Source organism: Mustelus asterias, chromosome 10 (genome assembly GCF_964213995.1).
Source record: "Mustelus asterias chromosome 10, sMusAst1.hap1.1, whole genome shotgun sequence".
NCBI lineage: Eukaryota > Metazoa > Chordata > Chondrichthyes > Carcharhiniformes > Triakidae > Mustelus > Mustelus asterias.
This window is the reverse complement of record NC_135810.1, coordinates 36780615-37048232: the sequence shown is the minus strand read 5'-3', so window position 1 is coordinate 37048232 and position 267618 is coordinate 36780615. Positions and strand designations below refer to the sequence as shown.

General features: G+C 45.1%; 1 protein-coding gene across 2 annotated transcripts; it reads left to right on the top strand.

The window, feature by feature from the left end:
* The first annotated feature begins 57577 nt into the window (after nucleotides 1-57577).
* Nucleotides 57578-243827, top strand: LOC144499557 (T-cell surface protein tactile-like). Of its 2 annotated transcripts, XM_078221660.1 has the most exons (12): nucleotides 57586-57655; nucleotides 136312-136662; nucleotides 144280-144404; nucleotides 159618-159831; nucleotides 166129-166199; nucleotides 168288-168372; nucleotides 176176-176352; nucleotides 189272-189387; nucleotides 195719-195857; nucleotides 218442-218819; nucleotides 227448-227559; nucleotides 243335-243709. In XM_078221660.1, the coding sequence occupies exons 1-12, from the start codon at nucleotides 57592-57594 to the stop codon at nucleotides 243417-243419; spliced, it is 1917 nt and encodes a 638-aa protein (XP_078077786.1). In that variant the 5' UTR covers nucleotides 57586-57591; the 3' UTR covers nucleotides 243420-243709. The 2 variants fall into 2 exon arrangements, with proteins under 2 accessions (XP_078077787.1, XP_078077786.1); XM_078221661.1 differs by lacking the exons at nucleotides 189272-189387; nucleotides 195719-195857 and having other exon boundaries at nucleotides 57578-57655; nucleotides 243335-243827.
* Nucleotides 243828-267618: the final 23791 nt, after the last annotated feature.

The following is a 267618-nucleotide window of genomic DNA, read 5'->3' as shown; positions in this document are numbered from 1 at the left end:
TTCATTATATCATACACATTTACTAGATTGCTTCTCAAATGCTTAATTTCCAAGCTAAAACTCCCAGTGTTCCAGCTTTTCTTCACAACTCAAATATTTGACACTCGGGATCTCTTTCCTCCAGCGCTTGATTGAGCTCCTTGTTTCTCAACAGCAAACCATGGCTCATTACTTATGATTTAATCTGACTATAGCACTGTACAGTCTGGTCACAACCATTTTTTGACTAATAACCTGGCTGATGGCCACATTCTGTCGTCTCATCGCAATATGTCAAAGCTTAATTTCAAAGCAAAGAGGCTATCAGGCCTAAACTGGATGCAGGAAAATGCCTAGACTGCCATATGGATCAAACAAATATACTTCATTCATCACAATTACTTAAATATTCATCACATCTTTCAGAATTTGGACATAATCAATAGAGAATTGGATGAGTAGGATGTGTCCCCTCACCTCACTTTTAGCCTTGGTTAATGTGCCCCTGTCACCCTAAGATCCAGATTATAAAATCAGGTAAGCACATAAAAGCTGTTCCCATTAGTTGATGGCACAAGGGCTATGGGACACAGATTTAAGGGTTTTAGGTAAGTGATACAGGTGAGGAGGAACTCGCTACTTATGACGGTGGTGGATATGAAGATGATCAATGATTTCAAAAGGAAATTGGATAGACATTTAAGGGAAAAGACTGTGGGGATCAAACAGGGAAATGGAACTGGCTGGATTGCTGTTCTGAGAGTTAGTGTGGACTAGATTGGCTGAATGGTCTTATTCTGCAGCTGTTGTGACTATATTAGAATATAATGAATAAATTCAATGAAATGGAATCTTCTCGAGTTGATGTTGGTATCTTTAAGGTATTAGAACATAGAACATAGAACATTACAGCGCAGTATGATGCGGCACGCAGTATGGGCGGCACGGTAGCACAGTGGTTAGCACTGCTGCTTCACAGCTCCAGGGTCCCGGGTTCGATTCCCGGCTCGGGTCACTGTCTGTGTGGAGTTTGCACATTCTCCTCGTGTCTGCGTGGGTTTCCTCCGGGTGCTCCGGTTTCCTCCCACAGTCCAAAGATGTGCGGGTTAGGTTGATTGGCCAGGTTAAAAATTGCCCCTTAGAGTCCTGAGATGCGTAGGTTAGCGGGATTAGCGGGTAAATATGTGGGGGTAGGGCCTGGGTGGGATTGTGGTCGGTGCAGACTCGATGGGCCGAATGGCCTCCTTCTGCACTGTAGGGTTTCTATGATTTCTATGAGTACAGGCCCTTCGGCCCTCGATGTTGCGCCGACCAGTGGAACCAATCTAAAGCCCTTCTAATCTACACTATTCCAATATCATCCATATGTTTATCCAATATTGGATGATAGGTTATCAGACATAATCTGACCATATGACTTGTCACTATCAAATACAGCTGATCAAACCACCCTTGTTAATTAAAGGCTACAAAACATCAAAGAGTGAGTCTTTTTGAACATTTGCCTTGGCAACACAACAAAAGTTAAGCTGTTATGTAAAAGCTGTTTTGCGTAAGTGTGTGAGTCATTTCATATCATTAAGTGGCCAAAGATCATGCACTTTGGCTGCAATAGATTCTGCTCTTTCATCTTCAATGCTCCAGAGATGAACAAGGAACATATCAAGCCATTAGATTTTTGTCTGAAGGCACATTTCAGTTCAAGGCTGATCACTGCTAACAATTTCAAACTGCTGAAAATATTTTAGATCAAACATGGATATGCAATAGAAAATGGTAGCTTATTTGGGCAAATGTGTGAAAGGCTTTTTTAAAGCAATTAATTATGAAATCATGCAGTATTTCACTGCTGAAGTCACTTTACAAAGAATAAATAGAATTACAGCGCAGGAACAGGCCCTTCGGCCCTCCAAGCCTGCACCGACCATGCTGCCCATCTCAACTAAAACCCCCCACCCTTCCGGGTACCGTATCCCTCTATTCCCATGTTATTCATGTATTTGTCAAGACGCCTCTTAAAAGTCACTATCATACCTGCTTCCACTACCTTCCCCGGCAGTGAGTTCCAGGCACCCACCACCTGCTGTGTAAAAAACATGCCTTGTACATCTCCTTTAAATATTGCCCCTTGCACCTTAATTGACTCTTCCATGCGAGGAAAAAGCTTCTGACAATCCATTCTGTCCATGCCCATCATAATCTTGTAAACTTCTATCCCCTCAACCTCTGTTGTTCCAGTGAGAACGAACCAACCTCCCCTCATAGCAAATGCTCTCCATACCAGGCAACATCCTGGTAAATCTTTTCTGTACCCTCTCTAAAGCCCCCACATCCTTCTGGTAGCGTGGTGACCAGAATTGAACATTATATTCCAAATGCGGCCTAAGCTGCAACATGACTTGCTAATTTTTAAACTCAGTGCCCCGGCCGATGAAGGCAAGCATGCCGTGTGCCTTCTTGACTACCTTCTTCACCTGCGTTGCCACTTTCAGTGATCTGTGTATCTGTGTACCAGATCTCTCTGTCTATCAATACTCTTAAGGTTAGTGCCATTTACTGTATATTTCCCATCTGTATTAGACCTTCCAAAATACATTACCTCACATTTGTCCGGATTAACTCCATCTGCCATCTCTTTGCCCAAGTCTCCAACTGATCTATAATCTGCTGTATCCTCTGATGGTCCTCATTGCTATCTGCAATTCCACCAACCTTTGTGTCGTCTGCAAACTTACTAATCAAACCAGTTAGATTTTCCTGCAAATCATTTATATAAATTGCAAACAGCAAAGGTCCCAGCACTGATCCCTGAGGAACACCACTAGTCACAGCCCTCCATTCAGAAACAAACGCATTCCACTGCTACACTCTGTCTTCTATGACTGAGCCACTTCTATATCCACCTTGCCAGCTCACCTCTGATCTCATGCGACTCCACCTTTACTCCAAGCTACTCCAAGCTGATCTTAGTGAAGACAAAGGTTTCAAAACGTTACTATCAGTGTGAAACAAATGAAAAGTACAAAGGTGTGTTCTTGTCAAGTCTGTGAGTCTTTAACAAAGCTGCCATAGTTCATTCAAAGAAAGAGTAGGAGATGTAAATCCATTTGGCCAGAGATAGCTGTATTTTTTTTACCTAAGTGTTGGGCAGACTTGAAACTGCGAGAGTTTCAGATTTGTTTTTTGGGTGCATTTTTAGGGCCCGCCCAAACACACTCTGGCTGCAAAATTTTGAACGAGTCCGTTTCTCGCTGCAGAAACCTGTGGGCGGGGCTTAATGTGCCCGAAACCTTGCAGCTCCGATCGGAGCCTCCAACTGCGCATGCGCAGTAAAAAAATAAAATAATGCAGCTCCCCTGTCAGATCCCTCCCAGGCCGGATAATGCCTCCCCCCGGCCCCCATGGACATTGAACACTCCAACATTACTGACCACCTTATTCCCCCATCCCCCCACCACCGAGACTGATCGCGCCCCCCCCCCCCCCAATGATCCCAGGCAGTGTGGCAGCATCCTCCCCTCTCCCCACACCAGACCTACCTGCACATGGCCTCCATCTCCCCCTGACTCCGATGGCTGCATGACACGTCCCTCTCTCTCCCTGACCCCAATCATCATAGAGCCACAGATACACCCCCTCTCCCCCCGCCATCAGCACACCTGCAAGTGCTCACTTGCCTTCCCCTCAATGCTAACAAGCAAATTGCATTTAACTTGCTGGAATGCTCTCCCAAACTGTCTGCAGCTGATCTGCCCTAACAAGGGGCTCCATAAAAACCCCAAGGATGGACAGACCGACAGACAGGCAGTGCAGGAAAAAATGCCCAAGAAGTTACTGCCCAGATTTGCAGGAGCCAAGCTCAGCAGGTTGCTGGATGCTGTCGAGACAAGGCGGACACCCTCTTCCCCACACCCGCAGGATGCAGACCAAGACGAGGTAATGGCAAAGTGGCCCGGGAGGCAGTTGCCACTGGTTACTACCATGCCACTGGCCCCCAGACCAGGGAAGCAGTGCTGCAAAAAAGGTTAATGACCTCATCCGGGCAACAAGGGTGAGTGTTGAACCCCATTGAGCATTTTCTCCCAACTCACCCCCGGATCCCCCCACCCCCAACACCCTTCATGCTTCCATCCCCGAACCCCAAACATCTCCATGTTCCCCTCACCAGGAGTATCACAGCAATTGCCCTCTGAGGGCCACCTCCTGATAATCTGCAGGAGTCACGCCATCATTTTTTTCATGGCGCCTTCTGTCCCCACAGGAGAAGAAAGCCCATAACTCTCAGGAGAAGGCAAAGACATGGGGTGGTGAGCCTGACATCCGAGTCCTCATCTCTTATGAGGAGCAGGCGCTGAAGCTGTCGGGAGAGGAGGACATCTGGGCTATCAGCCACAGCATGGTCGGGCTGGAGTCAAGAAGTGAGCACCTGTCAATCCTCCATTTGAGTCAGTTACCTGGGGGCATAGGTTTAAGGTGCAAGGGGCAAGGTTTAAAGGAGATGTATGAGGCATGTCTTTTACACAGAGGGTGGTGGGTGCCTGGAACTTGCTGCCGGGGGAGGTCATGGAAGCAGATACGATAGTGACTTTTAAGAGGTGTCTTGACCAATACATGAATAGGATGGGAATAGTGGGATATGATCCTTAGAAAGCAAGGGGGTTTTAATTCAGATGGGCAGCATGGTTGGTGCAGGATGGAAGGGCCGAAGGGCCTGTTCCTGTGCTGTAATTTGTTCTATGTTCTATGTTCAATGGAGAACTGTCAAGTAAGTTCTCAGATTCCTTTCCATCATTTGCTCTTAACCTTGTGTCTTGTGTTGCAGGAACAGATACAGACGCCCCAGGCCATCTGGCATCGCAGCCCCCACTGCAGCTCCCACCCTTCCTGCCCCAGACACTTCGGACGTGTCCTCAGAGGATGCGGGTGAAGAGACCTCTGAGGGTGGCACCTTTTTGGCATCAGCTTCCACCTCACAAGTCACTATCCCAAGCACTCTCACATCGGGAAGGTCCAGTTAGTGGTGAGGCTTCTGGGTCACTCTCTAGTGAGCACGACACATCTGATAATGCACATCGGGTGGAGGAGGGAAGAGGGAACGTCTGAGGCCACTGGCATGCGAGGGCCTGCCGGGGGTGAGGACTCAGCTGGCCCCAGGCTACATGCTGGGCCTCTGAGATCATTTCTCCCTCAGCTGCTAGAGATGCAGTAACAGAGCCAGTTATTGAGTGATGGACGCAGCATTGACCCTCTCTGTAACTGAGTGATGGACACAGTACAGATCCTTTCTGATATTGAGTGTTGGACACAGCACTGGCCCTCTCAGTAACTGAGTGATGGACAGAGTACAGATCCTTTCTGATATTGAGTGTTGGACGCACAACTGACCATCTCTATTATTGAATGATGGACACAGCACTGACCCTCTCTGTAACTGAGTGATGGACACAGCATTGATCCTCTCAGTAACTGAGTGATGGAGTAAGAGTTTTAACAACACCAGGTTAAAGTCCAACAGGTTTATTTGGTAGCAAACACCATTAGCTTTCGGAGCGCTGCTCCTTCGTCAGATGGAGTGGAAATCTGCTCTCAAACATGTGTATGACAATACACATCTCTTTAACCTGTGCTTAATGCTCCCTCCACTCACATTGTCTGTATCTTTAAGACCTGGTTGGTTGTAGAGATTCGCATTCTAATCAGTATTCTGTAACTTGATTTTGTGTCTCTGTGCCCAGTTTGAGAGCACATTTCCACTCCATCTGACGAAGGAGCAGCGCTCCGAAAGCTAATGGTAATTGCTACCAAATAAACCTGTTGGACTTTAACCTGGTGTTGTTAAAACTCTTACTGTGCTTACCCCAGTCCAATGCCGGCATCTCCACATCATGACTGAGTGATGGGCACAGCGCTGACCTTCTCTGTAACTGAGTAATGGACACAGCATTGATCCTCTCTGTAATTGAATGATGGACCAAGCACTGACCCTCACAGTTATTGATTGATGGACACAGCATTGACCTTCTCTGTTATTGAATGATGGAGACAGCACTGACCCTCTCTGTTAATGAGTGATGCACACAGCTCTGACCCTCTCTGGAACTGATTGATGAACACAGCTCTGACCCTCTCTGGAACTGATTGATGAACACAGCAGTGACCCGCTCTGCAACTGAGTGATGGACACAGAACTGACCCTCTCTGTTATTGAGTGATGGACACAGCACTGACCCTCTCTGTAAGTGAGTGATGCACACAGCTCAGACCCTCTCTGTAAGTGAGTGATGCACACAGCTCAGACCCTCTCTGTAAGTGAGTGATGGTCACAGCTCTGACCCTCTAGGTTATTGAGTGATGGACGCAGCACTGTACCTCTCTGTTATTGAGTGAGGCAAACAGCACTGACCCTTTCTGCTATTGAGTGATGGGCACAGCTCTGACCCTCTCCTGAACTGAGGGATGGACACAATACTGACGTTACTGAGTGATGGAAACAGCACTGACTCTCTCTCTCAGTGACTGATGGACATAGCACTGACCCTCGCTGTTACTGATTGATGGACACAGTATTAACCCTCTCCATTACTGAGCAATGGACACTGAACTGGCCCTCTCTAGTATTGAGTGATGGGCAATGCACAGACCCTTTCTGTTACTGAGTGATGGACACAGTAACATTCAGGTTCAGTTCTGTATCCATCACTCAGTTACAGAGAGGGTCAGAGCTAAGTGATGGATACAGCTCTGACCCTCTGTTATTGCGTGATGGATACAGCTCTGACACTCTGTTATTGAATGATGGACACAGCACTGATCCTCTCTGTTATTGAGTGAGGCAAATAGCACTGACCCTCTCTGTTATTGAGTGATGGACACGGCACTGACCCTCTCTGTTATTGAGTGATGGACACAGCATTGGCCCTCTCACTTATTGAGTGATTGACACCGCATTGGCCCTCTCACTTATTGAGTGATTGACACAGCACTGACCCTCGCTGTTATTGAGTGATGCACACACCAGTCACCCTCTCTGTAAGTGAGTGATGGACAAAGCACTGACCCTCTCTGTTTTTGGGTGATGGACACAGATTAGACTATCTCAGTAACTGACTGCTGGACATAGCTTGGGCCTCCCTATTACTGAGTGATGGACACAACACTGACCCATCTGATATTGATTGATGCACACAGCCCTGACCCTCTCTGTAACTGAGTGATAGACACAGCACTGACCCTCTCTGTAACTGAGTGATAGACACAGCACTGACCCTCTCTGTAACTGAGTGATAGACACAGCACTGACCCTCTCTGTAACTGAGTGATAGACACAGCACTGACCCTCTCTGTAACTGAGTGATAGACACAGCCCTGACCATCTCTGTTATAGAGTGATGGACATGATGTGGAGATGCCGGCGTTGGACTGGGGTAAACACAGTAAGAAGTTTAACAACACCAGGTTAAAGTCCAACAGGTTTATTTGGTAGCAAAAGCCACACAAGCTTTCGGAGCTGCAAGCCCCTTCTTCAGGTGAGTGGGAATTCTGTTCACAAACAGAGCATATAAAGACACAGACTTAATTTACATGAATAATGGTTGGAATGCGAATACTTACAACTAATCAAGTCTTTAAGAAACAAAACAATGTGAGTGGAGAGAGCATCAAGACAGGCTAAAAAGATGTGTATTGTCTCCAGACAAGACAGCCAGTGAAACTCTGTGGGGGTTACAAATAGTGTGCCATGAACCCAATATCCCGGTTGAGGCTGTCCTCGTGTGTGCGGAACTTGGCTATCAGTTTCTGCTCAGCGACTCTGCGCCGTCGTGTGTCGCAAAGGCCGCCTTGGAGAACGCTTACCCGAATATCAGAGGCCGAATGCCCGTGACCGCTGAAGTGCTCCCCAACAGGAAGAGAACAGTCTTGCCTGGTGATTGTCGAGCGGTGTTCATTCATCCGTTGTCGCAGCGTCTGCATAGTTTCCCCAATGTACCATGCCTCGGGACATCCTTCCTTGCAGCGTATCAGGTAGACAACGTTGGCCGAGTTGCAAGAGTATGTCCCGTGCTGCAACGGCCTCAGTGCTCAGCGCCAACAACTGCCAGTTTCCAGATGCAATTTTACATCTCATCCGCTTCATCCTGGACCACAATATCTTCACCTTCAACAACCAGTTCACAGTTCCAGACACATGGAACAGCCATGGGGACCAAATTCGCACCTCAATATGCCAACATCTTCATGCACAGGTTCGAACAAGACTTCTTCATCGCACGGGACCTTCAACCGGGCGGCACGGTAGCACAGTGGTTAGCACTGCTGCTTCACAGCTCCAGGGTGCTGGGTTCGATTCCCGGCTCGGGTCACTGTATGTGTGGAGTTTGCACATTCTCCTCGTGTCTGCGTGGGTTTCCTCCGGGTGCTCCGGTTTCCTCCCACAGTCCAAAGATGTGCGGGTTAGGTTGATTGGCCAGGTTAAAAATTGCCCCTTAGAGTCCTGGGATGTGTAGGTTAGAGGGATTAGCGGGTAAAATATGTGGGGGTAGGGCCTGGGTGGGATTGTGGTCGGTGCAGACTCGATGGGCCGAATGGCCTCCTTCTGCACTGTAGGGTTTCTATACACTAGATACATCGATGACATTTTCTTCCTTTGGACTCATGGTGAACAATCACTGAAACAACTCTATGATGACATCAACAAGTTCCATCCCACCATCAGACTCACCATAGACTACTCTCCGGAATCGGTTGCATTCTTGGACACACGCATCTCCATTAAGGACGGTCACCTCAGCATCTCACTGTACCGCAAGCCCACGGATAACCTCACGATGCTCCACTTCTCCAGCTTCCACCCTTAACACGTTAAAGAAGCCATCCCCTACGGACAAGCCCTCCGTATACACAGGATCTGCTCGGATGAGGAGGATCGCAACAGACACCTCCAAACGCTGAAAGATGCCCTCATAAGAACAGGATATGGCGCTCGACTCATTGATCAACAGTTCCAACGCGCCACAGCGAAAAACCGCACCGACCTCCTCAGAAGACAAACACGGGACACAATGAACAGAGTACCCTTTGTTGTCCAGTACTTCCCCGGAGCGGAGAAGCTACGGCATGTCCTCAGGAGCCTTCAACATGTCATTGACGAAGACGAACATCTCGCCAAGGCCATCCCCACACCCCCACTTCTTGCCTTCAAACAACCGCACAACCTCAAACAGACCATTGTCCGCAGCAAACTACCCAGCCTTCAGGATACCTGATACGCTGCAAGAAAGGATGTCCCGAGGCATGGTACATTGGGGAAACTATGCAGACGCTGCGACAATGGATGAATGAACACCGCTCGACAATCACCAGGCAAGACTGTTCTCTTCCTGTTGGGGAGCACTTCAGCGGTCACGGGCATTCGGCCTCTGATATTCGGGTAAGCGTTCTCCAAGGCGGCCTTTGCGACACACGACGGCGCAGAGTCGCTGAGCAGAAACTGATAGCCAAGTTCCGCACACACGAGGACAGCCTCAACCGGGATATTGGGTTCATGGCACACTATTTGTAACCCCCACAGAGTTTCACTGGCTGTCTTGTCTGGAGACAATACACATCTTTTTAGCCTGTCTTGATGCTCTCTCCACTCACATTGTTTTGTTTCTTAAAGACTTGATTAGTTGTAAGTATTCGCATTCCAACCATTATTCATGTAAATTAAGTCTGTGTCTTTATATGCTCTGTTTGTGAACAGAATTCCCACTCACCTGAAGAAGGGGCTTGCAGCTCCGAAAGCTTGTGTGGCTTTTGCTACCAAATAAACCTGTTGGACTTTAACCTGGTGTTGTTAAACTTCTTATAGAGTGATGGACACAGCGCTAACATTCTCTGTTATTGAGTAATGGACACTGCACTTACCCTTTCTGTTACTGAGTGATGGACACAGCTCTGACCCTCTCTGTTATCCAGTAATGGCCACAGCACTGACCCGCTCTGTAACTGAGTGATAGATAAAGCACTGAACTCTCTGCAACTTAGTAATGGACATAGAAATGAACCTTTTTGTAACCTCATAATGGACACTGCCCTGACCCTCTCTGTAATTGAATGATGGACACAGCACTGACCCTCTCTGTTATTGAGTAATGGACACAGAACTGAACCTCTCTGTTATTGAGTGATGGACATAACACTGACATTCACTGTTATTGGGTGATGGACACAGCACTGGACCTCTCTGTTGATGAGTGATCGACACAGCACTAACCCTCTCTGTCATTGAGTGATGGACATGTGGTGAACCATAGATGGTTATCACTATGGGTACTTGTACATATGTTACTCTTGTTACTGTTGGGGTTAGGGTTGGGGTGTTCTACCTGTTGGTATTGTTCTGTGGTACACTCCGGTTGGCTCCGCCTTCCTATAGGAGTATAAAGGTCACTGCACTTCCTAGTGACCCTTTAGTCTGGGATTGTATTGTTAAGCAGTATGCTCCATTCTTGTTGCTAATAAAAGCCTTTATTTCCCGGGTATGATCCAGCCTCCCGAGTGACTTAATTGCGCATCAATTTTATTAGCAACAATTTTGTTTGGAAAAAAAAAACCATGGAGCAAATGTTAAAACCCGATCGGCTAACCTTAGATCCGCGTGCCGCTGGAGCGTCGAACACTTTCGACCATTGGTTGAAGTGTTTCCAGGATTATATCGACGCCTCAACAGCAGTCCAAAGCGACGCCGATAGATTGCGGGTCCTCCATGCAAGGGTAAGCGACACTGTGTATGCAACAATCCGCGATTCACAAGACTACAAAGAGGCCATCGAACTACTTAAGAAGCTGTACCATAAACCGCCAAACGAGATTCATGCTCGTCACCTACTAGCCACTCGACGGCGGCAGCCCGGCGAAACGACGGGACAGTACCTGCGCGAACTTCAGCAGCGAGCCAGAGCCTGCAATTGCAAGCCAGTGTCGGCTACTCAATACACTAACGATCTGATCCGAGATGCGTTCGTGGCGGGAATCGGCTCATCCTATATTCACCTGCGGCTGCTAGAGCAAGGTAACTTGGACCTAGCTAAGACGGTGGAATTGGCTGATGCGATGGAAACGGCCTCCAGAAGTCTTGAAACTTACCCCACCGACCACGTGGGAACATCGTGGCAAGTACAGCCACCAACTCAACTCTACCCAGCGGCTCCTAGGAACTGCGCGATCGTGCTTTCAACCTCGGACCTGACGGCGGCGGCAGCTCCAGGAGGCCCACGGTGCTATTTCTGTGGATTGGCGAAGCACCCTCGTCAGTGATGTCCGGCCAGAATGGTATTTTGCTCTGCGTGTGGGAAGAAAGGGCACTATGCTAAAGTGTGCCGAGCGAAACCACCTTCGAAGCCAAGCAGTGCTGCGTGTGACTCTCCAGGATCCGTCTCCTCGTCTCCGGCTTTGTCAATGTCTTCAACCACGTGCGATTCATGAGCGCCGCCATTCCTGAGGACGACGACGCAAGACACGTGCGACCTGCGAGTGCCGCCACTTTCAACACCATCGACCACGTGCAATCCATGGGTGCAGCCATTTTGGTCGACACCGACCGCAGACGACCATAGAAATCATAGAATCATAGAAACCCTACAGTGCAGAAGGAGGCCATTCGGCCCATCGAGTCTGCACCGACCACAATCCCACCCAGGCCCTACCCCCACATATTTTACCCGCTAATCCCTCTAACCTACGCATCCCAGGACTCTAAGGGGCAATTTTTAACCTGGCCAATCAACCTAACCTGCACATCTTTGGACTGTGGGAGGAAACCGGAGCACCCGGAGGAAACCCACGCAGACACGAGGAGAATGTGCAAACACCACACAGACAGTGACCCGAGCCGGGAATCGAACCCGGGACCCTGGAGCTGTGAAGCAGCAGTGCTAACCACTGTGCTACCGTGCCGCCAGGGGTCCTCATCATCAACCATCTCAGCTGACCACCGACCAGCAGGGGTCCTCATCATCGACCATCTCAGCTGCCTGCAGTTGCACTCGAGATCCTACGGTGGCGTCAATCATCCTGGACCAGGCCAAGCCTCACAGACTCGACAAGTCCATGATGGACATAGAGGTAAACGGACGCCTGATACATTGTCTGTTTGACAGCGAGAGCACGGAGAGTTTCATTCATCCAGACACCGTGAAACGGTGCGGCCTCCGACTGTCAGGCAGACAATTTCTATGGCGTCGAGGTCCCGATCTGTTACCGTTCTTGGGAGCTGCGTGGTAAATTTAACGGTGCGGGGCACAGTTTATGAGAACTTCAGGCTCCTCGTGTTACCGCACCTTTGCGCTCCGGTACTCCTGGGACGAGACTTTATGGTCCACCTGAGGAGTGTGACCCTGCAGTATGATGGGCCACTCCCTCCACTTTCAGTGGGAGAACGGCAGCCTCCAAATTGCCCAGCGCGCTCCACGTGCAGTCTCTCGACACTCAAAATCACCCCGCTGTCTTTATTTGAAAATCTCGTGCCAGGCTGCAAGCCCATCGCAACTAAGAGCAGGCGTTACAGCGCTGAGGGTCGGATCTTTATTCGATCTGAGGTTCAGCGGCTCCTCAGGGAAGGGATCATTCAACCTAGCACTAGCCCATGGAGAGCACAAGTCGTGGTGGTTAAGACTGGAGACAAGACCCAGATGGTCATAGACTATAGTCAGACCATTAATAGATACACGCAGCTGGACGCGTACCCTCTCCCGCGCATATCTGACATGGTCAATCAGATTGCGCAGTACCGGGTGTTCTCCACCATTGACTTGAAGACAGCCTACCACCAGCTCCCCATTCGCCCAGAGGACCGAAAATACACGGCCTTTGAGGTGGATGGTCGTCTCTACCACTTCTTAAGGGTCCCTTTTGGCGTCACTAATGGGGTCTCGGTCTTCCAGCATGAAATGGACCGAATAGTGGACCAAAACGGGCTACGGGCTACCTTCCCGTACCTGGACAGCGTCACTATCTGCGGCCATGACCAGCAGGACCATGATGCCAATCTCCTGAAGTTTTTACGCACTGCGTCTCGCCGGAATCTGATCTATAACAGGGAGAAGTGTGTATTCAGCAAGCGCCGCCTAGCAATTCTCGGATACGTGGTGGAAAACGGGGTCCTCGGCCCTGATCCAGACCGTATGCGTCCCCTCCTTGAACTTCCCTTACCCACTAGCATCAAAGCACTGAGAAGATGCTTAGGCTTCTTTTCGTATTACTCACAGTGGGTTCCCAATTACGCGGACAAAGCCCGTCCGCTCATAAAATCTACCTCTTTTCCCCTGGCAGCAGAGGCTCACTTAGCCTTTGAAAGGATAAAAGCTGACATCGCGAAAGCCACGATGCACGCTGTTGATGAGTCCATCCCCTTCCAGGTGGAGAGTAATGCATCTGATTTCGCCCTGGCCGCCACACTTAACCAGGCGGGCAGGCCCGTCGCCTTTTTCTCTCGCACCCTCCAAGGCCCTGAAATTCGGCACTCCTCTGTGGAAAAAGATGCTCAGGCCATTGTGGAGGCCGTCCGGCATTGGCGCCATTACTTGGCTGGAAAACGATTTACCCTGCTCACGGACCAGCGGTCCGTGGCATTCATGTTCAACAACACGTGAAGGGGTAAGGTCAAAAATGATAAAATCTTGAGGTGGAGAATCGAACTCTCCACCTACAACTATGACATCATGTACCGTCCGGGGAAGCTCAATGAGCCCTCAGATGCCCTGTCGCGTGGAACATGTGCCAGTGTGCAGGAGGACCGGCTACAGGCCCTCCACAATGATCTCTGCCATCCGGGGATCACTCGGCTCTTCCATTTTGTAAAGGCCCGGAATCTGCCCTACTCCATAGAGGATGTCAGGTCCATAACCCGAAGCTGCCAGGTATGTGCCGAATGCAAGCCGCACTTCTACCGACCTGACAGGGCACACCTCATTAAGGCCACTCGCCCTTTTGAACGACTGAGTGTTGATTTCAAGGGCCCCCTTCCTTCGAGAGATCGGAATGTGTATTTCCTCAACGTGGTTGACGAGTACTCCTGATTCCCTTTTGCCATTCCCTGTTCAGACATGTCCGCTGCGACGGTCATCAAAGCCTTGCGGAGTCTTTTTACCCTGTTCGGCTACCCCAGTTATATCCACAGTGATAGGGGTTCGTCGTTTATGAGCGACGACTTGAGGCAATACCTAAAGGAATTGCCTCAAGTAGGACTACGAGTTACAACCCCAGGGGTAACGGGCAGGTCGAAAGAGAAAACGCTACAGTGTGGAAGGTTGTCTTACTGGCGTTGAGGTCTAGGGGCTTTCCAGTCTCCCGTTGGCAAGAGGTACTTTCTTATGCGCTCCATTCAATCCGGTTTAAAGGGAATATTAGGGGGGGCTTCTTCACGCAGAGAGTGGTGGGAGTGTGGAATGAGCTGCCGGATAAAGTGGTAAATGCGGGGTCACTTTTAACATTTAAGAAAATCTTGGACGGGTTCATGGATGAGAGGGGTGTGGAGGGATATGGTCCAAGTGCAGGTCAGTGGGACTAGGCATAAAATGGTTCAGCACAGACAAGAAGGGCCAAAAGGCCTGTTTCTGAGCTGTAATTTTCTATGGTTCTATGGTTCTATGGTCCCTCCTGTGTTTGGCAACCAACGCTACCCGACATGAGCGAATGTTTACTTTCCCTAGGAAGTCTTCCTCTGGGACCTCACTGCCGTCTTGGTTGACGTACTCAGGACCTGTCCTCCTGCGGCGGCATGTTAGGACACGCAAGTCCGACCCTTTGGTTGAACAGGTCCATCTCCTCCACGCCAACCCTCAATATGCCTATGTAGCATATCCTGACGGGCGAGAGGACACGGTCTCTATCCGAGATCTGGCGCCTGCAGGGGACCTGGAAACCCCCGTCGCTCCCGCACCCCTGGTTAGGGACCCCTTGCCCTTTATCTCCCCTCCTGACACGGCGCGGGCAGTATCGGGACCACCACTTAACCCTCTTACTCCCGTGTACAGCTTGCCTGAGTCCAGGAGATTGTCGTCACCTCGAGGTCCACCCGTCCGTGAGGACCTGGAGGAGTCACTGGACACCACCTTGGAGAGAGGGTCACCACGGTCACCAGAACCGGCGCTACCGCCAGTGCTGCGGAGGTCGCAGAGACGGTGCAGACCTCCGATACGACTGAACTTGTGAATATATGGACAGTTCGTACTGGTTTTTTACCCCACCGGCCTTTGTTTTTAAAGGAGGGGTGAATGTGGTGAACCATAGATGGTTACCACTATGGGTACTGAACCATAGATGGTTATCACTATGGGTACTTGTACATATGTTACTCTTGTTACTGTTGGGGTTAGGGTTGGGGTGTTCCACCTGTTGGTATTGTTCTGTGGTTCACTCCGGTTGGCTCCGCCTTCCTAGTGACCCTTTAGTCTGGGATTGTATTGTTAAGCAGTATGCTCTATTCTTGTTGCTAATAAAAGCCTTTATTTCCCGGGTACGATCCAGCCTCCCGAGTGATTTAATCGCGCGTCAGGACACAGATTAGACCATCTCTGTAACTGACTGACGGACACAGGTCTGATCCTCCCTGTTACTGCGTGATGGACACAGGACTGACCCTCTTTGTAAATGAGTGATGGACACAGCACTGACCATTCTGTTGTTGAGTGATGCGCACAATGCTGACCCTCTCTGTTATTGAGTGATGGACACAGCACTGACCTTATTGAGCGATGCACAAACACTGACCCTCTCTGTAACTGAGTGATGGACATAGAACTAACCCTCTCTGTGTGTTAGTGATCGACACAGAACTGAACCTGAGTAATGGCCACAGCACTGACGCACTTTGTTATTGAGTGACGGACACAGCTGAGACCCTCTCTGTAATTGCGTGATGGATACACAGCACTGACCCTTTCTGTTATGGAGCGATGGACACAGTATTGACCCTCTCTGTAATTGACTGATGGACAAATCACTGACCCTTTCTGCTATTGAGTGATGGACACAGCACTAAGTGTCTGAGTTACTGAGTGATGGGCACAGATTAGACCATCTCTGTATCTAACTGATAGACACAGCACTGATCCTCTCTGTAACTGAGTGATGAACACAGCTCTGACCCTCTCTGTTATTGAGTGATGGACACGGCACTGATCCTCTCTGTAACTGAGTGATGAACACAGCACTGACCCTCTCTGTTATTGAGTGATGAACTCAGAGTAGATCATTCCTGTAACTGAATGATGGACACATGTCTGACCCTCTCTGTTATTGACTGATGGATAAGCTTGGACCATCTCTGTAACTGAATGATGGACACAGCTAAGACCCTTGCTATTATTGAGTGATGGACAATGCACTGACCCTTCCTACTATTGAGTGATGGACACAGCACTGACCATTCTGTTGTTGAGTGATGCGAACAACACTGACCCTCTCTGTTATTGAGTGATGGACACAGCACTGACCTTATTGAGTGATGGACAAACACTGACCCTCTCTGTAACTGAGTGATGGACATAGCACTAACCCTCTCTGTGTGTTAGTGATCGACACAGAACTGAACCTGAGTAATGGCCACACCACTGACGCACTTTGTTATTGAGTGATGGACACAGCTGAGACCCTCTCTGTAATTGCGTGATGGACACACAGCACTGACCCTTTCTGTTATGGAGCGATGGACACAGTATTGACTCTCTCTGTAACTGAGTGATGGACAAACACTGACCCTCTCTGTAACTGAGTGATGGACACAGCTCTGACCCACTCTGTTATTGAGTGATGGACACAGCTTTGACCCTCTCTGGAACTGAGTGATGGACACAGCTTTGACCCTCTCTGTTAGGGAGTGATGGACAATGCACTGACCCTTCATGTTCTTGAGTGATGGACAACACACTGACGCTATCTGTTATTGAGTGATGGACATAGCACTGATCCTCTCACTTATTGAGTGGTTGACGCAGCACTGACCCTCGCTGTTACTGAGTGATGCACATAGCAGTCACCCACTCTGTAAGTGAGTGATGGACACTGCAATGACCCTCACTGTTATTGAGTGATGGACATAGCACTGAACCCTTTATTTAATTGTGTGATGGACCCAGCTCCGACCTTCCCAGTTATTGAGTGATGGACACAACACTGACCCTCTCTGTAACTGAGTGATGGATGCAGCACTAAACCTGTCTGTTATTGAGTAATGGACACAGCTTAGTCCATTTTTGTAACTGAGAGATGGACACTACTCTGACCCTCTCTGTTGCTCAGTGATGGACATGGCACTGACCCTCTCTGTAACTGAGTGATGGATACAGGTCTGGCCCTCTCCGTTATTCAGTGATGGACACAGAACTGAATCTTTTTGTGAGTGATGGACAAAGCACAGTCCCTTTCTGAAAGTGAGTGATGTACACAGCACTGATCCTTGCTGTCATTCAGTGATGGACACAGCTCTGACACTTTCTGTTGTTGAGCAATTTACAAAGCACTGACCCTCTCTGTTATTGAGTGATGATGTGGAGATGCCGGCGTTGGACTGGGATAAACACAGTAAGAAGTTTGACAACACCAGGTTAAAGTCCAACAGGTTTATTTGGTAGCAAAAGCCACACAAGCTCGGTAAGGCTCCGAAAGCTTGTGTGGCTTTTGCTACCAAATAAACCTGTTGGACTTTAACCTGGTGTTGTTAAACTTCTTATTGAGTGATGACACAGCACTGACCCTATCTGTAACTGAGTGATGGACACAGCACTGACCCTATCTGTAACTGAGTGATGGACACAGCACTGACCCTATCTGTAACTGAGTGATCGACACATATTGACTCTCTCTGTTTTTCAGTGATGGACACAGCACTGACCCTCTCTGTAAGTGAGTGATGGACACGGCCCAGGCCTGCATTGCTATTGAGTGATGGACACAAATCAGACCCACTCTATTATTGAGTGGTGGACACAGCTCAGACGCTCTCTGTTATTGAGCGATGGACACAGCACTGACCCTTGATGTCAGTGAGTGATGGAAACAGCATTGTCCCTCTTTGTTATTGAGTGATGGACACTGCTCTGAGCCTCTCTGCAACTGAGTAATGGACACAGAACTGAACCAATATGTAACTAAGTAATGGACACCGCAATGACCCTCTTTTTTATTGATGATGGACAAAGCTTAGACCAACTCTGTAACTGAGTGATGGAGACAGCTCTGACCCTCTCTGTTATTGAATGAAGGACAATGAACTGACCCTCTCTGTAGCTGAGTGATGGTTGCCACGCTGACCCTCTCTCTCAATTAGTGATCGACACAGGACTGACCCTCTTTGTTTTTGAGTGATGGACACATCACTGAGCCTCTCTGTTATCGAGTAATGGACAAAGCACTGCCCCTCTCTGTTGCAGAGTAATGGATAAAGAACTGACCATCTCTGTTATTGAATGATGGACACAGCTTAGACCATCTCTGTAACTGAGAAATGGACAGAGCTCTGACCCTCTCTGTTATTGAGTGATGGACGCAGCACTGTATCTCTCTGTAACAGAGTGATAGACACAGCTATGACCCGCTTTGTTAGTGAGTGATGGACACTGCTTAGACGATCTCTGTAACTGACTGATGAACACAGCTCTGACCCTCTCTGTTATTGAGTGATGTACACAGAACTGACCCTCTCTGGCCCATGCCAAAATTTGATGACAGGAAGGCTATGGCAAGTAAAGACCTAGAAACGATCATTATCATGAAAGAGGTAGTGTTGGGCAAGCTAATGGGGCTAAAGGTAGACAAGTCTCCTGGCCCTGATGGAATGCATCCCAGGGTACTAAAAGAGATGTTCTAGTGTTAATTTACTAAAATTCGCTGGACTCTGGGGTGGTTCCGCAGATTGGAAAACAGCAAATGTGACACCACTGTTTAAAAAAGGAGGTAGACAAAAGGCAGGTAACTATAGGCCAGTTAGCTTAACTTCTGTAGTTGGGAAAAGGCTTGAATCTATCATCAAGGAAGAAATAGCGAGATATCTGGATATAAATTGTCCCATTGGTAAGACGCAGCATGGGTTCATGAAGGACAGGTCATGTTTGACTAATTTGATGGAATTCTTTGAGAACATTACATGCGCAGTGAACAATGGGGAACCTGTGGATGTGGTGTATCTGGATTTCCAGAAGGCATTTGACAAGGTGCCGCACCAAAGACTGCTGCATAAGATAAAGGTGCACAGTGTTACGGGTAATGTATTAGCATGGATAGAGGATTGGTTAACTAACGGAAAGCAAAGAGTGGGGGTAAATGGGTGTGTTTCTGGTTGGCGATCAGTGACGAGTGGTGTGCCTCAGGGATCAGTGTTGGGACCGCAATTGTTTACGATTTACATAGATGATTTGGAGTTGGGGACCAAGTGTCCTGTGTCAAAATTTGCAGATGACACTAAGATGAGTGGCAGAGTAAAGTGTGCAGAGGACGCTGAAAGTCTGCAAAGGGATATAGATAATCTAAGTGAGTGGGTGAAGGTCTGGCAGATGGAGTACAATGTTGGAAATGTGAGGTCATCCATTTTGGTAGGAATAACAGCAAAATGGACTATTATTTAAATGGTAAAAAATTGCAGCATGCTGCTGTGCAGAGGGACCTGGGTGTCCTTGTGCAAGAATCACAAAGTGTTGGTTTGCAGGTGCATCAGGTAATTAAGAAGGCAAATGGAATTTTGTCCTTCATTGAACAAAGAACAATACAGACCCTTCGGCCCTCCAAGCCTGCACTGATCATGTGTTCCTAACTAGACCATCCGTTTGTATCCCTCTATTCCCAGTCTGTTCATGTGGCTATCGAGACAAGTCTTAAATGATCCTAGCGTGTCTGCCTCAACCACCTTGCTTGGCAGTTCATTCCAGGCCCCCACCAGCCTCTGTGTAAAATACGTCTCCCGCATGTCTGTATTGAACCTTGCCTTGAACTTGTGACCCCTTGTGTTTGTCATTTCTGACCTGGGAATACCTCTCTGTATCTGAGTGATGGACGTAGCACTGACCCTCTCTGTTATTGAGTGATGGACACAGCTCTGACCCTTTCTGTTATTGAGTGATGGATACAGCACTGACCCCCTCTGTAACTGAGTGATGGACGCAGCTCTGACCCTCTCTGTTATTGAGTGATGGATACAGCACTGACCCTTTCTGTTATTGAGTGATGGACGCAGCTTAGATCATCTCTGTAACTGAGTGATGCACACAGCACTGACCCCCTCTGTAACTGAGTGATGGATACAGCTCTGACCCTCTCTGTTATTGAGTGGTGGATTCAGTTAAGGCCCTCTCTGTTTCTGAGTGATGGGCACAGCACAGACCCTCCCTGTATCTAAGTGGTGGACACAGTGAGAAGTCTAACAACACCAGGTTAAAGTCTTTAATGACTTTAACCTGGTGTTGTGAGAATTCTTACTATGTTTACCCCAGTCCAACGCCAGCATCTCCACATCTAAGTGGTGGACATAGCTCTGACCCTCTTTGTTATTGAGTGATGAACACAGCACTCTGCAACTGAGTGATGACAGAACACTGACCCTCTCTGAAACTGAGTGAAGAACGTAGCACTAACCTACTGAGTGATGGACACTGCTTAGATCATCTCTGTAACTGACTGATGGACACAGCTCTGACCCTTTCTGTTATTGAGTGATGGAGACAGCACTGACCTTCTCTGTTATTGAATGAGGTACACAGAATTGACCCTGTCTGTAACTGAGTGATGGATACAGCACTGGCACTCTCTGTAACTGAATTTTGGACACAGCTTAAACCATCTCCGTAACTGACTGATGGACACAGCTCTGAACCTCCATTATTCAGTGATGGATACAGCACTGACCGTCTCTGTTATTGTGTGATGGAAACAGCTTAGATCATCTCTGTAACTGAGTGATGCACACAGACCTGGCCCTCTCTGTAACTGAGTGATGCACACAGACCTGGCCCTCTCTGTAACTGAGTGATGGACACAGAACTGAACCATTAAGTAACTAAGTGGTGGACACAGCAATGACCCTCTCTTTAAATGAGTGACGGACACAGCACTGACCCTTGTTGTTATTGAGTGATGGACACAGTCTTGACCCTCTCTGTACCTGAGTGATGGACATAGCATTGATCTTCTCTGTATTGAGTGATGGACACAGCACTGACCTTCTCTGTAACGGAATGATCGATACAGCACTGACCCTTTTTGTAACTGAGTGATGGACACAGCTCTGACATTCTCTGTTATTGAGTGACAAACACAGCCCTGACCCTCTATGTTATTCAGTGATGGACACTGCACTCACCTCTCTATAACTGAGTGATGGACACAGAACTGACTTCTCTATTATTGAGTGATGGGCAGAGATCTGGCAATCTCTGTTATTGAGTATTGGACACAGCACTGACACTCAGTGTTATTGAGTAATGGACAAAGCACTGACCCTCGCTATAACTGAGTGCTGGACATAGCAATGACCCTCTGTGTAACTGAGTGATGGGCATAGCACTGACCCTCTCTGTTATTGAGTGATGGACACAACACTGACCCTCTGTTGTTGAGTAATGGTCACAGCACCGACCCTCTCTGTAACTAAGTACGGCACGGTAGCACAGTGGTTAGCACTGCTGCTTCACAGCTCCAGGGACCTGGGTTCGATTCCCGGCTTGGGTCACTGTCTGTGTGGAGTTTGCATATTCTCCTCGTGTCTGCATGGGTTTCCCCCGGGTGCTCCGGTTTCCTCCCATAGTCCAAAGATGTGCGGGTTAGGTTGATTGGCCATGCTAAAAATTGCCCCTTAGTGTCCTGGGATGCATGGATTAGCGGGTAAAATATGTAGGGATATGGGGGTAGGGCCTGGGTGGGATTGTGGTCGGTGCAGACTCGATGGGCCGAATGGCCTCCTTCTGTACTGTAGGGTTTCGATGATTTCTAAGTGATCGATAAGAAGTCTAACAACACCAGGTTAAAGTCCAACAGGTTTATTTGGTAGCAAACACCACTAGCTTTCGGAGCGCTGCTCCTTCATCAGGTGGAGTGGAGATCTGTTCACAAACAGGGCATACAGAGAGACAAACTCAATTTACAGAATAATGATTGGAATGCAGTCTTTACAGATAATCAAGTCTTAAAGGTAAAGACAATGTGAGTGGAGAGAGCATTAAACACAGGTTAAAGAGATGTGTATTAACATAGAACATAGAACATAGAAAGCCACAGCACAAACAGGCCCTTCGGCCCACAAGTTGCGCTGATCACATTCCCACCTCTAGGCCTATCTATAGCCCTCAATCCCATTAAATCCCATGTACTCATCCAGAAGTCTCTTAAAAGACCCCAACGAGTTTGCCTCCACCACCACCGACGTCAGCCGATTCCACTCACCCACCACCCTCTGAGTGAAAAACTTACCCCTGACATCCCCCCTGTACCTACCCCCCAGCACCTTAAACCTGTGTCCTCTCGTAGCAACCATTTCAGCCCTTGGAAATAGCCTCTGAGAGTCCACCCTATCCAGACCCCTCAACATCTTGTAAACCTCTATCAGGTCACCTCTCATCCTTCGTCTCTCCAGGGAGAAGAGACCAAGCTCCCTCAACCTATCCTCATAAGGCATGCCCCCCAATCCAGGCAACATCCTTGTAAATCTCCTCTGCACCCTTTCAATGGCTTCAACATCTTTCCTGTAATGAGGTGACCAGAACTGCGCGCAGTACTCCAAGTGGGGTCTAACCAGGGTCCTATAAAGCTGCAGCATTATCTCCCGACTCCTAAACTCAATCCCTCGATTAATGAAGGCTAGTACGCCATACGCCTTCTTGACCGCATCCTCCACCTGCGAGGCCGATTTAAGAGTCCTATGGACCCGGACCCCAAGGTCCTTCTGATCCTCTACACTGCTAAGAATGGTACCCTTCATTTTATACTGCTGCTCCATCCCATTGGATCTGCCAAAATGGATCACTACACACTTATCCGGGTTGAAGTCCATCTGCCACTTCTCCGCCCAGTCTTGCATTCTATCTATGTCTCGCTGCAACTTCTGACATCCCTCCAAACTATCCACAACACCACCTACCTTGGTGTCGTCAGCAAACTTACCAACCCATCCCTCCACTTCCTCATCCAGGTCATTTATGAAAATGACAAACAGCAAGGGTCCCAGAACAGATCCCTGGGGCACTCCACTGGTCACTGACCTCCATGCAGAGAAAGACCCCTCCACAGCCACTCTCTGCCTTCTGCAGGCAAGCCAGTTCTGGATCCACAAGGCAACAGCCCCTTGGATCCCATGCCCTCTCACTTTCTCAAGAAGTCTTGCATGGGGGACCTTATCGAACGCTTTGCTGAAGTCCATATAGACCACATCCACCGCTCTTCCTTCGTCAATGTGCTTGGTCACATTTTCAAAGAACTCAACCAGGCTCGTAAGGCACGACCTGCCCCTGACAAAGCCGTGCTGACTACTTTTGATCATACTAAACTTCTCTAGATGATCATAAATCCTGTCTCTCAGGATCCTCTCCATCAACTTACCAACCACTGAGGTTAGACTCACCGGTCGGTAATTTCCCGGGCTGTCCCTGTTCCCTTTCTTGAATATAGGGACCACATCCGCAATCCTCCAATCCTCCGGAACCTCTCCCGTCTCCATCGACGATGCAAAGATCATCGCCAAAGGCTCCGCAATCTCCTCCCTCGCCTCCCACAGTAACCTGGGGTACATCCCATCCGGTCCCGGCGACTTACCAACCTTGATGCCATTCAATAGTTCCAACACATCCTCTTTCTTTATGTCCACATGCTCGATCCTTTCTGTCCTCCGCAATCCAGCAGTACAACCACCCAGATCCCTTTCCACCGTGAATACCGAGGTAAAGTATTCATTAAGCAGCTCCGCCATTTCTAACGGTTCCGCACAAACTTTTCCCCCTTCACCTTTTAAGGGTCCTATGCCTTCACATCTCATCCTTTTACTCTTGACATATTTGTAGAAAGCCTTGGGATTCTCCTTAATCTTACCCGCCAAGGTCTTCTCATGACCCCTTCTCGCTCTCCTAATTTCCTTCTTAAGCTCCTTCCTACATCGCGTATACTCCTCTAAATCCTTAACACCTCCTAGCTCTCTGAACCTTCTGTACGCCTCTCTTTTCTTATTCACCAGGTTCATCACAACCTTCGTACACCACGGTTCCCGTACCCTACCAACACCCCCCTGTCTCATCGGAACGTTGTCATGCAGAGCTCCAGACAAACATTCCTTGAAAATCCTCCACTTTCCTTCGGTACTTTTCCCCAAGAATGCCTCCTTCCAATTTACCCGTCTAATTTCCTCCCTGATGACACTGTATTTCCCTTTACTCCAGAGAAACACTTTCCTAGCCTGCCTGACCCTATCTCTTTCCAATGCTATCATGAAGGAGATAGAATTATGATCGCTATCCCCAAGATGCTCACCCACCGAGAGATCCTCCACCTGTCCAGGTTCATTAGCCAGCACCAGATCAAGAACAGCCTCTCCTCTAGTAGGCTTATCCACATACTGTGTCAGGAAACTCTCCTGGACACACCTAACAAACTCCTCTCCATCCAAACCCCTAGCCCTAGGGATATTCCAATCTATGTTTGGGAAATTAAAATCTCCCATCACGACAACTCTGTTATTCCTACATCTCTCCAGGATCTGTTTCCCCATCTGCTCCTCAACATCTCTGTTACTATTGGGCGGCCTATAGAAAACACCCAGCAAAGTTACCGACCCCTTCCTGTTCCTAACCTCCACCCACAGAGATTCCGTAGTCAGTCCCTCCACGGCGTCCACCTTCTCTACAGCCGTGACACTATCCCTGATCAACAGTGCCACTCCCCCCCCTCTCTTGCCTCCCTCCCTGTCCTTCCTGAAACATCTAAAACCCGGCACCTGAAGCACCCAGTCCTGTCCCTGAGACATCCAAGTCTCCGTAATGGCCACCACATCACAATTCGAAGCAGCAATCCACGCTCCAAGCTCATCCACTTTATTCACTACACTCCTGGCATTAAAATAGACACATCTCAGACCTTCAGCCTGAGCACTTCCCTTCTCCCTCACTCGTCTAACCTCCCTCTTACCCTGTCTACATTCCTTATCTATTTGCGAGCTAACCTCCTCGCTCTCAGTCCCCTCATTTCGATTCCCTCCCCCCAACCTTTCTAGTTTAAAGTCTCACCAGTAGCCTTAGCCAACCTTCCCGCCAGGATATTGGTCCCCCTGGGATTCAAGTGCCACCCGTCTTTTTTAAACAGGTCACACCTGCCCCTAAAGAGGTCCCAATGATCCAAGTACCCAAATCCTTGTCCCTTGCTCCAGTCCCTCAGCCACGCATTAATTCTCCACCGATTCCTGTTCTCACTCTCCCGCGGCACAGGCAGCAATCCCGAGATTACTACCTTTGCATTCCTCTTTCTCAGCTGTCTACCCAACTCCCTATATTCTCTTTTCATGACCCCTTCCCTCTTCCTACCTATGTCAGCAGTACCTATATGCATCACGACCTTGGGCTCCTCTCCCTCCCCCTTCAGGATTTCTGGGACTCGACCAGAGACATCCCGGACCCCTGCACCAGGGAGGCAAACCACCATCCGAGAGTCCCGTCTGTGTCCGCAAAAACGCCTATCTGACCCTCTCACCGTAGAGTCCCCAATTAGCACTACCCTCCTTTCCTTACCCCTTTGCACTACTGGGCCAGGCTCAGCTCCAGAGACACTGCCACCGCTGCTTCCCCCAGGTGGGCTGTCCACCCCAGTAGTACTCAGACAGGAGTACTTATTATTAAGGGGCACATCCACCGGGGTGCTCACCATCACCCGAGCTTTCTCCTTCCTCACTGTTACCCAGTTACCCTCCTCCCGTGGTCCCGGTGTGACCACCTGCCGATAGCTCCTGTCAATGACCTCCTCACTATCCCTAACCCGGCGAAGGTCCTCGAGCTGCAATTCCAGTTCCCTAACATGGTCCCTTAGGAACCGCAGCTCAACACACCCAGCACAGATATGGTCGTCTGGGAGGCTAGGAGCCTCCAGGACCTCCCACATCCTACATTGGGAACAACATACTGGCCTGACAGTCATAATTGCCCTTTTAAACACAGGGAAAAAAGTGAATGAAGATTATTCCTCTCTGTTCCAAATTATTTCTACCAAGGTACCCGGAGAAAAGTAACTTATAAATAAAATTTTTTTAAAAATAAGAAACTCACCCCTGCTCGCCCTTTCTGCCTAAGCCCGATGAGCCAAAGCCCCTCAGTTCTCACTCAGCTCCGTCTCACTCCGCTGCCCGCTCCCAACGCTGCCCGCTAGATAGTGGGACCTGCCTTTTAAACCTCCTGTGCACTAAAAAAAACTCAAGAGACCCTTCCCAGTAAACCCCGCGGCCACTGCCGGTTGCGCGCCAAAATTTAAAACTAAATTAAATAAATAAATAACACCCGCGGAAAAGTACTTAAAACTAATTCTTACCCCAAAAATCCTGTCACCAGTCACAGCTCTGCCTTTCTCCACAGCAACAAGAGGACTAACCTCCCAACTAACTGACTTATATAGAACTTTTGACCCTTCCCAGTAAACCCCGCGGCCACTGCCGGTTGCGCGCCAAAATTTAAAACTAAATTAAATAAATAAATAACACCCGCGGAAAAGTACTTAAAACTAATTCTTACCCCAAAAATCCTGTCACCAGTCACAGCTCTGCCTTTCTCCACAGCAACAAGAGCTGTATTGTCTCCAGACAGGACAGCCAGTGAGATTTTGCAAGTCCAGGCAATTTGTGGGGGTTACAGATAGTGTGACATGAACCCAAGATCCCGGTTGAGGCAGTCCTCATATGTGCGGAACTTGGCTATCAGTTTCTGCTCAGCGACTTTGCGCTGTCGTGTGTCGTGAAGGCCACCTTGGAGAACGCTTACCCGAAGATGTATCCATCACTGATGGATACAGCACTGAACATCTCCGTAAGTGAGTGCTGGACACAGCTCAATGCGCTCTGTTATTGAGTGATGGACAAAGCATCGACCATCCCTGAAACTGACTGATGGACGCAGCTCTGACCCTCTCTCTTATTCAGTAATGGATACAGCACTGACCTTCTCTGTTATTGAGTGATGGACACACCTTAGACCATCTCTGTAACTGGGTGATGGACGCAGCTCTGACCCTCTCTGTTATTGAGTGATGGGCAAAGCACTGACCCTCTTTGTTATTGAGTGATAGATATAGCTTACCAATGGATGAATGGACACTGCTCGACAATCACCAGGCAAGACTGTTCTCTTCCTGTTGGGGAGCACTTCAGCGGTCACGGGCATTCGGCCTCTGATCTTCGGGTAAGCGTTCTCCCACTCCAAGATCTTCCACTCCACCTGACGAAGGAGCAGCGCTCCGAAAGCTAGTGGCGTTTGCTACCAAATAAACCTGTTGGACTTTAACCTGGTGTTGTTAGACTTCTTTTAGAGGGTCTTTTTCCGGCTGGAGGCCTGTGACTAGTGGTGTTCCGCAGGGCTCTGTATTGGGACCTCTGCTGTTTGTGATTTATATAAATGATCTGGAAGAAGGAGTAACTGGGGTGATCAGTAAGTTTGCGGACGACACAAAACTGGCAGGACTTGCAGATAGTGAGGAACATTGTCAGAGGCTACAGAAGGATATAGATAGGCTGGAAATTTGGGCAAGGAAATGGCAGATGGAGTTCAATCCTGATAAATGCGAAGTGATGCATTTTGGTGGGAATAATGTAGGGAGGAGCTACACGATAAATGGAAGAACCATAAAGGGTGTAGAGACGCAGAGGGACCTGGGTGTGCAAGTCCACAGATCATTGAAGGTGACGTCACAGGTGGAGAAGGTGGTGAAGAAGGCATATGGCATGCTTGCCTTTATAGGACGGGGCATAGAGTATAAAAGTTGGGGTCTGATGTTGCAGATGTATAGAACGTTGGTTCGGCCGCATTTGGAATACTGCGTCCAGTTCTGGTCGCCACACTACCAGAAGGACGTGGAGGCTTTGGAGAGAGTGCAGAGGAGGTTTACCAGGATGTTGCCTGGTATGGAGGGGCTTGGTTATGAGGAGAGATTGGGGAAACTGGGGTTGTTCTCCTTGGAAAGACGGAGGATGAGGGGAGACTTAATAGAGGTGTATAAAATTATGAAAGGCATAGATAGGGTGAACGGTGGGAAGCTTTTCCCCGGGTCGGTGGTGACGTTCACGAGGGGTCATAGGTTCAAGGTGAAGGGGGGGAGGTTTAACACAGATATCAGAAGGACATATTTCACACAGAGGGTCGTGGGGGCCTGGAATGTGTTGCCGGGCAAGGTGGTGGAGGCGGACACACTGGGAACGTTTAAGACTTATCTAGACAGCTATATGAACGGAGTGGGAATGGAGGGATACAAAAGAGTGGTCTAGTTTGGACCAGGGAGCGGCGCGGGCTAATTGTTCCTGGTTTCTCGTTTCAAGGCTTCATTCTATGATCATCTTGCTGGTGCCAGTACAGAGTGAGACTGCGGATAGTTGGGAACCTGTCTCGGGGGCAGGGAATTCATATGGTGTTCGTGGAAGTGGAAATGACTAGGGTTGGGAAGCATTTTCCGATCGGGGCCATTGTGATCTCCTGGACTCGTTTCGATCGCCTCAGGGGGTCGGAGAGGAATTTCCCAGATTTTTTTTCCCCATATTGGCCCTGGGGTTTTTCACTCTGGGTTTTCGCCTCTCCCTGGAGATCACATGGTCTGGAATGGGGGGGTGGGGGTAAGTTAATAGGTTGTAATGAACAAAGCATCGTAGCTGTGAGGGACAGCTCGGTGGATAGGATATTGGTATGTAGATAGGCTGGAAAATTGGGCGGGGATCCTGGATTCAGGATTCAATCCTGGACCGGGGAGCGGCGCGGGCTTGGAGGGCCGAAGGGCCTGTTCCTGTGCTGTATTGTTCTTTGTTCTTGTTCTTACTGTGTTTACCCCAGTCCAACGCCGGCATCTCCACATCATGACTAAGTGATTGACACAGAACTGACTTCTCTCTGTTATTGATTGAAGGACACACACTGACCCTTTCTGTTGTTGAGTAATAGACACAACACTGACTCTATCTGTTGTTGAGTAATGGACATAGCACTGACCCTCTCTGTTATTGAGTGATGGACACAGCACTGACCCTCTCTGTGATTTAGTGAAGGACACAGCACTGACTCTCTCTGTAATTGATTGATGGACACAGAAATGAACTTTTATATAACTAAGTGTTGGACACGGCACTGACCCTCTCTTTAACTGAGTGATGGGATAGCTCTGATCCTCTCTGTTACTGAGTGATGGACACAGCTTAGACCATCTCTGTAACTGACAGATGGACAATGCAATGACCCTGTCTGTTATTGAGTGATGGATACAGAACTGACCCTCTGTTATTGAGTGATGGATACAGCACTGATCCTCTCCGTAAGTGAGTGATGGACACAGCTCAGACGCGCTTTGTTATTGAGTGATGGACAAAGCATCGACCATCCCTGTAACTGACTGATGGACGCAGCTCTGACCCTCTCTCTTATTCAGTAATGGATACAGCACTGACCTTCTCTGTTATTAAAGAACAAAGAACAATACAGCACAGGAACAGACCCTTCGGCCCTCAAAGCCCGCGCCGCTCCCTGGTCCAAACTAGACCATTCTTTTGTATCCCTCCATTCCCACTCCGTTCATATGGCTATCTAGATAAGTCTTAAACGTTCCCAGTGTGTCCGCCTCCACCACCTTGCCTGGCAGCGCATTCCAGGCCCCCACCACCCTCTGTGTAAAATATGTCCTTCTGATATCTGTGTTATCTGGACTGAACTCCATCTGCCATTTCTTTGCCCAAATTTCCAGCCTATCTATATCCTTCTGTAGCCTCTGACAATGTTCCTCACTATCTGCAAGTCCAGCCATTTTCGTGTCGTCTGCAAACTTACTGATCACCCCAGTTACACCTTCTTCCAGATCATTTATATAAATCACAAACAGCAGAGGTCCCAATACAGAGCCCTGCGGAACACCACTTGTCATGATGTGGAGATGCCGGCGTTGGACTGGGGTAAACACAGTAAGAAGTTTAACAACACCAGGTTAAAGTCCAACAGGTTTATTTGGTAGCAAAAGCCACACAAGCTTTCGGAGCTGTGACACCACTTGTCACAGGCATCCAGCCAGAAAAAGACCCTTCCACGACCACCCTCTGTCTTCTGTGACCAAGCCAGTTCTCCACCCATCTAGCCACCTCCCCCTTTATCCCATGAGATCCAACCTTTTGCACCAACCTACCATGAGGGACTTTGTCAAACGCTTTACTAAAGTCCATATACACGACATCCACGGCCCTTCCCTTGTCAACCATTCTAGTCACTTCTTCAAAAAACTCCACCAGGTTAGTGAGGCATGACCTCCCTCTCACAAAACCATGCTGACTATCGTCAATGAGTTTATTCCTTTCTAAATGCGCATACGTCCTATCTCTAAGAATCCTCTCCAATAACTTCCCTCCCACGGACGTCAAGCTCACCGGCCTATAATTACCCGGGTTATCCTTCCTACCCTTCTTAAATAACGGGACAACATTAGCTATCCTCCAATCCTCTGGGACCTCACCTGTGTCCAGTGACGAGACAAAGATTTGTGTCAGAGGCCCAGCGATTTCATCTCTCGTCTCCCTGAGCAGCCTGGGATAGATTCCATCAGGCCCTGGGGATTTGTCAGTCTTTATATTCCCTAAAAAACCTCACACTTTCTCCCTTGTAATGGAGATTTTCTCTAACGGGTCAACACTCCCCTCCGAGACACTCCCGGTCAACACATCCCTCTCCTTTGTGAATACCGACGCAAAGTATTCATTTAGGATCTCCCCTACTTCTTTGGGCTCTAAGCATAATTCACCACTTTTGTCCCTGAGAGGTCCGATTTTTTCCCTGACAACTCTTTTGCTCCTAACGTATGAATAAAATGCCTTGGGTTCTCCTTAATCCTGTCTGCCAAGGACATTTCGTGACCCCTTTTTGCCCTTCTAATTCCTCATTTGAGTTCTTTCCTACTTTCTTTGTATTCCTCCAGAGCTCCCTCCGTTTTTAGCTGCCTGGACCTAACATATGCCTCTCTTTTCTTTTTGACCAATCCCTCAATTTCCCTGGTTATCCACGGTTCTCGAATCCTACCCTTCCTATCCTTCTTTTTTACAGGCACATGCCTGTCCTGCAGCCCTAACAACTGTTCCTTAAAAAACTCCCACATGCCAGATGTGGATTTACCCTCAAACAGCCTCTCCCAATCAACAGCTGCCAAATTCTGCCTAATCCCACTAAAGTTAGCCTTCCCCCAATCCAACACCTTACCCTTGGGACACCACTCATCCTTTTCCATCACTATCCTAAAGCTAACAGAATTGTGGTCACTATTTGCCACATGTTCCCCCACCGAAACTTTGAAGACCTGACCGGGCTCATTCCCCAATACCAGGTCCAGTATAGCCCCCTCTCTAGTCGGGCTATCTACATATTGTTCCAAAGAACCTTGCTGTACACATTTTACAAATGCCTCCCCATTCAGACTCCCAGCCCTACGCGATTTCCAGTCTATACCAGGGAAATTGAAGTCTCCCACGACAACAACCCTATTTTTCCTGCACCTATCCATTATCTCCTGACATATCCGTTCTTCCACTTCCCTTGGGATGTTGGGGGGCCTGTAGTACACCCCCAACATAGTGACTGCGCCCTTCCTGTTTCTAAGCTCCACCCACAGTGACTCGTTACACGACCCCTCTGAATTGTCCTCCCTCTGCACCGCTGTAATGTGCTCTCTAACTAATACTGCTACTCCCCCACCTCTTTTGGCCCCTCCTCTGCCTCGCCTAAAACACTTGTACCCCGGAATATTCAGCTGCCAGTCCTGTCCCTCTTTCAACCAAGTCTCTGCACCGCAACCACATCCAAATTTCTCGTAAGCATTAAGGCCCTAAGTTCGTCTGTCTTACCGGCTACGCTCCTTGCATTGAAGTAGATGCACTCCAGACCACCAGGCCCAATGAGGTCATCCTCCCCCAGAGTGCTCTTCTTCTTTGCCGGCCTTGTCCTGGCCCCAAGCTCGTCCCCAGCCTCTACACTTGTAGACTTAATTTTTTGATCCCCACCCCCCTGCCATATTAGTTTAAACCCACCCGAACTGCACTAGCAAAACTCCCAGCCAGGATATTCATGCCCTTCCAATTTAGTTGTGACCCGTCCTTGTACAGGTGCCCTCCTCTCTTGAAAACTTCCCAGTGATCCAGGAATATGAAGCCCTCCCTCCTGGACCAGTCCTTTAGCCAAGCGTTCAATTGTACGATCTCCCTATTCCTAGCCTCACTGGCCCTAGGCATTGGGAGCAGCCCAGAGATTGCCACCCTGGAGGCCCTACTTTTTAGCCTATTTCCCAACTCCCTGAATTGCTCTCGTAGGATCCCCCTGCTCTTCCTATGTACGTCATTCGCACCAATGTGTACAATGACATCCGTTTCTTTATCCTCCCCTTTTAATATGCCTCCTATCTGCTCGGAGACATCCAGTACCCCAGCCCCAGGTAGGCAGACTACTATCCTAGAGTCCCGTTCGCACCCACAGAATCGCCTGTCCGTGCCTCTAACCGACGCGTCCCCCACCACTATTGCTCTCCTAATCCCTCTCTTTCCTTTCCGGACCACAGAGCCTGACTGTGTGCCAGTGACCTGGTCATCCTCCTCCACACTATCCAAAACAATATACCTGTTTTGGAGGGGGACAACCACAGGTGACCCCACCACTAATTGCTCACACCCCTCCCCTCTCACACCTGTCGCCGAGCCCTGGACAGCCACTGGAATACTCTCTGGTATGTTACCCTTATACCTTTACTCCTCCTAACTGTAACCCACGTGTCTTCCCCCTGAGGCCCCGGTGTAACGACATGCCTATAACTCATGTCTATTTGTCTCTCATTCTCCCTGACTAGACTAAGGTCATCAAGCCGCTGCTCCAGTTCCCTGACGCGATCCCTCAGGAGCTGCAGTTCCACGCACCTGGCGCAAATGTGAACCTCCGGGCGGCTAGGTGTTTCCAGAAACTCCCACATCCCACACCGAAAGCAACAAACTGGCCTATCACTCATATCTACCCTTTTCCTTTATAGGAATGGAGAAGAAAAACAAACGTACCCCGCTTTGCCCTTTCCCTGAAGCCCTGTGAGCCAAAGCCCTTACAGCTCACACTCTACTCCCTGCTCACTCCACTGCCCACTCCCGACACTGCCCGCTCAAAAGTGTGGCCTGCTTTTAAACCCTCCAAAAACCTTCCCAGGCTTCTCCTGGGCCTACTTCCTGTTTTGGATTTAAAAAACCTCCCATTTTTTACACAAATTTAACTGAAAAATAAATAAATCACATGCACAAACACACTGCCTTACCCTCAGCCTGTTCCTGTGGAACAATGAGGCTGAGGGTGAGGGGAAATATTGAGTGATGGACACAGATTAGACCATCTCTGTAACTGACAGATGGACAACACACTGACCCTGTCTGTTACTGAGTGATGTACACAGAACTAACCCTCTCGAATGAAGATGGGAATGGGTTAATGAACTTTGTATTACTTAGAGATTTGTGAGAAGCATTGTAGAGCTTGCTTTCGTGTCTGTAGAGCTTTTTTTTGTGTATCCAAACAGATAAGAGAAGCAGCTGCTGTGTACAAGCTCATGATTTTTCCCAGCTAATTGTGTTCAGGAATGTGGCTAACCCAGCGAGTAGAAGCTGGGCTAGAATCCATTTTGTGTTCTTTTATATTAAGTACTTTGCTGTTTAACATGGTGGAGCTTACATGCATGCCTTCTGATCGTATAATGATAGATTCATATATACTCATTATATATTATTCATCCTTGCCGATATAAATTGTTATATAGGTCCCTGTATTTCAGTTAACTTGTTTGTGAAAACTTATCATCTAAACAAACCACAGGTGTGCACATAGAGGCGACAAAACAGACAGCCTTGAGATGGTCATGATTACATGGACTACACGAAGGACGGAATCGCTGAGGCAGCAATAATTGTGAGAAAATGCGGACGTGACCGGGGCGAAAATATATATTTAAATATTTGATCTTAACCTGTATTCGGCGAGAAGTCTGGAGACCGTGTTAGGAATCGGACTTCTCCCACAAGCTTGTGAAAATAAACCACTGTACTTTGACTCATGACTAGTCTCAGAGGTATTATTTACCTACAACAAATTGGCGCCGAAACCCGGGATCTGTTTACGGGACCGGTTGAATGGCCACGACTGGGACACCGGAATTGAATACCGAACTTAATAGGGTGGGTCAAAATACAGTAGGTGATCATCTGTGATGAGATAGCAAAAGACATCTGAACTGAGCACATACGGACAAAGAGGCAATTGACTCTAACACGCAGCCTTAGACCGGTTGTTAAGAGGGGAAATCCCCCATGCGTTGGTCAGGAAATTGAAATGGTTGTTAGAGTCTGGAAAAAGGTTGCCTGAGGTGTGATGTTCAGACGTGAGTGAGAAAGAGATTGTCTGAGTGATCGCCGGAGTGGAAGGAAATGCCTTCATGTAAAAGCCGGCTTAACAAATATAGTATAAGCGGTGGTACGGAGGGATCTGATTACCCCAGGTATCACTGGACTCTGATAAGAGCGACCTGTGAGGGGAGAGTGAGAAGGGAGAATAGAAGACTCCAGGTGGTGAGTATAAACTTATCGGTGTTATGGCGGGACAAGGACAGTGGGGACCCTCGGGATCCCTGATAAATGAATGTATGACTAAGAGGGACAAACTCATTAAACAGATGATAAAAGGGAAGTGGGATTCCTCCCACCCACTAGACCAACAATGAAAATGGTTGGAAAAGGAAAAGAAAGACAGAACTAAGAAAATTGGAGTTCTCTTAGTTCACCAATTGGCACTAAATCAACAAGTACCTGTTAGAATTGAAGGAGGAAATTTTCCAGAAAACCATATTTGCATCATCAAACATATTTTTATTGGACTAATTGGCACCACTCATAACGGGCCAACAATGCAGAGGGGCACCCCCGGATGGATATTCGATCGGGTCTCCCCCTGCACAGCTGAGAGACTCACGAATTTCAGAAACTACGGAAGATCCCTAATCTGCCTAGCAACAGCGCATAGCTGCATTTTAAACTGGCCAAGGAAGATCAAGATCCCTATGAAACGAGACAGAGAGTGGGTTATCAAAACCAAGCTATCACTGAAATATTACCAATTCGGCCAAGGCAGACATAAAAATCTGATAAACTAAGAGATAAGGATAAAAGGTTAAGAATGAAATACCCCAGACACCCAACAGGACAGGATGACATTAACACTCAATCTCACAAGCAGGAAACACAGACACGGAACAATAGGACCAATTTAAATAAGAGGACACATAGAGATAGTAATGGGAAACGCATTTAGACACCGGGGCAGGACCAAGTAATCCCATTAACACGAACACACACCATACAAATGCTAATCCATGAAACTTCCTAGGGACTTTTGAAACTGACAGACCACTTTATACATTGTGTAAAAAAAGGCATAATCAAATGTTCCCGCGCGAATTTTGGATCCCTATAAAGATCCAGAGCTGATGTGATTTAATTGAGATCAACGTGGCCAAGCCACTGTTTCTGAGCTGGCTACGGGGGTCTCCCTGGGATCCCAGTAATTGTACAATAAAGACACGCTTTGAACCTTGATTTGCGACTCAACTTCTATTCTGCACTGGTAAGGGATATTTCCCTACAACAAAATGGCGTAGTCGGCAGGATTTGATATCTGACTTCTGACTGATGGCCACAGTTTGAAAGTCGGGATCAAATTTAAACGAATCTGATACAAATCCAGAGCAGTCAAAGGCGAGTGCAGGTCTCCGTTCAAAGTGAGGTACCTTTAAGGGTTAGGGTTTGTCTGTTTTAAGTATTGTTGTCTTGTAGAACTGTATAATCTTGCCTAAGTTTTTAAATTGAAACAGAAGTCCGCACTAAAGAGGTACAGGTCAGAACGACCGCGTGGAAAAAGGTAAGTAACTTTTAACTTTAATAGGAGTAAAGGACCAGAGGTAAAGATAGCAGGTTTTGGGCTATTTGATAACAGGAATTAAGACTAATATAAAGATAAGTACCGCATGCAGAACTAATTGGTGTAACTAACCCAGGATTGTAAATGAAACCGCTGTCTGTGCCAAGGCAATAGGACAAGGGAGTGCTTGACTCAAGGTGCCCTACCCTAAACTGGACGTTAAGAGGAGAAATCTCCCACGCTAAGGTTGGGTTTTGAAGCGGGCGCTAAGAGGCACAGGCACTCAGGGTGCAAGGCACGGACAGTGTAAATCGGGTAACAACACTGACTCTGAAGGGACGAACAACCTCAGAGTCGATACAGTTACTAACTATAACAGGGGCTTTGATAACAGAATACATGTGTGTAAGTGTTGAGGAAAAGGGGACCCGATCCATCCTGACCAAGAGACACGACGACGGAGGATCCATTAGGGACCCGGGCGGAGTTTGATAACCTTGTTCGTCTGTAGGGAACACCACAGCCCATAGCAGGATACCCGGTTTTGGGGTAACGGATCAACCCTGCTAGTGGGGGTGGTGGCCGAGCGGGAGGCGTTGTACTTAGAGGGGCTGGGAACAGGGGCGGACAAACCCACTAAACAACCAGCACACATCCCAATAAGACAACACAAAATAGTCCAAGCGTGAGGTGTCAGGAATAGTTGGGGGAGCCCAGGGGAAAGAGACCCACTGGAACCTCACTACGAGAACCTACAGCAATACAGACGGTGCTGGGGCAGTATCAGTGACAGGAGATAAGGGAGAGAGTTGAGGCACTTTTACTGTAGCAGCCAGCATACGGGGGTTGCAGGACTGCTAGACAGAAAAATGGCAGACCACGTTGTTAAGGGAGAAACTGCAGTAGCTCTCATTTTGAAGTATCTGTTAGCCAGAGAAGCGATTGTTGCAAAGATGAAACGGAACGGGTGGAACGCATCACAAACTTTAGAAGATCAAAGAAAGTGGGTAGACGGAGTTAAACGGGACAAAACAAAAGTAATGGGAGTAATATTAGTGACCCAGTTAGCTGGACTAATTGAGGAAGTAAATGCCTCTATGGAGGAGAGACACAAAGAGACAGAGCAAATTAAAGTATTACAGGAGAGAGTGAGGGAATTAGAATACAGAAACCACACTGCGGAGATAACGCAGAGATCAGAGGAAACGGACCCTCGGCGCCCATACGAGTCAGTGCAGAAACATACAGCCACTCCAGCATCAAAAGAAAACATAGACAATTATAATCTAGCGCCAGTCACGAGAGGAGGGACGTTAGCACAACCAAAGGCAACCTATAAGCCTTTTACGCCAGGGGAAAGGCAGCAGATGGATAGGAGAGATCTTAGTTTTTGTATTTCAGTGTGTTTGTGAGATCTGGTAGCTTGTCGAATGTAGGTGGTTGTTGTTGTAATTAGATTGAGAGCAGGGAGCTCTTTGTTCCTGTGGAATGTTTGCTACAGGCAGTGGGTGCAGTACATTGCACCTTGGTTTAGCCTCAGGGGGGCTGGGAGAGTGTTAAAACTGTAAAGATTCAAGTGATAGGATTTCTTGAATTTACTTCTGCTTTGAGTCAATTACAGTTTGGAAGAAAGAAGAATAAAAGCGATTGTCTTAATCAATGTTCAGTATTCTCTTTGAATGTTTTACACTCATCCCAGTCTGAAATGATAAGTTTGAATGAAAAAGGATGTACTGTGGAATGACTTTTGGAAGCTTCCATGTGTGTGTCTGTGTGTGTTTAAACAAAGTGGTTGCGTGGATGCTTTGTTGTTGTTTGTTTTAATGTTAAGAAAGGATTTAAACCTTGGAAGGAAGCATGTGCTCTTTCCTTTGTCTTGAAGTAGAAATTATAAGAGTTAGTTGAGGAGTTAAGAGAAGAAAATAAGTTATTTTGTGGAAAGGTAGAAAAGCAGGAACAAAAGACTGAGGTCTATGAATTAGTTTAAAGTGTATCAAGTCAGTGAAATACAGTATTAATCGCAGAATATCGCGATTTGCGAACGTCAGATAGTTTAGTATTCTGAACTAGTTTAAAATTATGTACTGCCGTCGGAATTTCATGAGCCATCAAGGTTCAAGGTTTGCCAAATATAAAAGCACTGCAAAGCTTAAAACCTAGCCAGTTAAGAAACCAAAATGTTCCTAATCAAATAACTGGTATGTATTGTACCTGCTTTGATTTTGATTCGGCGCCTGTTACTTTTCCTAGAGTGCGGGGGTTTCGATCTGGAGCTCAGTTTAAAAAAAGAAACGGCTTAAATTAAAAGGGTTTGGATATCACGGGTACGATGTGTAAAGTGGTATGATACAACTGCCGCTTGATTATTTTTATTATACAGTATAGCACTGCCATATAGACACAAGAATAACATCAAATCCTGAAAAGCCTTAACCAACTTTGTATGATATATTCATATACTATATTGAATATTGATAAAGACATAATTATTTTGTGAAGTACTGTGGTGCGGCACTTGCACGCAAACAAATGATCAAATTAGAGATAATGTAAGAGTACATCATATAAAGATCGGAGCTGTATGGCATGTGATTTTAATGGGGAAAGCGATGTCTTTTGATAAGATTACAGACAAATGAATGGATGTCCAATTGCAGCCAAAAAAGGCCAGTACAAAGTGTTATTTAATTCACACTAAGCTTGCTATGGATGGGGGATGCCAATTCAAGTTGATTCGGACCAGGGAACACATTTCACAGGAAAGGTTCTGAAAAACATTTGCCAACTATTAGGAATAAAACAAAAATTTCACATCCCCTATCACCCACAAAGTTCCGGGATGGTGGAGAGGATGAATCGGACTCTAAAAATAACAATGGCAAAAGCAATGCAATCCTCAGGTAGAAATTGGACAGAAGTCCTACCTGCAGTTCTGATGAGGCTTAGGGCGACCACAAATCGAACTACCGGCTTGACTCCATACGAGCTGATGACCGGGCGAGCAATGCACTTACCCGAAAACATTATTACAGGCTGGACAGATGTGGGTCCGATAAAAGATAGGATCCGACAATACATCCGAGACCTTAGCACCCAATTGAAGGGGATGCGCCGGTCCGTAATTTCTAATCAGGCACAGGTCGACGCAGAGGGGGACTCAGAAATATTACCAGAAGTCCCAAAAGCCGGGAGCCGGGTATTAACAAAAGTGCTTCCTGCAAAACCAGATTTGCCCCAAGATGGCACGGACCTTACGAGGTCATTATTAGCGGAGATACCTGTGCCTGTATAGATATAAGGGGACAAGGGGTCTGGAAACACTGGACCCAATTGAAACTATATGAGGACAAATGAACTAAAAAATACCGTTTTGCTCATTCAACTTCCACAGGAACCAGGACCAGATCTACTATCAAGACGTCGGAACCAACTACTTTTAATTTAATTGCCTGTTTATTTTCTGTATATACTGTAATTGTAAAATACTGTTGAAAAAAAAAAGAGCGATATGGGAACAGGGACATATCTGATAATAACCCTGACCATTGTAAATACACTCCAACATATGGGGGTTAGGGGAGCAGAACCACCAATCATGGAAGGAAACCTATTCCTGAAAACACACATCCAGATCTATGGGAATAGGACCGCTTGTTACCCCTCAGCGCGATCAGTAAACTCCCTATTCATCGCAACACCAGGGTGGCTCCCACAAGAGTTATTCACTATTGACACATCGGGGGCACCCTGCAAAGAACATATTGGGTACTTTAAGCAAGGGATACAAGGAAGGTGTGTAGAGCTCACTGAGCCGGGAATTCTAAGGGGGACGGGACCCCAACCGGAGGAGACACATGGGAACTACCCACAATGTTTTAAGGGAGAGGGATGGGGGTGCGTGCATGCCTTTGTCCCTAAAAATGATTCGTGCGCTGAGGCACATTGTGCTCTCCAGGAGTGCCGGGTCCGGGAAGGACACTTCACTTGTGACTGCAAGCAACAAAAATGCATTGCAGTCACCGCGGGTAGGCAGCTTATGTGTGGCAAGTGCAACAGCACCCACGTAAGCTCAGCCTCAGGGACATATCCATTTGATTCTCACCAAGAGGTACAATCAAGTGGACAGTCCAGGGGGAGGGAAGGTTCCACAAGATGGGGCCATGCGGTCAAACGACCCCGGGGTAATGCATGTTATCGGGTTAAAGACGGGTACGTGTTTTTATTTAAAAATGTATATATGACGGCCACAGACAGGCCTCCAAGGTTCTTTTCCGTAGGGACAATCAGACCTCTCACGGTTCCATGCCCAAGTGAAGGGCATGTCCAGAAACGCATAGTGACCAGGGCCATCAGCGCAGAATTTTGCTCCGACTGGCAGGCCCCTGTCACACTAGGGTCTTCTTTAGGATATGGATTTCTGGGGACACTATCCCTGGGAGGCGCCGCAGGGGTGATCAGTGCCAGTAATAGGAACTTCTTCATATGTGGACTGACCATTTTAGGAAACAACACCCTACAAGCATTAGGCGCAATTGACCAAGAACTCGCAGAACTCAGACTATACACACAACAAACGAGATATGCGGTGGACTATCAGCTAGCCAGACAAGGGGGGGTATGCACCATCATCAAGGAAAAATGCATCACATACGTACACGACAAGACACTAAACATAACAGCAGCCATGTCCGGGATACAAAAGCAATTGGATAACTTTAAACAGGGGTTAACAGGGACTGATGGGTGGTTAGGATGGCTGTTTAACACAGTTTGGGGAGCATATATTATGAAGGGATTAATCCTAGTAGTAGCCATCCTGTTCACACTCTGCCTTGGCCTAACCTGTATTAAAGTGATATGTGCAAATATTACATCAAGAATGCTACCCACTGCCAGTATCCAGATGCAAGAACTTAACAACGACCCAGAAGAGGAGGAACAACGGCAAGGACAACAGCTGTACAAATCACTGTTCCTCTGAAGGTCGTCCATGGGGGGTCAGCCATGAATGGCACCCCTTGGACGAGAGGAGGGACTGAAGGAGGAAATTTTCCAGAAAACCATATTTGCATCATCAAACATATTTTTATTGGACTAATTGGCACCACTCATAACGGGCCAACAATGCAGAGGGGCACCCCCGGATGGATATTCGATCGGGTCTCCCCCTGCACAGCTGAGAGACTCACGAATTTCAGAAACTACGGAAGATCCCTAATCTGCCTAGCAACAGCGCATAGCTGCATTTTAAACTGGCCAAGGAAGATCAAGATCCCTATGAAACGAGACAGAGAGTGGGTTATCAAAACCAAGCTATCACTGAAATATTACCAATTCGGCCAAGGCAGACATAAAAATCTGATAAACTAAGAGATAAGGATAAAAGGTTAAGAATGAAATACCCCAGACACCCAACAGGACAGGATGACATTAACACTCAATCTCACAAGCAGGAAACACAGACACGGAACAATAGGACCAATTTAAATAAGAGGACACATAGAGATAGTAATGGGAAACGCATTTAGACACCGGGGCAGGACCAAGTAATCCCATTAACACGAACACACACCATACAAATGCTAATCCATGAAACTTCCTAGGGACTTTTGAAACTGACAGACCACTTTATACATTGTGTAAAAAAAGGCATAATCAAATGTTCCCGCGCGAATTTTGGATCCCTATCAAGATCCAGAGCTGATGTGATTTAATTGAGATCAACGTGGCCAAGCCACTGTTTCTGAGCTGGCTACGGGGGTCTCCCTGGGATCCCAGTAATTGTACAATAAAGACACGCTTTGAACCTTGATTTGCGACTCAACTTCTATTCTGCACTGGTAAGGGATATTTCCCTACAACAGAATTGTGGGAAACCAGGCCACTTCGCCCGAGATTGTAGGGCTCCAATCTCGGAAGGCCCCTACCTGCCAGTTTTGCAATAAGGGGGGCCACACAGAGGGGCAATGAGGGGCAGCCCCCGTGAGTTTGGGTCAGAAGGAGGGTAGAATCTACGTGTCTGCAATAGTAGGGGGGCCAACAATGTGAAATGCTGGTGGACATGGCCATATCTATCACTGACCTACCCTTACCCATAACGAATAAAATGATCTATGTAAAAGGAATTAACGGACAGAAGACCCCTGCCTACTAAAGAGAAACAAGACAAGGGTAAGGGGATTGGATGGGGAGGAGTTAGTCAGGTGTGTTCAGGAGGGTTTCCTGACATAGCATGTGGACAAGCCTACAAGAGGAGATGCTGTACTTGACCTGATACTGACCAATGAGCCTGGACAGGTGTCAGATCTCTCGGTGGGAGAGCATCTTGGGGATAGCGATCATAACTCTATCTCCTCTATGCTTGCATTGGAAAAAGAGAGGATCAGGCAAGCTGGGAAAGTGTTTATATGGAGTAAGGGGAAATATGAAGACATAAGGCAGCAAATTAGAGGAGTAAATTGGAAGGAGGTATTCTCGGGGAAATCTACTGAAGAGAGGTGGCAGTTTTTCAAGGAATGTCTGTCTAGGGTTCTATAGGACAATGTTCCGAGCAGACAGGGAGGAGTTGGTAGATTAAAGGAACCGTGGTGCACGAAAGCTGTGCAGGACCTAGTCGAGAAGAAAAGGAGAGCGTACAAAAGGTTCAGAGAGCTTGGCGAAGATAGGGATCTAGATGAGTATACGGCTTGTAGGAAGGGACTAAAGAAGGAAATTAGGAGAGCCAGAAGGGGTCACGAGAAGGCCTTGGCAAGTAGAATTCAGGAAAACCCTAAGGTGTTCTATAAATATGTGAAGAGTAAAAGGATGAGACGTGAAGGAATAGGGCCTATAAAAGGTGAAGGCGGGAAAATCTGTACGGAACCAGTAGAAATGGCAGAGGTGCTTAATGAGTATTTTGCCTCGGTTTTCACAGAGGAGAAGGACATGGGTGGATGTAGTGTGGGCTTGCGGTGGACTGAAAAGATTGAGTATGTGGAATTTAACAAAGAGGTTGTGCTGGAATCTTTGAATGGCATCAAGATAGATAAGTTGGCGGGTCCAGATGGGATGTACCCCAGGTTACTGTGGGAGGTGAGGGAAGAGATTGCAGAGCCTCTGGCGATGATCTTTGCCTCGTCGATGGAGACCGGAGAGGTGCCGGAGGATTGGAGGATTGCGGATGTGGTTCCTATTTTCAAGAAGGGGAATAGGGATAGCCCAGGGAATTACCGACCGGTGAGTCTAACCTCAGTGGTTGGTAAGCTGATGGAGAAGATCCTGAGGGACAAGATTTATGAGCATTTAGAGAGGTTTAGTATGCTCAAGAATACTCAGCATGGCTTTGTCAAAGGCAGATCGTGCCTTACGAGCCTGGTGGAGTTCTTCAAAAATGTGACTAAACACATTGACGAAGGGAAAGCGGTAGATGTGATTTATATGGATTTTAGCAAGGCGTTCGATAAGGTCCCCCATGCAAGGCTTCTGAAAAAAGTGAGAGGGCATGGGATCCAAGGGGCTGCTGCCCTGCGGATCCAGAACTGGCTTGCCCAAAGGAGGCAGAGAGTGTGTATAGATGGGTCTTTTTCTAAATGGAGGTCGGTCACCAGTGGTGCGCCCCAGGGATCTGTTCTGGGACCCTTGCTGTTTGTCATTTTCATAAATGACCTGGATGAGGAAGTGGAGGGATGGGTTCGTAAGTTTGCTGACGACACAAAGGTTGGTGGGGTTGTGGATAGTCTGGAGGGATGTCAGAAGTTACAGAGGGACATAGATAGGATGCAAGACTGGGCGGAGAAGTGGCAGATGGACTTCAACCCAGATAAATGCGTAGTGGTCCATTTTGGCAGGTCAAATGGGATGAAGGAGTACAATATAAAGGGAAAGACTCTTAGTACGGTAGAGGATCAGAAGGACCTTGGGGTCCAGGTCTATAGGACTCTAAAATCGGCCCCGCAGATGGAGGAGGTGGTTAAGAAGGCGTATGGTGTGCTGGCCTTTATCAATCGAGGGATTGAGTTTAGGAGTCCGGGGATAATGATGCAGCTATATAAGACCCTCGTCAGACCCCACTTGGAATACTGTGCTCAGTTCTGGTCGCCTCACTATAGGAAGGATGTGGAAAAGATTGAAAGGGTGCAGAGGAGATTTACAAGGATGTTGCCTGGATTGAGTGGCATGCCTTATGAGGATAGGCTGAGGGAGCTCGGTCTTTTCTCCTTGGAGAGACGAAGGATGAGAGGAGACCTAATAGAGGTGTATAAGATGTTGAGAGGCATAGATCGGGTGGACTCTCAGAGGCTTTTTCCCAGGGTGGAAATGGCTGCTACGAGATCACACAGGTTTAAGGTGCTGCGGGGTAGGTACAGGGGAGATGTTCGGGGGAAATTTTTCATACAGAGGGTGGTGGGCGAGTGGAATCGGCTGCCGTCAGTGGTGGTGGAGGCAAACTCAATAGGGTCTTTTAAGAGACTCCTGGATGAGTACATGGGACTTAACAGGATGGAGGGTTATAGGTAGGCCTAAAAGGTAGGGATATGTTCGGCACAACTTGTGGGGCCGAAGGGCCTGTTTTGTGCTGTAGTTTTCTATGTAAGATAGGAGTATTGTTAATACATCAGTTAGCTGGACTAATTGAGCAAGTAGTTGCCTCTACTAAAAGGTGGAGTGAAAATAAAGAAAAGATTAGAGAGTTAGAATCCAGAGTAAGGGAACTGGAGAAACAAAACCATGTGTTAGAAGAAAAACAATGGAGAGGGGAAACAGTCCCTCTACCTCCTAATGAGTCCACACAACAGGGACCAACCGCTCCTCCAGAGGAGTGGGAAGTGCTAGAACACAACTTCGCGCCAGTAACCCGAAGGGGAACAGATGCGCAGCCAAAAGCAAATTATAAACCCTTCACTCAGTTTAAAGCAGAGATCCAGAGGGTATTAGGGAATGCTCCCACTTACTGGAGCAGAATTACCACAACAAAACAGTTAAGAGGGGAATAATGCACGTAGAAGAGGGATCAGTGTATGTGATAATGAGGGAAACCCTAAAACTTGGGAAATGTTGAAGTGGGAATGTGAGAAGTATGAGAAGGACAAAAGGGATAGAGCAGACCAAGAGAGACTGCAAAGGAAAGACGAGACCGAGAAAAAGGGATTAGAACGGCAAGCCGAACAAAGGAAAGATAAAACACCGGAGGTATCTGGCTTGCCAATGTGGTTCCAAAATACCGATACGGGTGAACAGGAGGAGGATTGGTGGAATAGACCCAGTGCCGCTGCAAAGACAGAAGGGACTCAAATTAGATTAAATTGGTTGGTCTGAAGCGTGAGAGACCAAAGAGGGGAGTAAAGGGTTAAAATAAACAAGCAGGCTATGTACATGACTCTGTATGGCACAGAGAGAGAGAGAGGAGATGTAATTGTGCACTCGAGAGCCTCATGCAGTGGAATAGGGTATAGCAGATCAAAGTGAATTGCTTCTCTGTGTGCGAGTTTCATAAATTACTTTCCCCCAGTTGAAATTTTACGATAGTGCAATTGTTACAGGCAGTGGATGCAATGCTTTGCATCTTGGTTTAGCCTTGGGGGGGATGGGGAAGTGTTAAAACTGTTAGAGATTAAAGTGATAAGATTTCTTGAATTTACTTCTGTTTTGAGTTTAATTACAGTTTGGAAGACAGAAGAATAAAAGCGACCGTCTTAATTAACGTTCTGTATTCTTTTTTAATGTTTTACTTTCTTTGGTCTTTTTCTAAATGGAGGTCGGTCACCAGTGGTGTGCCCCAGGGATCTGTTCTGGGACCCTTGCTGTTTGTCATTTTCATAAATGACCTGGATGAGGAAGCGGAGGGATGGGTTGGTAAGTTTGCCGACGACACGAAGGTTGGTGGGGTTGTGGATAGTCTGGAGGGATGTCAGAAGTTACAGAGGGACATAGATAGGATGCAAGACTGGGCGGATAAGTGGCAGATGGACTTCAACCCAGATAAATGCGTAGTGGTCCATTTTGGTAGGACAAATGGGATGAAGGAGTACAATATAAAGGGAAAGACTCTTAGTACGGCAGAGGATCAGAAGGACCTTGGGGTCCAGGTCTATAGGACTCTAAAATCGGCCCCGCAGGTGGAGGAGGTGGTTAAGAAGGCGTATGGTGTGCTGGCCTTTATCAATCGAGGGATTGAGTTTAGGAGTCCGGGGATAATGATGCAGCTATATAAGACCCTCGTCAGACCCCACTTGGAATACTGTGCTCAGTTCTGGTCGCCTCACTATAGGAAGGATGTGGAAAAGATTGAAAGGGTGCAGAGGAGATTTACAAGGATGTTGCCTGGATTGAGTGGCATGCCTTATGAGAATAGGCTGAGGTAGCTCGGTCTTTTCTCCTTGGAGAGACGAAGGAGGAGAGGAGACCTCATAGAGGTATATAAGATGTTGAGAGGCATAGATCGGGTGGACTCTCAGAGGCTTTTTCCCAGGGTGGAAATGGCTGCTACGAGAGGACACAGGTTTAAGGTGCTTGGGGGTAGGTATAGGGGAGATGTTAGGGATAAATGTTTCACACAGAGGGTGGTGGGCGAGTGGAATCGGCTGCCGTCAGTGGTGGTGGAGGCGAACTCAATAGGGTCTTTTAAGAGACTCCTGGATGAGTACATGGAGCTTAATAGGATGGAGGGTTATAGGTAGGTCTAGAAGGTAGGGATGTGTTCGGCACAACTTGTGGGCCGAAGGGCCTGTTTGTGCTGTAGTTTTTCTATATTCTATGTTCAATGTTTAATGTTTTAATGTTAAGAAAGGATTTAAACCTTGGAAGGACCATGTGCTCTTTCCTTTGTCTTGAAGTCGAAATTATAAGAGAGTTAGTTGAGAAGTTAGGAAAAAAAACTAAGTAATTTTGTGGAGAAGTAGAAAAGCAGGAACAAATGAATGAGGTAAATATACTGTCTATGAGTCAGTTTAAAGTATATCAAGTTAATGAAATGAATCGTAGTTCTGATTACTCCAAGTTCCAGCAGGAGATTAATCAATTAAAACCTCAGTTGTCAATGCAGATAAGGATGTTGTCGTTAAGTATTTTTAATCTGCATTTGTTGCCAAACATTGCTAAACTTTGTAACACCATGAATTGTTGGAACTTGTGTTGCTATCAACTGGCCATCAGTCCTTTTACTAGTTCTAAATAACATTTGGAAATTCAAGGCTTGTATTATGTTGTTTCGTTAACATGCAACACATCGTCTAACATTGATGATACTTCTGACTAGCCCATCCAAAGGAAAACCTGACTACAGTACTAACTTCTGGAGACCAACACCAATACAAATTGCCCAGTTAGAATGCAGTATAAGGTCCACAGAATATAGTGATTTACGAATGTCTGATAGTTAGGTATTCTGTAACTGGTTAAAATTATGTGCTGCCATTGGAATTGTATGTGCCAGTTATTGTTCAAGGTTTGCCAAATATAAAAACACTGCAAAGCTTAAAACCTAGCCAGTTAAGAATCAAACCAAAACGTTTCTAATCAATTAACTAGTATGTATTGTACCTACTTTGATTTTGATTTGGTGCCTGTTATTTTCCTCGAGTGCAGAGGTTTTGATCTGGAACTTAGTTTAAAAATGGAAACGACTTAAATTAAAAGGGTTTGGATATCACAGTTATGATGTGTAAAGTGGCATGATACAACTGCTGCTCAATTATTATACAATATAAACACTGCCATATAGACCCGAGAATAAAATCAAATCCTGAAAAGCCTTAACCAATTTTATATAATATATTGTGTATTGATAAAAACATAATTCTGTAGGAGAAAAGGCTATGCATTCCATGCTAAATGTTGGTGCTTGGCATTTGAATGCACTTCTTTGTAGGTGGGGTAGTGACATTTTGTGAAGTACTGTAATGCGGCGCTTGCACGCAAACAAGTGATCAAATTAGATATAATGTAAGAATACATCTTATAAAGATCGGAGCTGTATGGCATGTGATTTTAATGGGAAAGTGATGTCTTTTGATAGGGTTACATACAAATGAGCTGCAGCCAAAAAGCCAGTGCAAAGTGTTATTTGATTCACACTGAGCTTTCTATGGAAGGGGGATATGTAATTAAATGTATAATGCATTAGCTAAAGCCATACAAACATCGGGAAAAATGTGGACAGAGGTATTGCTCACTATACTTAAATGAGATTAAGGGCTACCACAAACTGGACAACCGGATTAACCCCTTATGAACTAATGACAGGACGGGCGATGCAATTACCAGAAAGCATCATAACAGGTGGGACCGATGTAGGTCCACTAAAAGATAAAATCAGGAGATATGTTTTGGAACTAAGCACCCAACTAAAAGGGATGCACAAATTGGTAAAAGACAATCAGGAAATAAGAGATGTGGAGAGAGAACTTGAAATGCTCCCTGACGCCCCAACAGCGGGACGTCCTAGTGGAAACACTACCTGACAAACCAGGGTTTGCACCGAAATGGAATGGGCCATATGACATTATAATTAGTGGAGACACCTGTACCTGTATAGACATAAGAGGGAAAGGGATATGGAAACATTAGACTCGGTTGAAAGAATATGCTGGAACTAATTGGAAAAATATGTGATATACTTCAATTGCAGATATAAACAGACAACGACTGACCTCCAAGCAAGCTGAACGGATTCGCGGGAAGTTGCGCGTGGGCGGTATAGCCTTTGAACCATTGTATAACGGTCGCGCGGGTTATTAGTAAGTGATAGGATACTTCTCATGCTGCTCTCACGACCCTGGCCCTGTTAGCCATAGTGGGAAAGTATAGATGGAATTACGAGGATTTAGGGATGAAGCACAGTGATCATCTCTGTAACGATGACTCTGTCTATTGTATGAACACCTTTGTTATACACATATACCTTTGTGTATATGTCTTATCTGTATGCATCACAATCGCAAGTGCTGGGTCTGTTCACACATTCCCACGCACAGAGGAAAGGGAGGAAATCCTTTATTCCCTATCCCTTTATCAACTCCGGAAATGATAGAATGGATTTTAAATCAGAATGGAACCCAGGAAGGGACAAGGAAACTGACATCTAAAACCCCATCGGGTACCACCATGCAGTGTACGTTTAATATCAGCAACAGTGATGTTGTTTTAGGGCTAGGGGGCGGAGGGTTCACTTTATCGACCTTTAACAAACATTACCAACCCAGCTATGACAGATCAGATTCCCCACCCTCAACAAAGGGGATCTATCTGCCTGATAAGAAATACCTGTTGGCCGTAGCTACTGTATACAGCAGATTAATGTCACTAATGATGCTAGGGCCATGGTACAACAGGTCACAATCCAGTGCCCCACAGCCACCATCCCGGTTAGCCTCTCCTCCGCTTATGTAGGCGGGATGACTGCATATAATGGGACCTATTTTGTCTGTGGAAACAATGCCTATCCGTGACTTCCCTGGAATTGGGCAGGATGTGTTATTTGGCATATGTGGTGCCTTATATTCACCATTACACTGACTTACGGGACCACCCCGAGATACACCTGCTTAGGGCTAAGCGAGCCATTAGTGAGACAGAACGATTCTTCATGATAGCCTATCCACTTTATGGGACAGCAAAGACAGCACAGGAACTTATACGGATGGCCTCGACCCTAAAGAAAATTGCAAATGAGACCAAAGATGGGTTCGAGGAGGTGAGCACGGCCGTCTCTGAAACATCAGCAGAGGTCGTAGCTATTCGAACTGTGGCATTACAGAACCGATTGGCACTCGATTATGTGCTAGCCTCCCAAGGAGGAACATGCGCAATAGTTGGCTCCGAATGCTGTACATATATTCCCGATGCTCCGGAGAATATAATTCGCTTGGCAGATCATATTAAACATGTGGCGAAAACAATACAGGATGAGGGGAACCAATATCATAATTATAACCCTCCGGGCTGACTGGGGCAATGGTTCGGGTCGTGGGGTGCGTACCTGATGCATGGATTGATTGTATTAATTGTAATTGTAATTGCTTGCTGTGTTTGTTTGGCATTATTGAACACCTGTTGTAAAACGGTAACAGCCCGGATTATGCCGGGCGCAAGTGTACAGGCAGAGGGGGCAGAGATAGAACACAGAACAAGAACCGTAGAGCACAGAACAGGTCCTTCGGCCCTCGATGTTGTGCCGAGCTTTGTCCGAAACCAAGATCAAGCTATCCCACTCCCTATCATCCTGGTGTGCTCCATGTGCCTATCCAATAACCGCTTGAAAGTTCCTAAAGTGTCCGACTCCACTATCACAGCAGGCAGTCCATTCCACACCCCAACCACTCTCTGAGTAAAGAACCTACATCGGACATCCCTCCTATATCTCCCACCACGAACCTTATAGTTATGCCCCCGAGTAACAGCTACATTCACCCGAGGAAATAGTCTCTGAACGTCCACTCTATCTATCCCCCTCATAATCTTATAAATGTGTCTATCACTCAGTTACAGAGAGGGCCCGTGCTGTGTCCATCACCCACTTTCAGAGAAGGTCAGTGCTCAGACCTCCTGACAAAGGAGCTAGGCCCATTCGCCGATAACATTTGGTTCTGAATTGGTCATGGGGCCATGTTTGGACCTGGCCTGCCCAAAAGGGGGGAATGAAGACGGGAATGGGTTAATGAACTTTGTATTACTTATAGATTTGTGAGAAGCATTGTAGAGCTTGTTTTTGTGTCTGTAGAGCTTGTTTTCATGTATCCAAACAGATAAGAGAAGCAGCTGCTGTGTACAAGCTGATAATTTTCCCCAGCTAATTGTGTTCAGGAATGTGGCTAACCCAGCGAGTAGAAGCTGGGCTAGAATCCATTTTGTATTCTTTTATATTATGTACTTTGCTGTTTAACATGGTGGAGCTTACATGCATGCCTTCTGATCGTATAATGATAGATTCATATATATTCATTATATACTATTCATCCTTGCTGCTATAAATTGTTATATAGGCAGCTGTATTTCAGTTAACTTGTTTGTGCAAACTTATAATCTAACCAAACCACAGGTGTGCACATAGAGGTGACAAAACAGACAGCCTTGAAATGGCCACGATTACATGGACCACACGAAGGACGGAATTGCTGAGGCAGCAATAATCGTGAGAAAATGCGGACGTGACCGGGGCGAAAATATATGTTTAAATATTTGATCTTAACCTGTATTCGGCGAGAAGCCTGGAGACCGTGTTAAGAATCGGACTTCTCCCACAAGCTTGTGAAAATAAACCACTGTACTTTGACTCACAACTAGTCTTAGAGGTATTATTTACCTAAAACACTGTTATTGAGTGATGGATACAGCACTGACCCTCTCCGTAAGTGAGTGATGGACACAGCTCAATGCGCTCTGTTATTGAGTGATGGACAAAGCATCGACCATCCCTGTAACTGACTGATGGACGCAGCTCTGACCCTCTCTCTTATTCAGTAATGGATACAGCTCTGACCCTCTTTGTTATTGAGTGATGGATATAGCTTAGACCATCTCTGTTTACTAACTGATGGACACAATTCTGACTTCCCTGTTACTGAGTGATGCACACAACACTGACCCTCTCTGTAAGTGAGTGATGGACACAGATCTGACCCTCTCACTTATTCAGTGACGGATACAGCACTGACCTTCTCTGAAAGTGGGTGATGGACACAGCACGGGCCCTCTCTGTAACTGAGTGATGGACACAGCGTTGACCCTCTCTGTTGTTGAGTAATGTACACAGCACTGACCCTCTCTATAACTGAGTGATGGACACAGCTCTGACCCTCTCTGTAACTGAGTGATGGACACAGCATTGATTCTTTCTGTTGTTGAGTGATCGACAAAGCACTGATCCTCTCTGTAACTGAATGATGAACATGGCACTGACCCTCTCTGTAACTGAGTGATGGACACAGCACTGACCTGCTCTGTTATTGAGTGATGGACACAGCACTGACCCTCTCTATAAATGAGTGATGGACACAGCACTGACCCTCTCTATAAATGAGCGATGGACACAGCACTGACCCTCTCTACAAATGAGTGATGGACACAGCACTGACCCTCTCTGTAACTGAGTGATGAACATAGCACTGACCCACTCTATTATTGATTGAAGGACACAACACTGACCCTCTCTGTTGTTGAGTAATGAACACAGCACTGACCCTCTCTGTAGCTGAATGATGGACACAACACTGACCCTCTCTGTAACTAATTGATGAAGGGGCAGTGCTCCGAAAGCTTATGCTGTCAAATAAACCTGTTGGACTTTAACCTGGCGTTGTGAGACTTTTACTGTGCTTACCCCAGTCCAACGCCGGCATCTCCACATCATAACTGAGTGATGGACATAGCACTGACCCTCTCTGTTATTGAGTGATGGACACAGCACTGACCTTCTGTGTAACTGAATGATGAACACGGCACTGAGCAACTCTGTTATTGATTGAAGGACACAACACTGACCCTCTCTGTTACGGAGTGATCGACACAGAACTGACCTCTCTCTGTTATTGATTGAAGGACACACACTGACCTTCTGTGTTGTTGAGTAATAGAATAAGAAGTCTCACAACACCAGGTTAAAGTCCAACAAGTTTATTTGGCAGCACAAGCTTTTGGAGTGTCGCTCCGGTGAGTGAGGAGTTGTGTTCACAAACAGGGCATATATAGACACAAACTCAATTTACAAGATAACGGTTGGAATGAGAGTCTTTACAGGTAATCAAGTCTTAAAGGTACAGATAATGTGAGTGGAGAGAGGGTTAAGCACAGGTTAAAGAGATGTGTATTGTCTCCAACCAGGGCAGTTAGTGAGATTTTGCAAGCCCAGGCAAGTCATGGGGGTTACAGATAGTGTGACATGAACCCAAGATCCCGGTTGAGGCCGTCCTCATGTGTGGGGAATTTGGCTATCAGTTTCTGCTCAGCAATTTTGGTGTGTCGTGAAGGATGCCTTGGAGAATGCTTACCCGAAGATCAGAGGCTGAATGCCCGTGACTGCTGAAGTGTTCCCCGACAAGAAGGGAACACTTCAAATCACCTGGTGATTTTCGAGCGGTGTTCATTCATCCGTTGTCGTAGCTTCTGCATGGTCTCCCCAATGTACCATGCCTCGGGACATCCTTTCTTGCAGCGTATCAGGTAGACAACGTTGGCCGAGTCGCAAGAGTATGTACCATGTCCCTGGTGGATGGTGTTCTCACGTGAGATGATGGCATCAATGTCGATGATCCGGCACGTCTTGCAGAGGTTGCTGTGGCAGGGATGTGTGGTGTCGTGTTAAGCTGTTCTCCTGAAGGCTGGGTAGTTTGCTGCAGACAACGGTCTGTTTGAGGTTGTGCGGTTATTTGAAGGCAGGAATTGGGGGTGTGTGGATGGCCTTGGCGAGATGTTCATCGTCATCGATGACATGTTGAAGGCTCCGGAGAAGATGTCGTAGCTTCTCCACTCCTGGGAAGTACTGGACGGCGAAGGGTACTCTGTCCGCCGTGTCCCGTGTTTGTCTTCTGAGGAGGTCGGTGCGGTTTTTCGCTGTGGCACGTCGGAACTGTTGATCGATGAGTCGAGCGCCATACCCTGTTCTTATGAGGGCATCTTTCAGCATCTGGAGGTGTCTGGTGTAATCCTCCTCATCTGAACAGATCCTGTGTATACGGAGGGCTTGTCCGTAGGGGATGGCTTCTTTAACGTGTTTAGGGTGGAAGGTGGAGAAGTGGAGCATTGTGAGGTTATCTGTGGGCTTGCGGTACAGTGAAGTGCTGAGGTAACCATCCTTGATGGAAATGCATGTGTCCAAGAATGCAACCGATTCTGGAGTGTAGTCCATGGTGAGTCTGATGGTGGGATTGAACTTGCTGTTGTCATCAAATAGTTGTTTCAATGATTGTTCGCCATGAGTCCAAAGGAAGAAAATGTCATCGATGTATCTAGTGTACAGCATCGGTTGAAGGCAATAGACACAGCACTGACCCTATCTGTTGTTGAGTACTGGACACAGCACTGACCCTCTTTGTTACTGAGTGATGTAAACAGCACTGACCCTCTATGTTATTGAGTGGTGGACAGAGCACTGGCCCTCTCTTTTATACTGAGTGATTCACACAGCTTTGACCCTCTCTGTTATTGAGCGATGGACTCAGTGCTGACCCTCTCTGTAACTGAATGTTCAACACAGCACTGATCCTTTTTGTAACTGAGTGAATGACACAGCTCTGACCCTCTCTGTTATTCAGTGATGGACACTGCACTTTGTAACTGAGTGATGGACACAGAACTGACTTCTCTTTTATTGAGTGATGGACAGAGCTCTGACACCCTCTGTTACTAAGTAATGGACACAGCACTGACACTCTGTGTTATTGAGTGATGGATACAGATCTGACCCTCTCTGTTTTTGAGTGATGGACACAGCACTGACCCTCTCTGTAACTGAGTGATGGATACAGATTAGGCCCTCTCTCTAATTGAGTGATGGACACACTTCTGACACACTCTGTTTTTGAGTGATGGGCGCAGCACTGACCCTCTCTGTAACTGAGTATGGACAACCGCACTGCCTCTCTCTGTTATTGATTGAAGGACACAATACTGACCCTCTCTGTTGTTGAGTAATGGACACAGCACTGACTCTCTCTGTAAGTGAGTGATGGACACAGCTTTGACCCTCTCTGTTGTTGATTAATGGATGTGGAGATGCCGGCGTTGGACTGGGGTAAGCACAGTAAGAAGTCTCACAACACAGCACTGTTGGAGAACAGAGACCACTCCATCTGACGAAGGAGCAGCAAGCTCCAAAAGCTTATGGTATTTGCTACCAAATAAACCTGTTGGACTTTAACCTGGTGTTGTGAGACTTCTTCTGTTGAGTAATGGACACAGCACTGACTCTCTCTGTAAGTGAGTGATGGACACAGCTTTGACCCTCTCTGTTGTTGATTAATGGATGTGGAGATGCCGGCGTTGGACTGGGGTAAGCACAGTAAGAAGTCTCACAACACAGCACTGTTGGAGAACAGAGACCACTCCATCTGACGAAGGAGCAGCAAGCTCCAAAAGCTTATGGTATTTGCTACCAAATAAACCTGTTGGACTTTAACCTGGTGTTGTGAGACTTCTTCTGTTGAGTAATGGACACAGCACTGACTCTCTCTGTAAGTGAGTGATGGACACAGCTCTGACTCTCTCTGTTATTGAGTGATGGACACAGCACTGACTCTCAGTAACTGATTGATGGACACAGAAATGAACTTTTATATAACTAAGTGTTGGACACAGCACTGATCCTCTCTGTAACTGAGTGATGGGACAGCTCTGACCCTCTCTGTTATTGAGTGATGGACACAGAGTAGACCATCTCTGTAACTGGACAATGCACTGACCCTATCTGTTATTGAGTGATGTACACAGAACTGACCCTCTCTGTTATTGAGTGATGGATACAGCACTGTCCCTCTCTGTAAGTGAGTGATGGACACAGCTTAGACCATCTCTGTAACTAATTGATGGAGTAAGAAGTCTAACAACACCAGGTTAAAGTCCAACAGGTTTATTTGGTAGCAAAATCCACTGGCTTTCAGAGCGCTGCTCCTTCGTCAGGTGAGTGGGAGTTCTGTTCACAAACAGGGCATATAAAGACACAAACTCAATTTACAAAATAATGGTTGGAATGCACTCACATTGTCTGTACCTTTAAGACTTGATTACCGATAAAGACTCACATTGCAACCATTATTTTGTAAATTGAGTTTGTATCTTTATATGCCCTGTTTGTGAACAGAACTCCCACTTACCTGACGAAGGAGCAGCGCTCCGAAAGCTAGTGGATTTTGCTACCAAATAAACCTGTTGGACTTTAACCTGGTGTTGTGAGACTTCTTACTGAATCATGGGAACACCATTGCTGGCAACATCCTGGCAAATCTTTTCTGTCCCCCCCCCCCCCCCCCCCCCCCCCCCCACCTGCCCAAAGCCTCCACATCCTTCTGGTAGTGTGGCGACCAGAATTGAACACTATATTCCAAGTGTGGCCTAACTAAGGTTCTATAAAGCTGCAACATGACTTGCAAATTTTTTAACTCAATGCCCTGGCTGATGAAGGAAAGCATGCCATATGCCTTCTTGACTACCTTCTCCACCTGCATTGCCACTTTCAGTGACCTGTGTACCTGTACACCCAGATCCATCTGCCTACCAATACTCTTAAGGGTTCTGCCATTTACTATACATCTCCCATCTGTATTAGACCTTTCAAAATGCATTACCTCACATTTGTCCGGATTAAACTCCATCTGCCATCTCTCCACCCAAATCTCCAACCAATCTATATCCTGCTGTATCCTCTGACAGTTCTCATTGCTATCCACGATTCCACCAACCTTTGTGTCATCCGGAAACTTGCTAATCAAACCAGTTACATTTTCCTCCAAATCATTTATATATATTACAAACAGCAAAGGTCCCAGCACTGATCCCTGAGGAACACCACTTGTCACAGCCCTCCATTCAGAAACGCACCCTTCCACTGCTACCCTCTGTCTTCTATGACCGAGCCAGTTCTGTATCCATCTTGCCAGCTCACCTCTGATCCCGTGCGACTTCACCTATGTGCCAGGTATGACCCCAACCAGCGGAGAGTTTGCCCCCTGATACCCATTGATTCCAGTTTTGCTAGGGCTTCTTGATGCCACACTCAGTTGAATGCAGCCTTGATGTCAAGGGCTGTCACTCTCACCTCATTTCTGGAATTCAGCTCTTTTGTCCATATTTGAACCAAGGTTGTAATGAGGTCAGGAGCTGAGTGACCCTGGCAAAACCCAAACTGGGCGTCAATGCAAAAGTTATTGCTGAGCAGATTCTGCTTGTTAGCACTGTTGATGACTCCTTCCATCACTTTACTGACGATCGAGAGTAAACTGATTGGGCGGTAATTGGCCGGGTTGGAGTTGTCCTGCTCTTTGTGTACAGAGTAAGAGTTTTAACAACACCAGGACATACCTCGGCAATTTTCCACATTGTCGGGTAGATGCCAGTTTTGTAACTGTACTGGAAGAGCTAAGCAAGGGGAGCGACATGTTCTGGAGCACAAGTCGCCAACAATTGCTAACAGGGAAGAAACTGGTCACAGAAAGACCACAACACTACCTACGATGCCATCACATGCTCAGGGCACCTCAGCAGGCTGAAAACAAGATTCAAGGACTTTATTACCACTTAGCCTTTAACTGACTTTTGAAATTCAAATCATTCTGTCTGATTAAAGATTTTCAGATGGCTGCTCTTTTACCTGCATGTGTTACTCTTCAATGCAGCAGGTGTAGCTGCTGCTAACTATGCTGTTGAACGGATGTGGCTGCATGATGAAATGAAGCAAAGTTAAAGCGAATGTTCATGCTGTGGTTCACTGCATAGTTGTTGATCTCCGCTTCCTGCACTGTACTGCTACTGTGGAACCACAAACTGTTGATGATCTGACACGAGAACTATGGCTACACAAGCAAAACATGGCCATCTTCCACTTCTCCTTCTGTTGATAAATCTTGTCCGGGGTAAGTGTTCCCATTTTCCTTCAAACTCTTTTGTCATTTAATGAAAGAATGCAGATATTAAGTGCGCAAATGATGTTTTCTATGAGGAAGTTGTATTTACATTCATCATCCTCTAAATGTGTTGTGCAACGTTAGGACCGCCAGAGACTAGGAAACATATCTGTGTCTGTGACATTAATGTTCTGTATTTTGTGTTGTATGGTGTTGCACTGATTTTCCTGCCAGGAAGGTATTGGTCAGACCTTGTGGTGTAGGTGCCCTGGGGCACTCCAACCAATGATGCAAAAATATTGCTGAAGACACAAGGAGAGAAAACAGGGGGTAAGACAGGAAGAAGGATGGTTCATTTTGGCTCTGTGACAAACAGTCTGATCATACACTGCATTTGGCATGTTTGTTTAAGTTCTGAGTGGTTTCAAAGCACAACAACATAACTAAGAACAAATGAGCACATTGGAAGGACGGAGGATGAGGGGTGACCTAATAGAGGTGTATAAAATTATGAAAGGCATAGATAGGGTGAACAGTGGGAAGCTTTTTCCCAGGTCGGTGGTGACGTTCGCGAGGGGTCATAGGTTCAAGGTGACGGGGGGGAGGTTTAACACGGATATCAGAAGGACGTATTTTACACAGAGGGTGGTGGGGGCCTGGAATGCGCTGCCGGGCAAGGTGGTGGAGGTAGACACACTGGGAACGTTTAAGACTTATCTAGATAGCCACATGAACGGAGTGGGAATGGAGGGATACAAAAGAATGGTCTAGTTGAGACCAGGGAGCGGCGCGGGCTTGGAGGGCCGAAGGGCCTGTTCCTGTGCTGTATTATTCTTTGTTCTTTGTTCTTTGTTCTGTACGTTTGTAACTAAAAAAGTGGTAATGAGCTATATCAGCATGAGGTGACTAGAGTAAACCAGGCATAAGGTATAAATCACCAGTGACAGCAGTACGTACTGCCTACATGATGTACTGCAGCAACTTGCCAAGTTTGATAGCATCTTCCAAACTTGTAGCTTCTACAATCTAGAAAAACAAAGTCAACAGACACATGGAAAGATCACCACCTGCAAGTTCCCCACCAACTCACTGACCATCCTTAATTGAAACTATGGGCAAGCTGTAGGTAGGATTTTCTGGCTGTGCCCATCCCAAGACTGGAAATTCCCACCCGAAGTCAACAGATGAAAATTTACCCCTATATTACCAATTTTTTCACTATCACTGGGTCAAAAATCTGGAACTCCCTTCCCAACAGCATTGTGGGCTTATGCACACCACATGGACTACAACAGTTCAAAAAAGCAACAAACCACTACCTTTCAAAAGCAATTTCATATGGGCAATAAATGTTGGGCATGTCAATGATTTCCATTTCCCATGGAAGAATTTTAAAAGTTTATGTTTATGTCAGGAAAGCAATTTAAAATGCTGCTGCCAGGAAATCTATTGTTATGGTCTTGTACGATCCTCACGCAATCACTCAGGTTTTTATATTTTAATCAAGTCACCTCTTACTCTTCTAAACTCCAGTGGATAGAAGCCTAGCCTGTGCAAACAATCTTTCGTCATGATACAATCCACCCATTCCAGATATGATTCTAATAAACCTTCTCTGAACTGCTCCAATGCATTTGTTTCCTTCCTTAAATAAGGAAACCAACCCTGTATACAATACTGCAGATGTGGTCTCAGCAATGCTCCATAGCAATGCTCCGCAAGGCGGCACGGTAGCATAGTGGTTAGCACTGCTGCTTCACAGCTCCAGGGTCCCGGGTTCGATTCCCGGCTCGGGTCACTGTCTGTGTGGAGTTTGCACATTCTCCTCGTGTCTGCGTGGGTTTCCTCCGGGTGCTCCGGTTTCCTCCCACGGTCCAAAGATGTGCGGGTTAGGTTGATTGGCCAGGTTAAAAATTGCCCCTTAGAGTCCTGGGATGTGTAGGTTAGAGGGATTAGCGGGTAAATATGTGGGGGTAGGGCCTGGGTGGGATTGTGGTCGGTGCAGACTCGATGGGCCGAATGGCCTCCTTCTGCACTGTAGGGTTTCTATGATTCTATGATACAACTGAAGAATAACCTCCCTACTTTTGTAATCAATTCCCCTCACAATAAACAATAACATTCTATTAGCTTTCCTAATTATTTGCTGTACCTGCATGCTAACCTTGTGCGATTCATGCAGTAGGACAACCAGATCCCTCTGCAACAAAAAGAGAAAATTCTGGAAATTTTCAGCAGGTCCAACAGCATCTATGGAGAGAGAACAGAGCTAATGTTTCGATTCTGGATGACCCCTTGTCAGAGCCTTTTACCCTTGCAGATCCCTCTGTATCTCAGAACTCTGCAATTTATCACCATTTAGATAAGATGTTTCTTTTTTATTCTTCCTACCAACACGGACAATTTTGTATTTGCCCACATTATACTCCTTTTGCTAGATTTTCGCCCATACTATCTATATCCTTCTGTAGCCTTATTTTATGATATTCACAATTTATTTTCCTATCCATCGTTGTGTCATCAAATTTAGAAACTATATCTCTGGTCCCCTCATTCAAGTCATTTAAATAAATTGTAAATAGTTGAGGCCTCAGCACTGATCACTGTGGTACATTACTGGTCACATTTTGCCTACCAGAAAATGACCCATTTATGCCTATTCTCTGTTTCCCGTTAGCTAGCTAACCTATGCTTGCCAATACGTCACCACATACACCATGAGTTTTAATTTTCTGCTCTAACCTTTGATGTGGCACCTTATCAAATGCCTTCTGAAAGTTTAGGTGCAGTTCCCCTTTATCAACCACACATGTTACCTCTTCAAAGTAACTCCAATACTTTGGTTAAACGTTATTTTTCTTCCACAAAACCATGTTGACTCTGCCTGATTACCTTCAATACTGCCTGATTACCTTTGTTTTGGTAATCAGGGTCTCTTAAGAGACTTTTGGATAAGTTCATGGAAGTTAGTAAGATAGAGGGTTATAGGTAAGCCTAGTAGGTAGGGACATGTTCGGCGCAACTTGTGGGCCGAAGGGCCTGTTTGTGCTGTAGCTTTTCTAAGTTCTATGTTCTATGTTCATCTAGGTTTCCTAAAACAATGTCTTTAATAATAGCATCTAACGTTTTCCCTATGACAGAGGTTAAGCTAATTTGCCTATGGTTTCCTGCTTTCCTGTGAGGGACAGCTCGGTGGATAGGATATTAGGATGTAGATAGGCTGGAAAATTGGGCGGGGATCCTGGATTCAGGATTCAATCCTGGACCGGGGAGCGGCGCGGGCTTGGAGGGCCGAAGGGCCTGTTCCTGTGCTGTATTGTTCTTTGTTCTTTGTTCTTTGTTCTGCCTCCCTTCGTTTTTGAATAAAGACTATTTTTAAACCAAATGGAACCTTCCCTGAATCCAGTGAACTTTGGAAAATTAAAACCAATGCATCAAGTATCTCACTAGCCAGATCTTTTAAGACCTAGAGTGAAACCAGCTGGCCCACAGGAGTTGTCAGCCCACAGCTTCAACAAATTTCTGTGCCACTTCCCTGGTGGCTGTAATTTCCTTGAGTTTCTTCTTCCCTTTCAATTCATATTTACATCTATTTCTGGGATGTTACTTGCTTCCTCTATAATGAAGATTGATGCAAACTATCTGTTCTATTCCTCTGCAATATCCTTATTTTCCATTACTAATTCCTCAGACTCACTTTCCATCAGTCTAAAACTCACTTTGTTAACTCCTCTTTTTAAAATATCTGTAGAAACTCGTTCTATTTCTACCAAGCTTTCTTTGCACTCTAATTTTTTCCCCTTCTTACTGACCTTTAAGCATTTTTTGTTTTGTTTAAATACTTTTTAAAATATATTCCGTTCAATCTTCTGACTTGCCAATTATCTTTGTACAATTGTATATATTGTACATATATATTGTACAATTATATATTTTTTAAGTTTGATAATATCTTTAACATTTTGAGTTGACAATGGATGGTGGATTTTCCCCATTGGAATTTATTTTCATGTTGGAATGGATACATTCTGCCAGTGCATCTCTATTGACCTATCCCTTAATCTAAATTAACAGTTCACTTTTGTTAGCTCTGCCTCCATTCCCTCATAATTGCTCTAATTTAAATCTAAAATATTAATCCAAGTCTTACTCTTCTCTCACTCAAGCTCTTGTTCTTTTATTTTCCCTCCGAATTAATCTTTTAGTCATTTTTGCTGCTTTTTATATTCTGCCCAATCTTCTGACCTGTCACCCATCCTTGTGCAGTTAAATGCTTTTTCATTGAGTCTAATATTATCATTAACTTTTTTTAGATCACCAAAGATGGCAGACCTTCCTTTGGAATTTTTCTTTCTTGTTGCAATATATCTATTCTGTGTATTCTAAAATACCCTCTTAAATGTCTGTCACTGCATCTCTATTGACGCATTCGTTAGACGAATTTGAGAGTTCACTTTAACTCGATCTACTTTCATGCCCTCACAATTGCCCTTATTTAATTTAAAATTCTAGTCTTAAATCCATTCTTCTCTCCCTCAAATTGAATGTAAAATTCAATCATATTCTAATCACTGTTGATCACTTGAAGAGTATAGAGGGTGTAGGAGTAGAGTTAAGAGAAAAATCAGGAGGGCAAAAAGAGGACACGAGATTGTTTTGGCAGATAAGGCAAAGGAGAATCCAAAGAGCTTCTACAAATACATAAAGGCCAAAAGAGTAACAAGGGAGAGAGTAGGGCCTCTTAAGGATCAACAAGGTCATCTATGTGCGGATCCACAAGAGATGGATGAGATCCTAAATGAATATTTCTCATCAGTATTTACTGTTGAGAAAAGCATAGATGTTAAGGAACTTGGGGAAATAAATAGTGATGTCTTGAGGAGTGTACACATTACAGAGAAGGAGGTGCTGGAAGTCTTAAAGCGCATCAAGATAGATAAATCCCTGGGACCTGATGAAGTGTATCCCAGGACATTGTGGGAGGCTAGGGAGGAAATTGTGGGTCCCCTAGCAGAGATATTTGAATCATCGATAGTCACAAATGAGGTGCCTGAAGATAGGAGGGTGGCAAATGTTGTGCCTTTGTTTAAAAAGGGCTGCAGGGAAAAGCCTGGGAACTACAGGCCAGTGAGCCTCACATCTGTGGTCGATAAGTTATTGAAAGGTATTTTGAGAGACAGGATCTACAGGCATTTAGAGACACAAGGACTGATTAGGGACAGTCAGCATGGCTTTGTGAGTGGAAAATCATGTCTCACAAATTTGATTGAGCTTGTTGAAGGGGTAACCAAGAAGGTAGATGAGGGCAGTGCAGGTGATGTTGTCTACATGGACTTTAGCAAGGCCTTTGGCAAGGTACCGCATGGTAGGTTGTTGCATAAGATTAAATGTCATAGGGTCTAGGGTGAAGTAGCTAAATGGATACAAAATTGGCTTGATGACAGAAGCCAGAAGGTGGTTGTAGAGGACTGCTTTTCAAACTGGAGGCCTGTGTCCAGCAGTGTGCCTCAGAGATCAGTGCTGGGCCCACTGTTATTTAGAACATAGAACATAGAACATTACAGCGCAGTACAGGCCCTTCAGTCCTCAATGTTGCGCCGACCTGTGAAACCAATCTAAAGCCCATCTAACCTACACTATTCCAATATCATCCGTATGTTTATCCAATGACCCTTTAAATGCCCTTAACGTTGGCGAGTCCACTACTGTTGCAGGCAGGGCATTCCACGCCCTTACTACTCTCTGAGTAAAGAACCTACCTCTGACATCTGTCCTATATCTCTCACCCCTCAATTTAAAGCTATGTCCCCTCGTGCTAGCCATCACCATCCAAGGAAAAAAGCTCCCACTGTCCACTCTATCTAATCCTCTGATCATCTTTTATGCCTCTATTAAGTCACCTCTTAACCTTCTTCTCTCTAACAAAAACAGCCTCAAGTCACTCAGCCTTTCCTCATAAGACCTTCCCACCATACCAGGCAACATCCTGGTAAATCTCCTTTGCACCCTTTCCAATGCTTCCACATCCTTCCTATAATGCGGCGACCAGAACTGTACGCAATACTCCAAGTGCGGCCGCACCAGAGTTTTGTACAGCTGCAACATGACATCATGGCTCCGAAACTCAATCCCTCTACCAATAAAAGCTAACACACTGTACGCCTTCTTAACAACCCTATCAACCTGGATGCCAACTTTCAGGGATCTATGCACATGGACACCGAGATCTCTGCTCATCCACACTACCATTAGCCCAGTACTCTGTATTCTTGTTACTCCTTCCAAAGTGAATCACCTCACACTTTTCCACATTAAACTCCATTTGCCACCTCTCAGCCTAGTTCTGCAGCTTATATATGTCCCTCTGTAACCTGCAACATCCTTCCGCACTGTCCACAAATCCACCAACTTTAGTGTCATCCGCAAATTTACTAACCCAGCCTTCTACGCCCTCATCCAGGTCATTTATAAAAATGACAAACAGCAGTGGCCCCAAAACAGATCCTTGCAGTACACCACTAGTAACTGAACTCCAGGATGAACATTCCCCATCAACCATCACCCTCTGTCTTCTTACAGCTAGCCAATTTCTGATCCAAACCACAAATTCACCCTCAATACCATGCCTCTGTATTTTCTGCAATAGCCTACCATGGGGAACCTTAATTTGTCATTTATATCAATGATTTAGGTGAGAATATAGAAGGCATGGTTAGTAAGTTTGCGATAACACCAAGATTGATGGCATACTGGACAGTGGAGAAGGTTATCTTGGATTGCAACGGGATCTTGATCAATTGGGCCAGTGGGCTGATGAATGGCAGATAGAGTTTAATTTAGATAAATGCGAGGTGATGCATTTTAGTAGATTGAACCAGGGCAGGACTTACTCAGTTAATGGTAGGGTGTTGGTGAGAATTACAGAATAAAAAGATCTAGGGGTACAGGTTCATAGCCCCTTGAAAGTGGAGTCACAGGTGGACAGAGTGGTGAAGAAGGCATTCAGCATGTTTGGATTCATTGGTCAGAATATTGAATACAGGAGTTGGGACGTCTTGTTGAAGTTGTACAAGACATTGGTAAGTCCACACTTGGAATACCGTGTACAGTTCTGGTCATCCTATTATAGAAAGGATATTATTAAACTAGAAGGAGCGCAGGAAAGATTTACTAGGATGCTACTGGGACTTGATGATGTGAGTTATAAGGAGAGGCTGGATAGACTGGGACTTTTTTCTCTGGAGCATAGAAGGCTGAGGGGTGATCTTATAAAGGTCTATAAAATAATGAGAGGCATAGATAAGCTAGCCAGTCAATATCATTTCCCAAAGGTAGGGGAGTCTAAAACTAGAGGACAGATTTAAGGTGAGAGGGGAGAGATACAAAAGGGTCCAGAGGGGCATTTTATTCACATAGAGGGTGATGAGTGTCTGAAACAAGCTGTCCGAGGTAGTAGTAGAGGCGGCTACAATTTTGTCTTTTGAAAAGCATTTAGACAGTTACATTGGTGAGATGGGTATAGAGGGATATGGGCCAAATGCGGGCAATTGGGACTAACTTAGGGGTTTAAAAAAAAGAGCGGCATGGACAAGTTGGGCTGAAGGGCCTGTTTCCATGCAGTAAACCTCTATGACCTCTATGACTATATGATTGTTCCCTAACAGCACCTTCACTGTGAGTTCATTAATTAGTCTGATTTAATTGTCAATACTGGATCTATTATAGCCTGGTTGGTGCCAGAACGTACTGTTCTAAGAAAGTGTCCTGAAAACATTCTATGAATCTGGGCTACCTTTGCCCATCTAGCGGGGGGATTCTCCCAAAAAAATTCTAAGTGTGGAATTCTTGTAAAAACTGGAGTAAATCCCGTTGGGTTTTTCAGTGGGAGTTTAAAAACGAATCTCCCACACTCTGTGCACTGCAGAGTGCACGAGCGTGATACATGTTAAAATGCTGGGGATTGGGCTTATCCCCGCTGGAGAGGCTGGCAGCATTGCGCTGAGTGGGCTACTGCACGTGTGCCGATCTGTCAGCACCGAGATCGGCACATGCACAGTGGCCCAAATCTGCCGGCCTTCTGACTGCTAGCCAGTTCGATTGCTGGCCAGTCCTGTGGCCCCCTATCGCTGAGCCCCCATACCCTCATGGCCCGATTGCTGGCCCCCCAAACACGCCCAGGCCAGACTCGAGCTCCCCATCCGCAGGCCCAATCTCCTGATCCCCCCCACCAACAGCTGCGTCCCTCCACCCTGCAGCCCCGACCTCCCACCTCACCACAGTCCTAACCCACCCCGCTGTAGCCCCGACCCCACCCCAGCTGGCTGACACAGTCTCTGATGGCCAAGCCTGATCGCTGGCCTCCCTCCCCCTGTCATTCAGCCCAAGTGCACAGTGGCATCGGGACCCCCCAATGCTCATAGATCCCCTTGGCACTGCCTGATGCCTGGTGGGCAGTGCCAAGTTGCCACCTGGGCATTGGCACTTTGCCCATTGGGCAGTGCCAGGGGGCACTTAACTTAACCAGCCTTCTCTGCAATCCTATCCCTATAACCCTTTGTTGGTCTTTTAAAGTTTCCCACTGGCCTTTGCAATATGGTATGCCTTAATTTTTGCACTAACTTGTCTTTAACTTCCTTGCTTAGCCATGAATGTTTTTTCCCTTCTTACAATCTCTCTTCCTGTCTGGAATATATTTAAGTTCGGAGGAATTGAATATCTCCTCAATCAACTGTTGCTGCTCTTCAACTATCCTACGTTTTAGCATTTCTGCCCAGTCCACTAGGGTGAAGTCTGTCCTCATGCCTACGTAATTACCTTTGATTAACTCCAGAATATGCGTGTGGGATTGCAGTTTCTCGTCCCCAAACTGAAATTTTGAATTTTTCATACTATGACCACTCTTTCCTAGAAGATCCTTTACTATGAGGTAATTAATTAGTTCCTGATCATTTTGCAATACCAAATCCAGAACAGCCTGTTCCCTGACTGGTACCACAATATAATGCCCCAAACAACAATCTCTAATACATTCAATTAATACATTCAATATATGAAATGTCCCAGCTACCCTTGTCAATTTGATTCTATTAATCCATTATTTCTTTGTTAATATTCCATCCTGTGTTGCGTGGTTATTGTTAGGTGGTCTGGACACTCCTCCCACAAGTGAATTATTCCTTTATCATTCTTCATCCCTACCCAAACCACTTCTCTATACTGGTTTCCTCAACTTAAATCATTCCTCTGTATTGTGTTAATATCATCTTTAATTAAAGGAGCCAACCCGCCCTCACCACCCCCCACCCCCAACTTTTCCTAGCTTCCTGTTCCTCCTAAATGTCACATACCCTTTGATATTCAGGCCTTAATCAATGTCTATGTCATCCTACAGCTATGTGTCTGTAATGACTAGACTGTACTTGCTTATTTCAATTTGAACTAGCTGTTCCTCTGTTTGGTTTCAAATGCTATATCCATCCAGATACAGAGCCTTTAGTTTTGTCCTTTTATTATTTTGATTTGATTTGATTTATTATTGTGTCATGTATTAACATACAGTGAAAAGTATTGCACTGTGCTACGGCACGGTAGCACAGTGGTTAGCACTGCTGCTTCACAGCTCCAGGGACCTGGGTTCGATTCCCGGCTTGGGTCACTGTCTGTGTGGAGTTTGCACATTCTCCTCGTGTCTGCGTGGGTTTCCTCCGGGTGCTCCGGTTTCCTCCCACAGTCCAAAGATGTGCGAGTTAGGTTGATTGGCCAGGTTAAAAATTGCCCCTTAGAGTCCTGAGATGCATAGGTTGGAGGGATTGGCGGGTAGATGTGTGGGGGTGGGGCCTGGGTGGGATTGTGGTCGGTGCAGACTCGATGGGCTGAATGGCCTCCTTCTGCACTGTAGGGTTTCTATGATTTCTATGATTATGCGCTATACAGACAAAACATACTGTTCATAGAGAAGGAAACGAGAGAGTGCAGAATGTAGTGTTACAGTCATAGCTAGGATGTAGAGAAAGATCAACTTAATGCAAGATAGGTCCATTCAAAAGTCTGATGGCAGCAGGGAAGAAGCTGTTCTTGAGTCAGCTTCGTGAGCTCAGACTTTTGTATCATTTTCCCGAAGGAAGAAGGTGGAAGAAAGAATGTCCAAGGTGCATGGGGTCCTTAATTATGCTGGCTGCTTTGGCGAGGCGTGATGGATTGGGCTACATTCACGACCTTTTGTAGTTCCTTGCAGTCTTGGGCAGAGCAGGAGCCATACCAAGCTGTGATACAAGCAGAAAGAATGCTTTCTATGGTGCATCTGTCAAAGTTGGTGAGAGTCGTAACTGACATGCCAAATTTCCTTAGTCTTCTGAGAAAGTAGAGGCATTGGTGGGCTTTCTTAACTATAGTGTCGGCACGGGGGGACCAGGACAGGTTGTTGGTGATCTGGACACCTAAAAACATGAACATAAGAACATAAGAACATAAGAAATAGGAGCAGGAGTAGGCCATCTAGCCCCTCGAGCCTGCCCCGCCATTCAATAAGATCATGGCTGATCTGACGTGGATCAGTACCACTTACCCGCCTGATCCCCATAACCCTTCATTCCCTTACCGATCAGGAATCCATCCATCCGCGCTTTAAACATATTCAGCGAGGTAGCCTCCACCACCTCAGTGGGCAGAGAATTCCAGAGATTCACCACCCTCTGGGAGAAGAAGTTCCTCCTCAACTCTGTCTTAAACCGACCCCCCTTTATTTTGAGGCTGTGTCCTCTAGTTTTAACTTCCTTACTAAGTGGAAAGAATCTCTCCGCCTCCACCCTATCCAGCCCCCGCATTATCTTATAAGTCTCCATAAGATCCCCCCTCATCCTTCTAAACTCCAACGAGTACAAACCCAATCTCCTCAGCCTCTCCTCATAATCCAAACCCCTCATCTCCGGTATCAACCTGGTGAACCTTCTCTGCACTCCCTCCAATGCCAATATATCCTTCCTCATATAAGGAGCTCTCGACCTATTTTATTTTTGTCTTTTTGGTGTTGATACTCAATCAATATTCTAAATTTAACATTTTACTTATGATATTTTGTAAGGTTCTCTTGTGATTCTGTAAGAAGCACCATGTTGTTAGCATGCTTCCAATTTTTACCTCTAATTCTCCTGATCACTAATTCTCCAAATAGCTGTTCTGTGTATAGATTGAATTATTTTGGGGTCGGTTCACTGTTTTGTCATATTCTTATCTTCACTTCAAACTTCACCTTGTAGCCTTGTGCCTGCTATTTGGTGCAATATAGGCTCTGAATAAATCTCAGATCTTTGTTGCCAATATTACACTGAGGCTTTTGGCGATAAATGCATTAAAATGCATTTTCATAGGCTATGAAGCATATGCAACTACCGTTTTTGCTCCAGATATTTATCAAAGATTGTTCTTAAGTTAAATATTCCCTCTCTTGCTCCCATTCCAGGTAAATCCAGACTATGTTACATCAACTTCTGCTTCATATATCTTATTATTCTTTCTATTATGATTTTTAAGATCACTTTAATAAGATGACTCATTAAGCTTATAGTTCTAAAATGATAGCCCTCCATTGCTTTAAGTTTTGTGAGTAACTTAAAGAATTACATGGGCAGCATGGTGGCACAGTGATTAGCACTGTTGCCTCACAGCACCAAGGACCCGGGTTCAATTCTGCCCTTGGGTGACTGTCTGTGTGGAATTTGTACATTCTCCCTGCGTCTGCGTGGGTTTCCCCTGGTTTGCTCCCACAGTCCAAAGATGTGCAAGTTAGGTGGATTAGCCATGGTAAATTACCTCTTCGTGTCAGGGGTTTTAGCAGGGTAAATACGTGGGGTTAGGGGGATAGGGCCTGGGTCGGATTGTTGTCAGTGCAGGCTTGATGGGCTGAATGGCCTCCTTTTCTACATTAGGAATGTATCTGTTGTGTATAGTTGATCACAAGTTTCTGCAATTACTTCTTATTCTGTTTCTCCAAGAGCTTTTTAATGTTCTGTTGTTACTTCATTTATGCCTGGAGCTTTTCCTGTACTCAATTTCAAAGCATTCTATACCTCTGAGATGATAATGTTTGTTCTTTTATTTGCCTCTATATCTTGAGGACTGTCTTTGAATCATCACACAATTCACTTATATATTCTGTCCTTCTTTTGTGATTGTATCTCTTTTAAACATTATTTTACTATCTTTGTTTTTTATGCACCCTGACTTGAATCAACAGCTCTGTTCTGTCTCCACAGATGATACAGTAAGAAGTCTCACAACACCAGGTTAAAGTCCAACAGGTTTATTTGGTAGCAAAAGCCACACAAGCTTTCGGAGCTCCAAGCCCCTTCTTGCAGCTCCGAAAGCTTGTGTGGCTTTTGCTACCAAATAAACCTGTTGGACTTTAACCTGGTGTTGTTAAACTTCTTACTGTGTTTACCCCAGTCCAACGCCGGCATCTCCACATCATGTCCACAGATGATGTCAGACGTGCTGAGATTTTCCAGCATTTTTGGTTCCTCATTGGAGCATTTCTCTTTAAATTGCCCACATGCATTCTTTTAAACTTCTTCAGAATCGGGTGTGTTCCTTTCCCTTTTCTATCATAATTGCTAATGTCTCATCTGTTATCCATTCCTTGTCTCTTTTTCTTTTCAGTTTTGGTAATATTTCCTCGACAGCATACTCTATTTCATGTATTTCTATTTGCTTTTCATTTATTGTTGCGAGACTTTTGTTTGTTCTGTTTCTTCAAACCTGAGACATTCATGCTGAAAGTAAAATACGACTTAAAGAGTGAATGATTGCCTGATGCTTTCATCCTTCAAAATGTCAAGGTCTAAATAGTTGTACATCTTTCTCTTTTTTGGTATTTTCAATTTCATCTTAAATTTTGCCACATGGAATAAATGATCTGGGATACTTATGAATATAAGTTGGGGTAGCTGGGATACTTATGAACATTTTTCATTACTGCTTCAAAAACTTTATTCCACCTTCACATAATCTATTTGATTTCTATACATATTGCCTAGATTTCTCCAAGTGTACAATTTTCTTTGGTTGCTTAAAAAGATGTTTGCTACTATCAGATGATTTTCTGGATTAAATTGTCTCTGTCCTCTTTCATTTCTCGACCCAAGGCCACGTTGACTGAAATGTGTTTCTGAAGTCCTTCACCAACTTTAATGTTTAAGTTGCCCATTACAATTATCATATCAGTTGATTTGATTTGATCATAATACCTAAAAGATATCATCATAAAATGTCTCTATTTCCTGCTCACTGTGATCTTGTGCCAGAGCATAAACTTGTAAGACAAGTGTCCTGAGATGCGTAGGTTAGAGGGATTAGTGGGTAAATATGTAGAGATGTGGGGGTAGGACCTGAGTGGGATTGTGGTCGGTGCAGACTCGATGGGCCGAATGGCCTCTTTCTGTACCGTAGAGTTTCTATGATTTCTATGAACCAGATCAATAGGCTTTTTGTGATCTCAATCCCTTTCTAAGATTGGCCAGTAACTCCCTGTATCTTTTGATTACTGGGGTTCCTACTCCATTTCTGTGCTTCTCACCTCTTGAGGAGTAAAGCACATGATTTGTCTTAAATAAAAACAAAAAAATTGCAGATGCTGGAAATCTGATATGAAAACAGAAAATGCTACAAAAGCTCAGCATCAGATCTGGCAGCATCTGTGGAAAGAGAAACAGAGCTAATGTTTTGAGTCTAACATGACTCTTCATCAGAACTAGAGAGAGGTAGAAATGTGATGGGCTTAATGCTGATAAAAATAGGGGGAGAACAGGCAGGGCTAAATAGAAGGTCATGGATAGGCTGAAGATCAGGAGACGTTAAATGACCAAGATATCTTGGAGTACAATACAAAGGGAGTGATAATGATAATATTAAAGACTAAAGCAGGAGTTAATAGCAGAATAAAAGCCAACACTGTCTGAGATGAGTAGGATGTATTAATAAAATAAAAAGTCACAGTTGCAGGCAACTTGAAACCAGCTAAATGCTTTTCACTTTCCTTTTTGTGTAAACATTGCAGTTAAGAACAATTAATATATTTGAGATGAATAGAAACATGAAGGGAAAGGCAAATAAACACAGCTGACTGGAAGCTGGGTAGAAAACCATTAACCTGTCAATCAAAAAAGAGATAAAAGAACTGAAATTGATTGGAACCAAATGTTTTCAAAGGGTTGGAACGTATTTTAAAGGCACAAATCTTTCTAAGAAGGTTCAGAGGCTTCAAATAAAAGCTGTGTGAATGGAATAGGGATGAGTGAACTGCTTTGGAGAAGGAAACGCCCTTCCCCACAGTAAAAGTGTTATCTCCTCTTTGTCAGAGAACTTCAATGGGCTGTGCTCACGCCTGCAGCTTCTGAGGGAGAGAAAGGGAAACTCCAGATGCAAAATGAAGTGCTGCTGTGATTTAAAAGCCTGGAAAGTCACTAGGGGCCATGGAGATTAAAGTGATCAGGGCACTCCAAAGTTCTCACTGATTACAGGCAGGAATTAAGATGTTGAGCAGAAGATTGTCTGAAATACCTGGGATGATCTGCAGGTCTGCCAGAGCTAGATGGGGTAGTCTAGCCATAGGCCGCCATCACAGGGAGATCAAACCTTTGCTCCCAGCCAGAACTCACCCAACACCCAGGATGCTTAGGGAACCCTTCCTCTGCAGCCTGGCAGCAGCAGAGGGCTGCTGCTCACTGTGATCTTGTGCCAGAGCATAAACTTGTAAGACAAGTGTCCTGAGATGCGTAGGTTAGAGGGATTAGTGGGTAAATATGTAGGGATGTGGGGGTAGGACCTGGGTGGGATTGTGGTCGGTGCAGACTCGATGGGAAGAGGGCACTTGACCATGAGACCTATCCCCTTGATCCCCCTTTGGGGTCCAACATGCCAAGTCCACGCAGGTCATTACCAGCACCAAAGCCCACCTGGTGCATTTCCCACGAAGGAAGCGGTTGTATGGCAGGAGGCTGCTGAATGGGCTACCCACCCCACTAATTGTATCACAGTGAGTGGGTTTGCATAATTTTCAAGCCCAATTTTTAGCCAACACTTCATTTAGCATCGGGATGGAGAATCCTGCTCTCTCCCACCCACATTTCTCCCACTTCATATTGCTGTTCCTTCACTGTTACGGGCGGCACGGTAGCACAGTGGTTAGCACTGCTGCTTCACAGCTCCAGGGTCCCGGGTTCGATTCCCGGCTCGGGTCACTGTCTGTGTGGAGTTTGCACATTCTCCTCGTGTCTGCGTGGGTTTCCTCCGGGTGCTCCGGTTTCCTCCCACAGTCCAAAGATGTGCGGGTTAGGTTGATTGGCCAGGTTAAAAATTGCCCCTTAGAGTCCTGGGATGTGTATGTTAGAGGGATTAGTGGGTAAATATGTGGGGGTAGGGCCTGGGTGGGATTGTGGTCGGTGCAGACTCGATGGGCCGAATGGCCTCCTTCTGCACTGTAGGGTTTCTATGATTTCTATGTTACTGGTCCAAAATCCTGAAACTCCCTTCCCAACAGCATTGTGGCAGTTCCTACAACACATGAACTGCAATGATTCAAGAAGTGGCTCCTAACCACATTCCCAAAGGCAATTAGGAATGGGCAATAAGCGCAGGTCTAGCCAGAGATGCCCACATCGCGAATGAATAAATGAATAAAGTAACTCATAGGGCGGAATCTTCTGAGATTTTTTTCTAAGTGTCCAGCTAGTCTGAAAATGGGAGAGTTCCAGATCCGTTTTGTGGGCTAGTTTTCATGCCCAATCTTAAGCACTTTGTCTCGAAAAAGATGGACCAGTCAGTTTCTAGCCAGAGAAGCTATGGGCAGGGCTTAACTCACCAGACAGCCTGTAGAGGGAGGTATTGTGCATGTACAGACCTCTGATGCTGCATATGCGCATTAACAGTAGCAGGGGTCTGACAGACAGCGAGAGCTGTCAGGCCTCTGCTACTGCAGGCAGCCTCAAACAGCAACCCCACCCACAATCATGGCGGCCTACGGCCCGAGCTGCAGGCCGTGCCGCTCAGACCGATTGCGACCCGCCACCAAGACCGATCGCGGATCTCCTTTCTCCTGCATTGATCGCGGACCCCTTCTCTCCCCACCGATTACGGACACCCTCCCTCCCTCACCGATCGCGCCTCGCCGCCTTTCCCCATCAAAAGGCCCTGCAGCCCTCCCCCACTGATTGCACGCAAAGTGGCAGCGGGCCCCCTCCCCGTATAGGCTCCAGCCCCATTGACCCACACCCAAAGGTCCCACCCCCATTGGCCCCACCCCGGCACTGCCTAGTGGGTATTTCCCAGGTGCCCAATGGGCATTGCCCATGTGTCAGGCTGGCATTGCCCAGGTGGCAGGGCAGCACTGCCAGTTTGGCACTGCCAAAGGGGCACCCCCGTCTTGCACTCAGCCTCCGCAGGAGCCTCGATGGCCTCCGGTTCCACTGATGAGGCCAACACGACTGTTCCCCGTTCATGGGGAGCAGGTGTTTTCTTCGCCAGAGAGAACCTCTGCTGGCGAGGCCATAAAGACAACTGAGCCGGGACGATTGAGCGCTGGGCTCGCTAAACACATGCAAAACACGATTTTAGTAAATTTAAATAAACTAATCTGTCTCTCATCCATTTCCAGGAAGAGGCTGACCACACCAGAAGTGTCGTAAAATCGTGCCGGTCGCGAAACCGACCCCAATCGCGCGATCCGCTTTACGCCAGATTTTATGACATTTTCCCGCCGCAAAGGGGGTGTAAAACGGCCATAAAATTCCGCCCATAATGTCTTGTGACAATAAACAAAACATTCTACTTCGAAGAGCCTAGGAGGGTGGGTCACATGATATAAGCATGGGAGTGGCTGACATGACTCATCTTTTAATCCTTTTTATTATCCTGATGCACAACCCATAATTATTTGATCCTGATGTGTATAATCTGTGCTACATTCCTAGAACTTTTTGGTTAAAATCTTGCAATGGGAGCTGATATAAGTCAAGAAAAGTTTTGTTTGATAGAGGCAGTGGGAGACAGCCGGTTTGGGACCCTTTGCTGTGAAGGTTTCGCTGCTGAGCAGGCTTACACTTCCGTGATGCCATATATATATTGAGATGCTGACTGCCATTGTGAGTGAAATTGTGGATGATGGTGTCGACTCACTGGCACAGATTATTGGTGCCAGTGAGACATTGATGAACTGTGAGATATCCTAAAGACAATGGATGAAGTGGAGAAGGGAATCCTGTTAGTCGAAAGGGCAGTTTCCTTGGTGAGGGCTCACGTTCAAGTCCTTAGAAATCCTGCCTCATGATATGTCAAACATCCTGGTGGTTTTGGGGAGATAGTGCCCGAGAAGGAATATCAGTGTGTCTGGTCTCCCAAGGGGAGCTGGGGGTGATTTTCTGGCTGAATTTGAGAACTGGCTGCCATGCTTTCACAGTCTTGATTTGAAGGCTGGGCATTTCAGGTTTGATGGAGTACATTGTATCTAGTTTTCGAGGCATGGGGTTGGTCGAAGACTCTGACAACTGGTCTGACTTTGTCTTGTTCTCAGTGTTCATCGACAAGAGTTGGAGGCAGTCGGATGTGACGGATCTTCGCCACCCACCAGGGCCTAGGTTTTCTTTTTGCCGGGGCTTCAGAACAATGACATAGTGGAGGCTCAAAGGCTTTGGTGAAACTCTGGATGGATCCTGGATGTTGCTTGATTATTCTGTCATGGCTTTGGTCTTTTCAAGCTCCCTGGTGGTTATATTATCCTGCAGTTCATCATTAATCCTGAACTTTGTTCCCTTGTGATTATATTCCTGACTTAGTGGTATGTTGACAAGGATGTATGATATATGAGCACAAGAGGATTTGTTGCCTCCTCATGCTATACTGCAAAAATCAAGATTGTCCATTTTTTCTCTTTAATGGTATTCGTCCGTTGGTGTGTTCCAATGGTGGAAAGAGGGAGGCTTTTTTTTAATAAGTGTACTGTTTGCATTCAGCCTTGGTTTTGATGTGTGGTACTGGGGCAGTGGGGTGGATCCTGCTTCTGGTATGTTTCAAATCAAGGGGCACAGTGGTACAGTGGTAAGCACTGCTGCTTCACAGCACCAGGGACCTGGGTTCAATCCCCAGCTTGGATTACTGTCTGCGTGCAGTCTGCATGTTCTCTCCGTGTCTGCGTGGGTTTCCTCCAATGCTCCAGTTTCCTCCCATCGTCTGAAAGAAATGCTAGTTAGATGCATTGACCAAGCTGAATTCTCCTTCAATCTACCTGAACAGGTGCCAGAGTGTGCTGACTCGGTGATTTTCAGAGTAACTTCATTGCAGTGTTAATGTAAGTCATTGTGACACTAATAAATAAACTTTACATTTTGGTTCTTGGGTTTTAGTGTTTGCAATATGGAGACATTTCCTTGTTTGGGTATTGTTTGTACGTCTCCTTCTCTCTATTGGGGAGCATGCTGAGTTGGTTGTATGAAATGAGGGTTGTGCATCATTTACCTGTAATCCTTGCATTGACACTGAGGGAGAATTTTTTGGTGCCCTTCACTTTATTTATAGATAAAGTGATTGGCGCCACAGCAGGGTAAGTGAGTAGGTGGTTTGGTCAACCATAGAGGTGGTTTGAATTGCCTTGGAAGTCCTCATTGTGGGGGAGGAAAACCCTCATTAGAATTATTGGTGTAGCATTTTTCTTTTGTATTTTTGTTATTTTGAGATTAAGGAATCCTTGCTTGTCTCCTATGTAGTTAAAGACAGATCATGTATCGTGGAAAAGACTGGGTTCTTTTTTCCTGTCGTTGGTGGCTCTGGTGTTATTGGAGTAGGGGGAAATATGTATTGGTGCATGCCTAGGCGTGGTTGGCTAAACCTTGGGTATCAAGCCTTTCTTGGTTTGGTCTTCAATATTTACTTGTTCCACTGGAGCAAGCTGAGAGGGAGTGATTGGAGGCAGCAGTGCTGGTGAGAGATTAATTGAATTGTTTATTTATTTAATTAGTCAGCTAGTGTGTGTTTTTTTTTGGCCTTTACTTTTGCAGTAGAATTTTAAGTTTAAAGTGAAAACTGGAAGTGGGCTGCTAAGGAGTCTGGGAAGGGTTTTTTAAGCGCGCGAAGTATAAAAGGTAGGCTGCAGTATACAGCGGGCAGCGTCGGGAGCGGGCTGTGGAGTGAGTGGGAAGCAGAGTGTGAGCTATAAGGCTTTGGCTCACAGGGCTTAGGCAGAAAGGGCGAGCAGGGGTGAGTTTAATTCATTTTTGCTGTTTCTACCTGGTACTGGCAAGGTATCTAGAGGGGATGGGTGTACAGGCAGTGCTATGTTCCTCTTGCACTATGTTTGAGGTGAGGGACGACGACAGTGTCCCTGCTGACTACATCTGTGGGAAGTGCACCCATCTGCAGCTCCTCCAAAACCGTGTTAGGGAACTGGAGCTGGAGTTGGATGAACTTAGGATCATTAGGGACGCAGAGGTGGCCATAGACAGAAGCTTTAGGAATACAGTTACTCCGAGGAATGAAAACAGATGGATGACGGTGGGAGGGGCTGGGAGGAAGCAGTCCGTGCAGGGATCTCCGGTGGTCGTTCCCCTTAGCAACAAGTATTCCGCTTTGGATACGGTTGAGGGGGATGACATACCAGTGGTGAGCCGCAGTGAGAGGATCTCCAGCACTGTGTCCGTCTCTGTGGCTCGGGAGGGTAAGGGGCAGAGCGGGAGGGCAATAGTTATTGGGGACTCGTTAGTTAGAGGGATAGATAGGAGGTTCTGTGGCAGCAAAAGAGACTCACGGATGGTATGTTGCCTACCGGATGCCAAGGTCCGTGACGTCTCAGACCGTGTTTTCTGGATTCTGAAGGGGGAGGGAAAACAGTCACAAGTCGTGGTACACATTGGTACCAATGAGATAGGTAAGCGAAGGGACGGGGATTTAAAGCAGGAATTTCTGGAGCTGGGCTGGAAGCTGAGAGCCAAGACAAAACATGTGGTCATCTCTGGTACGTTGCCGGTGCCACGTGATAGCGAGTTGAGGAACAGGGAGAGAGTGCAGTTAAACATGTGGTTGCAGGGATGGTGTAGGAGGGAGGGTTTCAGATACGTGGATAATTGGAACACATTCTGGGGAAGGTGAGACCTGTACAAACAGGACAGGGTGCACCTGAACCAGAGGGGCACCAATATCCTAGGAGGGAAATTTGTTACGGCTTGTTTGTTTAAACTATTTTGCCAGGGGAGTGGGAAAAGGAGTTGTAGTCCAGAAGTCAGTGAGGGTGGTGAGGTATTGGGGAAGGTATCAGGGTCAAGGGTGGGTACCGGTAGACAGGAAGGTGGGTTGAAGTGTGTCTACTTCAATGCAAGGAGCATCCAGAACAAGGTAGATGAACTTGGGGCATGGATTGGTACTTGGGACTACGATGTTGTGGCCATTACGGAGACGTGGGTAGAACAAGGACAGGAATGGTTGTTGGACGTTCCGGGGTATAGATGTTTCACTAAGTGTAGGGAAGCTGGTAAAAGAGGTGGAGGAGTGGCATTGTTAATCAAGGATAGTTTAACGGCTGCGGAAAGGCACTTCGAGGGGGATCTGCACACTGAGGTAATATGGGCTGAGGTTAGAAATAGGAAAGGAGCGGTCACGTTGTTAGGAGTTTACTATAGGCCCCCAAATAGTAATAGAGATGTGGAGGAAGAAATTGCTAAGCAGATTATGGATATGTGTGGGGGTCACAGGGTAGTTGTCATGGGGGACTTTAACTTTCCAAGTATTGATTGGAGCCTTTGTAGGTCAAATAGTTTGGATGGGGCAGTTTTTGTGCAGTGTGTGCAGGAGGGTTTCCTGACACAATATGTGGATAGGCCGACAAGAGGTGAGGCCACATTGGATTTGGTACTGGGAAATGAACCGGGCCAAGTGTTAGATTTGGTTGTGGGAGAGCACTTTGGAGATAGTGACCACAATTCGGTGTCTTTTGTTATTGCAATGGAGAGGGATAGGGCCGTGCGGCAGGGCAAGGTTTACAATTGGGGGAGAGGTAATTATGATGCGATTAGGGGGCATAAGTTGGGAACAGAAACTGTCAGAGAAAGGAACTAATGAAAAGTGGAACTTTTTCAAGGAACAAATACTGGATGTCCTTGATAGGTATGTCCCTGTCAGGCAGGGAGGAAATGGCCGAGTGAGGGAACCATGGTTCACGAAAGAGGTGGAATGTCTTGTGAAAAGGAAGAGGGAAGCTTATGTAGGGATGAGGAAACAAGGTTCAGATGGCTCGATTGAGGGTTACAAGTTAGCAAGGAATGAGCTGAAAAAGGGGCTTAGGAGAGCTAGGAGGGGACACGAGAAGTCCTTGGCGGGTCGGATCAAGGAAAACCCCAAGGCTTTTTACTCTTATGTGAGGAATAAAAGAATGACCAGGGTGAGGTTAGGGCCAGTCAAGGACAGTAGTGGGAACTTGTGTATGGAGTCAGTAGAGATAGGCGAGGTGATGAATGAATACGTTTCTTCAGTGTTCACCAAGGAGAGGGGCCATTTTTTTGAGGAAGAGAAGGTGTTACAGGCTAATAGGCTGGAGGAAATAGATGTTCGGAGGGAGGATGTCCTGGGAGTTTTGAATAAACTGAAGGTCGATAAGTCCCCTGGGCCTGATGAAATGTATCCTAGGATTCTTTGGGAGGCAAGGGATGAGATTGCAGAGCCTTTGGCTTTGATCTTTGGGTCCTCGCTGTCCACGGGGATGGTGCCAGAAGACTGGAGAATGGCGAATGTTGTTCCTCTGTTTAAGAAAGGGAATAGAAATGACCCTGGTAATTATAGACTGGTTAGTCTCACTTCGGGGGTTGGTAAATTGATGGAAAAGGTCCTTAGAGATGGGATTTACGACCATTTAGAAAGATGCGGATTAATCCGGGATAGTCAGCACGAATTCGTGAAGGGCAAGTCGTGCCTCACAAATTTGATAGAATTTTTTGAGGAGGTAACTCAGTGTGTTGATGAAGGTAGGGCAGTTGATGTCATATACATGGATTTTAGTAAGGCGTTTGATAAGGTCCCCCATGGTCGGCTTATGATGAAAGTGAGGAGGTGTGGGATAGAGGGAAAGTTGGCCGATTGGATAGGTAACTGGCTGTCTGATCGAAGACAGAGGGTGGTGGTTGATGGAAAATTTTCGGATTGGAGGCAGGTTGCTAGCGGAGTGCCGCAGGGATCAGTGCTTGGTCCTCTGCTCTTTGTGATTTTTATTAATGACTTAGAGGAGGGGGCTGAAGGGTGGATCAGTAAATTTGCTGATGACACCAAAATTGGTGGAGTAGTGGATGAGGTGGAGGGCTGTTGTAGGCTGCAAAGAGACATAGATAGGATGCAAAGCTGGGCTGAAAAATGGCAAATGGAGTTTAACCCTGATAAATGTGAGGTGATTCATTTTGGTAGGACTAATTTAAATGTGGATTACAGGGTCAAAGGTAGGGTTCTGAAGACTGTGGAGGAACAGAGAGATCTTGGGGTTCATATCCACAGATCTCTAAAGGTTGCCACTCAAGTGGATAGAGCTGTGAAGAAGGCCTAGGGTGTGTTAGCTTTTATTAACAGGGGGTTGGAGTTTAAGAGCCGTGGGGTTATGCTGCAACTGTACAGGACCTTGGTGAGACCACATTTGGAATATTGTGTGCAGTTCTGGTCACCTCACTATAAGAAGGATGTGGAAGCGCTGGAAAGAGTGCAGAGGAGATTTACCAGGGTGCTGCCTGTTTGGAGGGTAGGTCTTATGAGGAAAGGTTGAGGGAGCTAGGGCTGTTCTCTCTGGAGCGGAGGAGGCTGAGGGGAGACGTAATAGAGGTTTATAAAATGATGAAGGGGATAGATAGAGTGAACGTTCAAAGACTATTTCCTCGTGTGGATGGAGCTATTACAAGGGGGCATAACTATAGGGTTCGTGGTGGGAGATACAGGAAGGATATCAGAGGTAGGTTCTTTACGCAGAGAGTGGTTGGGGTGTGGAATGGACTGCCTGCAGTGATAGTGGAGTCAGACACTTTAGGAACATTTAAGCGGTTATTGGATAGGCACATGGAGCACACCAGGATGATAGGGAGTGGGATAGCTTGATCTTGGTTTCAGATAAAGCTCGGCACAACATCGTGGGCTGAAGGGCCTGTTCTGTGCTGTACTGTTCTATGTTCTATGTATACTTGATAATGACAGAGACTATTTGTGCATGGCATGCATGGTGGGCATATCATCCTATTAGGGTTTTTTTGATGAAGGGAAATGGGTGGAATTTTGTTGATGGCGGGGCCTAAGTTGTGCCTCTGGAGTGGCCAGAGATAGTTTGTTTTGTTCAATATATAAAAGTGATATGCGTATCCATGGCCTGTCAGCTCTTATTCCAGTGTGCCGTTGATATTAGTTTAGCTCAATTGAGTAGATTGGAGCATTCCAGAGGCACCACTTTGACCCCGTCATCAACGGGGTGAGGGGTGCAGCATGCTATTTCTGATAAGATTATGATGTTCTGTTTCTGGTATCCTTTCTGCAAAAGATTAAACTGCGAGACCACATCTGATGTCTATTGGCTTATCCTGGTGTTCCTCTCTGGGGTTTCCTTTCTTTACCTGGGCTGGTGAGGTGCTAATACAGGCTGATTTGTTATATTTTATTCTGGAGGGTTTCCCATATCTTGTCGGAAGAAAAATAATTTTATCTCTTCTTGAGATATCACATTGATGGGTGTCTTGCTGATTTTTCTTCTCCTTGTCAGTAGGGTTTCCTTGATGGAAAGTGGTTTATGTGTTCCGGTGATAGTGGGTCCTGAATGCTGCCATTGATATGGCTGGAGCGGAGTGAGGTCTGTTGTGTATGAACCTGATGAAGGAGCAGTGCTCCGAAAGCTTGTGATTCCAAATAAACTTGTTGGACTTTAACCTGGTGTTGTGAGACTTCTTACTATACGCACCCCAGTCCAACGCCGGCATCTCCACATCATGTGGAATAATGATCCTCTGTACTGTACTAGATTTTGGGGATTTGTTGGTGTGTTGTTGTGAAATGTAAAATGAAAAACCCCCAATAAAAGCATTCATTAAAAAAACCTAAAACCTAGCAGATACATATTCTACATATATGTCTGTGTGCATATTAATTCATCGCTCCGATGATATGTGGGAACATGGATCAAAGAACAGGGTCTATAGTTTTGACCTGCTCCCATTTTGGTGTTTAGGATGGTTAAATACTCATTATTGTTTATCCTATCTAAATGTCAGCAGCACTATCCTGTTGAGTAACAACAGCAAAGGAGGATACTCAAGCATTTCACAGTTTATGAAGAAAGTACTAGACAGATAGGGTTAAAAATTGATTGTGGTCCATAATTGATCAGGATCAAAACCAACTGAGTGCCAGTAATGGGCACACCAACCTGAAGGTCCAAAGAAAGCTCAGATTTCAACCACCGCCTTGTTGGATGAGCTGCAGGTGCCTGCTGTTCTTCTTCTCTTGACTCCATAGCAATAGCTTCTTAAGTTTTCAAAACAAAATTAATTCAGCTTTGATTTCTGGTTGCAGGGACTGCTAAACAATTCTAAGCAGCTTTGGCTCCTTGACTGTGACTTACTGATCAATTCCGACAAGGGGACCTGAAACGAGTATTGAGTCCTTCATTTAAATATACTAATTTATACACCACTTTGCACATCTCTGTCTTTATAATCTCCTTCAACGATTGCATTCCACCAATTTAGGCTCTTAACCAATCCTGATTTTAATCACTCCATTATTGAAAGTTGTGCCTTCAGTTGTATAAACACTAAGCTATGGATTTCCTCCCTGTATCTCTTTATCCTTGTATCCCAATTTCCTCCTTTCAGATTCTCTTTAAAACTGTTTCTATATGGGGTTGTCAACTCCAGCGGAACATATTCCGGGAGATGTCGGTTGAAATGATGTCACAAAATGCCACAGAGGAGAAAATATATATATTTTTCTCTATCTCTATGATTTTAATGAAAAGTTTTGAGGTTAAGGAATCTGAACCCTCTCTTCTGCCAATCGAACTCAGAATAACATTTGCTGCTTATGCCTGATCCCTCAATGAAATGCCAACCCTGTGAATTCCATTGCAGTCCACCAAAATAGAACCATAGAACCATAGAAAATTACAGCTCAGAAACAGGCCTTTTGGCCCTTCTTGTCTGTGCCAAACCATTTTATGCCTAGTCCCACTGACCTGCACTTGGACCATATCCCTCCACACCCCTCTCATCCATGAACCCGTCCAAGTTTTTCTTAAATGTTAAAAGTGCATTTCGTGCCGTGCCGACAAACCATGCTGTCTGTCACTAATAAGATTGTTCCGTTGACAGACAGCATGGTTTTGTAAGAGGGAGGTCGTGCCTTACAAATTTGGTGGAGTTTTTTGAGGAAGTGACAAAAACGGTTGACGAAGGAAGGGCCGTGGATGTCGTCGATATGGATTTCAGTAAGGCATTTGACAAAGTCCCTCATGGCAGGTTGGTTAAGAAGGTTAAGGCTCATGGGATACAAGGAGAGGTGGCGAGATGGATAGAAAACTGGCTTGGCCACAGGAGACAGAGGGTAGCAGTCGAAGGGTCTTTTTCTGGCTGGATGTCTGTGACCAGTGGTGTTCTGCAGGGCTCTGTACTGGGACCTCTGCTATTTGTGATATATATAAATGATTTGGAAGAAGGTGTAACTGGTGTGATCAGCAAGTTTGCGGATGACACAAAGATGGCTGGACTTGTGGTTAGCGATGAACATTGTCGGACAATACAGCAGGATATAGATAGGCTGGAAAATTGGGCGGAGAAATGGCAGATGGAATTCAATCCAGATAAATGCGAAGTGATGCATTTTGGAAGAACTAATGCAGGGAGGAGTTATACAATCAATGGCAGAGCCATCAAGAGTATAGAAACACAGAGGGACCTAGGTGTGCAAGTCCACAATTCCTTGAAGGTGGCAGCACAGGTAGAGAAGCTGGTGAAGAAGGCATATGGTATGCTTGCCTTTATAGGACGGGGTATAGAGTATAAAAGCTGGAGTCTGATGTTGCAGTTGTATAGAATGCTGGTGAGACTGCATTTGGAGTACTGCGTCCAGTTCTGGTCGCCGCACTACCAGAAGGACGTGGAGGCTTTAGAGTGAGTGCAGAGAAGGTTTACCAGGATGTTGCCTGGTATGGAGGGTCTTAGCTATGAGGAGAGATTGGGTAAACTGGGGTTGTTCTCCCTGGAAAGACGGAGAATGAGGGGAGACCTAATAGAGGTGTACAAAATTATGAAGGGTATAGATAGGGTGAACAGTGGGAAGCTTTTTCCCAGGTCGGAGGTGACGATCACGAGGGGTCACGGGCTCAAGGTGAGAGGGGCGAGGCATAACTCAGATATCAGAGGGACGTTTTTTACACAGAGGGTGGTGGGGGCCTGGAATGTGCTTCCAAGTAGGGTGGTGGAGGCAGACACGCTCGCATCGTTTAAGACTTACCTGGATAGTCACATGAGCAGTCTGGGAATGGAGGGATACAAACGAATTGTTTAGTTGGACCAATGAGCGGCACAGGCTTGGAGGGCCGAAGGGCCTGTTTCCTGTGCTGTACTGTTCTTTGTTCTTTGTTTTGTTTTATTCTCTCTCGACAGATGCTGTCAGACCTGCTGAGTTTCTCCAGCATTTTCTGTTTTTGTTTCAGATTCCAGCATCTGCAGTTTTCTGTCTTTATCTTTGGTTCGGTCGGGGTTGTTTTCTTTAGAGCAGAGAAGTTTGAGGGGGACCTGAATGAGGTGTACAAAATTATGATGGACATAGGGGAAAAATTTCTTCCTATCTAGCCTAAGTAGAGGGGTCAATATGTGGAGAAGCCGGCGTTGGACTGGGGTAAACACAGTAAGAGTTTTAACAACACCAGGTTAAAGTCCAACAGGTGTATTTGGTAGCAAATGCCATTAGTTTTTGGAGCGCTGCTCCTTCATTAGATGGAATGGATATCCACTCCATCTGACATGTGTGGATGAACAGAGGGATCTGGGTGTCCATGTGCATAGATCCCTGAAAGTTGGCACCCAGGTTGATAGGTTGTTAAGAAGGCGTACGGTGTGTTAGCTTTTATTGGTAGAGGGATTGAGTTTCGGAGCCAGGAGGTCATGCTGCAACTGTACAAAACTCTGGTGCGGCCGCATTTGGAGTATTGCGTACAGTTCTGGTCACCGTATTATAGGAAAGATGTGGAAGTGTTGGAAAGGGTGCAGAGGAGATTTACCAGGATGTTGCCTGTTATGGTGGGAAAATCGTATGAGGAAAGGCTGAGGGGCTTGAGGTTGTTTTCGTTCGAGAGAAGAAGGTTAAGAGGTGACTTAATAGAGGCATACAAGATGATCAGAGGATTAGATAGGGTGGATAGTGAGAGCCTTTTTGCTCGGATGGTGATGGCTAGCACAAGGGGACATAGCTTTAAATTGAGGGGTGAGAGGTATAGGACAGATGTTAGAGGTAGGTTCTTTACTCAGAGAGTAGTAAGGGCGTGGAATGCCCTGCCTGCAGCAGTAGTGGACTCGTCAACATTAAGAGCATTCAAACGGTTATTGGATAAACATATGGATGATATTGGGATAGTGTAGATTAGAGGGGCTTTAGATTGGTTCCACTGGTCGGCGCAACATTGAGGGTCGAAGGGCCTGTACTGCTCTGTAATGTTCTATGTTCTACGTTCTATGTTCTTACTGAGGGGTCATTTAAGGTCAGAGGCAGGAGATTTAGAGAGGATTTGAAAAAAAAGAGATGGTGGTGGGAATCTGGACTCACTGCCTAAAAGGGTGGTAGAGGCCAGAACTCTCACAGCACTTAAGAAAGATGTATTTAGATCAATACTTGAAATGCCATGGCATACAAGGCTACAGACCAAGTGCTGGAAAGTGGAATGGCCTCTTTCCGTACTGTAAAACTCTATAGAAAACTTAACCCAGTGCATTTATCAATGATTCAAATCCAATTGTAAATTGAACATAAGCTGTCCCACTGCCAAATTTGTCATTGTTGCAGTCATGTTACATCCAAAAGACAGATACAACTCATATAAATAGGTGAATTGCGGGCCGAGCAGAGATGCCAGCATTATTGACTGCACAGAAAACGCTCTTGTTTCATTTTCCCTGGCTTGAAAATAACAGATACTTTGCAAAGCATTAAAGGGAGTGACTGGGGAATTTTAAAATTCAAAGCTTTGTAACTACTGGCTTAATCAAAAAGAATGCATGATGCGGAAATGAAAGATTTCTCCCAAAAGTACTGTGGGAGCAGTTGAAATAACTACAGTAAACACTTGGGGATTGATGCACTGAACATTAACTGTAAGATCAAATGAGCTACAAATCTCCCATTCTGCACACCATTGGTTTCCAAGACGTGTGCAGCAGGCAATGGCTAATGGGGCTTTTACTACCATAGGAAGCTCAGAATTTAAAGCAGGATGAGTTGAATCAGATTTGCTTGATTAAGGGATTAAAGCTGATTTAAGTAGAAGGAGAAGTGTAAGCAATCTAATCAGATTGACTTTACACTTCTATCGCCTTTAATCAGATTGAACATTCACATCACCTGTCACAGCTCGAATACTTCTCAATCAATTCTTAAACTAGGATGTACAGTTATTAACTATCCCATGCTCGCGAAGATGAGTGTCTTCCATGTGTCTGAAGATGATTGCTGAGGCCAATTCGGGATCTGCAGACTTTGTGCCATGTAGAACACTTGTTGTCATGTGTGATATCTGGTTGTATGTTATCAGTTGCATGGAAAACGCTGTTGTTTCATTTACCCTGGCTTGAAAATAATGGGCATTGGGCGGCACGGTAGCACAGGTTAGCTCTGCTGCTTCACAGCTCCAGGGACCTGGGTTCGATTCCCGGCTTGGGTCACTGTCTGTGTGGAGTTTGCACTTTCTCCTCGTGTCTGCGTGGGTTTCCTCCGGGTACTCCTCCCACAGTCCAAAGATGTGCAGGTTAGGTTGACTGGCCATGCTAAAAATTGCCCCTTAGAGCCCTGAGATGCATAGGTTAGAGGGATTAGCGGGTAAATATGTAGGGATATGGGGGTAGGGCCTGGGTGGGATTGTGGTTGGTGCAGACTTGATGGGCCAAATGGCCTCTTTCTGCACTGTAGGGTTTCTATGATTCTATGATAGTTCAGGTCATGGTGCGTTCTTTTTGCCACTCTCATTTTTCCCCTTTATTTTGTCATTTTGGTCTCAAAATCCTGGGATCCTTCCCAAAGACTCTGATGGCATTTGTTCAGACTAAGGTGAGGGTCTCCTCGAAGCTGATGTCAATGTTGCATTTCTTCGCATTAGCTTTCCACACTTCCTTGAAGTACTTCTGTTGTCCTCTGCTGGTGCTGGGAGAAAAACACCTGCTTTAGAAGCCTGGTAGCTAACATCTGAATATTTGACCAACTCAACATGGCAGTTGATCACAGCCTCGATGCTTGTGGTGCCTCCTTGTGAGATGACACAGATGTTGCATCTGACCTCCCACTTAATATGGAAGATCATCTGCAGGCAATATTGATGGTATTATTCCAGTGCTTTAAAGTGCTTCCTATATGTTGTCAATGTTTCAACTCCACACAGTAAGGAAGAGATCATGACTGCATGGTAGACCATGAGCTTGGATTTTTTTTTGATGTTGTGATCTTCAAACACTCACTTCCTCAGGTGGTCAAAGGTTGCACCAGCAGATTTCAAGCAATGTGGATTTCTTCATCAATGTCAGCCTTCTTTGAAAGTAAACTTCCAAGCTACTGGAAGTGTTCCACATTTTCCAGGCACCCATCATGAATCCTAATCAATGGGGCTGGGGCATATGCATTTGGAGGACCTTAGTCTTCTGAACATTAAGTGTAAGTCCGATCTCCTTGTATGTCTCGGTAAATACATCAGCGATTCTCTGGCGATCCTTTCCTGACAGAAATTACAACAGCATAATCAGCTCAATGACTGACGTAGAGGTGGTCTTAGATTTTGTTTTTAATCTTCTAAAGTTAAATAGTTTACTGTTCAATTTGTCATTTGAATAATATTCTGAAGTTGAGTTTGTGAAGTGTGATCCCTTTAAAAGCTGGTTTTGTGTCAGTGTTTTTAAAAGCTGGTTTTGTGTCAGTGCTCGGGTGTTTAAAATGCAGGCATACAGGGTACACAAATTGCAACATTTGTAACAGAGACCAAAACACCAGGGTTGCCTTGGTAACAGGCTTTGCAGGCTTTTGAATTCAGTTTAAAGAAGACACTCAGCTATCAAGAACCTATCAAATTTGAATTTGCTGTTGTTGACAACATCAGACAATCCTGGTGTAGGAAAGTTGATTAGGTCATCACAGTTATAAAGAGGAATTCAACTGCTTGCATGCTCAACTGAAGGGCTGCCACCTCTCAACACCTAGAGAGGGCAAGAACGTTCCAACTATCTAACAAAGGGTACCAAAAATCAGAAAGAGCTATAGACAATGGAATCAACAGAAGAACTCCAAAAGTTTTCCAAAGCCAAGACATCTGGTTGTATATTGTTTTGAGAGTGACTAAAGTCTGGGTTTTTTTGGTAATGAATGGACCATGTATTTATTTGAACAGCATTCCAGTAGAACCTTACTTTAATCGATATGTTGCTGGATTAATGAAAGTTCCCGGTTTGTTAAATAAATAACTTGTTAATTATTCACTTAAAGTGAGTGTCAGGTATTTCTGTTAATTAACCTCTAAACATTAAGGAAAAACAATTAACACCTTCCCAAACACTTATAACAGATTATTAAGTGAGGTATTCCACTTTGGAGGATTCGGCATGGCTTCTCAAAAGGGGATCAACCTCTGAGTTGTAACAATAATGAATAAACTGCATACCAGCAGGGAGCTTGTTTCTAGTCAGATGGAGCATGGAAATACGGACTAATCTGTTATTAAGAATCACCTTTGGCATACCATCATGAGCAGGAGAAGGATGGTAATGAAATTTGTAGGACATCCATACTTCTGTAGAAACTTCCAGAATGCCTCATGATTTAGAGTGATGCCTTTCCCATATTTGTGGAGAGGTTGATGTTGTTTGCAACATCATGAGCTGTAAATATCATGTCAGCCATGCCCTTTGATGGTCTAAACCCACACTGTTAATTCTTAATCCACCCCAGCCAAAATGGGGTTTGAGCCCTGTGCTGTTGGTACTAATCTGATCCACACTGGCCTACCATCCGAGTTAAGCAGTCCCACAACATCCAACTGAGTTAAGCAGTCCCACAAACAGTTTGAGATGTGACAACGTGCACTCATAGAATCATCATAGAATCATAGAAACCCTACAGTACAGAAAGAGGCCATTCGGCCCATCGAGTCTGCACCAACCACAATCCCACCCAGGCCCTACCCCCATATCCACCCACTAATCCCTCTAACTTACACATCTCAGGACACTAAGGGCAATTTTAGCATGGTCAATCAACCTAACCCGCACATCTTTGGACTGTGGGAGGAAACCGGAGCACCCGGATGAAACCCACGCAGACACGAGGAGAATATGCAAACTCCACACAGGCAGTGACCCAAGCCGGGAATCGAACCCAGGTCCCTGGAGCCGTGAAGCAGCAGTGCTAACCACTGTGCTACCATGTCACCTACTGTTACATAAATGGAGCAATGGCTAGTGATTGTGGTGGCTCCAATTTCTTTCCATCATATGGCTGTCTGGGAATATCCCCTGCTCTCACTGCCTGTCATTGGCATATTTTGAAGGCATTTACAAGTTGGTTATCAAAACATGCCAATGACCATGTTATGAACACACCTTCCTTGGCATTCCTGGAGTGGCACTTGAACCCTAAGTTTCTGACTCCACAACAGGGACCTACTCACAACACCACAAGAACTTCTCTAAGTCATTTATACATAAGACAAGAGCATTGGTCCTCGCATTGAAAATTGGGGAACACCACTGTCTACCATCCTTGAGTCTGAAAAATAGCCATTTTCCAAAACTCGCTTTTTTTGTCCTTAAGCCATTTTTTTAACCAAGCTGAGGCTGAACCTCCTATTCAAAGAGCCTCAGTTGTATTAACCAAGCCTTATGTGTGGTATTTTATCAAATGATATTATTCCAGTTATTATTTGAGTTTATTGAGGTGCAAATGTTATTGATCCAGCAAAAGATCTCAGGCTTCGGGAAGAATGTTTGTGAAGATGTTTAGAAAGCATTTCTACAAACCTTTTTGAAAATGAGATGACTTTACATTTTCTATTTGCTCAGGAAAAGAAACCTCATTATTCCCTTGCTCTGCAGCCTAGCTGGAGGAATACTAAACTATTCTGCATAAGTTGGTGATGATCTAAAGCAACACTTAGTTACCTTCTGATGGCAAAATATGGAGAATGCAGCAGTTTGGCCAAATAGGGTGCCATGGCAACTTGGGACTCATCAAGTGGTGCAGTCATATCTACCATACAATCCATGGAAACATAAAGTTACAGGCACCATTCATGAAATGGTTCATATCTGGAATAGGTTTCCATGTAGCCCCTGGACTTTTGAGGTCTGGGATAAGTTATGATTTGTTTCATTTGAATGCAGTCTTCATATGAGCAACCTCCCTGGAAGTCTCAACAGAGGAGCTGTTTTCTGCAAGATATACCCATTTGTAGAATATTGATTTTCACATGCCAGTTCATCTCTGGTAAATGGGAGGGAATCCAATCCTTCCTGTGAGTGACCCAAATGAATTAGTTGAGGCTTCTGTTCATTTGAGAACAGATTACAGGAACTCTCATCTGGGGGAAACGCAGTATCAATTTAATTGGCCCAATTGGCAGCCTTACTAACCAATCCTAGGACAGGGAAAGGTCAAGCTGCTGACTTTCTGTCCAGGCTAAGGAACAAAGTATAACAAGATATGAAATACAGTTAGTTCCATAAGTCCTGGGAAGGAACATTAAGAGAAAGCTCTCCTAAATTGAGTCAGGTAAAGAAGAAACGCTCATCAGAAAAATAAACTATTGGCCTGCTAACAGGAACAGCATGAAATATTTGATTATGATTTATTAGGGGTGAGATTAAAGTTTATTTTTATCAGTGTCACAAGTAGGCTTACATTAACACTGCAATGAAGTTACTGTGACAATCTCTAGTTGCCACACTCCAATGCCTGTTCAGGTATACTGAGGGTCAATTTAACATGGCCAATGCACCTAACCTGCACATCTTTGTATTGAGGGTGGAAACTGGAGCGCCCGGAGGAAACCCATGACGACATGGGGAGAACATGCAAACTCCACATAGACAGTAACCCAAACTGGGAATCGAATCCAGGTCCCTGGTACTGTGAGGTAGCAGTGCTAACCACTGTGCCACATAGTTTAGAGTTACTATAACTGGTACTGTTGTATATCTACATACTGCTGAATTGTGTCTTGCCTTGTGTCTCTAAATTATCGTGACTTTTGGAAGTTTGGCAAAGCTCTGTATGCTTGCCCAAGAACTGGAAGGTAGAAAGCAAAACCTCACTATTTACAAATGGAAGAAGAGAGAAATTAGGAAACTTTCGACAGAGAGCATGATATTGGTAGTTATCAAAATACTGGAGTCTATTACTTGGAATTTGTAAACTTGATACTTTGAAGGTCATAATAAAATAATATAGAGCTGTGATGGATTTATGAAAGTGATATTGTGTTTGGTAAATCTGTAAGAGTTTGGTGAGGATGATAACTAATGTGATGGATAAGAAAGGATCAGTGGATGTAATATATTTAGATATTTTTAAAAAATCAATAAAATGCCACACTAGAGGTTATAACACAAAATTAGAACTCAACGTTTTGGGATTAATATATTATGATATATTGATATGAGGATTAGCTAAGGGACAGAAAATGGACCACGAGTAAACAAAACATTTCACGATGGTGGGGTGTAGTTAATGGGGAATGCCAGGATCTGTAGAACCATAGAACCATAGAAAATTACAGCTCAGAAACAGGCCTTTTGGCCCTTCTTGTCTGTGCCGAACCATTTTATGCCTAGTCCCACTGACCTTGGATTGTTCTTGGATTTGGATGTAAATAATTTGGATTTAGTCCCACTGTACTTGGATTTCAGCTTTTTGCAATTGATATGAATGACTTGGATGAAGGGATAGAATGTAATGTATGCAAGTTTACCAACTATACAAAGGTAGAGAGACAGTGAGGAGGACAGAAAGCGAAGATAGACAGGTTGTATTAGTGGATAGGAACATGGTAGGTGGAATGCATTGTTGCAAAATGTGAATTTATCCACTCTGGTAGGAAAAATAAAATCAAAACCATGGCCCCAAGTACCTCAGTGATTTGGCTTTCATATTGTGACAGTCCTTTGATATGACTGTGAAGAACAAGGTACGTCAGAATCCCTTCAACTGTAATGACCGAGTGTATGAATGGAATTAATCTATCAAAGAACAAAGAACAATACAGCACAGGAACAGTCCCTTCGGCCCTCCAAACCTGCGCCGATCATGTTGTTCTATTTAGACCAACCGCTTATATCCCTCTATTCCCCGTTTGTTCATATGCCTATCAAGATAACTCTTAAATGTGGCTAACATCACTGCATCAACCACCTCACTTGGCAGTGCACTCCAGGTCCTCACCACCCTCTGTGTAAAAAAACTTCCCCCACACATCTCCACTGAACCTTTCCTTCCTTATCATGAACTTATGCCCTCTTGTAATTGTCATTTCTGCCATGGGAAAAAGCTTCCAACTGTTCACCCTATTTATACCTCTCAAAATTTTATAAACTTCTACCAGGTTGCCCCTCAGATTCTTTCTTTCCAGGGAGAATAATCCCAATTTATTCAATCTCACCTCATAGTTAATACAAAAGTTAATACCAGGCAACATCCTGGTAAGCCTTTTCTGTGCTCTCTACAAAACCCCAATGTCCTTCTGGTAGTGTGGTGACCAGAATTGGACACAGTATTCCAAATGTGGCCTAACCAACATTTTGTACAACTGTAACATAATTTGCCAACTTTTATACTCGGTGCCCCATCTGATGCCATATGATTTCTTCACCACCTTTTCCACTTGTGCTGCCACTTTTACGGATCGGTGGACTTATACTCCCAGATCTCTCTGTGTGTCTATGCTCCTGATGGTTTAGCCATTTTATAGTTCCCAACTGAATTGGATCTACCAAAATGCATCACCTTGCATTTGTCCAGATTAAATTCCATCTGCCATTTCTCTACCCAATTTTTAACCTATCTATATCCTGCTGTATTCTCTAACAATCTTCATCACTATCCACAACTCCGCCAATCTTAGTATATCCGCAAACTTGCTAATCGGACCAGCTACATTTCCTTCCAAGTCATTTATATATATTACAAACAGCAGAGGTCCCAGCACTGATTCCTGTAGAACACCACTAGTTACAGACTTCCATTCAGAAAAACACCCTTCCACTGCTACCCTCTGTCTTCTATGGCCAAGCCAGTTCTGAATCCATCTCGCTAGTTCACCCCTGATCCCATGAGATTTAATCTTTTGCACCAGCCTGCCATGAGGGACCTTGTCGAATGCTTTACTAAAGTCCATGCAGACAACATCCACAGCCCTTCCCTCGTCAATCATTTTTGTCACCTCCTCAAAAAAACTTTCATTTGGCTCAAATGTACATTTACTACCTCTTCTGTTCAGAAAATTTAATTTAAGACCATAAGACCATAAGACATAGGAGCGGAAGTAAGGCCATTCGGCCCATCGAGTCCACTCCACCATTCAATCATGGTTGATTTCAACTCCATTTACCCGCTCTCTCCCCATAGCCCTTAATTCCTCGAGAAATCAAGAATTTATCAATTTCTGTCTTGAAGACGCTCAACGTCTCGGCCTCCACAGCCCTCTGTGGCAATGAATTCCACAGACCCACCACTCTCTGGCTGAAGAAATTTCTCCTCATCTCTGTTCTAAAGTGACTCCCTTTTATTCTAAGGCTGTGCCCCCGCGTCCTAGTCTCCCCTGTTAATGGAAACAACTTCCCTACGTCCATCCTATCTAAGCCGTTCATTATCTTGTAAGTTTCTATCAGATCTCCCCTCAACCTCCTAAACTCCAATGAATATAATCCCACGATCCTCAGACGTTCATCGTATGTCAGGCCTACCATTCCTGGGATCATCCGTGTGAATCTCCGCTGGACCCGCTCCAGTGCCAGTATGTCCTTCCTGAGGTGTGGGGCCCAAAATTGCTCACAGTACTCCAAATGGGGCCTAACCAGTGCTTTATAAAGCCTCAGAAGTACATCCCTGCTTTTGTATTCCAAGCCTCTTGAGATAAATGACAACATTACATTTGCTTTCCTAATTACGGACTCAACCTGCAAGTTTACCTTTAGAGAATCCTGGACTAGGACTCCCAAGTCCCTTTGCACTTTAGCATTATGAATTTTGTCACCGTTTAGAAAATTTCTTAAGAGTAGGATTTAACTTGAAAATGTATTTTTAATTTGAATACCAACATTTTTCCATGGAAATATAATCAGTACTCCAGAAATAGGTCTCTCATCGATATGGGGAAAGCAAGAGTTTAACATTTGCAAAAATGTCAGTAAAAGCAAAAGATTAGGCAGGGCAATGAGAGTAACAGAAAAGTTCTGGCAATAAGTACTAGTTATTAATTAAGACAAGCTTGTTAAATATGAAGCTGTATTTAATTTTTGAAACAAAAATAAGACTTTTGGAAACATCCATGAATTTAAGGCGAGATTCTCTGGCCTCCCCTTAGCATTTTTCTCGATGTGGAAGGCAGTGCGTTATTTGTTGGCAGCAGTAACCTCTGGTTCCGCCGTTGTCAATGGGATTACCTTTTGATGCTACGCTACGCTGCCGGGAAACCCACAGCAAGGGGTGTGCTGCTGGTGAGACTAGAGAATCTTGATTATATGAACAGCCAGAGAATTGGATGACTGTCTGTGTGGGGTTTGTATGTTCTCCCTGTGTCTGCATGGGTTTTCTTCGGGTGCTCCGGTTTCCTCCCACTCATAGAAATCATAGAAACCCTACAGTGCAGAAGGAGGCCATTCGGCCCATCGAGTCTGCACCGACCACAATCCCACCCAGGCCCTACCCCCACATATTTACCCGCTAATCCCTCTAACATACGCATCCCAGGACTCTAAGGGGCAATTTTTAACCTGGCCAATCAACCTAACCCGCACATCTTTGGACTGTGGGAGGAAACCGGAGCACCCGGAGGAAACCCACGCAGACACGAGGAGAATGTGCAAACTCCACACAGACAGTGACCCGAGCCGGGAATCGAACCCGGGACCCTGGAGCTGTGAAGCAGCAGTGCTAACCACTGTGCAACGATGTGCAGATTAGGTGGATTAGCCATGGTAATTTGCCCCTTAGTGTCCAAAGATGTGTAGGTTGGGTGGATTAGACATGGTAAATGCACAGGGAAAGAGCATGGATGGGTCTGGATCGGACACTCTTTCAGAGAGTCAGTGCAGATTTGAAGGACTGATTGGCCTCCTTCTGCACTGCAGGGACTCTGTGGATTATTTACGATTATTCTGTCTTCTGAGGTCACTGCGACTAATTTTTTTTCCCAGTTTACCTTTTTGTATTTTCCATATTAGTTACTATTTTACTTTTTCTTCTCTCTCACCTCATTCTTTTCTCATGCATTGCACCCATGTCTGTTCATCTGCTGCACAGTAACTTCTACTTACTATGGTTTCAGGCTGTGTCCAAGACATGAACTCATTCAGCTTTATTGTTTACCTAGTTACCTAAACTGTTTTGTTTAGCTGCACTGAATTCTTCAGACCAAAGCGACCTGTGGATGAGGTTGTTTTTTATTATTGGAGACCACAGTTACCAGAGCTGTTTTTTCTCAAAGCATTGGTTTTACAAGATTTTTGTTTGATTTTTTTCTCATATTTATTATAATAAACAATTGTGAAGAGTACAGCAGTAATGAAGACGTTTTGACCAATTGTACCTTTGTTGGCGTTTACAGCTGTCTGCTGTAATCCCATATCTCTGCCCTTTCTACAGTATCTTTTTATCTTCCTTCAAGCTGTGGCCTAACCAAAGTTTTATATAGTTCCAGCATAATCTCCCTGCTCTTAAACTCTATGCCTCGGTTAATAAAGGATACCATATGCCTTCTTCACCACGCTATCCACGTGTGCTGCTGTCTTAAGGGACAAGTGTACATGCACACCTATGTCCCTCTGATCCTCGATGCCTCCCACGGTTCTGCCATTCATCATGTATTCCCTTGCCTTGTTTGTCCTGCCCATGTGCATCATCTTACACTTATCTGGATTGAATTCCATTTGCCACTGATCAGCACATCTGACCAGCCTGTCTATGTCTTCCTGTAATCTAAAACTATCCTCCTCACTATTTACCACTCTACCAATTTTCGTATCATCTGCGAACTTACTGAACAACCCTCCTACATTCAAGTCTAAATCATTTATATAAACTACAAACAGGAAGGGCCCCAACATGATCCCTGCGGGACCCCACTGGACACAGGCTTCCAGTCTGAAAAACATCCCTTGACCATCACCCCTCTGCTTCCTGCAGCTCAGTCAATTCTGGATCCAATTTGCTAAATTTCCTTGGAACCCATGAGTTCTTACCATAGAACCATAGAAAATTACAGCTCAGAAACAGGCCTTTTGGCCCTTCTTGTCTGTGCCGAACCATTTTATGCCTAGTCCCACTGACCTGCACTTGGACCATATCCCTCCACACCCCTCTCATCCATGAACCCGTCCAAGTTTTTCTTAAATGTTAAAAGTGACCCCGCATTTACCACTTTATCCGGCAGCTCATTCCACACTCCCACCACTCTCTGCGTGAAGAAGCCCCCCCTAATATTCCCTTTAAACTTTTCTCCTTTCACCCTTAACCCATGCCCTCTGGTTTTTTTCTCCCCAAGCCTCAGCGGAAAAAGCCTGCTTGCATTCACTCTATCTGTACCCATCAAAATCTTATACACCTCTATCAAATCTCCCCTCAATCTTCTACGCTCCAGGGAATAAAGTCCCAATCTATTCAATCTCTCTCTGTAACTCAGCTTCGCAAGTCCCGGCAACATCCTTGTGAACCTTCTCTGCACTCTTTCAATCTTATTTACATCCTTTCTGTAACTAGGTGACCAAAACTGTACACAATACTCCAAATTCGGCCTCACCAATGCCTTATATAACCTTACCATAACACTCCAACTTTTATACTCGATACTCCGATTTATAAAGGCCAATGTACCAAAGGCGCTCTTTACGACCCTATCCACCTGTGACGTCACTTTTAGGGAATTCTGTACCTGTATTCCCAGATCCCTCTGTTCAACTGCACTCTTCAGAGTCCTACCATTTACCCTGTACGTTCTTCTTTGGTTTGTCCCTCTAAAGTGCAATATCTCACATTTGTCTGCGTTAAACTCCATTTGCCATTTTTCAGCCCATTTTTCTAGTTGGTCCAAATCCCTCTGCAAGCTTTGAAAACCTTCCTCACTGTCCACTACACCTCCAATCTTTGTATCATCAGCAAACTTGCTGATCCAATTTACCACATTATCATCCAGATCATTGATATAGATGACAAACAACAATGGACCCAACACCGATCCCTGCGGTACCCTTGTACCCTTCATTATTAATCTCCCATGTATAAAGCACACAGTATAAGAACTGCAGATTTACTTCCTTAAATGGCAATAGTGAACTTGATAGTTTTGATGACAGGATTATCATTATTGACACTTTCTTTTTATACCAGATTTATTTTAATTAACTCAATTTAAATTCTCCAGCTGCTTTGGTTCAGGGATTTGAACACATGGGCTAGATTTTACAGGGTGCTGAAATCTAGTGTTTGTGAGGCCATGGGGGAGGGGACTATAGGACGGGTAGCACATTGGAGGAGCCCTCTGAAGAAGGCCCGGTAAGTAGGGACTTTTCCGAGCCCACCATCAGCCTGCACAAGGAAACTTGCCACAGGTTACATTTCAGCAGCAGCGATATGAGGCCTTTAGGTGGATAATTATTAGCCCACTGGCAAGGCACCACTGCCATTGATAGAATTGAGTTAGTAGGTGGTGGGAAGGCTTTTATCATGTCAACCTCCATAGAACATAGAACATTACAGTGCAGTACAGGCCCTTCGGCCCTCGATGTTGCACTGACCTGTGAAACGAATCTAAAGCCCATCTAACCTACACTATTCCAATATCATCCATATGTTTATCCAATGACTATTTAAATGTCCTTAACGTTGACGAGGCCACTACTGCTGCAGGCAGGGCATTCCACGCCCTTACTACTCTCTGAGTAAAGAACCTACCTCTGACATCTGTCCTATATCTATCACCCCTCAATTTAAAGCTATGTCCCCTCGTGCTAGCCATCACCATCCAAGGAAAAAGGCTCTCACTGTCCACCCTATCTAATCCTCTGATCATCTTGTATGCCTCTATTAAGTCACCTCTTAACCTTCTTCTAACGAAAACAGCCGCAAGTCACTCAGCCTTTCCTCATAAGACCTTCCCACCACACCAGGCAACATCTTGGTAAATCTCCTCTGCACCCTTTCCAATGCTTCCACATCCTTCCTATAATGCGGCGACCAGAACTGTATGCAATACTCCAAGTGCGGCCGCACCAGAGTTTTGTACAGCTGCAACATGACATCATGGCTCCGAAACTCAATCCCTCCACCAATAAAAGCTAACACACTGTACGCCTTCTTAACAACCCTATCAACCTGGGTGTCAACTTTCAGGGATCAATGCACATGGACACCCAGATCCCTCTGTTCATCCACACTACCAAGTATCTTACCATTAGCCCAGTACTCTGTATTCTTGTTACTCCTTCCAAAGTGAATCACCTCACACCTTTCCGCATTAAACTCCATTTGCCACCTCTCAGCCCAGCTCTGCAGCTTATCTATGTCCCTCTGTAACCTGCCACTTCCCTCCGCACTGTCTACAACTCCACCGACTTTAGTGACATCCGCAAATTTACTAACCCAGCCTTCTACACCCTCATCCAGGTCATTTATAAAAATGACAAACAGCAGTGGTCCCAAAACAGATCCTTGCAGTACATCACTAGTAACTGAACTCCAGGATGAACATTTCCCATCAACCACCACCCTTCTTACTGTCTTCTTACAGCTAGCCAATTTCTGATCCAAACCGCAAAATCACCCTCAATCCCATGCCTCTGTATTTTCTGCAATAGCCTACTGTGGGGAACCTTATCAAACGCTTTACTGAAATCCATATACACCACATCAACTGCTTTACCCTCATCCACCTCTTTGGTCACCTTCTCAAAGAACTCAATAAGGTTTGTGAGGCATGACCTACCCTTCACAAAACCGTGTTGACTATCCCCAATCAAATTGTTCCTTTCTAGATGATTATAAATCCTATCTCTTATAATCCTTTCCAAAACTTTGGCCACAACAGAAGTAAGGCTCACTGGTCTATAATTACCAGGGTTGTCTCAACTCCCCTTCTTGAACAAGGGGACAACATTTGCTATCCTCCAGTCTTCTGGCACTATTCCTGTAGACAATGACGACATAAAGATCAAAGCCAAAGGCTCTGCAATCTCCTCCCTAGCTTCCCAGAGAATCCTAGGATAAATCCCATCTGGCCCAGGGGACTTATCTATTTTCACACTTTCCAGAATTGCTAACACCTCCTCCTGATGAACCTCAATCCCGTCTAACCTAATAGCCTGTATCTCAGTATTCTCTTCGACAACATTGTCTTTTTCCTGTGTGAATACTGACGAAAAATATTCATTTAGCGCCTCTCCTATCTCTTTGGACTCCACTCACAACTTCCCCCTACTGTCCTTGACTGGCCCTAATCTTACCCTAGTCATTCTTTTATTCCTGACATACCTATAGAAAGCTTTAGGGTTTTCCTTGATCCTACCTGCCAAAGACTTCTCATGTCCCCTCCTGGCTCTTCTTAGCTCTCTCTTTAGGTCCTTCCTGGCTAACTTGTAACTCTCAAGCGCCCTAACTGAGCCTTCGCGTCTCATCTTTACATAAGTCTCCTTCTTGCTCTTCACAAGAGATTCAACTTCTTTAGTAAACCACGATTCCTTCGCTCGACCACTTCCTCCCTGCCTGACAAGTACATACTTCTCAAGGACACACAGTAGTTGTTCCTTGAACAAGCTCCATATTTCAAATGTGCCCATCCCCTGCAGATTTCTTCCCCATCCTATGCATCCTAAATCTCGCCTAATCGCATCATAATTTCCTTTCCCCCAGCTATAACTCTTGCCCTGCGGTATATACCCATCCCTTTCCATCGCTAAAGTAAACATAACCGAATTGTGGTCACTATCACCAAAGTGCTCACCTACCTCCAAATCTAACACCTGGCCTGGTTCATTACCCAGTACCAAATCCAATGTGGCCTCGCCTCTTGTTGGCCTATCTACATACTGTGTCAGGAAACCCTCCTGCACACATTGGACAAAAACTGACCCATCTAAAGTACTCATAGAATCATAGAATCATAAAAACCCTACAGCACAGAAAAAGGCCATTCGGCCCATCGAATCTGCAACGACCACAATCCCACCCAGGCCCTACCCCCATATCCCTACATATTTACCCACTAATCCCTCTAACCTTCGTATCTCAGGACACTAAGGGCAATTTTAGCATGGCCAATCAACCTAACCTACTCGAACTATAGCGTTTCCAGTCAATATTTGTAAAGTTAAAGTCCCCCATAACAACTACCCTGTTACTTTCGCACCTATCCAGAATCATCTTTGCAACCCTTTCCTCTACATCTCTGGAACTTTTTGGAGGCCTATAGAAAACTCCCAACCGTGTGACCTCTCCTTTCCTGTTTCTAACCTCAGCCCATACTACTTCAGTAGACGAGTCCTCATCAAACGTCCTTTCTGCCACCGTAATACTGGCCTTGACTAACAATGCCACACCTCCCCCTCTTTACCACCGTCCCTGATCTTACTGAAACATCTAAACCCCGGAACCTGCAACAACCATTCCTGTCCCTGCTCTATCCATGTCTCCGAAATGACCACAACATCGAAGTCCCAGGAACCAACCCATGCTGCAAGTTTACCCACCTTATTCCGGATGCACCTGGCGTTGAAGTAGACACACTTCAAACCACCTTCCTGCCTGCCGGTACACTCCTGCGACCTTGAAACCTTATTCATGACCTCACTACTCACATCCTCCTGTACACTGGAGCAACAATCCAGGTTCCCATCCCCCTGCTGAATTAGATTAAACCCTCCCGAAGAGTATGAGCAAATTTCCCCCCCAGGATATTGGTACCCCTCTGGTCCAGGTGAAGACCATCCCGTTTGTAGAGGTCCCACCTACCCCAGAATGAGCCCCAATTATCCACGTATCTGAATCCTTCCCTCCTGCACCATTCCTGTAGCCACGTGTTCAACTGTTCTCTCTCCCTATTCCTCTCCTCGCTAGCACGTGGCACGGGTAACAAACCAGAGATAACAACTCTATTTGTTCTAGCTCTAAGCTTCCACCCTAACTCCCTGAATTTCTGCCTTACATCCCCATCTCTTTTCCTACCTACGTCATTGGTGCCTATGTGGACCACAACTTGGGGCTGGTCTCCCTCCCCTTTAAGGATCTCGAAAACACGATCCGAGGCATCATGGACCCCGGCACCTGGGAGGCAACACACCAACCGCGAGTCTCTCTCGTTCCCACAGAATCTCCTATCTGTCCCCCTGACTATGGAGTCCCCAATGACTAATGCTCTGCTCCTCCCCTCCTTTCCCTTCTGAGCAACAGGGACAGACTTTGTGCCAGAGACCTGTACCCCATGGCTTACCCCTGGTAAGTCGTCCTCCCCAACAGTATCCAGCAACCACATTCAAGCCTCCAGTAGGGGACAGTTAAATCCAGCCCTCAGTCTCTGGATCATTAATGGAGTGCAACAAATTCCTCGTCCAGGAATAGCTATTGTGCTGCTATAGCCATCTGTGGATTATCCTGATGGAGCACAAACTATGGCCAAAAATGTAAGCCACTTCTTCCTATTATGTGATCAGAATCTTTTAAAGCCACGTTTGATCTGGCATGGATATAGTAATCTGTCGGATTCAGAATTTCAGGTTCAAGCTTGATTGGTACCAAGGAACTTTCATTTTAATTAAATTATCTTTAAAAAAGCACCTCAGGTAATCATAGAAATCCTACAGTGCAGAAGGAGGCCATTCGGCTCATCGAGTCTGCACCAACAACAATCGCACCTAGGCCCTACCGCCGTAACCCCATATATTTACCCTACTAACCAATGCATCCCAGGGCACTAAGAGGCAATTTAACATGGTCAATGCACCTAACCTGCACACCTTTGGACTGTGGGAGGAAACCGGAGCACCCGGAGGAAACCCATGCAGACACGGAGAGAATGTGGAAACTCCACACAGGCAGTGACCCAAGCCAGGAATCAAACCCACGTCTCTGGGAATGTGAGGCAACAGTGCTAACCACTGTGCCACTATGCCTCCAGTAATTGAAATAATTAGCTCGGTCTGAATTCCAAATTTCGAGTAAGTATTCCTGATAGCATAGTGTGGTTTCACTGTCACTGGCCGATATTAAATTTCCTGTGTGATACTCATAGAAATCATAGAAACCCTACAGTACAGAAAGAGGCCATTCGGCCCATCGAGTCTGCACCGACCACAATCCCACCCAGGCCCTACCCCCATATCCCTACATATTTTACCCGCTAATCCCTCTAATCTACACATCCCAGGACACTAAGGGGCAATTTTTTTTTTTTTAGCATGGCCAATCAACCTAACCTGTGAAGGGGAGGTCATGTCTCACTAACTTGATCGAGTTTTTCGAGGAAGTGACAAAGATGATTGATGAGGGTAGGGCAGTGGATGTTGTCTACATGGACTTCAGTAAGGCCTTTGACAAAGTCCCCCATGGCAGACTGGTGCAGAAGGTGCAGTCGCATGGGATCAGAGGTGAACTGGCAAGGTGGACACAAAACTGGCTCGGTCAAAGAAGACAGAGGGTAGCAGTGGAAGGGTATGTTTCTGAATGGAGGGCTGTGACAAGTGGCGTTCCTCAGGGACCAGTGCTGGGACCTTTGCTGTTTGTAATATGTATAAATGATTTGGAGAAAAATGTAACTGGTTTGATTAGTACGTTTGCGGACAACACAAAGGTTGGTGGATTTGCGGATAGCGATGAGGACCATCAGAGGATACAGCAGGATATAGATCGGTTAGAGACTTGGGCGGAGAGATGGCAGATGGAGTTTAATCCGGACAAATGTGGCGTAATGCATTTTGGAAGGTCTAATACAGATAGGAAACATACAGTAAATGGCAGAACATTTAAGAGTATTGATAGGCAAAGGGATCTGGGTATACAGGTACACAGGTCACTGAAAGTGGCAATGCAGGTGGAAAAGGTAGTCAAGAAGGCATACGGCATGCTTGCCTTCATCAGCCGGGGTATTGAGTTTAAAAATTGGCAAGTCATTTGCAGCTTTATAGAACTTTAGTTGGGCCGCACTTGGAATATAGTGTTCAATTCTGGTCGCCGCACTACCAGAAGGATGTGAAGAGCGGCTCTGTCGCACAGTGGTTAGCACTGCTGCTTCACAGCTCCAGGGACCTGGGTTCGATTCCCGGCTTGGGTCATTGTCTGTGTGGAGTTTGCACATTCTCCTCTTGTCTGCGTGGGTTTCCTCCGGGTGCTCTGGTTTCCTCCCACAGTCCAAAGATGTGCAGTTAGGTTGATTGGCCATGTTAAAAATTGCCCTTAGTGTCCTGCGATGCGTAGGTTGGAGGGATTAGTGGGTAAGTATGTAGGGATATGTAGGGCCTGGGTGGGATTGTGTAGGGATATGTAGGGCCTGGGTGGGATTGTGGTCGGTGCAGACTCGATGGGCTAAATGGCCTCTTTCTGGGTTTCTATGATTTCTATGATTCTATGAAGGCTTTGGAGAGGGTGCAGAAAAGATTTACCAGGATGTTGCCTGTATGGAGGGCATTAGCTATGAGGAGAGATTGGAGAAACTTGGTTTGTTCTCACTGGAACGACGGAGGTTGAGGGATGACCTGATAGAAGTCTCCAAGATTATGAGAGGCATGGACAGAATGGATCGTGAGAAGCTTTTTCCCAGGGTGGAAGAGTCAGTTACTAGGGGGCACAGGTTTAAGGTGCGAGGGGCAAGGTTTAAAGGAGATGTACGAGCAGATTTTTTACACAGAGGGTAACTCATTGTCGGGGGAGGTAGTGGAAACGGATACGGTGGTGACTTTTAAGGGGCATCTGGACAAATACATGAATAGGATGGGAATAGAGGGACATGGTCCCCGGAAGGGGAGGGGGTTTTAGTTAAGTCAGGCAGCATGGTCGGTGCAGGCTTGGAGGGCCGAAGGGCCTGTTCCTGTGCTGTAATTTTCTTTGTTCTTTGTTCTTTGACCCCTCTACAGAATCTCTGGGGGACTATTTACCAGATTTGCAGGGAGTGGGTCAGGCAGAAAGTCACAGGGATCCCAAGGGAGATCTGTAAATGCTGTAGAGTTAAAACTCCACAATGTGTCAGTGATATAATGTCAGTTCTTACCCAGGGTTCAGCCTGATTGGAGGGTGGGTATGGGGCTTCATTGGATGGATGCTTGAGTGGGGTTGATTAGATAGGGTGGAGGAGGAGGGGTTTCATTGAAGGGATGGATAAAGGAGATGATTAAAAGGGTGAGAGATTTGATTCCAGAGGATGGAGGAGAGGGGTTGATTGGAGAAGGGAGGTGAGGAGTTGATTGGTGGACATGGCGAGAGGGGGGAGGAGGGAAGAGGAGGGTGCTTCTAATTGGAGCAGGTGGCTTTGTTGATTGGAAGGGGTTGATCAGAAGAAGTTTGTTTGACAAGATATTTATCCAGAGGGTGGTCCAATTGTGGTTGTGGATCAGAATCGGAGAGGGAGGGAGGAGTTGATTTAAGTTAGGGTGTCAATCATGGCTGGTTGTGGGGTAGCTGATTGGGTGGGCTGTCATTCTGGGGGGCAGGGAGGCTGGACGCCTTCAGGTTCAGGTAGAGCTCACAAGCCTCATGGTGAGATCAACAACTTCAGTGGGAAGGCCATTGCTGGGTGCCCAATCACGTAGGGGCTTCAAGCAGGCAACTGTATCTCGGAGATGGATGTGAAGATCCTTGCCTCCTGAAGCCATTAAATTCTTGCCTCGGCACTTGGGAAATCCAAAAAAAACCGGAATAATAATGGGTCTTTAAAATGTAAAATTCCAATCCGCCTCTTTGATGTTGGTTGGTAACCCACCCTCCTTTCAGCTTCAGTTAAAGTTGGAAATGTTGGTTTGGAGTCAGGTTTGAATTGGGAAACATTTTGCAGATTTAAATCCTTCCATCTAACCAAATCTGTCTTTTTTTTAATGTTAAAATCTTCCTCCCCTCTTGAAGCCTAATTTCCCAGGTAGCTTTGCATTGTCAGCAAACTTGCTTATGTTACATACAAAGCTTTCATTGAAATCATAAATACACAATGTAAATAATGAGGTTCCAGCACTTACACGAGTAACAGCCTTTCAACTTGAAAATGGCCCCTTTACTCCTCTCTGATTTTGGTCCTTTAACCAATGCTCTGTCCATGATAACATATTACCTCCAATATCATGAGCTCTTATCTTATGTTCTTACCCTTTATGTGGCTCCTAATTGAATGTCTTTTGAAAACCCAATAATACTACATCCACTGGTTCCTCTTCGATAGCCCACTACTCACATCCTCAAAAAATCACTCATAGATTCACCATAAAAATGATTTCCCTTTCATAAAACCACATCATATGATTTTAAGTGTCCTTTTAGTACATTGTTAAAAAAAGTTACATCATTTTCTGATACTCGGTGTCAGGCTGATAATTCTCTTGTTTTCTCTCACCATCCTTTCTGGAATTGGGTGTTACATTAACTATCATTTGATCTACTGGAACCAATCCAGAATCTCGAGAACCAGCATAGATAATTACCAGCTGACATCAACTTGAAATGGAACAATTACTGTGAAATTGTTCTGTATATCAAACTTAAATCTGTTGCTTTCATTCCTAATTGCTTTTTCAAGGTGTTTTAATTGTTTTGAAGGAGAAAGGCTGGTATATTGACCAATAGTTTTGCCAGTGGGAAAAAGAGATCAAGAAGAAGAATTGCATTTATATATGTATGAAATACAGACAGAATTTGAGGAATAAAGGAAACACTTGCTGAGGGTTACAGAATAGGCACTAGTTCCCTTCTGCAAATGGCAATATGTAACCCAGGTCTAGGCAGGATATAAACTCATACACTGCACGCAATGCTTTCCCAAGAAGCATACATGGCAAATGTTCTTTTGAATACATAATTTATTGTAATGAAAATCTATTTAAGTAATCAATGAAGAGCTTCAAAATCAGCAAGTTATACAAATTAACTTAACCTGAGCTTACTAGTTACAAAATGTACAGAAGCTAGTGAAATGTCATCAATTATGTTAGTACATTTCCTTGCAGAATATATAATCTCTGAAATATTATTTACAAATCATTATGATCTCTAGAAACAAAATAGATTTATCAAATTGGAAGTCCAGAGTTGTAATTGAGAGGCATTAATTGAGCCGAGCAGCCATGTGAAATAGGGCTTCAAGCAGAGTTTTGATGCTACATCATTTTTCTGGAATGCACCTTATTTTAAATACATATAAAAAACATGTTCCCAATCACAGGCCATAATCTGTTGATCTAAGCCACAGTCTCATTCTTTCCGAAAAGTTGCTGCATCTATGTTTTGTGATGACTATCTGATACAGGATGTGGTCAAGACACTGATGTCCTGAATACGTGGAACAATCACCATCAGCAGTATAACCTCAAAGGAAACTCTGGTGACTAGCTCATTATTGGTAGCATCCTGAAAGAGTTCAACTTTGCATGTTATTCTTCTCTAAAAACAATTTCAAATATATTTTGTTGCAGGGGTTCTATGGTAATGATCAAATTATTTTGATTTGGGAGAAATGGCAGATCTTCTCTGCCCATTATTCAAAGCAGAATTGTAACTGTACATGGAAAAATATTGTGTTGTCACTGACTACAACAGAAAAAATTGCATTCTTTGTATCAGTTCCCAGTGTGCACCTACTGCCATTATGTACTAGCCCCCAACTTGTTTCCCATGACGCAACTTCTGTAAATTTGAACTTATTCGAATACCTGCTATCTAAATCCTATCTTGCATTAAATCCTGTTCAAACATAAACCCCATGGTTGCTGCCCTATATTAGCTCACAGTATAGCAATACTTCAGTTTCAGTCCTTTCATCATTGTTTTCAAATCCCACCATGACCTCACCCCTCTCGACAGTCCCTATAGCATCAAAGATCTCAGCATTCCTCCAATTCTAGCCTCTTGCACATCCCTGATTTTCTTTGCTCCATTTCTGGTGCCCAATCCTTCAGCCATCTGAATCCTAAATCCAGGAGATTCTTTTCTGTGCCTCTTCACTTCATACCACTCTTTCCTTTGATTTACTCCTTAAACCCTACCTCTTTGATCAAGCTTTTGGTCATCTGTCTTATTATTGTATCTTATTAGTTCATTGTCAAATTGTCTTTGATAACATTTCTGTCAAACACCATGGGATGTCTTACTGCAATAGAAACATAGAAAAATAGAAGCAGGAATAGGCCTTTCAGCTCTTCGAGCCTTCTCCGCCAATCAATATGGTCATAGTTAATCTTTTATCTTAGCATCATATTCCTATACTTTCTCCATACTCCTTGACACCTTGAGTCCAGAAATCTACCTGGTCTCCACAATCTTCTGTGGTAGAGAATTCCACATGTTCACCACCACCGAGTGAAGATATTACTCATCATCTCAGTCCCAAACGGCCTATCCTTATTCTGAGACGGTGACTCCTTGTTCCATCTCACCCCAGTCAGGGGAAACAACATCCCTACATCCAGTCTGTCCAGCCTGGTCAGAATTTTATAAGTTTCAATTAAATGGTCTCTCATTCTTCCAAATTCCATAGAACCCAATCTCTCCTCAGACAAAAATACTGCCATCCCAGGAATCAGTCTTGTGAACTTTTGTTGCATTCCTTTGACAATCATATCCTTTCTTATATAAGGAGACTAAAACTGCATATAGCATTCCAGGTCTCACCAAGGCCCTATATAGCTGCAGTGAGACATTCTTGCTCATACACTTGAGTCCTTTTGCAATGAAGGTCAAAATACCATTTGCCTTCCTAACTGCATGCTGTACCTGCATGCTTGCTTTCAGTGACTGGTGTACTGGGACACCCAGGTCCCTTTGTACACCATATTTTAACATGCTAATAAATATGTCATATTAATGCAAATTATTGTTGTATCCACCCCCTTGAAAATACCAATCCACAGTGATGTGCCTGCCCACTACCTGCCTATGTTCACTAGTATCTGCCAGTTCGCTACGTATAACTGTCCCCTGTGTGTATTACCTGCTAGTATTTGCTCACTATAGAAATTTTCCATCATCAACTACAAGTTATTTTTGATCAACATACGGTAATTATTTCTCAATCCTGTGAGCCTGATCACAAACAGACAGGGCACCAATGGTAATCGCAGGGTTTGGTACTTTCCAGCAGGGTCTCAGGAAGTCATTGGTTTGCAGTCTTGGGAGCTCATGAAATGATCTCTTGGTGAGCACTGCTCCCAACTGGCAGATCCAGGTTGTGAAGTGTAGATTCTGTGCATTGGTTGTCAACAATCCATTGTGACCATGGTGTTGGCATAGAACAAAATAATGAACACATCTTAACAAATGAACAGTAAATATTGGAGATGAAATTCCTTCCAGATTTTCACTTCCCTGCTGCAACTTTAGCAAGATGTGGAGCCCAAATCCTATTCATGCTTGAAAACAATTATTTCCAGTGCACTTCCACAGAAATTACAGCAATGGAGTGGGAGAAAAGTTGAACAAAATCATTGCCATTATTAATGATAACTGCTCCCCAGAGATGAGAAGACAGCAGTAATCTAACTTCAATAGATTTAAATTGTTCCAGTTTTATTTTTACAGTTTATGATGCGTGCAAACCATAGGATTAAATAACCAATATAATTCCTTTGAGTTTCCTTCTTTCCAATTGATACCATGAAGAAGATGAAGAAATAAATGAGTTAAACTGGGTGGGAGTTATGTTACAGTTTTATGATTTTATGGTTAAACCTCATTTGGAGCATTGCAGTTGTGTGTGTGCTGCATCTCAAGAAGGATATACTGACCTTGAGTAGGGTACAAAATATTAGCAAGTCTAAAAGGACAGATTACCATAGACCAGGGTCAAGATTTTACGAGGTCCCAGGGATGCGGATGGATGGTAGGGGGGTGTAAAATGGGGTGTAATGGAATGGGTAGTATTTTATCAGTGGGGAAGTAGTGAATGGCCCTCCCACTTTTAAGCCAATTAAAACCCTTAAGTTGTAATCATTCCCCATATAAGGGTGTTTACCCTTATTTTAATAGTGGTCTCCATCACATGAGGAGACCAACAAGTACACCCTGGAGACCACCTTGCAGACTTAAGAACAGAAGAACTAGGAGCAGGTGTAGGCCATCTGGCCCCTCGAGCCTGTTCTGCCATTCAATAAGATAATGGCTGATCTTTTTGTGGACTCAGCTCCATTTATCTGCCCGCTCACCATAACGCTTAATTCCTTTACTGTTCAAAAATGTATCTATCCTCGGTTTGGGGTCTTCATGATTGGGCATCCTGAGGCAAGGGCTGCCTTCGTTGAAGGATTTGCCCCCGACCCTCACAACTGACTCACTCCTGCACTTGCTGGAGCCTGCTTAATTGGCCCTGGCAAGCACCACAAATTCACTTTAATTATGAGGCTTCCTCCCTTGGTGGCTGCTCCAGGTCTTGGTGCAATTCCAGCAGTGGCCACCACTCCTGGTGGTGCTGCTAAAAAGTTTTGGGTGGTTTGCCCTTTAAGGGACTGCCCTTCTTGCTTTGTCTCTCAGTTTATTTAATTTAGTTTAATTGTTTTGCACAAAAGAGTGGGACTGAGTTGCTGACCTACCAATTAGCTGGCAGCTCTTGGGGTGAGACTTTTAAAGGAGGAGTTCCCAAATGCAAGCATTTAACTGATAAAAAGTAATTTCAGTCGGAGATCCCATCACCAGCCAAGATGAGGTTGCCCTTGACTTTCAAGGGTTACACAGAAACATAGAAACTGGAAGTAGGAGTAGGCCACTCAGACCTTCAAGCCTATTCTGCCATTCATTTTGATCATGGTTGATCACTGAATTCAATATCTTGATTCCCCCTTCCCCCATATCCTTTGATCCCTTAGCACCCAGAGCTATATCTAATTTCTGCTTGAAATCAGACAACGTTTTGGCCTCAACTACGTTCTGTGGTAGTGAATTCCACACATTCACCATCCTCTGGGTGAAGAAATTTCTCCTCAACTCAGTTCTAAAAGGTTTACCCTTTATCCTCAAACTGTGACTCATGGTTCTGGACTCCCCCACCATTTGGAATATTCTTTCTGAATCTACTCTGTCTAACCATGTTAGAATTTTGTAAGTTTCTATGAGATCCCCTCTCACTCTTCTAAACTCCAGTATATATTATCCTAATCGACTTAGTCTCTCCTCATATGACAGGCCTGTCATCCCAGGAATCAGCCTGGTAAACATTTGCTCTACTCCCTCTATAGTAAGGACATCCTTCCTCAGATAAAGACCCCAAAACTGCACACAATATTCCAGGTGTGGCCGCACCAACGCCCTATACAATTGCAGCAAAACATCCCTATCCCTATACTTAAATCCTCCCACCCAACTTTGTATCATATACAAAATTGGAGATAACACATTCAGTTCCCTCTTCCAAGTCATTAATATGTAAACAGTTGGAGTCCTAGCATAGGTCCCTTAGAATCCCACTCATCACTGGCTGCCAACTCTTTGCTTCCTATCTGCTAACCAGCTTTCTATCCATCCCTTGTCATTACCTGCAATCCCATGTGCTTTAACTTTACATAGTATTCTGTTATGTGAGACCTTATCAAAAGCCTTCTGAAAGTCTACATAAACCACATCCACTGGCTCTCCTCGGTCAACTCTACTAGTTACATCCTCAAAGAATTCCAATAGATTTGTCAAGCATGATTTCCAATCTGTAAATCCATGTCGACTTTGTCTGATTATACCACTGCCTTCCAAATGCCGAGTTATGAAATCCTTGATAATGGACTCTTAACAACTTCCCCAGTAGCAATGTTAGGCCCACTGGTCTATAGTTCCCTATTTTCTCTCTACCTCCCTTTTTGACTAGTGGGTTTACATTAGCTACGCTTCAAACTGTAGGAACTATTCCAGAGACCAAAGAATTTTGGAAAATAACCACCAATGGATCTAGTATTTCCAGGGGTACTTCCTTAAGTACTCTGGGATGAAGATTATCAAGACCTGGAGATTTATCCACCTTCAATCTCATCAATTTCCCCAAAACCATTTCTCAACTAATGCTGATTTCCTTCAGTTCCCCACTGAAACTTGTTTTTCTCAGAACTTGTGGTACATTATTCATGTCTTCCTTTGTGAAGACTGAAGCAAAGTACAAATTTAATTCCTCAGCCATTTCTTTATTCCCCGTTATGAATTCTCCCATTTCTGACTATGAGGCCTACATTCATTTTTGTCAATCTTTTTTTCTTTACCTATCTATAGAAACTTTTACCATCATTTTTTATGTTCCCTGCTAGCTTACTTTCCTACTCCATTTTTCCCTTCTTAATCAATCCCTTGGTCCTCCTTTGCTGAATTTTAAACTGCTCCCAGTCCTCAGGCCTATTGCTTTCTCTGGTCAATTTGTATGCTTCTTCCTTGAATCTGATGCTATCTCTAGTTTCCCTTGTAAGCCATTGTTTGGCCACAATTCCCTTACCACTCTGGTGCCAAACAAGAATAAACAACTTCTGCAGTTCACCTATTTGTTCTTTAAATGCCTTCTATTGCCTGTCCACTGTCTTTCTTTCAGTAATCATAGAAATCATAGAAACTCTACAGTGCAGAAAGAGGCCATTTGGCCCATCGAGTCTGCACCGACCACAATCCCACCCAGGCCCTACCCCCTTATCCCTACACATATTCCCGCTAATCCCTCTAACCTATGCATCTCAGGACACTAAGGGGCAATTTTAGCATGGCCAATCAACCTAACCTGCACATCTGTGGGACTGTGGGAGTGTGGGACTGTGGGACTGTGGGAGGAAACCGGAGCACCCGGAGGAAACCCACGCAGACACGAGGAGAATGTGCAAACTCCACACAAACAGTGACCCAAGCCGGGAATCGAACCCAGGTCCCTGGCGCTGTGAAGCAGCAGTGCTAACCACTGTGCTACCGTGCCACCCCACGGTAATGTTTCCCAGTCCATCATGGCCAATTCATGCTTCATACCATCACAGTTACCTTTATTGAGATTCAGGACCCTGGTCTCCGAATCAACTACATCACTATCCACCTTGACAAAGAGTGACCTTATTATGGTCACTCACCCCCAAGGGTTCTCTCACAACCAGATTGCCAACTAATCCTTTCTCATTGCACAACACCCAGTCCAAGATGGTCTGCTCCCTTGTTGGTTCCTCAATGTATTGCTCCAGAAAACCATCCTGTATACATTTCAGAAATTCCTCCTCTATTGTACTGTGGCTAATTTGACTCTCCCAATCTACCGCAGATTAAAGTTGCCCACAATTACAGATGTTTCATTGACACACACATCTCTGATTTCCTGTCTAATGCCTTTCCCAACATTACCACTACAGTTTGGTGATCAGTATACCACTCCCACCAATATTTTTGCTCCTTGTTGTTTCTTAAATTGAACCATACAGATTCCACATCATCTATGCTAATATCTTTCCTCAATATCATAGCAATATTATCTTTCATCGACAATGCAACTCCATCACCTTTTCCTTTCTGTCTCTCCCTCCTAAATACTGAACGGCCCTCAGTGTTTTGTTCCCATCCTTGGTCACCTTGGAGCCACTTCTCTGTAATGTCAACTGTATCATACCCCTTTACATCTATCTGTGCAACTAATTCATCCATTTTGTTTCAAATGCTTTGAGCATCCAGGTACAAAACCTTAAGGTGGGTACTTTTAATGTTTCTTTTCCCTTTCCTACTATTATTACTACTATAACTATTGCATTTCCACACTTTTTACTCCTCCCCTCTGCAGCAGAACCAACCATGGTGCAACAGATTTGGAAATTGCTGTTTTCCCCTGAAAGGCCATTCCCCTCAACAGTGTCCAAAATGGTATATCTGTTTTGCAGGGGTTATAACCTCAGGAGATTCCTGCACTGTCTGCCTAGCTCTCTTGCTCTGCCTGGTGGTCACCCAGTCCCTACCTGCCTGTGGAGTCTGAGCCTGCAGTGTTACCACCTCTCTATACGTGCTATTCACGTTCCCTGGAACACCTAGATAACAAGGACACCTATGTCAGACTCCTATTTATTGATTACAGCCCAGCCTTCAACACTATTATTCCCACAAAACTCATCTCCAAACTCCGTGGCCTGGGCCTCGGCACCTCCCTCTGCGACTGGATCCTGAACTTCCTAACTCACAGACCACAATCAGTAAGGATAGGCAACAACACCCCCTCCACGATCATCCTCAACACCAGGCTGTGTTCTCAGCCCCCTACTATACTCCTTATACACCTGTGACTGTGTGGCCAAATTCTCCTCCAATTCAATTTTCAAGCTTGCTGATGACACCACTGTAGTGGGTTGGATCTCAAACAATGACGAGACAGAGTACTGGAATGAGATAGAGAATCTGGTGAACTGGTGCGGCAGCAATAATCTCTCCCTCAATGTCAACAAAACGAAGGAGATTGTCATCGACTTCAGGAAGTGTAAAGGAGAACATGCCCCTGTCGACACCAACGGGAACGAAGTAGAAAGGGTCGAGAGCTTCAAGTTTTTAGGTGTCCAGATCACCAACAACCTGTCCTGGTCCCCCCATGCCAACACTATAGTTAAGAAAGCCCACCAACGCCTCTTCTTTCTCAGAAGACTAAGGAAATTTGGCATGTCAGCTTTGGCTCTCACCAACTTTTACAGATGCACCATAGAAAGCATTCTTTCTGGTTGTATCACAGCTTGGTATGGCTCCTGCTCTGCCCAAGACCGCAAGGAACTGCAAAAGGTCGTGAATGTAGCCCAATCCATCACGTAAACCAGCCTCCCATCCATTGACTCTGTCTACACTTCCCGCTGCCTCGGGAAAGCAGCCAGCATAATTAAGGATCCCACGTACCCTGGACATTCTCTTTTCCACCTTCTTCCTTCGGGAAAAAGATACAAAAGTCTGAGATCATGTACCAACCGACTCAAGAACAGCTTCTTCCCTGCTGCTGTCAGAATTTTGAATTTTTGAAACCTTGCATTAAGTTGATCTTTCTCTACAACCCAGCTCTGACTGTAACACTACATTCTGCACTCACTCGCTTCCTTCTCTATGAACGGCATGTTTTGTCTGTATAGCGCGCAAGAAACAATACTTTTCACTGTATGCTAATACATGTGACAATAATAAATCAAATCAAATCACTTTGTGCAATGCAGAGGCCACCAATGGCAGGCTGAAACCAGCGGGCCTTTGCGCATGCGCAGTGGCCCCGAATTGTCAGCCTCCGGTTTGCTGGCTAGCTCGATTGCGGGCCAGCCCCGTCACTCCCACAGTGCTGCTCCCCCCAACCCCCTTGGCCATTCCAGGCCCACCCCGTCCTGACCTCCCCGATCCCCAGCCACCACCCCCACCTGCAGTGCTAATCCCTCCCACCCCTCCCGCAGTGCAGACCCCCCACCCCAGTAGACTGCCCCCGCGGCAGACCCCCCCCCCCCCGCCTCCCTCCTCCTCCCATCAAGTCCCATCTCCTAAGCCCTGTCCCCCCAATAGGCACTACCCCTTGGCACTGCCAGATGCCTGATGGGCAGTGCCAAGGTGCCCCCTGGGCATGGGCACTTTGCCTCCTGGGCAGTGCCAGGGGCACAGGCTGGCACTGCCTGGGTGCCCATGCCCATGTCCGACCCCCTGCTGTCCGACCCCCTGGGGGGGGCCCTAATTTCCCCCCCTTCACTCCAGCGGGGTTGGAAGCTCCCCGAAAATGGGGAGTGACGCACTCTACCATGTTGGGAGAGGCTACCGGGCTCAGAGAATTCAGTCCCGGGGCCCAATAATAGCATTTAAATGATCATTTAAATACTAGCCCCGCCTCCCAGCATATTTCCGGCGTGGAGTAAACCGTACCAGAAGTCCGGCGATGAGAGATGCAAGCGGGGCGCGAACGCTTGTGGGCACCCTGCAGATCGTCCCCCGGATTGAATTCCCTGTGTCTCTCCCACCCTGCCAGAGTGCTAGAAAATTAGCGCAGTCGGATGGAAAATCATTCACCAAAAAGCTGTTTAAGCTCTAACAATTGAAAATTTCACAAATGAGATTGAGATTTGTTAGGCAAGGTCATTAGAGGTTATGGAACCAAATTGGATAAATGGAGCTAAAATACAGATGAATTATAATCTAATTGAATGGGAAAACACAATCCAGGGGTTGAATGGCTTATTCTTCTCCCTATGTTACAATGTTGCTAAAAAAAATTTAAAATCCTCTAAAGAACTTCAATGCTGCAATAAGTGCAGGAAATTCTGGACACTAACTCAAAAAGCTTTGCTGGGTAGTATGTTGTTTTTCTAATCCTTGAGGGAAGTCTTCCTGAACTCTTGAGTTCTGCATCCACAGGTCTCTGAGGAGCAGAGAAGCTGGGAGATATAGTCCAAAGGTGAAAGCTTACAAAATGGCATAATATTGATGTCAATTGCTTTGGGACACCTTGAGGGTAGTTTTTCTGAGAGTCACAAAGGACATTAGAGTAAATTTTCAATTTGATATTTGGCTGTGAAACTGGCATTGAGGATTTGTCACCTATTTTAGAGAGCAAATACCAAGGTTCTCTGGTGCAGCACTGGTACTCTTGGTGCAGGAGGAGGAGGAAATAAGTCTTCCCTCAAGAACCAAGAGATCCTCCAGGCAAATGTTAAGAAGACAGTGAGAGAAGTTAGCTTTTGGGTCAATGCCAAGAGTCTAACCTCCAGGATACACAGTACAGAAAGAAGATTAATTATACAATCTCTACAGTGCAGAAGGAGACCATTCAGCCCATTGAGCCTGCACCAACAACAATCCCACCCATGCCCTATCCCTGTAACCCATGTATTTACCCTGCTATCCCCCCGATACTGAGGGACAATTTAGAACATAGAACATAGAAAAGCTACAGCATAAGCAGGCCCTTCGGCCCACAAGTTGCGCCGAACATGTCCCTACCTACTAGGCTTACCTATAACCCTCTATCTTACTAACTTCCATGAACTTATCCAGAAGTCTCTTAAAAGACCCTATCGAATCCGCCTCCACCACCATTACCGGCAGCCGATTCCACGCACCCACCACCCTCTGAGTGAAAAACTTACCCCTAACATCTCCCCTGTACCTACTCCCCAGCACCCTAAACCTGTGACCTCTTGTGGCAACCATTTCAGCACTGGGTAAAAGCCTCTGAGAATCCACTCTATCAATACTTCTCAACATCTTATACACCTCTATCAGGTCACCTCTCATCCTTCGCTTCTCTTTCATCCTATTTGACCTGCCAAAATGAACCACCACACACTTATCTGGGTTGAAGTCCATCTGCCACTTCTCCGCCCAGTCTTGCATCTTATCTATGTCTCGTTGCAACTGCTGACATCCCTCTACACTATCCACAACCCCACCAACCTTTGTGTCACCAGAAAACTTGCCAACCCATCCTTCCACTTCCTCATCCAGGTCATTTATAAAAATCACAAAGAGCAAGGGTCCCAAGGGGCACTCCACTGGTGACCGACCTCCATGCTGAAAAAGACCCATCTACAACGACTCTTTGCCTTCTGTGGGCAAGCCAATTCTGAATCCACAAAGCAATATCCCCTTGTATCCCATGCCCCTTCACTTTCTCAATGAGCCTTGCATGGGGCACCTTATCAAACGCCTTGCTGAAATCCATACCGCTCTTCCCTCGTCTATGTCCAGTTACATCTTCAAAAAATTCAATTAGGCTCGTAAGGCATGATCTGCCTTGGACAAAGCCGTGCTGGCTATTTCTGATCATACTATTCGTCTCCAGATGTTCATAAATCCTGCCTCTCAGGATCTTCTCCATCAACTTACCAACCACTGAGGTTAGACTCACTGGTCTATAATTTCCTGGGCTATCCCTTCTCCCTTTCTTGAATAACGGAACCACATCCGCAATCCTCCAATCCTCCGGAACCTCTCCCGTCTCCATTGATGACGCAAAGATCATCGCCAGAGGCTCAGCAATCTCTTCCCTCGCCTCCCACAGTAACTTGGGGTAAATCCCATCCGGTCCCGGCGATTTATCTAATTTGATGCTTTTCAAAAGCTCCAACACATCCACTTTCCTAATGTCCACATGCTCAATCTTCCCAGTCCACTGCAAGTCTGCACTGCAACTACCAAGATCCTTTTCCACTGTGAATACTGAAGCAAAGTATTCATTGAGTACCTCTGCCATTTCTACTGGTTCTCTACGGACTTTCCCACCGTCACATTGGATAGGTCCTACTCCTTCACATCTTATCCTCTTGCTCTTAACATACTTGTAGAATGCCTTGGGGTTTTCCTTTATCCTGTCTGCCAAGGCCTTCTCATGACCCCTTCTTGCTCTTCTAATTTCCCTCTTAAGTTCCTTCCTACTAGTCGTATACTCTTCTAGATTTCTAACATTACCTAACTCCCTGAACCTTTTGTAGGCTTTTCTTTTCTTCTTGACTAAATTCGTTACAGCTTTCGTGCACCATGGTTCCTGTGACCTACCATAACTCCCCTGTCTCATTGGAACGTTGCTGTGCAGAGCTCCAGACAAATTTTCCTTGAAAATTTGCCACATTTCTTCTGTATATTTCCCTGAGAAAACCCCCTTCCAATTTATGCCTCTAATTTCCTGCCTAATAGCCTCATAATTGCCCTTACTCCAAATAAACACTTTCCTAGCTTGACTGATCCTATCTCTCTCCAATGCTAATGTAAAGGAGATAGAGTTATGATCACTATCCCCAAAATGCTCTCCCACTGAGAGATCTGACACCTGCCCAGGTTCATTCCCTAATATCAAATCAAGTACAGCCTCTCCTCTTGTAGGCTTATCCACATACTGTGCCAGGAAGCCCTCCTGAACACACCTAACAAACTCCTCCCCATCTAAACCCCTTACCCTAGCAATATTCCAATCGATATTTGGGAAATTAAAATCTCCCATCACGACCACTCTGTTATTATCACATCTCTCCAGGATCTGCTTCCCAATCTGCTCCTCCACATCCCTGCTACTATTGGGCGGCCTATAGAAAACACCAAGTAAAGTTATTGACCACCTCCTGTTGCGAACCTCCACCCACAGAGATTCCGTAGACAATCCCTCTGTGGCATCCATCATTTCTACAGCCGTGACACTATCCCTGATCAACAGTGCCACTCCCCACCTCTTTTGCCTCCTTCCCTGTCCCTCCTGAAGCATCTGAAACCCGGCACTTGAAGTATCCAGTCCTGTCCCTGAGATAACCAAGTCTCTGTAATGGCCACCACATCACACTTCCAAGCAGTGATCCACGCTCTAAGTTCATCCATTTTGTTCACTACACTCCTTGCATTAAAATACACACATCTCAACCCTTCGGTCTGAGCGCTCCCCTTCTGCGTCATCTGCTTATCCTCCCTCTGACACTGTCTACAAGCCTCTTCTATTTTTAAGCTAACCTCCTCTCCCCCAGTCACCTCATTTCGATTCCCACCCCCCCAACCATTCTAGTTTACCATGGCCAATCCACCTAAATTGCACATCTTTGGAGTGTGGGAGGAAACCGGAGCACCCAGAGGAAACTCACGCAGACACGAGAAGAATGTGCAAACCCACATAGACAGTCTCCCGAGGCTGGAGCTGTGAGGCAGCAGTGCTAACCACTGTGCTGCCGTGCTGATCTGATAAAGTGGTCGTTTTCACAGGCTTTCTATTTGCAAATAAGTCTCTAACCTCAGACACTTCTCTATTCAATATACCCATTTCAGTTACCTACCAACGTCTATCAACCATGACTCATACGCTCCTTCATAAACTCATCTCATCCTCACACACTTATGACTGCCGTGAGCCACACACTCACATCTTACAACCTGCACACACTTCCACTATTCAGCTGTGGCAGGTACATCACCCAAACATATTATACCACAATTACTGAGCGTTCTGTTTCTCCTGCAGGACAAGCTGGCCTGTACTTTGAAGGGATGGCATAAAGAAGATCGCTGATGGGAATACGCAGATAAATATTTGACCTGCTAGAAATTTTGCTGTTACTGTCAAGGAGCAGAGAGGAATCCAGCTCCAACTTGGCATATGGCTTAATGCAGAGTGTGGAGGCATATTTTCCATTGGGGAAGTAGTGGTGGACCTGAAGAGAATGGAATATGAATTAGGCAGATTTTATAAAATCTTGGTGATCTGTTGAGCTGGATCACCATTCCTCTGTCTCAGACACACAAAGGGAGGAGGCAGAATCAGAGAGGGGCTTCACAAGGCAATGAATTAAATCAATGGTTTATAAATATAGGGAATTACTTGGATTTACTTGTTTAAAGCAGTGTTCTTAACAACACTGGCTAGATTTAGCACCTCAACCTCATAACCAGGCTGCGGACTTGAGATTACCAATGAGCTATGTCATTTGAGGTCTGCTGGTGAACTATTAAAGGAGAAAGTCTCCTAACTTTGCCCTTGATCTCACAGGGTTACCTGGATGAGGTAAAATGGGGCAGATTTCCTGCTTTGATTTATGAACAACCTGATGTCCCAGCATTAATTGGGCCCAGGAAATTTAGTGCAATTAGACATAGATTCAGGTGAAAAAATGAATCATCCAAGAAATCCATAGTGATCAGATGTTAGTCAATCAATTAAGGCCCAATGTCTATTGTCTTAATGTGATTTCATCATGAATTACCTCCACAACCCCTCTCCATGCGCCAGCTGTCAATTTCAGGCTCGACGCAGACACTTATTAAAGTCCAGAATTGGGTGATTATCTTTGCATGAACATGGCAAATAGATTATGGGAAATGACTTTGATCATATTAACAATGTTGCATTTAATTGACCTTATCTCCTTATAAAGCTTTCTGTACTGCCTTCTAAATATTTTCTCCCTCAAGCTGGAAGAAAAATAAATGCTGGAGTGTTTGCTACCAAGATCAATGAGTAAAAAACTGGAAAAGATTTCAGAGCTTCAAGACATGAATCATAGAATCCCTACAGTGCAGAAGGAGGCCATTCTGCCTATTGAGCCTGAACCAACAACAATATCACCCAGGCCATATCCCTGTAACCCCACGTATTTGCCCTGCTAATCCCCCTGACACTAACAGGCCTGGCCAATTAGGTTGATTGGCCATGCACTAGCATGGCCAATCAACCTAACCCGCACATCTTTGGAGGGGTTAGAGATTCTGCTTTGGGTGCGAGTGGCAATCCAGCCCCATATTGAGCACATTATCTGAATAATTTTAAAATGGTAATCTGGTGGAGTTTCATTAATACAGCTGACAATGGGTTCATGACAAAAGCATCAATTTTTTCAGCACCTGTGTGTCACCTAAAAATGACTGTAGAAGCTGTATAGAACCATGCGCAGTCTCTTTATCAATAACTACCTCCCATGCAGCAGTCTCCAGTGCAGCCTCCTCCTTCACCCTTAGATAGATAGTGAGGGGGACATCTCCACCAATCTTTGCCATAAGGCACTTTGAAATTGGCTGAGTGACAGAAAATGGAGGACAGTAATAAACAGTTGTTTCTCAGATTGGAGGAAGGTTTGTAGTGGAGTTCCCTAGGGAACTCCACTACAAACAGTCAGGACTGTTGCTCTTCCTGATATATTAATGATCTTAGATTGTGGTGTTCAGGGCATGATTTCAAAATTTGCAGATGATACAAGGATTGGAAATGTTGTTAACCCTGATGAGAATGGTCTTGAACTTTAAATGGACAGAGACATGATGGTGGATTGGGCAGACAAATAGCAAGTCAAGTTCAATGCAGAGAAGTGTTTTTGTTTCATGTTGGCAGGAAGAATGTGGGGAGACAGCAAAAATAAAGGGAGAATCTCTAAAAGAGGTGCAGATATAAAGGGATCTTGGTGTATATGTACATAAATAAGTGAAGGTGGCAAGGCATTTTGCGAAAACAAGGAAGTCATGTTGAACTTGTATAAGAAAAGAAGGCTGAGAGCAGACTTGCTAGATGTATTCAGATACAATGTGGAATAGTAAGATCAAATAGGAAAAAGAAAAAATACGAAGATCATTGTACTATTCTGAAAAACAATTATACATAGTTCTGATGAAGCAATAAGGCCATCAGACTTGCAACAATTTTTCTAACATTTTTGCCATAAAGAAAGCAGATTCTTCTGTAACTTTTTCCTTCAGAGTCCAACATGGAGTGGCAGCTGACAATTTTTAAAACTTGCTTTAAGCAATTTGCCACCACTTTGTTCAAACTTTCAATTGTCAGCTACACCAATGGCTTGGGAAAAGATCATTAATATGTATCAAGAAGAGCAATGATCCCAATGTGAAACTTACATTATACATTCACCACCACTCTGATTTCTGTCACTTGAGGCAATTCCGTACTAATATTTCCATTGTCCCTTTATTCTCATCAACTTGAATTTTGCTTAGAAGTCAATTAAGTGGTTCTTTGTCAAATGCCTTTGAAAGTTATAGAGTCATAGAGGTTTACAGCATGGAAACAGGCCCTTCGGCCCAACTTGTCCATGCTGCCTGTATTTTTTAACGACTAAGCTAGTCCCAATTGCCCGCGTATGGCCCATATCCCTCGATAGCCATCTTACTCATGTAACTGTCCAAACGCTTTTGAAAAGATAAATGAGGTGTAACAAACCCAGAGAACCATGGATGACCAGAGACATTCAGGATCCAATGAGAAGGAAAAGAGAGACTTTTAACAAGTATAAGGGGAGTAAGTCTGCGGAGGGATTAGTGGAGTACAGGAAGTGCAGGATGGAGCTTAAAAAATGAATTAGGAGGGCAAACAGGGGATTTGAGAAAACCCTGACTGGTAAAAGTAGGGAAAATCCTAAGATATTCTATATCATTGGGAAGAGGATAACCAGGGAAAGAGTAGGACCCATTAAGGACCAAGGGGAAAAATCTGTGGATGGAGGCTGAGGACATTGGTAGGGTGTTAAATAAATATTTCAAATCTGTCTTCACCCATGAGAATGAGGAGGTAGTTTTGGAACTTGGGGAGAGAGACTGTGAGACTCTAGAGAAAATTATCATAGAAAGTGACAAGGTATCATAGAAGATCATAGAAACCCTGCAGTGCAGAAAGAGGCCATTTGGCCCATCGAGTCTGCACCGACCACAATCCCACCCAGGCCCTACCCCCTTATCCCTACATATTTACCAGCTAATCCCTCTAACCTACGCATCTCAGGAGACTAAGGGGCAATTTTAGCATAGCCAATCAACCTAACCCACACATCTTTGGACTGTGGGAGGAAACTGGAGCACCCGGAGGAAACCCACGCAGACACGAGGAGAATGTGCAAACTCCACATGGACATTGACCCAAGCCGGGAATCGAACGCAGGTCCCTGGAGCTGTGAAGCAGCAGTGCTAACCACTGTGCTACCGTGCCACCCAGGGTATTGCAGGCTTAAAAGTGGACAAATCTCCAGGTCCAGATGAATTGTGACCCAGGCTGTGGGAGGCAAGGCAGGAAATTGCAGGGGCTCTGACTCAAATTTTTAATTCCTCCTTGGGGAGGTGCCAGAGGACTGGAGAACAGCTAATGTGGTCCCACTATTTAAGAAATGTTGTCAAGACAAGCCAAGGAACTACAGACCAGTGAGTCTCATGGCTGTGGTTGAGAAACTACTGGAGAAGATTCTGAAGGAGAGAATCTATCTCAATTTGGAGAGACAATGTTTGATCAGGGATAATCAGCATGGTTTTGTCAGAGAGAGGTCATGCCTAACAAATTTGATTGAATTTTTTGAGCATGTAACCAAGTGTGTGGATGAGGGTAGTTCAGTTGATGTGGTTTACCTGGATTTCAGCAAAGCCTTTGACAAAGTCCCACATGGGAGACTTATTAAGAAGGCTAATGCATATGAGATACAGGGTGATCTGATAAGGTGGATTCATAATTGGCTTAGCAGTAGGAGACAGAGGGTGATGACAGATGGCTGCTTTAATGACTGGAGGCCAGTGACCAATGGCGTACCACAGGGATCTGCGCTGGGCCCCTATTGTTCGTCATTTATTTAAATGACATAGATGACTATGTGGGGGGGTAGGATCAGTAAGTTTGGTGATGACACAAAGATTGGTCAGGTGGTTAACAGTGAGGCTGAGTGTCTTGGGTTACAGGAAGATATAGATGAGATGGTCAAATCGGCGGATAAGTGGCAGATGGAATTTAACCTTGAAAAGTGTGAGGTGATATACTTTGGAAGGAGTACTTTGATAAGGAAGTATCATTTGGAAGGTCTGACACTAGGAAGTTATGCAGTTATAGGTAGGGTGAAGAGAAAGATCAGCTTAATATATGTGATAGGACAACTCAAAATTCTGAACCATCTGTAAAAATTGGTAAGATTCGTACTGGACTTGCCAAATTTCCTTAGCCTCCTGAGAAAGTAGAGGCATTGGTGAGCTTTCTTAACTATAGCATTGGTGTGGAAGGTCCAGGACAGATTGTTGGTGCTCTGAACACCTAAAAACCTGAAGCTCTTGACGATCTCCACTTCAGCACCGTTCATGTAGACAGGGGCATGTCTTCCACTTGCTTCCTGAAGTCGATGACTATCTCCTTGTTTTACTGACATTGAGGGAGATTATCATCACTGCACCATTTCACCAGATTCTCTATCTCTTTACTGTACTCCGCCTCATCATTGTTTGAGATCCGACCCACTACAGTGGTGTCATCAGCAATCTTGAAAATGGAGTTGGGGCAGAATTTGGTCACACAGTCATAAGTGTATAAGGAGTATAGTAAGGCACTGGTGTTGAGGATAATGGTGGAAGATTACCTATCTTTACTGATAGTGGGGGAATTGAGCAAAAGTAATGCTGAAAAGCCGGGGGTGATGGTTAGATTCTCTCTTGTTTAAAATGGTCACTTTGGTGGCATGAATGTTACCTGACACTTATCAAGCCTAAATATTGTTCAAGTCTTACTGAATATGGACACAAACTGCTTGAGTATTGTCAGTCAGGATACATTTCTTTGGGCCAAGCAATAGTTTTCAGTTTTCAGGCTTACACGAGGTTACCTTAAGTGTCAAATAAGCGAGAAAACGGGAATTATTTGGGCCAGTCTTTTTGGAGATCCGCAAATCTCAATCTCTTGACAGTGTAATGAAAGAGCCCCGGTGTGATTATCGCCAGCATTGACCTTCCAGGCATGTGACTCACCCAAAGTGGCCGCAGCTGTACAGTGTTAACAAGGAAGCGTTCCATATAAACATGGACAATGGACTCACAGGCACTCATGCCAGGACGATGACACCTCGTAGAGTAGCCCCAAGGTTAACCGAAGGAGAGCTGGGCTGTTTGCTAGATGCAGTAAAGGAGAGGAGGGAGTTTTTTTTCTCTCAGATGGGCGATGACCCAGGGGTCGGGCCAGCAAAGAAAACTGGGAGGCGGTGGAGATGGCAGTCAGCGCCCATGCACTGGCATGGAGGATCGACCAGTGCCAGAAGAAAATTAATGACTTCATTTGGGCATCAAGGGTGAGTGTCCTTCCCATTCTGTAATCAGTCCCGTCTGTAACGCCTGCAACGTCCACGTTGATCCACTCCCTGACACCCCGCAGCCTTAGAATCATAGAATCATAGAAACCCTACAGTGCAGAAGGAGGCCATTCGGCCCATCGAGTCTGCACCGACCACAATCCCACCCAGGCCCTACCCCCACATATTTTACCCACTAATCCCTCTAACCTACACATCCCAGGACTCTAAGGGGCAATTTTTAATCTGGCCAATCAACCTAACCCGCACATCTTTGGACTGTGGGAGGAAACCGGAGCACCCGGAGGAAACCCACGCAGACACGAGGAGAATGTGCAAACTCCACACAGACAGTGACCCGAGCCGGGAATCGAACCCGGGACCCTGGACCCTGGGTGCCTTCCAGCACCCAACTCCCTAGCACCTACCCCCAACCCCTCTGGCACCCCCTGTCACATACCAAGACACAGCCCTGACAGACCCCACTCAATCAATCCCATCTCCGACACCCCTGTGCCCTTCCAGCCATCAGACTTTCAATCTCCACTTCTGTCCCCATAAGAGAAGATGGCCTATAACTGCCAGGAGCGGGAGATGGCAGGGGTTTCCTGAGCTGCATATTCTCATTCACTTTGAGGAGAGAGCCCTGGATCTGACAGGGCAGGAGGAGGACAGGACCATGAGCGATAGCCAGGTTGAAGTGCGACCAGGAAGTGAGAACCCACAAGACCTTCATTTATATGACATATCTCACATAAGTGGCATGCTGCCCAGGTACCTGTCCCTCCACTGCACTGCATCATATGTCCTTTGTTGCAGGAGACAACCCTGATGCACCTGGCCTGTCTGGCATTGCCACATCCCCTGCTGTTCCCCCTGAGATGCCCCTGACAGTTCAGAGGAAACCTCTGAGGAAGGCCCCGAGGAAGCTATTGAGGCCAACTCCATTCAGTCATTACAGGCTTCCACCACACAATCCACCGGTGCAGAAACAGACACCTCAGTGGGACAAGTTAGTGGTGAGGCTTCTGGGTCACTTCCTGCACATGGCACAGCCATTGATGTACATCGGGTGGAAGTGGGAACGTCCGAGGCCTCGGGCACATGGTCTGCCGGAGCAGAGGACTCAGCTGGCCCCCAGACAGATGCCAGGCCATTGGGATCAGTTCTGCCTAAGCTGCTGGAGATGCTGCAACAGAGCCGGGGAATGAAGGAGAGGGATTCAGCAACACTGCAGCAATTGCAAGGCTGTTGGGAGGAGTCCCATAGCCTTTAGGTGCAGGAGATTATGTGTGGTACCCAAGCTAACATTGTAAGGGTGGCATCTGCAGTGAAAAGCCTGGGGCAGGAAATGGTCACGATGAGTGGTAGAGTCCAAGGCATGGCTGTGTCACAGTGGGCCATGGCTGAGGGGCTCAGAGCATTCTCGAGACGCAGCAGGTCATGGCTGCTGGCTTCCAGGACATGGCCCAGTCACAGCGGGCCATCAACGAGAGGCTGCAGAGCTTGGCCTAGTCTCAGAGGGCACTTGCTGCAGGCATCAAGAGCTTGGCTCAGACTCGGGGTCATCGCCGAGGGCTTGCACACCATGTGGCAAATGCTGTTGGGCCTCAGGGACTGGCATGGCCAGGTGACACTGGAGCTTCTGGAGCTCACTCTAGCTGCCCTGCTGTCCCACAGGAACCCATGGACACCACAAGGGAGGAGGAATTGCTTCAGCCAGAGAGTGGTGAATCTGTGGAATTCTTTGTCGCAGAAGGCTGTGGAGGCTAGGTTATTGAGTGTCTTTAAGACAGAGATAGATAGGTTCTTGATTAATAAGGGGATCAGGGGTTATGGGGAAAAGGCAGGAGAATGGGGATGAGAAAAGTATCAGCCATGATTGAAAGGCGGAGCAGACACAATGGACCAAGTGGCCTAATTCTGCTCCTATGTCTTATGGTCTTATGGAGGAAGGGCTGGAGCCCATCCTAAGGCCACCTGGTGGACTCCAGTCATCGCTAGGCCTTCCGGTTTTCTGTTTCCTGACTCCGGTGCATCTCAAGGGCAGTGGTTCACCAGCGAAGCACGGATACATCTGTGAAAGCGAGAGTGAGAGAGACAGTCTGTAAGGTTATCCATCCTGGACACCACACTCCCTCCCAGCAACCTATGTCCTCATGAGTCTGAACAGTGGCTACCTGACACCATTCCCGGTGCCATGCGTCACCCTCGCCATGGGGGCACGGAGAGCGTACAGGTGGCTGTGTGGGTGTCCCCATTGGGAACACTTGAAGCCTAAATATGAGTGCTCCCACCTGGATATCTGATTCAGTGGCTTCCAGGAATAGCTTGCAGTTCAGACAAACGGCAGAGGGGCACCCTCGTGACTAGCACATGGTGGGTTCCCATTGAAGTTTTTTTCCTTTTAAGTGCCTAACTAGTATTTAGTCTTTTAATCTAACAACCAATAGAGGGAGGGAGATGTCAATTGGTGGGGTTGTGTGCTACTCCTTCATGATGTGCCAAGTGTCCCTGAGGACACTTCTGTGGGAAATGCATCCAGTTGCAGATGCTCACCGAACGCATGGATCGGTTAGAGTAGCAACTGGAGGCACTGAGGAGCACACAATTGACTGAAATTGTAATAGATAATAGCTACAGAGATGTGGTCACACCCAAGCTGCAGGAAGATAGATGGGTGACCACCAGATGGGGTAGGCAGTCCCCTATGGCTGTCCCCTATCTAACAAGTATGCTGTTTTGGATACTGATGAGGGGAAAGTTCCATCAGGGGACAGCAACAGCAGTGGCCAGAGTGAAGGCACCACCCTGCTGCGCAGACGGGGGAGATCAAAGCGTAGCAAAGCAATAGTGGTACAGGATTCAATAGTTAGGGGGCACAGATAGGCATTTCTGTGGCTGTGAAAGGGACTCCAGAAAGGTAGTTTGCCTCTCTTGTGCCATGGAGAGAAATCAGACAGATGTCATTGTCCACATTGGCATGAATGACAGAGGTAGAAAGAGTAGCGAGGTCCTGCAACGGCAATTTAGGAAGTTAGGTAGAAGATTGAAAAGCAGGGCGACGAGGGTAGTAATCTCAGGATTACTCCCCACGCCACGTGCTAGTGAGGCGAGGAACAGGGGAGTGCAGCTGAACATGTGGCTAAGGAACTGGTGCAGGAGGGACGGTTTCAGTTTTTTGGACCGTTCGCATGTCTCCCAGAGAGGGTGGGGCCTAGACAAGAAGGACGGCTTAGACCTGAACTGGAGGGGCACCAATATCCTGGCTGGGAGGTTTGCTCGTATGGTTATGGTGGGTTAAACTAATGTGGCAGGGGGGTGGGAATCAGAACAGTAGAACATAGAACATAGAAAAAAACCAGCACAAACAGGCCCTTCGGCTCACAAGTTGCGCCGGTCATGTCCCTACTTACCTAAGCTTATATATAGGCTTACCTATAACCCTCAATCCTGTTAAGTTCCATGTACCCATCCAGAAGTGTCTTAAAAGACCCTATCGAGTTTGCCGCCATCACCACTGATGGCAGCCGATTCCACTCAACCACCACCCTCTGAGTGAAAAACTTACCCCTGACATCTCCTCTGTATCTACACCCCAGCACCTTAAACCTGTGTCCTCTCAGAGCAGCCATTTCAGACCTGGGAAAAAGCCTCCAAGAATCCACCCGATCTATACCTCTTAACATCTTGTACACCTCTATCAGGTCACCTCTCATCCTTCGTCTCTCCAAGGAGAAAAGACCGAGCTCCCTCAACCTATCCTCATAAGGAATGCCAACCAATCCAGGCAACATCCTTGTAAATCTTCTCTGCACCCTTTCAACATTTCCACATCCCTCCTGTAATGAGGTGACCAGAACTGAGCACAGTACTCCAAGTGGGGTCTGACAAGGGTCTTATAAAGCTGCATCATTATCTCCCGACTCCTAAACTCAATCCCTCGACTGATGAAGGCCAGCACACCATACGCCTTCTTAACCACCTCCTCTACCTGCGAGGCCAATTTAAGAGTCCTATGGACCTGGACCCCAAGGTTCTTCTGATCCTCTACACTGCTAAGAGTCTTACCCTTGATATTATACTCCTTCATCCCATTTGACCTGCCAAAATGGACCACTACACATTTATCCGGGTTGAAGTCCATCTGCCACTTCTCCGCCCAGTCTTGCATCCTATCTATGTCACGCTGCAGCCTCTGACATCCCTCCAACTTATCCACAACACCACCAACCTTCGTGTCGTCGGCAAACTTACCAACCCATCCCTCCACTTCCTCATCCAGGTCATTTATGAAAATGACAAACAGCAAGGGTCCCAGAACAGATCCCTGGGGCACTCCACTGGTGACCGACCTCCATTCAGAAAAAGACCCGTCTACAACCACTCTCTGCCTTCTGCAGGCAAGACAGTTCTAAATCCACAAGGCAACAGCCCCTTGGATCCCATGCCCTCTCACTTTCTCGAGAAGTCTTTCATGGGGGACCTTATCGAACGCCTTGCTGAAGTCCATGTAAACCACATCTACCGCTTTTCCTTCGTCAATGTGTTTAGTCACATTTTTGAAGAACTCCACCAGGCTCATAAGGCACGATTTGCCTTTGACAAAGCCGTGCTGACTACTTTTGAGCATACTAAACTTCTCTAAATGTTCATGAATCCTGTCCCTCAGGATCTTCTCCATCAACTTACCAACCACTGAGGTTAGACTCACCGGTCGGTAATTTCCTGGGCTATCCCTATTCCCTTTCTTGAATATATGAGCCACATCCACAATCCTCCAATCCTCCGGAACCTCTCCCGTCTCCATCGACGACGCAAAGATCATCACCAGAGGCTCTGCAATCTCTCCCCTCGCCTCCCACAGTAACCTGGGGTACATCCCATCCGGTCCCGGCGACTTATCTATCTTGATGCTATTCAAAATTTCCAACACATCCTCTTTCTTAATGTCCACATACTCAATCTTTTCAGTCCGCCTGAATCCTGTAGTGCAACCACCCAGGTCTTTTTCCACCGTGAATGCCGAGGTAACATATTCATTAAGCAGCTCTGCTATTTTTTCCGGTTCTGTACAGACTTTCTCACCTACACCTTTTATAGGTCCTATTCTTTCACATCTCATCCTTTCACTCTTCACATATTTATAGAACGACTTAGGGTTAATCTAACGACTTAATCTTACCTGCCAAGGCCTTCTCGTGACCCCTTCTGGCTCTCCTAATTTCTTTCTTAAGTCCCTTCCTCCAAGCTGTATATTCATCTAGATCCCTATCATCGCCTCGCTCTCTGAACCTTTTGTACGCTTTCCTTTTCTTTCTCACTAGGTTCAGCGCAGCTTTCGTGCACCACAGTTCCCGTACCCTACCAACACCCCCCTGTCTCATCGGAACGTTGTCATGCAGAACTCCAGACAGCCATTCCTTGAAAATCTGCCACCTTAGTTCAGAACTTTTTCTCGAGAATGTCTCCTTCCAATTTACGCCTCTAATCTCCTGCCTGATGGCTTCATATTTCCCCTTACTCCAGATAAACACTTTCCTAGCTTGCCTGATCCTATCTCTTTCCAATGCTAGCGTAAAGGAGATAGAGTTATGATCACTAGCCCCAAGATGCTCCCCCGATGAGAGATCCGACACCTGTCCAGGCTCATTAGCCAGTACCCAGATCGAGTACAGCCTCTCCTCTTGTAGGCTTATCCACATGCTGTGTCAGGAAACCCTCCTGAACACACCTAACAAACTCCTCCCCATCCAAACCCCTGACCCGAGGGATATTTCAATCGATGTTTGGGAAATTAAAGTCTCCCATCACGACAACCCTGTTATTCCTACATCTCTCCAGGATCTGTTTCCCTATCTGCTCCTCAACATCCCTGTTACTATTGGGCAGCCTGTAGAAAACACACAGCAAAGTTATCGACCCCTTCCCGCTCCGAACTTCCACCCACAGAGACTCCGTAGACAATCACTCCACGGCTTCCACCTTCTCTACAGCTGTGACACTATCCCTGATCAGCAGTGCCACTCCCCCCCCTCTTTTGCCTCCCTCTGTCCTTTCTGAAACATCTGAAACCCGGCACCTGAGGTATCCAGTCCTGTCCCTGTCCCCAAGTATCCGTAATGGCCACCACATCACACTTCCAAGCATCGATCCACACTCTAAGCTCATCCACTTTATTCACTACCCTCCTGGCGTTAAAATAGACACATCTCAAACCTTTGGTCTGAGCTCTCCCCTTCTCCATCACCCGTCTATTCTCCCTCTTACACTGTCTACAATCCTTCTCTATTTGCGGGCTAACCTCCTCGCTCTCAGTCACCTCATCACGATTCCCTCCCCGCAACCTTTCTAGTTTAAAGTCTCTCCAGTAGCCTTAGCCAACCTTCCTGCCAGGATATTGGTCCCCCTGGGATTCAAGTGCCACCCGTCTTTTTTGTACAGGTCACACCTTCCCCTAAAGAGGTCCCAATGATCCAGGAACCTGAATCCCTGCCCCCCGCTCCAGTCCCTGAGCCACACATTCATCCTCCACCTCACTCCATTCCTGCTCTCACTTTCCCGTGGCACAGGCAGCAATCCTGAGATTACTACCTTTGCGTTTCTCCTTCCCAACTGTCTACCTAACTCCCTATATTCTCTTTTCATGACCCCTTCCCTCTTCCTACCTATGTCAGCGGTACCAATATGTACCACGACCTCTGGCTCCTCTCCCTCCCACCTCAGGATATCTGGGACACGATCAGAGACATCCCGGATCCCGGCACCAGGGAGGCAGACCACCATCCGAAACTCCCGTCTGCCTCCGCAAAAACGCCTGTCCGACCCCCTTACTGTTGAGACCCGGTTAATACTGCCTTCCTCCTCCTTTCCTTAGCCCTCTGAGTTACAGGGCCGTGTCTCTGCTCCAGAGACACGGCCACTGCTGCTTCCCCCAGGTGGGCTGTCCCCCCCAGCAGTACTCAGCAGGAGTACTTATTGTGAAGGGGCACATCCACCGGGGTGCTCTCTATCACCCGAGCTTTCCCCTTCCTGGATGTTACCCACTTGTCTGCCTCCCGTGGCCCTGGTGTGACCACCTGCTGATAGCTCAACAAGTGTAGAGACTGGGGATGAGCATGGAACTAAAGCCAGACTAGCTAAGAGGAAGAGCAGACTGGGGGAGGTAGAACTCTGTGGGCCCGGAGATCTGGAGTGCATCTGCTTCAATGCAAGGAGTATAACAGGTAAGACAGATGAACTCAAAGCCTTGAATCATGCATGGAACATGGATTTGGTTGTGATAACTAAGACTTGGTTAAAAGAGGGACAGGACTGGCAGCTAAATATTCCGGGATATAAATGTTTTAGGCGAGACAGAGGGGAAGGTAAAAGAGGTGGGGGAGTTGCAATACTGGTTAGGGAACATATTATAGCTGTACAGAGGGAGGACATCTTGGAAGAATCATGTAATGAGACACTGTGGGTGGAACTCAGAAACAGGAAAGGGACAGTCACTATGATGGGGGTGTACTACAGGCCTCCCAACAGCCCACGGGAAGTTGAGGAATGGATATGTAAGCAGATTCTGGACAGAGTTAGAAATAATAGGGTTGTTGTAATGGGAGACTTTAATTTTCCTCATACTGACTGGAAATCCCTTAGGGCTAAGGGTCTGGATGGTGAGGAATTTGTTAAGTGTGTCCAGGAATGCTTTTTGGAACAATATGTGGATAGTCCGACTAGAGAGGGGGCTATACTGGACCTAGTACTAGGGAATGAGCCTGGCCAGGTCATCAAAGTTGCAGTGGGGGGAACATGTGGTGAAGAGTGACCACAATTCCATAAGCTTTCGGATACTGTTAGAAAAGGACGAGTGTTGTCCTAGAGCTAAGGTGCTAAATTGGAGGAAGGCTTATGACAACCAGATGAGGCAGAATTTGGAGGTTGTTGTTTGGGAGAGGCTTTTTGAGGGTAAATCCATATTTGGCATGTGGGAGTCTTTGAAGGAGCAGTTGATCAGAGTGCAGGACAGGCATGTGCCCATGAAAAGGAAGGATAGGAAAGGCAGGATTCAGGGACCATGGATAACCAGGGAAATTGTGAGTCTAGTCAAAAAGAAAAAGGATGCATACATGAGGTCCAGGCAATTAAAAACAGATGAAACATTTGAAGAATACAGGGAAAGTAGAAAAGAGCTCAAACAGGGAGTTAGAGCATAAGAACTAGAGCAGGAGTAGGCCACCTGGCCCCTCACGCCTGCTCCACCATTCAATAAGATCATGACTGATCTTTTTGTGGACTCAGCTCCACTTACCCGCCCGCTCACCATAACCCTTAATTCCTTTACTGTTCAAAAATTTATCAATCCTTGCCTTAAAAACTTTCAACTAGGTAGCCTCGACTGCTTCACTGGGCAGGGAATTCCATAAATTCACAACCCTTTGTGTGAAGAAGTTCCTCCTCAACTCAGTCCTAAATCTGCTTCCTCTTATTTTGAGGCTATGCCCCCTCGTTCTAGTTTCACCTGCAAGTGGAAACAACTTCTCTGCATCTATCTTATCTATTCCATTCTATAAGATTCTATAAGATCTCCCTCATTCTTCTGAATTCCAATGAGTATAGCCCCAGTCTCCTCAGTCTCTCCTCATAAGCCAATCCTCTCAACTCCGGAATCAACCGAGTGAATCTCCTCTGCACCCCCTCCAGTGCCAGTATATCCTTTCTCAAGTAAGGAGACCAAAACTGTACACAGTACTCCAGGTATGGCCTCACCAGCACCTTATACACCTGCAACATAACCTCGCTGTTTTTAAACTCCATCCCTCCAGCAGTGAAGGACAAAATTCCATTTGCCTTCTTAATTACCTGCTGCACCTGCAAACCAACTCCTTGAGATTCCTGCACAAGGGCACCCAGGTCCCTCAGCACAGCAGCATGTTGCAATTTTTTACCATTTAAATAATAATCCATTTTGCTGTTATTCCTACCAAAATGGATGACCTCACATTTACCAACATTGTACTCCATCTGCCAGACCCTCGCCCACTCACTTAGACTATCTATATCCCTTTGCAGACTTTCAGCGTCCTCTGCACACTTTTCTCTGCCACCCAACTTAGTGTCATCTGCGGATTTTGGCACACTACACTTGGTCCCCAACTCCAAATCATCTATGTAAATCGTAAACAATTGCGGTACCAACACTGATCTCTGAGGCACACCACTCGTCACTGATCGCCAACCAGAAAAACACCCATTTACCCCCATTCTTTGCTTTCTGTTAGCTAACCAAAAATCAAAGTGGAGAATGTGGGCATTGATCACACTGCCTCTCACATGCGAAGCGAGCGTTCTACCACTTGAGCTAATTCCCCTAACCTGAGTTGAGGGCAAGAAGGGTTCACAAAATGGCAGACAGGATTAAGGAGAAACCAAAGGCATTTTATACATATATTAGGAACAAGAGGACAGCTAAAGAAAGAGTTGGTCCACTTAAGGACAAAGAAAGGAAATTATGTGTAGAACCTAAGGAAGGGGGTGAGATCCTTCATGAATACTTTGCATCGGTATTCACAAAGGAGAGGGACACATCGATTGATGGTGTCTTGGAGAGGTGTGTAACCTCTTTAGAACAAGTCATCATTCAGGTAAACAAATCCCCAGGGGCCAGATGGCATCTATCCCAGATTACTGAGGGAAACAAGAGATGAAATTGCTGGGCCTCCAACAGAAATCTTTGTTTCTTTGTTGGCCACTGGTGAGGTACCAGAGAATTGGAGGATAGCCAGTGTTGTCCCATTATTTAAGAAGGGTGCAAGGATAACCTGGGTAATTACAAGCCAGTGAGCTTGATGTCACTGATAGTGAAACTGTTGGAGAAGGTTCCTAGAAATAAAATCTATACACATTTGGAATTGAATGGTCTTGTTAGCAACAGACAGCATGGTTTTGTACATGGGAGGTCATGTCTCACTAATTTAATTTTTTTGAAGAGGTGACAAAAATGCTTGATGAGGGAAGGGCTGTGGATGTTGTCTACATGGACTTTAGTAAGACATTCAACAAAGTCCCTCATGGCAGGCTCATGCAAAAGATTAAATCTCATGGGATCAGGGGTGAACTGCCTAAATGGATTCAGAACTGGCTTGGCCATAGAAGACAGGGTAGCGGTGGAAGGGTGTTTTTCTGAATGGAGGTCTGTAACTAGTGGTGTTCTACAGGGATCAGTGCTGGGACCTCTGCTGTTTGTAATATATATATAAATGACTTGGAAGAAAACGTCTGATAAGGTCTGATAAGCACGTTTGCACGTTTGCGGATGATACTAAGATTGGCGAATTGCGGATAGTGATGAAGATTGTCAGAGAATACAGCAGGATATAGATAGTCTGGAAAATTGAGCAGAGAAATGGCAGATGGAATTTAATCCGGACAAATGAGAGGTGATGTATTTTGTTAGATCCAGTTCAGGTGGGAGCTATAAAATAAATGGCAGAACAATCAGGAGCATAGACACACACATAGAGATCTGGGAGCACAGGTCCACAGATCCATAAAAGTGGCAGCCCAGGTGGAAAAGGTGGTGAAGAAATCATATGGCATGCTTGCCTTCATCAGACAGGGCATCGAGTATAAAAGTTGGCAAACTATGTTACAGTTGTATAAAACGTTGGTTAGGCCACATTTGGAATACTGTGTCCAGTTCTGGTCACCACACTACCAGAAGGATGTGGAGGCTTTGGAGGGAGTGCAGAAAAGGTTTACTAGGATGTTGCCTGGTATGGAAGGTATTAGCAAGAGGAGAGATTGAATAAACTAGGATTCTTCTCCCTGGAAAGACGGAGGTTGAGGGGCGACCTGATAGAAGTTTATAAAATTATGAGATATAAATAGGGTGGACAGTTGGAAGCTTTTTCCCAGGGCAGAAATGACAATTACAAAGGGGCACAAGTTCAAGATAAGGGGGGCAATGTTCAGTGGATTTTCTAATGATATTGAAGTCCATTCAGATGCATACTAAAACGCATCTCACCCATTTTGGGAAAAAGTTGTTCAGAACTGGTGTGAAATCGAGCATGTTTCCAATTTTTTGGCTTTGCACGCAATCTTACCATCTCACCATGCTGAATGAAGGGCAGGGCGAGGTCGTAAGATCAAGGCTTGAGTCTTTTTTCAGTATAATTTTATGATAATCCTCATGAGGTCCATGGGGAATCGTTGCTTGATCTCCCCGTGGGGCTCATCGAGTATGAGTTCCATGGGTAACAGGCACTGGAAGTCCAGCTGGAATTCATTACCTGAGCCTTTTATAAGACAGGCCCAGGACTGGGCCTGCTGAATGGTAATCCCAGGCAGGGACTAGTGTGTGTACACCATGGTAGTGGTTTTACTTTGAACTATGTTCCTTTCCATTTGGGCTTCCTGAGTCATTATAAATTACAAACCAACTGTGTTAGATGCTTGAATTTTTATGCAACAGTTTGAGGTTTCAATCTAATTTAAAAGAAACCTCTTCACTGGCAAACCTAGCTATTTAAGCTTCTATAATTGTGTACCTATTTAATATATCTTTTTGATTTTTTTCAGCTCTACAAGGACTCCACATTGAGAATGATCGAACTGTTACTACATCGCCTGGTGAGAATATCACTTTAAAATGCATCCTGCATGGCACACAAAATACTTCAATTGTGCAGATTCAATGGAGTAAAGAAACTAATAATAACTCACATACCATTTTAGTTTGTAATCATCGATTTGGTACCTATAGCTATATGGAGTCTGTTGAGTTTGAATCCAAGATACCAACCAATGGAACAGGAAACATTAATTTCACGAATGTCCAAGTGTCTGCTTCTGGAACATACACCTGTTCATTTGTCACTTTTCCAACTGGGAGCCTAAAAGTGTCGATCGTTCTCACTGTTGTCGAAGAAGGTAAGGTACCATTTATAAAATTATTATTACTCAGCGCACAATCGTCCAATATAAGTAATGTGGAGTGAATTGATTTCCTCAGCTAGAAGCCACTCAGTTCAAGGATAATTAAGGATGGATGATAAATGTTGTTTCAGCCAGTGGTGCCCACATCCCATGAATGAAGGAAAACAAATGGTTCTTGTGCTTATGGATAGGCAGCCTATGTAATACTTCCTTTTTTATCAATTTCAAATGCCTCTAGTATATTAATTACATTCTCTTTAACCTGAGCAGTATCGTCTTCTTTCCTAAACACCTTGTATCCCAGAATATTTATTTCCAGTCCTACTCTTCTTTGAGCCAGGTCTGATATAGCTGCAATATCTTTTATTACTTCCTCCCTTACTCTGGCCCCACCGAATAATTCACTGGTCCCTTTTCTAGTGCTATCTATCTCTCTCAGTATTGTGTGCACATAAAAACACAGAAAATAGAAGCAGGAGTAGGCCATGCAGCCCTTCGAGCCTGCTCCGCCATTCATTTTCATCATCAAATGATCATCAAAATTAATATCCTGATCCCACCTTCCTCCCATACCCCTTGATCCCTTTAGCTCCAAGAGTTATATGTAATTTCTTTTTGAAATCACACAATATTTTGGCCTTAACTACTTTCTGTGATAGTGAATTCCATAGATTTACCACTCTCTGGATGAAGATATTTCTCCACATGTCAGTCCTAAAAGATTTACCCCATATCCCCAAACTATGACCCCTGGTTCTAGACTCCCCCACCATCGGAAACAATATTTCTGAATCTACTCTGTGTCACCCTGTTAGAATTTTTAAAGTTTCTATAGGATCCCCTCTCACTCTTCTAAACTCCAATGAATATAATCCTAACTGACTTAGTCTCTCATCAGATGACAGACCTGTCAGCCCAGGAATCAGTCTGGTAAACCTTCGCTGCACTCTCTCTATTGCAAGGACATCGTTCCTCAGATAAGGAGGAAACCCACGCAGACATGAGTTTGCACATTCTCCTCGTGTCTGCGTGGGTTTCCTCCGGGTGCTCCGGTTTCCTCCCACAGTCCAAAGATGTGCGGGTTAGGTTGATTAGCCAGGTTAAAAATTGCCCCTTAGAGTCCTGGGATGCGTAGGTTAGAGGGATTAGCGGGTAAATATGTGCGGGTAGGGCCTGGGTGGGATTGTGGTCGGTGCAGACTCAATGGGCCGAATGGCCTCCTTCTGCACTGTAGGGTTTCTATGATTTCTAAGGACACCAAAACTGCACATAATACTCAAGGCATGGCCTTACCAATGCTCTGTACAATTGCAGCAAAACGTCCCTATCCTTATACTCAAATCATCTCACTATGAAGGCCAACACACCATTTGCCATCTTTACTGCTGTACTTGCACGTTTACTTTCAGTGACTGATACACAAGGAGACCAAGGTCACGCTGAGTATTCATCTCTCTCAATTTACACCCATTCAAATAATAATCTGTCTTCCTATATTTTGCTACCAAAATGGAAAACTTCATATTTATCCACATTATACTGCATCTACCATGCATGTGCCCACTCACTCAGCCTGTCAAATCACGCTAAAGCATCTCTGCATCCTCCTCACAGCTCACCCTCCCACCCAGCTTTGTATTATCTGCAAATCTGGAGATAATACATTTAGTTTCCTCTTCCAAATCACGAATATATAATGTGAATAGTTGGGGTCCTAGCACAGATCCCTGCGGTACCCCATTAGATAACTGCCTGCCAATTGGAAGAATAACCATTAACGACAACTCTTTGCTTCCTGTCTGCTAGCCAGCTTTTGATCCATCTCAAGACACTACCCACAATCCCATGCGCTTTAACTTTGCATAGTAGTCTGCTACGTGAGACCTTGTCAAAAGCCTTCTGAAAGTCTAAATAAATCACATCCACCAGTCCTCCTTGGTCAACTCTACTAGTTACATCTCAAAGAATTCCAATAGATTTGTCAAGCATGATTTCCTCTTTGTAAATCCATGTTGACTTTGCCTGATTATACTACTGCAGTACCACATCTATCTTCTTAGCTTTGTTATTTGTACCAATGTGGAGCATGCTTGCTGGCTGTTCACTCTTCCCCTCAGGGTGCTCTGCAGCTGTTCAGTGACTCTGTCACCAGGGAGACAACACACCATCTTGGATTCAAGTCTGTGGCCACAGAGACACCTGCTTGTTCCTCTAACTATTGAATCACCTTTCACTATTGCTCCTCCTGTCTTCCGGCCCTCATGCCTCATTATTTCAGGCCCCTGTTTTAACACACAAACTTGAGCAGTGATCAAAACAAGTTCTGTTGCGGTCTCTGACAGAGAGTTGCATATATGCCTGATTTAATATTTGTTCTGAATGTCTGGGCTAGAATCACAGTCTCCTTCCTATTTACTGGGACAATCTGGTATTCTGGTATGACCCCTCGTGAACGTCACCACCGATCTGGGAAAAAGCTTCCCACCGTTTACCCTATCTATGCCTTTCATAATTTTATACACTCCTATTAGGTCACCCCTCATCCTCCGTCTTTCCAGTGAGAACAACCCCAGTTTACCCAATCTCTCCTCATAACTAAGCCCTTCCATACCAGGCAACATCCTGGTAAACCTCCTCTGCACTCTCTCTAAAGCCTCCACGTCCTTCTGGTAGTGTGGCGACCAGAACTGGGCGCAGTATTCCAAATGCGGCCGAACCAACGTTCTATACAACTGCAACATCAGACCCCAAATTTTATACTCTATGCCCCGTCCTATAAAGGCAAGTATGACATATGCCTTCTTCACTACCTTTTCCACCTGTGACGTCACCTTCAAGGATCTGTGGACTTGCACACCCAGGTCCCTCTGCGTATCTACACCCTTTATGGTTCTGCCATTTATCGTATAGCTCCCCCCTACGTTAGTTCTACCAAGATGCATCTTATGCCTCTGAGGGGTGGCACGGTAGCACAGTGGTTAGCACTGCTGCTTCACAGCTCCAGGGACCTGGGTTCGATTCCCGGCTTGGGTCACTGTCTGTGTGGAGTTTGCACATTCTCCTCGTGTCTGCATGGGTTTCCTCCGGGTGCTCCGGTTTCCTCCCACAGTCCAAAGATGTGCGGGTTAGGTTGATTGGCTATGCTAAAATTGCCCTTTAGTGTCCGTAGGTTAGAGGGATTAGTGGGTAAATATGTAGGGATATGGGGGTAGGGCCTGGGTGGGATTGTGTTCGGTGCAGACTCGATGGGCCGAATGGCCTCTTTCTGTGCTGTAGGGTTTCTATGATTCTTTCTATGATTCTTTCTATCCTCCTCCACACTATCCAAAACAATATACTTGTTTTGGAGGGGGACAACCACAGGTGACCCCACCACTAATTGCTCACTCCCCTCCCCTCTCACACCTGTCGCCGAGCCCTTCCTATTATGAGAGGCAGCCACTGGAATACTCTCTGGTACGTTACCCTTATGACATTTACTCCTCCTAACTGTGACCCACGTGTCTTCGCCCTGAGGTCGCGGTGTAACTACTTGCCTATAACTCATGTCTATTTGTCTCTCATTCTCCCTGACTAGACTAAGGTCATCAAGCCGCTGTTCCAGTTCCCTGACGCGATCCCTCAGGAGCTGCAGTTCCACGCACCTGGCGCAAATGTGAACCTCCGGGCGGCTAGGTTTCCAGGAACTCCCACATCCCACACCGAAAGCAACAAACTGGCCTATTACTCATAGCTACCCTTTTCCTTTATAGGAATGGAAAAGAAAAAAAAACCTACCTCGCTTCGCCCTTTCCCCCAAAGCCCTTTGAGCCAAAGCCCTTACAGCTCACACTCTGCTCCCTGCTCATTCCACTGCCCACTCCCGACGCAGCCCGCTCAAAAGTGCGGCTTGCTTTTAAACCCTCCAAAAAGCTTCCCAGGCTTCTCCTGGGCCTACTTCCGGTTTTGGAAAAAAAACCCTCCGATTTTTAACACAAATTGAACTGAAAAATAAATAAATAAATCAAATGCAGAAACACACTCCCTTACCCTCACTCTGGGGGAGGATGACCTCACTGGGTTTGGAGTGCATCTACTTCAATGCAAGGGGCGTAGCAGGTAAGACAGATGAACGAAGGGCCTTAATGCTTACGAGGAATTTGGATGTGGTTGCGGTGAGACTTGGTTGAAAGAGGGACAGGACTGGCAACTGAATATTCCAGGGTACAAGTGTTTTAGGCGAGACAGAGGAGGGGCCAAAAGAGGTGGGGGAGTAGCAGTATTAGTTCGAGAGCATATTACAGCGGTGCAGAGGGAGGACAATTCAGAGGGGTCGTGTAACGAGTCACTGTGGGTGGAGCTCAGAAACAGGAAGGGCGCAGTCACTATGTTGGGGGTGTACTACAGGCCACCCAACAGCCCAAGGGAAGTGGAAGAACGGATAAGTCAGGAGATACTGGATAGGTGCATGAAAAATAGGGTTGTTGTTGTGGGAGACTTCAATTTCCCTGGTATAGACTGGAAATCGCGTAGGGCTGGAAGTCTGAATGGGGAGGAATTTGTAAAATGCATACAGGAAGGTTCTTTGGAACAATATGTAGATAGCCCGACGAGAGAGGGGGCTATACTGGACCTAGTACTGGGGAATGAGCCCGGTCAGGTCTTCAAAGTTTCGGTAGGAGAACATGTGGCAAATAGTGACCACAATTCTGTTAGCTTTAGGATAGTGATGGAAAAGGATGAGTGGTGTCCCAAGGGTAAGGTGTTGGATTGGGGGAAGGCTAACTTTAGTGGGATTAGGCAGAAATTGGCAGCTCTTGATTGGGAGAGGCTGTTTGAGGGTAAATCCACATCTGGCATGTGGGAGTCTTTTAAAGAACAGTTGTTAGGGCTGCAGGATAGGCATGTGCCTGTAAAAAAGAAGGATAGGAAGGGTAGGATTCGAGAACTGTGGATAACCAGTGAAATTGAGGGACTGGTCAAAAAGAAAAGAGAGGTGTACGTTAGGTCCAGGTAGCTAAAAACGGAGGGAGCGCTGGAGGAGTACAAAGAAAGCAGGAAAGAACTCAAACGAGGAATTAGAAGGGCAAAAAGGGTCACAAAATTTCCTTGGCAGACAGGATTAAGGAGAATCCCAAGGCATTTTATTCATACGTTAGGAACAAAAGGGTTGTCAGGGAAAAAATCGGACCTCTCAGGGACAAAAGTGGGAATTATGCTTAGAGCCTAAAGAAGTAGGGGAGATCCTAAATGAATACTTTGCGTCGGTATTCATAAAGGAGAGGGATGTGTTGACTGGGAGTGTCTCGGAGGGGAGTGTTGACCCGTTAGCGAAAATCTCCATTACAAGGGAGGAAGTGTTAGGTTTTTTAGGGAATATAAAGACTGACAAATCCCCAGGGTCTGATGGAATCTATCCAAGGCTGCTCAGGGAGACGAGAGATGAAATCGCTGGGCCTCTGACACAAATCTTTGTCTCGTCACTGGACACAGGTGAGGTCCCAGAGGATTGGAGGATAGCTAATGTGGTCCCGTTATTTAAGAAGGGGAGGAAGGATAACCCGGGAAATTATGGGTCAGTGAGCTTGACGTCCGTGGTCGGGAAGTTGTTGGAGAGGATTCTTAGAGATAGGATGTATGCACATTTAGAAAGGAATAAACTCATTAACGATAGTCAGCATGGTTTTGTGAGAGGGAGGTCATGCCTCACTAACCTGGTGGAGTTTTTTGAAGAAGTGACTAGATTGGTTGACGAGGGAAGGGCTGTGGATGTTGTCTATATGGACTTTAGTAAAGCGTTTGACAAAGTCCCTCATGGTAGGTTGGTGCAAAAGGTTGGATCTCATGTGATAAAGGGGGAGATGGGTAGATGGGTGGAGAACTGGCTTGGTCACAGAAGACAGAGGGTGGTCGTGGAAGGGTCTTTTTCCGGCTGGAGGCCTGTGACTAGTGGTGTTCCGCAGGGCTCTGTATTGGGACCTCTGCTGTTTGTGATTTATATAAACGATCTGGAAGAAGGTGTAACTGGGGTGATCAGTAAGTTTGCGAAAATGGCTGGACTTGCAGATAGTGAGGAACATTGTCAGAGGCTACAGAAGGATATAGATAGGCTGGAAATTTGGACAAAGAAATGGCAGAAGGAGTTCAATCCAGATAAATGCGAAGTGATGCATCTTGGTAGAACTAACGTAGGGGGGAGCTATACGATAAATGGCAGAACCATAAAGGGTGTAGATATGCAGAGGGACCTGGGTGTGCAAGTCCACAGATCCTTGAAGGTGACGTCACAGGTGGAAAAGTTAGTGAAGAAGGCATATGGCATACTTGCCTTTATTGGACGGGGCATAGAGTATAAATTTGGGGTCTGATGTTGCAGTTGTATAGAACGTTGGTTCAGCCGCATTTGGAATACTGCTCCCAGTTCTGGTCGCCACACTACCAGAAGGACGTGGAGGCTTTAGAGAGAGTGCAGAGGAGGTTTACCTGGATGTTGCCTGGTATGGAAGGGCTTAGTTATGAGGAGAGATTGGGTAAACTGGGGTTGTTCTCACTGGAAAGACGGAGGATGAGGGGTGACCTAATAGGGGTGTATAAAATTATGAAAGGCATAGATAGGCTGAATGGTGGGAAGCTTTTTCCCAGATCGGTGGTGGCGTTCACGAGAGGCCATGGGTTCAAGGTGAGGGGGGAGGAGGTTTAACACGGATTTCAGAAGGATGTATTTTACACAGAGGGTGGTGGGGGCCTGGAATGTGCTGCCGGGCAAGGTGGTGGAGGCGGACACACTGGGAACATTAAGACTTATCTAGATAGCCACATGAATGGAGTGGGAATGGAGGGATACAAAAGAATGGTCTAGTTTGGACCAGGGAGCTGCGTGGGCTTGGAGGGCCGAAGGGCTTGTTCCTGTGCTGTATTGTTCTTTGTTCTTTGTGCATGTAAATGAGTTTCACATGAATTAAAATCTTGCCCATGATGCTTGACATGATGCTTTTAAACAAGGAATACAAAATTAGAAATTGCCAGTCTATGTTCTAGAAATCATGTAATGTGATGGACTGACATTTCTGTGTACATGTGTTACCATCTCTCAAATTGGAGATCAGTGGAAAATCATATGAATTTGTTAAGTGATTATCCGTAATTTGAATTTTAAGGTTACCTTGACAGTTAAATCTTTCTCACTCTGCGATATTTTTGTGAATACGTTTTCTGGTTTGCAGTGAACCTACATGACAAAAATAATCGGGTGATGGGGTGCAATGTTGCTTTTAAAATATTGTGTTTCAATGCACCTGATATTTTTAACGTACCAAAATGCCATGCAGCCACTTTGATGAGCAATAGCAGCAATTTAATTGATTTCCATTGCTCCTTGGGTTAACTCCTAGCATGAGCCTGACCTTCTTTACCAAGGTGGGGGTCTTCCACTAAACATGAAGAAATTGCAGCTTAAGACCCCATCTTATGTAATACACGGGCTCATCAGTGACTATAGTATCTGGGGACTATCCTATCTTTCAGATTTTTGGCTGAATGTTTCATACCTGAGCAAATGTGCATTCTCACCACAGACACATATTTGTTTTAAAGTCATTTCTGCACACTTATTAATTGTGGATTTTCCCTCAGTTATTTCACAGGAAGATGTAGTTGAATCACCGATCGTAATTGAGGGAATGCTGAACAGTAAAATACAACTCCCCTGTGGCTTTAAGATTCCTGCCAAGCACAATATTAGACTGACATGGTTCAGAGTATGTAACTGCCTTTAACAATTCTCTGCATAATATGTAATAATGTTGAAGAAATGTTATAAATATCAACACTCTCTGCATGGTTCTATATTAACTGTCTCATTTGAATCACTATTGTAGACTAAGTGGTCATGTGGCGACATGATGATGCAACTACTTAAAGGGTCACGTGACAGAAGCACGAGAGTTCTCCCCAGAGTGTGGGTAGAGTGTAAGAGCACCTCAGAGAACTCAATAAACTATTATTGTTATAAACTCTTGGTCGTCCGTTATTGGAACCCAGCACTTTTACAGGTGTCAGGAGTTGGCGCAAGGATTTCACCGCATTGGCCTACTTGTATTTGATGAAAACATTGTGGACAACTGTGCCAATTTTGAAAAATACTGTGGTGCTGGGTTATCAGACAAATATATACACCTTACTAAATCTAGTGGGCCACAAGGCTGTCAAGAAGTTTGAATCTTTTGTCTTTCAAGTGGAAGGGGGGAAAGCGGACCCCAAGATATAACTTTAAAAAAGTTTGAAAGCATTTGCTTGCCAGTGCAAAACATAATACTCAATGGGCACGTGTTTAATTCTACAAACCAAAGATCTGACAAATCGATACTGTCGTACACTGCAACCTAAGTGTTGATATTTTAGAGAAAAAAATGTTTGGTATCCTTAATAAAGTTAGTCAGGAATCATAGTCTATGGAATCCACAGTGATCTTGTCTGCAAGTAGCTGCTGCAAGACAAAGATTTAACATTGCGATCAGCCATCAGTATCTACATGCTGAACAAGCAGTCAGAAAATAACAGCAAAGCATTAAGGTGGGAAACTAAAGTTTTTATGGTACAGGGCATGCCCTGCCCCAACTGTGGTTGTCATCACTTTCAGAACAGAATAGCATGTTTGGCATTTGCTAAACGCTGCAATAAATGTCACAAGTGGAACCATTTTACAACATGCTGCAGATCAAAACCATAACAGCCTTCCTAGGCAACCAGCCACATTGCAGCCAGGCAGCCCTCCATAGTTCGGAGTGTGAACTAAGTAAACAAACTGGAGCTCAGCCAGAGCAAGCCAACCATTGAGTCTCTGACAAAACTCTACTGTGGGAGTGTTGACACCATCACTGAAAAGGGTGAGATGTTCACCACTCTGAACATTGTTCGCAGCAATGCAAAACTAAAAGTAAAGATTGACATGCGAGCAAAGAGCAACGTAATACCCAGGTAAATGTTATGGGAATGAGACCCCTATGCTGCAACATACCCTAACACCCAGTGAACTTGTGGCCTGTGGTGGACAAACCATCCATGTGGAAGGTGTGGCTGCTCTCCACTGCACACAGGGCAGTTTCAAGTTTCATATAGTTGACCCTAACGTAAGGGTGGAACAGTGTCAAACTGCAGCTCATCCACCTTGGTCCAGAGGTACATGCTCTACAACACCAGGCCCCAGAAATGAGAGTGTACATTTTACGGCACTTCCTCGGTATGACAAATTATCTTTCCACTTTCATTCTTTGCCATGGTGAGGTCATTGGACCTCTTTGTTAGCTTCTCCATCAGAATGTTGAATGGTGTTGCCAAGAGCATCACACAGCAGTCTTCAACAGATTCAAACAGGCGCCATCAGTCCTACCGGCGCTACAGCACTTTGACATTCGAATGCATGTACTTATATCAGAAGATGCCTCCCAGCATGGACTTGGCAAGTCTGTATCCAGAATGACAGATCAATAGTCTTTGCTTCAACGGCCCTTACTGACACTGAGAGTCGTTTTGTACAGATGAAGAGGAACCTCTTGCTCTTGTCTTCATCTGTCAGAAATTTCATGACTTCATACATGGTTGTCCTACAACTGTTGAAACGGATCATCAGACATTCATAACTATCTGAAAAAGCCTCTCCACTCTGCGGCTGCATGGCTGCAGTGCACGATACTAAAACTGCATTGTTACAATATCTGCATCATCTACAAACATGACAAACGTGGTAAGGAGCTGTGCTTGGCTGATCACGCAAACCAGTCTCCCAACCATTGACTCTGTCTACACTTCCCGCTGCCTCGGCAAAGCAGCCAGCATTATTAAGGATCCCACGCACCCCAGACATTCTCTCTTCCACCATTTTCCTTCTGGAAAAAGATACAAAAGTCTGAGGTCACGTACCAACCGACTCAAGAACAGCTTCTTCCCTGCTGCTGTCAGACTTTTGAATGGATTTACCTTGCATTAAGTTGATCTTTCTCTACACCCTAGCTATGACTGTAACACTACATTCTGCACTCTCTCGTTTCCTTCTCTATGAACGGTATGTTTTGTCTGTATAGCGCGCAAGAAACAATACTTTTCACTGTATGTTAATACATGTGACAATAATAAATCAAATCAAATCAAATAATGCCCATAGACTCTCTGCCCTTGCACCTGGCTCAGATGCACAGGATCCAGACTACACACAGCTTCAACAAGTTTGCGGTGGTACACATCCTTGGCCTGCAGCCAAACAGTTATGTGGTAGCCTCAGACAATGTCCACTACATACAAAACTGGTGTCATCTATCACAGGTGTCAGAACCTGCACCAACAAATGCAACAGTATTTATCAGCCAGCCTACAATACAGGCCCCATACATCAGTGGAAATGGAAGCTCCACCAGAGACCTACACAGCAAGTCCTGCACTTACTGGGTACACCAAAGGAATGCCCCAGGTTGTCCAACCTGAGGACACCAGCCTGAGAGCATCTCCAACACAGCCAAATGGTATAATCACATGCTCAGGGCATATGACTCAACAAAAGGTTCCAGGACTACATAGTGAACTAGTCTATCCTCCTCCTCCCTCCCCCCACGGACTTTGTCGATTTAAGCAACAAAATAGGCCATGGGGAGGGGGGAGGAGGAGACTTGGTGGGTCACATGTCGGACGTGTGGTTGTTCTCTCTGGAGTGTGGGCTGATTGGAAGCATGTAATAACTGCTCAGAGTACTAAACTATTGTTGTTGGAATCCAGCATATTTACAACAATAACAACATGAGTTAGGAAGTACTGGAGTTTTTGGTCAATTGTTATCTGCAGATTAAATATGCACAGTACTTTTGTTAAAAAAAAAGAAGACAAGGATACCTAGAGCTGATGTGATGTTGTGGTGTCACTTAAGGCTCTTGGTTCAGATCCAGTGCAGGCATCAGATATAGACAGTCCCTCTTTAATTTGGATGAATGTCTGTGCCTAATTTATGATGTGGAGATGCCAGCGTTGGACTGGGGTAGGCACAGTAAGAAGTCTTACAACACCAGTTTAAAGTCCAACAGGTTTATTTGGTAGCACGAGCTTTTGGAGCGCTACTCCTTCAAGGAGTAGCGCTCCAAAAGCTGCTCCTTCATTCTCCAAAAGAATTACCAGAAATGTGAGGAACACAGCGATCCTATAAATTCATGGTAAGACCTCATAAGCACTTTTTACTCAGTTTTCTGCCAAGCATCTGGTCAGATAGACAGCGATCAGGACGTGGTTCGAATGCTTAGAATATTGAATTGAGGAAGAAAGAAGAGAGGGAAGATTCGAGGTATTTAGGGATCTGATGAGAAGATCATGGTAAAGTTAGAAGGTCATGTTGGAAGATTGATCTAAAAAGTCCTTAACTGCTGTACCCTGGAGTTTCTTTCTCTCAGCTGTGAGTATTCGCCAGCCCTTGGAAACCAGATTCTCCAGATTCAGATTAAAATGACTGCCAAATCTGAAGAACAGAACCGAAGATGTAGAGGTTAGGTGGACTGGCTATGCTAAATTGCCCCTTAGTGTCTGAAGATGTATAGATTAGGGGGATGAGTGGGGTAAATACATGAGGTTACGGGGACAGGACCTGGGTTGGATGCTCTGTCAGAGAGTCAATAGGTCAAGTGGTCTCCTTCTGCACTGCAGGATTTCTATGATAAACAATGCCTTATTTAAATATTATAAATATGACGTTTTGAATTCAGTGGATTATGATGCTGTAATGTAGTGAAGACAAAGGAGAAAAGGAATTTCTTTAGAATCTATAGATTCCGTTCTGTGGAGACTGTGCTGCTGAACTTGTAACCTAATGATGGCAACTATTTACTAAATCAGTCTGGTTTGTCTGTACTCAGAATTAGAAGTTCATCCATGGCATAAAACTTCCCTTAATGAGAGAGGAAATTAAGTAATTCACGTTTGTGTGGACAAGTGACCATGCAAACTGAGGAATACATTCAACACTATTGATACAAATCTGAAATCATGATTATTCAAATCAGACGCACCTTTGAATCTGTATTGCTTTATGATCCAATTGCTTTTTATCTAGATTATCAATTCAGCCTGTTACTCACTGTCTATATTTTAAAGGTTTCTACATGCTTTGTTTAATTACATTCCACGCACTACAGTGGAGATTAGAACGTAATCAATAAATATTCTGGACATATTTGCTGCATTTAATGATTTCATTCTGCTTTCATAACTGGTCCACAACAAGTGGACATTAATCAACCGTTACACGTTTGGGTTTTAGTGCTATCTTCTATTCCAAAGGTTTAACAGTGATTCCTATCTTTATCCTTTGTCCTCTGAAAAGCCCAGGCTTTACTGTGGAAAGACATGACTCAAAAACAAAACTCTGAGCAGTGCTAAAACATGGATTTATTGTAGTCTTGTGATTTGCAACCACAATTTCTTCAAAATGTTTCATCACTCAGACTGTTCAGTCAATGGGTTTACAGACTAAAGTTTCTGAAACATTTCTCACAATAATCAGCATATATTGATGAACATATTGAATTCTGGCACACATGTAACATCACTGAAAATAGAATTTCAGTAATGCATTCATTGCCCTTGGCAAGAACAGCTTTTTACTTACATTGAATATCTGCCAACAAATGAGCAAACATTCATACATCAAGGTAATTAAAAATATAACCTCAAAGTGCATCCCTAACTTAATGGACATTAACAGAAATAGATGTGGGGGTAAATTATCTGATCCCACCCGCCATGGTAATCGTGGGCGGGATGGATAATTTAACAGAAGATTAAAAGATCTGTTGACCTCAGGTGGGAATTTCAGATCCCTGAATGGGTGGGCAGGACTGGATGATCCCAGCTGGAGTATAAAGGGCTTATGCTTGATATGTAAATAGTCTATATTATCAGTGATATAAGATCGCATGGCGAACAGGCTTAATGTAGAGTGTTGTGTTAAGTCTTGTACTATAAATAGTTAGTGGAATGTTCAACGTAAAGTTTGCCAATAGCCTTGACTCCAGTATTTACCAAACCTGGCCAAGGAGAACCTCATCTAAGAACCACAATAATGGTAACAGTTGGTGACAAGGAAAACATGACAGACAAAGCAACAAGATTAGAGCCCAGCAACTGGAAGAAGAAGCAAGAGAAATGATTGTGGAATAAGAACGGTGAGAGGAAAAAGCACCAACAGAAACTCAAAGAAAGGCTAGAGTGGATGATAACAGATGGAAGTGTTTCTCCCTTTTTTGTATTGGAAACTTTTTGATGTGGCATACTGATTTAAAATGTGGTCTCCTCTCTCGATAAGATTTCAATAAGAGAAAGAGGAAGTGTCCCTAGTGACTGATTGCACAAGTATTCGGGGACACATAAGTAGCAGGGGACACACATTTAAGGTGTTGGGCAAATCAGACGGAGAGATGTAAGGAAGAACGGTTTTCTGCAACAAGTGCGAATGACCTGGAACTGACTGCCGACAAGAAGGGTGAAAGTGGAGACAATCAATGATCAAAACGAAAATTGGATAGCCACTTGAGAGAAATAAACTTTCAATGCTATGGTGAATGAAATGCCCTGAATTACTCTACAGAGAGTTATCATGGACCTGGGAGACCAAATAGTTTCTTTTTGTGCTGTAACAATTCTCTTGTGATATGATTTACATGCACCTTTAAGGGTGTATATCTTAAACTCCTGTCAATCATTACTCACTTTGAGACAGAATGTAATACAATAGCCCCATGATTCTGAACTCAATGCAATAGCTGTCCTCAAGGCCTAATCAGCCTCCCAGTTTGTACGGTATCTATATAGTTTTTAAAATTAAGAACCCACATTATTGTATTACCAATCTATATCATGGTAAGAAGTCTCACAACACCATGAATCTTCGTGACTCACCTGATGAAGGAGCAGCGCTCCGAAAGCTCATGATTCCAAATAAACCTGTTGGACTTTAATCTGGTGTTGTGAGACTTCTTGCTGTTCCCACCCCAATCCAACGCCAATATCTCCACATCAATCTATATCATTTGTGTTGAATAGAAGAGCATAGAATGGTAGCAGAATTGTTTTTGAAGATTATACACACCGCAACATTTTCACATGCAGCAGGAGAACTGGTGTGGGAATGAAACAATGATCAAGTACAAAGAGTTACAAATAAATCTGCAGCACTGCCTGAGAGAAACATTTACTGACAATCCGAACTGGCAACCTTCATCGTACTGTGGGATTTTTGTGGAATCATCATTTGTTAGACAAGTGCTGACAATCCTCCTCAGATATCACTTGTTGATACTCCCAGGCATATGAGAGATTAATCAAAAAACAGGAGAAGGTGAAAGATGCCCGTGCAATTAATGAATTACCCAAACAGAAGATTCAACAAAATGTTTGAGTATAACACCCAACTGATTCTACATGGAATTTATGCGTATGACAAGAAGTAAGCTCATTTCAAGTATGAACATCGACTGGCAGGACAGTGAGTCAAAACAGAGGCCACATCAGGACAATACCACAATCAGAAACACCAAGTAATCGTACTGCGGACAGAGCATGGTTTAAGGTGCACCCTTAACCAGCATATTGTAAACTAACAGCAGCTTCCAGCCAGGAACAGCATACAAACGCCCACCGTGCTTTTAGGAAGGGAGTTTCAGAAATATTGACTCACTTCCCAAATGCTAGACTGCCCAAAAAAGCCTCAGGATTCAGAGATGACCAGCTGGACTGCGATTTTTAGATTGGGTCCATATGGGATCCTAACCTGTTGGCATCTAAAAATCCGACCATAGGGTCAGAGATTGTTACGTTCTTCTATTTATATAAATAACAAAATATAAAAACTTACAAACCAATCCTGGGACAAATGTAGAGTCTCTCCCTTGCATTGGCTTGCTGTCATTTGCAAGGATAATTCAGGTGGTTGTAAATTTTAAATAGTCAGATGTCATAGACATTGGAGTTAGTAAAAGATTAAAAGCATTTTTAAAATTGTTTTTTAGTTCTTGGGAGTAGGCTACACCCTGAAAAATGTTGGGTAGCCTTCAAGTTGAAGTGTTGTAGTCCATGTGATGATGATACTGTTAGTTAAGGCAATAATGAAGCAGTAATGTCAGCATGGCATTGGCTAACAGGGAATCTTGATGTGATTGTACTTCCACCGAATTGCTGCTCTGCTAAATGCTTATTTTAACAAACACTGACCCCACTATCAAATTTTCAAGGCTGGGCCTAATGATTATCTGATATTGATATGGTTGGAATTGATGTGATATAATGCAACAGAAAGATCATGAAGATCTACTCCAATCATAGAACATAGAAAAGCTACAGCACAAACAGGCCCTTCGGCCCACAAGTTGCACCGAACAATTTCCTTACCTTCTAGGCTCATCTATAACCCTCTATCTTACTAACCTCCATGAACCTATCCAAAAGTCTCTTAAAAGACTCAATCGAATCCGCTTCCACCACCACCACTGGCAGCCGATTCCACGCACCCACTATCCTCTGAGTGAAAAAATTACCCATAGAACATAGAAAAGTGTCTTTGTCATGATTTTTACTAAAAGGATGGTCATAGAGATTTACACAGTAAGAAGTCTCACAACACCAGGTTAAAGTCTAACAGGTTTATTTGGTAGCAAAAGCCACTAGCTACCAAATAAACCTGTTGGACTTTAACCTGGTGTTGTGAGACTTCTTACTGTGTTTACCCCAGTCCAACGCCAGCATCCCCACATCATAGAGATTTACAGCATGGAAACAGGCTCTTTGGCCCAACTTGTCCATGCCCCCAGGTTTTATCACTAATCTAGTCTCAACTGCCAGCATTTGGCCCATATCCCTCTATACCCATCTTAACTATGTTACTGTCTAAATGCTTTTTAAAAAAACAAAATTGTACTCTCCTCTACTACTGCCTCTGGCAGCTTGTTCTCACCATACTGTGAGTGGAAAATTTGCACCTCTGGACCCTTTTGTATCTCTCCCCTCTCACCTTAAACCCATGACGTCCAGTTTTAGACTCCTCTACCTTTGGGAAAAGATATTGACTATCTACCTTATTTATGCCCCTCATTATTTTATACAGCTCTATAGGATCACCCTTAAGCCTCCTACCTTCCAGGGAAAAAAGTCCCACTCTATCCAGCCTCTCCTTATAAATCAAACCATCAAGTCCCGGTAACATCCTAGTAAATTTCTTCTGCACTCTCTCTAGTTTAATAATATTTTTTCTACAATAGGGGTACCAGGACTGTACACAGTATTCCAAGTGTAGCCTTACTAATGTCTTGTTCAACTTCAACAAGACATCCCAACTCCTGTATTCAACATTCTGACCAATGAAACCAAGCATGCCGAAAGACTTCTTCACCACTTTGTCCACGTGTGACTCCACTTTCAAGATGCTATGAACGTGTACTCCTAGATCTCTTTGTTCTATAACTCTCCCCAACGCCCTACCATTAACAGAGCAAGTCCTGCCCCGATTCGATCTACCAAAATGCATCACCTTGCATTTATCTAAATTAAACTCCATTAGCCATTCATCGGCCCACTGGCCCAATTAGAGTCATAGTCATAAAGGTTTACAACATGGAAACAGGCCCTTCGGCCCAACTTGTCCATGTCGCCCTTTTTTTTTAAAACCCCTAAGCTAATCGCAATTGCCCGCATTTGGCCCATATCCCTCTATACTCATCGAACCCATGTAACAATCTAAATGCTTTTTAAAAGACAAAATTGTACCCACCTCTGGCAGCTTGTTCCAGATACTCACCATCCTCTGTGTGAAACAATTGCCCCTCTGGACACTTTTGTATCTCTCCCCTCTCACCTTAAACCTATGCCCTCTAGTTTTAGACTCCCTTACCTTTAGGAAAAGATATTGACTATCTAGCTGATCTGTGCCCCTCATTATTTTATAGACCTTTATAAGATCACCCCTCAGCCTCCTATGCTCCAGAGAAAAATTTCCCAGTCTATCCAACCTCTCCTTATAACTCAATCCATCAAGTCCCGGTAGCATCCTAGTAAATCTTTTCTGCACTCTTTCTAGTTTAATAATATCCTTTCTATAATAGGGTGACCAGAACTGCACACAGTATTCCAAGTGTGGCCTTATCAATGTCTTGTACAACTTCAACAAGACATTCCAACTCCTGTATTCAATGTTCTGACCAATGAAACCAAGCATACCGAATGCCTTCTTCACCACTCTGTCCACCTGTGACTCCACTTTCAAGGATCTATGAACATATACCCCTAGATCTCTTTGTTCTGTAACTCTCCCCAATGCCCTGGTTCAATCTACCAAAATGCATCAAAGAACAAAGAACAGGACAGCACAGGAAACAGGCCCTTCGGCCCTCCAAGCCTGTGCTGCTCCTTGGTCCAACTAGACCAATCGTTTGTATCCCTCCATTCCCAGGCTGCTCATGTGACTATCCAGGTAAGTCTTAAACGATGTCAGCGTGCCTGCCTCCACCACCCTACTTGGCAGCGCATTCCAGGCCCCCACCACCCTCTGTGTAAAAAACATCCCTCTAATATCTGAGTTATACTTCACCCCTCTCACCTTGAGCCCGTGACCCCTCGTGAACGTCACTTCTGATTTGGGAAAAAGCTTCCCACCGTTCACCCTATCTATCCCCTTCATAATCTTGTACACCTCTATTAGATCTCCCCTCATTCTCCGTCTTTCTAGGGAGAACAACCCCAGTTTACCCAATCTCTCCTCGCATTTGTCTAAATTAAACTCCATCTGCCATTCGTCAGCCCACTGGCCCAATTGATCAAAATCCCATTGCAATTGGAGATAACTTTCTCCACTGTCCACTATGCCACCAATCTTAGTGTCATCTGCAAACTTACTAACCATGCCTCCTATATTCTCATCCAAATCATTAATATAAATGACAAATAACAGTGGACCCAGCACTGATCCCTGAGGCACACCGCTGGTCACAGGCCTCCAGCTTGAAAAACAACCCTCTACAACCACCCTCTGTCTTCTGTCATCAAGCCAATTTTTATCCAATTGGCTACCTCACCCTGGATCCCGTGAGATTTAACCTTATGCAACAACCTACCATGCGGTACCTTGTCAAAGCCCTTGCTAAAATCCAACGTTGACTGCACTGTCCTCATCTACCTTCTTGGTTACATGTCTCGTGAGACATGATTTTCCACTCACAAAGCCATGCTGACTGTCCCTGATCAGTCCTTGCCTCTCTAAATGTCTGTAGATTCTGCCTCTCAAAATACCTTCCAGCAACTTACCACAGCATAAGACCATAAGACCATAAGACATAGGAGCGGAAGTAAGGCCATTCGGCCCATCGAGTCCACTCCACCATTCAATCATGGTTGATTTCAACTCCATTTACCCGCTCTCTCCCCATAGCCCTTAATTCCTCGAGAAATCAAGAATTTATCAATTTCTGTCTTGAAGACGCTCAACGTCTCGGCCTCCACAGCCCTCTGTGGCAATGAATTCCACAGACCCACCACTCTCTGGCTGAAGAAATTTCTCCTCATCTCTGTTCTAAAGTGACTCCCTTTTATTCTAAGGCTGTGCCCCCGCGTCCTAGTCTCCCCTGTTAATGGAAACAACTTCCCTACGTCCATCCTATCTAAGCCGTTCATTATCTTGTAAGTTTCTATCAGATCTCCCCTCAACCTCCTAAACTCCAATGAATATAATCCCACGATCCTCAGACGTTCATCGTATGTCAGGCCTACCATTCCTGGGATCATCCGTGTGAATCTCCGCTGGACCCGCTCCAGTGCCAGTATGTCCTTCCTGAGGTGTGGGGCCCAAAATTGCTCACAGTACTCCAAATGGGGCCTAACCAGTGCTTTATAAAGCCTCAGAAGTACATCCCTGCTTTTGTATTCCAAGCCTCTTGAGATAAATGACAACATTACATTTGCTTTCTTAATTACGGACTCAACCTGCAAGTTTACCTTTAGAGAATCCTGGACTAGGACTCCCAAGTCCCTTTGCACTTTAGCATTATGAATTTTGTCACCGTTTAGAAAATAGTCCATGCCTCTATTCTTTTTTCCAAAGTGTACGACCTCGCACTTGCCCACGTTGAATTTCATCAGCCACTTCTTGGACCACTCTCCTAAACTGTCTAAATCTTTCTGCAGCCTCCCCACCTCCTCAATACTACCTGCCCCTCCACCTATCTTTGTATCATCGGCAAACTTGGCCAGAATGCTCCCAGTCCCGTCATCTAGATCGTTAATATATAAAGAGAACAGCTGTGGCCCCAACACTGAACCCTGCGGGACACCACTTGTCACCGGTTGCCATTCTGAGAAAGAACCTTTTATCCCAACTCTCTGCCTTCTGTCTGACAGCCAATCGTCAATCCATGTTAGTACCTTGCCTCGAATACCATGGGCCCTTATTTTACTCAGCAGTCTCCCGTGAGGCACCTTGTCAAAGGCCTTTTGGAAGTCAAGATAGATAACATCCATTGGCTCTCCTTGGTCTAACCTATTTGTTATCTCTTCAAAGAACTCTAACAGGTTTGTCAGGCACGACCTCCCCTTACTAAATCCATGCTGACTTGTCTTAATCCGACCCTGCACTTCCAAGAATTTAGAAATCTCATCCTTAACGATGGATTCTAGAATTTTGCCAACAACTGAGGTTAGGCTAATTGGCCTATAATTTTCCATCTTTTTTCTTGTTCCCTTCTTGAACAGTGGGGTTACAACAGCGATTTTCCAATCCTCTGGGACTTTCCCTGACTCCAGTGACTTTTGAAAGATCATAACTAACGCCTCCACTATTTCTTCAGCTATCTCCTTTAGAACTCTAGGATGTAGCCCATCTGGGCCCGGAGATTTATCAATTTTCAGACCTTTTAGTTTCTCTAGCACTTTCTCCTTTGTGATGGCAACCATATTCAACTCTGCCCCCTGACTTTCCTGAATTGTTGGGATATTACTCATGTCTTCTACTGTGAAGACTGACGCAAAGTACTTATTAAGTTCCTCAGCTATTTCCTTGTCTCCCATCACTAGATTACCAGCGTCATTTTGGAGCGGCCCAATGTCTACTTTTGCCTCCCGTTTGTTTTTAATGTATTTAAAGAAACTTTTACTATCATTCCTAATGTTACTGGCTAGCCTACCTTCATATTTGATCCTCTCCTTCCTTATTTCTCTCTTTGTTATCCTCTGTTTGTTTTTATAGCCTTCCCAATCTTCTGACTTCCCACTACTCTTTGCCACATTATAGGCTCTCTCTTTTGCCTTGATGCATTCCCTGACTTCCTTTGTCAGCCATGGCTGCCTAATCCCCCCTCTGATAACCTTTCTTTTGTTTGGGATGAACCTCTGCACTGTGTCCTCAATTACTCCCAGAAACTCCTGCCATTGCTGTTCTGAGGCAGATGTGAGGCTCACCGGTCTGCAGTTCCCAGGCTTTTCCCTGCAGCCCTTTTTAAACAAAGGCACAACATTTGCTACCCTCCAATTTTCAGGTACCTCACTTATGGCTTTCGATGATTCAAATATCTCTGCTAGGGAACCCGCAATCTCCTCTCTAGCCTCCCACAATCCTGGGATACATTCCATCAGGTCCTGGAGATTTATCTACCTTGACACGCTTTAAGATTTCCAGCACCTCCTTCTCTATAATATGTACAGTCCTCAAGACATCACTATTTATTTCCCCAACTTCCCTAACATCCATGCTTTTCTCAACAGTAAATGCCGATGAGAAATATTAATTTAAGATCTTACCCATCTCTTGTGGATCCGCACATAGATGACCTTGCTGATCCTTAAGCGGCCCTCCTCTCTCTCTAGTTACTCTTTTGCCCTTTATCTATTTGTAGAAGTTCTTTGGATTCTCCTTTGCCTGGTCTGCCAAAGCAATCTCATGTCCCCTGTTTGCCCTCCTGATTTCTCTCTTAACTCTATTCCGACAACCTCTATACTCTTCAAGGGATCCACTTGATCCCAGCTGCCTATGCATGTCATATACCTCCTTCTTCTTCTTGACCAGGGCCTCAATATCCCAAAAAATCCAGGGTTCCAACTTCTACCAGCCTTGCCCTTCACTTGAAAAGGATTGTGCTTACCTTGAACCCTGGTTAACATACTTTTGAAAGCTTCCAACTTAAAAGCTGTCCCTTTGTCTACCAACAGATTCCCCCAATCAGCTTTTGAAAATTCCTGTTCCAATGACCATCAAAATTGGCCTTAACACAATTTAGAATTTTAACTTTTGGGCCAGACCATAGCTCCATAGCTATCTTAAAACTAATGGAATTATGGTCACTGGTCCCAAAGTGATCTCTCACGAACACTTCTGTCACCTGCCTTCCTTATTTCCCAAGAGGTCAACTTTTGCCCCCTCTCTAGTCGGGCCATCCACATACTGAATGAGAAATTCCTCCTGAATACACTCAACAAATTTCTCTCCATCCAACTCCCTAATGCTATGGCTGTCCCAGTCAATGTTGGGATAGTTAAAGTCCGCTACTATTACCACCTATTTTTTGGAGCTTTCTGCAATCTCCTCACATATTTCCTCCTCAATTTCCCACTGACTATTTGAGGGCCTGTAGTACAATCCTATCAAAGTGACCTCTGTCTTCTTATTTCTCAGTTATACCCATATAGACTCAGGGGGCAAACACTTGGATCTATCCCCTCAAGTACAGCCATGATGTGCCCCCGAGTCAAAAATGCAACTCCCCCTCCTCTCTTACCTCCTGTTCTATCTTTCCTATAGCATCTGTACTGTGGAACATTGAGCTGCCAGTCCTGCCACCACCCCCCCCCCCCCCCCCCCCCCGCACTTAGCCATGTTTCAGTCATAGCTATTGTATCCCAGTCCCATGTACCCATCTATGTCCTGAGTTCATATGCCTTGCCTATCAGGCCTCTTGCATTGAAATAAATGCAGTTTAATCTAGACTTCCCTTGCTCTCTGCCCTGCTTTCTCAGACCATCTGTCCTATCATGTTTTGTACAATCTCCCTGTGTTTTATTTCCCTTAGCCTTACTGGACCATTTACTGTATTCTCTACAGTCTCTATACTCTGTACTGTGGCCCTTTTTGATTTTTATCATTGGTTTCTCTGCCTTCCACTTTTCCCCTTACCGCCTTTTGTTTCTGTCCCTACAGGGCGGCATAGTAGCACAGTGGTTAGCACTGCTACCTCACAGCGGCAGGGACCCGGGATCAATTCTGGTCTTGGGTCACTGTCTGTGTGGTGTTTGCACATTCTCCCCGTGTTTGCATGGGTTTCCTCCGGGTGCTCCGGTTTCATCCCACAGTCCAAAGATGTGTGGGTTAGGTTGATTGACCATGCTAAATTGACCCTAGTGTGAAGGGGATTAGCAGGGTAAATGTTTGGGGTTACGGGAATAGGGTCTGGGTGGGATTGTGGTCGGTATAGACTCGATGGGTCGAATGGCCTCCTTCTGTACTGTAGAGATTCTATAGATTCATGCTTTACTTCACTCTGCCTTCCTGCATAGTTCCCATTCCCCTGCCACATTAGTTTAAACGCTCCCCAACAACACAAGCAAACACTCCCCCAGGATATTGGTTCCAGTCCTGCCAAGATGCAGACCGTCTGATTTGTACTGGTCCCACCTCCCCCAGAACCAGTTCCAATGTCCCAGGAATTTGAATCCTTCCCTCTTGCACCATCCCTCAAGCCACGTATTCATCTTAGCTAGGATGATGATGACTACAAGCGGAATTATCAATGTGTTGCTTGACTCCAGAATGTAATATTATGGAGAGAATATGGTTTATTAATATTGAGCACAGTGCCACATAATTGATATATTTATACAGAAAAATTATAGAATTCTTAGTGATGTTGAACATTTATTTGATAGTTAACATAGCAAAACTGATTCAACTTCTATGTTTCTTTTTATTTTAATAGAAAAACAATGGAACTTTAGAAAAACTTATTCATTCAAATAGTCTTGGATCTGAAATTAATAATTCCAGTCAATACAGAGATAGAATCCAACTAGGAGCAAATTATAGTTTGGAGATCAATTCTGCCCTGGCAGTGGATGATGGAGATTACATATGTCAGGTGGTGACATTGCATGGTCGAGAAATCAACATTACAATTCGAGTCAATGTATTTGGTAAGTTAGCTGAAAAATAAAATGTTTAAATTATACTCAAGTTATTGCAATGATAAGTGGTCTATTACTGCATTTGAAATGAATTCAGAAGTCATATTTGTGATGTTGATACTGTTTTGGGACTAGCTTAACATTTGTGTAGCTCTCCAGGGAATTTTCCATGACTCTGCTTCTATAATGGAACAGTGCTGGCTGGCAATAAATGTCAAGGAACAGAGCATAAGGGTCAGCATGTGTAATTCATGGCATTCCTAATTTTCCAGGATTAACTGGAATGGAGAACACTGCCAGCCAGGCTACGTAGACTTCTTTGCACAATTCCCTTCTCTTTATTCTTGTTGAGCAAGAAATTGGGAACTGTCGGACAGTTTTACGTTACTGAAACTGTAACCCAGAGAACATGAGATCAAACTTTACGATGACAGTTAGAATTTAGTTTAAGTAATATGGATATAAAGAAGCTATTATCCATAAGCATTATCATGAAGCGGCCTGGTGGCATGGTGGTTAACGCTGCTGCCTCGCAGCGCCAGGGGCCCGGGTTCAATTCGGGCCTCAGTCTGTGTGAAGTTTGCACATTCTCCCCGTGCCTGCATGGGTTTCCTCTGGGTGTTCTGGGTTGCTCCCACAATCCAAAGATTTGCGGGTTAGGTTGATTGGATATGCTAAATTGCCCCTTAGTGGCAGGGTGCTAGGAGGGTAAATAAATGGGGTTATGGGGATAGGGCCTGGGAGGGATTGTGGTCGGTGGGCCAGTTGGCCTCTTTCTGCATTGTAGGGATTCTATGATTCTAAGATGGCAGATTATGTTAGATAATAGAGGTTTAGAGGTGAAAGCATGGAAACAGCCCTTTGGCCCAACCCATTCATGCCGCCCTAACCACTAAGTTGGCCCCAATTGCCTGCATTTGGCCCATATCTATGTATGCCCATCTTACCCATGTAATTGTCTGAATGCTTTTTAAAAGACAGAATTGTGCCTGCCTCTTCTACTACCTCTGGCAGTTCCAGAAACTCACCGCCCTCTGTGAAAAAATTGCCCCTCTGGACCCTTTTGTATGTCTCCCCTCTCACCTTAAACCTATGCTCTCTGTTTTTGACTCCCCTACTGTTGGGAAAAGATGTTGACTATCTCCTCTATCTATGCCCCTCATTATTTTATAGACCTCTAGAAGATCACCCCCAAGTCTCCTACGCTCCAGGGAAAAAAGTCCCAGTCTATTCAGCCTCTCCTTATAACTCAAACCATCAAGTCCTGTAGCATCCTGGTAAATCTTTTCTGCACTCTTTCTAGTTTAATAATATCCTTTCGATAATATGGTGACCAGAACTATACGCAGTATTCCAAGTGTAGACTTACCAATTTCTTGTACAACTTCAACAAGACATCCCAACTCCTGTATTCAATGTTCTGACCGATGAAACCAAGCATGCTGAATGCCTTCTTCACCACCCTGTCCACCTGTGACTCCACTTTCAAGGAGCTATGAACCTGTACCCCTAGATCTCTTTGTTCTGTAACTCTCCCCAATGCCCTACTATTAACTGAGTAAGTCCTGCCCTGGTTCAATCTACCAAACTGCATCACCTCGCATTTGTCCAAATTAAACTCCATCTGCCATTAGTCAGCCCACTGGCCCAATTGATCAAGATCCCGTTGCAATCCTAGATAACCTTCTTCACTGTCCACTATGCCACCAATCTTGGTGTCATCTGCAAATTTGCGAACCATGACTCCTAAATGCTCATCCAAATCATTAATATAAATGACAAATAACAGTGGACCCAGCACTGATCTCTGAGACACACTGCTGGTCACAGGCCTCCAGTTTGAAAAACAACCCTCTACAACCACCAATTTTGTATCCATTTGGCTACCTCCCATGAGATTTTACCTTATACAACTACCTACCATGCGGTAACTTGTCACAGGCCTTGCTAAAGTCCATGTAGACAGCATCAACTGCACTTCCCTCATCTATCTTCTTGGTTACCCCTTCAAAAAACTCAATCAAATTTGTGAGACATGATTTTCCATTCACGTATAAAAAATGGCTGGTTAATTAATGTGCTTAGAGAAAGAGATCTGCTGGTCTAAACCAGTCAGGCCTATATGTGACTCCAATCCCACACCAATGTGGTTAAACATTAATTGCCCTCTCAATGGTCCATTCACTTGTCTCATACTAGGGATGTACAATAAATACAATCCTTGCTAGTGATGACTACATTTTGAGAAAAGAATCCATCCAACAATAAAGTCCTTTTTGTGAAGTTGGTGCACAACACTCAGTTTTCTCAATGCAATTAAAGACACACTGCCCAACAATTTCAATCACAGAGTCGATGAATTCACTGCTTATTATGAAACTCAGACACATGGAGCTGGAAACACCCAGTTCAATTCCTGTACACTGTGGAGTTAACTGATCACAGCTGGAGGAGGATAAAAAGGAAATGGCCTTACAATTAACCTACTGCACAGGCTAAGGAGAGTAATGGTTATTCCTGGCAGGTCCTGCTGGGAAACCAATGAGTGGATATCGGGTAGAAAATTTTTGCTTTGATCATCTGGGCAGTAATCTAACAGGACAGAGAACCCCCATCTGATACAGCACCATCTATTTTCATTGCATCCATTTCAATACAATATAATTTGGGAAGATTCTTTAAAGGATAGAAAATCTGCTCCATTAAATTGCCAATCAGACAAGAAGATGACAATCTAACTCTTAATGTTGTTATGACCAGGAGTGAGGAGGAATGAGCTGGATTTCCTTTTATTTAACATCCTCTGTTAGTCACAACAAATGTTTGTTTAAAACTATCCCCCCTGGATACCTTTCCAGTCCAAATGCAAAGAGTCAATCAATTTCAGATTTTCAGAGTAAGTTTACTAGTTCTAACAACCCCAGGAAAAATAATAAAAGACCCAATATACAGAGATATCAGAAATAAGAAAGTTAAGAGTCCAAATAAAAGTTCGAAGAATATACAAGAAAGACCTTGGCTGTGAGGTGTAGTTTGTGGAATGTTGCACATGTTAAGTGATTTTGGTAGAACTCTGGAGCTGACTTTGTTCTGTTCTGCACTCTGTTAAAGAAGAAACCCTTTGATTCCTTCTTGCTTGCTTCCTTCTTTCTACATTTTTGGGTCCAGTTTTTAAACTTATCTGTGTATTTCCGGAAGGGAATTCATTTTGCACGCCTTGCATCCAATCACATTTCAATATTTCATTTCAGAAACCTTTTTATTTATTTGTGTGTATGGAGGGCGGTGTCCAGTGGGCTACCACAGAGATCAGTGCTAGGTCCCTTATTGTTTGTGATATATATATAAACAATATAGATGAGAAATGGGGGAGTGAGTGGGGATGATAAGTTTGTAGATGACACAAAGATTGGCAGGGTAGTTAATAATGAGGGAGAAAGTTTTGGTTGCAGGAAGATATAGATAGGTTGGTCAGATAGGAAGATCAGTGGCAAATGAAATGTAACCCAGAAAAGTGCGAGATGATGCACTTTCGAAGGAGTTACAAGACAAGGAAGTACTCAATGACTAGTAGGATACTGGGAAGCTCAGAGGATCAGAGGAATCTTGGGGGTCTTTGGGAATCTTGGGCGGCACGGTAGCACAATGGTCAGCACTGCTGCTTCACAGCTCCAGGGACCTGGGTTCGATTTCCGGCTTGGGTCACTGTCTATGTGGAGTTTGCACATTCTCCTCGTGTCTGCGTGGGTTTCCTCTGGGTGCTCCGGTTTCCTCCCACAGTCCAAAGATGTGCGGGTTAGGTTGATTGGCCTTGCTAAAATTGCCCCTTAGTGTCCTGGGATGCGTGGATTAGCGGGTAAAATATGTAGGGATATGGGGGTAGGGCCTAGGTGGGATTGTGGTCGGTGCAGACTCGATGGGCCGAATGGCCTCTTTCTGTACTGTAGGGTTTCTATGATGATTTCTATGATTTCTTTGTCCACAGAACCCTGAAGGCAGCAGGACAGGTTAATAGGGTAGTTAAGAAGGCATATGGGACACTTGCCTTTATCATTCATGGCATAGATTATAAGAGCAAGGAGGTTATGTTGGAGCTATCCAAGGGGGCATAATTTTAAGGTGAGGAGCAGGGGATTTACAGGGAATCTAAGGAAAACGTTTTCACACAGAGGGTGGTGGGAGTCTGGAATGTACTGCCTGGAGGGGAGCAGAGGCGGGAAACCTCACAACCTTTAAAATGTATGTGGATGAGCACTTAAAATGTCATAACATTTAAGGCTATGGGCCAAGTGCTGGAAAGTGGTATTAGTGTAGATTTGGTGTGGTTTTTTGGTGCAGATTCAATGGGCTGAAGGGCCTCTTCTCTACTGTACGATTCAATGACTCTATGACTATGATCTTTTGACACACTTTGAGATGTGGATCAATGGGAGATGGTGTTATCTCATAATCCACAGAGGCTTTGCATGTCTGGTGGTGTGTAGCTGGCTGGATGGCAGTTTCCATTGTCATCACAGAATTACAATGGTTTAGAAGACCAATGATTTGCATCTTTTATGCAATTCTTTCAATATCTCAGAATAGATCTGCAGTACAATCCATAGGACCCTTCCAGAAGTGATCATAGAAATCATAGAAACCCTGCAGTGCAGAAGGAGGCCATTCGGCCCATCGAGTCACTTTACAGTATCAGCTATCTTTACATCAATGGCTTTACTTGTATGTTTTTGAACAGTTCAATATGTCCATGGTTAGTTGAAGTTGTGGGTAACTCTGTTATCATGTTTATTGTTATGATAGTGTGAACAGGAATAAATTCAGTTAAATGAAGATGATGATCATAGTTTTGGACTTGGTTAAGGGATAAATATTGATCAGGATATTGGGCAATTTCACTGCTCTTAATTGAATAATGAATTGGGGTAATTTTTATTCAGCTGAGCAGGCAGGCAGGACCTCAATTTAACATTTCATCCAGAAGATGGCATGTCTGACAGTGTAACACTTACCAGTACTGGAGTGTTAGCATTTATTAACAGGGGGTTTGAGTTTAAGAGCCGTGGGGTTATGCTGCAACTGTACAGGACCTTGGTGAGACCACAGTTGGAATATTGTGTGCAGTTCTGGTCACCTCACTATAAGAAGGATGTGGAAGCACTGGAAAGAGTGCAAAGGAGATTTACCAGGATGCTGCCTGGTTTGGAGGGTAGGTCTTATGAGGAAAGGTTGAGGGAGCTGGGGCCTTTCTCTTTAGAGCGGAGGAGGTTGAGAGGCGACTTAATAGAGGTTTATGAGATGATGAGGGGGATAGATAGAATGGGCGTTCAGAGACTATTTCCTCGGGTGGATGTAGCTGTTACAAGGGGGCATAACTATAAGGTTCATGGTGGAAGATATAGGAGGGATGTACGAGGTAGGTTCTTTACTCAGAGAGTGGTTGGGGTGTGGAATGGACTGTCTGCTGTGATAGTGGAGTCGGACACTTTAGGAACTTTCAAGCGGTTATTGGATAGGCACATGGAGCACACCAGGATGATAGGGAGTGGGATAGCTTGATCTTGGTTTCGGAAAAGGTTTGGCACAACATCGTGGGCCGAGGGGCCTGTTCTGTGCTGTACTGTTCTATGTTCTGCCTGGGTGCCATGCTTAAATCATGGAGTGGGATTTAAACTCTTAACCTTCTGCATCAAAGGAAGTCCAATATCCACTTTTATGGGTGGCACAGTGGTTAGCACTGCTGCCTCACAACTCCAGGGACCCGGGTTCAATTCCAGCCTTGGGTCACTGTCTGTGTTTGGCTCTGCATGTTCTCCCTGTGTCTGCGTGGGTTTCCTCCGGGTGCTCCGGTTTCCTCCCACAGTCCAAAGATGTGCGGGTTAGATTGATTGGCCATGATGAAATTGCCCCTTAGTGTCCTGAGATGCGTAGGTTAGAGGAATTAGCGGGTAAAATATGTAGGGATATGGGGGTAGGGCCTGGGTGGGATTGTGGTTGGTGCAGACTCGATGGGCCGAATGGCCTCCTTCTGTACTGTAGGGATTCTATGATTGTAGGGATTCTATGATTTTATGATCTGAGAGAAAAGTACTAGCACTCAGTCAACTTGAGGATAATTTTCTGTTCCCTTCAATGTCTCAAATCCACAAAATACTCTAAGTAGTATCTTTTAAGGAATTAAGAACAAATTGACTTGTCATTTGGCTTTTCCCATGGCATTATTTGCACTTATGTGCAATTGTAGATTATTTTTATCATGTAGCAAGAAATATTTTTGAAATTCTAAATTTTGGAACAATCATATTTCAGCTGAACCGATGACCCCACAAATTCATGAGGATGAGGAATTGGAGTATTTTCCTTTAAACAATCTACGCTTGGTAAGTATTATAATTTCTCCATTAATAATATTGTGCCACTTTCATGTTTTTTAAGAGTCCTCTCAAAATTAGTATTGATGTGATTGATCTCTATTGCTGAAGGTTGTATATTATAGTAGGTTTATGTTTTAAAAATGTCAGTTTTGTTAATCAGACTAGTCCAGGACTTGTACATGAACATACAGATGCAAGAACACACATTTGCACACACACTCACAGACACATGCACACTAACACATGTGCACACATGCATACACGGACACACACACACACGTGTACACACACTTGCATGCACCAACTTGGACAGTATTTAATGAAGGCAACAGGATGTCTCCACCATCATTTGAAAAGTTGGCAAGAGCCTCACCTTGCCTCTCTACGGTAAGGCCCATCACATTAAGTATCTATTGGGCACATAAGTGGGCAACATCCAGTCTTCCCTGCAATCAAGGACTCTAGATGAGGAAGTTCCTCCGATTGCGAGTTACAAATTGGTCGGAGGTAGTTAGATCTTCATTGCTCAGTAGTGCAACCAGGGAGGCAGCAGCCAATACTCTATCTACCTGAGGCCTAGGATCCCTGATGAGTCCAATCATCATGGGCGATGTTAGGAGTGGGGTCATGGAGTGAGGGTATGACAGTGGATTCAGCAGGAAGAGTGAGGCCTTCAGTAGGCCCCATCTCCCCCCCTTTCCCTTCCCAATGCTTGTTCCTGGATCACATTGACTGTCTTTGAAAGAGCACCCCTCCCCACCCCCCTCTCCACTACTTCCTCTTCTGGAAGCTCACAAGGAATTCTGACATGGTCTGCTTTTCACATTTCATACATGGTGAGACCCTCACCTAACACTGGGATTCACCCAGGTGAGGCCCTTAGGTGGATGTTAATTTCCCACTTAGGAGCCTCAACTGACAAAGGCGAGGGAAGGCCATCCATGGACTTGCCCCTTATGGATTGAATTAGGGCAGTGACAGAAAGGTGGTGATGTCCCAATCCACCACCATCTGCCCCCAAACTTGCCATGGGAGGGCATTAAATTTCACCCACACACACATCTATGTACAGGCATGCACACCTCATCAAAAAGAGGATAAATGGGGATCAGTTCAACTGAACAATTGCTAACCTGTCTTTCTCACCTCTTAACCTTTTCCATCAGGTTTGCTGTAGTGTTACTCCACTATGTCTTGACTACCAAGCACTGTCTTGTGAACTGAATGTTGCATTACATCTGACATTTCATAGCAATCCACCTATACTGAACGGAAACTAACACTGAAGTGATTGACATGATAATATTGTTGACGCTGACGTTTCAGCAGCTGCAATATTTCAGTGTTATATGCCTTTTCTTAACATGTGGAAATTATTTATCAAGGCAAATTGGCCTTTGTTAATTCAGTCTTTAGGAAGATTTGATAACTTGTTAATATTCAACTTTTATCACATATTTATGTCTGACAGGAGATGTCATGTGGCACTGATGTCAAATGAAATTCCAGTCTCAGCAATACATTCCTTAGACCAGGTGTTCCTAAATTGTGGCTTGCCCAAGCTCACAGACACCAATAGCAGACATTCAGATTTGACAGTCCAGGGATTGGTTGTGAAGCTGCTTTTAATGTTTGTATTGATTGTGCCATCGGGCATGGCTAAATCCATTGAGTTCTTGAGGCCTGATTGCTGACACCAACAGAGCCTGAAAAATGGTAGTTGTCTTTATTTTTGTGCCTGTATTCCTCCTGTTTCAACTCACTACCCCACCCCCAACCCCCACCCCCTCTATCACCCCCACTTCATTCATCAGCTCTTCCCTATCCCACCCCCATATCCCTGCTGCCATCTTTCACTCTGAGTTTGCATCAGGTGTGAAGTACTAACATGAAGTGGCAAAGAAAAAGGTTAAGGAGCATTATCTTAAGACAATCAGTGGAAATAAATTAATGCCATCAAATTATTCTGCTGGAATTTTAAGAATCTCTCGTACATCTGAAAACTTGAAAGACAAGAGCATTACCCTTTGCACTTTTCTATATATTTGAATGTTTTCTTTGTAACCATAAATAAAGCAATTGTTTTTGGTTCAGAATGTGACCTGTACCTCTCAAAAAGCATATCCAGAGCCAAATATCATATTCTACATGGATGGATTTCCTCAGGATGGGGATAATGGTATGAAATCTTTGCATTTTGCTATAAACATTGTTATTAATGCTGTACAAATATCACTGCGTAAAAATAAGTTAAAATTCAGAATGACAATCCCCCTCATCATTCTTCATTGGATTGATGCTTTGACACAGGTGACAACACAATTTTCTCCAACACCTCTCCATTTTCATCCAGTTCATTCCATTTTCATCCAGCTAATCCTATCTTCCCACTCTCACAACAATACTTCTTGTGCTCCAAGGGATCTAAACTTGACCCCTGTTGTTTCTTGTCCGCATGCTGACTATCACATAGCACTACTATTCATATGTACACTGATGATACCCAGCTCAAAATACCACAACACCACCTCTCTCGAATCTTCCACTATTCCTTTCCAATATCTAGCTTATATAATTCCAGTCTCTTGCACATCCCCAATTTTAATTTCCCATCATTAGTGGCCGTGCCTTCAGCTGCATAGCTTCTAAGCCCTGGAATTTCCTCCCTTAACATCTCTGACATCAACCTTCTCATTTCTTTAAGATGCTTTTTAAAACCTTTCTTCAACCAAACTTTTGACTATCTACCCTCATATTGCCTTAGTGGTCCGATGTCTATCTTTGCTGTACAATGCTCCTGTGAAGCCCCTATGATATTTTATTGTATTGATGTCACTATTTTATTCTTTCATGGAATGTGAACATTGTTGGCAAGGCTTAGTATTTGATGCTCACCCCTAATGGCTCTGGAGAAGATGGTGGTGAACCACCTGCTTGAAACACTGTAGCCCATGTGGTGAATGGTGATATAGTTTCAATGATGTGGAGATCCCGGCGTTGGACTGGGGTAAGCACAGTAAGAAGTCTCACATCACGAGGTTAAAATCCAACAGGCTTATTTGGCAGCCCTAGCTTTCGGAGTCTCAGGCTCCTCCATCAGGTGAGTGAGGACTTGTGTTCACAAACAGGGTATATAAAGACATGAACTCAATTTACAAAATAATGGTTGGAATGCGAGTCTTTATAGGTAATCAAGTCTTAAGGATACAGACAATGTGAGTGGAGAGAGGGTTAAGCACAGGTTAAAGAGATGTGTATTGTCTCCAGCCAGGACAGTTAGTGAGATTTTGCAAGCCCAGGCAAGTTGTGGGGGTTACAGATAGTGTGATATGAACCCAAGATCCCGGTTGAGGCCGTCCTCATGTGTGCGGAACTTGGCTATCAGTTTCTGCTCAGCGATTCTGCGTTGTCATGTGTCGTGAAGGCCGCCTTGGAGAACGCTTACCCAAAGATCAGAGGCTGAATGCCCGTGACTGCTGAAGTGTTCCCGACTGGAAGGGAACACTCCTGCCCAGTGATTGTCGAGCAGTGTTCATTCATTCGTTGTCGTAGCGTCTGCATGGTCTCCCCAATGTACCATGCCTCGGGACATCCTTTCCTGCAGCATATCAAGTAGACAACCTTGGCCGAGTCGCAAGAGTATGCACCGTGTACCTGGTGGATGGTGTTCTCATGTGAGATGATGACATCCGTGTCGATGATCCGGCACGTCTTGCAGAGGTTGCTGTGGCAGGGTTGTGTGGTGTCGTGGTCACTGTTCTCCTGAAGGCTGGATAGTTTGCTGCGGACAACGGTCTGTTTGAGGTTGTGCGGTTGTTTGAAGGCAAGAAGTGGGGGTGTGGGGATGGCCTTGGTGAGATGTTCATCTTCATCGATGACATGTTGAAGGCTCCGGAGAAGATGTCGTAGCTTCTCTGCTCCAGGGAAGTACTGGACGACGAAGGGTACTCTGTCCGCCAGGTCCCGTGTTTGTCTTCTGAGGAGTTCAGTGCGATTTTTCGCTGTGGCACGTCGGAACTGTCGATCGATGAGTCAAGCACCATATCCTGTTCTTATGAGGGCATCTTTCAGCATATGTAGGTGTCTGTTGCGATCCTTCTCATCTGAGCAGATCCTGTGTATAAGGAGGGCTTGTCCGTAGGGGATGGCTTCTTTAACGTGTTTTGGGTGGAAGTTGGAGAAGTGGAGCATCGTGAGGTTATCTGTTGGCTTGGGTTATAGTGAAGTGCTGAGGTGACCGTCCTTGATGGAGATGCGTGTGTCCAAGGATGCAACCGATTCCGGAGAGTAGTCCATGGTGAGTTTGATGGTGGGATGAACTTGTTGATGTCATCATATAGTTATTTCAATGATTGTTCATCATGAGTCCAAAGGAAGAAAATGTCATCGATGTATCTAGTGTGTAGCATCAGTTGAAGGTCCTGTGCGGTGAAGAGGCCTTGTTCGAACCTGTGCATAAGGATGTTGGCATATTGAGGTGCGAATTTGGTCCTCATGGCTGTTCCGTGTGTCTGGATGACGAACTGGTTGTTGAAGGTGAAGACATTGTGGTCCAGGATGAAGCGGATGAGTTGTAGAATTGCATCTGGAAACTGGCAGTTGTCAGCGTTGACTACAGAGGCAGTTGCAGCAATGCCGTTGCCGTGGGGGATGCTGGTGTGGAGTGCCGAGACATCCATTGTGACGAGGAGTGCTCCTGGTTCAACTGCTCCATGGGTGCTGAGTTTCTGGAGGAAGTCCGTAGTGTCACGACAGAAGCTGTGGTTCTTTGTACAATGGGTTTCAGGATGCCCTCGACATAGCCGGAGAGGTTCTCACACAGGGTCCCATTGCCTGATACGATGGGATGGCCGGGTGTGTTTGCCTTGTGTATCTTCGGGAGACAGTAGAGATCTCCAATGCGGGGAGTACGTGGGATGAGAGCATGGAAGGTACTCTGAAGGTCCAGATCAAAGGTCTTGATCAGTCTGTTGAGTTGGCAGGTGTGTTCTTTGGTCGGATCTGCGGGTAACTGTCTGTAGTGTTCCTGGTTGTGCAGTTGTCAGTACACTTCTTTGCAGGAATCCATTCTGTTCAGTATGGCGGTGGCCCCTCCTTTGTCTGCTGGTTTGATGACAATGTTGCAGTTGGTCTTGAGAGCGTGGATGGCATTTTGTTTTGGCTTGGGTGATGTTCGGGGCTGTCTTGTGAGTGCGGCTAATGAATCTGGCATTGACGCTCCTCCTGATGGCTTGGGCATACGTGTCGAGTCGAGGGCAGTAGCCTTCTGGGGGAGTCCAATTCGACTCTTTCATGGAACAGACATGGGGACCAAATTTGTACCTCAGTATGCCAACATCTTTATGCACAGGTTCGAGCAAGACGTCTTCACCACACAGGACCTTCAACCGATGCTACACACTAGATACTTCGATGACATTTTCTTCCTTTGGACTTATGGCGAACAATCATTGAACCAACTATATGATGACATCAACAAGTTCCATTCCACCATCATGGACTACTCTCTGGAATCGGTTGCATTCTTGGACACAAACATCTCCATCAAGGACGGTCAACTCAGCACCTCACTGTACCACAAGCCCACGGATAACCTCATGATGCTCCACTTCTCCAGCTTCCACCCGAAACATGTTAAAGGAGCAATCCCCTACGGACAAGCCCTCCGTATACACAGGATCTGCTCAGATGAGGAGGATCGCAACAGACACCTACATACGCTGAAAGACGCCCTCATAAGAACAGGATATGGCGCTCGACTCATCGATTGACAGTTCCGACACGCCACAGCAAAAAATCGCACCGACCTCCTCAGAAGACAAACACGGGACCTGGCGGACAGAGTACCCTTCATCGTCCAGTACTTATCCGGAGCGGAGAAGCTACGACATCTTCTCCAGAGCCTTCAACATGTCATCGATGAAGACGAACATCTTGCCAAGGCCATCCCCACACCCCCACTTCTTGCCTTCAAACAACCGCACAACCTGAAACAGACCATTGTCCGCAGCAAACTACCCAGCCTTCAGGAGAACAGTGACCACGACACCACACAACCCCGCCACAGCAACCTCTGCAAGACGTGCCGTCTCATCGACACGAATGCCATCATATAAAGGGAAAGACTCTTCGTACGGTACAGGATCAGAAGGACCTTGGGGTCCGGGTCCATAGGACTCTAAAATCGGCCCCACAGGTGGAGGAGGTGGTTAAGAAGGCGTATGGTGTGCTGGCCTTTATCAATCGAGGGATTGAGTTTAGGAGTCCGGGGATAATGATGTAGCTATATAAGACTCTCGTCAGACCCCACTTGGAGTACTGTGCTCAGTTCTGGTCGCCTCATTACAGGAAGGATGTGGAAAAGATTGAAAGGGTGCAGAGGAGATTTACAAGGATGTTGCCTGGATTGAGTGGCATGCCTTATGAGGATAGGCTGAGGGTGCTCGGTCTTTTCTCCTTGGAGAGACGTAGGATGAGAGGAGACCTCATAGAGGTATATAAGATGTTGAGAGGCATAGATCGGGTGGACTCTCGGAGTCTTTTTCCCAGGGTGGAAATGGCTGCTACGAGAGGACACAGGTTCAAGGGGAAATGTTAGGGGGAAGTGTTAGGGGAAAGTGTTTCACACAGAGGGTGGTGGGTGAGTGGAATCGGCTGCCGTCAATGGTGGTGGAGGCAAACTCAATAGGGTCTTTTAAGAGACTCCTGGATGAGTACATGGGACTTAATAGGATGGAGGATTATAGGTAGGCCTAAAAGGTAGGGATATGTTCGGCACAACTTGTGGGGCCGAAGGGCCTGTTTTGTGCTGTAGTTTTCTATGTTTCTATGTTTCTGTGTTTCTATCTCACGTGAGAACACCATCCACCAGGTACACGGTACATACTCTTGCGACTCAGCCAACATTGTCTACCTGATACGCTGCAGGAAAGGATGTCCCGAGGCATGGTACATTGGGGAGACCATGCAGATGCTATGACAACGAATGAATGAACACCACTCGACAATCACCAGGCAGGAGTGTTCCCTTCTAGTCAGGGAACACTTCAGCAGTCATGGGCATTCAGCCTCTGATCTTCGGGTAAGCATTCTCCAAGGCGGCCTTCACGAAACATGACAATGCAGAATCGCAGAGCAGAAACTGATAGCCAAGTTCCGCACACATGAGGACGGCCTCAACCGGGATCTTGGGTTCATATCACACTATCTGTAACCCCCACAACTTGCCTGGGCTTGCAAAATCTCACTAACTGTCCTGTCGGGAGACAATACACATCTCTTTAACCTGTGCTTGGCCCTCTCTCCACTCACATTGTCTGTACCTTTAAGACCTGATTACCTGTAAAGACTCGCATTCCAACCATTATCTTGTAAATTGAGTTTGTGTCTTTATGTCCCCTGTTTGTGAACACAAGTCCTCACTCACCTGATGAAGGAGCTTGAGACTCCGAAAGCTAGTGCTGCCAAATAAACCTGTTGGATTTTAACCTGGTGTTGTGAGACTTTTTACTGTGATATAGTTTCAAGTCAGGATGGTGTGTGGCTTAGAGGACAACTTATAGGTGGTGGCGTTCCTATGCGTACACAGCTCTTTTTCTTCTGGATGGTAGCATTTGTGGGTTTGGAAGTTACTGAAGAAGGAACCTTGGTGTGTTACTGCAGTACATCTTGTATATGGTATGCACTGCTGCCACTGTGAATCAGTGATATAGGGAGTGAATGTTTAAAGCAGTGGATAAGGTGCTGATCTGCTGGAATACTTTGTATTGGATCGTATCGAGTTTCTTGAGTATTATTGCAGCTGCAATCATCCAGGCAAAGGGACACTATTTCATTGCAGTCCTGACTTGTGCCTTGTAGATACAGATAGGCTTTGGGGAGTCAAGGAGGTGAGTTGCTGTGCTCACTTCAGAATTCCCAGCCTCCTGGGTCTGTTCTATCCCTGTACTCCTTGTGAACACTCACCTTCTCCTGCACTGTTGTGATAATTTATTAAACTCTCCATACCTGTAAATGCTCAATTTGTTAAATTTCTTTGCTTGACTGTGCCCAGTGAACCAATGAGTTCTTAACAAGCACGGTTCATACTTTTTAATAACATATTGTGGATGTGTCTTAATGTAGGGATATACAAGTCATTGTCTTCGTGATGGATGTATCTGTGTATCATAGAGACAGGTTAAATCTTTGGTCCCATTACTTCCCACTGCACTGAAGCTGCTGATCCGAACAGATCTCGGTATTTAAAATAATTCACCAATAGCACAACAGTTCTAAAAACTGCCCCTTCTAAAACCTCCATATACTAGGCTCAAATTCAAATGCAAATGCAAAACAGCAAATAAAAAAAACACAAACAGGATTGTGTTGCCAGAACTTTTAATCCCTTTAGGAGTAAGAATGCTCAAAGGGACGTTAAAATCTGATGAAGGATCTCATACTACTTCTAGGTTTGTTTCACCATGTTAAAATTGTCTTTACTATTTTGCTAAAGTTGATGAAGTTCAGCTTTGTTGTAACTCAGTGAGCAAAATATTGATATATGAAAATACAAAAAGGACAAGCAATGAATAGTAAGTCCATCAAACTCACCCAATCTAGTATACAGTGTAACCACATGCAGTCCACTTATTGTCTGCTGTGCCAGCGAATAACCTGGAATAGTTTTTTAGCAGACGTGACTTTTGAATATTTCACTGGATTCATGCACACGGATTTAGCATTGGCTCTGTAGTATCATTTTCACCTTTGAGTCAGAAATTTGTGGGTTCAGGTCACACTTCAGAGATTTGAGAACATCAGCTAGGATTAATTTTAATATAGTATCTTAAAATAATGCAGTTAAGTTGTTAAATCCAAGATTCCACCCACCTTCTCAGTAAACTTGTAAGATCCCATGGAATTATTTGTAGAGGCTTAGGAGAATTCTCCTGGACTCCCATCCAATACATTAAAAAAAGATTCATGAAGATTTCCATTTTTCTTTGAAAACCTCGCCTTAAAGTTCTGTCTGAAATCCGCTCCAACTCAGACAGCTTCAATGATGGCCCACCTCATCGGGTTTCAGTCTCACCTTCTCAGATGTTGTTGCACTGGATCGAACAATTTCAGGTCTTTGACTACGCCAAGTAGAACGGCAATGCTCCAAAGGGTTACCTTTGTCACAACGGCCCCCAGCAAAGAGCCACCAACCTTCAGCTGCCTTTTTGGATCTTCAGGACTTCTCCCCAGGACAATCTGCTCCCTGCAGCCTTGTTTCTAATTGGAGTCTATTTCTCTGCTACTCTCTTTTTCTTAACTTAACTTTGACCCTCCACTGTCCCTTGTCTTTGTCCCTCACCTGATAGAATCATAGAATCCCTACAGTGCAGAAGGAGGCCATTCAGCCCATCTTGCCTGCACTGACAACAATTCCACCCAGGCCTGATTCCCATAACCCCACGTATTTACCCGGCTAACCTCCTTGACACTAAGGGGCAATTTAGCATGGCCAATCAACCTAACCCGCACATTTTTGGACTGTAGGAGGAAACCAGAGCACCCGGAGGAAATGAATGCCGACATGAGGAGAATGTGCACACTTCACTCAGGCAGTCGCCTGAGGCCAAAATTGAACCCAGGTCCCTGGCACTGTAAGGCAACAGTGCTAACCACTGTGCCACCATGTCGCCCTCACCTGGAACACTTGTTGGCTTTCTAAAAGATGGACTGTATCAGACCTGCTATTCACTGACCCTTGAACTGATCTGGTGACCTATCAAAACACCTCTGTTACTCGGCAGGAACAAATGTAACAAGCATTGAAACAACTATAACTTAAATATTACAATCTCCACAGACTGTTAACCTAACACACAGAAAAAAATGTATTCAAAACAGGTGCCATATAAATGCAAACTCATTCCTTTTTTATCCTACACATTAAAGCTGTTGTTTTTGGAATACATGAAACATACTGAAACTTGGCTCAAATGTTTTTCAGATTCTGTTACAGTATCAGAAGTGTTCCTGGACTCAAGTGGCTTGTATGAAGTGAAAAAAAGATTGTCCTTGGAGATTAAAGCAGACCAATGGAGGTTTGTTTGGTGCAAAGCTGAGTTCTCACTTCCTGGAAATAAGAGCACAATTATACAGTCTAGAAAGATACCCCTCAATAACCGTGAGTACTGATTACTATGAAATAGCTATAGACTCTTCATTTGGAAATGTAACATTGAAGGATCCAATTATTGTCAAACCTTGTAGTTTCTCTAAAATATAACAATAGTTTTCTCAAGGTCTTTGATTTTTGCATTCCTTGTCATTTCTACACACCAAGAACAAAGAACAATACAGCACAGGAACAGGCCCTTCGGCCTTCCGAGCTTGCACCGATCATGTTGTCCTATCTAGACCAATCGCTTATATCCCTCTATTCCCCATTTGTTCATATGCCTATCAAGATAAGTCTTAAATGTGGCTTACGTAACTGCCTCAACCACCTCACTTGGCAATGCTTTCCAGGCCCCCGCCATCCTCTGTGTAAAAAACATCCCCCGCACATCTCCACTAAACCTTTCCCCCTTATCTTTAACTTGTGACCCCTTGTAATTGTCATTTCTGCCCTGGGGAAAAGCTTCCAACTGTTCACCCTATTTATACCTCTCATAATTTTATAAACTTCTATCAGGTCGCCCCTCAGCCTCCGTCTTTCCAGGGAGAACAATCCCAGTTCATTCAATCTCTCCTCATAGCTAATACCCTCCACATACCAGAGAACATTCTGGTAAACCTTTTCTGCACTCTCTCCAAAGCCTCCACGTCCTTCTGGTTTGTGGTGACCAGAATTGGACACAGTATTCCAAATATGGCCTAACCAATGTTTTATACAACTGTAACATAATTTGCCAACTTTTATACTCGGTGCCCCATCTGATGAAGGCAAGCATGCCACTGTGCTACCATGCCACGGGCGGCACGGTAGCACAGTGGTTAGCACTGCTGCTTCACAGCTCCAGAGTCCCGGGTTCGATTCCCGGCTCGGGTCACTGTCTGTGTGGAGTTTGCACATTCTCCTCGTGTCTGCGTGGGTTTCCTCCGGGTGCTCCGGTTTCCTCCCACAGTCCAAAGATGTGCGGGTTAGGTTGATTGGCCAGGTTAAAAATTGCCCCTTAGAGTCCTGGGATGCGTAGGTTAGAGAGATTAGTGGGTAAAATATGTGGGGGTAGGGCCTGGGTGGGATTGTGCTCGGTGCAGACTCGATGGGCCGAATGGCCTCCTTCTGCACTGTAGGGTTTCTATGTTTCTATATGCCTCCTTCACCATCTTTTCTACCTGTGCTGCCACTTTCAAGGGTCCGTGGACCTGTACTTCTAGATCTCTCTGTGTGTCTATGCTCCTGATGGCTCTACCATTTATTTTATTACTCCCACCTGAATTGGATCTACCAAAAGGCATCACCTCACATTTGTCCATATTAACTTCCATCTGCCATTTCTCCGCCCAATTTTCCAGGCTATCTATATCCTGCTGTATTCTCTGACAATCTTTATCAGTATCCGCAACTCCGCCAATCTTAGTATCATCCGCAAATGTGCAAATCAGACCATCTACATTTTCTTCCAAGTCATTTATATATATTACAAACAGCAGAGGTCCCAGCACTGATCCCTGCGAAACACCACTAGTTACAGACCTCCATTCAGAAAAACCCTTTTCACCGCCTCTGTCTTTTATGGCCAAGATGTGGAGATGCCAGCGTTGGATGGTTTATGCCGGTTTATGGCCAAACCAGTTCTGAATCCATCTAGCTAGTTCACCCCTGATCCCATGAGATTTAATCTTTTGCACCAGCCTGCCATGAGGAACCTTGTTGAATACTTTACTAAAGTCCACGTAGACAACATCCACAGCCCTTCCCTCGTCAATTTTTTTTTGTCACCTCCTCAAAAAACTCAATTAAATTAGTGAGACATGACCTCCCTTGTAAAAAAACCATGCTGTCTGTCACTAACAAGACCATTCAGTTCCAAATGCGTATAGATCCTATTCCTAAGAATCTTCTCCAATAGTTTCACTCTCACTGAGGGCAAGCTCACTGGCCTAAAATTGATAGGTTATCCTTGCTACCCTTCTGTAATAATGGGACAACATTGACTATCCTCCAATTCTCTAGGACCTCACCAGTGGCCAATGAAGAAACAAAGATTTCTGTTAGAGGCCCAGCAATTTCGGCTCTTGTCTCCCTCAGTAATCTGGGATAGATGCCATCTGGCCCTGGGGATTTGTCTACCTTAATGCTTTTTAATTCACCCAACACTTCCTTCCACGTAATGATGACTTGTTCTAAAGGATTTACACACCCCTCTGAGACACTATCAATCGACATCAATCAAACATCATTGCTATTTGAATATTTTGGGCTGGGTTTTCAACTTGGAGGTGGTAATTGGAAATCTCAGGATTTCCCAATGTCACAATTCTGCATCCTGACTGGCAATGCCCACTCAGACTATTTTCATGGTGGAGAGTCAGGGACGAGCTGGAGTTGAGCGTGCCATCCCTCACAAAAGGCTCGAGGTGGAAACAGAGGCAGACCTATTCTGAGATTGTCAGGTTATAAGGCCTGAAAGGGTTAATAATCACAAAAGTTTAAAAATCATGTACACTGTTATGAGACAAACCAGAAGTCTTTATAAAAGTTGACACTGGTAAGTGTCAAGACCTTTAGTCCGAGAGAATTCATTATATTATATTTAGGTTCTTTACGCAGAGAGTGGTTGGGGTGTGGAATGGACTGCCTGCAGTGATAGTGGAGTCAGACACTTTAGAAACATTTAAGCGGTTATTGGATAGGCACATGGAGCACACCAGGATGATAGGGAGTGGGATAGCTTGATCTTGGTTTCAGATAAAGCTCGGCACAACATCGTGGGCCGAAGGGCCTGTTCTGTGCTGTACTGTTCTATGTTCTATGTTCTATATTAGACATCTAGACATGGGAGGGGGGGAGTAATAAGCACAAACACAGTTATAAACTGGGACATCAATGAAAACTTGTAACAATAATGAATTAGGTCAGCTAACATGATTAAGTCTCCATGCTGATTGGATATTATAATTAAGCAAGTGCAAGATTGTAGTGATTGGTGTTTAACATTGTATCTTATGCAAGATGTAACCTTAATCAATAGCTGTGAATGACAGAGATAGCTCCTATACCTTTATTGGTATTTATTAATTACTTGTAACTGAATCTGAAACTATATCTTGTGTATTCCTGAATTTTGTACTCTGGCTGGCCTTAATGATCTTCCAGACCCCTATAGCTACAGAATAAACCATTTGAACAATACTTTGTCTGGCTACTTGAAGGGAGCATAGTCCTAAATAAACTACAAGTCGGAACAGCAAAGAAAGCCCATCGCTGTTCACTGAGATATTGGCCCAGTTCTGGAGATGAATGCAAGGCCACATGACCCTTTCACTCCTTGGCCCTTTCCTTATCCCCTTCACCCTCACCCACAATAACACTCACCCCATAACCCACTCTTAACCATACTCCTGTACCCAAACCCCGGAGGGGCGAACTTACCAGAATTTGACAGAGTGTTGGTCCCAGTGAGAAAAATGGTGTATTTCTCTCCAGAGAAACAGACCAGCTTTCTCTCCAGATTTAATGACACCATGTCACAAAAAAGGGTGCGTTTGATGCCTTTGTGTAGAGAGGTGGGGCCTAAACACGCCAGCTAAGCCGGGCCGTACTGAGATTGGGGAACCATGTTTAAGGGTGCCCTGATCAGACCAAAAAAAACTCTCCCCCCAACACCCACCCCACCACAGAGGTCTCAGGATTCCCCCCACCCCCTGCCATCCCCCCAGCCCTCCTTAGTCAGGGCTGGCATAAAAACATAGAAACTAGAAGCAGGAGTAGGCCATTTGGCCCTTTGAGCCTACTCCACCATTCATCTTGATCATGGCTGATCATCGAATTCAATATCCTGATTTCCCCTTTCTCCCATATCCCTTGATCCCTTTAGCCCCAAAAGCTACATGTAATTTCATCTTCAATTCAGACAAGGTTTTGGCCTTAACTACATTCGGGGTAGTGAATTCCAAACATTAACCTCCCTCTGGGTGAAGAAATTTCTCCTCACCTCAGTTCTAAAAGATTTACCCCTTATCCTCAAACTATGACCCCTGATGCTGGACTCCCGCAGCATTGGGAACATTCTTTCTGAATCTACCCTATCTAACCCTGTTAGAATTTTATAAGTTTCTATGAGATCCTCTCACTCTTCTAAACTCCAGTGAATATAATGCTAACCTCTTAATCTCTCCTCATATGACAGACCTGCCATTCCAGGAATCAGCCTGGTAAACCTTTGCTGTACTCCCTCTATAGCAAGGGCATCCTTCCTCAGATAAGGACACCAAAACTGCATACACAATACTCCAGGTGTGGCCTCACAAATGCCTTACACAATTGTAGCAAAACATCCCTATCCCTGTACACAAATCCTCTCGCTATGAAGGCCAACATACCATTTGCCTTCTGCCTGCTGTACCTGCGCACTTACTTACAGCGACTGATGCACGAGGATTCCAAGGTCTCATTGAGTATCCACCTCTCTCAATTTACACCCATTAAGTAATAATCTGTCTTCCTATTATTGCTACCAAAGTGGATAGCCTCACATTTATCCACATTATATTGCATCTGCCATGCAGAAACCCAAACACTCAGCCTGTCCAAATCACGTTGAAGCATCTCTGCATCTTTCTCACAGCTCACCCTCCATCCAACTTTGTATCTTTTGCAAAATTTGGAGATAATACATTCAGTTCCCTCTTCCAAATCATCAATATATAACGTGAACAGTTGGGGTCCTAGTCCAGATCCCTGTGGAACCCTATTAGTCACTGATTGCCAATCAGAAAAAGGCCCCTTCTTGCCCTCTTTGCTTCCTATCTGCTAGCCAGCTTTCTATCTATCTCAAGACATTACCTGCAATCCCATGTGCTTTAACTTTAGATCTGTTTAGTCTGTTATGTGAGACCTTGTTGAAGCTTTCTGAAAGTCTAAATAAACCACATCCACTGGTTCTCCTTGGTCAATTCTACTAGTTACATCCTCAAAGAATTCCAATAGATTTGTCAAGCATAATTTCTCATCTGTAAATCCAAGTTTACTTTGTCTGATTATACCACTGCCTTCCAAATGTCGAGTTATGAAATTCTTGATAACAGACTCTGGCAACTTCCCCAGTATCGACGTTAGGTTCACTGGTCTATCGTTCCCTGTTTTCTCTCTACCTCCCTTTTTGAATAGCCAGCTTACATTAGCTACCCTCCAATCTGTAAGAACAATTTTAGAACATAACCACCAATGGATCTCCTATTTCCAGGGCCACTTCCTTAAGTATTCTGGGATGAAAATGATCAGGACCAGGAGATTTACCCACCTTCAATCACATCAATTTCCCCAAATCCATTTTTCTACTAATGCTCATTTCCTTCAGCTTCTGACTAAAACATGTTTCTCTCAGCACTTCTAGCACATTATTCATGTTTTCTTTTGTGAAGACTGAAGCAAAGTACAAATTTAATTCCTCAGCCATTTCTTTATTCCCCAATATGAATTCTCCCATTTCTGACTGTAATTCATTAGTTTTTGTCAATCATTTTCTCGTTACATATCTATAGAAACTTTTACTATCAATTTTTATGTTCCCTTCTAGCTTACTTTCATACTCCATTTTTCCCTTCTTAATCAATCCCATGGTCCTCCTTTGCTGAGTCAGGTGAGTGATGAAGGAGCAGCACTCTGAAAGCTTGCGATTCCAAATAAACCTGTTGGACTTTAGCCTGGTATTGTGAGACTTTGCATACCATCATAGTTATCTTTATTGAGATTCAGGACTCTGGTCTCAGAATCAACTACATCATTATCCACCCCGACAAAGAATTCTACTATATTATGGTCACTCATCCCCAAGGGGTCTCTCACAACCAGATTGCCAACTAATCCTTTCTCATTGCATAACACCAGTCCAAGATGGCCTGCTCCCTTGTTGGTTCCTCAACATATTGCTCCAGAAAACCATCGTGTATGCACTCCAGAAATTCCTCCTATATTGTACTGTGACTAATTTGACTCTCCCATTCTACATACAGATTAAAGTCATCCATGATCACAGATGTTCCTTTAACACATGCATTTCTGATTTCCTGTCTAATGCTTTTCCCAACATTACCACTACAGTTTAATGGTGTATATACCACCCACACCAATGTTTTTTGCCCCTTGTTGTTTCTTAACTCAACCCATACAGATTCCACATCATCTATGCTAATATCTTTCCTCAATAGTGTATCAATATCATCTTTAATCAACAATGCAACTCTACCACCTTTTCCTTTCCCGCTGTCCTTCTTAGCCCTCAATGTTTATTTCCGATCCTTGCTCACCTTGGAGCCATGTCTCTCTAATGCCAAATATATCATACCCCTTTACATCTATCTGTGCAACTAATTCATCCATTTTGTTTTGAATGCTCCAAGCTATCAGATACAAAACCTTAAGGTGGGCACATTTAACGTTTCTTTTCCCTTTCCTACTATTTTTTACTCAATCCTTATCTGATTCTGGCCCTTGATTTCCCTGCCCAACGCTTTCCTTATTCTCCTTACTGCCTTTTCCTGTTATTCTTAATTCCCCCTGCTCTGAGTCCTTGCAAAGGTTCCTATCCCCTCCATCGGCAGTCAGAGCCAGCATTCACCACCCCCCACTTCCGTGGTCAGAGCCAATATTCACCGCCAGCCTCTTTCCCCCGTGCCTTCCATGGTCAGAGTTGGCATCTGTCCCCTCCAAACAATCAACACAGGCAACCCCTTCTGTTGCCACTGAACATCGCTGGCATCCCCAGCTCCCATGTCATTCCCCCCCACCACCACAAATAAATGAATCCCCCCACCCTTGCCCTGGCACAAGTTGGCAATGCCAGGTTGGCACTTTTACACCCCCGGGGGATCCCCATGACAGGTTTGCATCTGGGTGAACCTGTTGTAAGCCTCGTTGATGTAACATCACTGTTGGCAAGGTTTGAAATTATGGTGTGGGCTCAATATCTGGCAGGTGCGTGTCCGATGAGATGTAAATCTATTAAAATATATTGTCAACGCACAGCACATGGACTGCAGTGATTCAAGATGGCAGCTCATCACCACCTTCTCAAGGGCAATTAGGGATGGGCAATAAATGCTGGCCAGCCAGCAATGCCCATGTCCCATGAATGAATTTTTAAAAATCGGGTTCATGTCCTTATGGGTGTGAACCTGATTAAGTCGCTGGCGAGTGGCGGCGAAAATCAGAAATCGCAATCTCACTTGTGAGATTCATGATTTCCGGGTTTCACCGGATCATTCATCATTCCGGTGGACGGAGAGAGTGAACTCAAGATACTGCCCTTAATCACTCCCTTAGACCTTCTCTCATTTACCCTCTTACCTCCCAACACACTTCCCAACCCACTCAACCTGGTACCTACTATAAGCATAACTCACAAGCCCCATAATAACATTTGGAAGTATTTGATAAGATTCTAAATCTGTCAAAATGAACAAACTCTACTTGAACATCAACTTAAAAACCATAATCCTCCTAACAGCTCATAAATCTGGCAAAATAAAGAAATAATACTTGAAAATGCACTTAAAAACTACATTCCTCTTAACTGGCCATAAATCTGTCTAATGACCAGGCTCACATAGCCCCTATCAACAATGCCTGCTGAGCAGACTCCATCAATGGGTTTGCAACTCAGCCAAACATTCAGAATGAGATTTAATTGAACAACTCTGTTAACAAAGCATCCTGAGCTGAGCATAAGAAAACCTTTAGCTTAGCCATCTGTCACAAATTTAAAGCAGCCAAATAGATGGCTAAGCTGGACCTCAAAGCTAGTGAAATTTCAGCCATCTGTCAAAACTTTGAAACACTCAAATGGTTGACTCAGCTGATGTTCAGGGAAAACATGAAAGCAGAGGGGATGCTTACCATAATCAAATCCAAATTTGTGCAATGCAGAATAGCACTTTATCAAATAGATAATATACACTAATGTAGCTGAAGAGTTTTCACACCCACAGTGTTGTTCAATTTAATGGTAATTTAACTTTTGCAAAACAAAGCCCTCTGATCAATTACTGTATTAAAAATATATATACAATGCAGCATTTAATTATGACATGTTGTATTGGCAAAAGCTTCAGAACTTAACTTTTGTTAAGATCCTGATGCCAAACCATAGCCCTTCCTTGGCTCACTTCACCTTTGAGTTGATGTGAAATATGCTGCCAGCCAAGGCTGGCTCGACTCCTTGAACATTACAGATGGTCTGAAATTCCTGCTCCTGATTGGAGTTGGCAAAGTAGGGCAGCTGGGTATGGGATAATGACGCACAAGAAGACAAGAACACAAGAAATAGAAGCAGGAGTAGGACACCAGGTCCTTCAAGCCAGCCCCGCCATTCAACACAATCATGGCTGAACTATGCAGGCTTCAACTTTTCTGTTCCATTTCCCCATAGCCCTCTATTCCTCGATCTATCAAGCATTTATCCACCTCCACTTTAAATACTTCTAATGATCCAGCCTCCACCACCCCTTGGGACAGAGAATTCCAGAGGTTCACCACCCTCAATTCACCTCTGTTTTAAATGACCGGCCCTTTATCTTGTAGCTACGTCTCCTTGTTTGAGACTCTCCCAGTCGTGAAAACATCTCACCATCTACCCTTTGAAGCCCATCGTAAGTACCGAAATGTCAGGAAACAATCTTACGTTCCTGTTATGTAAAGTCAATCCTCTGAAACTGAAGTTAGGATACAGTTGCTGATATTAAACCATTACGTACAGAACGCAATATGCAGCTGATTTGTTTGAGGGTGGTGAACCTCTGGAATTCTCTGTCCCAAGGGGTGGTGGAGGCTGGATCATTAGAAGGACCTAGTGTCTACCCTCAGGACCTTATATGTTTGAATATGGTCACCCCTGACTCTTCTAAACTCCAAGGAATACAGACGCAGCCTATTTAGTCTTTCTTGATAGGACGACCCTCTCATCCCAGCAATTAGCCTGGTGAATCTCCTTTGGACTGCCTCCAGTGTTTCTATATCCTTTGTAAGGTAAGGGGACCAAAATGTACGCAGTGTGAGCTGGTCCCTTTCTCATGCTGAGGGAAATTGCTGGTGTCAGAAATGGGGAGACAATGCTGTAATCTGGACCTGCCCACCCATTTTTAACACCTAACTGATATAATTCAGCAGTGTATCAGGAAGGAAACATTCAGCCACAGTTTATTTATACTGTGTAATTGTGCAGTAGTCATTTTTGCATCACAGTTATATTAAGAACATAGGGTCGTAAAGAGTGCCTTTGGTACATTGGCCTTTATAAATCGGAGTATCGAGTATAAAAGTTGGAGTGTTATGGTAAGGTTATATAAGGCATTGGTGAGGCCGAATTTGGAGTATTGTGTACAGTTTTGGTCACCTAGTAACAGGAAGGATGTAAATAAGATTGAAAGAGTGCAGAGAAGGTTCACAAGGATGTTGCCGGGACTTGAGAAGCTGAGTTACAGAGAGAGATTGAATAGGTTGGGACTTTATTCCCTGGAGCGTAGAAGATTGAGGGGAGATTTGATAGAGGTGTATAAGATTTTGATGGGTATAGATAGAGTGAATGCAAGCAGGCTTTTTCCGCTGAGGCTAGGGGAGAAAAAACCAGAGGGCATGGGTTAAGGGTGAAAGGAGAAAAGTTTAAAGGGAATATTAGGGGGGGCTTCTTCACGCAGAGAGTGGTGGGAGTGTGGAATGAGCTGCCGGATAAAGTGGTAAATGCTTTTAACATTTAAGAAAAACTTGGACGGGTTCATGGATGAGAGGGGTGTGGAGGGATATGGTCCAAGTGCTGGTCAGTGGGACTAGGCATAAAATGGTTCGGCACAGACAAGAAGGGCCAAAAGGCCTGTTTCTGAGCTGTAATTTTCTATGGTTCTATGGTTCTAAGTTTATCTACAACTCACCTTAGTGACTGTCATTAAAGCATATATAATGAGTGAGAAACCTTCTCCCTAACCCAAACCTGATTTTCTGGCAATAGTCCACCAGAGTGGACAGAGTTAGATCAATGTTCCATCAGAAAAGCTCTTTTATCACTGCAACAAATCAGCTGCATATTGCGTTCTGTACGTAATGGTTTAATATCAGCACCTGTATCCTAACTTCAGTTTCAGAGGATTGACTTTACATAACAGGAATGTAAGATTGTTTCCTGACATTTCGGTACTTACAGTGATAGTTCTGTGTTAGAAGCTTGATTACCATCCTCCCCTGATTTCTCTGTGCACAAGTAATTTACAAGGTTTTGTATCAATCAGAGGTCAACCCTCTGTTGATTTCACCGTAAATTGATGACGAAGGCAACTGAAAACCACTCTTGAACTTGTAATATATGGATATAATGTATGTTGGGGTTTGGGGTGCATATTGCCCCCTTAAGAGTGCAGGTCAGGTGATTCCTGGGGGTTTAGTTCCTCTCAGTGTGGGACCCAGTTGTGCAGTCTTAAATCTGACTGATGAACAGTGCACACAAAGAACAAAGAACAATACAGCACAGGAACAGGCCCTTTGGCCCTCCAAGCCCGCGCCGCTCCCTGGTCCAAACTAGACCATTCTTTTGTATCCCTCCATTCCCACTCTGTTCATATGGCTATCTAGATAAGTCTTAAACGTTCCCAGTGTGTCCGCCTCCACCACCTTGCCTGGCAGCGCATTCCAGGCCCCCACCACCCTCTGTGTAAAATATGTCCTTCTGATATCTGTGTTAAACCTCCCCCCCTTCACCTTGAACCTATGACCCCTCGTGAACATCACCACCGACCTGGGGAAAAGCTTCCCACCGTTCACCCTATCTATGCCTTTCATAATTTTATACACCTCTATTAAGTCTCCCCTCATCCTCCGTCTTTCCAGGGAGAACAACCCCAGTTTACCCAATCTCTCCTCATAACTAAGCCCCTCCATACCAGACAACATCCTGGTAAACCTCCTCTGTAATCTCTCCAAAGCCTCCACGTCCTTCTGGTAGTGTGGCGACCAGAACTGGACGCAGTATTCCAAATGCGGCCGAACCAACGTTCTATACATCTGCAACATCAGACCCCAACTTTTATACTCCATGCCCTGTCCTATAAAGGCAAGCATGCCATATGCCTTCTTCACCACCTTCTCCACCTGTGACGTCACCTTCAAGGATCTGTGGACTTGCACACCCAGGTCCCTCTGCGTATCTACACCCCTTATGGTTCTGCCATTTATCATATAGCTCCTCCCTACATTATTTCTACCAAAATGCATCACTTCGCATTCATCAGGATTGAACTCCATCTGCCATTTCTTTGCCCAAATTTCCAGCCTATCTATATCCTTCTGTAGCTTCTGACAATGCTCCTCACTATCTGCAAGTCCTGCCAATTTTGTGTCGTCCGCAAACTTACTGATCACCCCAGTTACACCTTCTTCCAGGTCATTTATATAAATCACAAACAGCAGAGGTCCCAATACAGACCCCTGCGGAACACCACTAGTCACAGGCCTCCAGCCGGAAAAAGACCCTTCCACTACCACCCTCTGTCTTCTGTGACCAAGCCAGTTCTCCACCCATCTAGCCACCTCCCCCTTTATTCCATGAGATCCAACCTTTTTCACCAGCCTACCATGAGGGACTTTGTCAAATGCTTTACTAAAGTCCATATAGACGACATCCATGGCCCTTACCTCGTCAACCATTCTGGTCACTTCTTCAAAAAACTCCACCAGGTTAGTGAGGCATGACCTCCCTCTCACAAAACCATGCTGACTATCGTTAATGAGTTTATTCCTTTCTAAATGCGCATACATCCTATGTCTAAGAATCTTCTCCAACAACTTCCCCACCACGGACGCCACCACGAACACCTACAATAAAGGGTTCCCAGTGTTCAAGTCATCAAGCCTACCTCATGGTTCGATAGGCACCACAGTCGATAGGTGCATACATAACAAACTTGACTGTGGAAACTTCAAAAATATCCCCTCAAACAAACTGGTGGATGTGGTCTCCAGTGAGACATCACTGCATCCTTCTGAGAATACATTGAAGGGTCAGATGGATTCCAACTTGATTCGTGTACATTGTGCAATGGTAACATTTTACAGTGTTAAATTACCAAATAGCCTTTGATGGAATTAATCTATTTAAATGAGTTTTCTTTGCAGTTTGCAGTCAAGAAAACAGGTGGGACAGAGAAAGAAATTTAAATTGCCACCCAAAACTGCTTAAAAAAGAGATGAGGCTTTTTCTTTAGATTGTAATAATTTACAGAAATTTGCATAAAACATGTTTATTATTTCCCTCACTGGGCTGTTGTCTAACCCAGCGGCAGCCTTCTTGTTGGATGACGGATCTGTTGACAGTCATAAGCACCAATGGATCATGTTGCTCATATCCTGTCAGTGAATGAAACAAAGTTCAGCCTGTCATATCAGTAAATTGACAGGTTTTACTTGTGTTTTTATTTGCTATCAAAATGTTGATATTTGTGATGTCGAGGAGAGATATGCTCACAGCCACAAATTACAAAGCAACTTCATTGCTCTTCATGATGTGGCCATTCAGGAATGTGCTGCAGTAAATGCGGTTACTTAGACTAGTATTTAGCATAGATTAGTGCTCACTGTATCGTATTGGTTTCAGAATAGAATGATACACAATGAAATCCGATAATTCACTGGGGTAGATTTTAGTAAGGGATGCAAGGTTGAGAGGAGATTCAAGCATTGAGGATTGCATGCTAGTAATGGATTTAGGTTAATAGCAAGAAGTTAGTTTTGGTAATTGTCCCACCAAATTTTCCAAATGCAAGTATTAAGAACAAACATCTATTCCACTTATTCCTACATTTCTGAAGTTCTTGCACCTTGAGTTTTATACTCTGCTGTGACTCTAGTACCTATTGGCTGAATTCCTTTAATGTATGGTCTGGACTATTGTTTCCAGATCTGAGCAACATTGAATTTACTCCTGAGGGTCCCTATGAGGTATTTCCTGGAGATGCTCTGAACATTTCATGCCACACCAACGGTTCAGTGACCACACGTTACAGATGGACAAAGGTAATGGTCTCATTGATATTAAAAAGGAGAATAGTTTAAAACCATTAAAACATGAATTAATTAATATATTCTACAGAACTCATCAATTATTTTTGTTTGTTTGTTGGGCTGAGTAGAATAATGTGGAGCAAAGAACTGTTGCTTCAGTACATAAGCTTCTGCCACTTACAGGAGATTGAGATGACTAAGTTGATTTAAAAAATGGCGACATGAAGAAAATTTCTTTTTATTCATTCATGGGTTCTAGGCAACACTGGCTAGGGCAACATTTATTGTCCATCCCTAATTCCCCTTGAGATGCAGCCTTCTTGCTGCATTCTATGGTTAATATATAGAATGTCCAACTCGATTTAGATTTGATCTTGAAGATTTATAGTGATGGGTCTATGACTATTTTCTTTGGCAGTCTGTTCCATTGTGGAATCGTCCTTTGGAAGAAAAATTGTTAAAAATGGTCTCGGAAACAAATGGCTGCAGAAGTTTGTATGGATGACTACCTTAAGTTTTGTCATTGCTAGAGGGCACTTCAGCAGAAGATCAGAGGGAAGCCTGGAGTAATACGATTAACCAAAGTTCTTACAGATTGTTGCAACCTGGTGAATTTAGGGTAGATCAGTGTTATAAAATTGCACCTTTTAAAAGCAAATTACAGAGTCAAATTTATCTTTTGCTCCCCAGGTATGAGGTCATTGGAATATATATGACAATCTAGGGCAGCACGGTGGCGCAGTAGTTGGCACTGTTGCCTCACAGCACCAGGGACCCAGGCTCAATTCTGGCCTCGGGTCACTGTCTGTGTGGAGTTTCCACATTCTCCCCGTGTCTGTGTGGGTTTCTTCCGGGTGCTCTGGTTTCTTCCCAAAGTCCAAAGATATGCAGGTTAGGATCACTGGCAGTGGTAAATTTCCCCGAGTGTCAGGGAGATAAGGAGGGTAAATATGTGGGGTTACGGGGATAGGACCTTATAATGACTTTAATCAGGCAATTGAGGTGGGCCTGTTAGAATGTGAACTCCCTGATTAAGGGCCAAATTGATGGGCCAATCAGGGAGCCTCTTGCTTTGTATTTAACCATAGAACATAGAACATTACAGCGCAGTACAGGCCCTTCGGCCCTCGATGTTGCGCTGACCAGTGGAACCAATCTAAAGCCCCTCTAATCTACACTATTCCAATATCATCCATATGTTTATCCAATAACCATTTGAATGCTCTTAATGTTGACGAGTCCACTACTGCTGCAGGCAGGGCATGCCACGCCCTGACTACTCTCTGAGTAAAGAACCTACCTCTAACATCTGTCCTAAATCTCTCACCCCTCAATTTAAAGCTATGTCCCCTCGTGCTAGCCAACACCATCCAAGGAAAAAGGCTCTCACTATCCACCCTATCTAATCCTCTGATCATCTTGTATGCCTCTATTAAGTTAAAGAACAAAGAACAGTACAGCACAGGAAACAGGCCCTTCGGCCCTCCAAGCCTGTGCCGCTCCTTGGTCCAACTAGACCAATCGTTTGTATCCCTCCATTCCCAGGCTGCTCATGTGACTATCCAGGTAAGTCTTAAATGATGTCAGCGTGCCTGCCTCCACCACCCTACTTGGCAGCGCATTCCAGGCCCCCACCACCCTCTGTGTAAAAAACATCCCTCTAATATCTGAGTTATACTTCGCCCCTCTCACCTTGAGCCCGTGACCCCTCGTGAACGTCACCTCCGAGTGGGAAAAAGCTTCCCACCGTTCACCCTATCTATCCCCTTCATAATCTTGTACACCTCTATTAGATCTCCCCTCATTCTCCGTCTTTCCAGGGAGAACAACCCCAGTCTACCCAATCTCTCCTCATAGCTAAGACCCTCCATACCAGGCAACATCCTGGTAAACCTTCTCTGCACTCTCTCTAACGCCTCCACGCCCTTCTGGTAGTGCGGCGACCAGAACTGGATGCAGTACTCCAAATGTGGCCTGACCAGCGTTCTATACAGCTGCATCATCAGACTCCGGCTTTTATACTCTATACCCCGTCCTATAAAGGCAAGCATACCATATGCCTTCTTCACCACCTTCTCCACCTGTGTTGCCACCTTCAAGGATTTGTGGACTTGCACACCTAGGTCCCTCTGTGTTTCTATACTCCTGATGACGCTGCCATTTATTGTATAACTCCTCCCTACATTATTTCTTCCAAAATGCATCGCTTCGCATTTATCTGGATTAAACTCCATCTGCCACCTCTCTGCCCCATTTTCCAGCCTATCTATATCCTGCTGTATTGCCCGACAATGCTCTTCGCTATCCGCAAGTCCAGGCATCTTCGTGTCATCCGCAAACTTGCTGATTACACCAGTTACACCTTCTTCCAAATCATTTATATATATCACAAATAGCAGAGGTCCCAGTTCAGAGCCCTGCGGAACACCACTGGTCACAGACATCCAGCCAGAAAAAGACCCTTCGACCACTACCCTCTGTCTCCTATGGCCAAGCCAGTTCTCCACCCATCTAGCCACTTCTCCTTGTATCCCATGAGCCTTAACCTTCTTAACCAACCTGCCATGTGGGACTTTGTCAAATGCCTTACTGAAATCCATATAGACGACATCCACGGCCCTTTCTTCATCAACTGTTTTTGTCACTTCCTCAAAAAACTCCACCAAATTTGTAAGGCACGACCTCCCTCTTACAAAACCATGCTGTCTGTCACTAATGAGATTGTTCCGTTCTAAATGCACATACATCCTGTCTCTAAGAATCCTCTCCAACAACTTCCCTACCACGGACGTCAAGCTCACCGGCCTATAATTTCCTGGGTTATCCCTGCTACCCTTCTTAAACAACGGGACCACATTCGCTATCCTCCAATCCTCAGGGACCTCACCCGTGTCCAAAGAAGCGACAAAGATTTCTGTCAGGGGCCCAGCAATTTCATCTCTCGTCTTCCTGAGGAGTCGAGGATAGATGCCATCAGGCCCTGGGGCTTTGTCAGTTTTAATGTTCCCGAAAAAACCTAACACTTCCTCTCTTGTAATGGAGATTTTCTCTAATGGGTCAACACCTCCCTCCGAGACACTGCCGGTTAACACGCCCCTCTCCTTCGTGAATACCGATGCAAAGTATTCATTTAGGATCTCCCCTATTCCCTTGGGTTCTAAGCATAATTCCCCTCCTTTGTCCCTGAGAGGTCCGATTTTCTCCCTGACAACTCTTTTGTTCCTAACGTATGAATAGAATGCCTTAGGATTCTCCTTAATCCTGCCTGCCAAGAACATCTCGTGACCTCTTTTTGCCCTTCTAACTCCTCGTTTGAGTTCTTTCCTACTCTCTCTGTATTCCTCCAGAGCTCCATCTGTTTTCTGTTGCCTGGACTTAACGTACGCCTTCCTTTTCATTTTAATCAGATCCTCAATTTCCCTGGTTATCCACAGCTCTCGAATCCTACCTTTCCTATCTTTCCTTTTTACAGGCACATGCCTATCCTGCAGCCTTATCAATAGTTCCTTAAAAGACTCCCACATGCCAGATGCGGACTTACCCTCGAACATCCTCTCCCAATCAACATCCACCAATTCCTGCCTAATCCGGCTATAGTTAGCCTTCCCCCAATTTAGCACCCTGCCCGTAGGACAGCACTCATCCTTGTCCATTACCATCTTAAAGTTAACAGAGTTGTGGTCACTATTTGCCCTATGTTCCCCTACCGAAACTTTGACGACCTGACCGGGCTCATTTCCAAGAACTAGGTCCAGTATAGCCCCCTCTCTAGTCGGGCTATCTACACACTGTTCCAAAGAACCTTCCAGTACGCATTTTACAAATTCCTCCCCGTCCGGACCCCCAGCTCTAAGCACTTTCCAGTCTGTGCCAGGGAAATTAAAGTCCCCCACTACAACAACCCTATTTTTTCTGCACCTATCCAGAATCTCCTGACATATCCTTTCCTCCACTTCCCGTGGGCTGTTGGGTGGTCTGTAGTACACCCCCAGCATAGTGACTGCACCCTTCCTGTTTCTGAGTTCCACCCACAGCGACTCAGTACATGACCCCTCTAAGTTGTCTACCCTCTGCACCGCGGTAATATGCTCCTTAACTAATATCGCTACTCCCCCACCTTTTTTAGCCCCTCCTCTGTCTCGCCTAAAACACTTATACCCCAGAATATTCAGCTGCCAGTCCTGTCCTTCTTTTAACCAAGTTTCCGTCACCGCAACCACATCCAAATTCCGCATAAGCATTAAGGCCCTAAGTTTGTCTGTTTTACCCGTTACGCTCCTCGCATTGAAGCAGATGCACTCCAGACCTCCAGGCCCACTCAGGTCATCCTCCTCCAGAGTGCTCCTTTTCTTAGCTAGCCTTGCCCTGGCCCCCAGCTCAACCCCAGCCTCAGTATTTACTGACCTACTGTTTTGTTCCCCCCCCCCCCCTGCCACACTAGTTTAAATCCTGCCGAAACACTCTAGCAAAACTCCCAGCCAGGATATTTGCTCCCTTCCAGTTAAGATGTAACCCATCCTTTCTGTACAGTTGCCATCCTGACTTGAAGATTTCCCAGTTATCTATGAATTTAAAACCCTCCCTCTTGCACCAGTCCTTTAGCCACGCGTTCAACTGTAGAATCTCCCTGTTCCGAGCCTCACTTGCACTAGACATCGGGAGCAGTCCAGAGATTGCTACCCTAGAGGCCTTACGTTTTAGCCTAGCACCCAACTCCCTGAATTTCTCTCGTATGACCCCCCTGCTCTTCCTACCTACTTCATTTTCACCAATGTGTATAATCACATCCGTTTGACTACCTTCCTTTTTAAATATGCTTCCTACCCTCTCGGAGACATCCAGTACCCCGGCACCAGGGAGGCAGACTACCATCCTGGATTCTCGTTCACTCCCACAGAACCGCCTGTCCGTGCCTCTAGCCATAGCGTCCCCCACAACTATCGCTCTCCTAAACCCCTTAAGTCACCTCTTAACCTTCTTCTCTCGAATGAAAACAACCTCAAGCCCCTCAGCCTTTCCTCATACGATTTTCCCACCATACCTGGCAACATTCTGGTAAATCTCCTCTGCACCCTTTCCAACACTTCCACATCTTTCCTATAATACGGCGACCAGAACTGTACGCAATACTCCAAATGCGGCCGCACCAGAGTTTTGTACAGTTGCAGCATGACCTCCTGGCTCCGAAACTCAATCCCTCTACCAATAAAAGCTAAAACACCGTACGCCTTCTTAACAACCCTATCAACCTGGGTGCCAACTTTCAGGGATCTATGCACATGGACACCCAGATCCCTCTGTTCATCCACACTACCAAGTATCTTACCATTGGCCCAGTACTCTGTATTCCTGTTACTCCTTCCAAAGTGAATCACCTCACACTTTTCCGCATTAAACTCCATTTGCCACCTCTCAGCCCAGCTCTGCAGTTTATCTATGTTCCTCTGTAACCTGCCACTTCCCTCCGCACTGTCTACAACTCCACCGACTTTAGTGTCATCCGCAAATTTACTAATCCATCCTTCCATGCCCTCATCCAGGTCATTAATAAAAATGACAACCAGGAGTGTCAGTTGCCCTGGGACTCCTAGTGTAGACTGCTAACTGAAAGAACTCGGTATGCTATTGTCAGACTTGTAAATAAAGGGATCTTGGTGAAGGGATTTATGTCTCTGAGGACTTATTACAGACCTGGATCAGATTGTTTGGTGCAGGCTCGATGGGCCAAATGGCCTCCTTCTGCACTGTACATTCTATGAATTTCACCTGAGAAAATGGGAAGAAAATCACACAAGATTATTACTATTTTTTAAAGCATTGTAATTTATTCCTTAACATTACCTGGATGGTATTGGTGGAAGAAAATGCATAATTCAAGTGACATGCAATACAGGAAGTGGGAAAAAAAGTGTGAGCACTGGGGAAGAACCATTTTAAGATGGCATAGACTTGCTGGTAGATTTGACCTGCAATATTATCTCTCTTACTCTCTTCACAGGTGTGGCCAGACCTGTTGAGTATTTCAGCATTTTCTGTTTTTACTTCAGATTTCCAGCATTTGAACTGTTGTGCTTCTTACCCCCATCTGGCTTCACTGAGCTTTAACGCAGAAGAACTGAATTTGTAGGGAAAGCTATTTTTATTATTTTAGACTTGATTTGTGATCCCTGTAACATACCAAACTGTTCTGATTGGGATGAATTACAAAATGAGCTAAAGCACCCAAGGTTGGGGGAAATCTGTGTTTTAACTCAATATTGTGCTCACACTACTAAGGGCTGATACAAACTCAAACTTCTTGACTCTTTCACACTTACATATAAATCCTTGATTTTTTTTGAAGGTTAATGGGATAGGATCAAATTCCAATCAATTGACCTTGGAAAATATAACTGAAGAGACTGCTGGAATGTACATCTGTCATGCTAATATTCCAGGGACTAATCTACACCACAGTTCTTACATTAATGTCACCATTAAAGGTAAGATCTAAGGTGCTAAAATCAGTTAAGATGAGGAGAAACATCAGACAAAATCTCACAAAATTATTGCTATGTTTAAAAAGGCAACATTACAGTTTATTCCTTAACATTACCTGAATGGAAAAAATATAATATATATAATATATATAAATATAATATATATGAAGTGCAAGATAGGAAGTGACAAACACATGTGAGCATTTCTTATTCAGAGGGTTATTGGGAGTTTATTACAATATTCAACTTGGTGTTCAGTGATGTGCAAACAATTATCTCCTTTATGCTTGCATTGGAAAAAGAGAGGATCAGGCAAGCTAGGAAAGCGTTGAAATGGAATAAGGGGAAATATGAAGACATAAGGCAGCAAATTAGAGGAGTAAATTGGAAGGAGGTATTCTCGGGGAAATGTACTGAAGAGAGGTGGCACTTTTTCAAGGAATGTCTGTCTAGAGTTCTACAGGACAACGTTCCGAGCAGACAGGGAGGTGTTGGTAGATTAAAGGAACCGTGGTGCACGAAAGCTGTGCGGGACCTAGTCGAGAAGAAAAGGAAAGCATACAAAAGGTTCAGAGAGCTTGGCGAAGATAGGGATCTAGATGAGTATACGGCTTGTAGGAAGGGACTAAAGAAGGAAATTAGGAGAGCCAGAAGGGGTCACGAGAAGGCCTTGGCAGTAGGATTAAGGAAAACCCTAAGGCGTTCTATAAATATGTGAAGAGTAAAAGGATGAGACGTGAAGGAATAGGGCCTATAAATTGTGAAGGCGGGAAAGTCTGTACGGAACTAGTAGAAATGGCAGAGGTGCTTAATGAGTATTTTGCCTCGGTTTTCACAGAGGAGAAGGACCTGGGTGGATGTACTGTGGGCTTGCGGTGGACTGAAAAGATTGAGTATGTGGACTTTAAGAAAGAGGTTGTGCTGGAGTCTTTGAATGGCATCAAGATAGATAAGTCGTCGGGTCCGGATGGGATGTACCCCAGGTTACTGTGGGAGGCGAGGGAAGAGATTGCAGAGCCTCTGGCGATGATCTTTGCGTCGTCGATCGAGACAGGAGAGGTGCCGGAGGATTGGAGGATTGCAGATGTGGTTCCTATTTTCAAGAAGGGGAATAGGGATAGCCCAGGAAATTACCGACCAGTGAGTCTAACCTCAGTGGTTGGTAAGCTGATGGAGAAGATCCTGAGGGACAAGATTTATGAGCATTTAGAGAGGTTTAGTATGCTCAAGAATACTCAGCATGGCTTTGTCAAAGGCAGATCGTGCCTTACGAGCCTGGTGGAGTTCTTCGAAAATGTGACTAAATACATTGACGAAGGGAAAGCGGTAGATGTGGTTTATATGGATTTTAGCAAGGCGTTCGATAAGGTCCCCCATGCAAGGCTTCTAGAAAAAGTGAGAGGGCATGGGATCCAAGAGGCTGCTGCCCTGTGGATCCAGAACTGGCTTGCCCAAAGGAGGCAGAGAGTGTGTATAGATGGGTCTTTTTCTAAATGGAGGTCGGTCACCAGTGGAGTGCCCCAGGGATCTGTTCTGGGACCCTTGCTGTTTGTCATTTTCATAAATGACCTGGATGTGGAAGTGGAGGGATGGGTTGGTAAGTTTGCCGACGACACGAAGGTTGGTGGGGTTGTGGATAGTCTGGAGGGATGTCAGAAGTTACAGAGGGACATAGATAGGATGCAAGACTGGGCGGAGAAGTGGCAGATGGACTTCAACCCAGATAAATGCGTAGTGGTCCATTTTGGCCGGTCAAATGGGATGAAGGAGTACAATATAAAGGGAAAGACTCTTCGTACTGTGGAGGATCAGAAGGACCTTGGGGTCCGGGTCCATAGGACTCTAAAATCGGCCCCACAGGTGGAGGAGGTGGTTAAGAAGGCATATGGTGTGCTGGCCTTTATCAATCGAGGGATTGAGTTTAGGAGTCCGGGAATAATGATGTAGCTGTATAAGACCCTCGTCAGACCCCACTTGGAGTACTGTGCTCAGTTCTGGTCGCCTCATTACAGGAAGGATGTGGAAAAGATTGAAAGGGTGCAGAGGAGATTTACAAGGATGTTGCCTGGATTGAGTGGCATGCCTTATGAGGATAGGCTGAGGGAGCTCGGTCTTTTCTCCTTGGAGAGATGTAGGATGAGAGGAGACCTAATAGAGGTATATAAGATATGAGAGGCATAGATTGGGTGGACTCTCAGAGGCTTTTTCCCAGGATGGAAATGGCTACTACGAGAGGACACAGGTTTAAGGTGCTGGGGTGTAGGTACAGGGGAAACGTTAGGGGGAAATTTTTCATACAGAGGGTGGTGGGCGAGTGGAATCGGCTGCCGTCAGTGGTGGTAGAGGCAAACTCAATCGGGTCTTTTAAGAGACTCCTGGATGAGTACATGGGACTTAATAGGATGGAGGGTTATAGGTAGGCCTAAAAGGTAGGGATATGTTCGGCACAAGTTGTGGGGCCGAACGGCCTGTTTTGTGCTGTAGTTTTTCTATGTTTCTATGTTTCTGGACTTGACTGAAAGAGGGGTTAGAGTGTCTGATTTAAGAGTTGTGTGTTCATCTTCATGAGGCCCTTTGCTGACCTAACACAATCTTAATTTGGACCTGCATGGCTTCTTAGCAAGGCTTTAAGTGGTCTGTGGGGTAAAGGTAGGGCACTCAACACAATGTGGAATTCGTTGCATGACAGAGCTCTCATTGACTTGGGATATATAGACAGGAATGGTCTTGTGAACTGTACCGACTCGAGACTCTCACTGCGATGCAAATTCAATTCTCTTAAGGACTCAGCAGGGTCCATGTGGAAAATAATTCCTCATTGGCTATGGTGCAGTTTTGCCCTAATGCAAATGTTATTTAGGATAGAGATTGTCAAGGCATCCAATAATTGCAGGGTCCCAAGTGGTTGAACCTCAGGCAACCATTTTCTTGGTGTGACACACTCCAGTGAGGACAATGCAAACAAACCTCAAAACTTTACTGTGTGAACTAGATATTAATGGTCACTGTTTCTTGATGTATGAATGGCCTTTTGGGGATAGTAGCAAGATGATGTCTCAACATTCTGCATGATCTAGACTTTGGTGGTTCCAGCTTCCTGATATGTGAATTGTGGGCAGTTTCACAATGATGTCTCAAAACTCCACATTGATGAGAGCTGGTGATGGGACATATGATGCTCTCATGGTGCTGCTCTCTGATTAGCCATCTATCCGGTAATGGGTGAAAGAGTGATATGTGTGGTAGTGATGCTTTATTGAGCAGATGTTAGACTGACATGAGTGGATCCCTATATAATTTGGAATTCCAGTTGTTTATATGCTGCCATGCACTATGACTTGGTGAGGACAAAGATACATACGATAGATGTGTGAGAAGGGAATGCTGTTCAAGCTCCACAGCAGCCTTATGTTGTCAAACTACTCAGTTAACCATTGGTTAGGCGTTTCCAAGGATAATCCCATTGTACAGTGAATACTTTCCATAACCATTATGAGAACATTGTACCTTCGAGAGAATTTTTCACTGAGGTGGAAGGTGATGGGGTCTTCCAAGCAGCAAAAGCAAAAGAAAGTAATAATTATGAGAAATTGTCTGCACTTCACTCTCCTGGTATCTTGTAGCTATCAGATTGTTAGAGGCATATCTTCTGTGTCATTCTTGTACAATGTCTCTTCATGTGACTCATTTAAATCACTACCCTCTTCAGATCCATTCCCTTCAATATCCTCCTTGTCCCAGAAAATGTTTTGTTCTTCAATTTCTCCCTCAGGTAGCACAAGGTTGTGCAGGATGCAGCTAACAACAATGACCTAGGACCTGAGTAACTCTCTGTGTTGAGTTTGCACATTCTCCCCATGTCTGCGTGGGTTTCCTCCTGGTGTTCCGGTTTCCTCCCACAGTCCAAAGATGTGTTAGTTAAGGTGATTTACAGGGGGTAAATATGCTGGGCTATCGGGATAGGGTCTGGATGGGATGCTCTGTCGTGCAGACACGATGGGGTGAATGGTTTCCTGCTGCACTGTAGGGATTCTATGATTCTACGATTCTAGGACACTGCGATGAGTATTGGAGAGCCCTGCCTGGCAAGTCCAAACATCAGAAATGCATCTTCAGGCAGCCAATCGTCTGCTCTATCAAGAAGCTGGTGGCAGAATGTGCAGAATTGTATCTTAGAATCACTTTGTGGACAGTGAATAGGCATCATCAGCCAGTCTTCTGGCAGTATGCCTTATCCCCAAGAAGCCAGTCCTGTAAGCAATGAGGTCATCAAGATGTAAGTATCATGGGAAGTCCCTGGGTACCTGCACAAGCATGCAGAAAATGCTTTCTGCGATCACAAGTGAACAGGACATTTATAGAGTGAAATCATTTACAATTGATTAATCTCTCTGCCTGCTGCCAGGGAGACCTCAAGGCCACATGTATGCAATTGATGGCATGCTGTACTCATGGAAAACCACATATCACTATTGTTATGTATGCACAATTGTTTCTGACCGATTTGACACCAAAGAAAAAAGGATTTCTGAGGTATCAAACTATGGGCTACTTAAACAAATCAATGCAGCTTATTTACAAGGTGTTGCCTAATTGAATCCAATCTGGAAGTGAGATAAAAAGCTGCGAATGCCTCTGGTGACACCACAGCATGATGTGGAGATGCCGGCGTTGGACTGGGGTGAACACAGTAACAGTTTTAACAACACCAGGTTCAAGTCCAACAGGTTTATTTGGTAGCAAACACCATTAGCTTTCGGAGCGCTGCTCCTTCGTCAGATGGAGTGGAAATGTGCTCTCAAACAGGGCACAGAGACACAAAATCAAGTTCCAGAATACTGATTAGAATGCGAATCCCTACAGCCAGCCAGATCTTAAAGATACAGACAATGTGAGTGGAGGGAGCATTAAGCACAGGTTAAAGAGATGTGTATTGTCTCCAAACAGGACAGGGCCAATCACAACAGCTCACAGCAGCTCAAATGTAGTCAGAAACTTAATGGATTCACATGTGAATGTGCACATTAGTCAAGGAGCAATTTAACCCTCAAAACTAGTACACAGCTGAGCTTAGTTCTCATAGAATTATACAGCACAGGAGAGGCTCTTCGGCCCATCAGGTCTGCACTGACACATTAGAAACACCTAATTCCCACCTAATCCCATCTGCCAGCACTTGACACATAGCCCTGAATGTTATGATGTGCCAAGTGCTCATCCAGATACTTTTTAAAGGATGTGAGGCAACCCACCTCTATCACTCTCACAGGCAGCACATTCCAAACAAAGAGAACAAAGAACAATACAGCACAGGAACAGGCCCTTCGGCCCTCCAAGCCCGCGCCGCTCCCCGGTCCAGGATTGAATCCTGAATCCAGGATCCCCGCCCAATTTTCCAGCCTATCTACATACCAATATCCTATCCACCGAGCTGTCCCCCACAGCTACGATGCTTTGTTCATTACAACCTATTAACTCACCCCCACCCCCCCATTCCAGACCATGTGATCTCCAGGGAGAGGCGAAAACCCAGAGTGAAAAACCCCAGGGCCAATATGGGGAAAAAAAAATCTGGGAAATTCCTCTCCGACCCCCTGAGGCGATCGAAACGAGTCCAGGAGATCACAATGGCCCTGATCGGAAAATGCTTCCCAACCCTAGTCATTTCCACTTCCACGAGAAACAAGGAACAATTAGCCCGCGCCGCTCCCTGGTCCAAACTAGACCACTCTTTTGTATCCCTCCATTCCCACTCCGTTCATATAGCTGTCTAGATAAGTCTTAAACGTTCCCAGTGTGTCCGCCTCCACCACCTTGCCCGGCAACACATTCCAGGCCCCCACGACCCTCTGTGTGAAATATGTCCTTCTGATATCTGTGTTAAACCTCCCCCCCTTCACCTTGAACCTATGACCCCTCGTGAACGTCACCACCGACCCGGGGAAAAGCTTCCCACCGTTCACCCTATCTATGCCTTTCATAATTTTATACACCTCTATTAAGTCTCCCCTCATCCTCCGTCTTTCCAAGGAGAACAACCCCAGTTTCCCCAATCTCTCCTCATAACCAAGCCCCTCCATACCAGGCAACATCCTGGTAAACCTCCTCTGTACTCTCTCCAAAGCCTCCACGTCCTTCTGGTAGTGTGGCGACCAGAACTGGACGCAGTATTCCAAATGCGGCCGAACCAACGTTCTATACATCTGCAACATCAGACCCCAACTTTTATACTCTATGCCCCGTCCTATAAAGGCAAGCATGCCATATGCCTTCTTCACCACCTTCTCCACCTGTGACGTCACCTTCAAAGATCTGTGGCTTGCACACCCAGGTCCCTCTGCGTCTCTACACCCTTTATGGTTCTTCCATTTATCGTATAGCTCCTCCTTACATTATTCCCACCAAAATGCATCACTTCGCATTTATCAGGATTGAACTCCATCTGCCATTTCCTTGCCCAAATTTCCAGCCTATCTATATCCTTCTGTAGCCTCTGACAATGTTCCTCACTATCTGCAAGTCCTGCCAGTTTTGTGTCGTCCGCAAACTTACTGATCACCCCAGTTACTCCTTCTTCCAGATCATTTATATAAATCACAAACAGCAGAGGTCCCAATACAGAGCCCTGCGGAACACCACTAGTCACAGGCCTCCAGCCGGAAAAAGACCCTTCCACTACCACCCTCTGTCTTCTATGACCAAGCCAAACCATCACCACCCTCTGGGTAAAAAGGTTTTTCCTCACATCCCCCCTAAACCTCCTGCCCATCACTTTGAACTTATGTCCCCTCGTGACTGACCCTATAACTAAGGGGAATAGCTGCTCCTTATCCACTCTGTCCATGTCTCTAATAATATTGTACACATTGATCAGGTTTCTCAGTCTTCTCTGATCCAGTGAAAACAACCCAAGCCTGTGCAACCTCTCTGCATAGCTTAAATGTTCCATCCCAGGCAGCATCCTGGTGAATCTCCTCCACTGCATTCACATCCTTCCAATAATGTGGCGATCAGTACTGCACACAGTATTCTAGCTGTGCCCTCACCAAAATTCTATACAATTCCATGACTTCCCTGCTTTTGTAATGTATGCCTTGATTGATAAAGACAAGTGTCCCATAAGCCTTTTACACCATCCTACTAACATGACCTTCCGCTTTCAGAGATCTGTGGACAAACACGCTAAGGTCCCTTTGTTCCACTGAATTTCCTAGTGTCCTACCATTCATTGAGTACTTTCTTGTCAAATTATCTCTTCCAATGTGTATCATCTCACATTTTTCAGTGTTAATTTCCATCTGTCATTTATTTGCCTACTTAACCATTCCGCCTATATCTTCCTGTAGCCCAAGGCACTCTGCCTCACTGTTAACCACTCAATCAATCTTTGTGTCATCCGCAAACTTACTAATCCTACCCCCCACATAGTCATCAGTGTCATTTATATAAATGACAAATAATAGGAGCCCCAGCACAGATCCCTGTGGTACATCACTGGACATTGGTTTCCAGTCACTAAAGCAGCCTCCTGTCATCACTCTCTGTCTCCTACAACTGAGCCAATTTTGAATCCATTTGATCAAATTACCCTGTATCCTATGTTGATTTACCTTCTTTACAAGTCTCCTATGTGAAGGCGGCATGGTAGCACTGCTGCCTCACGGCACCAGGGATCCGGGTTCGATTCCCGGCTTGGGTCACTGTCTGTGTGGAGTTTGCACATTCTCCCCGTATCTGCGTGGGTTTCCTCTGGGTGCTCCGGTTTCCTCCCACATTCTGAAAGACATGCTGGTTAGGTGCATTGACCTGAACAGGCGCCGGACTGTGGCAGCTAGGGGAATTTCACAGTAACCTCATTGCAGTGTTAATGTAAGCCTTACTTGTGACTAATAAATAAACACTACTTTAAAATGCGGGGCCTTGTCAAAGGCTTTGCTGAAATCCATATAAACTACATTGACTGCACTACCTTAGTCTATATACCTGGTCACCTCATAAAAATCAATCAAATTTGTTAGGCATGATCTCCCTCTGACAAAGCCAAGCTGACTATCCCTGTTCTCCATTGCTTGTGTAAATAATTAATAGGAAGTCCCTTCAATTGGCCCAATGGGTAGTCCTGAACTGCTCCCATATGCCGTGAGACCCCCTCCAGATCATTTTTTTCAAGCTTGTTTTTCCAAATGCATCATTACTCAATAATGGTGAGATGGTGCTGCTGACATTTGTGAGTGTGACCTACACCTTCCAACCTTCCTATATCACTCACATCCTACTCCACAGTCACCACCTCCGAAATCCCATTCCTCTGTTCCTATCCAGCTGCCCCCTGTTACCTTTGAGCTCCTCATTGTTCATGTGGATATTCCTGTTCTTTCCTCATTCCCTTCAATGTTATTGGCCTATGCCCTTTGTTGATCTGACCCCTCCCCTACATGAGGCCACTTGCACCCTTACTTTCAGAGACCCTCCTCATGACACCTTCCAATACTACATCCTCATGACTTTGGAATTACTGTTTCCCCTGAATGTGACTGTGCCCTCAGCATCCCAATACCATGCCTCAAATTCCCAGGATCAAATCCTTTTGTTGACCCTACACACTATTCTTCATATGAACCTCACTGCCCAAGAGATCTTCCCTGCCCAAGACCAGGCTAAAGATATGTGTGCCATGCAGAACCCTCTAATATAGCCCACAATGTGGCTTCATTCCCCTCATTCTCTTAAATGTGTCCTCCAGATGGTCTTTCATGCTTCCCCTTGAGTTCATACCCCAATCACCCCCAACTCCCAAACCTCTAGTCCTGCTTCCATCTCACCCGTCCGCCAGTCGTGCGTCCAGTGCCAGCCTTGGTGCAGCTGGTGCTACAAGCACTCGATATATGTCAACAAAGGTGTAAAAGGAAGATGAAAGTCAATGATGAAATAAAGCTCACCATGTGCACGCCATTTATACACAGTTGTGAAACAGAATGTTCTAATTAGCCATTGGCAGCAATTTAATTTGGAGGGAGAGTATGATTCTAGTGCATTTTCCTGGTAATGAGCGTTCATGAGATGCTAATGAATGTAAATATGGTCCCCAACATTGCTTAGCAGTAAACAGGCCTTCAAAGTCGGGTAAACAAAATTCCAAACGAATTCCTTACCATCTGGAAAATTATTTTTTCATTGACGCCAGTTCCCATTACTCAAAGAATCACAGAAGCATTATGGCTTAGGAGGAGGCCATTTGGCGCATCGTGTCTGTACTGGCTCTCCAAACAAGCATCATGGGCTCATGCCATTCCCCTGCTTCTCCCTTTACCTCTGCACATTGTTTCTATTCAAGTAATTATCTAATGCCCCGTTGAATGCCTCAGTTGCCTCCACCACACTTCCAGACAAGAATTCTGGACCCGAAAACTCGCTATGTGAAAAAGCTTTTTCTTATAGCACATTTTCTTCTTTTGTAAATCATTTTAAATCTGTGCCTTTTTGTTCTTGATCCTTTTTTCAAGTGGGAACAGTTTCTCCCCATATATTCTGTCCAGCCGCCTCATGATTTTGAACATCTCCATCAAATCTCCTCCCAGACTTCTTCTCTCCAAGGAGAACAGTCCCAACCTCTCCAGTCTATTCTCCTAACTGAAATTTCTCATCCCTGGGAGAGGAAGCTTCTCCCCATAATTTTCTCTGAAGGCATTTTATCCAAAGACTTGTAGACACTCACAAAACATTATTTTGCTGATATTATGAAACACTTGGGCATAATTTAAACCATGGTCCACCACCAAAGAGTTGGCAGGAAATACATCCCCACTGATGCCAGCTGCCACTCAGCCATTTAACGTTCTGAGGAGCATTCATTGGCTGGAGGTGAAATTTCTGCCCTGCACGCAAGACAAGGTCACACCTCAGACAAGTGATTGGCTGGCAGCTCTGTAATCCAAGCAGAACCACCAGTGCTTACCACTGCAGAGACTACAAGCAGTCAGAGCCAGAGCCAGAATGGAGTTAAGTGTTCGGGTTGAGGTGGTGTAGTGGGTCCCATGGCCCAGGAAGGGGGGGCGGGGGGGGGGGGGGGGGGGGGGGGGAGCTTACAGGTGGATGGGGGTCTTGATGGAAATGCCGGGAGCAAGAGGTCGTCGGACCATGAGGATAGCCCCCAGATTGAGAAATGGGGGTCTGTGATGGAGGTGTCTCCATCATTTTCCCATCTGAGGCCCCTGTAGGGAAGTTTTTGTGGCTTCCTCATCATTGCTAAAAATTGAGGCTGGTGGGAAGTGGTCCTTAAATGGTCATCAATCAGCTACTTCATTGGCTCAACTGGGGCAATGGTGGTCAGGCTGCCGCCATCCTTACTCAACCCCTGTAAAATTGAGGACAAGTCGAGGGCAGACCACCCTGGTAATTAACATATTCATTTGGTGAAGAAATAGGGTATGAATTATCATATTCTTAAATGACCTAAAGACAGGGATACAGTTTTGGATATTGTTGAGGAGATAGCCTGTCAGGGGGAGATACCAGCAGCAGCAAGGCCTGTGGCGCCACACCTGGTTCTGCTGTAGAGCAGGATTGGACAAAGAGCAAGGGAACAGTAGTAATAGGGGACTCGTTAGTTAGAGGCACAGACAGGCATTTCAATGGCTGTGATCAAGACTCCAGAATGGGGTGCTGCCTCCCTGGTGCCAGGGCCAAGGACGACTCTGAGCGATTGCAGGACATTCTTAAGGGGGAGGGTGAGCAGCCAGAGGTCGTTGTACATATTGGTATCAACAACATAGGTAGGAAAAGGGATGAGGTCCTGAAGTGTGAATATAGAGAGCTAGGCAAAAGGCTAAAGTTCAGGACCTCGAAGGTAATAATTTCTGGACGACTGGTGCCACTTGCGAGTGAGAATAACAATAGGAGGATTAGGCAGATGAATGCATGGCTTGAGAGCTGGTGCAGGGGGCAGGGATTTAGATTTGTGGATCATTGGGATCTCATCTGGGGAAGGGGTGCCCTGTTCAAGAGGGAGGGTTACACCTGAACTGGAGGGGGACTAATATCCTGGCAGGGAGATCTGCTAGAGCCACTCAGGAGGGTTTAAGCTAGTTTGGCAAATGGGTGGGACCCTAAGCAGTTGGGAGACAGAAGAGAAGGTTGAGGACAGCACAGAAGTTAAAGAGAGCACATTAAATAGTAAAGGCAGTGTCAGTAATCCTAGTAATAGACAGATCAGGCAAAAGCAAGACAGCATTTATTTCCATGCAAGAGGCCTGATGGGCAAGGCAGACGAACTCAGGGCATGGATGGGTATATGGGACTGGGATATTATGGCAATGACTGAAACATGGCTAAGAGAAGGACAGGAATGGCAGCTCAATGTTCTAGGGTACAGATGCTATCAGAAAGATAGAACAGGAGGTAAGAGAGGAGGGAGAGTTGCGTTTTTCATTCGGGATAACAACATGGCATTACTGAGAGGGGATATGTCTGAGGGTTCGCCCATTGAGTCTTTATGGGTAGAACTGAGAAATAAGGAGGGGAAATCACTTTGATAGGGTTGAACTATAGGCCCCCGAATAGTCGGTGGGAAATTGAGAAGCAAATATGTAAGGAGATTACAGATAGCTCCTAGAAAAATAGGGTGGTAATAGTAGGGGATTTTAACTTTCCCAACATTGACTGACTGGGACAGCCATAGTATTAGAGGCTTGGATGGAGAGAAATTTGTCCTTTTAGATTCCCCGACCTTTGGAAAAAGATATTGACTATCTCGTTGATCTATACCCCTTATTACGACTACAATCCCACCCAGTCCCTATCCCCATAACCCCATGCATTTACCCGAGCTCATCCCCCTGACACTAAGGGGCAATTTAGCATGGCCAATCCACTGAACCTGCACATCTTTGGAATATAGGAGGAAACCGGAGCACCCGGAGGAAAGCCACGCAGACATGGGGAGAACGTGCAAACTCCACACAGACAGTGACCCAAGCCGGGAATTGAACCCAGGTCCCTGGTGCTGTGAGACAGCAATGCTAATCATTGTGCCACTGTGCCGCCCAAAAATAGTCCTGCTCTCTCTGAGGATGTGTGGGTTACATTGATAGGTTAGTATCAGGGAAACTAGCCAGAGTGAGGTTATCGGGATAGGGCCTGGGTGGGATTGTGGTCGAAGAAGACTCGATGGGCCAAATGGCCTCCTTCTGCTCAGTAGGGATTCTATGATCACTGCATTGGAAAATCGTTACTTGATGAATGCAATGCATTTTGTTCACCTTTCCTGATGGTAGAAGTACAGAAGAAGGTGTCAGTGAAAACTGTATTGATGAGAAAAGCTCCTCTGCTACCTTCCACGAGATCCATTGGGAATCATTGATTGATCTCCCCGTGGGGCTTATTGAGTATGATAACAGACAGTGGCCTGCCCAGCCAGAATTTATTGCCTGAGCCTTTTATAAGACAGACCCAGGGCTGGGTGTGCTGTTCTGTGGTCCCAGGCAGAGACTAGTGTGTGTCCAACGTGGAAGTGGTTTTACTTTGCATTCTCTAATAAACTATGTTGCTTACCAGTCAGGCTTCCTGAGTCATTACAGCTCCCATTAAAAATGAAATAGATGTAGATGAGTTGGTTTGCAGCAAACAATACTTTGAGCAATGGCAAAGGAGAGCTACTCTTTTTCTTTAAAACAAAATGATGGAATGCATGCTAGAAAGAAACCAGGTGAAATATTCAAGAACTAAAAGGAATGAAAAGACAAGTAACGTGAAATATAGTCCCAGATTCTGGAACAAGAGGGTATAACCCTAAAAAGACAGATTAAAAATTACATCACAGAGGGTGATGAAATTATGGGATAGACTGCCAAGGGAGGCAATGGGAATGATCACATCAGTAAGCTGGAGGGATATTTGCACATATATCTGATGAAAGATATGATTAAATTATATTTAAAGTGTCAGAATATTGTGGAATATATTTCCTAAATCCTCATATTGGTCAGATACTCTTTTTTGGGTAATGTAGTTATATTTAAATTAATTTTTTTTTCAAAGAATCACAGAATTGTTATGGTTCAGAAAGAGGCCATTTGGCCCATTATGTCTGCACCAGCTTTCAAACAAGCATCATGACTTCCTGCCATTCCCTGTACCCTTGCACTCTGTTTCTATTCAAGTAACCATTTAATGCCCTCTTGCTTCAATTGAACCTGCCTCCACCACCGTACTTCCAGTCAGTGCATTCCAGACCCCAAACACTTGATCTGTCAAAAACCTTTTTCTCACATCACATTTACTTCTTTTCCAAATCTCTTTAAATCTGTGTCCTCTAATTCTTGATCCTCTTATGACTGGGAATAGTTTCTCCCCATCTACTCTGTTCAGCCCCTCATGATTTTGAACATCTATATCAAATCTCCTCTTAGCCTTATCCTCTCTGAGGGGAACAGTGCCAACCTCTCCAATCTATCGTTATAATCTTTTGGTCGCTGGAAGGGTAGGGGGTTTTAGTTCAGTCGGGCAGCACGGTCGGTGCAGACTTGAAGGGCCGAAGGGTCTGTTCCTGTGCTGTAAGTTTCTTTGTTCTTTGTAACAGCCCCTGAACAGGCGCCAGAGTGTATTGACTAGGGGATTTTCACAGTAACTTCATTGAAGTGTTAATGTAAACCTACTTGTGACACTCATAAATAAACTTCAAAACTTCAAATAACTGAAGTTCTCATCCCTGGAGCCATTCTTGCAAACCTCTCCTGCACTCTCTCCATTGCATTCACATCCTTCCTAGTGTGTGACACACGGAACTGTACACAATATTCCAGATGAAGTCTAACTAGTGTCTTGTATAAGTTCAGCATCACCTCCTTGCTCTTGTACTCTATCCCCGGATAATTAAAGCCCAGAATACTATATGCTTTATTAACTGCTTTCTCCACCTTTCCCACTACCTTCAATGATCTATCCATATATACACACCCAGGTCCCTCTCTCCTCCACCTCCTTAAGAATTTTACCCCTTATTTTGCATGTTCTTCCTGCCAAAATCTATCACTTCACACTTCTCTGCATTTAACTTTATCTACCACCTACCTGCACATTTCACCAACTCGTCAATTTCCAGTTCTACACTGTCCTTCTTACAGTTTATAATATGTCCCAGTTTTGTGTCATCACAAACTTTGAAATTATCCCCTGTACACCACACCAAGATCGAGAACATTAATATATACCAGGAAACGCAAGAGTCCCAATACCGACTCCTGGGGAAAACAACTTTATACCTTCCTCCAGCCTGAAAAATACCATTACTCTCTGCTTCCTATTATTCAACCATTTTTGTATCCACATTGCTACTGTCCTTTATTCCATTAGCTATTAATGTTCTCACAAGTCTGTTGTGTGGCTCTGTATTGAATGTCTTCTGAAAGTCCCTGTAGACCACATCAACAGCATGACCCTCATTGACCCTTTCTGTTACTCCTCAAAAAGCTCCAGCAAGTGGGTTAAACATAATTTCCCTATAGAAATCCATGCTGGCTCTTCCTAATCAACCCACATTTTTCCATGTAACTTCTAATTTTTTCCTGAATAATTGTTTCGAGAAACTTGCCCACCAATGTTAACCTGACTGGCCTGTAATTGCTGGGGCTATGCTTAGAATTTTTTTGAACCAGAGTATAACATTTACAAATCTCCAGTTCTCTGGAACTTCCCCCGATTCTAGAGAAGACTGGAAGATTATGGCCAGTGCCCCTAAATTTTCCATTCTCACTTCCTTCAATATCCTTGGATGTATCTCATCTGATCCCACTGCCTTGTCAAATTTAGGTACCAACATTCTAACCAACACTTCCTCCTTAACAGTTATGAACCCTTCAAGGGACAGAGTTTCCTCATCTGTGACCATGATCTGGACAGCATCTACCTCCATGGTGAAGACAGATGCAAAGTATTCATTTAATACAGAAAACTTCAATAAATTTGCATTTGGTACTCCACAACATTGTGGTCAGTTTAACTTTACCTCCTGAACAGAAAAAGATTGGATTTGTTACCTGAATCACTCTCTGTCCTGATTTCACTTTCAATTGAAGTTAATAAAGTAAAACTGAGGAGGCTCAAAACAAGTGAACCTTCCCAGTCCTGCTGAGTCTTCTCTGAGTAGGGACCGGGAACTAACTAGGAATTTTGGTTGTTGGGTCAGTGGCCCATGCATTCCCATCTTTGGGTGAACTTGTAGAGGCATTTGAACATTGACAGTGACTACCCAGTGGCAGTGAGCCAATAATGTGCAGGTAATATTTTAATGGGGGAAATGGGGAGGACTTGGTTAGAATCTCCCCAGCATCAGAGTGGACTCCCACTGAGTGCTGAGTCTGGCAGTTCCATTTAGGCAGCTTCCATACCCCAATAACTGGGCTGCAGATATGAAAGGCCACACCCACGGCCCAAACAAATCCTATGAAGAGATTTTCCCTCCAGTTCACTGGCTTCAGAATGCCTGAATGAATCTGGTGACTTGTCCCTAAGGGATTGTGGTCCTAGTCTTCAGTGGATGTTGTCCCTAGACCCATAAAACCTCAACATTGCAGAAGGAGGCCATTTGGCTCTGAAAGAGCACCTTACCCAGACCCAACACCCTACCCTCGCCCCATAACTCTGCGCATTTACCATGGGTAACCTAACCTGCACATCTTTGGACATTAACGAGGATTTTGACAATGGCCAATCCACCTAAGCTGTTCTATTTCTGTTTATTGAGTGAGAAACATTTTAATTAAAATCAAATTCCTCATCAGGATTTTTTTGTGCGTTACTTTGGATTCGTTTGTCCGTTTTATCACAGATCACTTGAAGATCAGAATGTACTGGATAACATTTTCAGACCTGAGACCTTTTCTCAGAATACATTCGATACTTAAATATTATAATTATCTTCATGAAAGAGCATAAGATCAGGCAAGGTGAAGGAAAGGTCTTTCAAACCCAGAAACACTTATCTCTCTGATATTAAATCTCATCCAGCCTAATATTTTAAACACCCCAAATATATTGAACTCTGACCTGATTTACAGGGCATTATTAACATTTAACATCCTTAGAGTGAAGAGAATGTTTCAAAAATCTACTTTAAATTTATGTCGTTATTCATTTCAATTGATGTCCTTAAATCCTCCCCTGACTCCTATCCCCCACCTGATTTAGTTTTTATATATTCTGTCTTCACCTTGAACTCATTGTCTGTGAAAATAAATCAGGCAAGGAGCATTAATACTTATAAACCTCAGTGAATTCACTATTAATCATTTTCTCTCTACAGTTAGAACATAGCACATAGAACATAGGAAAACTACAGCACAAACAGGCCCTTCGGCCCACAAGTTGCTCCGGTCATGTCCCTACGAACCTAGGCCTATATATAGGCTTACCTATAACCCTCAATCCTATTAAGTCCCATGTACTCATCCAGAAGTCTCTTAAAAGACTCTATCGAGTTTTCCTCCACCACCATTGACGGCAGCCGATTCCACTCACCCACCATCCTCTGAATGAAAAACTTACCCCTGACATCTCCTCTGTACCTACTCCCCAGCACCTTAAACCTGCGTCCTCTGATAGCGGCCATTTCAGCCCTGGGAAAAAGCCTCTGAGAATCCACCCGATCTATACCTCTCAACATCTTGTACGCCTCTATCAGGTCACTTCTCATCCTTCGTCTCTCCAAGGAGAATCATAGAAACCCTACAGTGCAGAAGGAGGCCATTCGGCCCATCGAGTCTGCACCGACCACAATCCCACCCAGGCCCTACCCCCACATATTTACCCGCTAATCCCTCTAACCTACACATCCCAGGACTCTAAGGGGCAATTTTTAACCTGGCCAATCAACCTAACCCGCACATCTTTGGACTGTGGGAGGAAACCGGAGCACCCGGAGGAAACCCACGCAGACACGAGGAGAATGTGCAAACTCCACACAGACAGTGACCCGAGCCGGGAATCGAACCCGGGACCCTGGAGCTGTGAAGCAGCAGTGCTAACCACTGTGCTACCGTGCCGCCCCAGAGAAAAGACCGAGCTCCCTCAACCTATCCTCATAAGGCATGCCACCCAATCCAGGCAACATCCTTGTAAATCTTCTCTGCACCCTTTCAATAATTTCTACATCCTTCCTGTAATGAGGCAACCAGAACTGAGCACAGTACTCTAAGTGGGGTCTGACGAGGGTCTTATAAAGCTGCATCATTATCTCCCGATTCCTAAACTCAATCCCTCGATTGATGAAGGCCACCATATGCCTTCTTAACCACCTCCTCCACCTGCGAGGCCGATTTAAGAGTCCTATGGACCCGGACCCCAAGGTCCTTCTGATCCTCCACACTGCTAAGAGTCTCACCCTTGATATTATACTCCTTCATCCCATTTGACCTGCCAAAATGGACCACTACACATTTATCCAGGTTGAAGTCCATCTGCCACTTCTCCGCCCAGTCTTGCATCCTATCTATGTCACGCTGCAGCTTCTGATGTCCCTCCAAACTATTCACAACACCACCAACCTTCGTGTCATCGGCAAACTTACCAACCCATCCCTCCACTTCCTCATCCAGGTCATTTATGAAAATGACAAACAGCAAGGGTCCCAGAACAGATCCCTGGGGCACTCCACTGGTGACCGACCTCCATTCAGAAAAAAACCCGTCTACAACCACTCTCTGCCTTCTGCAGGCAAGCCAGTTCTGAATCCACAAGGCAACAGCCCCTTGGCTCCCATGCCCTCTCACTTTCTCGAGAAGTCTTGCATGGGGGACCTTATCGAACGCCTTGCTGAAGTCCATGTAAACCACATCTACTGCTTTTCCTTCGTCAACGTGTTTAGTCACATTTTCAAAGAACTCCACCAGGCTTGTAAGGCACGATTTGCCTTTGACAAAGCCGTGCTGACTACTTTTGAGCATACTAAACTTCTCTAAATGTTCATAAATCTTGTCCCTCAGGATCTTCTCCATCAATTTACCAACCACTGAGGTGAGACTCACCGGTCGGTAATTTCCTGGGCTATCCCTATTCCCTTTCTTGAATATAGGAACTACATCCGCAATCCTCCAATCCTCCAGAACCTCTCCCGTCCCCATCGACGATGCAAAAATCATTGCCAGAGGCTCTGCAATCTCTTCCCTCGCCCCCCACAGTAACCTGGGGTACATCCCATCCGGTCCCGGTGACTTATCTATCTTGATGCTATTCAAAATTTCCAACACATCCTCTTTCTTAACGTCGACAAACTCAATCTTCTCAGTCCGCCGCAATCCTGTAGTACAACCACCCAGGTCTTTTTCCACCGTGAATACTGAGGTAAAGTATTCATTAAGCACCTCTGCTATTTCTTCCGGTTCCGTACATACTTTCTCACCTTCACATTTTATAGGTCCTATTCCTTCACATCTCATCCTTTTACTCTTCACATATTTATAGAACGCCTTAGGGTTCTCCTTACTCTTACATGCCAAGGCCTTCTCGTGACACCTTCTGGCTCTCATAATTTCCTTCTTAAGTCCCTTCCTACAAGCCGTATACTCATCTAGATCCCCATCATCGCCTAGCTCTCTGAACCTATTGTACGCTTTCCTTTCCCTTTTGACTAGGTTCAGCACAGCTTTCGTGCACCACGGTTCCCGTAACCTACCAAAACCTCCCTGTCTCATCGGAACGTTGTCATGTAGAACTCCAGACAAACATTCCTTGAAAATCTGCCACCTTACTTCGGTACTTTCCCTCGAGAATATCTCCTTCCAATTTACGCCTCTAATTTCCTGCCTGATGGCTTCATATTTCCCCTTACTCCAGATAAACACTTTCCTCGCTTGCCTGATCCTATCTCTTTCCAATGTGAGCGTAAAGGAGATAGAGTTATGATCACTATCCCCAAGACACTCCCCCACTGAGAGATCCGACACCTGTCCAGGCTCATTAGCCAGTACCAGATCGAGTACAGCCTCTCCTCTTGTAGGTTTATCCACAAGCTGTGTCAGGAAACCTTACTGAACACACCTCACAAACTCCTCCCCATCCAAACCCCTTACCCTAGGGATATTCCAATCGATGTTTGGGAAATTAAAATACAGAACATTGAATACAGAACATTGATTAAGACAGTCGCTTTTATTCTTCTTTCTTCCAAACTGTAATTAACTCAAAACAGAAGTAAATTCAAGAAATCTTATCACTTTAATCTTTAACAGTTTTAACACTCTCCCAGCCCCCCTGAGGCTAAACCAAGGTGCAACACACTGCACCCACTGCCTGCAACAAACACTCCACAGGAACAAACAGGCTTCAGCTCCTGCTCTCAATCTAATTACAACAACAACCACCTACATTCGACAAGCTACCAGATCTCACAAACACACTGAAATACAAAAACTAAGATCTCTCCTATCCATCTCCAGGTATGCCACTAGCCCATTCTACCAATTCATCGTAATCTTGGGACATAATCACTCCCATTTTTAGGATGACCTGGTGAGAACTAGAGAGTCCATCCTTAAAAGCCTGGATGAACGCTCGATCTCCTCGCCCTGGATTCCCTTGTCCTGAGCACTCTTGGTATATCTGGAACAGTCGTCCCCCGTACTCAGAGGCTCCTTCTCCTTTTAGCTGCCTTGTGGTGGTAATTCTGCTCCAGTTAGTGGGAGCAATCCCTAAGACCCTCTGAATTTCTTCTTTAAACTGTAAGAAGGGTGCCTGTTGGACATCTATTTCTGCTGTTAGGGGGATTACATGTGTCCACCGTCCCCCATTATAATCCTGTGCTATAGGGGCAGCGGGTCCACCTACTACCTGCCTCCACTTATCCGCTGGACAGGCTGCCCTGACCAGCTGGTGTACGTCTCTTAGGTGTAATTGATGTCCTACCCAGATTGTGTCTAATTCTTCCCAGAATTTAGTGTTCGTGCTTCTGGTTTGTAATTTGCCCAGGGAAACCATTATCTGCTGTCTTTCCCCTGGGGTAAAGGGTTTATAATTTGCCTTTGGTCGCGCTGCTGTCCCCCCTCTAGTTATGGGCGCTAAGTTGTGTTCCAGCTGTTCCCACTCTTCTGAGGGAGCGGTTGGTCCTTGCTGGGTAGACTCATAAGAAGGTAGAGGATCAGTTTCTCCTCCCCCTTGCCTTTCTAAAACCTGATTTTGTTTTTCCAATTCCCTCACTCGGGATTCTAATTCTCTAATTCTTTCTTTATCCTCTCTCCATTTCCTTGTAGAGGCAACTACTTGTTCAATTAGACCTGCTAACTGATGTGTTAACATTATTCCTATTTTCTTCGTTCTGTTTCTTTTTTCCTTATCTATCCACTTTCTCTGCTGCTCTAAGGTTTGAGAAGTATCCCAGCCATCCTTTTGCATTCTCTTTATTAACTCCTTCCTGTCTGTCATGTAGATCTCAATCAGGGAACCTGCAGATCCCCTTTTAACTTCACTATCTGCCATTTCGCAGATTTCACTAACCCCGGCCACGATTATTCTTTAGCAAAGTGTGCTAACTACTGTAGGGACTTCACTACCCCCGGCCACTATTACTATTCTTAGCAAAGTGTGCTCTCTACCGTAGGGACTTCACTACCCCCGGCCACTATTGCTATTCTCACACCGTGTTTTACTGCCGTTACAGGGTTTCAAGTTATACTCACGGCTTCCACGATTACCACTTCGGCAATGTGCTTCTCCACCGGAGTCCGGTTTAGGTCAGAGTTGATCAAACTCCTGTTCCGCCCCGCTTTTCACAACATTGACAGTACAGTTCCCAACTTTTCAATACTTTCATGCAATCAGATGGCAACTCTGCGTCCGTTCGCCACTACAGAGTTTGATGTTAAACCGACTTCTGCCCTTTTGTGCTTCACAATCCTTTAGTGCCCTTGGTGTCTCTCACTCACTTCAATTCCTGACCTTCACGTGGCAGATTTCTGCTCTTAATAGCCAGTCTAAGGCAGAGGTTTTGAGACAGGCACTACCTTGTTCTTTTGTCGATCAGCACAAATCACAGTTATTTATTACTATCAGCAGTTAGTACTTATCACTATAACAAAATACTATGACAAATACACAGTACAAATATTTCCCCCTTATAAACCGTATTTTCCGATCCAGTCCGACTCTTACAGATTCTGCGATCTCTACCCCGGTTGCGACCGTGGCCAATCGGTCTCACCAGTAATAGGATCCTGCCGACTACGCCATTTGTTGTGGGAAAAATCCACTAGTAATCAGACTTCGAGATTCAGAAAATACGATTTATTAAACGGAGCTCCGTGGAGACAAGGCACATGTCTGTGGCAAACCTTCTCTCAATAGTATGTCGGGAGCGGTTCATTTTTATACCCTTTACACAATAGGTAAACCGGTGATTCGAACATTATCACATCGTTTAAGTGAGTACAAGCAGGTATAGACATTTAACATTTTATGAATGGGTACATCCCTTCATGTTTAAGTGAGTACAAACAGGTATAGACATTTAACATAATATGAATGGATACATTTCCTCATGTCTGTATCTGTCAATTGTCAGTTTCGTCTCATTCAGGTGCTAATTGGTTTCCTCGCATTCATATTTTCCCGCGTTTCCCTAACGTTAACCTAAGCTCTTTGTTTCGGGTTTTCCTTATCTTAAAAGATGTTTTGACCCTTGGCTTGGCTTCCTGAGGTGTTTGTTTGCTATGAGTCACTGTCTGTGATTTGGAAATGGCTTGTCTGTTAGGTTTTGATTTAAAGTGATTTCTGAAAAGCGGGAGCCTGTGTCTGCTTTTTTTGGCTTCTTTCCCAGTTAACCCTTTATGTGCCTGGCAGCCATTTTAAAGTGTGCTCCCTTGTATTTTTCCCCTTACACATGTATTTGGTAAGATAAGATAAAGCAGTTCAAGAATTAGCGGGGGGGGGGGGGGGGGGGAGGGGTGGGGGGGGCGGGGGGGTTGATTTTCTGCCCCTGTTTTTGGTGAGTGGGAAAGCTGGTGGGGTCAAAGAATCCAATGGGAGTTCCCAAACAGCTTTCAAGCCAGTGGAATTTCCCACTGACATTGTCCCTACTCCTTGCCAATGAGGTAATGGGATTATGGAGTTGCTACCATGAAAGAGCAGTGCTTGGGGTGGGGAGGGGTGGCGGGGGGGGAGGTGCAGGGGGCTTCTAATGGGGAAGTTCTTGGGTAGGGTGTTTCCTGATTGGGGGAGGGGGGGTTCTGTGTCTGTGGAGGTGTTCCATTTCCGTGGGGGATCCTTTTTTAATTTTTATGCTTTTCAGATTGGGGCACCCTTTAAAAATGGTACCCTGATCTGTCAGGGTCTGAGGTTGCTGGATCCAGCCCCTTCCTTTTCTTTCAAAGTGCTTGCAAATTTGTCAGGAAAAGCCGGTAAGGCAGCTGGCAGGTTGACATCTGCCTTTCCTGCCTGAGACAACACTTGAAAAATAAATCATAAAATTCCACCATGAAAGTTTCACCACTTTGCACTTGGTTACAGTTATTTTATAATTCCATATTAATTTTACAATGTGTTTCTCATTATGCATATCTATTATTATACAGCTCAGTAATTAATGCTAAAAATTATCTTCTTTAGGCATTGAATCCTATACCAGCACTGATTTGACAACTCGCATTCAACTCTCAGTTGCCACTGGCTCATCAACTATGTCAGGAGACACTATCAGCACAGAACTATTCACTAGGGCTGGATTGTCCACCACCATTCAGTCATCTGAAACATCCTCTGCCTTTGGACCATCGACCAGCATCGGATCATCCAGCAATCCTGCACCATTAGTCACCAGTGAGAGACAGTATACTACCATTCGCTCATCAATTAGCTTTGGATTAACCAATGGTACTGAATCTTCTATAGAACTTACCAAAAACCCACTCAACGATACAAAATCATATACAACTATGAATTATTTCAACCAGACAAGTGCCATTGGCAACAACGTGACTGAGAAAGGTAAATATTATTTTATGGGTGTAGGTGAAGATAGTATTTGGTTTCATGTGATTTCAGGATTGCTTACCATGTAGGTGTACAAGAAGACCCCATTTTCCTGACACCCAAATCATGTTTTTGCACATATTCAGCTGTGATATGGGGGTATCACAGATTTCCACCTAACACATGGATGTCTTACTTACTTTAAAACTTTGTGAAAGGAATCAATCAGGTGAATTAAGCTGTGTTGTGAAGACGCATGGGAGTTAAAGACTCCCACAGACAGCGAACCTCATCATGATGAATGACAAAGGTGGCGACTACCCACACCTGCATTGCTGGTTTATTTTTATATCAGCGTATAAGTTGACGTATGTCTTTTGAGGGATTTTCTAAAGCTTCAAAGGTTGGCTTATACACTGACATCTACAGTCATAAAACAAGATGACTCCAACAGCTACAGCCACCTTCCTTGATAGTAAGTATAACTTAAGCCAGTGGAGAGTTCTCTCCCACTCTTCCATTTTGGTAGGTCAAATGGGATGAAGGAGTACAATATAAAGGGAAAGACTCTTAGTACTGTAGAGGATCAGAAGGACCTTGGGATCCGGGTCCATAGGACTCTAAAATCGGCCCCGCAGGTGGAGGAGGTGGTTAAGAAGGCGTATGGTGTGCTGGCCTTTATCAATCGAGGGATTGAGTTTAGGAGTCCGGGGAAAATGGTGCAGCTATATAAGACCCCACTTGGAGTATTGTGCTCAGTTCTGGTCGCCTCATTATAGGAAGGATGTGGGAAAGATTGAAAGGGTGCAGAGGAGATTTACAAGGATGTTGCCTGGATTGAGTGGCATGCCTTATGAGGATAGGCTGAGGGAGCTCGGTCTTTTCTCCTTGGAGAGACGAAGGATGAGAGGAGACCTAATAGAGGTGTATAAGATGTTGAGAGGCATAGATCGGGTGGACTCTCAGAGGCTTTTTCCCAGGGTGGAAATGTCTGCTACGAGAGGACACAGGTTTAAGGTGCTGGCGGGTAGGTACAGGGGAGATGTTAGGGGTAAGATTTTCACACAGAGGGTGGTGGACGAGTGGAATCGGCTGCCGTCAGTGGTGGTGGAGGTGAACTCAATAGGGTCTTTTAAGAGACTCGTGGATGAGTACATGGAGCTTAATAGGATGGAGGGTTATAGGTAGGGCTAGAAGGTAGGGACGTGTTCGGCAAACTTGTGGGCCGAAGGGCCTGTTTGTGCTGTAGTTTTTCTATGTTTTCCCATTTCCCATTCGCCAATATGATTTAGGAGCAGGTCTTTGAGCCTGCTCCACCATTCAAAATGTTTGATTTGGTTGTGATCTTGGCTCCACTTCCTTGTTTGTGCTGCAAAATCCTTGAGAAGGATATTCCATTTTTGGGCGGCAGAAATGGCAGAGGGGATGGAGAATTGAATAGGAGTCCCAAAACAACTCTTCTGCTGATGTGATTTCCCTGATTGTTTGTCCTCACCATGCCAATGATATAACAGGAATCCTGACTTGGGATCTGCATTTGCACTATTTAAATATCCCTATCAGAACATTAGGCCTTATAGTCCCCCCATTTTATATTATCCATTCATATGACATCCTTCATGACATACTCCTGGTGAGCAGAACCCGCTGGAGGCACACGGGTGAGTACAGGCCCACACATTTGGAACATGGAGTGCAGATGTTGAGACTCACCGGAACAATGCCTGGGGCTCCCTCAGGTGATCAGGATGGAATCTGCCCACAACCTTGAACCCTGGAATAGCAAAGCAATAGGTCCAGGATGCACCTGCAGGTGGATTTTCCTTTAGGTGTCCTGGAGGAATCCATCTTCCAACCTCAGAATATTCCTGGAGATCCATCTTTGTTCTCAGTAGGTCCATCCTCCAGTCTCAGAGTGCTCCTGGAGATCAACCTTCATTTTGAGCAGGTCCCCCTTCTTTCTTCAACAATAGGTCAGTGATGTTGGACACCTTTTCAATATGACAAATATGACAATGGACTGCATGCCATCCAGGCCTGTCCTGCCACTGAATGCAGCATGAAGCACCCAAGTGCATAATTAATGATTTTGAGTCTGGAAGATTTGGCGTATTTTTCTGCCAGCTGGAAACACTCCACATTCCTGCCCCCACCATGGTACTCAGTATCAAAATGGAAGAATTTTGCCCAGCATCTTCTGCTATCTGCATATGTGCATTTAAATGCAAACATCCTCCACAGGATGTGCTATTATAGTCCTTGCCAATAAACTTGGACTAAAATGGCTGCAACAGATTGACGTTGGGCATTAGTTCCCCTCTGCAAGTGCCAGAAAAGGTTAGGACTGCTGCATTCCGAGGTAAATGGTACTTTAATGGTTTGCTGAAAGTCTGATTACTGTGAAACAGCTTCTATAATTCTGAAAATTTAGTTTTACAATTGTGATGTCTCATTGTTGTGGAGATTAATTAGATTTGGGGAGATAAAGATATTTTCCCTTTTTCATTTGCTTCTTTTATGTCTCCTTTAATCCCAACTACCTTTCCCAATCTGGATTTTGCTTTCTGTATATGACTGAATTCTAATTTATACTTTCTGCTAATTACTTCCTTTTAAAAGTTTATTTTATTGGTGTCATTAGTAGGTTTACATTAACACTGTAATGAAGTTACTGTGAAAATCCCCGAGTCGCACACTCGGCACCTGTTCGGGTACACTGAGGGAGAATTTAGCATGGCCAATGCACCTAACCAGCACATCTTTCAGACTGTGGGAGGAAACCCAGGCAGACATGGAGAGAACGTGCAGACTCCACACAGTGACCCAAGCCGGGAATCGAAACCAGTGTGAGGCAGCAGCGCTAACCACTGTGCCACCGTGCCACAGTTTTCGACACCAAAGTGGATAACTTCACATTTATCCACATTGTATTGCATTTGCCGAGTATTTGCCCACTCAGTCAGCCTGTCCAAGTCACCCTGAAGCCTCATTGTTCCACTGGAGCAAGCAGAGAGGGAGTGATTGGAGGCAGGAGTGCTGGTGAGAGATTGATTGAATTATTTATTTATTTAATTAGTCAGTTAGTGTGAGTGTTTTTTTTTTGGCCTTTACTTTTGTAGTATTATTTTTCTTAAGTTTAAAGTGATAACTGGAAGTGGGCTGCTAAGGAGTCTGGGAACGGTTTTTTAAGCGCGTGAAGTATAAAAGGTAGGCTGCAGTATACAGCGGGCAGCGTCGGGAGCGGGCTGTGGAGTGAGTGGGAAGCAGAGTGAAAGCTGTCAGGGCTTTGGCTCACAGGGCTTAGGCAGAAAGGGCGAGGCAAGGAAAGTTATTTTTATCCAAACCTATATAGGATAAGGGTAACTATGAGTGATAGGCCAGTTCGGTGCTTCCGGTGTGGGATGTGGGAGTTCCTGGAAACACCTAGCCTCCCGGAGGTTCACATTTGCGCCAGGTACGTGGAACTGCAGCTCCTGAGGGACCGCGTCACGGAACTGGAGCTGCAGATTGCTGACCTTGGTCTAGTCAGGGAGAATGAGACAATAATTGACATGAGTTATAGGCAACTAGTTACACCGGGGCATCGGGAGGAAGACACGTGGGTCACAGTTAGGAGGAGTAAAGGTCAGAAGGGTAACGTACCAGAGAGTACTCCAGTGGCTGTCTCTCATAATAGGAAGGGCTCGGCGACAGGTGTGAGAGGGGAGGGGAGTGAGAAATTAGTGGAGGGGTCACCTGTGGTTGTCCCACTCCAAAACAAGTATATTGTTTTGGATAGTGTGGAGGAGGATGACTCTCCAGGGGTAAGCCACAGTGAGCAGGTCACTGGCACACAGTCAGGCTCTGTGGCCCGGAAAGGAAAGAGAGGGGTTAGGAGAGCAATAGTGGTGGGGGATGCGTCGGTTAGAGGCACAGACAGGCGATTCTGTGGGGGCGAACGGGACTCCAGGATGGTAGTCTGCCTACCTGGTGCTGGGGTAATGGATGTCACCGAGCGGATAGGAGGCATCTTAAAAGGGGAAGATAAAGAAACGGATGTCATTGTACACATTGGTGCAAATGACGTAGATAGGAAGAGCAGGGGGATCCTACGAGAGCAATTCAGGGAGTTGGGACATAGACTAAAACGTAGGGCCTCCAGGGTGGCAATCTCTGGGCTGCTCCCAATGCCTCGTGCCAGTGAGGCTAAGAATAGGGAGTTAGTACAATTGAATGCTTGGCTAAAGGACTGGTCCAGGAGGGAGGGCTTCATTTTCCTAGATCAATGGGAAGTTTTCAGGAGAGGATGGCACCTGTACAAGGAGGACAGGTCACAACTAAGTTGGAAGGGCACGAATATCCTGGCTGGGAGTTTTGCTAGTGCAGTTCGGGGGGGTTTAAACTAGTATGGCAGGGGGGTGGGGATCAAAATATTAGGTCTACAAGTGTAGAGGCTGGGGACGAGCTTGGGGCTGGGACAAGGCTGACAAAGAAGAAGAGCACTCTGGGGGAGGATGACCTCACTGGGCCTGGAGGTCTGGAGTGCTGAGACTTCAAAGCAAGGAGCGTAGCAGGTAAGACAGACGAACTTGGGGCCTTAATGCTCACGAGGAATTTGGATGTGGTTGCGGTGACAGAGACTTGGTTGAAAGAGGGACAGGACTGGCAGCTGAATATTCCGGGGTACAAGTGTTTTAGGCGAGACAGAGGAGGGGCCAAAAGAGGTGGGGGAGTAGCAGTATTAGTTGGAGAGCATATTACAGCGGTGCAGAGGGAGGACAATTCAGAGGGGTCGTGTAACGAGTCACTCTGGGTGGAGCTTAGAAACAGGAAGGGCGCAGTCACTATGTTGGGGGTATACTACAGGCCCCCCAATAGCCCAAGGGAAGTGGAAGAACTGGATAGGTCAGGAGATACTGGATAGGTGCAGGAAAAATAGGGTTGTTGTAGTGGGAGACTTCAATTTCCCTGGTATAGACTGGAAATCGCTGAGAGCTGGGACTCTGAATGGGGAGGAATTTGTAAAATGCATACAGGAGGGTTCTTTGGAACAATATGTAGGTAGCCCGACTAGAGAGGGGGCTATACTGGACCTAGTACTGGGGAATGAGCCCGGTCAGGTCTTCAAAGTTTTGGTAGGGGAACATGTGGCAAATAGTGACCACAATTCTGTTAGCTTTAGGATAGTGATGGAAAAGGATGAGTGGTGTCCCAAGGGTAAGGTGTTGGATTGGGGGAAGGCTAATTTTAGTGGGATTAGGCAGAAATTGGCAGCTGTTGATTGGGAGAGGCTGTTTGAGGGTAAATCCACATCTGGCATGTGGGAGTCTTTTAAGGAACAGTTGTTAGGGCTGCAGGACAGGCATGTGCCTGTAAAAAAGAAGGATAGGAAGGGTAGGATTCGAGAACCGTGGATAACCAGGGAAATTGAGGGACTGGTCAAAAAGAAAAGAGAGGCGTATGTTAGGTCCAGGCAGCTAAAAACAGAGGGAGCTCTGGAGGAGTACAAAGAAAGTAGGAAAGAACTCAAACGGGGAATTAGGAGGGCAAAAAGGGGTCACGAAATGTCCTTGGCAGACAGGATTAAGGAGAATCCCAAGGCATTTTATTCATACGTTAGGAACAAAAGGGTTGTCAGGGAAAAAATCGGACCCCTCAGGGACAAAAGTGGGGAATTATGCTTGGAGCCCAAAGAAGTAGGGGAGATCCTAAATGAATACTTTGCGTCGGTATTCACAAAGGAGAGGGATGTGTTGACTGGGAGTGTCTCGGAGGGGAGTGTTGAACCGTTGGAGAAAATCTCCATTACAAGGGAGGAAGTGTTAGGGTTGTTAGAGAATATAAAGACTGACAAATCCCCAGGTCCTGATGGAATCTATTCAAGGCTGCTCAGGGAGACGAGAGATGAAATTGCTGGGCCTCTGACGCAAATCTTTGTCTCGTCACTGGACGCAGGTGAGGTCCCAGAGGAATGGAGGATAGCTAATATGGTCCCGTTATTTAAGAAGGGTAGGAAGCATAACCCGGGTAATTATAGGCCGGTGAGCTTGACGTCCGTGGTGGGGAAGTTGTTGGAGAAGATTCTTAGACATAGGATGTATGCGCATTTAGAAAGGAATAAACTCATTAACGATAGTCAGCATGGTTTTGTGAGAGGGAGGTCATGCCTTACTAACCTGGTGGAGTTTTTTGAAGAAGTGACTAGAATGGTTGACGAGGGAAGGGCCGTGGAAGTCGTTTATATGGACTTTAGTAAAGCATTTGACAAAGTCCCTCATGGTAGGTTGGTGCAAAAGGTTGGATTTCATGGGATAAAGGGGGAGGTGGCTAGATGGGTGGAGAACTGGCTTGGTCACAGAAGACAGAGGGTGGTAGTGGAAGGGTCTTTTTCCGGCTGGATGCCTGTGACTAGTGGTGTTCCGCAGGGCTCTGTATTGGGACCTCTGCTGTTTGTGATTTATATAAACTATCTGGAAGAAGGTGTAACTGGGGTGATCAGTAAGTTTGCGGACGACACAAAATTGGCAGGACTTGCAGATAGTGAGGAGCATTGTCAGAAGCTACAGAAGGATATAGATAGGCTGGAAATTTGGGCAAAGAAATGGCAGATGGAGTTCAATCCTGATAAATGCGAACTGATGTATTTTGGTAGAAATAATGTAGGGAGGAGCTATACGATAAATGGCAGAACCATAAAGGGTGTAGATACACAGAGGGACCTGGGTGTGCAAGTCCACAGATCCTTGAAGGTGACGTCGCAGGTGGAGAAGGTGGTGAAGAAGGCATATGGCATGCTTGCCTTTATAGGATGGGACATAGAGTATAAAAGTTGGGGTCTGATGTTGCAGATGTATAGAACGTTGGTTCGGCCGCATTTGGAATACTGCGTCTAGTTCTGGTCGCCACACTACCAGAAGGACGTGGAGGCTTTGGAGAGAGTGCAGAGGAGGTTTACCAGGATGTTGTCTGGTATGGAGGGGCTTAGTTATGAGGAGAGATTGGGTAAACTGGAGTTGTTCTCCCTGGAAAGACGGAGGATGAGGGGAGACTTAATAGAGGTGTATGAAATTATGAAAGGCATAGATAGGGTGAACGGTGGGAAGCTTTTCCCCAGGTCGGTGGTGATGTTCACGAGGGGTCATAGGTTCAAGGTGAAGGGGGGGAGGTTTACCACAGATATCAGAAGGACATATTTTACACAGAGGGTGGTGGGGGCCTGGAATGCGCTGCCAGGCAAGGTGGTGGAGGCGGACACACTGGGAACGTTTAAGACTTATCTAGATAGCCATATGAACGGAGTGGGAATGGAAGGATACAAAAGAATGGTCTAGTTTGGACCAGGGAGCGGCACGGGCTTGGAGAGCCGAAGGGCCTGTTCCTGTGCTGTATTGTTCTTTGTTCTTTGTTCTTAGCATCCTCCTCACAGCACACACTGCCCCCCAGTGCATTCAATTCCTTTGTCCAAATCATTGATATATATTGCGAACAGATGGTGTCCCAGCACTGAACTCTGCAGTACCCCACTAGTCACTACCTGCCACTCTGAAAAGGACCCCCTTACTCCCACTGCTTCCTGTCTGCCAACCAGTTCTCTATCCACATCAATACATTATCCCCAACACAATAATTCTACTCACTAATCTCTCGTGCGGGACCTTGTCAAAAGCCTTTTGAAAATCCAGATACACAACATCCACTGATACACCCTTGTCCACTCTACTGGCCACATCCTCAAACAAATTCTAGAAAATTTGTCAAGCACTCCAGGTGTTCATGTTCCCATGTATCTGCTGCTCCTGTCCTAGATGGTAGATGGTAGTGGCAGTGGGTTTGGAAGATGCTGCCTAAGGAACCTTGGTGAGTTCTTGAAGTGCGTCTTGTAGATGGTACACATTGCTGCCACAGTTCATCAGTGGTGGAGGGATTGAATGTTTGCGGAAGGGGTAGCAATCAAGTGAGCTTGATGGTGTCGAACTTCTTGAGTGTTGTTGGAGGTGCATTCATCCAGGCAAGTGGAGAATATTCCACTACACTTCTGATTTGTGCCTTGTAGATGATGGACAGGCTTTGGTGGGGGCGGAGGGAGGGTGGTCAGGAGGTGAATTACTTGCTGCAGGATTCCGAACCTTTGACCTGCTCTGAACCATCGTATTTATACGGTTAGTCCAGTTCAGTTTTTGTTTCTGTCGATGGTCCATCTATTGACATTGACAAGGAGGTAGTGAGTCTCTTCGTTGGAATACAGCAACCCTCGTGTCTGGATGTCAGAATTGCACTCCTCTCTTGTGAAGCTGTATTCTAGGAGCACACATTAAAAAAAACGTCCTTATAGGTACATGGACAAGAGAAGTGAAAATCAAGTAATGTATGCTTGAGCACCAAATGAAAAATCTTCCCCCAACTCTGAATTTCTCTTCCTTTTCTTAATGGTAAAGCATGTTGGCCCTGAATTTCCACAAGATATACATGATTTCCTGCTGTAACTTCTTTGGGATATTGAAATTATCCCATTATTAAATTTAGTATGAGGAGGGAATGTTTTAAATAAGTCTATTGTCCTCTTGAATTTCCTATTTCTTCTGACACTACTTGGAGCTTATTCTTGCAAAATGAATTCCCATGCTTGGAATCATATTGATCAAGATGTTATTGTGTGTTTTGCAGACCCTGAAGATACTGTGCCAGTGGCAGTGGTGGTAACTGTCATTCTGATCTTGGTGATCTGTACAATCATATTATCCTATTTCATCAGATTCTGGCAAATCAGGAAGAAACTGTATGTATTGTTTTATCAATCCTCACATTAATGCTGATTACATTTTGATCATGCTTACAAACTATTAACAGTAAAATATTGCAGGTGTTGTAGATCTGAAATAAAAACAGAAAATGCTGGCAAGTACTGGCAGCTTATGAAATATCTGCGGAGTGAGAAATACTTACCTTTCAGGATTATGTCCTCTCATTATAAACCTTTAGCTGTATAAGGCTTTCAATAGTTAATCAGCGTACAGTCAATTCCTGGAGATAGTGAGGTTGAGAAGATGAGTCAGGAGTGGATAAACCGCTTGTTAGTAAGAAATAATGTAGGGAGGAGTTATACAATAAATGGCAGAGTCATCAGGAGTATAGAAACACAGAGGGACCTAGCTGTGCAAGTCCACAAATCCTTGAAGGTGGCAACACAGGTGGAGAAGGTGGTGAAGAAGGCATATGGTATGCTTGCCTTTATAGGACAGGGTATAGAGTATAAAAGCTGGAATTTGATGATGCAGCTGTATAGAACACTGGTTAGGCCACATTTGGAGTACTGCGTCCAGTTCTGGTTGCCGCACTACCAGAAGGACGTGGAGGCGTTAGAGAGAGTGCAGAGAAGGTTTACCAGGATGTTGCCTGGTATGGAGGGTCTTAGCTATGAGGAGAGATTGGGTAAACTGGGGTTGTTCTCCCTGGAAAGACGGAGAATGAGGGGAGATCTAATAGAGGTGTACAAGATTATGAAGGGGATAGATAGGGTGAACGGTGGGAAGCTTTTTCCCAGATCAGAAGTGACGTTCACGAGGGGTCACAGGCTCAAGGTGAGAGGGGCGAAGTATAACTCAGATATTAGAGGGATGTTTTTTACACAGAGGGTAGTGGGGGCCTGGAATGCGCTGCCAAGTAGGGTGGTGGAGGCAGGCATGCTGACATCGTTTAAGACTTACCTGGATAGTCACATGAGCAGCCTGGGAATGGAGGGATACAAACGATTGGTCTAGTTGGACCAAGGAGCGGCACAGGCTTGGAGGGCCGAAGGGCCTGTTTCCTGTGCTGTACTGTTCTTTGTTCTTTGTTCTTTGAATGGGCTAATTAAATTCCCCAGCTCAAGGCTAGAACAGGAAGCAGAAGCAACAGCTGTTTATGTATGAAATCAGGGAGGAACCTGAGTATCATAGAATCATTGAATCCCTACAGCGCAGAAGGAGGCCATTTGGCCCGTCAAGTCTGCACCGACCACAGTCCCACCCAGGCCCTATCCCTTAGCCTCAAGTATTTACCCTGACACTAAGAGGGAATTTAGCATGGCCAATCAACCTAATCCGTACATGTTTGGACTGTGGTAGGAAAGGGGAGCACCTGGAGGAAACCCACGCAGAAACGGGGAGGACATGCAAATTCCGCACAGACAGTGATCCAAGCTGGGAATCGAACCCTGGTCCTTGGCGCTATGAGGCAGCAGTGCTAATCACTGTGCCACCGTGCCATCCTAGGAGTGGAACAAGGAACTATCTTAGCAATGAGCAGATAAGTCAGATTAGAGCACTAAATACATGATTCAAAGATTGGTGTGAGAGAAATGGGTTTGGGTTCATGGGGCACTGGCACCAGTAGCAGAGAGAAGGAGAGTTGTGCAGTTGCGATGGTCTTCACCAGTGCCGGGATAATAGTTCTGCAAGTCATACAGCTAGGGTGGTGGCGAGAGCTTTAAGCCAATTTGTGGGGATGAGGAATCAAGTTTGGGAAGGTGTGATGAATCAGATAGAAAAGACAAACAAGAGAGCAAGGTATGAATAAGGGAAATGATGATCAGAGCTTGGCAGGAAGGGACATAGTGAACCAAGAGTGCACCAGCAGATAAAGCTAGAGATTACAAAAAAAAATGAAAAGGCTGAATATAAGACTATGTATCTGAATGTATGTAGCATTTGTATTAAACCATTCCCACACAATGGCTGGGACCTCAATATTCAAGTTTACATGACATTTAGGTAGCTAGGAAAATCATAGAAGAAATAGAATCATAGAAACCCTACAGTGCGGAAGGAGGCCATTCGGCCCATCGAGTCTGCACCGACCACAATCCCACCCAGGCCCTACCCCCACATATTTACTTGCTAATCCCTCTAACCTACACATCTCAGGACAAGGGGTAATTCTTTTTTTTTTAACCTGGCCAATCAACCTAACCCGCACATCTTTGGACTGTGGGAGGAAACCGGAGCACCCGGAGGAAACCCACGCAGACACGGGGAGAATGTGCAAACTCCACACAGACAGTGACCCGAGCCGGGAATCGAACCCGGGACCCTGGAGCTGTGAAGCAGCAGTGCTAACCACTTTGCTCCCGTGCCGCCCCAAGGTGGAGGAGTAATTAAGGATGACATTGGTACAATAGAGAGGTGACTTTAGATCAAGGGGTCAAGATGTAGAATCAGTTTGGGTAGAGATGAGAAATAGATGGTAAGAAGTCACATGTGGAAGTGGTTTATAATCCCCTAACAGTAGCCACACTTCAGTATACTAGAAGAAATATGGAAAAAACATCTGACCATACCCCTGGCTGGGATTTTCTAGGGCTGCGGCAGGGAATGGAGTTTTGGCTGTGTGTCAAATTCTCCATTCTCGCTGGCAGCAGAGCAACCTCAGACAAGATCAGGGAATCCCACCCATAATGAAGGCTTGTTAGAGAGGTACAGTGATAATGGTGAGTGGTTTTAATCTACACATCTGCCAAAGGTAGTAGTAGAGGTGGGCACAATTTTGTCTTTTAAAAAGTGTTTAGACAGTTACATGGGTAAGATGGGTATAGAGGGATATGGGCCAAATGCAGGCAATTGGGACTAACTTTGGGGTTTAAAAAAAAAGGGCGGCATGGACAAGTTGGGCCGAAGGGGCTGTTTCCATACTGTAAACCTCTATGATCTAGATTGGGAAAATCAGATTGGAAAAGGCAGCCTGCGTGATAAGTTCATATGGTTTCTGAGAGCAGCATCTTTTAGCATCAACTGGAAGGCAGGTTATCCTAGATCTGCTAATGTGCAATGAAACAGGGGGTAGGATTTTCCACATAACCCGATGTGTATTTCACAATGGCAGATCTGATCCACCATTGGCCAGTGGCAGATTCTTCTGGTCCCACCATTGTTAACAGGGTTTCCCGTTGAATGCAGTTCTTGCCGCTGGGAAACCTGGAGCAGGTGTGTGCCATTAGCAGGACCAGAAGATCCCGCTGGTGTGAACAGCTGGAAAGTTCTAGCCAGGATGAATTAATTACCTCTTGGTGAAAGCACCCCTTAATAACAGTGCATAGAATACGATTTAATTTCACCTTTGACAGAATGAGGAGTGGATTTAACACAAGTGTTTTAAACTTAAATAAGAGCAATTATCAGAGTTTGAAATAGGTGAAAGTGAATTCAAAAATTAGATTAAGGGATAACTGTCAGTAGAGATGCAGTGGCAGAAATTTAAGAAGATAGTTTACAACAGGCAGAAAAGATACATTCCAGTGAGGAGGAAAAACTGTAAGGGCACACCATCCATGACTAACTGAAGAAGTTAAAGGTAGTGGGTGAACTTGTTTCAGATATCAGCAAAGGCCGATGTTGGATGGGAAAAGCGACATTGAGGCATTGATGGTAATGATCGCTTTTTCCACCATATGTGCTGGGACTTAGAAACAAAATTGCAGTCCAGTCACAGGTTACACAACATATTGCTGGCAGGTGGCCTCTGATTCACCCGCCCTCACCATCAAATCAGTGACTCAAGGATGTGACGCCATTTTAAAAGGCCGGAACAGCTAGCAAACCAGGAAACAATCTTCACCCAGGTGCCCCCCCTGGCATCAAGCTGGCACTGCCCTGGCACTTACCCTCTTCTCCCCCTGAGCACTGCACTCATCGAGTAGTGCTCAGCAGGTGCATTCCTCCTGCGACCAGTTGTGCTTTACACCATTCTGACATCATGCTGCTGTGGATGGATTTTTTGACATATGGGCCTGATAATTATATGTTAATTTAGTACAATGAGAAATGTGACCTGTCACTGATGCGGGGAGGGGACAATCACTTCCTGCTTTTACTTTATTGTGAAACGTGACTTTGGCTTTCTTGTAATATTTTCCACTTCTGCCTGATGTGAGTGGGAGCGGAAAATCCCGGCCAGTATCAAATTGAAAGAAAAAGCTAATAAATTTGTAAAGATGTATGGCAGGTCAGAAGATTGGACGGTGTATAAATTACAGCAATGACTGACTAAAAGATTAATAACAAGTGAGAAATTAAAGTGCAAGAGAAAAATGTTAAGAGTTTCTGTAGGTATTTAGAAAGGAAAAGAGCAAGTAAAGTAGGCATAAAATGAGAAATTTTAGTATTCACTGTGAAGAATACAAATAACATCCTAGAAGTAGTTGTGAATCAGGAGATGAAAAGAAGGGAGGGACTTAAGCAATTACAATCACCAGGGAAAGGAAGCTGAGAAGACGATTGGAAATAAAAGCTAACAGATCCCCTGGTGCTGATGGACTCCATCCGAGGCTCTTAAAAGAAGTGGCTTCTGAGAAAGTAGATGCATTGGTTTGAACTTTCCAAAATTCCTTAGGCTCTGGTAATGTCCCATTAGTTTGGAAAGTAGTGTAAGTGACTCAAGAAAGGAAAAAGAAAGCAGGAAGCTAGAGGCCAATTAGGTTATTATCTGTGATGGGGAAATTGCTGGAATTTATGATTAAGGAGATTATGACGGGGCACTTTGTAAAATCTCACTGCAATCAGCCAGAGTCAAAATCATTTCGTGAAGGCGAAAATCATGTTTGACTATTTGTTGAAGTACTTTGAGGAATTAACATGCCGAATGGATAAAGGGGAACCTGTGGATATACAAACAAAAAAGAACAAAGAAAAGTACAGCACAGGAACAGGCTCATTAGCCCTCCAAGCCTGTGCCAATCATGATGCCCTAACGAATCTAAACAAAAACCTTCTGCCCTTACTTGGTTGGTATCCCTCTCTTCCCTCACTAGTCACGCACCCATCCAAATGCCCCTTAAATGTTGCTAATGTGCCTGCTTCCATATTCTCCTCTGGCAGCCTGTTCCAGGTACCCACCACTTTCTGTGTGAAAAACTTCCCCCGCATATCTCCCTTAAATTTTCCCCCTCTCACCATGAACCTGAGTCCCCTTTGTAATTGACACTTCCGCTCTTGGAGAAAGCCTCTGACTATCCACCCTGTCTATGCCTCTCATAATTTTATCAACCTCTATCAGGTCTCCCCTCAGCCTCTGTCCTTCCAGTGAAAATAATCCTAGTTCGGTATTCACGGGGGAGGTGCCGGATGATTGGAGGGTGGCTCATGTTGTTCCGTTGTTTAAAAAAGGTTCCAAAAGAAATCCGGGAAATTATCGGCCAGTAAGTTTGACGTCGGTGGTGGGCAAGTTATTGGAAGGTGTGATAAGGGATAGGATCTACAAATATTTGGATAGACAGGGACTTATTAGGGAGAGTCAACATGGCTTTGTGCGTGGTAGGTCATGTTTGACCAATCTATTAGAGTTTTTCGAGGAGGTTACCAGGAAAGTGGATGAAGGGAAGGTGGTGGATGTTGTCTACCTGGATTTCAGCAAGGCCTTTGACAAGGTCCCTCATGGGAGGTTAGTTAGGAAGGTTCAGTCGCTAGGTATACATGGGGAGGTAGTAAATTGGATAAGACACTGGCTCAATGGAAGAAGCCAGAGAGTGGTTGTGCAGGATTGCTTCTCTGAGTGGAGGCCTGTGACTAGTGGTGTGCCGCAGGGATCGGTGTTGGGTCCATTGTTGTTTGTCATCTATATCAATGATCTGGATGATAATGTGGTCAATTGGATCAGCACGTTTGCTGATGATACAAAGATTGGAGGTGTAGAGGACAGTGAGGAAGGTTTTCAAAGCTTGCAGAGGGATTTGGACCAACTAGAAAAATGGGCTGAAAAATGGCAAATGGAATTTAATGCAGACAAGTGTGAGATATTGCACTTTGGAAGGACAAACCAACGAAGAACGTACAGGGTAAATGGTAGGACTCTGAAGAGTGCAGTTGAACAGAGGGATCTGGGAATACAGGTACAGAGTTCCCTAAAAGTGACGTCACAGGTGGATAGGGTCGTAAAGAGTGCCTTTGGTACATTGGCCTTTATAAATCGGAGTATCGAGTATAAAAGTTGGAGTGTTATGGTAAGGTTATATAAGGCATTGGTGAGGCCGAATTTGGAGTATTGTGTACAGTTTTGGTCACCTAGTTACAGGAAGGATGTAAATAAGATTGAAAGAGTGCAGAGAAGGTTCACAAGGATGTTGCCGGGACTTGAGAAGCTGAGTTACAGAGAGAGATTGAATAGGTTGGGACTTTATTCCCTGCAGCGTAGAAGATTGAGGGGAGAATTGATAGAGGTGTATAAGATTTTGATGGGTATAGATAGAGTGAATGCGAGCAGGCTTTTTCCGCTGAGGCTAGGGGAGAAAAAAACCAGAGGGCATGGGTTAAGGGTGAAAGGAGAAAAGTTTAAAGGGAATATTAGGGGGGGCTTCTTCACGCAGAGAGTGGTGGGAGTGTGGAATGAGCTGCTGGATAAAGTGGTAAATGCATTTAACATTTAAGAAAAACTTGGACGGGTTCATGGATGAGAGGGGTGTGGAGGGATATGGTCCAAGTGCAGGTCAGTGGGACTAGGCATAAAATGGTTCGGCACAGACAAGAAGGGCCAAAAGACCTGTTTCTGAGCTGTAATTTTCTATGGTTCTATGGTTTCTATGGTTCTAGTTTATTTAACCTCTCCTCATAGCCAACACCCTCGAGACCAGGCAACATCCTGGTGAACCTTCTTTGCACTCTCTCCAAAGCTTCCATGTACTTCTGGTAGTGTGGTGACCTGAACGGCACACAATACTCCAAATGCGGCCTAACCAAGGTTTTAAATAGCTACAACATTATTTCCCCACTCCTGCACTCAATGCCCCGGCTGATGAAGGCAAGAATGCCATATGCTTTCTTAATCACCTTGGCCACCTGAGTTGCCACTTTTAGGGAACTTTGGACCTACATGCCCAGATCCTTCTGCATATTAATGTTCCTAAGGGCTTTGCCATCACAATATAAATCACACCCAAATTTGATCCTCCAAAATGCATTGCCTCGCATTTGTCCGAATTAATCTCCATCTGCCATTTCTGTGACCAAGTCTCCAATCTATCTACATCTTGTTGTAACCTCTGACAATCCCCGGAACTATCAGCAACTCCACCAATCTTTGTGTCATCTGCAAATTTACTAATCAGACCACATGCATTTTCCTCCGGATTATTTATATATGTAACAAACAGAGATCCCAGCACTGATCCCTGCGGAACACCAGTAGCTACAGATCTCCATTCTAAAAAAACACCCTTCCACCGCTACTCTCAGTCTTCTACAACCAAGTAAGAAGTTTAACAACACCAGGTTAAAGTCCAACAGGTTTATTTGGTAGCAAAAGCCACTAGCTTTTGGAGCCTTAAGCCTCTTCTTCAGTTGAGTTCTTCAGGTGTTGGCTATGAGGAGAGGTTAAATAAACTAGGATTATTTTCACTGGAAAATCAGAGGCTGAGGGGAGACCTGATAGAGGTTGATAAAATTATGAGAGGCATAGACAGGATAGATAGTCAGAGGCTTTTTCCAAGGGTGGAAGTGTCAATTACAAAGGGGGCACAGGTTCATGGTGAGAGGGGGAAAATTTAAGGGAGATATGTGGGGGAAGTTTTTCACACAGAGAGTGGTGGGTACCTGGAACAGGCTGCCAGAGGAGAATATGGAAGCAGGCACATTAGCAACATTTAAGGGGCATTTGGATGAGTGCGTGACTAGTGAGGGAAGAGAGGGAAACCAACCAAGTAAGAAATAGGAGCAGGAGTAGGCCATCTAGCCCCTCGAGCCTGCCCCGCCATTCAATAAGATCATGGCTGATCTGACGTGGATCAGTACCACTTACCCGCCTGATCCCCATAACCCTTAATTCCCTTACCGATCAGGAATCCAAGTAAGGGCAGAAGGTTTTTGTTTAGATTCGTTAGGGCATCATGATTGGCACAGGCTTGGAGGGCTAATGAGCCTGTTCCTGTGCTGTACTTTTCTTTGTTCTTTTTTGTTTGTATATCCACAGGTTCCCCTTTATCCATTTGGCATGTTAATTCCTCAAAGTACTTCAACAAATAGTCAAACATGATTTTCGCCTTCATGAACTCATTTTGACTCTGGCTGATTGCAGTGAGATTTTGCAAAGTGCCCCATCATAACCTCCTTAATCATAAATTCCAGCAATTTCCCCATCACAGATAATAACCTAATTGGCCTCAAGCTACCTGCTTTCTTTTTCCTTTCTTGAGTCACCTGAAGAAGGGGCTTAAGGCTCCGAAAGCTTGTGTGGCTTTTGCTACCAAATAAACCTGTTGGACTTTAACCTGGTGTTGTTAAACTTCTTACTGTGTTTACCCCAGTCCAACGCCGGCATCTCCACATCATTCTATAACCAAGCCAGTCCTGTATCCATCTAGCCAGCCCAGCCCGAATCCCATGTGATTTTAGTTTTTGTACCAGTCTGCCATGTGCGACCTTGTCAAATATAAATTAGTCCATATAAATTACATCCACAGCTGTTCCTTCATCAATTATCTTTGTCACCTCTTCAAAAAAACTCCAGTTGGTGAGACATGACTTTCCTCATACAAAACCATTGTGGCAAAGGTTGGCCACGTTGGGCCTGTATTAATTGGAGTTTAGCAGCATGAGAGATGATAGACTTATAGAACATAGAACAAAGAACATAGAACATTACAGCGCAGTACAGGCTCTTCGGCCCTCAATGTTGCGCCGACCTGTGAAACCAATCTAAAACCCATCTAACCTACACTATTCCAATATCATCCATATGTTTATCCAATGACCCTTTAAATGCCCTTAATGTTGATGAGTCCACTACTGTTGCAGGCAAGGCATTCCACGCCCTTACTACTCTCTGAGTAAAGAACCTACCTCTGACATCTGTCCTATATCTATCACCCCTCAATTTAAAGCTATGTCCCCTCATGCTAGCCATCACCATCCGAGGAAAAAGACTCTCACTGTTCACCCTATCTAATCCTCTGATCATCTTGTATGCCTCTATTAAGTCACCTCTTAACCTTCTTCTCTCTAACGAAAACAGCCTCAAGTCACTCAGCCTTTCCTCATAACACTTTCCCACCATACCAGGCAACATCCTGGTGAATTTCCTCTGCACCCTTTCCAATGCTTCCACATCCTCCCTATAATGCGGCGACCAGAACTGGACGCAATACTCCAAGTGCGGCCGCACCAGAGTTTTGTACAGCTGTAACATGACGTCATGGCTCCAAAACTCAATCCCTCTACCAATAAAAGCTAACACACTGTACGCCTTCTTAACAGCCCTATCAACGTGGTTACCAACTTTCAGGGATCCATGCACATGGACACCGAGATCTCTCTGCTCATCCACACTACCAAGTATCTTGCCATTAGCCCAGTACTCTGTATTCCTGTTACTCCTTCCAAAGTGAATCACCTCACACTTTTCCGCATTAAACTCCATTTGCCACCTCTCAGCCCAGCTCTGCAGCTTATCTATGTCCCTCTGTAACCTGCAACATCCTTCCGCACTGTCCACAACTCCACCGACTTTAGTGTCATCCGCAAATTTACTAACCCAGCCTTCTACGCCCTCATCCAGGTCATTTATAAAAATGACAAACAGCAGTGGCCCCAAAACAGATCCTTGCGGTACACCACTAGCAACTGAACCCCAGGCTGAACATTTCCCATCAACCACCACCCTCTGTCTTCTTACAGCTAGCCAATTCCTGATCCAAACCGCTAAATCACCCTGAATCCCATGCCTCTGTATTTTCTGCAATAGCCTACCATGGGGAACCTTATCAAACAATTTACTGAAATCCATACACACCACATCAACTGCTTTACCCTCATCCACCTCTTTGGTCACCTTCTCAAAGTACTCAATAAGATTTGTGAGGCACGACCTACCTTTCACAAAACCGTATTGACTATCCCTAATCAAATTGTTCCTTTCTAGATGATTATAAATCCTATCTCTTATAATCCTTTCCAAAACCTTGCCCACAACAGAAGTAAGGCTCACTGGTCTATAATTACCAGGGTTGTCTCTACTCCCCTTCTTGAACAAGGGGACAACATTTGCTCTCCTCCAGTCTTCTGGCACTATTCCTGTAGACAATGACAACATAAAGATCAAAGCCAAAGGCTCTGCAATCTCCTCCCTAGCTTTCCAGAGAATCCTAGGATAAATCCCATCCGACCCAGGGGATTTATCTATTTTCACACTTTCCAGAATTGCTAACACCTCCTCCTTATGAACCTCAATCCCGTCTAGTCTAATAGCCTGTATCTCAGTATTCTCTTCGACAACATTGTCTTTTTCCTGTGTGAATACTGATGAAAAATATTCATTTAGCGCCTCTCCTATCTCTTTGGACTCCACGCACAACTTCCCACTACTGTCCTTGACTGGCCCTAATCTTACCCTCGTCATTCTTTTATTCCTGACATACCTATAGAAAGCTTTAGGGTTTTCCTTGATCCTACCTGCCAAAGACTTCTCATGTCCCCTCCTGGCTCTTCTTAGCTCTCTCTTTAGGTCCTTCCTGGCTAATTTGTAACTCTCAAGCGCCCTAACTGAGCCTTCATGTCTCATCTTCACATAAGTCTCCTTCTTCCTCTTCACAAGAGATTCAACTTCTTTAGTAAACCACGGTTCCCTCACTCGACCACTTCCTCCCTGCCTGACAGGTACATACTTATCAAGGACACGCAGTAGTTGTTCCTTGAACAAGCTCCACATTTCAATTGTGCCCATCCCCTGCAGATTTCTTCCCCATCCTGTGCATCCTAAATCATGCCTAATCGCATCATAATTTCCTTTCCCCCAGCTATAACACTTGCCCTGTAAACGTAACCGAATTGTGGTCACTATCACCAAAGTGCTCACCTAACTCCAAATCTAACACCTGGCCTGGTTCATTACCCAGTACCAAATCCAATGTGGCCTCGCCTCAAGTTGGCCCATCTACATACTGTGTCAGGAATCCCTCCTGCACACATTGGACAAAAACTGACCCATCTAAAGTACTCGAACAATAGCGTTTCCAGTCAATATTTGTAAAGTTAAAGTCCCCAAGAGGCAAACATCACAGAAAAAAGGCCCTTCGGTCTATTATGTTTGTGCCGGTCAAAGACAAACCACCCAACTATTCTAATCCAGTTTTTCAGTACGTGGCCCATAGCCCTGCATGCCTTGGCATCACAAATGCACATCTAAGTACTTCATAAACGTTATGAGGGTCCATACCTCCACCACCCTCTGGGTGAAAAGGTTTTTCCTCACATCCCCTCTAAACCTGTTGCCCCTTACCTTAAGTCTGTGTCCCCTGGTCATTGATCCCTCCACCAAGGGGGAAAGGTTCCTCTCTACTCTATGCCCCTCATAATTTTATACATCTCAATCATGCCCCCCCTCAGTCTCCACGGCTCCGAGGAAAGCAACCCCAGTCTATTCATTCTTTCTTCATAACTAAAACTCTTGAGCCCAGGCAACATCTTGATAAATCTCCTCTACACCCTTTTCTGTCCTATCCTTCCTATAATGTGGATTCTAGAACTTCACACAATACTCAAGCTGTGGTCTAACCAATGTTTTAGATAGTTCAAGCATAATCTCCTTGCTCTTAAACCCTATGCCGTGGATAATAAAGCTTACTTTACTGATTATTACCATGGCTGATATCATTATTACTGATAACATTATTACTGATCGTCAAGTTCCGCACACATGAGGACGGCCTAAACCGGGATCTTGGGTTTATGTCACACTATCAGTAACCCCCACAGCTTGCCTCCTGGACTTGCAGAATCTCACTGGCTGTCCTGTCTGGAGACAATAAACATCTCTTTAACCTGTGCTTAATGCTCCCTCCACTCACATTTTCTGTATCTTTAAGACCTGATTGGCTGTAGAGATTCGCATTCTAATCAGTATTCTGTAACTTGATTTTGTGTCTCTGTATGCCCTGTTTGAGAGCAGATATCCACTCCATCTGACGAAGGAGCAGCGCTCCGAAAGCTAATGGCATTTGCTACCAAATAAACCTGTTGGACTTTAACCTGGTGTTGTTAAAACTCTTACTGTGTTTACCCCAGTCCAACGCCGGCATCTCCACATCGTGGTTAATAAAGGCCAGTATACCATATGCCTTCTTAATCACTTTATCCATCTGTCCTGCTACTTTAAGGGACTAGTGTACATGCACACCAAGGTCTTTCTGATCCTCGGTGCTTCCCAGGGTCCTGCTGTTCATCATTTATTTCATTGTCCTCTTTGAACTGCCCAAGTGCATCACCTCACACTTATTCAGATTGAATTCCATTTGTCACTGATCAGTCCACTTCACCAGCCCATCTATATCTTCCTGTATTATAAAGTTATCATCCTCGCTATTTACCACCCTACCAATTTTCATATAATCTGCAAACTTACTCATCAACCCTCCTATTAATCTTATTGAGACATAAATGATCCTGGGGGGGAGCTTGACAGGGTAGATGCTCTCTTTGTGGGACAGACTGGAACTCGAGGAAAAGGTTTAAAAATAAGGGATCTGCCATTTAATATAGGGATGAGAAGAATGTTTTTTCTCTCAAGGGGTTGTGAATCTTTGGCATTTTCTTCCTCAGAGAGCAGTGGATGCAGGATTAATGAATATTTTTAAGATAGAGGCAGATTCTTGACTAACAAAGGAGTTAAAGGTTATCGAGGGTAGGAGGAATATGGAGTTGAGACCACAATCAGATCAACCATGATCTTATTGACTGGTGGAGAAGACTCGAGGGGCCAAATGACCTGCTCCTGCTCCGAATTTGTATGTTCATAAGGAACGTTCAACATCTCCAGAAAAAAATGAAAGGTCATCAACCAAACTTTCTCTCACCTGGGCACTACCTTGACCAGTTGAGTGCTTCGAACATTCTCCATTTTTATAATTGACCACTGGGCTGATGTGTTATTAATTCAAGTGTGTGCTCACTAGAGTTGAGTGATTTCTGTTAATTTGAAAAAATATAGGACAGCACAGTAACTCAATGGTTAGCATGGCTGCCTCACAGTGCCAGGGACCCAGGCCTTGGGTGACCACCTGTGTGGAGTTTGAACATTCTCCCCATGTCTGCATTTCCTCCGGATGCTCCGATTTAAACCCACAATCCAAGGATCTGCAAGTAATATGGATTGGTCATGCTAAATTGCCCCTTGCTTTCCAAAGATGTGTAGGTTAAGTGGATCAGCCATGGTAAATGTATGGGGTTATGGGGACAACACAGTAAGAAGTTTAACAACACCAGGTTAAAGTCCAACAGGTTTATTTGGTAGCAAAAGCCACAAAAGCTTTCGAAGCTCTAAGCCCCTCATCTCTAAGCTCTAAGTTATGGGGACAGGCAGGGGGTGTGTCTGGATGGGATGCTTTTTCAGAGAGACAGCATAGACTCGATGAGCCAGAAAGCCTCCTTCTGCACTGTAGGGATTCTATGAACCTATGAATTGGCAATCAGCACTTCTTGACAATTCCATTGTGTAGAGTCACTAAAATTCTTACCTTGTGTATATATTTGAGTGAAAACAAAATGAAATTGCTCATATTAGGTTGAAATTTGAGTGTGGTTCTGAAGTTGCCAACTGGAGGCTTGTAGGTGAGAACAAGCTGAGCACTTTGATATATGGAGAATTAATACAATGCCCTCATGTCCTCAGAATGTCCCAAAACCAAGGCATTACAAATTAAATATAGTCATTGTTGTACAGTTGGAAAATGGGGTAACCAATCTGCGCACAGCTAAATGATGTGGAGATGCCGGCGTTGGACTGGGGTAAACACAGTAAGAAGTCTCACAACACCAGGTTAAAGTCCAACAGGTTTATTTGGTAGCAATAGCCACTAGCGTTCGGAGCGCTGCTCCTTCGTCAGGTAAGTGGGAGTTCTGTTATCCTCTCCACTTGGAGCCGGCAGATTGCAGTGTCGATGGTCATGATGTGGAGATGCCGGTGTTGGGTGCCTAGAACTCGTTGCCGGGAGAGGTAGTGGAAGCGGGTTGGGTAGTGACTTTTAAGGGGCGTCTTGACAAGTACATGAATGAGATGGGAATAGAGGGATATGGTCCCCGGAAGCATAGGGGGTTTTAGTTAAGTCAGGCAGCATGGTCGGTGCAGGTTTGGAGGGCCGAAGGGCCTGTTCCTGTGCTGTAACTTTCTTTGTTCTTTGTTCTTTGTACCTGACGAAGGAGCAGCACTCCGAAAGCTAGTGGCTTTTGCTACCAAATAAACCTGTTGGACTTTAACCTGGTGTTGTGAGACTTCTTACTGTGTTTACCCCAGCCCAACGCCAGTATCTCCACACCATGACCATCGACACCGCAAACTGCCGGCTCCGATAACAGAACTCCCACTTACCCGACGAAGGAGCAGCGCTCTGAAAGCTAGTGGCTTTTGCTACCAAATAAACCCGTTGGACTTTAACCTGGTGTTGTGAGACTTCTTACAGTTAATTGGCCAGACAAACTGTTTCAGTGTTGATGGATAAATGTTTGACAGGCTGCCTGTTGAATCATGTGAATAACTCTAACTGAAAATATGAATCAGTGGTTATTCCTGAAAGCATAGATTTTTAGAAGCTTAGTTCTAATTATTCAAAATATTCCTGGACAGTTCTCTGACAAACACAATAAAAATATAAAGACAGTATAACATTTGAGAAAGTTACAGTAATCTAGCATGGCTCAGTTGATAACACTGTCAGTCAGAGCTGTGAGTTCAAACCCCTCTTTAGGACTTAAATTCATGTTCTAGGTTCACATTCCAGTGGAGTGCTGAGTGAGAACTGCAGTTTCGATCAGGTGATATGTTAATCTGAATCCCTGTACATTTAGATGCACAAAAAGGATTCCATGATATTCATACTGAGTCGGGAGTTTTCCTTGTATCTTGGGCACATTCCTCTGTTCAACATTATTATAATTAAACCTTTGTCTCAGTGAGGATAAAAGCCTCACTGCCCTTGCCCTATGGCAATACACCACGGATTCCCATGTAGAAGACACTGAATTGGAAGAGACACTAAGTTCATAGAAATCCCAACCGACAAGCCCATAAAAAATTGCTGAGCTGTTGTCAGTAAGATGAACAGCAGTCGCCATTCCTTCACCACTGAGAGCAAAATCTAGATCAGCATGTTTCTGGTGATGTTGGTTAAGGGATAACTGGCTACTAGGACATGGGAAAGATCCTGCACTTTTTGACTAACTTTATGGGATCTATTATATCCACACAAAAGTTTTGATGGAACATCTCAGCTAAAGAATATCACCTGTAGCTGTGCGGCACTACTTCAGTTCTGCAGATAAATGTTAGTCTCGATAATGTGCTCAAGTCTCCAAAATGAGAGTTGAACTCATGACTATGATGCGGAAGTGAGAATACTTCTGCCACTTAACATAGTGCATAGCACAGTAAAACTGATAGCCAGCAGATTTTCTTCTATTGCCAAGGCTTACAGCAGTATGCTCCAGAGACGAGACGAAAAATCTCATCTCAGGAAATACGAAAATCAGATTGAAGATATTTACAGCAAAAATAAATAGTCAATTTGGTGAATGAATAATTGGGTTTATGATTTATTTTCCCAACAGGAACGGACCACCACCATTCAAACCACCTCCTCCACCGATAAAGTATACAGCTATTCAGTTATCGCCACAGACTGAAGTCAACTAACATCGAGGATGTTGATGTATTTAGTCTGAATGTATTGACAGCATCATACAGTTTCATATTGTCATTTTTGTGCAACGTCTAATTTTTAAAATGCTTTTCGAATAGCAAGCTTATGTTATTAATGCTCTGCGATTCAGAGGAAGTATTTGCATTCTGAACCATCTAAAATATTTCTTCACAAAATAATTGTAAATGTTAAAGCTTTGTGTTAATTTTTCTGAATCCAGGAATATTAGTCATAATAAGCATTTAGGTCTGCAGGAGAAAATGATTAAAAATAAATTAATTTATGTTGTATGTTTTTTTTCAAATATACCAGATATCAAAGTTTCTCAGTCACAGTATCACAGATTTGAGCTTCAACATTTTGAAAATCTACTTGAGGGAATTAAATCTCAACGCTTCAGCAGTCTTGTCTCACTCAGTGCTAAAGTTTAACTCATAGCCTACATTTGTAATAAGGTCATCTCCCAGTATACTCGGCACAACATCGTGGGCCAAAGGGCCTGTTCTGTGCTGTACTGTTCTATGTTCTATGCTTTTAGATGACACTTTTACTGCTGTACCATAAAATTGAACAATGGCACAGTCATTTCAGTGGTTTTATGGCAGCTATTCCAATGGTCTAGTGCTTTAGAATAATGACCATGAAGTCAGCATGGCAAATTCCACTTCAATGAATTTTGGGCTATCTGCCTGACTGCAGCATGAAAACAAATGCCAGGAAATGTGTATGGTGGGGGTGAGGGAATTGGGAGGACAGCTGGAGTGGCAGGGGAAGGTGATGGTGATGGTGGGTGGCAAGGTTTGGTGGATGGTCATGATTGACAGTGGCTATCAGGAGTGTATGGAACCACTCCTTAATATAAAAAATTTAAAACAATAATCTCGAGGCCATTGTGATTACACCTGGAAAACCCGAATAAAGAAAGCTCAACATCTTTCCCACTTAACACGATCGAATTTCCATGAGACATGTTTAAACAGACAATATATAAAGGTATATAAAGGTTTTGGATGTTTCTCAGGCACCCTCGGCATGCAGATATTGTTCCCCATTACAGGGCCTTGTTGTGTCATCATACACACCTTATACATCTTATAAGACCATAAGAAATAGAATCAAGAGTAGGCCGTTCAGCCCCTCAAGGCTTTTTACCATTCAATAGGATCATGGTTGATCCATTATATCTGTGTAGTACTAAGTTATTAGCATACAGTGAAAAGTATTGTTTCTTGCGCGCTATACAAAGCATACCGTTCATAGAGAAGGAAAGGAATCAGTCCAGAATGTAGTGTTACAGTCATAGCGAGGGTGTAGAGAAAGAGCAACTTAATGCAAGGTAGATCCATTCAAAAGTCTGATGGCAGCAGGGAAGAAGCTGTTCTTGATTCGGTTGGTACATGACCTCAGATTTTTGTATCTTTTTCCCGACGGAAAAAAGTGGAAGAGAGAATGTCCAGGGTGCGTGGGATCCTTAATTATGCTGGCTGCTTTGCTGAGGCAGCGGGAAGCATAGACAGAGTCAATGGATGGGAGACTGGTTTGCGTGATGGATTGGGCTACATTCATGACATTTTGTTGTTTCTTGCGGTCTTGGACAGAGCAGAAGCCATAGCAAGGTGTGATACAACCAAAAAGAATGCTTTATATGGTGCATCTGTAAAAGTTGGTGAGAGTTGTAGCTGACATTCCAAATTTCCTTAGTCTTCTGAGAAAGTAGAGGTGTTGGTGGGCTTTCTTAACTATAATGTCAGCATGGGGGGACCAGGACAGGTTGTTGGTGATCTGGACACCTAAAAACCTGAAGCTCTCGACCTTTTCTACTTCGTCCCTGTTGACATAGACAGGGTAAGAGTTTTAACAACACCAGGTTAAAGCCCAACAAGTTTATTTGGTAGCAAATGCCATCAGCTTTCGGAGCGCTGCTCCTTCGTCAGATGGAGTGGATATCTGCTGAGAGAGTGGATATCTATCTGGGTGCAGGGCCAGGGAGATGGCGTCTGCCGTGGACCTGTTGCAGTGGTAGGCGAACTGTAGTGCATCCAGGCAGTCTGGGAGGCTGAAATTGATTCATGCCATGACTAGCCTTTGAAGCACTTCATAATGATGGATGTCAGAGCCACCGGATGATAGGCATTAATCATAGAAATCATTGAAATCATAGAAACCCTACAGTCCAGAAAGAGGCCATTCGGCCCATCGAGTCTGCACCGACCACAATCCCACCCAGGCCCTACCACCATATCCCTACAGATTTACCCACTAATCCCTCTAACCTACGCATCTCAGGACACTAAGGGCAATTTTTAGCATGGCCAATCAACCTAACCCGCACATCTTTGGACTGTGGGAGGAAACCAGAGCACCCGGAGGAAACCCACGCAAACACGAGGAGAATGTGCAAACTCCACACATTAAGGCACGCTGCTTGGCTTTTCTTTGGGACTGGAATGATGGTCTTCTTCTTGAAGCATATAGGGACCTCAGATTCTTGTAAAGAGAGGTTGAAGATGTCTGCGAATACTCCTGCTAGCTGATCCGTACAGGCTCTGAGTACTCGTCTGGGTACCCCATCCGGGCCAGTCGCTTTCCGTGGGTTGACGTTTGAGAAAGCTGCTCTGACATCTGCAATGGTGACCTCAGATACAGGTTAATCCAAGGTTTCCAGGATGGAGGGCGTGCTCTCGCTGATCTCTTGCTCAAAATGGGCATAGAATGCATTGAGCTCATCAGAGAGGGGTGCGTTGGAGCCGCCGATTTTACATAACTTCATCTTGCAGCCTGTTATGTCTTATAGATCTTGCCAAAGTCGGCGGGGGTCTGTGTGGCTAGCCTGGGACTCTAGCTTGGTCCGGTACTGTCTTTTGGCATCTTTGATGGATCTCCTTTGATGGTATCTCGCTTTCTTGTATAGGTCAGGTCTATCACTGTAAGAGGACAGGGGTTTTGCATCCTTTGAAATTATTCAATGAAGTCATGCAATCTGATATGCATTATTCATCACAGTGCAATATTGGTAATGTTCACCTGATCAGAATTCATCTCCCACACATGTTCATGTGACTGCCCCATTATCTGGTGTTCAAAACAGGCTCTAAAAGGGATTGTCATGGACTCTTTACAGATTAAGGATTTGATCATATAGATTAGTTAAGATGTCTTGGTTTTCACAACTAATAGCAGAAGTGATGAATACGCTGCACATGACATTAGCCTACATTACATCACTCTGTCCAGACACAAATTACTGGACAACTTTATAATCTTGATACAACCTTGTGTAACTCTGCATTCTCCACATAAATTATTTAGACTTAATTAAACTTGGGATCATAAAGTCAATTCCCTAATGTAAAACAAAGTCTGTACCTGACTGTTAACGATAGATGGCAAGCTAATTCTCCCAGTGTCTGTCTTCCTTGCTTCTTTCTTTCCTTCCTTCTGCCTTTTCTTTCCTCCATCTCTCATTTTTCCTTTTCTTCCCTCCTTCTTCTCTCATTCCTTCCTTCCTTCCCACCTTCATTCACCCTTCCTTCCTTCTTCCTCTCTCTCCTTTTCTTTTATCTTTCTTTATTTCCCCTTCTCTCATTCCCTCAATTCTTTCTTTCCTCCCTCTTGTAGTCCTGTGTTTGATTATGTGAGTCTGCTTACTATGGCTGCTCATTGTACTTGATTAGTTAAGCTTCAGTGTGGACTCAGAAACATATAAACAAACTATAGAGGTAGAAGCATGGAGCAGATATTTGAAAGTACTGTGAATAAAACCTGTTACACATATAGAAACTAAAGTATAATGCACTAGTTAGGCCTCATCTGGAGTACTGTGTCCAGATGGCAGAGGGAAGTTATGTGTGGAACCGGAGGAGATTGGTGAAGCATTGAACCAATATTTCTCTTCGGTGTTCACGCAAGGGGACATGAATATAGCTGAGGAGGACACTGGGTTGCAAGGGAGTAGAATAGACAGTATTACAGTTGATAAGGAGGATGTGCAGGATATTCTGGAGGGTCTGAAAATAGATAAATCCCCTGGTCCGGATGGGATTTATCCAAGGATTCTCTGGGAGGCAAGAGAAGTGATTGCAGAGCCTCTGGCTCTGATCTTCAGGTCGTCGTTGGCCTCTGGTATAGTACCAGAAGATTGGAGGTTAGCGAATGTTGTCCCATTGTTTAAGAAGGGGAACAGAGACTTCCCCGGGAATTATAGACCGGTGAGTCTCACTTCTGTTGTCGGCAAGATGTTGGAAAAAATTATAAGGGATAGGATTTATAGTTATTTGGAGAGTAATGAATTGATAGGTGATAGTCAGCATGGTTTTGTGGCAGGTAGGTCGTGCCTTACTAACCTTATTGAGTTTTTTGAGAAAGTGACCAAGGAGGTGGATGGGGGCAAGGCAGTGGACGTGGTATATATGGATTTTAGTAAGGCGTTTGATAAGGTTCACCATGGTAGGCTTCTGCAGAAAATGCAGATGTATGGGATTGGGGGTGATCTAGGAAATTGGATCAGGAATTGGCTAGCGGATAGGAAACAGAGGGTGGTGGTTGATAGTAAATATTCATCATGGAGTGCGGTTACAAGTGGTGTACCTCAGGGATCTGTTTTGGGGCCACTGCTGTTTGTAATATTTATTAATGATCTGGATGAGGGTATAGTTGGGTGGATTAGCAAATTTGCTGATGACACCAAAGTCGGTGGTGTGGTAGACAGTGAGGAAGGGTGTCGTAGTCTGCAGGAAGACTTAGACAGGTTGCAAAGTTGGGCCGAGAGGTGGCGGATGGAGTTTAATGCGGAGAAGTGTGAGGTAATTCACTTTGGTAGGAATAACAGATGTGTTGAGTATAGGGCTAACGGGAGGACTTTGAATAGTGTGGAGGAGCAGAGGGATCTAGGTGTATGTGTGCATAGATCCCTGAAAGTTGGGAATCAAGTAGATAAGGTTGTTAAGAAGGCATATGGTGTCTTGGCGTTTATTGGTAGGGGGATTGAATTTAGGAGTCGTAGCGTTATGTTGCAACTGTACACAACTCTGGTGCGGCCGCACTTGGAGTACTGTGTGCAGTTCTGGTCCCCACATTACAGGAAGGATGTGGAGGCTTTGGAGAGGGTGCAGAGGAGGTTTACCAGGATGTTGCCTGGTATGGAGGGGAGATCCTATGAGGAGAGGCTGAGGGATTTGAGATTGTTTTCGCTGGAAAGGCGGCGGCTAAGAGGGGATCTTATTGAAACATATAAGATGATTAGAGGTTTAGATAGGGTGGATAGTGATAGCCTTTTTCCTCTGATGGAGAAATCCAGCACGAGGGGGCATGGCTTTAAATTGAGGGGGGGTAGTTATAGAACCGATGTCAGGGCTAGGTTCTTTACCCAGAGGGTGGTGAGGGATTGGAATGCCCTGCCAGCATCAGTAGTAAATGCGCCTAGTTTGGGGGCGTTTAAGAGATCCGTAGATAGGTTCATGGACGAAAAGAAATTGGTTTAGGTTGGAGGGTCACAGTTTTTTTTTAACTGGTCGGTGCAACATCGTGGGCCGAAGGGCCTGTTCTGCGCTGTAATGTTCTATGTTCTATGTTCTATGTTCTAGTTCAGGGTGCCAAACGTGAGGAAGGATGTGAAGGCGTTAGAGAGAGTACAGAGAAAATTCACAAGAATGATTTCAGGGATGCGGGCGGCACGGTGGCACAGTGGTTAGCTTTGCTGTCTCACAGCGCCAGGGACCCGGTTTCGATTCCCGGCTTGGGTCACTGGCTGTGTAGAGTTTGCACATTCTCCCTGTGTCTGCGTGGGTTTCCTCTGGGTGCTCCAGTTTCCTCCCACAGTCCAAAGATGTGCGGGTTAGGTTGATTGGCCATGCTAAATTGCTCCTTAGTGTCAGAGCGACTAGCTAGGCTAAGTGCATGGGGTTACGGGAATAGGGCCAGGGTGGGATTGTGGTCGCTGCTGACTTGATGGGCCGAATGGCCTCCTTCTGCACTGAAGGGATTATATGATAAAGAACTGTAGCTATAGGATAGATTCGAAATGTTGGGTCTGTTTTCCTTAGAGAAAAGAAGGCTGAGAGGAGGCTTGATAGTGATATTCACAATTCTGAGGGATATGGACAAAGTAAATAGAGAGAAACTATTCCCACTCAAGAGTATATAAAGAACTCAAGGCCACAGATTCAAAATAATTGGCAAAATTGCGTGGTTGGAATCTCGAACTAATTTCCTGAGAGAATGGTGGAGGCAGGTATGATCGAGGTATTTAAAAGGGAATTGGATTGTGACCTGAAAATAAAGAATCATAAAATCCTCTTAGAATCCCTACAGGGCAGTAGAAGGCCATTTGGCCTATCAAGCCTGCACCATCGACAATCTCACTAAGGTCCTATCCCCATAACCCCATATATTTACCCTGCTAATCCCTCTGACACTAAGGGGCAATTTCGAATGACTAATCAACCTAACCCGCACATCTTTGGGCTGTGGGAGGCAAACAGAGCACCCGGAGGAAACCCATGCAGATACGTAGAGAATGTGCAAACTTCACACAGACAGTGACCCAAGCCGGGAATCGAACCCGGATCCCTGGTGCTATGAGGCAGCAGTACTAATCACTGTGCCACCTCAGAATAGGGTGATTAGAATGGGGATTCGGTAGGGGCGTGGGGCGAGGTAGAATACTCTTGCAGAGAGCCAGTGCAGTCTTGGTGGGCCAAATGGCCTCCTTCTATACCGTAACAATCCTGTGATTCTGTGAAACACCTAGCGGCTCTAGAGATCAATTTCAAAGTGAACTACACAAACGGCATCTGCTTTTTCAAAAGCAAGCTGGACAACTGAGTCGACGAGTCTGCTAGGACAAAGATCCCTGCAACTTCACTAAATTCTTAATGGAATGTTACAGTCTTAGATAAAGATTCACTTTTCCAAAGATGGTTTGAAGTTATGGGAGTCATATGGCATGAACCTCTAGCTGGGAGAACCAGTTATACTGTCTTGCTGTGCTGCAAATTTCATTTGCCATTTTTCCATTTATCTGGCAAAAGAACAAAAGTTATTTGCCAGGCTGAATACCTGGCCCCATCTACACTCTTTCTACTAGGCTGTTTGTACCATCAACTGCAAGACTGATTTGTTTCATCGTCAACTCTACAGGGAAACTGATCCAATATCAGTTCAACCTGCCAATCTCTGTGAAGGAATATAGCATTAGACTTTGATTCTGCACTCCTGACTCATGGGAAACAAGAACTATTCTTCCTGTAGTCCTCAACAAGGAAATATTTCTTTTCTCTATCCCTCTTTTACTGTATGATTGAAAAGGAGGCAATATTGCTACCCTCTTCCCACATTTGATCTCATGCTATCATGAATTTGCTGTGGGGTTATTAATATAAAAACATAAGAAAAATACAGCACAGGAACAGGCCCTTCGGCCCTCCAAGCCTGTGCCAAAAAGACTCCCTACCGGCGCGCAGTCAGGCAAACTTCGTAACTCCCCTTCCGGGAATTGAAACCCGGTGTCCCGTGTCACAGGCAGGGATACTAACAAGGAGCTGCTGTGCTTTGCTCAGATTCAATCACACCAAAACTGAAAGATTGGGAAGCATGCCACCACTCACAAAGAGGAAAGTAAACCAGAGCAGCTTTCTGCTTATGAACAGTGGTGACAGATAAAACCAAGGCTGTTTAAATTAATTCCTCTCCTGTCCACAACTGAAACTGGGAGCTCAAGTCCGGGATAACCTAATTTAAATTTGGCCAGAGTTAAGAGAAAGGTCTAATCTGATCTAAACAGTCAATTGGAAGCAAAAAGGGCAAAGCTCAGTGGCTGAAACACATTTTTAAATGCATGTAACTTCCAGAAAATTGCATTCCCGAACACCAACAAAAACGTGAACTTTTGATGCTCTGATGTGAATCCAGCAAGAGAATTTGAATGGCGAAATTTTAAAGGGCCTTAGTCCAGAGCAACTGAAAGCTGGAGCTGGGGAGCTATAGCTGGAATCACCCAGTAAAATGAAGAAAAATAGAAGTGAACCAATCCAGATGTTGGTAAAGTGTTTGGATCTTATGTTACCAATAGAACAGTCCACCATGATTCTGAATTCGCTCTCCTAGCCCAATTTCGAGCTGGAAAAGCTCAGATTTGAGTGAAAATTTCAGGGGAGGGAAAGAAAGAGAGAAAGAGAAAGAGAAGAATTCCAGCTCCAGAAATTGGAAATGCAGCCGGCAGATTAAGGGGTGTGGCCAAACGGTACAGCTAAAATGGCGATTTGTAAAGCACTCTGGGACAATTGGGCAAGAACTAAAACGACGGCCGCAGCCTAAAAGACAGAGATAAACAGGCTGCAACTCAGATGACTGAATACACAGGAAATAGGCCATCCCAAAGACAATGGACACTTTCTGGTCAAACATACTTGTTTACCTTAACCCCTTATTTGGGAGGGAAGCATGTGACCTATGTGCCTCCAGCACCTACAGGCATGGCTGTTGGGTACACATGATGTGGAGATGCCGGCGTTGGACTGGGGTAAGCACAGTAAGAGTTTTAACAACACCAAGTTAAAGTCCAACAGGTTTATTTGGTAGCAAATACCATTAGCTTTCGGAGCGCTTCGAAAGCTAATGGTATTTGCTACCAAATAAACCTGTTGGACTTTAACCTGGTGTTGTTAAAACTCTTACTGCGTTGGGTACACACCCAGAGATCGGTGTGGCAGCACCTGATTGGACTCTTATCGATCAGGGTGATCAAGCCCTGATCGATTGATTGACAAGAATCAGGAGACTGCCCGAAAAGGACACAAAACCAGGGAGGGATAAAAGCTTCTGCACAACAGAAGCTCTCTCTCTCTCTCTGACCCCACGAACGTGTTACAACAACGGTGACCGTCACTAGGTTACATTTTAGCTTCATTTGAAGCAATTTTTAAAAGCGGTATCTCGGCCTTTTGGCTAAGATACAAATGAGATCAAGTCTTGGAGGAGGTGCAATGCCTACTCCAATCAGCTTGGATCATGTAGATCAAGCCCAAGACAAGAGGTGGGAGCCCTGTCTTGTCAGCTTGGATCGGGAATGTCTCACTTGTTGAGACTCTGAATTGGACTTGATTTGATTGAATTGGATTTTTTAAAAACGGTGACCATCACCAGCAACGACCAGCACGAGGAGAGCCACCACACCCGAGAAGGAAGGAAGACCAGAGCCAGAGTGCCAGACCAGACTAAAGGATCAGACTATGCACAGGACAACTGAGACCAGCACACAGATAAAGGCCAATATCTGCTTGGATACTTGCCAGTCACACAAAGTTAAGTCAAGGTCTCGTATTGGACTTGAACTTTAGTATTTTCTGCAAGATAACGTATTGTTGGTTGGGTGGGTGATTATTGATTGTGTGTTTTAAATAAATATTGGTTGTACTAACAAGAAGTCTACTCGCAGTTCTTTGTCCATTGTATAAGGGTTAAAACAGACTGTGCGGCAGGCACAACAAGGGAAAGACAGCAGACAATTGGAAACAGCGAAGGAACATTTTTCTCTATATAGTAGCACTCCCATCTCTCTAACCAAGAAACACTCTTTGAGGTCCTCAAGTATCAAGATTCATTCCCAAGTTTGAAGTAGCAGGACAGCTAAAATGACCATCAGAGATTTTTAATTCAAGAGCCCAAAAGCTTTACTCCATGCTGCCTTCTGATGTGAATAATGAATAGTCCAGTCCTAAATCCCTATGCATTCGACAGATGGGGAAAATCCTTAAGAATCCTATGAGTGGCTGCATGAGTTTTTTTTAATTAATTGGGTGTGACATCACTGGCTGGGGCAGCATTTATTGATTGGGGCAGCATTTATTTTGGATCTGGTATTGTGTAACGAGGTAGATAGAATTAAGGATCTTATTGTGAAGGACCCTCTTGGGTCTAGTGACCACAATATGGTCGAACTTCTGATTCAGATGGAAGAGGAGAAAGTTTGGTCCCAAACCAGTGTCCTCTGTTTGAACAGAGGGAAATATGATAGGATGAGGGATGAATTGGCTAAGGTAGACTGGGAGAGCAGGCTGGCAGGTAGGATAGCTGAGGAACAGTGGAGGATTTTTAAGGAGATCCTTTTCAGTTCTCAGCAAAAATATATTCCAGCAAAAAACAAGGATTGTAAGAAAAGGGAGAACCAGCCGTGGATAACGAAGGAAATAAAGGAGAGTATTAAAATAAAAACAGCTGCGTACAGAGTGGCCAAAAATAGTGGAGAAACAAGTGATTGGGAAAAATTTAAGAAACAACAAAGAGAGACTAAGAAAGCGATAAAGAAAGGAAGGATAGACTATGAAGCGAGGCTCGCAATTAATATAAAAAATGATAGTAAAAGTTTTTATAAATATATAAAAAGGAATAGAGTGGCTAGAGTGAATGTTGGACCCTTGGAGGACGAGAGGGGGGAGTTAATAGTGGGAAATGAGGATATGGCTGAGTCTTTAAATAAGTTTTTTGTGTCGGTCTTCACGGTGGAGGACACAAATAGTTTGCCAAATATTAACGATAGAGGGTTGGCAGCAGGAGAAATACTTAATACAATTAATGTTACCAGAGAGGCAGTGCTGGGTAGACTAATGGGACTGAAGGTGGACAAGTCCCCGGGTCCGGATGGAATGCATCCCAGGGTATTGAAAGAAATGTCAGAGGTAATAGTGGATGCGTTAGTGATTATTTATCAAAACTCGTTGCATTCTGGGGTAGTGCCGGTTGATTGGAAAACGGCTAATGTTACGCCGCTGGTTAAAAAATGAAGGAGACAAAAGGCGGGTAACTATAGGCCGGTCAGCTTAACGTCTGTAGTAGGGAAAATGCTGGAATCCATTATTAAAGAGGAGATAGCAGGGCATCTGGATAGAAATGGTTCGATCAATCAGACGCAGCATGGATTCATGAGGGGAAAGTCGTGCTTGACGAACATGTTGGATTTTTATGAAGATGTGACTAGGGCGGTTGATGGAGGAGAACCGGTGGATGCGGTGTTTTTGGATTTCCAAAAGGCGTTTGATAAGGTGCCTCATAAAAGGCTGCTGAAGAAGATTAGGGCACACGGCGTTGGGAGTAGTGTGTTAAAGTGGATTGGGGACTGGCTATCCGACAGGAAGCAAAGAGTCGGAATAAATGGGTGTTTTTCCGGTTGGAGGAAGGTAACTAGTGGCGTGCCGCAGGGATCGGTACTCGGGCCGCAACTATTTACCATTTATATAGATGATCTGGAGGAGGGGACGGAGTGTAGGGTAACGAAGTTTGCAGACGACACAAAGATAAGTGGAAAAGTGAATCGTGTGGAGGACGGAGAAGATCTGCAGAGATTTGGACAGGCTGAGTGAGTGGGCGAGGATATGGCAAATGGAGTATAACGTTGATAAATGCGAGGTTATACACTTTGGAGGAAATAATAACAAATGGGATTACTATCTCAATGGAAACAAATTAAAACATGCTACCGTGCAAAGGGACTTGGGGGTCATTGTGCATGAGACCCAAAAGCCCAGTCTGCAGGTACAACAGGTGATCAAGAAGGCAAATGGGATGTTGGCCTATATCGCGAGGGGGATAGAATATAAAAGCAGGGATGTCTTGATGCACCTGTACAGGGCATTGGTGAGGCCGCAGCTGGAATACTGTGTGCAGTATTGGTCCCCTTATATGAGGAAGGATATATTGGCATTGGAGGGAGTGCAGAGAAGGTTCACCAGGTTGATACCGGAGATGAGGGGTTTGGATTATGAGGAGAGGCTGAGGAGATTGGGTTTGTACTCGTTGGAGTTTAGAAGGATGAGGGGGGATCTTATGGAGACTTATAAGATAATGCGGGGGCTGGATAGGGTGGAGGCGGAGAGATTCTTTCCACTTAGTAAGGAAGTTAAAACTAGAGGACACAGCCTCAAAATAAAGGGGGGTCGGTTTAAGACAGAGTTGAGGAGTAACTTCTTCTCCCAGAGGGTGACGAATCTCCGGAATTCTCTGCCCACTGAGGTGGTGGAGGCTACCTCGCTGAATATGTTTAAAGCGCGGATGGATGGATTCCTGATCGGTAAGGGAATTAAGGGTTATGGGGATCAGGCGGGTAAGTGGTACTGATCCACGTCAGATCAGCCATGATCTTATTGAATGGCGGGGCAGGCTCGAGGGGCTAGATGGCCTACTCCTGCTCCTATTTCTTATGTTCTTATGTTCTTATGAAACTGAATGGCTGCTAGGCCATTTCAGAGGGCATTTAAGAGTCAACCACATTGCTTTGTGGGGTCTGGGAGCTTTATGTAAACACAGTAAGAAGTTTAACAACACCAGGTTAAAGTCCAACAGGTTTATTTGGTAGCAAAAGCCACACAAGCTTTCGAGGCTCTGAGCCCCTTCTTCAGGTGAGTGGGAATTCTGTTCACAAACAGAACTTATAAGACACAGACTCAATTTACATGAATAATGGTTGGAATGCGAATACTTACAACTAATCCAGTCTTTAAGAAACAAAACAATGGGAGTGGAGAGAGCATCAAGACAGGCTAAAAAGATGTGTATTGTCTCCAGACAAGACAGCCAGTGAAACTCTGCAGGTCCACGCAACTGTGGGAGTTACAAATAGTGTGACATAAATTCTGATTCTAGGATCGCATGATAAAGACTCAGGAGGAAAAAAGCAGAAATATTTATGTGAAATAGTGTGACATAAACCCAATATCCCGGTTGAGGCCGTCCTTGTGTGTGCGGAACCTGGCTATCAGTTTCTGCTCCGCGACTCTGCGCTGTCGTGTGTCGCGAAGGCCGCCTTGGAGAACGCTTACCCGAATATCAGAGGCCGAATGCCCGTGACCGCTGAAGTGCTCCCCAACAGGAAGAGAACAGTCTTGCCTGGTGATTGTCGAGCGGTGTTCATTCATCCGTTGTCGCAGCGTCTGCATAGTTTCCCCAATGTACCATGCCTCGGGACATCCTTTCTTGCAGCGTATCAGGTAGACAACGTTGGCCGAGTTGCAAGAGTATGTACCGTGTACCTGGTGGATGGTGTTCTCACGTGAGATGATGGCATCTGTGTCGATGATCCGGCACGTCTTGCAGAGGTTGCTGTGGCAGGGTTGTGTGGTGTCTTGGTCACTGTTCTCCTGAAGGCTGGGTAGTTTGCTGCGGACAATGGTCTGTTTGAGGTTGTGCGGTTGTTTGAAGGCAAGAAGTGGGGGTGTGGGGATGGCCTTGGCGAGATGTTCGTCTTCATCAATGACATGTTGAAGGCTCCGGAGGAGATGCCGTAGCTTCTCCGCTCCGGGGAAGTACTGGACAACGAAGGGTACTCTGTCCACTGTGTCCCGTGTTTGTCTTCTGAGGAGGTCGGTGCGGTTTTTCGCTGTGGCGCGTCGGAACTGTTGATCAATGAGTCTAGCGCCATATCCTGTTCTTATGAGGGCATCTTTCAGCGTCTGGAGGTGTCTGTTGCGATCCTCCTCATCCGAGCAGATCCTGTGTATACGGAGGGCTTGTCCGTAGGGGATGGCTTCTTTAACGTGTTTAGGGTGGAAGCTGGAGAAGTGGAGCATCGTGAGGTTATCCGTGGGCTTGCGGTACAGTGAGGTGCTGAGGTGACCGTCCTTAATGGAGATGCGCGTGTCCAAGAATGCAACCGATTCCGGAGAGTAGTCTATGGTGAGCCTGATGGTGGGATGGAACTTGTTGATGTCATCATAGAGTTGTTTCAGTGATTGTTCACCATGAGTCCAAAGGAAGAAAATGTCATCGATGTATCTAGTGTATAGCACCGGTTGAAGGTCCCGTGCGGTGAAGAAGTCTTGTTCGAACCTGTGCATGAAGATGTTGGCATATTGAGGTGCAAATTTGGTCCCCATGGCTGTTCCGTGTGTCTGGATGAAGAACTGGTTGTTGAAGGTGAAGATATTGTGGTCCAGGATGAAGCGGATGAGATGTAAAATTGCATCTGGAAACTGGCAGTTGTTGGCGCTGAGCACTGAGGCCGTTGCAGCAATGCCATCGTCATGGGGGATGCTGGTGTAGAGTGCTGAGACATCCATTGTGACGAGGAGCGCTCCTGGTTCAACTGCTCCATGTGTGCCGAGTTTCTGTAGGAAGTCCGTCGTGTCGCGACAAAAGCTGGGGGTTCTTTGTACAATGGGTTTCAGGATGCCCTCGACATAGCCGGAGAGGTTCTCGCACAGGGTCCCATTGCCCGATACGATGGGACGGCCGGGTGTGTTTGCCTTGTGTATCTTCGGGAGGCAGTAGAGATCTCCAACGCGGGGAGTACGTGGGATGAGAGCACGGAGGGTGTTCTGAAGGTCCGGATCAAAGGTCTTGATCAGAGTGTTGAGTTGACGGGTGTGTTCTTTGGTCGGATCTGCAGGTAACTGTCTGTAGTGTTCCTCGTTGTTGAGTTGTCGGTACACTTCTTTGCAGTAATCCGTTCTGTTCAGTATGACGATGGCCCCTCCTTTGTCTGCTGGTTTGATGACAATGTTGCGGTTGGTCTTGAGAGCGTGGATGGCGTTACGTTGTGCTTGGGTGATGTTCGGGGCTGTCTTGTGAGTGCGGCTGATGAATTTGGTGTTGACGCACCTCCTGACGGCTTGGGCATACATGTCAAGTCGAGGGCAGCGGCCTTCCGGAGGAGTCCAATTCGACTCTTTCCTCTTCGGATGCACTGCGGATCTCTCTGTCGGCTGTTCCAGTTCATTGGCTGTCTCATTGTGTTCGTTGTTGGCCTCTTGGGGTTTGTGGAAGAACTCCCTCAGCCTCATTCGCCTGATGAATTCCTCTGTGTCTGCTGCGAGACTGATGGGGTCTATTTTGGTGGTGGGGCAAAAATTAAGCCCTCGGCTGAGAACTTCGATTTCATCTGGTTGAAGTGTGTAGTCGGACAAGTTGACAATGGACTTCCCTGCAGTGGGACTGTTTCCTACTGTGGTACCGGGGGAGGCTTGGTTGCTGCTGGTGGTGATGCCGAGTTTCTCAAGTTTCCTGTTCTTGGTGTGCATGTAGATGGTGTAGTTCCTTTGTCTCGTCTGCTTGGCAGAGTTTCGCAGCTGGTCTGCGTCCTGAGCGCAAGTTGAGAATATGGATTCGATCTTGGTTTCCAGGCTGCGGCGTTTGCTGTAGAGTTGGTGTATGAGGTGGTTGAGGAGGGTGAGAGAGGTGCGACGGCAAAGTCTCTCAGCGTAGTCTGTGTTATAGGTTGACCTGAGTGGGTTCATGATCTGTAGTCCTTTCGGTATCTTGTCTGCTTTCTTGCATCTTTGTAGAAACTTGATGTCTGTGTCGATATGCGCGATCTTCTTGGCGATCCTCTCCACTTGGAGCCGGCAGTTTGCGGTGTCTATGGTAGTCATGATGTGGAGATGCCGGCGTTGGACTGGGGTAAACACAGTAAGAAGTTTAACAACACCAGGTTAAAGTCCAACAGGTTTATTTGGTAGCAAAAGCCACACAAGCTTTCGAGGCTCTGAGCCCCTTCTTCAGGTGAGTGGGAATTCTGTTCACAAACAGAACTTATAAGACACAGACTCAATTTACATGAATAATGGTTGGAATGCGAATACTTACAACTAATCCAGTCTTTAAGAAACAAAACAATGGGAGTGGAGAGAGCATCAAGACAGGCTAAAAAGATGTGTATTGTCTCCAGACAAGACAGCCAGTGAAACTCTGCAGGTCCACGCAACTGTGGGAGTTACAAATAGTGTGACATAAATTCTGATTCTAGGATCGCATGATAAAGACTCAGGAGGAAAAAAGCAGAAATATTTATGTGAAATAGTGTGACATAAACCCAATATCCCGGTTGAGGCCGTCCTTGTGTGTGCGGAACCTGGCTATCAGTTTCTGCTCCGCGACTCTGCGCTGTCGTGTGTCGCGAAGGCCGCCTTGGAGAACGCTTACCCGAATATCAGAGGCCGAATGCCCGTGACCGCTGAAGTGCTCCCCAACAGGAAGAGAACAGTCTTGCCTGGTGATTGTCGAGCGGTGTTCATTCATCCGTTGTCGCAGCGTCTGCATAGTTTCCCCAATGTACCATGCCTCGGGACATCCTTTCTTGCAGCGTATCAGGTAGACAACGTTGGCCGAGTTGCAAGAGTATGTACCGTGTACCTGGTGGATGGTGTTCTCACGTGAGATGATGGCATCTGTGTCGATGATCCGGCACGTCTTGCAGAGGTTGCTGTGGCAGGGTTGTGTGGTGTCTTGGTCACTGTTCTCCTGAAGGCTGGGTAGTTTGCTGCGGACAATGGTCTGTTTGAGGTTGTGCGGTTGTTTGAAGGCAAGAAGTGGGGGTGTGGGGATGGCCTTGGCGAGATGTTCGTCTTCATCAATGACATGTTGAAGGCTCCGGAGGAGATGCCGTAGCTTCTCCGCTCCGGGGAAGTACTGGACAACGAAGGGTACTCTGTCCACTGTGTCCCGTGTTTGTCTTCTGAGGAGGTCGGTGCGGTTTTTCGCTGTGGCGCGTCGGAACTGTTGATCAATGAGTCTAGCGCCATATCCTGTTCTTATGAGGGCATCTTTCAGCGTCTGGAGGTGTCTGTTGCGATCCTCCTCATCCGAGCAGATCCTGTGTATACGGAGGGCTTGTCCGTAGGGGATGGCTTCTTTAACGTGTTTAGGGTGGAAGCTGGAGAAGTGGAGCATCGTGAGGTTATCCGTGGGCTTGCGGTACAGTGAGGTGCTGAGGTGACCGTCCTTAATGGAGATGCGCGTGTCCAAGAATGCAACCGATTCCGGAGAGTAGTCTATGGTGAGCCTGATGGTGGGATGGAACTTGTTGATGTCATCATAGAGTTGTTTCAGTGATTGTTCACCATGAGTCCAAAGGAAGAAAATGTCATCGATGTATCTAGTGTATAGCACCGGTTGAAGGTCCCGTGCGGTGAAGAAGTCTTGTTCGAACCTGTGCATGAAGATGTTGGCATATTGAGGTGCAAATTTGGTCCCCATGGCTGTTCCGTGTGTCTGGATGAAGAACTGGTTGTTGAAGGTGAAGATATTGTGGTCCAGGATGAAGCGGATGAGATGTAAAATTGCATCTGGAAACTGGCAGTTGTTGGCGCTGAGCACTGAGGCCGTTGCAGCAATGCCATCGTCATGGGGGATGCTGGTGTAGAGTGCTGAGACATCCATTGTGACGAGGAGCGCTCCTGGTTCAACTGCTCCATGTGTGCCGAGTTTCTGTAGGAAGTCCGTCGTGTCGCGACAAAAGCTGGGGGTTCTTTGTACAATGGGTTTCAGGATGCCCTCGACATAGCCGGAGAGGTTCTCGCACAGGGTCCCATTGCCCGATACGATGGGACGGCCGGGTGTGTTTGCCTTGTGTATCTTCGGGAGGCAGTAGAGATCTCCAACGCGGGGAGTACGTGGGATGAGAGCACGGAGGGTGTTCTGAAGGTCCGGATCAAAGGTCTTGATCAGAGTGTTGAGTTGACGGGTGTGTTCTTTGGTCGGATCTGCAGGTAACTGTCTGTAGTGTTCCTCGTTGTTGAGTTGTCGGTACACTTCTTTGCAGTAATCCGTTCTGTTCAGTATGACGATGGCCCCTCCTTTGTCTGCTGGTTTGATGACAATGTTGCGGTTGGTCTTGAGAGCGTGGATGGCGTTACGTTGTGCTTGGGTGATGTTCGGGGCTGTCTTGTGAGTGCGGCTGATGAATTTGGTGTTGACGCACCTCCTGACGGCTTGGGCATACATGTCAAGTCGAGGGCAGCGGCCTTCCGGAGGAGTCCAATTCGACTCTTTCCTCTTCGGATGCACTGCGGATCTCTCTGTCGGCTGTTCCAGTTCATTGGCTGTCTCATTGTGTTCGTTGTTGGCCTCTTGGGGTTTGTGGAAGAACTCCCTCAGCCTCATTCGCCTGATGAATTCCTCTGTGTCTGCTGCGAGACTGATGGGGTCTATTTTGGTGGTGGGGCAAAAATTAAGCCCTCGGCTGAGAACTTCGATTTCATCTGGTTGAAGTGTGTAGTCGGACAAGTTGACAATGGACTTCCCTGCAGTGGGACTGTTTCCTACTGTGGTACCGGGGGAGGCTTGGTTGCTGCTGGTGGTGATGCCGAGTTTCTCAAGTTTCCTGTTCTTGGTGTGCATGTAGATGGTGTAGTTCCTTTGTCTCGTCTGCTTGGCAGAGTTTCGCAGCTGGTCTGCGTCCTGAGCGCAAGTTGAGAATATGGATTCGATCTTGGTTTCCAGGCTGCGGCGTTTGCTGTAGAGTTGGTGTATGAGGTGGTTGAGGAGGGTGAGAGAGGTGCGACGGCAAAGTCTCTCAGCGTAGTCTGTGTTATAGGTTGACCTGAGTGGGTTCGTGATCTGTAGTCCTTTCGGTATCTTGTCTGCTTTCTTGCATCTTTGTAGAAACTTGATGTCTGTGTCGATATGCGCGATCTTCTTGGCGATCCTCTCCACTTGGAGCCGGCAGTTTGCGGTGTCTATGGTAGTCATGATGTGGAGATGCCGGCGTTGGACTGGGGTAAACACAGTAAGAAGTTTAACAACACCAGGTTAAAGTCCAACAGGTTTATTTGGTAGCAAAAGCCACACAAGCTTTCGAGGCTCTGAGCCCCTTCTTCAGGTGAGTGGGAATTCTGTATAGCTTTATGTAAGTCAGACCAGGTAAGGGTAAGAATGGCAGGGATTCCTTGCCTGAAGGGTCATTCGTGAACCAGATGGGTTTTAGGACAAAGGTTTTATGGTTATGGACTTTTAGTTCCTGTTTTGTTTTTATAATTGAATTCAAATTTCACAATCTGCCATGGTAGGATTCAAACCCAGGTCCCCAGAGCATTACCCTGAGTCTCTGGGTTATTAATCCAGTGACAATACCTCTATACCACCGCCTCCAGTATTGTTGGGAGAATGTAAAAATTGCTTACCCTCCAACCTGTGATTACAATTAGGGCTAGAGCAGCTGAAAATCCTCACAGTTAGAGATGCAGCAGTCACAGCTGACAGTTATGATCTCACCCCTAGGCTTTGAAACTTCAGCAAACCCTTTCCAAACCATTCCTGAGCAGAGCAATCTAGATAGGAAAAGCCCCCTGTCCAGAAGGAATAACACAAAAGAGGTTGCAAGTTGCCCTCCTGAAGCAATCTGAGACCGGTGTGTTCTCATTGTAATGAAATAGCCATTCCAGAGCTATATGCTGGAGATGACAAGGGAAAGCCATAGGTCTAATAGGGTTCCATATGAATAGTCCCCCAAAGGATGCCCCAATGACTTGTACAGCAAAGCAGGCAGAGGATCTCACTACAGAAGCTTATCCTTTGGAGTTCATAGCATTACATATGTCTGAGCTGGATAAACTCGCAGAGAGCTGCCAGAGTTTTCTCCTTTCAGGAACAGCGGGGTGGGGGGGAGGGGGGGTGGTGGTGTGTGTGTGTGGAATGATTGCAGTGAGAATGAAACCCCACATTCAGGCAGCAGGCTATGGAGATGTCATAACAGCGATGGCTGGCTCTTACAGGTGGATGGCTCATTTAATCTGCAGCCCATGAAAGCTGGGGGAATGAACGCAATCTCTAAAGATGGAGTTGACACGCTAATTGCAGTCTTCATGAATCAGGTGTGCCCCGTCTGCGACAAGAGGAAAGCTGTTGCCTGATTATGACCCTTCCTCAATGAGTCAGCATTGCAATGCATGAGTGTGCGACTGTTTGGCGTCCAGCTTTTAGCCCTTTTGAAGCGTCAGTGACAACAAAAGAGTTGGAAGTGTTTTGAACTGGTAAATCACAAACCTAGAGCAAAGCTCTGGAGTTCCAGGCTCGAATCCCACCATGGTAGATGATAAATTGTCCTGTGGCAAGCATGGGCGAGCTTGCAAAATAGCTGGAAACATAATCCCCAAGCTATGCTTGTGCAAGAAACATTGATCTTTTGTTCACTATTTATTGAATGTTAATGTTAGTATCCAATGTTGGACTCGCTACTCTGGGGGGCATGTTTGAAGTTGCAGGCTCAGTTGGCCCCCCTTCTGTACTTTATAAAGGACATTATTTGATATCACTCTCAGTGAGGGTAATTGAAATGTTGTAGCTGAGCTCAAAGCCCTGTAAGGACTCTACCAGCCAACACCCTGAGATGGACACACGTTTGGACAGTACGGACTCTGCCCTTTAGGCCCTTCATTTTCTTAGCTTGTTGGACTATTCTCACCACCACTCCCCCTCCCCAATATCCAGTGCGCCAGGCCCTTCCCACTTCACTCACTCCTCCTTGCCGTCAACCCCATCCTCTGTCTTCTCTTGGATTATCCTTCCACTCTTTCGTACCCTTGACCATCCTCTACACGCCCCTCACCACGGACTCACCCTTGCATGTCAGGTATGATGTCAGAGAGTAGTGTCAGGGTGGCTGACGTTAACCTCTGCACAGGCTTCCATTCTCCTGCTTCCCTGCTTGTGGCATAGAGACAATCAAGGGAAACTACTGATCTTGCACACAAGTACAAAATGCCAACTAGTGCATGCTTTAAACAAAAGTGAAGTAGGTGCTATGAGATTCTCATGTATTGCTGACTGTATCTTGAAGATGGGATATCATTTTTAAAAGTTTTATGCTAGTGAGTATTCAATTCCATGCAAATGTATTATAACCCACCACAGGTTATGCCGAGCCTGACACACCATAAACATCTATTGCCTTTCTCACGATACGATTGAGAAATCATCTCCAGCCTAATTCAGGCACCCCACAGGCCATACTTCCCACTCTTGCAGACTCCATAAAATCCATATCCGCCTGTGGTCTGTCTGTTTACCATTGATGTTCAATGTGCTTGATTAGTTAAGCCCGAGAGAGGAATCAGAGAAAAGTAACCAAACTATAGAGATTACTGGAAACTATAGCCAGAATTATGGAGCAGATATTTTGAGGCAGTATAGATGAAACCTGTTACACGCATATAAACCAGTGTCATCTCTGCAAAGCTCTGAGGTATTTATCATATACAATAACTCCTTCCTTCGTAGTTACAGAGAAGCTTTGCCAGTTTCTACTCCAGATTGATAGAGTTAGTGTACTGATGTGACCTTCAAATGACTGAGCATTAAAGTGCTTGACCATTATCCCAACCTTTCACTATAAAACACTCTTGCCTAAAGTAACAGTTATGGAAATAAGTGCACACTTAAAGCAAATACAAATTATTAGCAAAGTGTAATTTATGTACACTAACAAATTTGTGCTGCAAATTACCACTTAATATTCAGAATGCTTCTCCTATAACTGGCCTTCATCAATAGAGGAATTGAGTTTAGAAATCGGGAGATAATGCTGCAGCTGTGTAGGACCCTGGTCAGACCCCACCTGGAGTACTGTGCCCAGTTCTGGTCGCCTCATTACAGAAAGGATGTGGAAGCCATAGAAAAGGTGCAGAGGAGATTTACAAGGATGTTGCCTGGATTAGGTGGCATGCCTTATGAAGATAGGTTGAGAGAGCTAGGTCTTTTCTCCTTGGAGAGGCGAAGGATGAGGGGTGATCTGATAGAGGTGTATAAGCTCTTGAGGGGTATTGATAGAGTGGATTCTCAGAGGCTTTTACCCAGGGCTCTAATGGTTGCCACAAGAGATCACAGGTTTAGGGTGCTGGGGAGTAGGTACAGAGGAGATGTTAGGGGTAAGTTTTTCACTCAGAGGGTGATGGGTGCGTGGAATCGGCTGCCGGAAGTGGTGGTGGAGGCGGATTCGATAGGATCTTTTAAGAGACCTTTGGATAAGTTCATGGAAGTTAATAAGATAGAGGGTTACAGGTAAGCCTAGTAGGTAGGGACATGTTCGGCGCAATTTGTGGGCCAAAGGGCCTGTTTCTGCTGCAGTTTTTCTATGTCCTATGTTCTATAACAGTGTTTAAATTAATAACTTCTAAATATCTAATTCAAATACCTCGATCACTCTTCCTGTTTCATTTGTGTAATTTAACAAAAATAATCTAATGTCTTCTCCTTGCCTTGATCAATCTTTTAAAAAGCTGAATCATATCACCAGGAGTTGGGACGCCTTGTTGAAGTTGTACAATACATTAGCAAGGCCACACTTGGAATATTGTGTGCAGTTCTGGTCACCCTATTATAGAAAGAATATTATTAAACTAGAAAGAGTGCAGAAAAGATTTACTAGGATGCTACCGGGACTTGATGGATTGAGTTATAAAGAGAGGCTGGATAGACTGGGACTTTTTTCTCTAGTGGAAGGAGGCTGAGGGGTGACCTTATAGAGGTCTATAAAATAATGAGGGGCATAGACAAGGTAGATAGTCAATATCTTTTCCCAAAGGTAGGGGAGTCTAAAACTAGAGGGCATAGGTTTAAGGTGAGAGGGGAGAGATACAAAAGTATCCAGAGGGGGAATTTTTTCACACAGAGGGTGGTGAGTGTCTGGAACAAGCTGCCGGAGGTAGTAGTAGAGGCGGGTACAATTTTGTCTTTTAAAAAGCATTGAGATAGTTACATGGATAAGATGGGTAGAGAGGGATATGGGCCAAATGCAGGCAATTGGGATTAGCTTAGGGGTTTAAAAAAAAGGGCGGCATGGACAAGTTGGGCCTAAGGGCCTGTTTCCATGCTCTAGAACATAGAACATAGAACATTACAGCGCAGTACAGGCTCTTCGGCCCTTGGTGTTGCGCCGACCTGTGAAACCAATCTAAAGCCCATCTAACCTACACTATTCCAATATCATCCATATGTTTATCCAATGACCATTTAAATGCCCTTAATGTTGGCGAGGCCACTACTGTTGCAGGCAGGGCATTCCACGCCCTTACTACTCTCTGAGTAACTACTCTCTTATGCCTCTGAGGGGCGGCATGGTAGCACAGTGGTTAACACTGCTGCTTCACAGCTCCAGGGACCTGGGTTCGATTCCCGGCTTGGGTCACTGTCTGTGTGGAGTTTGCACATTCTCCTCGTGTCTGCGTGGGTTTCCTCCGGGTGCTCCGGTTTCCTCCCACAGTCTAAAGATGTGCAGGCTAGGTTGATTGGCCATGCTAAAAAATTGCCCCTTAGTGTCATGGGATGCGTAGATTCGAGGGATTAGCCGGTAAAATATGTAGGGATATGGGGGTAAGGCCTGGGTGGGATTGTGCTCAGTGCAGACTCGATGGGCTGAATGGCCTCTTTCTGTACTGTAGGGTTTCTAAGTTTCTAAAGAACCTACCTCTGACATCTGTCCTATATCTATCACCCGTCAATTTAAAACTATGTCCCCTAAATTGACGGGTGATAGATATAGGACAGATGTCAGAGGTAGGTTCTTTAGAAACATGGTGCTAGCCATCACCATCCGAGGAAAAAGGCTCACACTCTCCACCCTACCTAATCCTCTGATCATCTTGTATGCCTCTATTAAGTCACCTCTTAACCTTCTTCTCTCTAACGAAAACAACCTCAAGTCACTCAGCCTTTCCTCATAAGACCTTCCCACCATACCAGGCAACATCCTGGTAAATCTCCTCTGCACCCTTTCCAATGCTTCCACATCCTTCCTATAATGCGGCGACCAGAACTGTATGCAATACTCCAAATGTGGCCGCCCCAGAGTTTTGTAAAGCTGCAACATGACCTCATGGCTCCAAAACTCAATCCCTCTACCAATAAAAGCTAACACACCGTACGCCTTCTTAACAACCCTATCAACCTGGGTGCCAACTTTCAGGGATCTATGCACATGGACACCGAGGTCTCTCTGCTCATCCACACTACCAAGTGTCTTACCATTAGCCCAGTACTCTGTATTCCTGTTACTCCTTTCAAAGTGAATCATCTCACACTTTTCCACATTAAACTCCATTTGCCACCTCTCAGCCCAGCTCTGCAGCTTATCTATGTCCCTCTGTAACCTGCAACATCCTTCCGCCATGTCCACAACTCCACCGACTTTAGTGTCATCCACAAATTTACTAACCCATCCTTCTACGCCCTCATCCAGGTCGTTTATAAAAATGACAAACAGCAGTGACCCCAAAACAGATCCTTGTGGTACACCACTAGTAACTGAACTCCAGGATGAACATTTCCCATCAACCACCACCCTCTGTCTTCTTACAGCTAGCCAATTCCTGATCCAAACCTCTAAATCACCCTCAATCCCATGCCTCCGTATCTTCTGCAATAGCTTACCGTGGGGAACCTTATCAAACGCTTTACTGAAATCCATATACACCACATCAACTGCTTTACCCTTAT

Excerpts from the sequence above, each read along its gene's own strand:
- LOC144499557 (XM_078221660.1), top strand. The coding sequence starts at position 57,592 with ATGGCTACACAAGCAAAACATGGCCATCTTCCACTTCTCCTTCTGTTG. Across the intron at positions 168,373-176,175 it reads TCCTCAGGATGGGGATAATG|ATTCTGTTACAGTATCAGAA; the intron begins GTATGAAATCTT and ends AATGTTTTTCAG. Across the intron at positions 227,560-243,334 it reads TGGCAAATCAGGAAGAAACT|GAACGGACCACCACCATTCA; the intron begins GTATGTATTGTT and ends TTTTCCCAACAG.